The sequence below is a fragment of the Crocuta crocuta genome, unplaced genomic scaffold (genome assembly GCF_008692635.1).
Source record: "Crocuta crocuta isolate KB4526 unplaced genomic scaffold, BGI_CrCroc_1.0 scaffold118, whole genome shotgun sequence".
Lineage (NCBI taxonomy): Eukaryota > Metazoa > Chordata > Mammalia > Carnivora > Hyaenidae > Crocuta > Crocuta crocuta.
The window spans coordinates 11,780,444-12,068,801 of record NW_027551558.1 but is presented as its reverse complement, the minus strand read 5'-3'; the positions used below and the strand labels follow the sequence as shown (position 1 = coordinate 12,068,801).

The 288,358-nt window shown below is 40.1% G+C and overlaps 2 protein-coding genes and 1 long non-coding RNA gene across 5 annotated transcripts in view; 1 reads left to right on the top strand and 2 right to left on the bottom strand.

The window, feature by feature from the left end:
- PRKCE (protein kinase C epsilon) overlaps nt 1-52,372 on the bottom strand; it is a 490,916-nt gene extending 438,544 nt beyond the window's left edge. Inside the window, exons 1-2 of the mRNA XM_077749323.1 lie at nt 52,094-52,372; nt 51,347-51,892 (exon numbers count right to left, since the gene is read on the bottom strand). Of these exons, the coding sequence (XP_077605449.1) occupies nt 51,347-51,694 (348 nt within the window). The 5' untranslated portion in view covers nt 51,695-51,892; nt 52,094-52,372. The remainder of the gene's footprint in view (nt 1-51,346; nt 51,893-52,093) is intronic.
- A 38,255-nt stretch (nt 52,373-90,627) lies between these two features.
- Nucleotides 90,628-282,780, top strand: SRBD1 (S1 RNA binding domain 1). Of its 3 annotated transcripts, none has more exons than XM_077749285.1 (21): nt 90,628-90,679; nt 97,717-97,796; nt 100,242-100,419; nt 107,336-107,722; nt 116,102-116,268; nt 119,444-119,561; nt 121,080-121,218; nt 125,779-125,875; nt 127,072-127,207; nt 135,140-135,243; nt 140,097-140,204; nt 143,695-143,852; nt 146,957-147,047; nt 147,813-147,920; nt 192,644-192,735; nt 200,291-200,373; nt 253,465-253,571; nt 255,111-255,287; nt 259,030-259,209; nt 278,165-278,349; nt 281,891-282,780. In XM_077749285.1, the coding sequence occupies exons 1-21, from the start codon at nt 90,629-90,631 to the stop codon at nt 282,178-282,180; spliced, it is 3,036 nt and encodes a 1,011-aa protein (XP_077605411.1). In that variant the 5' UTR covers nt 90,628; the 3' UTR covers nt 282,181-282,780. The 3 variants fall into 3 exon arrangements, with proteins under 3 accessions (XP_077605411.1, XP_077605410.1, XP_077605412.1); XM_077749284.1 differs by having other exon boundaries at nt 259,027-259,209; XM_077749286.1 differs by lacking the exon at nt 90,628-90,679 and adding an exon at nt 90,702-90,927 and having other exon boundaries at nt 259,027-259,209.
- Nucleotides 164,822-190,424, bottom strand: LOC144219353 (uncharacterized). The gene is made up of 3 exons (XR_013331382.1): nt 190,267-190,424; nt 184,994-185,075; nt 164,822-165,218 (listed from the first exon to the last, which is right to left on the bottom strand). It is a non-coding gene; the product is annotated as an uncharacterized LOC144219353 (long non-coding RNA).
- Nucleotides 282,781-288,358: the final 5,578 nt, after the last annotated feature.

Genomic DNA, 288,358 nt, shown 5'->3' with positions numbered 1-288,358 from the left:
AGGGGATGAGTTAAAGAATCTACAAACCCGAAAACCAATGCCTACCTAGTAAGCCAGTAGTGGCCTTCATATATACTGCACTGACGAGGTACGGATAGGCTTTTTACCCTATATTTAATCCTAAAATCAGTGAAAGAAATTAAATGGAGGTATAATGCTAATCTCAAACACTACACACTGCTCCCTGCCATGACTTTCCTGGCCTTTTTCTCTGCAGGTATGTATCACCCATGGGTCTCGGGGTCTGCACCATGTAAATGCTCAATGAATCGTGGATTGTTGGATGGATGGATGGATGGATGGATGGATGGATGGACACAATAATAATGTTTTCAGTAATAATGCCTCTTAATCTAGATGGAATTCAAATCTGCACTCTTCCAATCATTTGATAATTGGAGATATATTTGCCATTTTAATACTTGCAATATAAAAGAAGCTATTTTAGCTTTATCTTCTGTGAGCATATGTACGAAAGAATATGAATGTTTTGTTGTGAGTGAACAGACTGCATAGATGAAGATAGTTTTCCCAAAAAGTGTGACAGAAGCCCAATTATTGTCTTTTTAAAAAACAAAGCAAAATAAATGTTCTAAGGGAGAATTTTTACAAGAACAAGTGGAGCTTTCGACCTAGAACAATAAAAGAAAATCCAAAGAAGAAACTGTTTGACAAATCGAGGTCCTCTGCCTGTCTTTCTAGGAGAAGGTACTCTGGGGATTCCAAATAAAATGCCTCTTACCCTCCAGGAGCTTCTAATCGAGTTGTGTATTTCTGAGCTAGAGAACAAAACATAGGAGGAAAGGAAATAGTGCCATGGTCTCTAACTCAGATAGGGGGGCATATAACAGTCACTAGGAATGCAAAAATAATGACACAGAAGCTGAGGCCCAAACCATGCCACCTTGACTAAGGGCAGCGAAAATGTTAGATTTATAGTTAAAAATAAGGGCTAATTTCCTTCAAGCAAAAAATAAAACCCCTTTACGTTCCTTCTATGCTCAGAGAAAGGTTTCTGGACCACTCCATTGAGAGTATTATCCAAGGGACGACAAAAGACAGGAAAATGACAGAAGAGGCAGTCCTTGCCTGCCTTCCACAAGAGAAGCTCCTTAGATTTACTTTATGTGCTGGGGTTCCCCTAGAGCTTTATTTAGAAAACGAAAAGGGGAGGGGGATTTCTACCACTAAAAAATATTAATAATTTGGATACCACTGTTGTAGAACATTGGCTAAATCTCATTCACGTCTAGATGCTTTAAATAGTCAAGATACTGAAACCACCCATGTATCTGTCAATGGATATGGATTTTTAAAATGTCCATATAGAGAGAATATTATTCAGAAATAAAACAGAAGGAAATCCCACTATTCATGACAATAAGGGTGAACTAGGAAAAAGTATGCTAAGTGAAATAACGCCAGACAGAGAAGGACAAATACTGCATGATCTCACTCATAGGTGGAATCTAAGAAGTCCAACCCAGGTTGTAGAGAGTAGAGCCATGGCTACCAGAAGCGTGAGGGAAATGGGAATATGCTGGTCAATGTGCACAAACTTGCAGTTACGTGATGAATGAGTTCTGAATCTAATACACTGCACAGTGATGATAGTTAATGCTGTCCCTGATATCCGCCTCAAGAGAGTAGATCTTAAGTGTTCTCAATGCAAAAAAAATAAAAAATAAAATACGTGAAGTGATGTCTATTACCTTGATGGTAGAAATCATTGCATAATTAATTCACCATGATCACAAAGTCTACGATTATTAAATGGTTATATCGCACCCCTTAAAAAAATCACATTGTTCAATTAAATGTACATAATTTTTGTCAACTGTACCTCAAGAGAACAGGGAGAAAATTGTATAGAGGGGGAAAAAAGGACTAGACCCCAGAGATCAGCCTTCAGGAGGCATACATCCTACAGCTCAAGGTAAACATGTCTAACAGCTGACTGGGCAACTTTACAGGTGCTATCCCACGTGATCGCCACTAAAGAATTGCATATAGTGGCAGCGTTCTATCCCATTCTTCCTGATGAGGAAATGGACACTGAGAAAAGGCAAAGAACTTGTCCAACAGCTGGGACTGGAACCCCAAGCCACCTGACACCAAAGTCTCCTCCTCCCAAATAATCTGTGCCAGCCACTAACCCAGGTTGATCCCGGCTTTCACACGTCAGCATGGCACGCCCCATTTCAGGTTTACTCTTCATATTTGCCTCCTGCTTTTGAATCTGCTAGGTGATTCCTAGACTTCAGAAACTAAGAGAGAAAGGAAGGAAATAATCTAGACTCCTCAATGTCTCTAAGAATCCAGATGCGTTCAGGACACTTGGGTGGTTCAGTCGGTTAAGCGTCCGACTTCCGCTCAGGTCATGATCTCACAGTTCACAGGTTTGTGCCCCATGTCGGGCTCTGTGCTGACAGCTAGCTCAGAGCCTGGAGTCTGTCTTTGGATTCTGTGTCTTCCTCTATCTCTGACCCTCCCCTGCTCATGCTGTCTCTCTCTCTCTAAAAAATAAAAAAAAATAAAAAAACATTAAAACAATTAAAAAAAGAATCCAGATGTTTTCTAAAACGCCAATGTAAGTGGCATCTTACATCGCTTCTTAGCCTGAAACCAATAGGAAAATTCTGCCTTCATCTGGGGTCGTACCTAGGTGAACCCACTACCTGGGCAAAACTTGCTTTCTTCCCTGCCTTATCCTTTCTGGAATGCCCATCTCTATACTTCAGACTTTTATTGCCCTTGGAGGCTCTGTGCTCACCCCTCCCTAGATAAAAACTACCCCTAAAAAAAGATCTGGGGGTCAGTCATTTACCTGTCAGTGAATCTGCAGGTCACTGTGACCCACCTCTCTATGCTCCTGCATTTTAAAGCTCTCCACTGATAAAGGACTGGAGGTCTGTCCAATGGAGGCATTTATTTTTAAAATGAGGGCATAAGGGATTCTCTAGAGCGGCTACCAATGTTATATATACATATCAGGCAGCCCAATTTAAACTTTGAATACTTCCAGTTTTTCCAAAAACAAAACCAAACACCACGCACGTGTGCGCACTCACACACACACGCACATACACACACACACAGACACTCCAAAAACCAAAATGAAGTTTGTCCCTGTTTTCCACCCAATAAGATAACAATGGTTACTATTCACGGAGCACCTATTATGTTCCAGGTCCTGTTCTAGGTGTGAATATATTACCCATAATCTTCAACATGACCCTTCATTTCCCTTCTTTCCTCACTGTATTGATTTCCTGGGGCTGTATAACAAACCACCACCAACTGGGGAGGCTTAAAACAACAGAAATGTATTTTCTTGCAGCTCTAGATGCCAGGAGTGTGAAATCAAGGTGTAGGCAGTGCTGGGCTCCCTCCAAAACCTCTAAAAGAGGACCCCTCCTTGCCTCTTCTAGCTTCTGAGAGCCTCAGATATTCCTTGGCTTGCAGCATCATAACTTCAATCCCTGACTCAACCCTCATGTGGCCTTCTTCTCCCTGTGTCTGTCTTTGCGTCCATATTTTCCCTTTTTAAAGGGACATTAATCATACTGTATTAGAACCCACCCCAATGACCTCGGTATAAATCAATGACTTCTGCAAAGAGCCCATTTCCAAATAAGGTCATATTCTGAGATACTGGAAATTAGGGCTTCAACACATCTTTACAGTGCGGGAGGGGGGTACATAGCTCAACTCCTAAAACCTACCTATGAGATGACCTCATGGGCCTCCAAGGTCCCGGTGAAGGCAAAGTTCAGTTTCATTTCCTAGCTTATTCTCTGCCAAGCAGAAGCACAGACTCCAATGTCTTGAAGAAATGTCTCCCATCAAAGTTACCGACGCTATGCTGTTTCTTGCTGCTCCCTCTGCTTCAGGACTCTTCTGTCCCTTCTTTATCCAACTATGCCTTTTCCTTCTTTACATCTTGGCTCACATGTCGCGACCCCCAAGGAGCCTTCCCTGAGCTCCCATTTCAGGATCTCTGCACACCATCTATCTCTCCCTCACTGCCCTCATCAACATTGAAATTTTCCATTTGTTTCAGGATTATTTGACAGACATCTCTCTCCACCAGCAGCCTGAGAGCCCCCAGAGGGCGAGGGCCTCTCTGCTTTGCTCACAGCTGTATCCCCAACTCTTAGCACAGCCCCTGGCTCTCAGGTGGGGCCCAGGGCTTTGTCCTCTGCTCCTCAGAAAGAAAACTCAGGTAACCATTTCAAGCTCAGCCCCAAGCATCCTGGTTAGTTAAGTGCAGTCATTAACCTGGGGACCCACATCTTCCATCTTCAAAGGCCGTGCCCAGCCACTGCCTCCCCTCTGCAGCCTAGTGTGTGGCTGGCCATCTCTGAGAACCAGACAGGCATCCTCCAGAGCTACCCCCTAAGTTCCCCTACTCCCCCCACCCCACATCCAGCCCTCATCAGTGTGAGAAACAGGTGTCTTCCCTCCCACCAGACGCAAGAGGCAACATCCGCCCTAAAGCTTTCCAGGGTCCTAAGAGGTGTGGTACCTTCCTCATCAGCTGGCAGCACCAACATAGCCTTCTAAAAGCCACGATGTTGTTCTGAGGAGTCAATTTCATACTTTGAACACCCTACCAAACCCTGTACACCCCACCTACCCTGCCCCTAAAATCCTCCAGGACCGCAAAAAACAGGGCCAACCTCCCTGGGATCGGCTTTACACAGTAAGTACAGCTAAAGCAGGTGTGGCCTGTGTACAGACAAGGACAGCAGAATTACGTCTACAATGATTGAGCACGGCAACTGGACCCTTACGCCCAACCCGCAGTCCCTCCAATCAAGGGGCTCTGGGTGGCACCACCTAGGAAGGCCATCTGGCTATTCCTTGGCTCCTTGCAACCCATGATAACTCACTCACTCCTTCACTTAGCCAACCTTCGGCGTTCCTCTAGTGCCCATGGGACAACTTAAGACACCGGAGCTGACAGGGTGGGGAACAAAGAGACCCATCCTGCTGCCCCATTCCAGCACCTTAACTCTGGGGGGACACAGACAAGAAGTCAAATGAAAAGGCAGTGGAGCAAATGCCCCAACAGAGGTAAGCACGAACGGGCTGCAGGGGTGGGGGGCGGGGGGTGACATCTCTAGGGAGTGGCTGGAGCCCCTTCTCTGCCCGTGAAGGACAGTAAAAGAGGAGGCTGGGAGGAGGTGGGAGGCACGAGGCAGCTTCCAAGCAGAGAGAAGAAAAAGAGGTTATGGGAACAGCAAACCACACCATTTGCCTGTGGTGTAGGGTGTCCAGTAAAAATAGAAATAGATGAAGCTAAAAAGATAAAACTGGGGGCCAGCTTATTAAGGGTCTTGTAATGAGCTGACAAGGCGTAATTTGCTACCATTCCTTTGGTGGTATGTAAGTCTTGCCCTCATCCTAATGGTGAGTTTTTAAGCTCATGGACGTTAATTCTCTCAAAAGGGGCGTAAGCACGTATGTGTCTATGTAATACCTGCTGTATTCACCTCTGCACGCACAACGGGGCCCTAAGAAACCCAGACCACTCGCTCCCGCATGGCTGCCCTTGGCCATCATCAAGGCTGTCTCAGACTGGCTGTTTTTCCAGATGGATTCCTGGGATACAGGCATTCGCAGCCATGCCCAGATACAAGAGTCTGGGTTTAAAAAGCGAAATCTCCTCCTTGTTTCCTGCTTACATTACTGACCTCCCTCCCCTTCTCTTCCTCTCATCTTCCTTCCTCTCTTCCTTTATGGTATTTTTTTTTTTCTGTGCTCACTGCTCTTTGCAACAGCTGCAGAGCCTCACATATCTGGGAAGTCCATTAACTTGTTGTTTACTGAGCTCCACATCATTAGCAGAGATGCTGAGCAAAATCATGCCTGGCTCCCGGGGAGCCACAGCCCCTGGTGAAACTGGGGACACTCCCTCAAACTGCCCCTTCCTTTCCCTCCCCCCAACCAGAGATTTATGTTTTTGATCAAGCCAGCTTATATTAACTTCACTACAATAAGATGCTAAATACGATGCGGGATGCCGGTAGGAAACGATTCCATCAAACTCACCCACCGGGAATCCGGACAGTTTAATGTAAATCCACACGGCGCATCGGCATCATGCACAAAATCCTATTTTAACCACTTGTCCAGAAGCTTGCCGACAAAGCGAGTGCAGGCGGCCCGATGTGTAGCCAAACATTACGTTTGCATGTGGCAGCCGACAGAGCACGTGTGGGAAATAAAGCCAGCGCAGACTGATGTCCGCTCTGACCGCCACTGCCTGGACATGGAAAATGAGCCTACAGGGAGCTGACACACGCTCGGCAGCGCTTTGGAACCCGGTCTCTCCTCCTTCTGTCAAAAGGCTCCACTCCACTCGCTCTGGCTGAGCAGAAAGGGCTCCAAGAGTTTTAACGTCCTTGACTTCTTTCAATGTAGAAAACAAGCACATACACACTTAAAGAACTCGGGAATAAACCCCACCCACTTGCAGGAACCTCTGGCTGCTGGCTCACCTGAGAAAGCTCACGGGGCATCGTGGTGGTCAGCGGAGCTAGTCTGAGCATTCGGTCTGGGCCGTCGGGGGATGGGGCTCCGAATCAGGAAGCTGCTTCCGGTCGGCAACTGGGAACAGAGGCCACCGAGGGCCTCAGTCCTTCAGGTTGAGGTGTGAGGTGACCAGGTCCAGAGTGAAGAAGACAGTCTGGACATGGTGCCCACAAGTGTGCACCAAGTTAAGGGCGGAAGCCTGTTCTACGCCAGCCCCTCACTTTGCTGTGTTGTGAGGCCCCACTTGCTGTTTCTACTCTGGTCTGGTTTTGTTTTATTTTTGACAGTAGAAGTCCGTATCTGTTCTGGTTAGATGAAGAAGAAAATGGATTCTTTTGGCCAAGACCCATAGAGGATCAGAGCATCGTGAGGGGGCACGAAAGGCAACAATGTGGGCCAGACCAGGTCTCTAGGGCTTCAAAATAAAATTCTTCAGGACCAGAGCCAAGCAGAACGTGGGCAGCTAGGGGGACAGGACACGGCCGGAAGGGGGTACCCCCTCTACCTCCCAGGCCCTCCCAGTCAGAGAACTGGCTTTGAAATGAGAAATCACTTGTCAGGTACATCAGAGCATCTCATTTCATATGGAGGCACCTTCCTGAGTATTAGAGCAAAAATCCATCTTTGATCTCCCATGGGTATGAAAGGAAGAGTGGTCCTAAAAGGGTTTGCCTCCAGTTCTGCACCAAACATAGCCCTTTTCAGCAGGTACAGAAGCCAAGGCAGACAGGAGGTCCGGAGTAAAAAGGAAGTGGAGTTCCGGGCCCAGGAAGAGAAGAAGGGCTCTGTGACCATGGCGGTGTGGTCACATGATCGGTCACGTGGCCAAGCGGTGTCCTGAGCAATCATTTCCTGGTCCTCACCTGCACAGTCAAGGGGACTAGAGCTCTTTCAAGCTCTGTGCTAAGCCCAGAAATCTAACAAAAGTCCCGATGCTGGAACAAAAAGCCACCCGGTGTCCAGATTTCACTGTATGGAACAACCTGTGGTCAGCATTCTCAGCTTCCTGTGAGATTCCAGCCGGGTGGGAAAACGGAGGTCGGGGCTCTCAGATCTCTGCTCACCCCACCATCTTGGCAGCCTCCCCGTCAGGCCTTTTGCTTATCTCTGGAAGGCCTCAATTGTTCAAAGAAAATGAAAAGACGGCGCCAAGCAGCACCTTCGCCTGCCACGTGGCCCTGTGGATTCCCTCCTAAGAGCTGTGACAAGATGGCGCCTGGTGGGAAGGACCACAGCAAACGCAAGACGTGAAGTAGAGAAATCAGAGATGCCAAGAGGACGCACAAAGCATCTCAAGCAAAATTCACCACGCGAGGGCAAGGAGCGAATGGGTGCACTCCGCTGCCTCCTGTCAAAATCCCCACTGGGATCTGGAGAGACAAGGTGTCTCTCTCATGGCCCCAGGAAACCTATTGTGAAGAACGGCAGCTGATATTTAACAGGGACCCAGAAAGCCTTGTTTCCTAATTTAAAAAAAAGTAATTATTTTAACCACTGATGTGTATAATAAACTCCTGTCAGCCTGACATTAAAATCTGTTTCTTTTCTCTGCTCCCCACCCGCTTCCCCACAAGTGTGCCACATGCTCCAAGACTGTTATTTTGGGATTTCTTCAAGGAGCTCGGTGACGGGCAGCTATTTTGTTAAGTGGCGGTGAGTTTATCTAACACACGCACCGTCTCGCTGCAGGAAGGGAGGGAAGGATTGGAATGCGGTCGGTCTGTCAACCTCCAGCTGGGGCTGTGTTCTCTTCAGTGAGTGGTGATGGCTTCAGAAAAACCACTGTGGATACGGGGAAAATCTGAAGAGGAATAGTATCAACGTCCTTAAAGGCCAAGGAGAAGAGACCAATGTGGAGAGAAAAAGAAGAAAATAGCTGAAAACCAGATTTCTCCTCTCAAGATGGACAATAACCCGCATTCTGCACAGTCTGGAGGAATAAACTCGAGCTCCTCGGGAAAGTTTCCTGGCAGAGAGAGGAAAAACAGGAAGGAAGAATGGCCCTCCTCCCTGTCTGTGAGTTCCACAGGGCAGGAAACACGGCCGATGCGTCTTGCGTGAGGCGGTCAGCTCTTCACAGCCAAGCTGAAGTAGAAAGGAGAGGCGACCTCCTTTCTGAAACACTGGCTTCCTCATGTGACTCCTTTTTGGTGATTTCCGGTGGCTCCCAGTCTCTCTCAGAAAAAAGGTCCACACTCTTCAGCCTCATATTCAAAGCCCTCCACAGACCGGATTCATCCTACCTGATCACAGCCCACTCTCAGATACAGGCCCCTCTAGACTGGCCAGTCTTCTCATTGTCTCACGGCCACGCCACATTTGTGCCAACATGGTAGCCATCAACCTGAGCTGCTTCTGTATTTCTTACCTATTTACGTAAACCACTCATCATTCAGAGTCCCTCTCCTATCTTCCATGAAGCTCTTTTCCACCACTCTAGCCAACACTGCCCTTGCCTCGCCTTTCTACACCGCAAAACTAGCACACGTGCGTTGCTCAGGGACTCTCTTCTCCTCCGCTAGTGTGGCACGGGCTCTAAGTCTCACGTAAGTCCCATGAAGGCAGGACACCTGTCCCTCTTGCATCTGTTAGCACTTAGCATGGAGCTGTACTGACTGATCCCTCTGGCACCTGATGAGTATGGCAACGGGCTGTGGTCACACGCTCCAGGCTTCCTGACCGCACCCTCATTCTCCTGCCCCATTCTCTAGATCCAGATCCAGAAATGCAGATCTCAAGAGAGGTAGGAATGAAGGGAAGAAAAGACTTGTTTCTCTGGATGGTGACAGAGGGAAAATAGTTGTGATTTCCAGGTCAGGCTCCTACAGCACTTTTGTTTCTGAGACGAGCCATTTTACTTGGCATTCGTTCTTGGGTCAGAGAAAGCTTATCTGAGAGGCAAGACCTATCTTTTGGTTTTGGAAATAGCCATAAAATGAAAAGGCTGGATAATCAATGGGGAAACCACTGGAGCTGGGGTGTGAGCCTCCTGTCTCCATGACAGTAGGGTATAGCAGAGGTCAATAATGACAAAGTTCTGTCCCCGGGTCAACTAGTTCATTCTCCAGCCTTCAGGGAGGGCTGTGGACCCCACCACATGAGTGATCCTCATGGATTAAAAGTCTCCATAAGACTGGCGCACCTGGGTGGTTCAGTCGGTTAAGTTTAGTCAGTTAAGCATCTTGGTTTCAGCTCAGGTCATGATCTCAGTTTTGTGAGTTCAAGCCCCACATCGGGCTCTTTGCTGGCAGTGCAAAGCCTGGTTGGGATCCTCTGTCTCCCTCCATCTCTCTGCCCCTCGCCTGCTCGTGCTGTCTCTCCCTCTCTCTCTCTCTAAATAAATAAATAAATAAATAAACCTTAAAAAAATTCTTTCAAAAAAAACTCCGTAAGATTCGGATCTCATGCACACCATGACTCACTTCTATTTTTCTCAAAATTCCCTTCAGAGTCTCAGTTACACTCCTTCTCTCCCTGTGATCGACTCTCCATAGCCCGCCACGTATTCTAGAACTTGGTTCATCAAGTAATTATCCTCTTTTCTATCTTCCTGACTACTCCCTCTTTTCACTCTGCTTCCTCCTCTACCCCCACCCGCACCATCTCTCTTCTCCCTGCCAAGCAGTGACAGCCTACCCTTCTCCCCTTTTCAAGAGTGACAGACGACCCTTGACTGCCTTACTTCTACATCTCCCCGCTCGTCTCCTTACCCTCTTACAATTTGGATTCTGCCCCCAGTCGCTTCGCAGAGACGGTTTTCTCGCCATCAGCCTCTCAGACAGAACATCAGCTGTCAGATCTGACAGTCGCCTTATTTTTCATTCTCCTCAGCTAACTCAAGGCAGGACGCGGCCCCCTGGGCGTCGCTTTCCCCCCACCGCCTTTCTGGCCTGCACTGCCTCCTAGCCCTGTGCATCCCCTGGGCTTTGCCCCAGGTGGGAGCCCCACCCTGCTTTCTTTTGGCCTCTGTCCACCCCCACATCCACTTCACCGGCTCCCACAGTTTCAACCGTCACACTGGTATTGCCTCCAACCTGGACCTCTCCTCCAGAGAGCCAGTCTCAGGTTTCTAACTCTGTGCTGAACATCTACACCCGGAGATACAGTGACCTCGAACTCAACACACTGACAAGCAAACGCGTTACTTCCGTCTCAAATGCGTGCTTTCCTCCCGAGATCCCTGCCGCGTCCAAGGGCACCGCCATCCGCCCCAGCCAACCCGGGGCCCCGGAGTCAGCTCTCCTCTGGCCACCTCCCCCTACGCACCCGCTGCAACCTTCCATCAACTCCCCGCCCCTACCCCACTCTTCAGGATCTCTCACCGACTTCCCCTCCAGCTACCATTTCCAAGTTCAGGCCCTCCTGAGCCCCCCGGGCCTCCTGCCAAGTCTCTCAACTGGTCTCCAGCCTCCAGACGGCCAATCCTTCCCTCATATTTCTGCCAGAAGCATCTTTTCTTCCAGGTCTGCCCGAGCGTGCTCACATTCAACTTGAAATGCCCTTCACCGTCCACTTCTTTATAATGAAAACCCGCCTAGCCTTCAAGGCCGCATCAGGGGACTCTCCACAGAACCTTTAAAACTTATCAGCTCTCCGTCATACCATACATGTATGTTTGGTGTTGGCTGGGGTAGATGTATGTATGTGCCTGTGTGCATGTGTGTATGCAGGTGTGTGCACGTGTGTGTGTACCTGTGTGTGTGTATGTATGTGTGTGTGTGTCCTCCCCCGCACTCTTACAGCCCAGCACGGGGGCCTCTGTTAGCACTGATTTCACCATCCTTTTCCATCAGCTTCCCTCACTGAATTGGAAGCTTCCTGAGGTCAGATGGCATTATGAGTTGCTCTGTTGAAAGGTATGTTGAAGTCCTAAATCCCTGTGAACATAGCCCTATTTGGAAATAGGGCCTTTGCGGATATAATCAAGTTAAGATGAGGTCACTGGGTGGGCCCTGGTCCAATGACTAGTTGTCCTTATAAGAGACCAGACAGAATGGGAGGGGAGCCATGTAGAGACAGAGCCAGAGCCTGGAGCTCCGCTGACACAAGCCAAGGAATGCCTGGGGCTACCAGAAGCTGGAAGAGACCAGGAAGGATTCCCCTACAGCTCTCACAGAGGGAGTGTGGCTCTGCCTGACGACAACTTGATCTTGGACTTGTAGCTTCCAGAAGTGTGAGAGGATAACTTTCGGGGTGCTTTGTCACAGCGGCCCTAGGAAACGGAGATGGATGGGAGTGAGGGCTTGATTCCTCTTTGTGGACTCTCAGCATCCACAGTATCCACAGAATTATTTTTAAGTTTGTGTATTTATTTTGAAAAAAAAAGAGAGAGAGTGCGCACAGAGTCAGAGAGAGGCAGAGAGAGAGGGAGAATCCTGAGCAGGCTCCATGCTGTCAGCCCAGGGCCCAACACGGGGCCCCATCTCATGAACTGTGAGATCTTGACCTGAGCCGAAATCAAGGGTCGGACACATAACTGACTGAGCCACCCAGGCGCCCCAGTATCCCCAGAATTCTTAAAACTCATTAACTTCTTCCTGAACTCATGAACAANTTTTAAAAAAAAAAAAAAAAAAGATTTTTTAAAAAAATCTCGGGGCGCCTGGGCAGCTCAGTCAATTAAGCATCTGACTCTTAATCTCAGCTCGGATCATGATCTCACGGTTCTTGAGATCAAGCCCCGCATCGGACTCTGTGCTGACAGCACGGAGCCTGCTTTTGATCCTCTGTCTTCCTCTCTCTCTCTCTCTCTCTCTCTGCCCCCGCCCACCGAGGGTGCTCTCTCCCTTTCTCAAAATAAATTAACCTTAAAAAAATAATAAAATAAATTTTACAAATAAATTTTTTAAAATCTCTTAAACTGAAATGTACACTCATGCTTCAGGATCACGGATTTGTAACCACTAGAACCTCAGATGTGCGTTCTGTGTCCAGAAGGACAAAGACGTGGGCTGAGTTTAAGCTGTGCCCTCGTCACCTGGCCTTCCTGTGCCTCCTGGAAATGCTGGCGAGGCAGCTGGCTGGGACTGCAGGTGTCCTCTACAGGAAAGTGACGCCTTCCTCCGTGCAAAGCTGTGACCCCGTACTCATTAGCACAGGGCCCCTGTTCCACCAAGCTAATGACCTCAAATAGCAGCCAGCAGAAGTTAGATTCGCTAAAAGAGAGTGGGCAGAAGAGGCGATAAAGACGGTATCCCCCTTCACATGCAAGGTGAAGCCGAGCATAAATAGCAGGACGTCAATGCGGATACCGGAATGCTTTCAATTCAACCAAGTGGACACTCAAACCACATGCCTTTTAGGAACTAACGGGGCGGGGAGACGGTGGCCGAATCAGCCCGAGACTGACTTGTGCTCTTTTCTCTTTCTTGAACAAACACTGAAAGCCAACACATTGGGGGCATTCCAGAAAAACCTCTGAATGGAAAGAGGGGAAACACTCCCCAAGCCTGTGTCACTCAGTCTGTCTGTCGCTACCAGCTCGGTGGCCATAAATACTACTCATGAGTCACAGTGAAAAATCCACAGTGTCTCTGGAGACACGGCCAAGCGGCGGCAGGTGTGCCTAGCCCCGTTCCTGTGAGGAAATCAGATCTCGGGGGTGGTAAAAGGACTATCCCCACCACAAAAATGCAAATGGCCCATTCTTCCCTGAGCGGGGTGCAGCCAGACCCCTGCCGGACACGACCCACTGGTTAGAGCCCCCTCCCTCCCCGCTCCACTCTAGCCAGGTTGCTGCCTTTAGATCCTCGGTCCTAAAAACTTGGCGCTATCTGTGTGTGTGATTTCAAATAAAATGAATAGAAGGGCGCCTGGGTGGCTCAGTCGGTTAAGCGTCTGACTTTGGCTGAGGGCATGATCTCGAGGTTCGTGGGTTCGAGCCCCGTGTCGGGCTCTGTGCTGACAGCTAGCTCAGAGCCTGGAGCTTGCTTTGGATTCTGTGTCTCCCTCTCTCTCTGCCCCTCCTCATGCTCTGTCTCTCAAAAATAAGTAAACATTTAAAAAAAATCTGTTTCTTCAAAATGAATACTGAGCCATAAAGGAAGCAAGTCAGATAAAGTTCGTCGCGACTACTTTGAAGCTTTTGAGTAATTAGGAGTCATAAAATTCTCTCCAAAATAAACATGCGGCATCCCTACTTTGCCCGTGCTTCGTCAGCCTCAGGTACTCGAGTGTGGCCCATGCTGCCACTATGTCACTCCTCAGTAGTCTCTGGCTGCCAGTCCTCTGCCCCCACTCCACACCCCTGTAAGCATGTTAGTCTAGTCACTTGATCACTAGACACAGAGGGCAAATCACTCCTGCCCTCTCCCTCTGGGATTATCTGAGCTCTGTTATTTCCAGTTCATATATATGAACCCCTCTGTTTGAGGGGTTCTTTAGCAGCCCTAACATTTTTATAACTTTTTTAAATAAAAAAATCTCTAACATTTATCTATATTTTTTTAACATTTATTTATTTTTGAGAGAAAGAGAGAGAGTGAGCAAGGGAGGGGCACAGAGAGAAGGAGACACAGAATCCGAAGAAGGATCCAGGCTCTGAGCTGTCAGCACAGCCTGACACAGGGCTCGAACCCATAAACCGCAAGATGATGACCTGAGCTGAAGTCAGATGCTTAAGCGACTGAGCCATCCAGGTGCCCACAGCTCTCTCTTTTTTTTTTTTTTCCCTTACTCGGACATTTTTTTAAGTAAGATGTTAAAGTCATAGACACTCAGGGCTGCAGGGAACTGAAGATCTCTGAAATAAACGGACTATTCATCAACAAGACACTAGCTAAACTAATTACCAAGCTGTGGATTACTACACTGTAGGGTCTTCCAGAAGAAGAAGGGAGATCAATAGGAGCCTATCATCACAACTTGCGAAACCGTTGTTTCGAAAGAAAAAAAAAAGCAGGACAACATGTATGCCAGTGATCTCATCCGTTTTCAAAAGATACACAACTAATATGCCTACAGAAGATTTCTGGAAGGATGTAAAGGAACTAGTACAGTAGCTGCCTCTGGAGAGGGAACTGCGGGTCTGGGGTTAGAGGAAAGCTAACTTTTCACCATCTGCCTTTTCACTGTTTGAATTCCTTACAACGTGTATATAATTAAATCGTTTAAAAATATTATAAGTATACAAACACAGAAACACAAAAGCATAGATTACACATTTTCAATTTTTAACAAGGAGAGAGGCCTTGAAACTAACTAACACCCTCATTTTCCCAATGAGGAAACCACGGTCCAAAGAATGGCCTGACAGTGGCTGGAGGCTGAACCTCTGACCTTTCGGTTCTTTCTTTCTGCTTTTCCACCCTGTTTTCTTATTCATGGTCATATTCTGGCTGCCCAAGGTTACCTGAAATTGATCCCCCCAGTTCAATGAAGCATCACTGTTCTTCATTTCATTTATACTACATGCTTAAAACAAGGAATCCGTGATCTAGATTTTTTTAAATCAAATTCTGTTCTCAATTTGCTACAAGAGTTGTGCTTAAATCATTCCATTCATAAAAACCAAAGTGATGCCCCAGCCGATTAGGTATCTTTAACCCTGCTTTTCTTTTATGGGGTTTGCCCTAAACAGAGCACACCTCTGCTCGGTCCTCCCTGAAATATTTATTTTGTCCATTTTCATTGAGTGACTATGTTTGGACCACACCAGCGCTACCTGCTTGAAACATGAGCTCCCCAAAATGTCAGCACTGATTCTCTTATATTGCTGGTATGTGACCTTGGATTATGCCGCGTACAGCCCCTTCAGAAGGCTTCTGATTTGAGCCTCTGCAGCTAATGCACTCGATGCATCCGCTCGAGGTGCAATTTATTAAATTATCCGAACAAATAATCAAAGTATACCTTCCAACCCAGATAAGAAGTTTGATTTGAGATCTTGTTCCCCATGCCTTTTTTCTTGGCTTAACCAATGCAAGCTGAAATGTTACATAAGTCAGGGAGATTCTAAGTGCTCGGGCTCTTTCAAGAAACCCACAAAATCAACACAATCATTTGGTGGTTTAGGCTTTTGCCATTAACAAAGCCCAGACTGATGGTCTCATTTCTTATGCATGATGTATTCATCCAAGTTAAATTCTCTTCATTTTGCTAAATTGTAGCCACTGCTGTTTATAAACTCCCAGAATGGTTATTTTATTAGGCTTTATTTTGGGGTTGAGGGGGAAAAAAAAAGGAAATCTAACATGGTATTTTTTTATAATGATATTTTTAAAAAAACAAGCTTAAAACCAAAGCTTTAACTTCCCACGAATCTCAGCTTACCTTCTTCTATTATATACCCTTTTCTGGACAGATATTAGCTATGACATCTTATTCTAGGGCTTTCCTGGTTTTTTCTTTTAATATTAAAAATTTTTACCCCTCCCCCCCATTAATTACTTGAAAATATTTCCTTCTGGTCTTCAACTGCTCAGGGACCTCCCTTAGCAATTTCCTTACCTATGATTATGCTGATGGGCTGTGTAACAGGCTGTATCATTATCTGAGTTAAATTAAGGTTAGTGTAAATGTAACGTCAAATCTGAGGGCTCCCCGTGTTCTGGGACCCAAGGAGATGACCCCAGGGGACCTTCCTTCTGGAGGCATCCCAGAAGGCCAAGCGGTGAGGGGCACACCATCTCTTGGGGCCCCTTGCCGAAAGGGCCACCAGCCATCCCAAACACATTGCGTCCCAACCATCAGTGTTTCCCTGAGCATTTGATGTCACAGTAGAAAGCAGCAGCCAGAAACCTAGGGCAGCTAAGATGACTTTGCCCTGGCTTTTCAATTACCTAAAGGCAATCACCTTATAATTAGGACTCTTCCTTTTACTGAACCCCCTGAATAATATCCTAAACTGAGAGAATACCTTTCTTCTTTCAGGCAGCCTGGCTGTTTCTGAGATACCCTTATCTACCAGCCATTTCAAGTGTCAGGAAACCAGAATCATTATTTCTGCCTCACAGATGAGCAAAATGAAACCCAGAGGAAGGAGGACCTTGAGAGACTGCTACGAAGATCCTCATACATCTCTTCACACATAAATATTTCTGAAGGATAACATCTCTGGAAGGGAAATTACTGAGTTAATGATACCCATTTTAATAAAGATTATCAAAACACCCACTATGGAAATCATTCCAATTTAAGCTCCCATTATGCATGAATGTCTGCCTCCTTCTACCCGCAGTGATAATTTTTTTTTTTTTAATGTATTTACCATTCTGGTGGTTTAAAAAAAATAGCTTATTATAGGTTGAATATCTTTTTATATTTAAGACTCCTTTTATTTCTTTTGTCTGTCAATAATCTGTTCTTGTCTTTCCTCATTTGTCTACCCTGTTGTTGATCTTTTGTTAACATATTAGAGCTTTTAATCAACTAAGGATATTGTCTTTTGGATTTTATATATGATTCCAAGTTCACTGTTCTTTGACTTTGCTTATGATGGCCCATGAAGCTGTCTGGTTTTGTCCATTTTTTGAAATGTAACATATTAGGAGCGCCTGGGTGGCCCAGTCAGCTTAAGCGTCTGACTTCAGCTCAGGTCATGATTTCACGGGTTCATGAGTTAGATCCCGGAGTCAGGCTCTGTGCTGACACCTCAGAGCCTGAAGCCTACTTTGGATTCTGTGTGTGTGTGTGTCTCTCTTTCTGCCCTTCCCCTGTTCGCGCTCTGTCTCTTTCTCTCTCAAAAATAAATAAACAATAAAAAATTATAAAAGAAAAGAAATGTAACACATCAATCAATGTTTTTATGATTCCCAGGGTTTGTGTCATACCTAGCAAGACCACGCTACCACAAGATTTTTAAAACTTCTCGGGGCGCCTGGGTGGCTTAGTCGGTTAAGCGTCCGACTTTCGCTTGGGTCATGATCTCGCAGTTCGTGGGTTCGAGCCCCGCGTCGGGCTCTGTGCTGACTGCCAGCTCAGAGCCTGGAGCCTGTTTCAGTCTGTGACTCCCTCTCTCTCTGACCCTCCCCTGCTCACGCTGTCTCTCTCTCTCTCCTAGAAAGAAATAAAACATTAAAAAAAAATCTTTAAAAAAAAAAAAGTTTTTTAAAACTTCTCTGTTTTCTTCTACTATTTTTAATATATAAATTTTTAATTCACCTGGCATTCACGTTGGCTTAAGAAGTGAGGTATGGATCCAATTTTTGTTTTCCCAGATGGCAACCGAGTTGCCCCAAACTATGTACTGAATAATTTATCCTTTCTTACTGATACAAAACACTACCTTGATGTGCAGACAAAGAGTCTGTATATATCAGCGTCCGATTCCAGATCCTATTCTGTATGATTGACCTCTCTGTCTATTTAGGTGTCAGTACTAGACTACTGAAATATACACAGTGTTGTTTAAAACACATCATATCCAGCAGAGCTACTTTATCTTAATTATCCTCACCTACTACTATACATAGAGCTTTTGCTTCCATTTTATTTCCCGCCTGATTTTCTCTAAAGCTACTTTCCTTATTAATTTCATGCCAAGCCCCTTTACTATAGTCTCGCGCTGTTTACAATAAATACCATCCCATTTAGCTATCACTGAAGTATATCATAGGCGCAAAATAACTCTTGCTTTCCACATGTGTACTTTCCTTCTCTACTCTCTTGTCCAAGAACATCAGCCAGTACCTACAGAACAGCATTTAATAAACATAGTGGACACCCTTATTCTGACGGCAACATGACCCCTAACAACCCTGCAATCGTGTAATCCTGCTGGCTCTGTGTCCTGCAAACCCTAAGAAGAAAAGAAAAAGGGAGAGAATCACATTGCCGATGTCTACACTGGGATCTGGGTGAAACAGAAGCAGGGAAATTATGAAGAAGGAANGCTAGGACCCCTCCCCTTCCCCTCCGGTTTCTGCTTGCCTTTCTCTCCCCTTTATTGGCCACACTTTAGAGAGCCAGGTGGCTGTTCTGCCGATGACAAATACAAAACGAGGGACAGCAACTGGGAGAACCATTCTAAGAACCTCCGTGAGTGATTCCCTACATTACACCTATGAAATCTCCCATACTTAAAGTTTTAAATAATAATAATAACCAAAACCTATTAAGCTGTAACTTGCGTCGTGGGGCTGCTGGGCAGTCAGGATTCTATGAAGGGACAGGGAGGAGCTAGACTGCCAGAGCAGGACCTTCACAAGTTCTAGTCAAAGTGTATCTGCATCAGAAGTGTCTGGGTTACAGCGTCCAGAGTCTCAGCCAGTCTCATCCAGATACTACACAGTTCGCGAAGCCTGAATCACACCCCACCCCCTTTACAACGCTTTCCTACACCACCTACCTAATACCTGGGGAGAGACTACTAGTTGCCCACCTCACAATCCATCCCCTTCTTCCCTAGTGACAAACCTCATGAGAAGCGCCCAGGGTGGTTCAGTGGGCTAAGCATCCAACTCTTGGTTTTGGCTCAGGTCATGATCCCACGGTTTTGTGGCTTTGAGCCCTGCATCAGGCTCTGTGCTGGCAGCTCGGAGCCTGCCTGAGATTCTCTGTCTCTCCCTCTCTCTCTGCCCCTCCCCGACTCACGCTATCTCTGTCTTTCTCAAAATAAATAAACTTTAAAAAAACACAAGCTCCTGAGTTTTAGCTGTGTATACAACTGCTTCGAAAAAAGGCTGTATTTCCCAACCTTCCTCAAAAGGATGAAAGTATATCCTTCTTTTCTCCTTTCTTCTGGAACGAATATGTGGTGGCTGGGGGGGTCTGGCAGCCATCTTGGACCATGTGAAGGAGGACCACACTCTAATGATGACAAAGCAGAAAGCTGGATGGAGCCAGGGTCCCTGACAGCTTTGTGGAAGACATATCAGCTCTAAGCAAGACTCCTTGTCTGTGACAAAATAAAACCTTGAGTCTTGAAGCCACTATTGATGTAGCTTTCTTGTCACATGCAGACACACTTAACCCTAACTGATACACACTGAGTGGAACCTTTACCAATCACCATTTAAAGGGGTCTCTGGCCGCTTTCTCATGCTTGATTAGGAGTAAGCCTTACCTTCCGCTCACCCCTGCTCCCCGAGGGCCCCTGCCCTTCTCAGTTCTGCTTCAGGTCAGGTGCCTACTCAGTATTGGGGGACACAACAGACATTCAATAAACATCTGCTGAACCATCTCTGAGTGACATGAAAGAAAACGCCAGTTAAGTTGCTCTGCTTTCCATGGTATTATTAAGAACACAAGGGGAAAAGAAAACTTTTTCTTACCCTAGGAAACCTGGCAAATGTTTTATTAAGTTCAATTAATTCTCTGACACTCCCTCTTGGCATGATGGTCATTATTTGAATAACAGCAGTTGAGTCTCTTCTATGGTGAGGAAATTTATGCTCAATGACCAGCTAAAAGTGAAGAAAATTCATAGAATTCAAATGAGGGCATTCATGCAGATGGGCAAATATCTTTCTTTCTTTCTTTTTTTTTTTTTTTAGAGAATTTGTTATCATCCATGGTAACTTTCAGAAGCCGTTTAAACGATGCAGCCTCTGACTCAGTCTCAGGTACAGAGAATGTTTTCAACAAATATTTTTTGCACTTATTATTCCTTCTATTTTTTTCCCTCGGTGCTCTTTCCTAATTTTCCCACACAGACAAAATACTTCAGCTCTTCTCTTCAGACACACCTTGGTTCTGTAAGAGGCAGCGGCCACCGGTTAGATTACCTGGGCTCTTTTGTTCCTTGTCGCAGTCCGGCACCTTCCCAATCTTCTGACCGCAAAAGAGGCCATGAGAAAAAAGCCAGAAACAGATACACGACACCAGCACCAAAGTCATGGCGGCACCCTTTCTCTGGACCCAGCCTCTCCACACCTGTGGCTTTCTCCCTTCTCTTTCTTCCGCACGGTACCTCTTCACAGGACACTGCGGGCCACACAGATCCTATGGGTAAAGTACAAACGGTGCTGGGTGGGGACACACAGGTCCCATGCCTAACCTTGCCTTCGACACATGAGCTATTCTGTGCATGTTATAAAGGGCACCCCCTTCCTCCGGCAGATCCAGCCCGAGTCCGGGTGCCTGCTGGCGAAAGAAATGCGATCTGAGTCCCAGCCCCACTTGCCCCGCACAGGAAACCTAGAACAGCACCTGGGCCTGGCCCTCTAGCTCAACGTGCCGCTTGTGAGTAGTGAAATCAATTTAAGACGTCCAATCAACATCGTTTAAATTAAATAACAGGTTAGTAAAATGGATCGGGTGCCTCGGGCGTAGTAAGTATTATTTCCATTCCACCTCGTGGGCACCCATGCTACAGGCCCAGTATGTTTCCTACTGTGGGGCTGGCTCAGGTGTTGAAAACCCAGCCCGAAGCTGGTCCATGGTGCTCTTTTGAATGCAGTCTGAGAATCGCACCTCTCTATTCTTCATCTCCTCACGAGTCCTTCCCCAGGCCGTTCAGTTCACCAAGGAGACCCAGATTCAAAAGGCAAACTTCCTGCAAAGGGGAACCCCCTAACTTCAGTCGCACTGGGGAATAAATGGCTGACGGCAGATGTTTCTGAGAACAAGTTTCAGTAAGGTGGGGAGAGACCATCACCTTACTGAACAGAGAGGAAGAGAATGAAGACATCTCTACCTAACTTCACGGTTTTGTCCAGCTCTGGCATAACTTCTCTCTCCCTCCCACCCCTCAACCCCCCAACACCAAGCCAGTTGTATCTGAAATCACTTATAGTGTTGGATGGCAGGGACCATGGAAACTTCTGCCTTATAAGGCCGTGGGTGAACGCGTGGATGGAGCTTCCCAAATGATTTCTGTCCCCCCAACACTGCAAATGATTGCGAACTGGCTGCATATTTAGCTGTCTATCAATGGAAAACATATGTCCAGGCAAGGCAGGAAAAAACAGGAGCATCCACTATTGAAGACAGACATTGGATCCCTGCTGAGTGTGGCCAGAGGGGCGGGAACGCTCAAGACTGGGGGCTGTTTGTTTTTTCAGACTTTATTCTTCTGGCATCAGTATACAGTTCCGGCTCTAATGATTTGTTCGAGGTAAGAAGATGCCTTCTGAAACGGCCATAAATACTGCCCTCAAGAACCGTTTCCCCAGCTCCCATGAAATATGAAGGCTTGATTGCATCCCATCCCTCTCTGCACAAACAGGGCTGAAAGTACTTGAGAGCAAAGACTTTGAGCATCTTCTCCCTGCTGTACCAAGCCCACAGCTGGGTTTAGAGTGAATATTTCTGGGCACTTTGTTCCTCGGGTATTTCTTTTCCTATCTCGCTTCCTCCCTATTTCTAAGAAAGGCGGGACTTGCAGAGACTGAGCCTGAAAATAGTTTTGCCTCTTTGATGATGCCAAAGAAAGATGTCTCACCTCTCCTGATGCTACTTGGCTGACTGCTTGGGGGAAAAAAAATTTGTTACAGTCTATAGGGGTGCTAATTAGAATCAGTTAAAATTCAGCTGGCCTACCCTGGCACCGAAATACCTTGTAGGACTTGCTCAGCACTTACAAAAATCAAAGATATATCTGGAGAGAAAGAGATTCTGCAGCAACAGGAATGTCAGCTTACTTTCCTGTCTGAATCTTCCAGCTAAGACTTAGCCAGCCAGCATCCCTTCACTCAGGGAGTAAAATCATTGCTGGCTCTGTTAAGAGGAAAAAATGTCCTAAGTTGCTGAGGGCGTCATAGTTTATAGTAAGGTGATATATCTGTCAATGAATTTAATTGTGGGAATCATTTCAACATATATACATATATCTCTCTCACATCATCATGTTGTACACTTCAAATATATATGTTTTTATTTATCAATTATCCCTCAATAAAGCTGGGAAAAAATACATGGAAAAAAATGATCCTCCATTAAGAAATAAATAAAAGATATAAAATATTTCTTTTTAAAGGGCACACAGATGAAAACTCAAGCGTCACACACACATGACCTTCAGTGACCGGGACAAATCACACGCCTTCAGTACAGCAAGAACATCTCAAGTCCCCATGGCAGGAAACTCCAGCTCCAATTCATCTGGGTGCCAAACTACCCCCAAGTCCCCATGGCAGGAAACTCCAGCTCCAATTCATCTGGGTGCCAAACTACCCCCTCGCCGCCACACAAGTGTCATTTCAAAAGTTTCTCCCTTACACTGCAAGGCAGCTTACATGAAATCAGTGCTTACTGAAAGGCAATTTTTTTAAGTAAGAAATCAGAGGTGCCCGGCGTGGCTCAGCCATTTACATGTCCAACTCTTGATATTGGCTCAGGTCATGATCTCACAGTTTGTGGGATGGATCCCTGAGTCGAGCTCCATGCTGACAGTGAGGAACCTGCTTGGGATTCTCTGTCTCTGTCTCTCTCTCTCTCTCTGCCCCTCCCCCATTCTCTCTCTCTCTCCCACTCTCAAAATAAAGAAATAAACATTAAAGAAAGTAAGAAATCACATCAGCTCCAAATTTATCAAACTGTACACTTTCAATACATGTAGTTTACTGTATGTCAATAATGCCTTTATAAATCTGGTTTTTCCTTTTTTTTAAGCTCTCACTTCATCTTCAGATAAATAACAGTTTTATAGAAGAGTATTCCTTTTCTTACAGTTTTATAGAAGAGTATTCCTTTTATTTTTTATTTTTTTTTTTTACAAATAGTTTATTGTCAAGTTGGTTTCCTTATAACACCCAGTGATCATCCCCACAAGTGCCCTCCTCCATGCCCAAATCTGGTTTTTCAAAAGTAAAATATTAGTCCACTTATAATTGGTTGAATAAACAATACTTATATTTTCATACATCAAGCTCCCCATTTAAACACAAATCAAGTTTGCTCCTATAAAAGCGCTGGTGAAGAATCTGGATGGGAAGGAAACCCTGTGTCCAGACCGTGGGGCAGTCAAGCTGCAGAGGGGAAATTAATGCACGCAAGGTTACTAATAACCCAACACAGGATGCAGTAGGTGCCAAACGAGTGACTCAGACAATACGTGCTGTAGGAGCAGTGACTGTGGCCGTATTCGCTCAGAAGGTCCGAGCCACTCTGCTGTTTCAGAGACAGGCTATGTGTTCCTCTTGCAGTCCCGAGGGCATCACCCATCCGTGTCCACGCGCACGGGCACAGCAGTTGTGGCACCAAGAAATAACCCTAGCAGGGCGCCTGGGTGGCTCAGTCGGTTAAGCATCAGACTCTCGGTTTCAGCTCAGGTCACAGCCTCGAAGTTTGTGAGTTGCAGCTCCACGTGGGGCTCTGTGCTGACAGCATGGAGCCTGCTTGGGATTCTCTGTCTCCCTCTCTCCTGCCTCTCCCCCACTTGCTCTCTGTCTTTCTTTCTCAAAATAAATACATAAACATAAAAAAGAGAGACAGACAGACAGAAAGACAGAAAGGAAGAAAGGACCTTAGCTTCTGATCTCCCTGGCCTCACCCATGGGCCAAGGGAGAGATAAGTGAAAGAACTAGAAACATTCTGGAACGCAGTACCAGATGAAATGGCTCCAGGAGTCCATCGTGGCATTAACCACAGGTATAAACACTAAGGCCGATGCACTAAAACAAAAACCAGACTGGCCTCTGTTTCGATGTATAAAGTCCTACTTGGGCACTCTGAAAACTTTATGACTCGGTTAAACGTAACAGGACCGATTTCCAAATGGCAATTTAAAACCCACCTGGCTAAAGTTAAGGATGACTACATTGCCCCAGATACTCGATCACAACTACTTCTTATGATGAGACACATGAGGAGAAGTGAAAGTAGGGAAAGAAAACACTGTGTCTCTGACACTTACAGGCGGTAACACTGACTGAGTGCTACAATTTGGTGGGTTTTTTAATGTTTTTATTCATTTTTGAGAGAGAGTGCTAGCAGGGGAAGGGCAAAAAGAGAGGGGGACACAGAATCCGAAGCAGGCTCCAGGCCCTGAGCTGTCAGGACAGAGCCCAATGCGGGGCTGGAACCCACAAACCACGAGATCATGACCTGAGCCGAGGTCAGTCATTTAACCGACTAGCCACCCAGGGGCCCCTGAGTGCTACAATTTCGAACCTCTAACACAGTGCCTGGAACCCAGGAGCTAGTCAATAAATGTCTGCTGGATGAGGAACAAACATGTCGTATGAGAACCTGAGAGTGTCTAAGCCAATGCTCTGTTTTACGGGGCTCAGCCTGGCTTCCATTAGAAGCACCTTAAGACAATCAGACCTTCAGGGAGCCTGGGTGGCTTAGTCGGTTAAGCGTCCGACTTTCGCTTAGGTCATGATCTCGCGGTTCGTGGGTTCGAGCCCCGCGTCGGGCTCTGTGCTGACAGCTCAGAGCCTGGAGTCTGTTTCAGATTCTGTGCCTCCATCTCTCTCTGACCCTCCCCTGCTCGCGCTGTCTCTCTCTCTCTCTCTCTCCTAGAAATAAATAAAACATTAAAAAAAATTTTTTTCTTAATGTTTTTTATTTATTAAGAAAAAAATTATTCTTAATTATTCTTAATTATTCATTAAGAAAAAAATTTTTTTTTTAATGTTTTATTTATTTCTAGGAGAGAGAGAGAGAGAGACAGCGCGAGCAGGGGAGGGTCAGAGAGAGATGGAGGCACAGAATCTGAAACAGACTCCAGGCTCTGAGCTGTCAGCACAGAGCCCGACGCGGGGCTCGAACCCACGAACCGCGAGATCATGACCTAAGCGAAAGTCGGACGCTTAACCGACTAAGCCACCCAGGCGCCCCAAGAAAAAAAATTTTTTAAAAGACAACCATATCTTCTGACTTATTTTCACAGGCTGAAATGTAAAAGGTGTTGGAAAGTCTCTTAAAATATGTACATGTGTCAAAAGGCCTTTCTTCTCTCCTGAAAATCCCTCAACAGCAGGATGCCTAGGGTATGCAGGTATGTGTCTATCTCGGACACATACTGACTGACTTACGGTCCAGTGGCCAAAACAGGCTGTGCTTTAGCAGCCTGGCTCGCTCTGTCCTGAGCATGTCAACAGCCCCATTTTAATGTTTAACCCTGGGCACCATAAAACTGTCAAAGAAACAAGTCTGCGCCCAAAGGGCCGGGACACGCCTCCCTACCACATATTAGCACATATTTGGGAGATCACGAGCATCGTCTTCTTCTTCATTCTCCCTTTCAGTGGGGGGTAGGGAGAGGCACACAGAGCCCGTCCCATCAGCCTGGACACACTAGAATCTCCCAACTTGGAAAGAACGAATCATTCTGCCGGCCCTCATAAGATGACCAGCCCTCTCCACTCGCGCTCGACAAAGTCGGCAACCTAGAGAACTGTAAGCCTCCACGCCAAACCAGCCCTTACGATTTGTCTAGTGACCTGTTCTTGTTTCTAAAATAGCCAGCGCTGAGTCTGTCAAAGCTGGCTCCAAACCTGTACCCTCACCCTTCACCCCAACACACTCCTGTTGATCTTTGAATCCATCTCTTTGCCTCTCAGTACCCATTACAACCTCTCTCAAAGTCCTCTGCTACACAAAGAGATGCCAAATCTCTTCCCAGCACTAACAACACGGAATAAAAGCATGGGAAGTAGGCAGAGCCTACATTTGGGAAATAGACATGCCCCGCCCTTCGCTCAAGGAGGACCGCAACTTCGAGCCTGCACAGTCGTCTGGGCAGATCTGGGAGGGCTGAGCCGAGCCAGCCCTCTGTCCTAGCTGGCAGGAACCCAGATGACGCAAGGTCAGAGTCCCCACAGGAGTCAATCGACAAACCCACAGCAGGGCCCCTCATTCACCGGCTCTTGGCCGCGCCGCACATCCCTTCTTCCCATGAGCCCCAACTTCCCCCATCTTTCAGCCCATCCCCCAGGGTCCCCTCTCCCAGCAGGACTTCTCAACTATCACAGCCCACATGCCAGTGAGCTTGACCTTCTGAGATCTGCAGTGCTTCCTGCCTATACCACATACGTGGCAGTTATTACAAACAGACTTAGATTGTAATATATGTGCATTTTATTTTCCCAATTGAATTGCAAACCCTGAGGGCAGGATTTTCCCTAGCAAAACCACTTTTCCCATAGACACACTAAAAAAAATGTGTAACTGATGTGGAATAAAGATGAAGTAGGAGCTTGCGACTCCTCTAGGGTAAGCCTTAGAGGAAAAAGCCTCCATCCCGGCAAAGATACATAATGAGGCTTCCAATGCCGTGTTTTTCTTTTGCACCTAATATGTGGGCCTGTAGTTTAGTGTTTCCAGCAAGGGACTGTCTGTGGAAGTCCATGGGCAGATTCTATTATAGCCACATTGCCATTTGCTGCTTGCATATTTATGAAAAATTATCCTTTCAGGATGAAATTTTCCATGACCGGTTTCTGATCCAAAATAAGGGTGTTTCTCTCTCTCTCTCTCTCTCTCTCTCTCTCTCTCTCTCTCTCTCTCCTTTTTTTTTTCNCCTCCATCCCGGCAAAGATACATAATGAGGCTTCCAATGCCGTGTTTTTCTTTTGCACCTAATATGTGGGCCTGTAGTTTAGTGTTTCCAGCAAGGGACTGTCTGTGGAAGTCCATGGGCAGATTCTATTATAGCCACATTGCCATTTGCTGCTTGCATATTTATGAAAAATTATCCTTTCAGGATGAAATTTTCCATGACCGGTTTCTGATCCAAAATAAGGGTGTGTCTCTCTCTCTCTCTCTCTCTCTCTCTCTCTCTCTCTCTCTCTCTCTCCTTTTTTTTTCCTTTTGGAAAATTTGAACAATATCCAGTCAGCCATGTAGAAGTTGGGCATTAGTGAAAAAACAATGGCACGTTTTGTCTTTCAAAATCAATGTAAGCCTTTCTTTTGCGTGACCAATTAAAAAACAACTACACTTCAAAATGAGAAACTTTCCACTTGCCTAGGCCTCTTCAAGGATGAACCTTGTTGCTAAGGAGATAATGCAATGAGAACAGAACAGAAACGATTGAAGCACGTATCCCTTCATGTTACTTGCATTAAGCTTCACAAATGCCCACAGGTGTAGCCCGCGTCCCAGGACTTCTGAAATTGAAAAATACGCTGTGTTTGTGAACTCTCAGCATCCACTGAGGCTGATCATCAGCTCTGAGACACACGAACAAAGTTTCCAGAAAATCCAGGATAGCTTTCTGGACAGTAAGTGAGTTATCTTGAAAGGAAGAAATCGCTCCAAATATGGGAGAGTTCTCTCCCTTAATACAGATCGGCTTGCCTTCAAACTTCAAAATAAAACTTCCTCACCTAAGACTTTTAACACTCGGATCGACTCAAGTTCACTCTGTGCCCTTAAAATCAGAAAGAAGCTTAGAAATGACCAGTCACCTTAACTAGCACGTGCATTTTTTTATTTGGCAATAGCTTTTGCAAAACATTTGCATTCCACAGAATGTAACAACACTGTAGACATCTTCAAGCCTGATCCCTCACTAACTTGACCAAAATTACACAACACACTATTAACAGCAAAATAAATTTTCTAAAGTCTCGGCTTTAGTTTCTTTTATTTTATTTTATTTTAATTTAAAAGAAAGACATTTCAGGAACATTTTGCATCACAGAATTCAAAAGAACTGTATTGTATATTCTGAACTCATTTGACCACAGATGGGATATTAAAAGCCTTTTTTTTTTTAGGGGCGCCTGAGAGGCTCAGTCGGTTAAGCGTCTGACTTCGGCTCAGGTCGTGATCTCACGGTTTGTGAGTTGGAGCCCCGCATCGGGCTCTTTGCTTAAGGCTCATAGCCTGGAGCCTGCTTCAGATTCTGTGTCTCCCTCTCTGTCTGCCCCTCCCCTGCTCGCACTCTGTCTGTCTGTCTCTCTCTAAAAAATAAATAAACATTAAAAACTGTAAAAAAAATAAAAGTTCTTTTTTTAAATAAGCTCAAATTTCAATATGAAGTATTCACACACACACACACACACACACACACACACACACACACACACACGACCCAAAAAACCAAAAAGAATTGGTGAGGACGGCAGAAAAGCCACGTGGGTAGGAATTCCCTGGATACAACCAAGATACAGAGTTTTCCCCCAGATCAGTGGATGAACCACCAGGTTGGTTGAGTAGGTCCTAAAAGATTTCTCAGACTCATATAAAATAAAGTTGATATTTACACTGCAGAGGAAGAGAAAAGGGCGGGGAAAGCTACTGATATGCTCATCCTGGCTCCCAGTACCTCTTCAGAGTCTTTATCACTGAATTCACCCTTCAGTCCTCTTCATTACACAGTCCTATTTATTCTGAAGCCAAATTCCCCACAGCCAATCTAAAGCACCCGTCAAAGACCCAGCACCCATAAAGACAACTGCTCCTCTGAATTGCCCGCGTCAGTAAATAGCACCTAGAGCCACCCCATTGCTCAAGCCAGAAAACTAGGTCCCCGACCTCGTCACCTCCCCAAGATCAGTCCACAGCCAGCCCTAACTTTCACAATCACTCTCAGCCCTGCCTACTTGTTTCCTACTTGGAGTCACCAGCATCTCTAACTGGCTCGCTAACTACTACACTTCCCTCATTTTTGAACCCCTCTCTGGTCCATTCTTGAGAATGATCAAATTCACATCTGATCAGGTTATGCTGCAGCTTGAAAATCTTTTCACTGGCTCCGCTGTTATCCTCAGACAGAGGCCAAACTTACAAACTGTTGTGCACTTCAAATGGCCTCTCGTGATTCCAGGATTAAACCTTTTTCTTTTTTTTTAATGTTTTATTTTTATTTTGACATTTTTATTTTATTTGTGAGAGACAGAGTGCAACCAGAGGAGAGACAGGGGAAGAGACACACACAGAATCCGAAGCAGGCTCCAGGCTCTGAGCTGTCAGTGGGGCTCAAACCCACGAACCGTGAGGTCATGACCTGAGCCAAAGTTGGATACCTAACCGACTAAGGCACCCAGGCGCCCCTAATGTTTTATTTATTTCTGAGGGAGACAGAGAGAGACAGAGCGTGAGCAGGGGAGGGGCAGAGAGAGAGGGGGACACAGAATCTGAAGCAGGCTCCAGGCTCTGAGCTGTCAGCACAGAGCGTGATGTGGGGCTCGAACCTTCGAATAGTGAGATCATGACCTGAGCTGAAGTCAGACACTTAACTGACTGAGCCACCCAGGCTCCCCTAGGGTTAAATCTTGTTTTTAAGAGTATTATTTATTGCGGGGGAGGGAAGGGGGAGAGCATGCACAAGAGTGAGCAGACCTGAGGGGAGAGAGAGAGAGAGAGAGAGAGAGAGAGAGAATCTTAAGCAGGCTCCACATGCAGGGTTTGATCCCATGACCCTGGGATCATGACCTGAGCTGAAATCAAGGATTGCTCAACTGACTGAGCCACCCAGGCATCCCTCCAGGATTAAATCTTAAGGAAGGGAAAGAAGTGAGAGGGCGAAAGAAGGAGGGAAGGAGTCAGCTGGCAAAACATTTCATTCCCCACCCCCTACGCTTCCAAGTCACCCCCACCCACCACCCTACTTCACGATGCAGCCACCCTAAACTATTTTCAGTTTCCCATTTCAGGTCTCTGCTCAAATGTCCCCTTTTCCCAAAAGCCGCCCCCAGCCCCACACATCTAGTGCAGCTCCCCTTTCACGTGCCCCCATGGGGGACATCCCAGCAAGGCTCATACTCCATAGTAATTGCCTATTTGCTTATCTGCCCCCAACTTGAGGTAAGCCTGCTGAGGTCACGGTCCACATCTATCATCTTCCTAGTTATACCCGCAGAGCCTAGCTTGATGTCTGGTGCACGGCCGGGGCTCCCTAACGACTTGTCGAATGGATGCCTGAATGACCTAGAAAACAGGAAGAAAAGAGGAAAGGATGGCGATGGAGGGTACCTCCCTCCCCAGACAACCACAGGCACTGGCCACAGAAGGATGGGCATGTGCTGCCCTTCCTCACACCTCCTCAGGACCTGAGGTGCGGTTTTCACAACCCCTTCCGCACAACAACCTTCCATCACGGTGGAACAACGTGTGTGTCCAGCCAAGAATGCAAAAGGCCACCCTGCACAGGTGAGCTGAACGTCCGGCAGAGAAGCAGGGGTGGGACGGGCACTCTGAGATTGGGAAAGGACTCGGGGAGTGATCTCCAGTGAAGTCATCCGGGGGCTCCATGTAGTTCCCAAGGCCCCCAAGAGCTCCCCGCTTCAGTAGCAAATAACCTCTCCAAGAACAATAATGTCCACCAACCACCGTGATTGTAGAGCCAAGGCCCCACAGCAGTGTGGACAAGCTGAAGCTTCTCGTGTCAGAGCTTCTCTTGTCCGTGAGGAAGAGAAGCCCAATGCTGAAGTACTTTCGTATCCATGACCAGAATTTGCTCCCTCTCCAGCCGCCCCCCCAACTCCGCCCCATTCCTGCCCACTGGATGGGGCTTCCTGGTGGATGGCGGCCCCCCACTGGGGCCCTCCAGCCACTGAACACCAGCTCCCCGAACATCCCTAGGAATTCTGAGTGGTGTGGGCTAACAAGCAGAGAGGCCTGGCTGCTTCTTGCGTGACCCTCGGCCCAGCCCCTCCCCCTCCACCCCTCCTCCCAACCGAAGATAAAGAGCGATAAGACGCCAAGGAGACCAGCGTGCTCAAAGGAGCCAGAGTGGAGGGAACTAAGGGGTGACCAAACCAGGAAATGCACCACCGCATTTCCCCCAAACCACACGGACCTTAAAAACTCGTCAGACCGGTTTCAAATTAGCCAATACCCAGAAGAATTTATTAAATGCAACTGTTATGATTCATTTAGATTCACTCCAGCTCCAAAATGAGAAGTGACAGTGTAATGACTGGATTTATTTCCCCCAAAGCGGTCAGAGTAAAAGACGGGATAAAAGCATGAAAGCAAAGACTTAAAAACAGCTCCTTGCTGTAGAAAAAGGAGGGCGGAGAAGAGTTGAAAGCCTGGGTTAAGACGATGAGGGGGCGCTCTGGGTCTTCTCCATCTGAGGACACTTTCTGGAAAAGAGACAGCTGTACGTGTCTACAGAGCGCTTTCTCATGCCGGTCCTATTTTGTTTTGCAATATACAACCTTCCAGGCTGTTCCATTTGTTTGGAATGTATGATGAAGTCCAGTCTCCAGAAACTGTCTGCTTTCTCCCTTGGTCGGCTGGCCTCAGAAACTCCCACTTCATCCCTTCTTTTCCCTCTTTAACCAGCATCCAGTTGGAAGGCACATGCCTGGCCGGGGGAATGCTTTGCCTTGTCCGGGGCAGATGTCAATTAAGGTACTGGATCTATAACAGGAATAATCCAAACACCAGAATCTTGCTACCAAAAGTAATCCCGTTTGCCAGCCCAGACCGGCCAACCACCTGCTCAAGTGAAGCCAAGTGAGTCTTCTGGGTCATCATGACGAGGCCCAGAATACTCCTAAGCGTGCCAGGGTACGAGAAGAGGAGTTTCTGTAGACTCAGTGAAGTCTCCCCCCACCTCATCCCCACCCCTTTAGGCAGTGGCTCCCTCTTTTCAGGAAGCAATCTCTCTTTTCCATTCGACTTTCCATAAAGAAGCTGGAGTTTTATTTTTCCTTGGCTTCCAATCTGTGCTTTGGACAGTCCCCCAGAATTCCTTAGTAATTTATGGCCCGTTTTTCCTTTCAAGCGGAAAAGCACTAATCCCTCACAGAAGGGAAAGACAAGTGTTTTGAAGGGGAGCTGTGCTCGAAATATGTCCATTTCGGCACAGGTGAGTTGGGGCCCGACCCACTGTTGAAGGCTTACATGCCGAGCCTGGCCCTTGGCATAGAGCACGGACTCAGTAACAGCCTGGGTGAAAGTGAGAGCTTGGTTTTGAATGATTTCCTCTTGACCAGAAAGTTTATCTTCGCCTGTCACTGCCATCTGAAAATTCCCGAGGTAGAACTGTCACCCAGATGTCATCCTCTAGGGCACTCTTCTCAAACGCCACCCCGTATAACTCATCATTATGTGTCTACACCTCAGTGTAAATGAGTTTATCAGCAAGAGGAATCCAGGAGCACTGACTTTGCCCCGGGCTAAGAGGGGGGCTCAAGGGCATGAAATCCTGAGGTCCTCCTCTTCACCTTATTTGCTGCAAGTCAGCCCCAAAGATCCGATCACACTCAGATCTTTGCAAGTAGCTTTTTGCCATCTTTTCTAGTAAACGCGAGGGAATGGAGTGTTAAAATATGCCCTCGCAATTGAGTTGGCGGGTGGCAGTGGCCAAGTAACAGATGATTTCTGAGGAGAAGGAGCAAGAGTTAACTTGCACTTGGCCTGATCTGAATCAGGAAAGAGGAGGAACCATGGGCTTCTGTCCTCGGCCCATGGAATTCTATATGAACACTCTAAGAAAGCAGAACAGTAACTTTGCTGCTGCTTTATAAATGCCATTGGCTAAGACAGAACAAAAACGACAATGTCATTTGGACAATCTGGCTAATGAGGACCCCATTTGCTCCCCTATTTTCATATAAAAACATTTATCCAACCTCAGCTTTTCTCCCCAAAACGGTGTTGCATGACCAAATGAGCTGAAGAACACTACTCACTCAACTGTTATCCTGGAGATTAATGGAAATTAGCATATTAAAGGCTCTGAGAAGGTCTGCATAAAAAGTTTAGCTTTATTTAATCTATCATGTCACAAATCTACTTGATTATGGCATTTATTGATTTGCTTCTTTTGTTCTGCCGATCACATTTTAGAAAACCCTGCTCCAGCTTAAGAGGAAAGATCTTGCCATTGCAGTAGGCTGAATTACAAAGTAAATGCACCCTAACAATGTAGAGAATTCCGAAAGTGGGAGGAACAAAAAGGAGAATCTTAAAAAAAAAATCACCCTTCATCACAGTTCTTACTATCCTTCTGACAGATAAAGACTAACCTCTAAGAGACAGGCAAAGGGTTATCTCAACCAAGGAGCCAAGCTTGCTCTTTTGTCAGCCCAAAGGGTTGACTGATAAAGTGTTCCAACTTGAGTCAACAGCTGGAGAACAAACTGAAAGCAAAAATACATCCATCAGCCTCCTTATTAAAAGTTCCGGACACAAGGGTATTGACTCTAACTTGTGACCAATAGACTGGATGGGCAGATAGAGGTGGATGAAGGCCGTGTAGCAGGTGGATAATGACTGGGTCCAGTGTGATATAAAGCTAGCCACACAAGCACCTTGCTAGGAATCAGGAAACCTGCTTGCTCCTATCTTCTGTCTCCACTGCATTTTTTATTTTGATCAAATCACTGAAGTTCTGAGCTCTTAACAGTTGTCCCTCTGTAAATGGCGATTTAATGAATATCTGTTACTAGATATCGGTGTTCACATCCTTTCAATCAGAGGCAAAATATTCCATGGACTGCTCTCACCACTTAGGGATGACTTGATGATCCCAAAGAGAAAAAGAGTGAGAAAGTAAAGAAAGGGGAAGGAAAGAGGAAGGTAAGAAGGAATTCTGACTCATCTGAACGTCTTTTGAATAGAGCTTACATGTATAAATACATAAAAGTAGGGGCGCCTAGGTGGCTCAGTGTGGTTGAGTGTCTGACTTCTGATTTCGGCTCAGATCGTGATTCCAGCATCATGGGATCAAGCCCCCAGTCGGGCTCTGTGCTGAGTGTGGAGCCTGCTTAAGGTCCTCTCTCCCTCGGCCCCTCTCCCCCACTCATGCTCTCTCTCTCTCTCTGTAAAAAAATAAAATAAAAATAAAACTATAGGATCCATAATGTTCTTGAATGTATAATGGTATTGATATCAATACTTTCTGGACCATGCCCGGGGCCTCTTGGACCCAGTGTGTTTGGGGAACTATATATCCATGCATGTGGGGTAAATAGCTCTTCCTAAAAACCAAGAAGCCCAAGTGCTCATTCATCGGCCTCCAGCTGTCAAATCCATCATTTAACTTCCCTGGGTCTCGCAGTCCTGAGGTGTCAAATTAAGAGAGAGAACATGTATTTACTACCATACAAGTATGACAGGAGAACTAAGAAAATAAGTATAGATTTTGGAATAAATATATTCATGCGAGGCGTAAATTCAAAACACACTATTTTCCAAAGACCGCACATTCCTGATCAAAAAGTGCAAGACCTCCCTGTGCAGCCGAAGGGTCACCAGTGCAGGAGGGACTCACCGTGCATCGAGGGGCACGAGCTGAGCTCTCCAACCTTGAACTTCACTGGTTCAACCTAAGAACACCCGAGGCGCCACTATGTGATTCTGAATGCCATCTGCAGGGATTTCAGGAGATGGGGGGGGCTCCTGGAGAGCATAAAGTGTTTCAGCAGCAGGTCACTTCTGCATCCTGTGTTGTGACAGACTTGTTCGCGGAGGGGTAGCTGGGCAGGTTTTTCAGTTCCTGTCTAGCCTACCCATGCTTCAAAGCCACCCCCTGCACAAAACCTTTGTGGCGCGTCCCCTGGACGATTGCAACACACCCGCCTTGATGGAATTGTCTGGGTGAGCACACTGGAGGTTTACCGAGGGCAGAGACCCCTGTCTTCTTTGTCTTCCGCATCTTACTAGTACTAGTAAATTTCTGTTAAATGAAAATTGGTGTTCTAGGCCACTATTTCTCAAAAAACTTTTTATTTTTATTTTTTGTAAGTTTATTTATTTATTTTTGAGAGAGAGAGGGAGGCAGACAGAGACGGAGTGCGAGCAGGGGAGGGGCAGAGAGAGAGGGAGACACAGAATCGGATTCAGGCTCCAGGCTCTGAGCTAGCTGTCAGCACAGAGCCCGATGCAGGGCTCGAACTCACGAACCGAGAGATCATGATCTGAGTCGAAGTCAAACGCTTAAGCGAGTGAGCAGGCCAGGCGAACCCTCCCCCAAACTATTTTTATTGGGACCCACAGTAAGTATTAGGATCATATAAATTATACTCATATAAGTAAAACTGAAACACAAGTTTTATAAAGCAACATTTACCCTTACTGTATGCAATGCCTTCCGATAATTTCGATATCGTTCTACACTAACTTCCATAATTAAAATTGCTGTTTGAGACCCACTTCATGGATTTTATGACCTCAAGTATGGGTCCTGACCTACAGTTTGAAAAACTACTCAATATGTGTCCTGATTTCTCTGGTCTCCCCCGCAAGATGAAAAAACGGATCCTCACAAGAAGCAGATGAAAATTCTAAACGTTCTTTACTGATTTAAATTTGGAAAGTGTCAAATGATGCTCATGTGCCTAAAATTCAAATCCCATTAGAGAAGGCACACGGCAGGCAGCCTTGCTGTGCATGGGCGTCACTACAATTCCACCGATAGGTTAGGACCAGACCTACTTTCCTTTCTAAAACTGCTGCGATCAGTCTTTTCAAGCGGGCATTTCACCTTTTTATATTCCTGAGTGTGGGCAGGAGACCTTTTCCCAGAGCCCCTGCTCCTCCGAGCACAGCCTCAGGCGCAGAGCAGGGCTCGAACCTCGAAAACGCGAGAGCGCAAAGCCGCACATCCCTGATGGAAAGAAAGCATCCACACGTGAACCCGGTGAAGGGTGCTCCGTCCGGGCTCTGAATCTTCTCTGAGCCCTGCAAAGGGCTTTCAGACACATGCCTGATGGGCCTCAGTTACTCTCCAGGCACTCGGGAGGCTTTCTCAGTCTACGAAAGTGCCGTGCATCCCACCCACAAAGGGACAGCCACATGACTCCACTTTCCTGCTTGTTTCTGAATCACTGTCTTATCTGTCTTCCTCCCTTTCCCCCTTAAAATAGTTGGCTTCACGGCTGTCTGTGCACAGTCATATGATAAGCCGTGATAAAGAAAAAACTTTTAAAGGGCCAAGAAGGAGTAAGGAAGCAGAGAGAGAGAGACGTGTTCTCTTGCACATGAGGATGGGTTCCTAAGACTCCAGTTTCCTAGAAACAAAGCCCTCAGGTCAATTTTAAATCTTGAGCCCCGACAATGTGACAAGGGCTAGGCACGCTGGCTGAGCAACCCAAACGCAGTTCGGTGTTACCAGGTACTTGGGGAGATCAGATTGGAGCTCTATTCTAGTCCCTCCCAGGAGACACCACCGGCCTCGATTCTCTCCCCGGCCAACTCTGGATGAAAACGCCATCCCCCCTCCCCGAATCTGAAAGCGGTTCATCACTACGACTTACGTGTCTGTCACGTGTTTCATTTTTGCTGTAGGGTATAAAAGGAGTCTCCACCCCAACGAGGCAGGCAGAGCCAATCTGACTAGTCGCATTTTATGGGTGCGGGAACTGAAGTTCAGAGAAGTTAAATTTCTTCCCCGAGGTCACACAGCTCATTCGTGGGGAGCTGAGTTGATAAAGAGTAAACAGGCACACTATGAATGCAGCCCTTTGTGAATGTATACTGACCCACAAATGCTTGAAAGCAGGCAGCAAGTACAAACTTAGCAAACCAGAGGGATTTCCTACGTAACTCATTCTAATTAGAACAATCCTCTCTCCAAGTCATGCCTCTCAGATGGAAAGCAATCTGTAACCCCTAGCGACCCCGCAACACACAGACTCGAACCACGCAGGCTCTCACAACATAAATCCCAGACCATATAATCTACAATTTCTTTTTTACAATATAATAATAATAAAAACAACAACAATAATAATAGGGTGCCTGCGTGGCTTAGTCAATGAGGCATTCACCTTTGATCTTAGCTCAGGTCTTGATCTCAGGGCCATGAGTTCAAGCCTCGCGATGGGCTCCACGCTGAGCATAAGACCTACTTAAATAATAATAACAACAACAACAACAGCTAACATTCTGTGTGTGCTTATCGTGTGATAAGTGCTTTTCTCAGCATTTGCTACACATTATATTGTTTATTCCAAATAACACAATTAGAGAGGTATTCCCGATCTTGTTTTACAGATGCTGAAATGAAGGCACAGAGAGGTTATACAACTTGTCAAAAGGATGCACGGGGGCGCCTGGGTGGTTGTGTTGGTTAAGCAACGGACTCTGACTCAGGTCATGATCTCACAGCTTGTGGGTTCAAGTCCTGCGTCGGGCTGGGCTGACAGCTCAGAGTCTGGAGTCTGCTTCAGATTCTGGGTCTCCCTCTCGCTCTCCCCACCCCACCCCCACCCCGTGCACACTCTGTCTCTCTCAAAATTAAATTAGAAAAAAAAAAAGAGTGCCCAGCTGGTTCGGTGGCACAACCAAGATTGGAACTTGCCCTTCTCATGCAAAGCCTTTGCATTTGGCCATGGTGTCACCTGCTTCAATATGCAGTCACCGTGCTATATCTTCTTCACCTTTCCTTTAAAAGTCATATACATACACATACAGTTGTCCCTTCAAGAACCTGGGTTTGAACTGTGCAGGTCAACTTATAGGCAGATTTTTTTCAATAAATACAGTACACTACTATAAGTGTATTTTCTCTTCCCTATGATTTTCTTAATAACATTTTCTTTTCTCTAGCTTTCTTTGTAAGAATACAATATATCTATATATATAACATACAAAATATGTGTTAATCTATTGTTTATGTTACTGGTAAAGCTTTTGGTCAACAACAGGCTATTAGCAGTTAAGTTTTGGGGGAGTCGAGTTATACTCGGATTTTCAACCGCACAGGGTCACTGCCCCTGACCCTCTCATTGTTCAAGGATCACCTGGGGGAAACTCTGTGTGCCAATGAGGGGGTACAGGAGCAATCTGTACTTTCTGCTCATTTTTTTGTAAACCCAAAACTGCTCTATAAAAGCAAAGTTCAGGGGTACCTGAGTGGCTCAGTTGGTTAAGCACCTGACTTATTTATTAAAATAAATAAATAAACATTTTTAAAAAGCTGGCTTATTGATTTTTTTTAAATAATGTTGAAATGAAGGTAAAAGATAAAAATTCCCCCTATTATGTCAGCACCCTCCCTTGCCTTCTCCTTTTTAAAAATAACATACAGGTGTGTGTGTGTGTGTATGTGTGTAATTTTTAAAAAATTTTTATATTTATTTATTTCTGAGAGAGAGAGAAAGAGACAGAACACAAGTGGGGAAGAGGCAGAGAGAGAGGGAAACACAGAACCCGAAATAAGCCCCCATGTGGGAGGGTTCCCGCATGAAGGATGCGGGATCCACTTAGAAGAAAACGGGGAAGGGGAAGGACACAGCCACACAGGCCCCTGAATGCCTGCTGGAGCTATGGGGAGAGACTGGGAGTGGGGGTGGGGGGGAGAGTTGGTTGTGAGCACCCCGAAAGGGTATTGAGTGCCGCTGCACAACTCTTACGTAAATCCCCTGGATTCCGAAGAACAAGGCTAATAAAGAGGCAAACGAACCCTAAAGCTATCATCATGAATTACTACTCAGGCACCTAAAACTTAAGTGAGCTCTTCTTTTCTAAAATGAAAACAAAAAAAAAAAAAATAGTTTTAAAACAGCAAGGTGGTCATGGCTTGTGACTTGCGCTTTCTGTGAACAGAGCTCTCATACTCAGTATCGGGAAAATGTGAAGCAGTGGGGGCCTGAGGCATGTTAACAGGCCAGCGGTGTGGACTGAACTCCATGCTTTCGGGAAGAAGGCTGCCTCCATGATTCTAGCGGTTCTTGAAAGGGGTCATTCATCAGAAAAACATGTTCCCTACTTCTGGCTAATGCTGGAATTCTTTTAACAAGGGGCTAAGCCTTCCATTTTAAAGTAACTGCAAATTTCCCTCCTCTGCCTTCAGTGGGATGAAGAGATGAAGAGTGTATCCTTCTCCTGGGCATGTTTTGTTACTGGGGTTGGGGGACATGGGTCCATCTTTAGCAAATAAAAAGACAAGATGTCTGGAATTCTGGACACCTGAATTCTGGACAATGGATACCCTGGTAGTGTAAGTATATCCCATGTAAGTATATATATTTAGGATATACTTAGAGCAGAAAAGTATTGGTTGTTTATGTGAAGTTCAAATCGAACTGGGCATCCTGTATCTCACCTCGCAACTCTGGGCTCTGGGCACCCGACAGAAATACAGATAAAGGCGCTTGGGTGCCAAAAACAAACTTTTTACATCAAGTTCAATATAGGAAGATCTACAAAAGCACACCATTCCTCATCGACAGGACTCCGAGTTAATGCTGACAGGCCCAAGAACCATCACCTACCTGTCCCTCATTCAATCCTGCCCGCAGCCCTACAACCCAAGAAAGGTGCCTATTACTAACTCTTTTCATAAACAGGGAAACAAAAGTTTGAGGAGGTCAAGTGAATTTTCACAAAGTCACAAAGCTACGCAACAGAAGACCCAGACCCCCTGCTTCTGGGTGAATTCCAAAGGTTTGTTTGTTTGTTTTAACTTTTTATTGTTTATTTATTGTTGAGAGACAGGGGGTAGGGGAGAGGCAGAGAGAGAGAGAGGGAGACACAGAATCCGAAGCAGGCTCCAGGCTCTGAGCTGTCAGCAGAGCCCGATGTGGGCTTGAATCCATGAACCACAAGATCCTGACCTGAGCCGAAGTCGGACGCTCAACCGACTGAGCCACCCAGGTGCCCCGTAAAGAAGGTTTTAAAGGAAGAAAAGGACTCATGTGGTTGAAGGGGAGACAGAAAGGCAGTTTGCCAGGACTGATCCTTCATGGTCAAATGAGCTCTCTGCTACTTTTAGTCCTGTTACTTCAATGTCAATTACCTAAAATGAAATCGGAGCTTAAAAAACCAGGGGTCCTAACAGAAAATTAACAAAGGAATTTATTATTCCTTACAAGTCTCCCATAATCTTTTCAAAAGGCTGGCTATCCTTCAATTCATGTTTACCTTAGCAATTCCGATGTCGTGGTCAAAAGCAAAGTCCTGCTCTCTCAGGGGAGTACCTCGGTGCACTACTGACATTCAGGCCAGAACACGGCAACGCGCATGCACTCCGTTAGAGGCTGGGCTTACTGAAGAGACACGTGGTAGGAGAATGCAGTCAGGTGGTTTGGCCCAGAGAAATGGGATGTACACCTGGGCCACGGCCAAACAGACTGTGAGAAGTCCTCAAACCCTCAGTCACCCCATTAGGCCCACGAGTTAATGCAGGTGATGTTCAGGGTAAAATGCAACACTGAATCTACTTTTTAAAAATTCCAGGGCTGCCTGGGTGGCTCTGTTGGTTCAGCGTCTGACTTCGGCTCAAGTGTCTAACTTCGGCTCAAGTCGTGATCTCACGGTTCGTGAGTTCAAGCCCGGAGCCTGCTTTGGATTCTGGGTCTCCCTCTCTCTCTGCCCCTCCCCCTAGTGCACCTCACAGTATGTCTCTCTCTCTCTCTCAAAAATAAATACACATTTAAAAAAAATTTTTTTTTTAATTCCAGAGGGAGAGATGCATTAGGTAGGTCCATCGAGACCAAAGCCAGCCCCAGGGCAGGTAATCCATGTTCCCTGAGCCTCTCATCCCAGGAGCTGCCTAAGAAAGGTCAAGTGTGAGTGTCTACTTCTGCACACCTGGAATCCAGCAAACACTGAGTTCTTGTTGCCAGCTCATTTCAGAGAGGGAGGAAAGTAGGAAATGGCACGAAACTCTTCATTTGGTCATTACTGAATGAAACCTTCAGACAAAAGCACAATTTTACCTGTATCGAATATAAAATAGTAAATGCAGACAATTACCAATAATTAATTTCCATGTATTGAGAACTTGCTTGAAGCTGGGCACTTTTTCATGCTTCATCTGTCATTAGAGTAACTCTACAAGGTAGCTACGATTCCCATTTTATTTTCCCTATAATAGGCAGTCATACTGAGAAAACTAGAATTCAGCCCAGGACTAGAACACCAAAGCCTACGCTACTGTTTTAGACCCATGAATTTAGACAAGTCACCACTCAATGCCATGAAGGATGCTCACAAAGCTATTCTTCTCTATCGGGCCCCGTCAGAAATAAACAAAGAAAAGTAGCTGGAAATACAGCATGGGAAATTGGGGTTAATCCTTAGGATAGATTCCCTTGATAATCAATAGTTCAATATATCAACCCAACAATCCTGTCCAACACCTTGTTCTAAGCAAAATTCCTAGAACATAAAAAGTGTTTATTATTTATTTGTTGAATGGCTGGCTGGCTAGCTGGATAGATGAATGCATGAATATCCATTCTATCCACTGTTCCCTTTCTTTCGATAGCTTATTATTTTGTTTTTTTGTGTGTGCTTTGTTAACAAAGCAATTATTTTTGGATTGCATTCCTACTTTAATCTCACTGGTTTCCTGACTGCCTTCATCACCCAAAATGCGAAAAACTGCTTGCCCAACATTTTTTATGCTCTTCTTCCATTTAGAGGGACTCCCTTCCCTATCCAGATTCCATTTTCGACAAGGCCTGGCTCACAATCTTACAAAGAAGCCTTTGCGAAGTAGTAGAACCCACATTCATCTCCCTCTCCTGTGATGTCGCACAGACCTTCAACTTCAGCATTTCATCAAATGGTGTTAATCTCGAACTCCCAAAGGGCCCACTTGAGGAAGGTCCATTCCTTCTTTTATCTAATTATAATGTTTTGCAAAGGATGTCCACAAAACACTAGCTCTATGATGCTAATAATAATAAGAGCATTCCATGATGAGTACGTTTGGGAAACACGTGGCTATACACAGAGAGATACAAGTCCCTCTTCTACAGGCCATCTTGGAGTTTTAAATATACTAACGCGCCTTGGACTCTGCAACATTTCCCAACCTCTTTGATCACAGCAACCTGAAAATATTACAAGGCTCCTACTCTTTGAAAGATACTCCGGCAAACACTAGTCGATCACACATCCCATCCTTGGTTGCTGACTGATGATTCTCTCAGCTGCCGCAAATCGTTTAATCATCCATACGAAAAGTAGGGAGATGGATTCCAAAAATTCTGCTTGCTTGTTTGTTTTTGGAATATCTTTGGAGTGGCTCAGTGATATAGACAGAGGGCTCCAGTTAAAAAATAAATATATTTTTGTGGGCCTTGAACACTACATAAAGAAGCAAGCTATCAAAAATGGCTTTGTGATTTTGATCACAGTAATAAAGATAAGAAGGGAAAAAAAGCAGAAGCTGGCAGTTTTTCAGAGATACAAGACTCAGCTTCGTAGAGAACAATAAAGATAAAACATCATCGAGTGCTAGGCTGAGCAAAGTCAAGGCTCAAAATGCAGACAGCCAAGTCAGGATCATTGTTAACAAAGGCCTTACCTCAGGGCATCTAGATCTCTGCGAATACCTGCCTTCACAGGTGTGGAATCTAAGGTCAAACCCCACTGATAAATAGAAATCACCTGACTCCCTAGTCAATACATTTCCCCGGGAGGCGGGGGAAGTATTAGCGAATCCAACCCTGAGGAAGAGAAGTCTAGGTGTCCCCAGGCTCAGAAAACCCTGTGATGAGCTCTCCTTCTTAATTACGATTTTCTTCACCAGAATACTTATGTTACTCAGAGATTAATATTGTGTCTCCTACCAGACTATAAACTCCTTGAGAATAGCTCCTGGCATGGCACCTGGCATATAAGGTAAATATATAGCAAATATATAAGTAAACATTTGCTAAATGGATGAAAGGATGGCTGGAGCAATGAATGAACATACCACTTTATCCACTGGTTAGAATTTTCTGTGGGCTCCGCCATTTTTCTTTCCAGCACTATACTGGATGGTGACATTCTAAGAAGAGCAGAATCTAAGTTAGTCTGATCAAAGTAGGTTGCCTCTGTGAGCTTCTACAAAGCCAGACCCAAAGGCAGCCTTTTATTCAACCAGCACAGATGAGTGATTGGCCCCATGTACTTCCCGAGTGGCTCATACTCTGCTTGGTGACCAGTGGAAAGAAGATACTTCTGCTCACAAGACGCTTGTAACTGGCTAGGGTAAGACTACTGGCATCAAGAGATACTACAGTCTGGAAAAAAAAATTTCTACTCAAGAAGGACATAAGCAAAATCAAAGTTTATGTTTTCTTCTTTTTTAATTTTTTAAATGTTTTTTTATTTATTTCTGAGAGAGAGACAGCATGAACAGGGAAGGGTCAGAGAGACAGGGAGACACAGAATCTGAAGCATGCTTCAGGCTCTGAGCTGGCTGTCAGCACAGAGCCCGACGCGGGGCTCGAACCCACGAACCGTGAGATCATGACCTGAGCTGAAATGGAACGCTTAACCAACTGAGCCACTGAAAGTCTATGTTTTCCCTCAATAATTAATTACTGATTTGCCCACCATTATTCTCCTAAACCCTTCTTGAACCAGATTATATCTTTAATCTGATCTACCTCTTGGGGTCATTAGCTCAATGAGTTTATGCCTTGCTGGCAAATAAAGGTGACTTGTTCACCAGCTTAAAAAACTACCTCTCTGAGACTTCAAGGTGAAGTAGAGGGGACCGGGAGGGGTGGGGCCGAGGAGGCTCTCACTTCTGCGCCTGGATTTGTTAACAGGTGCTGCTTCTCCCCTTCCTCCCAGGCGTGATATCATGGGGCTCAATCATATTCCCCCCCAGAGTCTCCATTCTGTTTAGTGACCAGTAAGCTGCGGTGACAACAGTACGTTCCTGTCCCCTCTGCAGTCCCAGCACAGTACAGACTTTTGGCCACTTCGCAGGGTTTCTGACAGAAAACTGGCTTTGAAACAGGTGCAGCCCTGCTGATTAGCATTATAATAGATTGTAATTACTTAACCAGCCCATATATACCCGGAGGAACTTGGAGAGAAATATAATGTCTTGCCAAGTGTAGCTTTTATTTATGTAAAATACTGCAGGCCTGCTCTAGAGTTCTTTTAGTCTAAGTGAAACTTCTGGAAGCTTTTTTCTGCATATGCTTCCATGAGCTCCGGCACCGCAGTTCAGGCACTGGACTTTAAAATTGCATTTCTTGTTGTTGCCAGTTACAGAAGGTTTTGTATCAGAGGCCCTTAGGAGAACTTAAACTTGATCTTTAAACGCTGCAAAGGGAGGGCAAGGGGGCCTTTCTCTTCTCCCCTTCCCACAGCACCTTGCACAGGCCCTGGCACCCAGAGTGTTTATAATTCCTACCCTCAAAGGGGCGCCTGGGTGGCTCAGTCGGGTGAGACTCCGACTCTTGATTTTGGCTCAGGCCACGATCTCATGATCGTAGGGTGGAGTCCCGCACCGTGCTCTGCACTGAGCATCCTGCCTGCTTGAGATTCTCTCCCTCCCCCTCCCTGGGCCCCTCCCCTTTCTACTTGTGTGGAAATAATACGGCCTCCGTCCATAAGAACAGCTTCAAGGACCCTGCAGGTTTTTATGAAATATCCTTTTCTTCTGCTTCTCCTCCCTTCTTTCAACTAGACAGAAAGACTGTTTCAGGAATTCCTTCAACCGCTTACCATACTGGTCTTCCCAGCTAGATTTCATACTCCTTGATACCATACACAACTTTTGTCTTACCAAGTCCCCGACTCTACCAAAGGGCTAGACCACAGGAGGTGCTGGGGGAATACACACTTGTTTAATTAAGTTCATTTACTCAATCAACAAGGGACTAGGAACCGTCTGGGATACCAAGAGTACAGCAGTGGACAAACACCAGTGCATTTATAGAACTCTGTTCTGGTGTTAGAGACAAACAATAAAGATAAGTAAGAAAAATACATAAGATAGAGATAAGACCTAAAGAGTAAAAACTAAAGCAAGAAAGGAGTATGTAAAACATCAAGGAGAAGGGTGACACTTTAAACAGGGTTACCAGAAAAGGCCTTACTGAGAATGTAATATTTGATCCATGAGGGTATCTGGGAAAGGAACATTCCGGAAAGATGGAATAGCCAGTGCAAAGACTGGGGTAGGAACATGGTGAATATGTTTAAGGGTGTCGAGTAGGTCGATACGGCCGGGAAAAGAGTGAAGGAAAAAATATAGCAGGCAATATAGGGTCAGAGAGGTTACATCAGGAGCCTGACCATGTTGGCCTTGTAGATTCTAAGGATGTGGGTTTCTACCAAGAGATCTGTGAGCTGAGTGACATGAGCTAATGAAGTTTGGGCAAGAGGAACCAGTTAGGAGGCTGTAGAAATAATCCAGGTACGAGCTGATAAGGTCTAGGGCCAGAGTGATGTCAGCAGAGGTATACAAAGATGCCCAGATTTGGGATCTATTTTGAAGGCACAGACCAGAAACACTGCTGTTCGCTTGGACATGGGGGCATAAGAATGCTAGGCGTCAAGAATGGCTTCTCACAGATTCAGGCTAAATCTAAAAGGATGCAGTTGCCACTTCTTGAGATAGAAGAGCCCGTAAGAGGCTTCGATTGGGAAGAAGGGAATCAGATACACGGTTTTTGACATAATAGATGCCCTTGCACAGTCAAATGACAATGACCAGAAGCCAGTCCCATATATGAGTTCTGAAGCTACAGTTACATGGGCTAGAATTAGGAATTTGGAGTCAACAGCACTGAGAATGTATTTAAATCCATGAAACTAAACGAAATTGATACAGTAAAACCAAAAATCCTTATTTTCAACTGGTCCTATGCTTCAATAAATAATTAACCTTTGACTACAGTGGCCACACAATTCCTAGACTTTTCAAAACAATCTCACTTCAAGTGATTCTAATATTTTCAAAAAGGCGATTGTTAAGTGTAACCAAATTAACTTCATTTTTAGACTGTATGAGACTTTTCATATAAATACATTCACAAATCAAAGAGAGAAATATCACTAAGCCATATGTTCTGATTTAAGATTCTAAAACTCTGAATAAATGCATATAACGCTTTGACTATTAATAAAATTGTTAGAATGTACTGTAGCCTGGCCCTTTGCTAAGAACTTTACATAGATTCTCTTATTTCTCATAAAAAGCCCAAGCGGTTGTCGAACTTTATAAGAATGATTATAGTCCCATTTCACAGATGAAGAAACAGGCATAAAGAGCCTATATCACATGCCTCAAGACTGACAAATGCATCCTGGGGTATCTGGGTGGCTCAGTCGGTTAAGCATCCGACTTCAGCTCAGGTCATGATCTCACGCTTCATGGGCTGGAGCCCACGTCGGGCTCTGTGCTGACAGTTCAGAGCCTGGAGCCTGCTTCGGATTCTATGTCTCCCTCTCTTCCTCTGTCTCTATCTCTGTCTCTCTCTCTCTCTCTCTCTCTCTCTCTCTCTCGGCCCCTCCCCAGCTTGTGCAGGGGCGTGCGCGCAAGTCCGTGCACACACACACACACACACACACACACACTCTCTCTCTCTCTCTCTCTCAAAAATAAATAAATACACATTTTTTAAAAAGACTGGTAGATGAAACCTGTAGATAGAACCCACAGATCCGAGGGAGGGGGCGCACTGAAGAGTTGGGGAACTGAGGGGCTCAAATATTCACTGAATCCGCTGCTGGTCAAAGACAACACAGAGGAGAAACAGGACACACAAAATCTGACTGCCCAGGAGGCCCAAGGCCCTTTAACTGCAGGGCCCCAATGCCAGGTGGCTTTCCATGATAGCACCGGGGCAAGAACTAACCCTTAGGGCAGCTGTTAAATAACCAATCATGTACCACGAGGAGCAATATTTAATGAGACGGTAAGTGTTACAGGAGTCAGTGGGGAGCGGACTACGGAGAGATCCAGGCACCTCAGCTGCTGGTGGACAAATTCAAGGTGCAGGTTTCATGCAAGGGGGCTTTGACCACGCCCAGTCCTTCCACACCCCTTTCTAGGCCCTTCCCACCTCGCTCTATCTAAATGATAATAGCTTTCAAGAATCGTCTAAGATCTCCCTACAAAAATTCTGAAGGTAGATATTCGCCTTCAGGCAAAGTATTATCAAGGGGCTACTCAAGCCACCCTCTGTGTGAGACTGAACAGGGCCTCTCAGCTGCCAAGCCGGTCCTAGGTCCTCGGGCTCTGCTCAGGGCATCCACATCTGAACTAACAAGGGGTTGGCCTTGGCCTCTGCGGTTGTAAGAGTCTCCCCCTGGGATTCTGGGGTCAACACAAGAGTAACAGTTCCTGAGCCTTAGCCCTTCAGGAAGAGTGTGGGCCTATCGCGCAGGGTCAGCAGGGCAGAGTAATTTTGAGAATCCCTGTCAATGGGCTACTTGGGAAATATGGAACCCAATGACTAGCGTCCCGTTTCCTTGCCAACGAGGCTATCCAACTGAAAAGAAACATGTCGGAGATGATGAAAAGCCAGCTTCTTTAGGTCCCGGATAATAATCAACTCTGTAAAGAACCCTCTCTAGGACCAATCCCCTGTTAGGCTTGGGGGGACATAATACTAGCCATAGTCGCCAAACGCTCACTGAGCCCTGGCTGAGGCAGGCACTGGTCTACGCGCTTTCCATGTATTAACTCCTTTCATCCCCTCAACAATCGTACTTTGTTAGAAGTAGATATTTTTACATCATCCGCTTCTTACAGAGGAAGAAACAGGTACACGGGTTAAAAAGCTTACTAAAGATTGCAAAAGCTCTTGGTGGTAGAGGCGGGATTCGAACCCAAGGAGCCTCCCTCCAGAGCTCTGCCCTTAAGCGCAGGGCTGAACCACCTCTCAGAGAGTTTGTCATTATCGCTGCATTAGGAATGCCTCTTCTACACGGAGTGACAGCATCCAAAGATGTCTTCAGAGGTAGGGGTGGTGGAAAAGGGGAGGGCCGAGCTCAGTATACACCCTAAGGGAGGGGACCACAGAGCAATCTCCAGACTGCGAGCAGGAGCAGCCAGCTGTCACGTGGTTTGCTCCATCCACCCTCCCTGCCATCCACCCTCCCTGCCATCCACCATGCTCCCACCACCTGCCCTCAGTGCAAAGCAGCTCCATCCTGCGTTCTCTGGGCCCCTGCTTCTAAGGAATCCCTATACTTCCTGTTTCCACCACTATGCTTAGCAATCTTGCTGGAGGAATCACAAAGGTCTACTATAACATTTGAGGACATTTCTCGGTACAAAGTCTCCATACACGAATTATCTGGAGCCTTCCCTCCCTGGCTCACAATTTCTATTCTCCCCCAGTGTTTCTGAAAGCCTGGTCTGGTCAAATTCTCTTGGACCACTTGTTACCAATGAGGGTTCCCAGCGCCTACCCTAAACTACCGAATGAAAAGCTCTGAAGGGGCGGATATAGGCAGACCTATATTTTTAACACCCTCCCCGAGCGATTCTTACGCACACTCAAGTCAGAGCGGCATCAATATCTCGTTCCTGGAAAACGAGCGACAGCAACAGTGTTTAATGGGATTCTGCTTTCAGTACAAGCAAGATCTTCCCATCTCTCTATAATGAGCTTTCTCTAAAACAAGCCCTTTGTCATCACAACTGATACATCTCTCATTATCTGGAGACTAATTATCTCAGCCTGGCTTTTAAACATTCTAGAATCCACCTGTTTTCTAAACTTTCTCCTACTCCAGTGTACCCAAAGCGTGGCCCCTCGTATAGCTAACGATGTTAAGAGGCACCGACGTGAACTTCCCTCCTTGTTGTCTCAGAAGCCGCGTGTTTATGTTAATGTGGACGAAGAAAAAGTGGAACTCGAATATCCCAACCTGTGATTTCATGAATACTGGGGCTGAAGTGGGAAATGAGGGAACCAATGTTTAAAGGTTTTAAGTAAATAATAGCACAGGTGGTATTGAGATAAAAGTCTTAAGTGGGGGAAATTGTATGCTGCCTGATCCTTGCTGACAGGCACCCTCAGTTTGGGCCATGCCTCCCTGCCCCCCAACCTTGACCACAGGTGTTCTCGGCCTATATTCCAGCAGTGTCTGCGCCCATGGAATGCCATCTCCTATTGTAAATACCTCTTTAAAGGCTACCCACCATCTCATGCCCAATTCATGCCTCCTTCTGGCCTTCTTGTAACTCAAGTTGTAGTGTTTTGTTTTGTTTTTTTGTCCAATACCTGTTGTACCTAATTCTACATTTGTACCATGAAAACATCAGGGACCCAGCGCAAGGATCGGAAGGGAGAATACACTAGAAGAACCGGGGCGTTGGGGGGCCTAAGTTCTCTACCAGGCAAGCCGTGGGCAACAGGAGTCACGGGCCTTACTTCCAATCCCTCCTGTGCTGGTCATGTGACCTTGGGTACCCACCTGGCTTCTCTGAGACTAAACGTCCTTGTCTCTAAAACCTGCTTCTGCACTAGCTGACCTGGTCTAGGGCCAAGTCCAACATGAATTTGAGAGCCTTAGAGAATAATACCCAGGCAAGGCTAGAGGCCGCGGGCTGCTTCACGGCAAATACTCCAACGTGGGGCCGGTGCCTTGATGAAGCCAGGGCTGGGGCGGGCCCCGGGCAAAGCATCACCAGAGGCTCTTGGACATCTCTCCCTCCAACGAAGATGTGTTCCAGAATGACCGGCCCGGCCTCGCTGTTCGTCCCACCTGCTCTCTGCCTCACTCTCCGTCTCCCTCATCTGCACAGACAGCAAAGGCCCCACGGACGGTCTCCCCGCCAAACTCATGTTTTTCCCATCCTCTTCCTGTTCTAAATCGACAACTTCGAAACCACACGTTCTTGGTGTGAAGGTCTGGTCCTGAAATTAGCTATGCCTGCAGCTCGCCCTCAGACATGCACTACTTTTCCTGAGTCAAAGAGCCCACGTGCGGAAAGGAAATGGGGAGCGAGTGGGAAGCCTGGTGGTGGGAGGCAGACAGAAGTAAGGGGCACTGCTGACACGGCCCAGAATGGGGGGGGGCAGTGTGTTCCCTGGGACTCCAGAAAGGTCTGCCTGCCTCCCAAAGTGTAAGCCGCAAGTCTCCCAGGTTGTACTTGGTTTGTTGGAGCTTCCCTGTAAGCCTCGTAACCATGGTTTCGGGCAGCCTACAGCACAGCGAGAGCATAAAGAGAAGAGGCTTTTTTCCTATTTTCCTCTGTAACTCCATCTCCTTTTACAAAATACGGAAGGTGACATGCCAAGGTGGTCCATAGGCGACCTCTGACCCTAGGAAAATCACGAAGTGGCCTGCTTTCAGTAATTAGAAAGGGATTCCTCTTTATTTCTCCACAAGGATCCAGATGTCTCTTTTTGTGTAGATGAAGGAAGCTTAAAAACCTGTGCACCCAGAGCCACACCTGCTCTCAGGGGCAACATGTAGTATCTCGGAAAACACCGAAATCCACTTCCTAATTTAATACCTTCCTTCCAAAAATGGGCGAAAGCAAGGTTTGTTGTCCCTCGTTGGGGGGTGGGGGCGAAAGGTTGAATGCATTTGGCTTATAGTATCTGGACAAGGGAGGCCTACTTCCCAGTCCCTAATATTTTGACAATGTCATCAATCAACTCGATGTCTGACTTACAAACCGTATCCAGCTGCACGGTACCTTGAAAATCAAAACAGGGAACTAATATAACTTTAAGTGGGATTCAAAACGCTGACCTCCAATTTCTCACCAGCAGAATCATTTTTTAAATGCAACGCTCATTCTGGATGAATGGGCGATGCACCGGGCAAAACAAGCCAGACTGGTGCTGCTGGGACCCCGGAGGAGACAGCCTAGAGAACACATTTTTCTCCCTGTATGTCAGAAGATGAGCTAACCACCATGCAACAGAACAGAAACAAGCCGGCTTCCTCCCGGAGGGAAAAATGAAGCAGCTCCTCACTGGGCTACACAGGACAAAGCCAGGACGTGCGAGAAGCCTTCAGTCTAGGGCTCCACGTGCCTCTCCGGGGACCGAGGAACCCACCCACACACAATCACACACAGCCAGCCCACCACCCGCCCGCGGAAGGCGCCGACGTCGCTGCCAACCTTCAGCACCAGCGGCCGGGGGCTCTCCCGGCTTGGGAGCGCCCTGTAGCCCCCGTTGTCTGGAGGGGACAGAGGGCCTGACTCTCTTGCCAAGCCTCCTCTTCCCTGCCCCGGCGCCTACTCCTCCCCGCCTTACGAAATGGAGTGTGCTTCCCCAAGGCAACGGAGACACATGCACACACACCCCAGATGGCAGTGAGTCTCGCTCGGCGCCCCACGACCAACGCCGAGGCCGCGAGTGCTTCCCCGGGACCGCACAGCCGGGCTCCCGGACCCGGAGGCGCCCGACTCACCCAGTCCTCGAAGTGCCGGCTCCCGTTCTGCAGCAGCTCCTCGAACTGGATGGTGCAGTTGGCCACGAAGTCGTCGTAGCCGATGGGGGCATCGTGGAAGACGGCCAGCTCGATCTTGCGCCCGTTGCACACATCGGTGACGAACTCGTCGTGCCAGGCCGGGCTGTTGGTCTTCTGCTTGGTGGCCGTCTGGCCGATGCGCGAGTCGTCCACGTTGAGGGCGATGTAGGGGTCCAGAAGGAAAGTCTGCGGCCGGGGTCCCACCGCATGGCGCAGCGACCAAGCTGTAGGCTTCAAGCTCACGGCCTCGCAGATTTTGATCTTAAGAAGGCCATTGAACACTACCATGGTCGGGGCGGGGAGTGGGGGCCGGGGTCACTCCGTCCGCCCCGAGGGCAGGAATGAAGAACCGACGCCCCGGCGCTCTGAGCCACGGGGACTCCGGGGTCCCCTCGCACCGCACCCCCACACTCTCCCTACACCTTGTAGCGTTGCGCCCTAGCGCGGGCGATTCTCAGCGAGTGCATGTATTTCCTCGCCGGGTTCCTAACGGAAAACAGGGAGGGGGGGAGAGCTGGGGGACGTCGCGTTTGGAGCAAGTCTCTCCCCCCCTACCACCAGCGGCACCCCCAGAAGAGGAGACGAGCTGCCGGCTTTCCTGCAAGGCGCGGGGGCTGTGTCGCCGCCTCGCTGGCTCTCCGGGTCCGGGCTGCGGGGACGCGGGCGCCGCGCCCGGCGCTTACCTACCTTTCCGAAACATAATCCCCGGGAAATTTCGATTCCCGGAGGGAGAGGGGGAGGTGGGACGGGGCGGGGACAAGAACGGGGGGCGCAGATTTCAACCCGGATCCTCTTCGCACACCCAGCGCCTGCCTCTGACCGCGCGGGGCGGGGGATGGATCGAGGGATGTTCAGTCTATCCGGAGGGATGCATGTCGAGAGGAAATGGTCCTCCTCGGAGCCAAATTTTTAAAAATCCACAAGCCGCGCAGCCAGCCTGGCCGCCTCCTCTTGGGCGAAGCCGCGCGGCGCNCTCCCTCCCTCTAATGCAGGAAATGCGCAAAAGACGTCAGTGTGTGTGTGTGTGTGTGTGTGTGTGTGTGTGTGTGTGTGTGCACGCGCGCGCGCGCGCTCCTGTGTTTGGGGAAATAGAAAGTTTTGCCTGTTGGGGGAGCAATACGGGAAAAGTGAGCCGAGGAGAGGACGACGCAGAGAGGGCGAGCCTGCCGGGTCTCGGCGGCGGGCGGGGGAGCCGANCACTCGGGCCGAGGCGGGCGAGAGCAGCCGGCGGAGCATTGGCCCGTCTGTCTGTCATTCTGTCCGGAGACTCTGCTCCAGCGCGGTGGGGGAGGGGAGAAAGGGAGGGGCGTGCAAGGCTCGGTGTGAGCTTTCAAACGTGCCTTCTCTCTCCCCTTGCTTCGGGGGCGTTCTCCCCCTTCAGGATCTGTCCTGGACTTTTCGGACTGCGACGGAAACAGTGGACAACGGAAAGCTCGGCCGAACCCCAGCTCTTTCTGTTTGTTTATGTTTCACAAAGTGACTTCGTATCTACTCTGGACCTTGTCTATGCCCTTTTGGGGAGACATGGCTGTGATCAGCGCGCTGACGGCAGCCGTCGAGCTGCGGGGAAACGGCGCGCGCCCTCCGGGGGGCGAGTGACAGTGTCCGCGCTAATTTCCTCGGTAACCTTTAAACTCTCGCTGGAAGCCGCGGCGGCGGCTGGTCACGTGAGGCGAGCCTCGGGCTGCTCGGGAAGAATTTCCTCCGCGGGGAGCCGGGGACGGGGTAGGCGTCCCGGCGAGGGACGGCCCGGCGCCGGGGGACGCGAACCTGGGAGGGCGGGGCGAGAGTGCGGAGGCCCCGGGCGCGGCCCTGGCAGCCACAGCCCGGGGACTGGGCCGGGAAGAGGTCATCTTCGCAACCTGCGAGCCAGAGGTTGTGCCGACGGAAAACGAGAACCTCGGCGCTCCCCGCTGTGCCCGATCCAAGTCAGGGACCCTGGAGGCATCGCGATACACTGAGTTTTATCTGGAGGGTTAAGTTCGTGTAGACCAAAATTTAAAATCACCTCTCGATTACATTTTCTCAATAGAAAAAGGTTATCATGGCCTGGAGCTTAAAGGCTTAAAAAGGATTAAAGGTGAGGAAGGAGGCAGTCCCCTGAAACAGCTGGATGCCAAGGGCAGCAACCCGGACGCGAAAATGATCAGAAAGCCCCAAGGCGACCTCCTGAGGCCCGAAATCGCGGCTCTCGCTGGTCTCACAATTTCTCCCAGCACGCCCTGTTGAGAGGGGCAGCCAGGTAGAGAGTGCTAAGATGCAGTCTTAGGGACAATTGAGATCGTGCGCTCGTAAAAAGTCAGGATATGAAAGTTATGCCTTACATGGCCACTCCCACCAGCTGGAGGTGTATTTTCAAATCTGGCAGTTGGACAACGGCCGAGTGAGATGTCTCTCGGCTGTTTAACTTTTATATGGCTTTGATCATCAGAACTTTTTCCTCCTTGCTCCTTCCTTCCACCATTTTATACTTATTAAACTTGTTTCCCCCCTCGGGGGCGGGGGGGCATGTGATGGAAGGCAATGGCCAACAGGGCTCCCGTCTTCAGTCAACGCATTTGGGAGACAGACCCAAAACTGGACATGAGATTACTTGACAGGCAAAATTTGAGAGGTACCAGTAATAATAATCGGCCCAGTAGTCAGTAGTCAAGAGGAGTAATATTTTAGTGCATATTCTTACAAACCGAAATTAATGTAAAAATGGATGAGCGTAACATCCAACTTGTAAATAAATTTAATATCGCATTAAAATATCATTTATGTTACTGAGTTTATTGGCACCCTTGAACTTCTGTACCTGAGATGAGTGCTCCATTTGCCTCGCCTTTGCCCCAGCCCTGTTGGGAAGTCTAGAACGGCAAGGATTTCGAAAGTTTAGGGATCCATGAGTGTTTCACACCTTCTCTGTACTTTCTCTGGGTGAGATTACCATGCAAACAGAAAAGTACACAGGATTGAAAAACATTGGCCAAAATACCTCCTTTTCAATGAATTGATTAGGAAATAAGTTTAGAATTAAGGGCATGCTGAACTTGAACTTTTTGCATGATACCATATTCCACCCCTCCCCAGACAAGACCTCCCAAAGACATATAAATAAACAGGGTCTGGTGACATCTCAGTGACTAGGTGTTCTTAAAAACCTATAACCTACAAACTTCCAACACCAATTACTTGTGACCTGGGTACACTTGCAGGATAGCATCTGCCTCTTAGGCTGTTTGCTACACCATGTAAATAATCAGGCTGCAGTTCTCAAATGCGACCAATACCAGTGTGAGCTCACCTTCTTTTTGTGGGTTTTCAGCCTTCATCTAAGTTTTTGTTTAAATTCCAATTAGTTAACATACAGTGTAATATTAGTTTCCGGTGTACAACATACACCATACAACACCCGGTGCTCATCACATCAAGTGCACACCTCTTAATTATAAGTCTGTTTGTCTGGGGGAGGGGGGAGTCACTCAGAGACTTGGCCAAATACACTGCCTGTTTGGTATTCAATGGCTACTTAAATGGAAAGGGAGAATCCCTGTATCCTTTGTGCAAACATTGCTAATTTCCTTCTCTTCTTACATCCTTATTTTTAAATAAATCTCTCACCTTTTTTGTTTTGTTTTGTTTTTTTAATTTTTAACATTTATTTATTTTTTGAGAGATAGAGTATGAGCAGGGGAGGGACAGAGAGAGAGGGAGTCACAGAATTCAAAGCAGACTCCAGGCTCTGAGCTGTCAGCACAGCGCCCAATGCGGGGCTCGAACCCACAAACGGTGAGATCATGACCTGAGCTGAAGTTGGCCGCTTAACTGACTGAGCCACCCACGCACCCCAATAAATCTCTCACCTTTAAAAAAATTTTTTTTAACGTTTATTTATTTTTGGAGAAACGGAGTGAGTGGGAAAGGGGCAGAGAGAGAGGGAGTCACAGAATCCAAACAGCCCCAGGCTCTGAGCTGTCAGCCCAGAGCCCTACACAGGGCCTAAAACTCAGGGACCATGAGATCATGACCTGAGCTGAAGTAGGACACTTAACCAACTGAGCCACCCAGGTGCCCTGAAACCTCTCACCTTCTTAACTCTCCATCCTGGCAGAATAAAAATCCGTATTCTCCAGAATCACCGTGGTGATGCCAGATGTGAAGTTGCTTAGGGAAAACCCTTAAATTTACCTGAAGGGGACTATTGGGGAGGAGGGGTCTAAAGTAACCCTTTACTCCAGATTCACATGAAAAGAAAGACAATTCCTTGCAGGTAGGAAACTTGAGGGGGCGCCTGGGTGGCTTAGTCGCTTAAGCGTCCGACTTTCGCTTAGGTCATGATCTCGCGGTTCGTGGGTTCGAGCCCCGCGTCGGGCTCTGTGCTGACTGCCAGCTCGGAGCCTGGAGCCTGTTTCGGAGTCTGTGTCTCCCTCTCTCTCTGACCCTCCCCTGCTCACGCTGTCTCTCTCTCTCTCTCTCCCCTAGAAATAAGTAAAACATTAAAAAAATGTAAAAAAAAAAAAGGAAAACTCGAGAAGGTAAAATTCCAATCAATAACTAATGCCTACTTTCGCCTTCTCTTGGCCCCTGTGTACAGTCCTAAAAGATAGGACAGAGATGGCACTGGCATTAAGTAAGATGCCCTGTCGATTCCAACTATGGCCTAGTTATTCTGTGATCGTTGGGAGAGGGAAAGGAAGAAAAACAATTTCAGAATTTAACAAAGATGATCAAGACGGTGCCGCCTCCTACAAAAATTAAATTCATGAGGAGAAAGACTGATCGAGCAACAGTCCCCAGGGCCACGTGATAAACGCCGCAATAGATGAAGGGGTGCACCGGCCTCTCTGCGAGCACAAAGGCCGGGTTCACCCCTTGCCTGGGGTTGCCTGGGAAGGCATCACTTATCAGGTCTAGACTCTCCCATAGGCGAAGAGGAGAGGGGAGGGCACTGGAGGCATTGGGAACGAGTGTGCGGAGCAGACGCAGTAAGAGCGTGGCTGTGTGGGATAAGGAGGCAGCCAGGTGGCCCCGGCATGCGGCAGACAGTAAGAGGAGGAAAGGTAGGTTGGTTGGGATAATTAAGAGTCTGTTGGGCCTGTAAACAAGTTTGAAGTTTTTCCCTGAGAGCCACTGATCATTCTAAAGTGGGGAATAGCATAACCAGAGTTAATGCCTTTACGAAAACCATTTTGTAGGGATAGAAGTTTTCCTCTCTTCNAGAAGATCCATATCTGAAGATGGTTCACTCTAATCAAAAAGAAGCAGTCTGTGGCTATTGTTTAGAGTGGCTAAAAGAAGAGGGGGGCGGGCAGAACCTTAGCCTAGCATATCAATATTCATGTCCTTGTGGCTGTGCTAGTTGCCATTTATAGAATGTGAATGGCTTCTGCAAAGGTCTGCCTGGGCAGCGACTGTCACACATTCCACGCATGCTCCGTGGTGCAGAAATCAACCACCTGGGCCCCATGATGGGCTATGTAGTGGCACAATGACACAAGAAGCCTTCCAGAGCCATGTTGGCCGGGCCGGCCCCACCTGAGTTCCAGCCCCGCCTCTAACCCCACCCCTGGCCCTCCTTCTCGTTGCCGCCTTATGCCTGGCCTGCCATGTCTAATTTTGGCCCTATCTCGGCTCTGAACTCTGTTGCAGTGACCCAGAGAGCAAGCTTCACTCACACCTGCAAAGAGATGGAGGGATCAGAGGCAACCCCATCAAGCTTAAAGGACGATACAGTCAGGCTGCCCCTCCTTCCTCAGTTCCTTTGACCCTGAGTCCCACTCTCTCAGGCAGCAGCATACGGAAAGTGACATCACACACCACGTCTTTGGCCATGATACTGGGCTGCCTCTTGGGACTTGTAAGCATATAAATCAGTTCATGGGTCTTGCCACGCACCTGCTATGTTCACAGTCCTGGGGCGGGTGCTCTGGAGAGGACGAATGGATATATGGATAATCCCTCCTCCAGTGTGGGAGATAGGAAGATCAATTTCAGTCAGTCATTTATGCAGTGGTTGGTATTGAGTGCCATGTCGTTTGGAGCATTGGGGAAGCAAAGATGAAGACACACAGTGACCCTTTATCAGTCAGAATGGGCCATGTCACGCTGCTGTAATAAACAGTCCCCAAATCCCAAGGTCTTAAAATAACAGGCGCTCCTCACGCTGCTCTAAGACCACAGTGGATTGACTGGGAGCTCTGCTCTGCCTCGGCTTCATTCTCACCCCTGCATCCAGGCCAACAGAGAAGTCACCATTCTGGAACTTAGCTGGTCGTGGGTGGCAAGCAACTATCCAGGCAACTAAATAGTCCACTGGATGTGCTAAATGTCGTTCCCTCGGCTCACTAGTTATTAGCCAGAACCAGTCAGGTGGCCTCTGTCCCCCAACCTCTAGGGGGCTGAGAAGTTCTCCCACACGCAGGGGTGAGGAGTCTGGACTATTTGGTGAATAACACTGACGATTTACCGTAGGTCCTGTCCTCAAATACCTAGTGCAGAAGGATAACTCCAGGCAGCACACACTAACTGACAGATAAGTGGTACAGTCAGAAAGTGCTGTAGAAATTTAGAGGTGACAAGAATCACAATCATATCCCCCAAGGCCCCGGGCCACTGCATGCAGAAAAGGCTTCAGATGACAAGGAGAATGCAGCCTGTATCAGAACTAGCAGCCACCTAAGCTCCCTTCCCCTTCCCTCAGAATGGCTGGGGGTTTTTTAGACAGTTATTCAAGTGGGGGAGGGGCAGAAAGAGCAGGAGACACAGAATCCAAGGCAGGCTCCAGGCTCTGAGCTGTCAGCACAGTCGCCAACGCGGAGCTCGAACCCACGAACCGTGAGATCATGACCTGAGCCAAAGTCGGACACTTAACCGACGGAGCCACCCAGGCGCCCCATTCCCTCAGTACGTTTAACCTCACAGGACCTGTAAGTCCTTCAAGCGACTTCAGAACTGAGTCAACACAAAGAAGACACCTGGACACGACAGAACGAAGACCTGTTTATGGCATGCTCCAGGATTTGAGAGATCACCCGGCCTATAGTCCTCTTTCTTATTAAATTCCTCTATTAAGTGAGGAAACAGAGACATAGAGAAGTTAACTGACTTGTCACACAAGAGAATTTTTAACAGTAATTTTAAGAAATCACCAATTCAACGTCTAAGACCAACCCTTACACTTCCTAGTTGGAGTTCACTGTTTTTCCTACATTCTCATGCTGGACCCAATACCATGCCATTTAATGATAAGAACCCCAGTTGCCTTTTAATGCCTTGGAAACAAAATGTCTGTAAATGGAATGTCCAGGTTGGTTTTAATTTGTTGATTCCAAACTTAACTGGCCTTAGCACCAAACAATATTATAGATTTGTGGGGCACCTGGGGGGCTCAGCCGGTTAAGCATCTGACTTCAGCACAGGTCATGATCTCGCAGTCCGTGAGTTCGAGACTCACATCAGGCTCTGTGCTGACAGCTCGGAGCCTGGAGCCTGCTTCGGGTTCTGTGTCCCCCTGTCTCTCTGCCCCTCCCCTTCTCATGCTCTGTCTCTCCCACTCTGTCAAAAATAAATAAACATTTAAAAATTTTCTTTAAAAACCAGTATTATAGATTTGTTGTCATAATTCTCTGGGGGGACTTCCTTAGGCTGTTTTGGTGACTTTATTCTTCCTCTACTTCTCTATTTTTGCATCTTCTCTCCCAATACCAATTAGATGTATCTTTGGCGTATGGTTTTATGACACCTGTACTGAGTATAACAGCTGTTTCTGCAGGCTCCTGTGGCGATTTCAACACTTGGCAGAAGGACTAACTGTTCAGATTAGGTTATATGTCCCTAACCCATTCTGGACACTTGGCCAATCCATTTCTACTTCTAATTTACCTTTCAAGATTCAGGAGCTCGGTCTCCAGGGCAGGAAATATTGTCTTTCATCGCTGATAACGATCATTCAGGAACAACAGATGTACAACCAGGGCTAGCTTAACTCATAGGTTCTGTTGCAACCAAGCTGTGATGCCAGTGGCAAATCCTTCCCTCTTTTAGAAGCCAGCCCCTCTCTGTCCCAGTACTTACTCCCTGAGACCTCCCAGCACTTGCCCTCATTTCTCCTCATGGCCCTGACCTCTGCCTGAACTGCAGTTTTTTATTCGGGCACCTGCTTATTTCAGCCACTTCTCCGGGAAGCCTTTAAGTTCGGAGATGCCGTATGACTCATCTCGACACTTACTCTCCAGGATCTTGGACGGAGTAGGTACAACTTTGTGCTCTCTGAATACCTGTCGCAGAGACGACACTTTGAAATAAGAAGGGTGTCACACATCTTGTTAGCCTCTTTCCCGCTTGCACAGAGGAGCGCCTTGGCGAGGGCTGGCTCGCTCCACGCCACTCGTAGCTGGGGATGAAGCGATGAAGTCACAGAGCAAACGGCAAACGGGCAGCTTCCCGTGCCCGCACCTCCAAGCCCAGGGCCCCCGCGCCCAGGNCCCGCCGACGGCGCCCTCTGGCGGACGCCAGCGCGCCCAGCCGGGCTCCAAACACGAAATTCATTACCAAGAGATGGGTCAAGGGACAGACCACGCGGCGGGGGGGCCACTGGCTTTATCCACATGTCCATCATGAGCAGGGGACAAGCACAGTCAGCGAGCACCTGTCTTATGAAAGACTATGCTGAGTCTTTACCAAAAGAAAATTGTTTTTTTCACAAATAAGTTTCTCGAAATGAAGAATTCTGTTCCAATCCAGGCATCGGGACAACAGGCCATGCATTGTCCAGTGAAACCCACGCTGGGTTCAGGAAGAACAAGGAAGGAGAAGCAGTCCGGGTTTTAGAGAAGCTATTAGAGAAGCTAAAACTTGAAAGTAAAGGAATGTTACCTCGGGACAGGCCCCGAACACACCCTGCCTTTTTCCAGATGTCAGACTGCAGGCCAGTTCCTAAAGCTGAGGTGAGGGCTGGGAGAGAGGGCCCAGGAGCCCTGCAGGAGTGGTCACCCCCAGAATGGGGGATACTGGGAGCAGTAAAGAACTGCCCCCCCCCAGACTGCTCCTCTCCTTCCAGCAGATGACTCGGTTTCCTTTTCTGACAACCCCCCCCAAGCCATCAGTGGGGGGCTCACTTGACTTCCTGCCAGCTCACTCCACAAACACTTGGGAAAAAAGAAAGGCTGACTGTCAGGTGTCATGGAAGCAGGTCCCCCCCAGCCCAGTCCCCGCTTGTGTCCTGGACCCATTACCCAGCCCTACTTCTCAGGGACTCTGATGCTGGCTGCCCCCAATCTCTCTCAACCTCCCCCTCTCTGCCCTTCTTCCCCGTCAGTCTCACCCATCCTAACAAACATCTCACACCCCTTCCTCACTTCACACTTCTCTCCAGTTGCCTCTCAACCCTTTCCTCCTCCCTCAACTCCTTAAGAGTTATGTATTCTCATCTGCTCTACTTTCTTACCCTCTGTGCTGTCTAAGCTCAAGCCCGCACACTGGGGCTCACGGAGACACCTCTCACTGGGAGCACCAGTGCTGGGAGAAACTGGTTCCCCTTCCTCCTTGAAATGCTCCCTTCCCTTGGTTTCCACGACATCAGAGCTCTCCGAATTTTCCTTCTCGCCCCCTTGACTTCTCCTTTTCTGTTTCTTTCATTCTCTTTGTCCTTTGCCCACTCTTCGAGGCATCATTATTGTACAGTTACACTGCAGGATGCTAAGACAATAACGTAAACGCTGACTCGGTGAGACTGTGACCCTAGGTGCTATAAACGTTGAAGGGAGGAAAGATCACCGTGGCCTGGAGTGGTGAGGGAAGGCCCCACAAAGGGGGAGAGGTGGAAATTGGAAATAGAATGGCCGTGGAGCATTAGAGGCAGAGAAAAAAGAGGAAGTGTGCTCCTGGGGGAAGGGCTGCCCGCTAAGGGCACAGACATAAGGTGGAATCCAATGACTATCAAGCATCTCTTTGCTAGGCATGCCATAAAATAGAGAAGAAAGACATGAGTCCCTAGTCTAAATTTTAGTTAACAGTCCATTAAATAGCAACATAAGGTCGCATCTGGTAGAGGTGCAGGGGGTGGAAAAAAGGAAGAGACCAGCATGGGCTTCCTGGAGTCGGCAGGACTTATGGGCTCTGTAAGAATTAGGGTAGGCTAACGGCTCACTCCCAGGGTATAAAAGCTCAAACACAATGTTGGTTTATTTTTTCCTCTCGTAACCATATTGGGTGACTGAGGACTTCAAAAGGGTGGCCCTGTCTCTCTAGGTTTCCACAGTCACTCTGGGGCTGAAGCAAATAGAGCCACTCAGAAAGAGAAAAGATCATGGAGGGGCATGGAGCCCGGGAGGGGAGGTTGTTATGATCCAGGTTGCCGACACCCCATTGGCTATGACTTAGTCACATGGCCACACACAACCGCAATGGAGGCTGTAAAACACAGTCAAGTGGAGAGCCAGGAAGGAGAGGGGAGCATGGCTTTTGGGTGAGCAGGCAGCAGCACCTCCCACGTGATCCTTTCCCCCTTTGCTAGAGATTAGGATGACCCATGGGAATGAACCTTCAGTGCAAATTTGATCCCCTCTCCATTTTCCTCATTCTTTCCCCATCTCATGTGTGAAAAAGAGCTACAAGGAGTCTGCAGCTGTGGGCCAAGAAAATGGTGAGGAATCAGGAGGAAGAGCAGTGTGCTAAGCTTCAGCTGTCTGGAGAGGAGACGCACATCCAGTCCCCCACCCCCCAACCAGCTTGCTTTCATCTTTGGTGCAGGTTGGGCCATGACAGGAGACATTGCCTATTGCTTTCTGGGAGAAGGGTCCATTCTCAGCCCACAAGCGAACTTGGTCCACGTTCTCCCTCCAGGTGACCTTGGAGATGTTGCAATGCAGCATGGGGTCAAAGTGTGGGATGGTGAGTGAGCCGCCAGGCAGAGACTTCAAACGTAATAATATTCTGCACTTTGAACTTTTCAGGGAGACGTTATGTCTATCGGTCCTGTATTATTCCCTTCTCAACCACAAATTCAGGGCAAGTATTTTTATTCCCATTTTACAGATGGGGTAACTGAGAGAAAAAAAAAAGGTAACTCAAAGAAGGAGAGGGACTCAAGTGCACATACGAGCAGAGCCCAGAACAGAACCCGGTTCCCTAGAAAGGGTCTTCCTCCAGCGACCAACCTTACCGACCTCACCCACCTTATCTGTGCAGTGGTCAAGGCATAGTGGGTGGCTGTTCTGGAATTTCCTGGAGAAAGTGAACCGCTAAGGAGGCCTTGTTGCCCTCCAGGCCACAGACTGCTGCTCTAGCTGGCGGGCTGCCTGGAGACATGGGCTCCGACACACAAGTCAGTCCATCCGCTCTCTGCCGGAGATTGTGAGGCTTGAAGGAATACTGGTGGGGGTACGTTCGCATTGTGGTGCAATAGACAAGGCACTGGCTGCCTAGAGAGGAAATAAGAGTATTCAGAATACCACCTTTAAAACTTAGAGCCACTTTTTTGGGGGGGCACTAACTTCACGCCCCTGTGGGTTAGGTTAGATGGCCCTCAAGTTCTCATCTCTCTGAAGGATTTTATTTTATTTTATTTTATTTTATTTTATTTTAAAGATTTATTTTTTTAAGTACTCTCTACACTCAACATGAGGCTCAAATTCATGACCCCAAGATCAAGAGTCACATGCTCCACTGTCTGAGCCAGCGAGGTGCCTCAAGAATTTGATTTGATTTGATTTGATTTCATTCGATTTGATTTTTTAAAGTTTACTTATTTATCTTGAAAGAGAGTGCGCATGCACAAATGGGGTGGGGGCAGAGGAAGGAGAGAGAGAGAGAACCCCAAGCAGGGTCCACACTGTCAATGCAGAGCCTGATGCGGGGCTCAAACTCACGAACCGTGAGATCATGACCTGAGCTGAAGTCAGACACTTAACCGACTGAACCACCCCGGTGCCCCAAGGATTCTTTTTAAAAGACAGTCTCTCTCCACTTCTCCTCCCTTTCTTTTCCTATCTTTTCTTTCTTGGAACCTGTTGCACCTGAAGCTAACCTCTGACCATGGAAGCTTTTCTGGGTTGTTTTATTGCTATGAATGCAAACATAAGTTACCCAGGAGAAGCAGGCCAGGCACGGCCAGTGCCAAGCCTGTACTCTCAGAGTGCGGGCACCCAGCCTGGGGGCCCTCTCCCGGGACCTGAGATTTCTCAAGCAGCTTGGAGAAATGGTGTAAGCCCTGCCCGGGGCAGGTGCCGTTAACCTCCAGAATGTAGCAACTCAGGGCCCTGCACCTGGGGAGGGACCCTGGTGCCTCGGGGTCTAGTGAAGGAAGGAGAAGAGGTGCTTTTCTTCTCACTCCCTGTAAACTGTGGCAGCAGCTTTTTCTCGCCCAGATCCTATGCCCCGTTACCCCTTCTGCCAGTCCCATCCTGGGTGGAAGGGGACATAAGCCTAGATGGCATTTCCTCTAAGAGACTCCTCTGCTCCCGCATAAGCCCTGAATACATGTTACCGTCAGTGCAGCTCTGTGAGCTTCCTTCCCTGCAATTCTGCCTTTGGGGGAAAGGTCATTTTTATGGCCTTTTATCCGGGTGGCTCTTGAACAACAAGGTTTGGGTGAAGGGTCCAATGACATGAAGGAACTCCCGCTGGGCCCAGCACCCCAGTGAGAATGGCTTTGAGTCCAGGTCTGGGGTATCCCCCCGTATACTGCTCTTTCCTACAGTAAGCTAGAGGACTGCAGGACAGATTCAGGGAACTTGAATAAAAATACAAATAATAAGAAAAGGCACGTGGCTAACCAGCTTCCCTTTGCAGCCATTGTTGACTTTTTCAGCCATTTAACCCAAGCGGAACCCTAATGTATGGATACCCCTTGGTGGCTGTAAGTAGTAATTACTTCTCTCCATCTCACAGAGAAGCAACTAAGACTGAAGTGGCGTTGAGCCACGTGCCCTGGGTGGCGAGCAGCAGACCCAGGCAGGGAGGCCAGGTCCGTGCTCTTGCCGCTTACACATGGCTTCCCTTCCCCTCCCCTTCTGTGCGGGATTGACACACGCAGGCTCAGTCGGATCCAGCTCCCGCTCTCCCGTCTCGTGGGAACCAGTGTCTGTGCCAGTACCGGAAATGACCTTGCCAACACAACGTGGAGAGTGTCATTGTGGTTTTTCTCTCACAAGAATTGAGAAGTGGTAAATGTTTCTCACGTTGGTTTTTTTTTTCCTAGTGCCGTCCATACATTCTGTGTTTGCACGTACCAAAGCTTGAAAATTCAACAGCAAAGTAGATAGGGCACGCACAAGGCAGGATGAGTGGGAGAGGCATTTTAGAATTGATTCCAATGAAAGTTCAGCTATTCGCTTCTTAAAATAGTAATAGGAGTAGTGGTAATACTAACAACAATGTATAATCATAATAATAGCTAACAACTATTGATTGAGAACTATGGTGCCGGGCATTAACATTTAACAACGTTTTTTCATCACCAAAACAATCCAGTGGAATAAGTATGATCACGTATCTCCAATCGTTAAGACACACTTCTTTTTTTAAATCACATTTTAACACCTTATAATGCAAGTTAAGAAAAGTACTGCGTTATAGCATAATTGCTGGTGAGATTTTTTTCAATTTCTTACTGGTACAACTAGGGTACATTTTACAGATGAAGCAAAGGAGATGGGAAAAAACTAAGCCATGTACCCAGGGTCCCATCGCCAGTAGGTAGCACAGCCTGGATTCAAACACAAGTGGTCTAGATCCAGGGCCCACCCATTTATTAGTTTGTTTTCCAATCCCTGGCATCTTGCACACATCTTGCCTCACAGCCATACATCTGTCCGTCAGGAGCTGGGATCATGCTGACCACACCCTCTATAAAATAGGGTACGTGTGTTTTCCATTCTTACTGATTTTAACTTGCACATGTAACCATGATTCTGCCTCTTACAGAGACCTCTGAATTTAGGAACTGTTGTAAGAAAAACAGGCCAAATTAACCCTGGCTGGGTAGGCTCGGGGTGAAAGAGAGGCAGCAGAGATGGTTCCCAAGAGAAAATAAACTCATATGGTGGCTTCACCCTTTTTTTGGCCTTAAGTTACTTTCACTTTCTGGCCTCAGTTTCCCCAACTGTAAAATGAGGGGCCTGCACCACTTCCCAACTTTTTGATGGCGCGTCCTCTTAACATTTGAAACATTTGAGCATACATCTTCAATATACATATTCTTTTTTATTTCACTTACAAAGTGTAAACTGTACGTGTGTGTACACATCTATGAGTTTTAAAACACCTGTACAGATTTGTACAACCACCACCCGAATCCGAATACAGAATGCTTCCGTTACTGGCTCTGAATTCCCTTACTTTACCGCCAGCAGTGAAATGGGCTCCCATATCTAACCTCTGGCAATGACTGATCAGGTCCTCATCTCCAGAGTGTTGCCTTTTCCACACAACATGTAACCTTCTGAGCCTGGTTGCTTTCTCTTACCAAAATGTCTTTGAGCTTCGTCCACGTTACTGAACGTATCGACAATTTACTACTTTTTATTGTTGAAGAGCCATCCATTGGATAGGTATGTTTTACTTATCTATTCACTCACTGAGAGGCATTTAGGCTATTCCCAGAATTTTGGTGATTATGAATAAAGCTGCCATAACCACTCGTGTATAGGTTTCTCTGTGAGCGTAAGTTTTCAATTCTTGAGAATAAACATTTAGTACTAGGATTCCTGGAGTATATAGTAAATACATATATAACTCTGTAAGAAACTGCCAGAGCTACCACCTGTCACCTACAAAAACAGCAACAACCACAAAAATGTAAAAAAATAAGAAAAAGTTAAAAACAAGAAACTGGTGTCTGGACCATTGTCCGTTCCCACCGCAGTATTTGAGGGCTCTACTTGTTGCACATCCCCGTTAGCATTTTGGCTATTGTTTTACTTTTAATCATTCTAACAGATGTATCCTGGTATTTCATTGTGTTTTTCATGTGCACTTTCATAATGACTAATGATGATGAGCATCTTTTCATGCGCTTATCAGCCATTCCTGTATCTTCTTTGGTGAAGTATTTATTCAGATCTTCTGCCTAGTTTTTAAACTGGGTCATTCTCTTACTGTTGGGTTTTGAAGTGTATTTATGTGTTCTGGATACAAGTCCTTTGTTGGCTATGTGATCGGTTAATATTTGCTCCAAGTTTATAGCTTGTCTTTTAATTCTCTTAACAATGTTTTTATTTGCAGAGAAAAGTCTCAATTTTGATGAAGTCCAGTTTATCGTATTTTTTCTTTTATGGGTCAGTTTTCCAGGTTATTTCTAAGAATTCTTTGCTTAACCCAAGGTCATAATCTTTTGCTCTTATGATTTTTTTAATGTTTAATTTTGAGGAAAGAAAGAGAGAGAGAGAGAGAGAGCACACGAGCAGGGGAGGTGCAGAGAGAGAGGGAGACACAGAATCCGAAGCAGGCTCCAGGCTTGGAGCTGTCAGCACAGAGCCTGATGCAGGGCTAGAACTCATGGACCACAAGATCATGACCTGAGCTCAAATCAGATGCTTAATGGACTGAGCCATCCAGACACCCAGTTCTTATGATTTTCAAATATAATATTTATGCTTTTGGTTTTACACTTAAATCTATGATCCTTTTGAGGTTAATTTTTCTATAAATTATACTGTGACATATAGATTGAAGTTTATTATTTTTTGCATACAGATGTCTAGTTGTTTTATTTGTTGAAAGGACTATCCTTTATTCATTGAATTGTTTTCCTTCCTTTGTTAAAAAATCAATTGATCATGAACTGTATGTACACTTTAAAATGATTAAAACAGGGGCACTTGAGTTGCTCAGTTGGTTAAGCGTCCAGCTTTGGCTCAAGTCATGATCTCATGGCTAGTGGGTTCGAGACCCACCTCAAGCTCTGTGCTGACAGCTCAGAGTCTGGAGCCTGCTTTGGATTCTGTGTCTCCCTCTCTCTCTGCCTCTCCCAAGCTTGCACTTTGTCTCTCTCTCTCTCTCTCTCAAAAAAAAATAAATAAATAAAATAATTAAAACAGTAAATTTTATAGATGTGGATTTTATCTTAATAAAATATCTTTAAAAATCAATTGATCATATTTCTGATGACCTATTTCTGGACTCTCTTATTTTAGTCCATTGATCTATGGGTCTAAACATTCACCAATACCACATTGTCTCTATTACTTAGCTTTAGATTAAAGTTTAAAATTAAATAGTGTGAGTCCGCTAACTCAGTTTTACTTTTCCAAAATTATTTTCATTATTATAGGTCTTTTGCCTTTTCACATATATGTTAGAATCAGCCTCCCTATATCTACCAAAAAAATCTTGCTCGGGTTTTCACTGTTACTGCATTAAATCTCCGAAATCAATTGGACCCTATAGGGTTGCTTGATAATATATAGGACATCCAGTCAACTTTAACTTTAAGATAAAAAACAAATTAATATTTGGCATAATAACATCCCAAATATCATATGGAACATAACTATACTAAAAATTATTCATTGTTTATCTGAAATTCTAACTTAATTTGGCATCCTGAAATGTTTTCTTTTTTCTAAATCTGGCAACTCTTGTTTGGGGAGAATGAACACTTAACTATATGAGTGTTCTGATTTATGAACACAGTATTTCTATTTATATAGGGCTTCTTTGATTTTTTCAGTGTTTTTTAGTTTTTAGCATATGAATCTCACACATGTAGATGTATACCTAAGTATCGCGTTGAAAATTTTTTAATGTTTATTTATTTTTTTGAGAGCGAGATGGAGACAGAGTGTGAGTGGGGGGGAGGCAGAGAGAGAGGGAGATGGAATCCGAAGCAGGGTCCAGGCTCTGAGCTGTCAGCACAGAACCTGAGGCACGGAGCTCAAACCTAACCGTGAGGTCATGACCTGACCTGAAGTCTGAGGCTTAACCGACTGAGCCACCCAGGCACACCGAAGCAATGATTTGTTTTTAAAGATACTAGATGTCTCTACATCTGAGCCTGGGTTTTTTTGTTTTTTTTTTTTTAAAGCATGTCCATCAACGGACGAATGGATCAAGAAGATGTGGTTTATCTATACAATGGAATACTACACGGCAATGAGAAAGAATGAAATCTGGCCATGTGTAGCAACATGGATGGACCTTGAGGGTGTTATGCTGAGCGAAATAAGTCAGGCAGAGAAGGACAGACACCATATGTTTGCACGTATAGGAGGATTAGGAGGAAGTTAACAGAGGACCATGGGGGAGAAGAAGGGGGAAAATAGTGGGGGAGAGAGAGGGAGGCAAACCATGAGAGATTCTTGAATGCTGAGAACAAACTGATTGCTGAGGGGGGTGGGGGAGAGGGGAAGGGAGGTGATGGGCATGGAGGAGGGCACTTGTGGGGATGAGCACTGGGTGTTATATGGAAACCAACTTGACAATAAACTATTAAGAAAAACCAAGAATAACAGCTAAGAGGGAAAAAAAAGATACTAGATGTCAGGCAACAATGAAGAGTGATCCCTTTGAGATGGGAAACAAAGTAAGCCCTATGATTGGCCCAGCTTAATGACTTGAGAGAATTTCCAGGCCATAGTGCCATGAGGGAGAATCCAGATAGAGCTCCATGGACTGCTGAGCTGGGGACGTAGAGCTGACAGTCTGGGAGATCACAGTGGCTAATAAAACTTGTATGACATGGTAGTGGAGAAGTAAGAAGGATACAGAGGGGATAATCTGGATATGTAAAGAGTTTTCATCCATGCACTAGTTTAATATATATATTAAACTACCTGCCTGAGAAAGAACCAGCTGCAAGGATTAGAGGGAATCGTGCTTCAGTGCCAGAAACAGTGCCTCTTCTCATCAGCCGGAATGTGAAACCTCACGACCCACAGGGCATTGAGTAGTTAGATCTTCCCTTACTAGTGGGGGAAATTAGCCCTAGACTGAACACTGCTCTAGCTCTGCCTAATAATTTTAAAAGTATACCCAAAAGGATCAAACTATTTCCAACTAACTTAACTGTGGCCCAGAACAAGGCTTAAGGATATTTAAGGAAAACAAAACTATCCATGGTGCAACAACTTAAAAGTCACAATGCTTAGCATCCAATAAACAAAATTACCAGGTATGTGGGGGACTTGTCTGGCTTAGTCAATAGACCATGTGATTCTCGATCTCAAAGTCATGGGTTCAAGACCCACATTGGGACATGTGGAGCCCACTTAAAAAAAAGTTACCAGGTATGCAAAGAAACAAGAAAACATGTCTCATGATGAGGAGAAAAATAAATTGAAATAATGGAAACTGATGAAGAACTGGCACAGATGTTAGAATTAGCAGGGATATTAAAACAGTTATTATAACTGAATTCCATATGTCCAAAAGGCTAGAGATAGATAATATTAAAAAAGACTTGAACCAAATATCTAGTGATATAAACTATAATACCTGAGAAGAAAAACCACATTGAGATTAATAGCAAATTAGACATCACAGAAGAAAACACTGAGAGAATTTGAAGAATAGCAGTACAAATTATCCAAATGAAACACACAGAGGAAAAAACATTTTTTAATGAAAAGGTCATCATTGAGCTACGGAACAACTTTAAGAAGTCTAATATATATATAATACGTAATTGCAGTCCTTGAAGAGGAAATACTGGGAGAGACAGAATAAATATTTGAATCCAATCCAACTCTATCATTCTCATAATTTTAAGTGTAGGCAATTCATTTAAAAAGTAAAATAATTTTCAGGCCAGACATTTCCAGTAGGCTGCCAGTTTGAGGTCATTGGCATAATGGGGTGAGTAAGGCAAGATACTTCCCATGGCAGTACCATTGCTTAATGAGGCAATAGTTTCTCTCCCAGGGCTCCATTGCCTGAACTTAAACTCTCATCAATGCTTCTCAGTGGGTAAGATGCTCAGAGGATACTTTGTACTTTGATGGAACTTGAGGGAGATTTGAAAGGTAAGACTAATAACAAGACAAGAACAGTCAGAACAGTACCTCACGGGGTGTCACTTATGTATTGTAGCAAAAGCAAATATAAGCTCCATGAGTTTAGAGCTAGTGAAAGGTAGGTTCCTGGAGAATTCAAGAGCAGGGGTTGCTCCACGTTTTGACATTTCCTCTGCAGGGAGAAAGTTTACTCTTTACCTGCAGGTTGCAAGTTCAAAATCAGGCTTTGTAAGATTGCTAATCTCCCTGCAGTCCTAGGCTGATTTAAACGCAGATATCTCTGGTCTTTCTTCCTCTAATGTCTTCCCAACCTGTTTTCAGCCATATCTGCATAGCCAATCATTTTTCCAAGGAGACAGCCCGGGTTCTGAAATTGGTGCTTTCAAACCTCACCAATTTGAAAATGCGAGTGGACATGCTTGGCTATTCGCCTTATGACAAAGTAGCTGTCTTTTGAAAGAATATTTTAAAAAAAGATCCAGTTGATAGTCATTGAAATGCTTTCTCCCATAGCCCCTAGCATTACAGGAGTATCAGGATAGCACAGGCAGAAATGCCAAATGCTTTTCTGCATCTTCCTGCCAGCCAAGTGCCCCCAACTAGGTATGTTCCGTGTGGTGGAGCACTGTGCGTGGTAGGGGTCAGCCCTACAGCTGGTAGGAAAGAGGGTAGCTCATGTGGAGGGAACACACTAGTAGCTGCCTTCCAGCAACCATCCACCCAACCCTACTTCCTTGTTGAGATTGTTTTGTTTTGCTTTTTATGGGAGGTTGTGTTTGTTTCCCAGAGGCTGGATCCTCCCTACTTCCCTAGTCCCAGGAGCGAATGCCTGATCAGTCGAAGGCTGTAAGCCAATCATGGGAAGAACAAAGCATCTCCCTTAACCTGTAATTAGTTTAGGAGTGAGCCCATACAACAAAATTATACAGTGAGAGGTAGAAGTAGAGGAGTCTTTTGGGGGATCTTTTGGGGAAGAAAATGAAGAAAAGAAATAGTTCTTTGGTAGTGCCTGAAATAGTACTATTAAGGATTATTTATCCTTTTAAATTAATCATTGCCCTTTTCTTTAGGTTAATATGTCTTTAATGCAAATACAACTGGAATGAGTAATACCTGAGTTCATGTTATCATGAATCAGTTGGTCAACAATATAAAAAGGATCTGGGTGGTTTAAGGGGGTTTCATGGTAGCCCCCTAAAAGACAGGATTACCTCCTAATTTCTGGAATCTAATCCTTGGAGTTGTGATCCTTACCTTATTTAGAAAAAGGTTCTTTTCAGGTGTAATTAAGTTAAAGATCCTGAGATGAGATCATCCTGAATTATCCAGGTGTGCCCTAAATTCAATGACAAATATCCTTGGAAGAGTAAAGCAGAGGGAGATTGACATAAAGAAGGTGATGTGAAGATAGAGGCAGAGAGTGCAGGGATGGGGCCACAAGCCAAGGAAGCCAAAGGATGATGACTACCCCCCAAAAGCTGGAAGAGGTAAGGAAGGATTTTCCACTAGCACCTCCAGAGGTCGTAAGGCCCTGTTGACACCTTGATTTCAGACTTCTGGCCTCTGGAACTGTGAAAGAATAAAAGTTCTGGTGCTGTAAACCTCCTGATTCATGGTAATTTGTTGCAACAGCCACAAGAAACTAAGACAGGTGACCTGGGCTTCCTGAATGATTAAACGAAATAAAGCCCAAGAAAGGGAAGTCTTCAAGTCATGAAGAAGAGGTCATGGACTCTAAAAGGTCTGCTTTGATCCTAAGTAGGCCAGTTAGCCTGTGCCTTGCTCCATACTCAAAGATACACTCACGACTCCTAATCACACATTTCACCTCAACCCAGGCTGTAGATATTGCTCCTCACCTTGACCATCTGTCTTTCAGATGTATGCCCTTCAACACAGAAAGTCAGATGAAACAGTATGGTAGACTGTTCTATACATGGTGTTCTCATTCCTGGGGATACAGCTCAGAGGGCGTTGTCCCTCCAAAAGCTTTCAAGTTTACATAAGAAGAAGAAGGATAGGGGCACCTGGGTGGCTCAGTCAGTTGAGCGTCTGACTTCAGCTTAGGTTATGATCTCACAGTTTGTGGGTTTGGGCCCCGCGTCAGGCTCCATGCTGACAGCTCGGAGCCTGGAGCCTGCTTCGAATTCTGTGGCTCCCTCTCTCTCTCTGACCCTCCCCGGTTTGTGCCCTGTCTCTCAAAAATGAATAAACATACAAAAATAAAATTAAATTTAAAAAAAGAAGAAGGACATGTTTGGTAGATTCACTCCCCCAGGTGACTCTGACCAGATAATGGACATAACTGAAGACTGACAGAGAGCAAGGAATAAGTTTAGGGAAAAGGAACCAATGTTTGTTGTGCAAGTACTTGTGAACCTGGCACAGGTATTTACATTCACAATCCTATGTCATTCTCACAAAAATTGTATGCGGTATGAGTATTCCTGTTTCATATATGGGGAAACTGAGCCTCAGAGGGGACATAATGTGTCCATGATCACACAGCTTGTAAGTCATAGAAACAAGATTCAATGTGGTCTATTTGACTTCAAAATCTGTGTTTTCTACACTAGACATTGCTGTCTCCCTGTGGAAGTGAGGAAAAGACTCAAGACTGAGAGCAAAAGATGAATGAGGGAAGCATTGGATTCATGCTTTGCTGCCACTTTCTCCACAGGCAGCAGAACATCTTCAGTGTCCCTGGAAAGGGGTAATCAACTTTTTGATAAATGTGTCTAGGCTAATTAAGGAAAACTGCCACGGTGCATACAAAATGACACAGAGCTATCATATGGCTCACTGGAGGCCTGAGCTTCATGGTTACCGTGGAACCATGGATCATTCGGAAATGCAAAGGTAAGAGTAGTTGCCTCCCTCAGGCTTTGGGCACCTTTCCGCCTAGTCTGATGTACTGGCGTGAGCCAAACGTCTATTTGGAAAAGGAGGCAGTGCTGTTGACTTTCCCTATTCTTTTTCTTTTTTTTTAATTTTTAAAAATCTTTATTTATTTTTGAGAGACAGAGTGCGAGTGGGGAAGGAACAGAGGGAGAGGGGGACACAGAATCTAAAGCAGACTCCAGGCTCTGAGCACTCAGCACAGAGCCCGATGCGAGGCTTGAACCCACAGGCCACGAGATCATGACCTGAGCCAAAGTCGGATGCTCAACTGTCTGAGCCACCCAGGTGCCCTGACTTTTACTATTCTATTTCCCCTATGCTCCCAGTCCACCTTCCCTCATTCTGCTGAACGCACTACTCTGGAAGAGGTAAAGTCACTGTGTTTGAACTGGACATTAGCTTTCAGGGTGGTGCAACCCTGTGGCACAACAGAACCAGAGAGGCCCCCTTTCCTCTAATCCTTGTAAGAAATTTCCCAGAGAGCACCAACTAAGCTTTTAAGGGAAAAAGTTTAAGCTTATCCTCGGGATACAAGTTTTTAAACCCGCAACTTACACCCTGGCTATTATCACCGATTTCCTTCTTGCATCCCCTAGTTAGGGAAAATCGTGCTTCCTTCTCACTGCTTCCTATCTTTCTTAGAAGATAATTGTCCTTTTCCAGGTAAGGTAAGGTAAGGTAAGGTAAGGTAAGGTAAGGTAAGGAAAGGAAGGAAAGGAAAGGATATTTGAAACATCCTATTTTCAAATCAAGCAACCACACACTTGTTCCTTCAATTAATAAGTTTAATTCAGAATAAGCAGATGGAAGGCTATCTCTGGAAAACGGTTATGGGTATCTGCATTACGGCTGGTCTTTCTTTCACTGGCTTGTTTGCTTTAATTAGCTTTGATGCTTACCAAAATCTTCTCCGGCCATCATCTAGCAGGATCTATTTACCTGAAGTTCAGCTTTCCTTGTGATATTTCTCTTAAAATATGGACTAGATCCAAGTTCTAATACCCTGCCTGACCAGTTACCAGCTGTGTGATTTGGAGTGAATCACTCAATGGCACTGAACCGCAGTGTCCTCATCCACATAAAAGAGGCGAGTCATGGCTGCCACCTACTCACAGTGTTGATCTCAAACAAGAGAAAGAAGATGTGTGAAAGCACAATGAAAACGCAAGAAGCCAGTAGTGCAGGTGTAAATGATACCATTGTGAAAATCTTTGCCCCATCAGGAGGTTAGCTGTCACCACTGCTTAGCATTCAGCACTGGTCAGAGATCCTGAACTCCAAAAGCTTGTAGTTTGACATATGGAGAGAACAACTCTATATCCATTTACACCAACAGCTCCACTGTGGCCCACTCTAAGTTGCAAGTTGAGTATCCTAAAATAGGTTACTATACCATGGGGGTGGGTGGTGGGAGAGGAATGCCTTTGGATGTCTCTAAGAAGATATCCTCTGTTTCCATGTGGGAACAGACAGATTTCTGACGGTGCTATCAAACCTCAGCTGGGACCCTTCTGGGTAACTTCCTTTAAGAGTCTCCTTCTCGTGTGGGTCAGTTATGACTGTTAGCAAATGCTTCATAAGTGAGAGTCCAAACCTACCTTTACTCTTTTCCTCCTGTGGGAGGGACATAGAGAAGGTCTTCCCACTCCTTCACAGGCCGGAAGACATTTGCTTGCTTTCTATCTTTTTCAGATATCTTGTGGTTAGCAGAAAGAAATGCAACTGATTTCTGTATGTTGGTTTTATATTCTGCCACCTTACCAAATTCATTGATTAGTTCGGATAGTTTTTTGGTAAAATCGTTAGGAGTTACTATATACAAGATCATAATATCTGAATACAGACACCATTTTACTTTTTCCTTCCCAATTTGGATGTCTTTTATTTCTTTTTCTTGCCTAGCTGTTCTGGCTAGACTTTCCAGTAATATACTGAATAGGAGTGGTGAGAGCAAGACAGCCTTGTCTTGTTCCTGACCTTAGAGGAAAAGCTTTCAACCTTCCACCATTGAGTAAAATGTCAGCTGTGGGATTGTTACATATAGCCTTTATTGTATTGGGATACATTCCTTCCATACACAATTTATTGAGAGTTCTATCATAAAGGAGGTTGCATTTTGTCAAATGCTTATTGTGCATCTATTGAGATGGTCATATGATTTTTCTCTTTCTTTCTGTTAATGTGGTGTATCACATGTATTGATTTGCTTAGGTTGAACCATTCTTGTATCCCAGGGATTCACCCCAGGTGATCATGATTTATGATCCTTTTAATGAGCTATTGAATTTGGTTTGCTAATATTTTATTGTGAATTTTTGCATCTATATTAATCAAGGATATTGGCCTGTAGTTTTCTTTTCTTGCAGTGTTCTTAGCTGGCTTTGGTATCAGGGTAATTCTGGCTACGTAAAATGAGTTTGGAAGTGTTCCCTCCTCTTCCATCATTTGGAAGACTTTGTGAAGGATTGGCATTAATTCTTTAAATGTTTGGTAGAATTCATCAGGGGACCCATCTGATCCTGGGCTTTTCTTTGTTGGAAGGTTTTTGATTACTGATTCAGTCTTGTATTCAGGTTGTATGTTCCTATGAATTTATTCTTTTCTTCCAGTTGTCTAATTTATCAGCATATAATTGTTTCTACTAATCTCTTTGATCCTTTTCCTTTTTATTTCTATGGTATCAGTTGTAATCTCTTTTCTTTCATTTCTGATTTTATTTGAATCTTCTTTGTCTTAGTCTAGCTAAAGGTCTGTCAATTTTGTTTATCTTTTCAAAACAACCAGTTCTTAGTTTTGTTGAATTTCATTGAAATAACTATTCAGAATTCCTCATCGGGTAAATTATAGCTCTCCAAGTTGTTGAGGTCAGTTACTAGATTACTGTGACCCTTTGATGGTATCATGTTTCCTTGATTTTTCATGTTTCTTATAGTTTCGCATTGCTGTCTTTGCACTGGAAGTAGCAATCACCTCCTCTAGTCCTTACTCACTTTTCCAATGTATCCAAACTCATATATATATATATATATATGTACACACACACACACAAATACATATACATACGTATTATATATATATATATATATATNAAGGTATGCTGGGATCTCTCTGATGGAAAGCTTAAGCCTTCCACAAAGGCTATCTCATCCATGAGTGATTATCTGAGACAATGTTTTCCAGGGCTCCTAGACCATGGTTAAAAAGGGTTGGAGCTGGTACATAGGTTGCTGTAGAGTCCACAGCTAGGATTGAAGTTTGTATGCCCATTACCTGACACGTATGTGGGTGATAGTCCTCCCACACTCCTTAGCGTGTGGTGTTGGATCCCACAGCTCCCAAAAAGGCACTGTGTCCAAGGATGGATGCCAAATTGTTGTTGTTGAGGGATGGGACACGATGAGGGATGTTTTATTTAGCCCATGATGCTGATGTCACCCAGCTGGAAAACGTTTGCACACAAAAGCAGATCCTCATCAGACTTTTCTCCTTGAGACAAAAACACCTCAAATGCATTCCACACATGACAGGGCTTCACACCCCAGGCCCTCCTGAGTGTCCTTCTTGGGACACACTTGAGTTTGTTAAAGCGTGTGTCTTAGTCACCTATTGCTATGAAGCAAATTACCCTAAAGCTTAGTTGCTTAAAGCTACAAGTGTGTATCATCTTACACCATTTCTAAGTGTGCAATTCAGTGATTTTTTAACATAGTCACAAAGTTGTGCAACCCTCACTACTATCATTACTATGTAATTCCAGAACATTTTCATCACTCCAAAAAGAATGGGACAGAAACCCAGGAATGACTTAGGTGGGTGGTTCTGGCTCTGGTCTTTCATTAAGTCCCAATCACGAATCAGTCATTTGAAGGCTTGACTGGACCAGGAGGATCTGCTCCAAAGAAGGCTATTCATGTACCTGGTAAGTTCTTTCTGGTTTCTAGCAGGAGGCCTCCGTTTTTGAAGGCCCTGGTTCCTCACCATGTGGACCTCTCCATAGGGCCGCTTGAGTGTCACCAAACATGGCAGGCTGCTTCCCTCAGATACAGTGATCCGAGAGAGAGCAAGAGAGAAGCCATAATTTGTTTTATGTCCTAAAATCAGAATGACATACTATTATTATTTCCTCCTTATTCTAAAGAAACTAGTTATTAAGCACAACCTATACTCAAGGAGGGAAATTTAGCTTCACCTTTGAAGGCACCAGCATCAAATAGCTTGTAGACATAATTGAAAACCATCAGTGAGTTTTTCAAAGCTGGTCACGATGGCCATGATGCAGTATAATCTGTGAAGTTTGTTGTCAGGTTATCATATCTCTTGATCTGGACGTCTCATCTTTTTTTTTTTTTTAAGATTTTATTTTTAAGTAATCTCTACACTCAATGTGGGGCTTGAATTTACAGTCCTAAGATCAAGAGTTGCATGCTCCACTAACTGAGCCAGCCAAGTGTCTCTGGACTTTTTATCTTTTCTTAATGCAAGTATGGTTCAGTGGTCAGGTACACAGGCCCTAGAGTCAGATAAACTGGGTTCAAAGCCTGGCTCTCCCTTTCCTAGCGGAGTGCTCTCAGCCAAATAACTTCAGGCTCTTCATTATTAAATTGAAGATAATAGCTCTTAACAAAGTTTTTGTGATGATCCTGGGAATGCTTGACTCAATTTTGAACATCCTCAACAAGTGTCGATGAAACCCAAGATGGCATATTTTCTTAAGTAGCCATTTCATTTCTGTTGTTTTGTTATTAGTTCACAGACAATTCAAAATCTTGGTTTCCAGGGTGCCTGGGTGGCTCAGTGGGTTAAGTGTCTGACTCTTGATCTCAGCTCAGGTCTTGATCTCAGGGTCGTGAATTCAAAACCTGTGTTGGGCTCCACTCTGGGCTTGAAGCCTACTTACAAAAAAAAAAAATCACGGTTTTCTTTTCACTAGTATTAAACTATGAAGTCTGGTCTCTTACACTGAATACCTGTAAATGCCTTTAAAATTAAGTTTTTAGAATAAGATATAATCCACATGCTGTAAAATTCATCATTTTAAGGTGTATAATTCAGTGATATTTAGTTTATTCACATGATTGTATCACTATCACCACTACCTAATTTCAGAACATTTTTATTATTGCCAGAAGAAATCCTATACCCAGTAGCAGTCATTCCCCATCGCCCCCATTCCAATCACCCTGCCAACAAACAACGTATTTTCTGTCTGTATTAATTTGACTATTCTGGACATTTCATATAAGCAGAACCATACAATATGTGGCCTTTTGGATCTCTTCTTTCATATAGGATCATGTTTTAAGGTCCAGACATATTGTAGTATATATCAGTACTTCATTCCTTTTAACAGCTGAATAATATTCTGTTGTATAAATGTGCTACATTTTATTTATCCTTTCATCAACTGGTGGTCAGTTGGGTCATTTCCACGTCCTGGCTGTTACAAATAGTGCTGCTATGAGCATTCATGTGTAAGTTTTTATATGAACACATCTTTCATTTCTCATGGTTATATATGTAGGGTGGAATTGCTAGATCCTATGGTAACTTGATGTGTAGCTTTTTGAGAAACTTCCAAACTGTTAGAGGTAGAGGAGTTCAAGGTAACTTTATTAAATTTCCTTTTTACTAATTTCAGAGATTGTTTTTTCTCCTAGTAGTATGATTTTATTTGATTATCAATGAACGTGTTGTGTAGAATTGCCAGCCTAATTGAAACTCGGTGGAAATCTAATCCACATTTCTTCATCACTTCCACAAAGATTTCATGAAAGGCATTAGACATTTTGCTTACATCACCAAACTCTAGATCTTCCAAATTCTCCAGATTATAGTTTAAAAAATATACAATTATGTATAATACAGTCACAACCAGGTTATAGGTAAACTCTAGCCCACTGGAACAAAGTTAGCAAATAATAAATGTAATCTCTTCATTTTAGAGAAAGAAAAATAAGATGAAGTGGGATGTCCGAGGTCACTAGAGAATGTCAGAGACAGGATTTGAATCCAGTTCCATTTTTCACCCAGTTACGCTTGTTGTTATTTTTTTCTTTTTTGAGAGGGAGAATTTTTTGTTTGAGGGTGGCTGACACACAATGCATGTTTGTTGTTCTTTACAGGTCACTCGGAGCACAGGTGAAGGGAACAGTCTCACTTGACTGTTGACAGGGTATAGCCATTTAGTTTGCTGGCAAAGCAAGCCATCTCTTTAGACGCCTAGATGGCATAAGCTAGGCATCAGATTTCTAGTGAGCCCAGGGGTTGCCTGGGTGGCTCAGTCAGTTAAACATCAGGTTTCAGCTCAGGTCATGGTCTCACAGCTCGTGAGTCCAAGCCCCACATCGGGCTCTATGCTAACAGCTCAGAGCCTAGAGCCTGCTTTGATTCTGTGTCTGCCTCTCCCGTGCTCATGCTGTCTCTCTCTCTCAAAAATAAAGTAAACATTAAACAAACAAACAAAAAGATTTCTAGCGAACCTATTCTGGGGCCTCCTAATTACCTCTTTTTCTTGAAATTAAAAAAAGTATGACATTTTTTACTTGTTAAATGCTGATAATCTATCTTTTTTAATACCTATTTTAAAGGTTTTATGAATGAGAAGCTTTACAAGTCTATAGTTAGCATAATTTACATTTTCCGCTTTTGTAAACACCTTCTATCCCATCTCTAGTCACCTCGTCTTTCCTTTGTATTTCACAGTAATTCCCAAGCATGATTTTGTTACATCTGTGTGTTTGTTTTAGTGTTGTGGTTTGTCTTTGTGCACACTCAGAGACTTTAACTCCTGTAAACGGACCCGATATCATATTAGGACTTTTTTTCTTTTATGGCAAACTTGAGTCTTTCTTCACGATATTTGCTCTACACTTTCCAATTTGAAGATCTTTATTGTTGGAGAAGAAACAAAAAAAGTGTTATTTGGGTTTTTTCCTCCAGTCCTCTGTAGCTTATTCATGATCTTTTCCGAAGAGTGTCCTATTCATTCCCTTTTCACACTCTGACTTAGGACATACTCATTCAAGACCACTTTTCATAGTGTTCCCATATTAAAAAGGAGAACAAAATGCCTTATTGACATGAAATAAGCTCCAGGAAATATTGTTAAGTGAAGCAAGCATGGTACAAATAATAAACGTGGGCTACTATCTGTTGCGTAAAATTAAAAAATATATAGAGAGACCGTATTTCATTGGTCCTAAAATGCACAGGTTTTCACATTTTTGATGTCTTTGATGTCTTTGTGTCTTTGACAGACACATTTTGATGTCTTTTGATTCATTGTACAATTGACACCAAGACATAGTTTAATTGGCAGGACTTAAAAAAATCCTTTGTATAATATACTATATTTATAGTATATATAATAAATAGCATATGAAGTATATATAAACATAATAATTGCAACTTATATGCAATTAATGGCATCTTAGATTTGATAAAATGGCATCTCAGGTTTTATTTCATTTGATTGCATATGGAAAAAATTTTCCCTTGGAGGATTTGCAAGAAATCCACAACAGGTTGCTCATAGGGATGGGTACGAAGTGGCTGGGGAACAGAGATGACAATTTCTATTACATTCCTTTTTGTATGCTTTGCATTTTGAATCGCATAACTATGTTAACAAATAAAATGTTTGAATCATTAAATTCAAATTTAAAAAATGCAACTGGTGGGGCACCTGGATGGCTGTCAGCTGAGCATCTGACTCTTAATTTATGCTCGGGTCATGATCCCAGGGTCATGGGACTCCGCATTGGGCACTGTACTGAGCGTGCAGCCCGCTTGAGATTCTCCCTCTCTCTCCCTCCTCCTCTCTCTCCTGCTCACATGCTCTCTCTTCCTTTCTAAAATAAAAAATTTAGAAAATAAAAATGGCAACTGGACATGAGTCCACACCACTGCTTTGTTCACATTTGTACCCAGTTTTGTGTTTGTTCCTAGTAATGACCGATGAGCACTGTGAAGGAAGGGCTGTGCCCACGTGAATCACTCTTCATCCAGAGTCCAGCACTGTGCCTGGCCAGCCACTAACTCCGGCAGACGTCATCCACAAAAAAGTGATTTTTGTCACTTGTAAATCATCAACCCGATATTTGCTGGCTAAAATTAAGTTCAATATAGCTGTTTGCCTCATTGCTTCCCTGATAGGTCTACTGATGAATCTGTTCCATAAGGCATCTGATGTAAATACATCAGATGTTCTGTTTTTCTTTGACTTTGCCTTCCAGAAGAACCATCTAGCAGCATCTACATGAGGGGGGAGAGAAACATCTTGAAAAGAAAAGGAAAACAGTCTAATTGGCACCAGTGCACTTGGCAACGGTGGGGTTACCATGAGAGCTCATACATGGTGTTTGCTAAATAAACCAGGAAGCCACTGCGATGAATGACTCTAAGATGTTGGTGGTTATGCATGGCATTAAAACAGCACTGCTGACTCATTCCTTTGGATGATGATATTTAGAAATGCAACGATCCACTTCCTGGACCACTCTGAATGTTTCATACACACAAAACATCGTACTAAATCTCATGTAGGCAAAATCAATCCTAGCAATCCTGAGTAGCAAAGAATAACTGATAACTGGTGCAGAGATGAGATACCAGGACTATTGCGAAAGTAAGTCAAAAAAGTTTAACGTAAAAGTAAATTTTTTAGGGTCGGAGCTTTTGAGCTTGACAGAGATGGGAGCTCGTTGGGTGAGGATGAGAGCAGGAGCCAGGTGATTGCCATCACTTACTGTTGGCATTTGTGTTCCTTGTTGTAGGCAGGCTGGTGTGGAGTGAAGCAAGCTTAAAGTCCCAGCAGTGAAATGAACAATTTTCAGTAGTTTCTGTCTTAGGTTACAGATACACCACTTCCTAGAATTAGGTCAGACCTAATTTGATACAAATTTACTTTTTAATAAGATGGATTATTTAATGTACAACTAACATAAAACATTTCTGTGTGATGAAAACATTTCAGATCTTACTCTCTTAGTAACTTTGAAATATACAATACAATATTATTAAGTACAGTCATTATGGTGTACATTACATCCCTAGAACTTATTTATCATGTAACTGGAAGTTTTTCCTATTTTATGAACTAGTCTGCAGTTTTTTTAAGACATTATCTTCAATATATTTTCAAATATGTACTCTTATCCAGACTCTGTCTCTCTGGACTCCAGTTCATCTAGTTTATTGACCAGGAGATTATTTAAAATATTAACAACACTAAAAACATATTTTGGGGTAATTTGTTATGTGATAGAAAACTAATACATAAAGGTCTAGTTGAAGTAGGCATGCAATTGTTTTGCATAGAACTATGTATTTTTTTTAGTTCTTGAGGTCTGTGGTACATACATTTAATTGGGTTCTGCAATTTGGCGTGAATTAAACTTTCTAAGCTTCAGTTTCATCCTCTTAAAATAGGGATAAATATATCACCTATTTGCTTCAAACAGTTACTTTTAAAACAAACAAAGTATATACTTAGCAGAGTATCTTACAAANCCTCTTAAAATAGGGATAAATATATCACCTATTTGCTTCAAACAGTTACTTTTAAAACAAAGTATATACTTAGCAGAGTATCTTACAACTATCAAGCAATCTGCAAGCTAAGCTATTTTCAATTAATTAACTACACCATAGTAATCAGTGTGGCTGGTAGGAAGTATGAATATCTGGTCTTCCTTTTGGAAGGGTATGCTTAAGGTTAAGCATCATAAAACACTATATGTAGAAACCATACTGCCACAGCTTACTTACTGCCTTACTTACAGTCCTCTAACTTCATTTTTTAAAAATTTATTCATTTATTTATTTAGAGAGCATGTGTGGGGTGAGGGGATAGAGAGAGAGAGACAGAGAGACAGAGAGCGAGAAAGAGAATCCCAAGCAGGCTCTGTGCAGTCAGCATGGAGCCTGACTTAGGGCTCGGTCCCATGAACTGTGAGCTCATGACCTGAGCCAGAATCAAGAACCAGATGCTCAACTGACTGAACCAATCAGGCGCCTCCTCCAACTTTCTTAAAGCAAGTGCCCAGTAAGAATTTGGCCAGTCTTTCTGTAATGCATAGAATACCCCGTCAGAATCACCTGGTGTTTTCATGCACATGCAGACATGCAGACACCACCTTAAACTCATTAAATTGGGATCTTGGGAGCTAGGGGGTGGAAATCAGTATTTAAAAGGACCTCTGCTGGTGATTCTTATGTGCATTAAAATTTGGGAAACACTAGTTAAATTATAGAAACAGGCCTGAGAGTTTTGGTAATTATAGACCCGGCACTCTTAACTGACAAAAGTTGGTGGCAGAAAGCTATAGAAGGTCCTATATATGCAATACCAACTTCTCTCTTTTTTTTCTTAAGTTTTTATTTTTAAGTAATCTCTACACCCATCGTGGGACTTGAACTCACAACCCGAGATCAAGACTCTTGTGTTCCACTGGCTGAGCCAGCCATGCGCCCCTGTGGTACCTACTTTTGCTAAACTCTCTAAGTTGCAGGATCCCACAGGAGTTTCTTGGTAAACTATTTGGATTTTCTTATATTCAGATCATGGTCCAGTCTAACCAAAATATCCAGTTATGCTGTATGAACATTTTGGTTTAGCTAACTTTCCACATTATTTGCTAAAGCTTGTGGGTACCACCTTCTCAATTTTAAAGTATTCTTTTAGGGTGATCATCTTTCACTGTGAAATTAGGTCATTTTTTTTTTCTACAAAGAATGTTTTCTGTATGTGGTAATGTTGGTTTCAGGAAAATTCATGTATGTAAAAATGTTGGTGGTTTTGATACCATCTATTAGCTAGCCTCTTGAAGAACACTTGGCTGTGGCAGCCTCTTGAAGAAAACTTGGCTGTGTTTTCTTTGTGGTTAGAGAAGAAATCATTTTTCTGTGTGCTATTATGCTGGCAACTGCCTGTGGTAACTTATGACTCTTAAACCCAAGTGTCATATTTGATAAAGGACTAGTATGCACAACATATAAAGAACTCTCATGATACACATTTCAAAAAATCCAATGAAAAACTGTCAAAATATTTTAACAGACACTTCACCAAAGAAGATATATGGGTGGCAAGTAAACACATTACTAATAAGCACCATTAGTCCTTAAGAAAATGCAAATTAAAACTCTAATGAGTTTGATTGTGGTGGTGGTTACTCCTACACACCTATTAAAGGGGAGAAAAAAGAAAGAAAAAAACAAACAAACTAACTATATAATATCAAGTCCTGGCAAGGGTGTGGAGATCTCGTGCATTGCTCGTGGGAATGCAAAATGGTACAGCCGCTTTAGAAAACAACTTAGTAGTCTCATAAAACTTCATACTTACCATATGGCCCAACAATCCTGTTCCTAGGTTATTTATCTACCCAAGAAAAATGAAAATATATGTTCACACAAAACACTTGTATATGAATGTTCATAGCAGCATTATTAATAATAGCCTAAAAGTGGAAAAAACTAAATGTTCATCAACCATTGAATGGATAAACATTCCATTCAATTGAATGGTACATTCATAATGGACTGCTAACTGGCAATAAAAAGGAAAGAAAACCTAGTGATATATGCAACAACATGGATTAATTTCAAAAGCAGTATCCTAAGTGAAAGAAACCAGACTCAAATGGCTACTTACTGCATGATTCCATTTAAATGACAATCTGGACATGGCAGAATTATTGAGCTAGAAAACAGATGAATGGTTTCAGGAGCTGGGCTTTGGGGCTCCAAAGGAACATTTTTTTTAGGTCATGGAAATGTCTTATATCTTGATTGTGGTGGTGGTTACATGACTGTACGTGTGTGTCAGGATAATATCGTTGTGTTTTATTCTACGTAAATTATACTAAAAAACACGACTTAAAGAAAAAAGGTAGGCACACAAACGTGGACACAGACTGATCTGACACACAATACTTGTTTGAATTTGAATTCCAGTTAGTGTGTGAGTCATCCAGGATTAAAACTCTGACTACAGGCATCCTGAATAAATATTTCTAGCAAGCACTTTGCAGGACAGTTCCAGCTTCTTAAGCTGTAAGATGGACCAAAGGTGTGATGTAGAGTCCCCAGACATGGCCCCCTCTGGTGAGGAACAAAATGGATCTGGCCCCACTCTGCTGCCTTTCATCCCTCCCCTGCAACCCAACCAGCCATCCCATCATCAGGATCCTAATGAGTACTGTGGGGTTTCTATGCTTACATCTCAGGTTGTTTAATGGATATTTTAGGCCTTTGAGGGGGTCCCTGGATGCTACTTGAGGATGAGAAGCTCATCAGGAGAAGATTGTACAATAAGTTTACTCATGAATGCAACTCAGTGAGCCTTTTAGCCAGTGAATTTGCCAGGCAGGTGATGAGCAGAACAGTGGACCTTGCAATAGATACAATATTTCATCTATTATTCAGGGTTTTTTTTTTTTGGTCTTAATTTTGCTTTTAATTACATTCATTACAAGCTACCTTGAGGGTTTGTAAGAAAAAAAAGTAAGTGGGACAAAACACTGGAAATTTCAGTTTTCAGCTAAAATAGAAATTATATTCTAGTTCAATGGTAGGTCCCATGATTTTACTTCATGTAAGATAAATGTATCTAATCCCTTTGAATGATGCCTGAATATCCATTTCTTAGAAAAATCTACAATTAATTTTCTCAGGCTTAACTGATGGCTCCTCAAGATCTTTTTAATATTTTATCAAAACTCGGGATTTTAATCCCTTGAATCTTTTTTCTTTTACACAAAAAATTGACATACTTATCTGCACTAGAGCGATGTCCTCAGACTAGAATAGCACTTTGGAATTATGCGGCTGTTCCCAGACTGAAAAAGGAACAGGAAAGGCCAAGTTTGGGAACCCAATTTCCAGCCTTGTCTAACTCTCTTAACAAAGAAAACTCTTTCTTATTTGGAAAACACAGGCCATCTCCCCTCTGCTTAATAATCTCTTATATTTTGCAGGAAATACCTACGTTCCCAGCTGAATTATTGAGAGAGGCTCATTGAAGCCAATGAGTTTCAGTGTTAGGAATGAGAGCTTCTAGGAGTGGGGAAGTGGATGGGCAAGGTTTATATGCAAATTAATGAAATAGGGCTTAGTTTCAGTTTGTGCATTCTCTAATCTGAAATACACTCGTCTACCTTTGCCAGGTGATTGACTCTAAGGCATAAAAAGTTTGAACTTCCAAACTTTTATTTTTATTATTTTATTTTAACATTTATTTATTTTTGAGAGACAGAGCATAAGCAGGGGAGGGCGAGAAAGATAGGGAGATACAGAATCAGAAGCAGGCTCCAGGCTCTGAGCGGCCAGCACAAAGCCCGACACAGAGCTTGACCTGAGCCCAAGTGGGACACTTAACCAACTGAGTCACCTATGTGTGTCAACTATGTGTCCTTACAGTTGAGTTTTTAAATGGTAACTCACCGGTGGCAGGAGCTTTAGATTACTTTCATAGTGTGAGGAAGGATATTTTTTTTACACCAGGCACATTCTTCGGGCCACGCATTAGTCCACTATTTTATTAAGTACTTATTATTTGTCAAGCATTATTGGGCACTACGTGGGTGGAGGGAGAATTTAGAGAAGGGGAGACCAAAATGACTAAGACTTAGTTCCGTGTACCTTACAATTTAGTGGCTGCAAAATATAGTGCATCTATATTAAGAAGTTTTGTTCCCATGGAATTTTGATTAGTTTGAAGTCAAGGGAGAGAAGGGCCTGGTCATACGCCAGGTGGGCAGATAGTACTTTATTTAGTGTATTTAGAGATTCAACAGTTCCTGAGCATCTCAAAGATTCAGTCTTGCACTGGCTCATGTAGCAGACAAGGAAAGATCTCTGCTTTGAGTGGTGACACATGGATGTCTTTCAGTACTAGGTTTAAATCCAGATCTGCAGTTTAATAGCTGATGTGACTTTGGATGAGTTACTTAACTTCTCTGTACCTTGGTCTGCTCATTTATAAAAAGAGGATAATAGCAATATCTCACTGAGCTGATATGGGAGTTAAGTACACACATACATGAAAAAGCATTACTTTAGTGCTTGGCACAGCATAGATGATCAATGAATACAAGTCATTACTATTATCACAGTCTCCCTGGGGAGACAGAACCCATAGGGAAAGGACTTGAAAACACAGATAATAACATAGAAGTGATAACATACCAAGAAATATCATATGCATAGCTATATGTTTTGCAGAAATAAAAAGAAATAGCCTCCAAAACATGTTTCATGACTCCCAAATTCTATTGCATAAGTCTCAGGTGAGTGCCTAGATTATTCCAGGCTAAAGTCATGAATTTTTTGAAATTCAGCACTTAAGATCCAAAAGTAAACAATAGATTGGGCAAGAACCTGGAGAGAAAAGGCAGTCTTTGTGGTGGGGCCTGGTTTACATACTCAGTGATTATAAATTTCCCTTGACAGCTTTCAGTGGGAATGGCTATCTTGCAAAATTCCAAGAAAAATGCTTTCTGGACAGTTCTACTTGCCTTTGGAGCAGGGTTGCCACCTGCATTGCTTTTGGAGGACCCCACCCCAGCTTTTATTTTTTCCCAGATGTCTGGTGTCTAAAACCTTATAGGTTATTTACTTTCACTTAGGAATCATTTTCCTTCCCCGGCTGAAAGGCAAACATCTCTGATGGAAGAGTCAAGATCCAGCACTACACTGGCCAATCCCTACACTCATTCTCACTTTATCCCTGGGACTATTTAATATACAACCTAACCCTTGAATCCAGACTGTCTTGTATGGCTCTGTCTCTTATGACTGTATATCGTCTCCAGTCTTATTTGCAAATTCCTCCAGGGAAGAAATTATGGCAAAAGATTTTGCAAAATGTTGGTTTTTCTTGACCCTTTTTAGTTCCTACCTGTATAGCACAATTCAACATCAGAAATAGGTGAATAGTAAATACTAAATTATTATTGATTATTATGACCTGGTTTCCCTTCCCATAATTCTGGACTGTAATGTGTTCTCTAGTATTTCAGAACTTGAAATTATGGAGCAGACTGTGGTTGTAGCAGACAGTTCCAAAGCTTCTGGAATCGCTGTGAGAGACAACATAAGACTACAAATTAAGGAGGAGGAAAAAAAGCCAACTCTGAACAATCTCAGAAACCGATCCTTACTGACCAAGAATCTTAAGATACAGATGAACAGAACTACTAAACTGAAAAAGAGTCCTGTTTTCTTCCCATAGCAAACATTATCTAGTAAAATGTATGTTTACTTTGGGTGAATCTGTAGGTAGCAAGGCCCCCTCATAAGGTATTTCAATAACTTGCTTGGCCTTTCAGTACTCAAAACACATGGAAATGAGTCATTCGTATGGAAAGCTGCCCTATGGGGCACCTGGATGGCTCAGTAAGTTAAGCGGTTAAGCGTCAGACTTCGGCTCAGGCCGTGATCTCACGGTTCGTGGGTTCGAGCCCCGCATCAGGCTCTGTTCTGACAGCTAGCTCAGAGCCTGGAGCCTGTTTCAGATTCTGTATCTCCCTCTCTCTGTGATCCCCTCCCCTGCTCATGCTGTCTTTCTCTCTCTGTCTCTCAGAAATTAGTAAAACATTAAAAAAAAAAAAAAGGAAAACTGCCCTATAAAATCTTCTAAAACAAATCCTTGTTTGATTTTTCTTTAGAGATTTAAAAAAATTTTTGTTTTCAAATAAACTCTACACCAAACATGGGGGGCTCAAACTTAGGACCCGGAGACCAAGAGTCACATGCTCTACTGGCTGAGGTAGCCAGGCACCGCAAATCCAGGGGTTTGATCTAACAACAGACTTTATTCCCTAATTTTACGTCTAATTTTTATCTGTTTTTGTGAAGAGAGTTTAGTGTGTTTGGCAAAAAACACATCACCAAGAAACAATTTTTCTTTTTACTGAATACCGATTTTGAGAAAATATATTCAAGGGAAAGGGAAAGAATTGGTGGGGAGGCCTTTACAGCTTTTCATTTGGGTTAGTAGAAAAAATAAATAAATAAGTGGAGCTTAGGGAATGGCAGTAGGATTAAAGCTTCTGACTTTGGTTCAGGTCATGATCTCATGGTTACTTGAGCCCCGCATTGGCTCACTGCGGTCAGCGCAGGGCCTGCTTTGCATCCTCTGTCTCCCTCTCTCTCAAAATATAAACATCTGAGGCACCTGGGTGGCTCAGTTGGTTAAGCATCCAGCTCTTGGTTTCCGCCCAGGTTTCAGTCACAAGGTTCGTCGGTTTGAGCCCTGCAACAGCACAGAGCCTGTTTGGGATTCTGTCTCCTCTTTCTGCCCCTCCCCTGCTCATTCTCTTTCTCAAAAACAAATAAACATATATATATTATATAGTCATACATATATATAAACACTTAAAAAAGAAGATACCTTGGAGTCATCAAAATAAAATGCAGGAGCTACTTCTGTGTTTTGTGGAAAGGGAAACGGAACTTCCAGAGTAAGAGGAAGACTCGCCTAGGGCACTATGTTATGAGGACTTAGAAGTCACAACACTTTCCAAGAATCTGAAAATGAAATGGGGTTGGGTTTTCCCATTTTTGCCCAAGGTGAGGTATTTGGGACCTGCATTTACCTCGAGCAAAAGAATTCTGAGTTTTTACCTCTAATATGGAACGGGTACCTTACCAGGTATGGGGTAGGATGGAAGGGAAGCAGTGAAAACAAGTTCCAAGACATAAAGGGATTGGCCCAAGTGTACGAGCAAGTTTCTAAGAGAAACCAGGTTTCCAGATCGGTTTACCTGGCGGTATAAGCTGCCTGAGAGACTGAAAACAAGTGACTCCAGGGGTAAACTCCCCCATTAAGGTAGCGTGCACCTCAAAGACAGTGTGACGGCTTCTCAGAAGAGGCAAGATTTGTTTATTTGCGTAAGACTAGAGCAAAACCCTTATCTCGGGGCCTAGGAAATAATGAAACATGCTAAAAATAGGCTTAAAACGCTCTGAGGGAAGTTCATCAACAACAATTAAAACTGACTTTAGAAAGAATAAAACTTGACTGTCCCGCATTTTTTCTACTAGTAAAAATAATGTAATGAAAAGAAACATTCTTGACAATTTCAAAGAGCTGGATGCAAAGGCCAAGGCGGGTGAGGAGAAAGGGAAAGAAGGAGGTGGGTCCGCGTTGACAGCACTTCTGGCTCCACCTCCACCAGGATCCGGTGAGGGAGAGCTCGTCCTTACCCGCCCCTACCCGGGTAGGGCCGAGTCTCAGCGCTCCCACGGGAACCTAGTTCTAGCCCCGCCTCCGTCTGGCTCGGCTACATCCGGCTCCCGCAGTCAGCGCTTCTGTGGCGAGTCGGGGGAGGAGGGAGGCGGGACTTCCGGTGTTTGAAAAACTTCCGGCGGGAACCGGAAGATGCGGTCATACACACAGAATCCCGGGCCTTCCGACTCGCCGGGCGGGAAGGTGAGCTGAGTGTCCGCCTTGGCGGTGTTCCTGCGGGCTCGCGTGAGCCCGGCGCCTGGGCTCCGGTAGTCCTGGGGCCATTTAAAAACTTCTGAGCGCTCATTTGGGAAATAACATCCCTTTTTAAAGTGAGAAGTGTCATTACATTTTACGGTTTGCGGTATCTTCCAACCTACACCCGGAAAGCCCCTCCTAGCTGCCGCGTGTCACCTGGCGCGTCTTCCCAGTCACATCGCAGCTCTTAGCACGTAAGGGCAGACATGGGAAAACCCAGGCAAACCTAGCTTGTTTCCACACCTCAAGTTATCGGAGATGGGGGAGGAAGCACCCTTTTCACTCTCAGATCATGGCCTTGTCTGCATCATCCGCATCCTAGGCAGCGTGTCTGGCATTTGGAGGCGCTGAATAACTGTTGAGGAAAGGAGTGAATGGGAACTCTCTAGGCAACTTTATTCAAACCTCCCCCGCGCCAGCATGTTATAATACAATGTTTGTGGCATGGGAAACAGGGCTGGTCTTGCTGTTTGCGGCTTTGGGTTCTAGCTACCTAACTGGCACATAGGTTTTCCCTTTGAGTAAACCATCTCTACTGGATCTCAGGCTTCTTATTCATAAGGGGGGGTAAAAAGGGACTCTCTGGTTTCTTAGGATCTTTCCAGGTCTATTTGTTTATATTATGTAGGGATCTTTGTTGACATTCCAAGCAATTCTTTTTGTACCCTCGGGGAAACACCTTTAGCTGCCTCTTAAAAAGTTGTTCCCCGCCGCTCTTAAAGTTTCTAATTGTGGTTTTCCCAATTTTAATGTAGTATTTATGTGTGCGCAGGTTTCTTCAACTCCCCATTCCCTGATTTTCACTCACCCTAATTTAGTGCCTCCTCCCTTAAGACCATCCCAGCAACTGATTTTGAATATGCTCATGTGTCCGCAGAGATAAGACAGCTTTGAAAAAGGAAATTTCTTAGGCCACTAAGAATAAGAATGTTCTTCTGTATCATCACTTTTTCAGAGAAAACAATGAGTGCCATGTGTGATATTGCCCAATAGTGTTGGGGAAAATGTATATTTCTCTAGAGACCATTTTGTATATATTCTTTTGTTCATTTAATACATAGATATTGAGTAGCTATTAAATGCTAAGTTCTGTGTTCTGCAGAATAAGGCAAATGTGGTTTTTAACTTAATGGTGTTTACTGTCATGAAGTAAACATGGAGGATGCAGACAAGAAACAGGTATTATTCTAGATTGTGTTGTATTGTGTATAAAGGAAGTAAATAGGGTCTATGATAATATCATATCTGAGAAACTCATTTTAGGCCTAATATGCTGAGCTGTAAGAAATGAGAAGGAGCTAGTCTATTGATGAGCAGCGGGAATAGTGTTCCAGGCAGAGTGAACTTGAGATGTAAAAGATCATGATTCATACAGGGACGGAAAGAATGTTGTAACTGGCTGAAGAGCTGCAGCAAATGGTCACTGTGGTTAGAAAGACAGGCAGGGGTCAGTCCTGCCTGAGTAGGGCATTTTAGAAGGTCATGGTACAAAATATGATTTGATTCTAAGAGGATGGAGTGGGAAGTAGGAATGGTTTTTAAGCATTTTCTAAATGATCTTTTGGGTTCATGTGTGGAGAATGGGTAGTAGAGGCAAGAGTGGAAGCAGGGAAGTCAGGTAAGAGGCTATTACAGTAGTGTGTTGGGGACTAAAGAGATCATAGGAATTTAAGCTGTAATTTGGAGTAAGAATTTATGTTATTTATTAGTAGACTGGTTGTGAGAGATGACAGAAAAAAAGATTTGGAAGACTTTGGCTTAGCAAATGGAACTTTGGAGGATGATAGATGTATTCAGTACTTTGGTTGTGGAGATGTGTAAACATATTCCAAAACTTGCCACATTTGTGTACTTTAAACGTGTACAATGTATTGTATGTCAGTTACAGCTCAGTGAAGCTGTTAAAATGTTTCCAACGTTCTGGTTTAGCCATCTATTTAGATGGATGATGTTGCCATTAACTGAGATGGGAAAGACTGGAGTAGGAATAGGTTTTAAGATCAGAAATGGTTATCAAGATTTCATTGTGGGTATGTTAAATTTTAGGTAAGTTTGAGGCATCTAAATAGTTTCTTAGGCAGTATGAATAATTTATTATGTAAATCTGAATCTTAGGCAAGATTTGGGTTGGAGGTATTAGGATTGTTAATATGATATTGTTGACATAGATATTTAAAAGCATGGAAATGGATGGAATTTTGGTTAGTTTCTGATGAACCCTATGATATGAAGAAAGGGAACATGAGAAGAGTGTAGAAGGAGAAACAGCTCCCAGAAACCTCAGTCTTTGAACTGGAATATGTATATCATTGGGAGTATACCTGGCATAGGCAGTTTCAAAGAAATAGCTTCTAGGTCCTTAACTTCTATATATACTCTTCCTAAAACCGGTCTGTCTGAAATTGGCCTATGTGCTCAAACATATTCTCCTTTCCCACCTCCTTTTTCAAATTCATATTTTTCTACTTGTCAGAGGCTAAGTTTACATCTTACTCATCATTCAACGGCAACATGGCTTCCAGGTGCCTAATAAAGGGGAATTTGGAAACACTTGTTTCAGGAAAGAAAAAATATTTGTTTCTTTAATGGTTAATCAGAATTTTATGAGATTGCCATGGGTTGTTTCCCCTTATTTTAAACACATTTCTATTAAGGATGAAGTGTGGAGTGAGAACTGGTGCATGGTAGTCTGTATGGCAATGTTCTGAATTCTGGTATATTGTAGAATGGAGAGGTGGGAGTAGATGATCTGGTTGGGTTGTTTGTTGGGGAATTTAGTATCTTCAGGTTTTTATTTTGGGGCTGGTCAGTTTCTCCAGAGAAGAGCCTTTCCATTTCCCTCTCTGGAGACAAAGGGTCTGACTAGGACCTTAGTGGGAGAAGAAGACTGTGGGGATGGGTCCTCCTCTTCTACTATTCGGTCTGTATGGTTCCCATACTCACAACTATATTTGGTGTCCTGTAGTCTAAAGATGATTTTATCCTTTCCAGAGAATCCTCTCCAGACTTTTCCCCGGGGCAGTTGCTTAATAGCATGAAGTGGAGTAGGACTTCTAGAGATTCTTTGCCTTAGACAACTGACACCAGCCCTTAGTCCCTTCATTCTCAGTTCCAAGGTATCAGGTACTGCTTCTTGTGATGTTTTAATGATAGTGCAGAATAAATTGGTTTGATTCTGAAGTGCTCCCATTGCTGACTTGGAATTTTAGTTTTTATGTAGTGAAATCTGTTTGTCTTTTGGCTTTTGGAATTTTGAGTTATGCCTAGGAAAACTTTTCTTCCCCTGCCTCCACTCCAAATAATGAAGATGGTCATCTTTATTTTCTGTAGTACTTTTGTAGTTTTATTTTTTTAATTAAATGTTTGGTTTGTTTGTTTTTTTTTAATTTTTTTTTTTTTAATGTTTTATTTATTTCTAGGAGAGAGAGAGAGAGAGACAGCGTGAGCAGGGAGGGTCAGAGAGAGAGGGAGTCACAGACTGAAACAGGCTCCAGGCTCTGAGCTGGCAGTCAGCATCAGAGCCCGACGCGGGGCTCGAACCCACGAACCGCGAGATCATGACCTAAGCGAAAGTCGGACGCTTAACCGACTAAGCCACCCAGGCGCCCCGGTTTGTTTTTTTTTTTTAATTTTGGAGAGAGAGAGAGAGAGAGTGCATGAGTGGGAAAGAGAGAGAGATTGAGAGAGAGAGAGAATATCTTAAGTAGTCTCTATGCTTAGCACAGAGCCTGACTTGGCGCTCAATCCCATGACCCTGGGATCATGACCTGAGCTGAAATTAAGAGTTGGACACTCAGCTGACTGAGCCACTCATGTGCCCCTTGTAGTTTTATTTTATACATTTTATTATTTACTTATTTATTTATTTTGAATGTCTCTTTTACATATATTTTTATGTTATTTTTTTCCCTTAACTTAAAATTTGGGTAACATACAGTACAATATTGGTATCAGGAGTAGAATTCAGAGATTCATTATTTATATACAACATCCAGTGCTTATCACAGGTTCCCTCCTTAGTACCCATCACTCATCTAGACCATCTCCCACCCACCTCCCTCCATCAACCTATAGTTCTCTATTATTAAGAGTCACTTGTGGTTTGTTTCCCTCTCTTCTTCCCCCTTCCCGTATGTTCATCTGTTTTGTTTCTTAAATTCCACATATGAGTGAAATTGTATGGTATTTGTCTTTCTCTGATAGACTTATTTTGCTTAGCATAATACATTCTAGCTTCATGTTGTTGCAAATGGCAAGATTTCGTTCTTTTTGATGTCTGAGTAATATTCCATTGTGCATCTATACCACATCTTCTTTATCCACTCATTAGTTAGTAACATTTGGTCTCTCCTTAGTTTGGCTATTGTTGATATGCTCCTGTAAACATTCGGGAGCATGTACCCCTTTGAATCTGTACTTTTTTACCCTATAGGTAAACACCTAATAGTGCAATTGCTGGATCATAGGGTAGTTCTATTTTTAGTTTTTTGAGGAACCTCCATTCTGTTCTCCAAACTCTTGCACTAGTTTGCATTCCCAGCAACAGTGCAAGAGGATTCCCCTTTCTCTGCATCCTTGCCAACACCTATTGTTTTTTGTGTTGTTAATTTTAGCTATTCTGCAGGTGTAAGGTGATATTTCATTGTTGTTTTGATTTGTATTCCCCTGATGATTAGTGATATTGAACATCTTTTCATGTGTTTGTTAGCCCTCTGGATGTCTTCTTTGGAAAAGTGTCTGTTCATGTCTTCTGCCCATTTCTTAACTTGTTTTTTGGATGTTGAATTTGATACGTTCTTTATAGATTTTTAGATACTAACCCTATACCAGATACGCTTTTTGCAAATACCTTCTCCCATTGTGTCGGCTGCCTTTAGTTTTGTTGATTGTTTTCTTCACTGTGCAGACTTTTTTCTTTACGAAGTCCCAGTAGTTCATGTATACTTTGTTTCCCTTGCCTTCAGCGACATGTCTAGTAAGACGTTGCCGTGGCAGAGGTTCAAGAGGTTGCTGCCTGTGTTCTCCCCTAGGATTTCGATGGTTTCCTATCTCACATTTAGGTCTTTTTCCATTTTGAATTTACTTTTGTGTATGGTGTAAGAAAGTGCTCCAGTTGCATTCTTCTGCATGTCGCTGTCCAGTTTTCTCAACACCATTTGTTGGAAAGACTGTCGTTTTTCCATTGGATATTCTTTTCCTGCTTTGTTGAAGATTAGTTGACCAGATAATTGTGGGTCCATTTCTGGATTTTCTATTCTGTTCCATTGATCTACGTGTCAGTTTTTTGTGCCAGTACCATATTGTCTTGATGACTACGGCTTTGTAATGTTGCATGAAATCCAGAATTGTGATGCCTCCAGTTTTGCCCTTCTTTTCAGGATTGCTTTGGCTATTTGGGATCTTTTGTGGTTCCATACTTATTTTAGGATTGTTTGTTTGTTTTAGCTGTGAGAAATATTTTGTGCATTTTTGTTCAGGCTATGGCGGTAGGACTTAAATATTTGTTTTCCACCAGAAGGATAGCTTGTTGTCTTAATACAACTTATTGAAAAGTTCATTTCTGTCCTGATTTGAAATGACACCCCATGATACACTAATTTTTTCTGTTTGTGTTTTTGTTTAATTATAGTAAAGTTCATATAACGCAGAAATCAAAACTTACCCATTCCTTGATGATCAGTATCTAGAAGCACTTATTTGAAGAAGGATGACCTGCATAAGCATACAGTGCCACAAAGGGAGGTGAAGGAAAAGATGGAAGATTATCCTGTCTACTTCCTAGAGACTTTTTTCTTTTGTTCTTGTGATTTACTCTGGGTGCCCTCTTGGCTAATAGCTCTGCAATTACTGGACTGAATTGAGCTAAAGAGCCGAGGGCACATGTAACCTTTTGTAACAACCCCTTTGTATTTCTGTGAGGCATCCCTTCTTCTAAGTGGAAGTTAGAACTGGAGGCATTGTAACATATGACTGGTTAAAGGGTTCCAAGCATGTCAGAGTCTAATGTAGATTTTAGAGTTTGACATACATTCTTTAGGTAATAAAATTTATTAGCTAAAGTAAATTTGCTTACTTCCTGTATTATAGGATGTCTCTGGTTATTTGTCTCCATGTTTTAATTTAAAGAGCTGGGCCTTTGAATTTGGTAAATATTTTCTAGTGACATTAGTGATTGTTTTTAATTTTCAAATAAGTGTTTTATTTAAATACCATAAGCTAAGGGAATGGATGTTCTTATTTTTTAATTAAAAAAAATTTTTTAATGTTTATTTCTTTTTGAGAGAGACTGAGTATGAGTGGGGGAGGAGCAGAGAGAGAAAGGGAGACGTAGAAACCGAAGCAGGCTCCAGGCTCCGAGCTGTCAGCACAGAACCTGATGCAGGGCATAAACTCACGAAGCATGAGACTGTGACCTGAGCTGAAGTCGGACGCTTAACCAACTGAGCCACTCAGGCGCCCCGGGAATGCATGCTCTTGTTTTAGGTATAACATGGCTGCTTATTCAGTCCATCAGCATTTATTTGACTGTCAACTTTATAGATAGGCCTTTTTTTTATGTTGTAAGAAGATATAAAAGTGGGAAAATACTTCTTATCTTTGAGATAATAGTTTAATAAAGGACTTTATAATTTGCTGTCTGATAAAACACCTCATAGTGCTTGTGGTATACTCAAGCATGTAACTCTAAAAAAACCTAAAAATTGTCACCCTGTTGGAGCTAACATTTTTCCAAAGATGGCCCACACTCCTCAGGCTTTGAAACCATTGGAAGACTGTTAGCTGCACTTATAGTTGGCAGCCATGTAGGAGGGGAAGCCAGTGTTCGGGTTTTTGAATACTTCTCATTTTTTTCTCTATAGCATTTTTTAACAGCAGAGCTATTGGAGTGTTGGTTTTGAGTGGCACATCATTTTGTAGACAACACAAGTGATAATTATTCAAGTGATTCACATCATGCTGATTTTATCTTCTGTTTCTTCCAGATGTCATCATTGCCAAGAAGAGCAAAAGTAAAGGTCCAGACTGTGGTACCCAAAGATGAATTCTCTTCCTTCTCAGAGTTGTAAGCATATTGGTTTCATATGGGGTTAGGAGAATGATGTATAAGGAGGAATGCATTCTGTCACTTACTAATGGAAGTCATTTGGGTTGAGGAAGGCTGTGTCTTTTTCATTCATTCATGGGACAGATATTTATTGAACTCATGCTTTGTCCCAGGCTCTGTTTCGGTGTTGATTTTCAACTATTGAACAAGGAGAGAGAAAGTAACCAACTAACATGATGTAACATGATATTTACACTAGAGTGTAAGCTCCATGAGAGCAGGGAGTTTTTTATATCACTTCAGACCAGAGTTTCTCAAACTCAGCACTATCGACCAGACAATTCTTTGCTGTGGAGACTGTCTTTTAGGATGTAATCATTGTAGGATGAATAGCAGCATCCCTGGTCTCTAACTAGACTAACTAGTGCCAATCGGATCCCCCCAGTTGTGATAATTAAAAACGTCTCCAGACATTCCCAGGTATTCCCTGTGGGGATAAAATTGTCCCCAGTTGAGAGCCTCTGCTTTAGAGCACTGTACTGTGTGTGCCCTGAAGTTATTTGTTAAATAAGTGACTGATAAGTGTTAGACAGTAATAAGTACTCTACAGGAACATTAAACAGGGCAAAGGATTGCATGGTGAGTGGTTCTGGGCAGGGACCATCTTGGATGCAATATTCAGGAAAGTTCTCTTTGAGATGTGACGAGATCTGAATGAGATTTGGAAGTACAACTTGCAAGGATACGTGGATGTGTGTTCCAAGTAGAGGGAGCAGCAAGTGCAGACTCTGAGGCAGGATGAGTTGGCTGTGTTCAGGCAATAGCAAGACCAGTGTGGCCAGACAAGAAGTCACCAAGTCTGAGAGCGACTGGAATTGCGATTGGAATGGATAGGACCTGAAAGGCCTTGACAAGGTGTCAGAGTCTTACTTTGAAGTGGTGTAACTGGACCAATGTGAGTTTGCTCCTTGGTGAGTCACAGGTACACCAGGGGGAGTTGTCACACAAAGTCAACATTATTCAAAACAAATAAGGAGATCACTGGGATTATCTTGCAAAGCTGTGACTCCCCAAAAGAGGGTGAATAGGTACCCTTTGTTTTGGATTAGGATGACAAAGAAGCCATGTCATCGTAGAGGTGGGCCAAAGGTCACGCATGCACTTAAGGAAACATACCCATACATACATTGTATGTTATGTAAATGAGGCTTGTGCCCCTCCTTGGGTGGAGATTTTAGTATTATAATGAGGTAAAGGTAATTGCTGGACATTTCAGGGGTCACTCTAAGGTCTGTCTGTGCAGGTGCAAGTCAGGGGTTTAGCTCAAAGGGACTGGGTGGTCTGGACCTGCAAGACGTCTTGTCAGGGCATTCCCATTATGTGAAGGGTGGTTTTGGGCTTCATTTGCCTGATTTAAGGGATAAGTCACCAGAGAGAAGAGCTTAAGGAAAAATATGAGACTGGAAAAATGTTAATACAAGCAAGTGGGCAGTAAAGGTCAGGTCATGGGGTCTAGCTAGTGACAGTGGGTTGGGAAGCCATTGGAAGGTTTGGGACAGGGATGTGACATGATCTGGTTTACATCTGGTTTACAAGATCATTCTGGTGTCTTGGTGGAGAGCAGATTGTAGGGGAACAAGAATGGAAGCAGGGGATCAGTTAAGGAGATTATTGTAGAAGTCTAGGGTCCTGGAAGTGAAAGTGGTGAGAAGTGGTCTCTTTTGGGATACACACACACACACACACACACACACACACACACGTATATACACACACTTTTTTTTTTTAAGTTTATTTACTTATTTAGAGAGAGAGAGTGAGCTGGGGAGGTCAGAGAGGGAGAGAGAGAATCCCAAGCAGGCTCTACGAGGTCAGTGCATGGAGCCCAATATGGGGCTTGAACTCACTAACTATGAGATCATGAGCAGAGAGGAGTCGGATGCTTAACCAATTGAGCCACCCAGGTGCCCCACTGTTGGCTTTTTATGTAATTTAGGATGTTTCCTACAGCCATTTCCTACTCTTTACATTGGTTTGAATAACTTTATTTAAATTAATTTGATTACCACTTAGGAAACTGTTAAAGTGCTTTTCACTGGTATAATGGCAAAGCTCACAGTGACTGTGGTGTGACACCACCCAATAAATTGCTTAAGGTAATGAATGATTTCCTCTGTTGTGTGTGTGTGTGTGTGTGTACGTACGTGCGCGCACGCGCATGTGCTGTAGGGGTGAGAGGGGAATGGAGACACCTGTGATTCATCGCGTATCTGGGCTATTTTTACACTGGCCCTTGATCACCTCTTGTTTCAGGACTTAGCAATATGTACACATAGCCTGTGCTCACATCACTCCATTTTATATTAAACACCTCCTACCTTATTCTTTTATCAAGAAGCATGCCTTTTTTGCCTTTAACATTTGGCTTCATTTTTCATTCATTTTCTATGAATTTGCTCCTAGATCATCTGCCTCTGAAGATGACAAGGAAGATAGTGCTTGGGAGCCCCAAAAGAAAGTACCCAGAAGTCGTAAGCAGCCTGTTCTCAAGGAATCCAAACCAAAGAGGGTGCGGCGGGTAAAGAAGACTTCCCTACAGATCAGTGATGGCTCTGAAGGCGTGGCTGTTAAGGAGGAGCTGGTAGGTGCTTCAGTTGAATGGAGAGAACACTGTAGTGCTTCCCTAATTGGCGGTGCTACTTTCTCCTAGCAGAAGGACGAAGCAGGTAGATGACAAAAATTACAGAGCAGTGGCATTCTCTGATGTGGGCCTTAATAGTATTTACCATCAAATCCACTATGTTGGGAGGGAAAGGGTATTTATCAAGTGACATATTTTTTGCTATAAGCAAACTCTATATCTATACCGATCTTGATTTTTAAAAAAGCACCAAACAATAAATTATAGGCTTTGTTGCATTACAAAAAGAGTTATACATTTCCAAAATCATTCCCTGTGATATTCCTTTAAATAATTGCTTCCATAGTACATTTGAAAGAATACTCTTTTAATGTGTAGTAGAAGCCTGACTCTCCAGGGACACATTTATTGTGTATTGTTGGGGACATTACATTATACTTTCCTGTGCCCTTGGATAGGGCTTTCATTTAAATCAGTCTTTTCTCCTGTTATCCTCTGTTTCTTCATCTTTGCATACAAGCTTTTCACTGAACACACTTTTAATAGTCAAATGGGCGTTACCTATGGTTGAAAAAGTATTGACTTATATTGACTTATTGACTTATGTCATCTTGTTGGCAGAATTTGGAGGTTTTTCAATAAGCATGGCATGGTTTCACTTAAAAACAGCTTGATTGCCTTACCTATGAAATATCTCTTAGTTCAGTGGTTCTTGGTATTAGAGTCATAAACCCTTTGAGAATCCAATAAAAGTTATGAACCCTCTCTTCCCATGCCTAGCTTCTAGTTCAAGAAGTTACAGCTTAAGAACCCTTGTCATGGTGATTTCTTGGTCCTTCCAGTGATGCTCAGTTATATGTGTATACAGGGAAAAGAAAATTCAAATAGAAAGTCTCTTAACACTTAAACATACTGCGGGTCGCCTGGCTTAGTCAGTTAACTGCCCAACTTCGGCTCAGGTCATGATCTTGCGGTCTGTGAGTCTGAGCCCCGCGTTGGGCTCAGTGCTGATACCTTGGAGCCTGGAGTCTGCTTTGGATTCTGTGTCTCCTCTGTTCCTCCCCCGCTCACACTCTGTCTGTCTCTCTCTCTCAAAAATAAATATTTAAAAAAGGAAACATTCTGGGAAGTTTTTAGAATTTCTTTCAGAATTGTCAAAATTCACAATGTTTTATACCTCAGTGAAAGTACTTTCAGCACATTAGAATTTTTCATTTCATTAGGTTTAACATTTTCTCTTTTGTAGCCACCACTGCACAAAATAATTGAAAACACTATTTTGGGTTGAGCTAGAATTGGTAACCTCCTAATAACTTTGTTTTTAGTAAACATCATAGACAAAATTAATCATTATTGTGTCTTCCTCTCTGTGTTGCTGGCATTTACCAACCCATTGGCTGCTCCTCTTTGTTTTTGAAGACTTTAGCTCTGCTCCTACTTCACGTCTCCTCTCTGCCATCTTCTGCCATTGTTTGTAGTGATTTCCCCTCCACACTGGGATGAGCTCCTTAATGCCCTGTGTTCCTGGTTCTTCAACCTCCTCATCTCCAGGAACTGTTTCTTCTTCTCTGCCTTTATCACCCCTCTCATGAACTCAACCTGAATCCTATCATCATTAGAAACTGTTACCACTGACATTCCCATTCAGCCATCCCACTTTTGGGGCCCCATCTCACCATTTCCTATTCTCCCAGCTCACCGTTTAGGTACTATCACTGCCACAGTTTTACAGCCTTGACACAACTTCTCATTGGTAGCTCTCAACCTGGGGAACTCGAAAAAATGTCAGTGCAAAGGCCCCTGTTCTAGACCGGTTAAGCCTGGAAGGAATTGTGGGCGTGGGCCTGAACATCTGTGTTACTACATTCTTAAAGCTCCGCAGGTGACTTCTGTGGACAGCCAGGGCTGAGAGCCACGACCCAGACCCGCCTCACAGATCACTGTCAGTCAGCCCTTTTCCTGCCTTACCGGGTCTGAACTATATAATGTGTCATTTAAATCACCTTCTATTAGCTACACCAGTTTTGCCTTTCTTTCCTTCAATTACACGTTGCTGATCAAACCCAACACTGGGTGAACCATCATCTCTCCTCTGCCATCACTGAACTGCTGACTGTTGCTGAAAGTGGCCTTGACCTAATGTTTTTCATTAGATTCATAATCTCAGACATCAAAATGACACTAAAAATACCTGGCAGACTCATTCTTTCTCTGGCAGATTTGTTTTTCCTAAATATCTTCCTCTTCTTTCCCTCTCAGCTGATGACATTGCCTTTTACATATTTGAGAATATATGAAGCTTCTTGTTATCTCACAACCAGGTTAGCCATATTTGTGTTCATGGTCTGTCCTGTTAAGGTGGAGGAGATGGCATCCCTCCTATCCAGAGTTAGTCTCACCTGCCATCCCCTCTTACTCAAGCCTGTGTCACTAGGCATTCCCTTTCTTTTCTCTTGTCAGCTTTTCTTCCAGTGGCTCAGTTGCTACAGAGTATAAAAATGCTCTTTTAAATCTGATTTTTAAGAAGCGTCCCCTTGACTCTTTATCCCTTGCCAGTTCTCTGTCAAGCTCACACAGTACAACACAAGGCAATGCCAAGGCCTGCTGACTGATTTGACTGTAAAAAACACAATGAGCCACTTTTTTGCCTTAGTTTACTACTTTGAGAGACAGCAAAAAGAAGAATGATCAATTTTTCTTGGAGTCTTGGGTTTAGCCATAGGCTACATAATAACCATTTGGGAGTGTTAAAGCTGATTAAGAAAACACTGAAGGCAGAAGAAAATGAACTTTGATTATTCAGTCTGCCAAAGATTCAGGTTGAATATAAGGAGGGAAATGTTCTGATGGAGGCGTATTAGACTTGAGTATGTCACTGAGACAGACTATAGGATCTTACAAAATGAGGAGAGATTTCCCTATGTTTTTGATAGTTTAGATCTACATTTCTCAAAATTATTGGTCTTTGAACCCCTTTACACTCTTAAAACTTACTGAGGACCACAAGGAACTTTTGGTTATGTGGGTTCTTGATACTGATATTTAACATATGAGAAATTAAAAATGAGAAATTAAACTATTGATCAATTTTAAAATAATAGACCTATCACATGATTATGCAGCTAACACTAATGAAAAATAAGAATGTATTTTCCTAACCATCAGCAAAAAATTAGTGAGAAGAGTGACACTGTTTTACATTTTTGCAGTTGTCTTTAATGTCTGACTTAAATGTATAAAGAACATTAACTGTATGACTGAAATGTATAAAGAACATCTGCCTCCACCCATATACGTATTTGGAAAAGGGAGAGGTGTTTGAAAAGCTTTTCAGATAAATGTGGATATTCTTATATGATGCAGTACCAAACCTCAGTAAGTGGTAGTTTCTTAAAAGTTTGTTTCATTGTGGAATCTGAAACCATGTTAATGAACTTCTTTATCACATTAAAATCCATTTGTCTGTGTTATTTGGATGGGTCTTTCACCAGTGCATGAATTTGTGACATACGGTATATCGGTCTTTTGGGCAATAGCAGTTCACTGATTTATATAGATCTTCTGGATGTTACTATCTTTCATTATCTGATGACAAGAAGTCACATTTGTTAATATAACCACTAGTCTCATTGCAGTGTTGGGAAGCTGTCAAGTTCACAGTATATACAACTTTTTCACAATTCTAATTTTCACTTTTAAATCCTGAATTTTACTGTTGGTTGCAAACGTCAAGTGTGTCCTTAAAATGACAGTCTCGGTTCATTTATGAGAAAATGTCCGCCAGATCCCAGGTCTGAAAAACCATGACTTGTGAGTCGTTATTTCAAGTAAAAATGGTGATTTACGGAATAAGACTCCGGTTGCGCTCACAGCTGCAACAGGTGCAGGAGAGCTTTGCTCGAGACAGCTGGTGTACATCTGGACGCACCCGCACGCAGCACAAGTCTTTATGTGGACTGACCATTTCAGCGTAGAGGACTAAAGAGGTGTGCTTCCAAGGAATGAAACTTTACAGCTTGGTAATTTTTAACTGCGTTGTGAAACTCACCTTGTTTTATTGTAAGTGTGTGGCAGGGAAGGGAGCAGTGATGGTCAGTGCTGCTTTGTGTCATTGCCTTGGGTTTTGCTACCATTGCTCTTGTCAACAAAATGTCAACAAATGTCAACAAAAAAAGGCAAATAATGTCTTAGCATGATTTCGAATGGCGTTTGATCTCACAGACCCCCTGAAAGGGCATTGGGGCCCCCCAGGGCTCTATGGACAACACTGAGAAACTCTAGGTAAATCTTGTCCAAAGACTCCAGAGAGGATACCCTTACAGGTCTTTATGACTGTTGACTTTTTTTTTCCTTAGTCATTTTTCTTTTTCTTTTTTTTTTCTTTCTTTTTTTTTTTTTTTTTTGTCTACTTCCTTTGCCCTCTCCTAGGAGGTGGTCTAGGTGTGGTAATGGTGGTATTCACAAATATTTTAATGCTTACCATTAGCGAGGTAACATGATCAGCACTTCAATTGTATGAGCTTACTTCATCCTCACAACAACCCATTGAGGCAGATGCTGTTATTAGCCTGACTTTATAGAAGAGAAAGCCAAGGTGAGAAATACTAAGTGACTTGCTCATAGATAACATATAAGTGCTGGAACTGAGTTTCTTTCTTTCTTTTTTTTTTTAATGTTTGATTTATCTTAGAGAGAGAGAGAGAAAGAGAGACAGTATGAGTGGGAGAGTGGCAGAGAGACTTGGAGACACAGAATTGGAAGCAGGTTCCAGGCTCGGTGCTGTCCACACAGAGCCTAACGCAGGGCTCAAACTCATGAACTCGGAGATCATGACCTGAGCAGAAGTCGGACGCTTAACTGACTGAGCCACCCAGGTGCCCTGGAACTGGGTTTCTAAGATAACAACATGATTTTGTCAGCATTTCAGGAAACAATATTATCTCTCATGAGTGGTTTTACATCAGCCGTGCTCATAAGAGTGGTTTAATAATTAATGACATTTTCCTAACTGGTATCCTTTCTCCTCAGAGGTTGAAGTAAGTAGGCACTTAAATGAGAATCAGAAATTTACTTGATGAGCATAGATTCAGATTGGGAGAATTAGATAAATCCATTCTTTTGGGTTTATTGAATGCCTGCTCTGGTCTAGGTATTCTGTTTGTCACAGTGACATCAAATGGTGTTTTTTTTTTAATTTTTATGTTGTTTTTCTATTTATTTTTGAGAGAGAGAGAGTGAGCACGCAAGCGGGGGAGGGTCAGAGAGCGAGGGAGACACAGAATCTGAAGAGAGGCTCCAGGCTCCTGAATTAGCTGTCAGCACAGAGCCCGATGTGAGGCTTGAACCCACAAACTGTGAGATCGTGACCTGAGCCAAAGTCAAATGCTTAACCGACTGAGCCACCCAGGTGCCCCAAATGTTTTAAATGCACGAATCTAAGATAGTCTGGTGTATCCGTCTCACAGGAGGGCTGTCTTACCATTGGAACCAAATAACTCAGAATCTTCCGTTTGCTAGGCTTTCCTCTTCCTTGTACATTGCTTAGAAGAATGCTGATCATATTTGCTTTTTACAGTTCCCCTTTTTCTGTTCTATGGCTGACAGCCCTCTGTATGATTGACACCTTCTTTCTGTTGCTAAGTCATTTGATCAGGTTATTATCTACTCTTAATGGACCTAGGACTTGTTCTATTTTTATATCCCTGTTCTTATCCATTTTGTTGCAGCTAAAAATGTAGTAACCAGAGGGCTATTTAATGTACCTCATTTCCAGGTTTGGTACTGGTAGGTGGGTATTAGGTTGGGGGGGGGTGCAGTGCTCTTTATTGTAGTTTCCGGTATTTTCAGTAGTCAGTAACTCTGGAAGAATACTTGATAAAGAAGAGAAAAATGGATTTTGACTGAAAAATAGTTTGGGAATTCTTTTGGTCGAGTTTGTGCCAGCTGCATCACTTAGGTAACCCCAAAAAGGGTGGCTTGTGAAGTTGTAAACTCCATACAGGTGGGATCTCGATGTTATTTACCACTCCACTGCCAAAATGAATGCCAGGTTTCATTGCTTCACACCTGAGCTGTCATGAGGGCTGGAGTGGTTGACAGAGTAGCCCCTGGACATTGGTGTGGACTGCTACTCAGACTCCTAAAGAGAAACGCCTGGCACTACTCCGCTCTCATGCTATGTTTTCTGTTCCCTTGCCTTCTACATAAATTGGTGGCAGGTATAGCCTGTTGAGTTTTATGAGTGTGTGAGTGTTACTTTTTTTTTTTTACCCCCAAAGGGTTAACTTTTGATTGCAGGTTTTAAATCTTGGTTTTTCCAGCACGTGTAGACGTATCCTTTACTCATTTTTAGAAGTTAAACTTTTTATTTCTAGATAGTTATAGATTCACATGCAGTTGTAAAAAAAAAAAAAAAAAAAACCAAAACAGTACAGAGCATGTGTTCCCTTTAATTTCTTCCAGTGATAACATTTTGCAAAACGATAGTAAAATATCACAACCAGGATATTTATATTGATAAAATCCAGGGATCTTATGAGATTTCTCCAGTTTTATTTGTGTCTTTATGTATAGTTCTGTGCAGTTTTATCACACGTATGCATATGTTAATCCACCACCCAGAACAGTTCCATCACCACAAGGATCCCTAGATTGCCTTATATTTGCCTTATACCTGCCTCCTGACCCTTACCCCAGTCTCTGACACCCAGTAACCACTGATTTTGGAGGGAATGTTACATAACTCATAAATCGTTAGTATTATGTAAAATTATAAAGTATGTAACTTTTTGTAGTTGCCTTGAGATTCTTCTAAGTTATTGTATCAGTAATTTGTTCCTTTTTATTACTACATAATATTCTAGAGCATTCGGTTTTTCTCTTTTACTTCTCATGTGTTCTATTTACTGTTTGATAGAATAACTCTGTGGCTGTTGCTAAAGTTGATTTGGAAGACAGAAAAATTAAATTGGATACTGTGCAGACTCTGAAAACAGCAAAAACAAAACGGAAAAATTCAGCTCAGTCACCTTCAGGTCAAAGGACCAAAAAGCTGAAAGTTGATGAAGAAACCAACAGGGCCAGCACCATGGAGAGTGGGCACGAGTCTGCCGAGACGCCGTCCACAAGCGCCACGTGGGAAGGTGCGTGCAAGAAGGAAGAGAACGGAGATGACTTTACATTTGGTCAGTCTCCTTTAAAGAAAATGAAGACGGAAACATGTCCCCAAGGGCAGCCCGTGAGGCTTCCAGCAAATGCCACCAATATTAAGGAGGAGGTGGAAATGAACTGGGATATAGTACAGGTATGTGCAGTTGCTTTCTGGTGTTTTAGTTCGTTTGATTCCTTTCTGTTGCAATGACTAAGGAAAGGGTTGGGAGTTTTCAGTTCTCTTGTCAGTGTTGCCAGTGATGTCTGGAGGCTTCAGACACTGGTTCCTGTCCCAGGTACGCTGTTGTATATTACAGCACTCATTGTAACATCGTCACCAACTCTTGATCTACGAGCTGTGACCTCAGGCGAGGTCGGCCTTTGCCATGGTGTTGGAGTGAACATGCAGTATGTAGAGAGATTGCACCAACAGACTGGGCCTTCAGAAGTTCATTGTTAAGTTTTTGTTTTGAACTTGGGCTGTGTTTCCCTGTAAAAGTAGGTGAGTGATTAAGTCGTTGGCCATTAGTACATCTCTAACTCTTAAATTTTTTTTTTAATGTTTTATTTATTTCTGAGAGAGAGAGAGACAGTGTGAACAGGGGAGGGTCAGAGAGAGAGGGAGACACAGAATCTGAAACAGGCTCCAGGCTCTGAGCTGGATGTCCGCATAGAGCCCGATGCGGGGCTCGAACCCACAAACAGTGAGATCATGACCTAAGTCAAAATCGGACGCTTAACCGACTGAACCACCAAAGTGCCCTGGAAGTGATTTTTGACAGCTCAAACAACCATGTCTTTTGAATCTGGTACTCCTTGCTTGTGAGTTAGGAGAAGTGGCTGCTACAGTGGCCACCTTCCCTGAGCACCCTGACAGTGAGTAAGCTCAGCATTTTCTAGATGGGTTTAGGGGTTGCCTGGGGAACTTAAGGTGTGATTTGCATTTGGGTTTTTTGTTTAATCAGATGCAGTCATCCTTGTCCAACCTTGAGTTACTTTTTCAGACAATTCTTGTGATATATGTGGATTTCTTTTTCATTCCTTTCTTATTCCACCATAAACAGCAGAGAATAATTTTATCTTGGCACTGCATTCCTGCTTCCAAATGTGGTTGACGACAGTGGCAGGTGTTAGGGGAGAGGGGATTGAGAAGAGTGAGAGTCACTCGTGCTGAGACTGATGATCAGGAAGGCCTGGAATCTTTGGGTGAGGACCAGACTCATTGAAATGGATGTGATAAGCATATGATCTGCCACAGATCACAATATATAGCCAAATCATTGGGGAAATCCTGTAAAATACTTGGTAAGGAATGGCTGATAGAAATTAATTATATAGATATTATTAATCATTACTAGTTGAACCTGTGGGAAATGTGTTTTATTTCCTTCATTTGGAGTGCTGTTCCCCATGGCCCCTGCCCACCATGACACCATGCCTTTTTTTTTTTTTTTTCCTTCATGGTATGTTTCTCAACTCTGAAAAGTCCACTGATTTTTCAGGAACATCACCATCTTGTTTGGGGAGGGAAAACTGCATTGCCATTACTTAAGTACTTAACTTATTTATAGACTTCATTAGAAACATACTTTGTGTCCATTTCTTAATCAGGCTTTGGGGATCTCTGGATCCCTTGAACAGAAGCAATCTATTCTTCTGCCCTTTCCCCCAAACTGTAAATGTATAGTCACTATCAGAAACTGGTTTTTGTTAAAGAACATTGTATCATTGTGTAAATATAATATAAATACCATGACCTTTATAAGGGTTTGAAGAGTTGATTAGCTACAACCAATTTTTGAGAAAAATTAAATGCTTGAAAGTGGTGATTAGTGTTACATAGTCTCTTGATTTGAGGGGGCTGGGAGTAAGGGAATGGAACAGCCACATATGTTAGTAAAGTTTGCTATATTAGGGAGGAATAGCAAGCCAAACCCTCTTTAGTAGCCATTTTTCTTGAAGGGAATGATCAGGATGATGGGATGACAAAATTGGGGAAAGAAGTGGGATAAGAATGAGGTGGGTGTCTCAGAATTGGCTTTCTCCCTGTAGTTTGGCACATAAGCACACACTGCCCATTAGGTTACTTATTTGTTCCAGGAGAGATTAAGTACAACTGGATTACCCCTTTTTGTTTCTGTAATTTAACTGGTTTTTGTGATGGGCTAAAACAAACAAACAAACAAACAAACAACCCAGCTGAGTGGTACCTGGGTGGCTTAGTCGGTTGAGCATCCCACTTCGGCTCAGGTCATGATTGTGCTCCTTGTGGGTTCGAGCCCCATGTTGGGCTCTGTGCCGACAGCTCAGAGCCTGGAGCCTGCTTCAGATTCTGTGTCTCCCTCTCTCTCTCTGCCCTTCCCCTGCTCATATTCTCTTTCTCTGTCTCTCAAAAATAAACATTAGAAAAAATTTTTATAAACCTGTTTTTTGAAGTATGTATACAGAAAATTGTACTTAAGTGTATAGCTCATGAATATTTGAAAGTATGACCATGTAACAAGCTTCCAGATCAAGAAACAGAACCTTACCAGCACCCTACCATCCTTTATATGGTTTTCTAGTCTCCTGTCCTCTTTCCTTTATAACCACTAGTGGTTATCACAGCATAGTTTTTCCTTTTGCAGTCTTTAAGGAACCTTCTCTGTGTGATAAAATAAGTGATATAATAAAAATAAAGAAGCAAGGGTAAAGAGAAGAGCAGGAATAAAAAGCTTTTCAAAACGGAGGTGTCCAACTGCTGATTTGGGAATGATTTTGAGTAGAAAATTCTCCCTCTCAATACTCCTCATTAGGGTTGAATTTAATTTAGATACTCTTTTAAAATTTAGTTGCTGCCCAGGTGATTAAAGCTATAGTTTGTTGATACCCAGCTGTTTTCTTTTTTAACTGAGGGAATGGAAATATAGATTTGGAGGAGTAAATCTCAGGATGCTCTGGGAGAAGGCCATTTTGTTGGAAGTTTTAGACACCTGAGGGCAGTAAGAAGGCACCGCGTTTCATCTCTAGTGGGATTCAGGAAGACAAGTGAGGATGTTTGATTAATTTATATTTTTGCCTGAAAAAATCATCTTGCCTTGCACACATCAAATTCTTGAAAAGGTAATATAGCTTGTGGAACTTTAGGCAATTTAACTTTTTTGGGGCCCAGTTTTTCTGTCTCTAAAATGGGAGCACTAATACCTATCTCATATAATTTGAGTTAATGCTGAATAAGTGAAAGTGTTTAGAACGTAATAAGCCCTATACAAGTGTTAGCTTCAAATGACAGTCAACAAAAGGTGCTTCTCTGATTTAAGTGTTAGGGTTGAAAAAAAATCTCGAGACTGCCTTCCTTTTTACTTTTCTCTCATTCCTATCCACCAGTTAATTACAAATATTATTAAATATTAATAAATGTGAATAGTTTAAAAGTAAAAACTATAGTAGTTCTCTGCCTTACCCCTACCCATCCCTAAAGTTTGAGTTCTGCTTTTAACTCTTTTAGTTATGTCTTTGTTGTTTGCCTCGTTCTTCTAAAACACAGGTTTCTGGGCCCCCTTCTAGAGTTTCTAGTTCAGTGGATCTGGGTGGGGTTCAAGAATTTGCATTTCTGACAAGTCCCCAGCTGATGCTTATGGTACTGGTTTGGGGATCACACACCTTGAGCCACTTGGTCTAGTCCACAGATCTTATTGACACGTAAAATGTCACAGGAGTTTTCATGGGGGTTGACTCAACAATGAAATCAAGTAATGGAGCAGATCATCATTGAGTGGGTTACTACTGAGTATAGAATAATGTTCAAACTCTATATGAAATTCATCCTCTAGCTCCATGCACCTTTTCATTTCTCTCCTCATCTCAATACCCCTGGTACATTTTAGCATTGCTGCACTTACAGCAATCAAAAACAAATTTTTTTTTAATGTTTACATTTTAGAGAGACAGAGCATGAGCAGGGGAGAGGCAGATAGAAACAGAGATACAGAATCCGAAGCAGGTTCCAGGCTCTGAGGTGTCAACACAGAGCCTAACGTGGGGCTCGAACTCACGAACCAAGAGATCATGATCGGAGCTGCAGTCAGATGTTCACCTAACTGAGCCACCCAAGCGCTCCTGAACTTATAGCAATTTTAAAATGTTCAGAGGTTTCTCATCAGTGGCTTTTGATTTGATGTTCTCTCTTCCTGGAATTCCTGCCCCTATTGGCTGCCTGGAGATACTTTCATTCTCTTTGGTGCTTTTCCATTGCTCTAGAGTTAGATGTTTTTTCCTTTCATTTGCTCTTAAAACAATCTATATGTGCTTCTGTCAGAGTACAGATCACACTGTGTTTTAACTACTTGTCTGTCTGCTTTCTAGCTTGTAAGCTCCTTGGGAAGAGGAACTTGGTGTTTTACATTTGATTTTCACTGGCTTGGTATGGTTATTGGCATGTAACGTGAGCTAAAATAAACATTTGACTAAGTTAAAATGGAAGAAATCGGATGATTTGGAGGCCCAAGAGTGGTGACTGCTTATGGAGGGAGTTCTGTTGTCTTAAATTTCAAGGAGCAAATCTATACAAGCAGCAGCATACCCTCCCTTAACACATGTGATGCTTCTGGATTTGTTAGGACCTAGCAAGACCCAGATGTGGAACATGGGCTGAGTTGGATCCCCTTTCAGTTAACAGTAGCTGAGGTACTGTAGGGTAGTGGGAACCCATGAGTTGCTCTAAAAATCACATGGTTCTGATGAACATTTTGGTCATTCTCATTTCTCAGATCTATCTTTTAGAACCTGGCGTATCTTTCAAGAAAGGGCCAGCTGAAATACTACCCCTGTAGGAAGCCTTTCCTGATTACCCCAGGGAGATCTTTTCTTCTCTCAAAACATTATATCACTGGCACATCCTGTTTTATTTGTACTTAATTGCATTAGCATTTGCTTTCCTTTCTAGATTGTTTACTCCTTCACAACAGTGATATTTGGAACCACACTTGAGAAGGGATTTTAGACCTCTGCCATGGTGGTTGGACATTTACCAGTAGGCAGATAAGAATCATTGGAGCTTCTGCTCAGAAGAAAACAGAGAAAAAATACAGAATTTATTATACCTGTGTTTTAGGAATATAATCAGGGCTCTTGGGTGGCTCAGTTGATTAAGTGTCCTACTCTTTTTTTTCTTTTAATTTTTTTAATGTTTTTGTTTTTGAAAGAGATAGAGTGTGAGTAGGGGAGGGGCATAGAGAGATGGAGACACAGACTCCGAAGCAGGCTTCAGGTTCTGAGCTGTCAGCACAGAGCCTGATGTGGGGCTCGAACTCCTAGACTGTGAGATCATCACCTGAGCCGAAGCCAGACGCTCAACCGACTGAGCCACCCAGGCACTCCATTAAGCATCCCACTCTTGATTTAAGCTCAGGTCACGATCTCCTAATTTGTGGGGGCAGAGCTCCACCTTGGGCTCCGTGCTGTTAGCACAGAGGATACTCCCGGTATCTCCTGGGATACTCCCAGTCTCTCTCTGCCCCTGCCCTGTGTGTGTGTGCTCCTGCATGCTCGCTCGCTCGCTCTCTCTCTCAAAATGAATAAGTATTTAAAAATGCGTAGAAATATAATCAGCAGTAATGCAGAGAGGCTGGGTGGAAGGCATAGAAAACAAAACTGTTCTGTGGTTCAGATAAAGGATAATATTAGCAGAAAGGGAACTCAAGGAGCGAGAACAGACATTTTAGAAGTTCAGTTTGCTTCCTTGGTGACAGATGAGATGGTCATGATAGAGAACACACAGCAATACTGACGACAGTGATTAGAATGCTTTTGGTTGCAATAAGAAAAAACCCATCTCAAACTAGCTTAAGCAATAAAGGAGATATATTAACCTGTATCATAGGAAAGTGTGGTCATTGCGCTAAAACAGTCTTTCCACGATTCTCTTAGCACTGCCATCCTCCACTTCAGAAGTCTAACATGTATAAACTGTGTTTCTCCAGAAGAAATTATACCTGGGTCCAGAGTTGAACCCAGATCTTGAGCTTCATGCTGACTGGACTAATCTTTCTGGCCGCACTCTGGCTGTCAATTAACAACTGGATACTGAACAAATGCAGTGGAAGTGGAGTTGAGGTCAAGTGCTTTCAAGTCGCGTAGCTGCTGCATAAGAAGAAGGTGCTGTTGGAGGAGATAGCCCTAATATCCCCGAGGCTTTTTGTGGTAGAGGATGATGTTGGCTGGAATAAGAAATAGGAAGGGGTACAGGTTTGAGAAAGTACTGATGAGTGATTTGGGAGGGGTCCGGGAAGATATCAAGCAAGAAGAGCATTTCTGAATGAGGGAGCAACCTTAGGAAAGCCTCTAAGGAGGCAAGCAGCTGGGCTTGTTATAGAACTGAGAGGAAGCCTTTGGGGCTGGCTTCTAATAAGATGAAGATTGGATAAGAAGAGGTTGGGGGCGGGGAGCTGATGTTTTTTTGGGTCATGTTAAGGAGTTTGGATTCTAAATGCAATAGGAAATCTTTGAAAGGTTTTGACCAGTCAAGTGACAAGATCCAATATACATTTTAAAAAGATAATCCTTGCTGGTTCATGGATACTAGACTAGGTGGGATTGGAGTGGATGCAAGAAGGATAGTTAAAGGCTATTGAGTAATCTTAGCTTGAACTAGATGGGTATGAGGAAGAAGGAATGAAGTGGAGTAATGAACTAAAGAAATACTTTGCAATGAGAATCAATTCTTGTGATAGAGTACATTTAAGAGTTAAAGTAGACAGAAGGCTTAGACTCTTAGTTTTCTGACTTGAACTGCTATTTGGATGTAGTAAGAGGAAAACTGGAGGAGGAAGAAGTTTGAGAGGAAGATCACTTTGTAAATGCAAAGTGTGAGATACCCATTATGGTTTCAAGAGAGTGTGTCAGGTAGTTGGCTAAATTAATCGAGCTTATCAGCAAGAGAGCCAAGGCTGGAGATGTGATGTTGGGGTTCTTACTCACCAGACAGCTGGTATTAATACATTCAAGTGTTGGTAAGATGTAGGCCTCAAGGGGCACCTGGGTAGCTCAGTCAATTAAGCGTCTGACTTCAGCTCAAGTCATAATCTCGTGGTTGATGAGTTCAAGCCCTGCATCAGGCTCTGTGCTGACATTTCAGAGCCTGGAACCTGCTTCGGATTCTGTGTCTCCCTCTCTCTCTGCCCCTCCCCCACTCACGCTCTGTCTGTCTCTCTCCAAAATAAAAAAACATTAAAAAAACAAAAGATGTAGAGATGCCCAGTAGAGTGAGAGTGTCCTGCATAGTCTCTGGACTTTGGCCTTTTATCTCATCTGTAGTTTTGAAATTCATTCTATTTTGTATATTAATTTGATTTGTTAATGAGTTGATTATGGTAATTCTTTAATATTTTTAGGGGTTTTTTTTCCTTCCATTTTTGGCTGATCTTGGGCATCAAAATTGAAAAAATAATAAAACTTGCCTTTTGTGTTATACTTTGAAAAATCTGCTTCAGTTTTGAGAACAGTTACCGAAATTTGCATTTCCCTCTTTCTCTTTTTCAAACTGACTTTTCTAAACGTATCTGCTTCTATGAACATTCTGCTGAAACTTATAGGTTTTTTTTAAAAATTGTTTTGCATATGTAGTGTGTGTGCATGATACAAAAGATACAAAAGAGTATTCCTACCTCAGTCAGCCAATTACCTTTTCTGAAAGTAAGCCATGTTCCTGGGTCTTGTGAGTCATTCGTTATCAGTTCCCGGAAGATTAGCTGCATGGTATTCTGTTCTATCATGTCATGAGTTAGTTTTCAGTTCCCCATTGTAGATTTAGGTTTTTGCTGACTTTTACTATACTGGGAATAGTTGTTCAAAAATATCATTATATTATTATTATATTTTTAATGTTTGTTTATTCTTGAGAGAGAGAGAGAGTGAGGGGGAGGGATGGAGAAAGAGGGAGACACAATCTGAAGCAGGCTCCAGGCTCTGAGCTGTCAACACAGAGCCCGACATGGGGCTTGAACTCACAGACTGCAAGATCTTGACCTGAGTTGAAGTCTGATGCTTACCTGACTGAACCATCCAGGCATCCCCCAAAATACCATTATAAATAATATAATTTTCCATGGGTATGGCTCTATCAGGATAAATTTCCAGGAGTGGAAATGCTGGGTCAAAGAGTTTATGCATTATAAATTTTGATAGATACTGCCAAATTGTTCTTCCTCTAGAGGTTATATCATTGTACTTTCTCACTAGCAGTGATTAAAAGTGCCTTTTACTGTCACTCATGCCAACACAGTGAGTTACCCACTCCTTGATCTTCACTGCTAATCTGAGAGGTGAAAAATGTGTCTTATTGAGCTCTTTAGAACTTGAATGTTTACAGAGTGGTTTTTTATTGAATTAGTAAAATGACTATGATTGTCAGTACATATGTGTATTTTTTTTTAAGCCACAGCAAGTAGTTTCTCAGTGACCGGAGAATGTTATTTCATGCTATATTTAAATCATACATTACAATATAGATGTTTAATTTCAGAATTTTAAATCACTAAGTATCCTTAATTTTCAGGTTTTATCTGAGAGAACTAATATTGAACTTTGGGTTTGTGCCAACATTATTCGTCTCTTTAACGATGATAACACAATTCCCTTCATTATACGGTATCGAAAAGAGCTCATTAATAACCTTGATGCTGATTCCTTGAGAGAAGTTCGACAAACCCTAGAGGAGCTCCGGTAAGAAACCTGGGAGGGAGGAATGTACTGTGAGTAGGAAGAGGGCACAGAGCCAGTGAGGAGAAACAGTGCGGCAGTGCAGCACATCTCAACAGTTCTACTGTTTCATTTTGAGTAATTGTAGTCTGAATGTGGTCGCCTTCTGACAGTCAGCTCCGTTTTCCTTGTTTAGGTATGTGCTCCCTCTGCTGGAGCGTCTGTGCATAGCTTGAGTGCTCATGGGCGGAAAGGAGCTTTGCAAAGTGAGCACCTGACGGTTCGACCTCATATTCTCTCAGAAATGATTGTGCATAATGGCAAAGGAAGGAAGCTTAGAAAAATACATTTTAGTCTGAATCATCAACAGCTTATGTAAAACTACCCTCTTAATACTATATAGTATTTTTAGTAGAGTTTTTAGTAGAATTTATTAAAGCACTCTTCACCACTTCTGCATGTCTCTATGCATGTCTCTATTGCATGTCTCTATGTGTGTTCTTCCACTTTATGGCGAGGATTTGATTAAAATTGGATATAAGCTTACTATCAAGCCATTCTAAAAGTGCTAAAGGTTATTTTTACAACAAGCTTAATAACCTTCCTGTGATTTCGGGGGAACTTGCAACTCCTTTTGTTGAAGTTCTTTTAGTGCCAGGAGGATTAAAATGCTAATAGATGGAGAGTTAAATTTCATTGAGAGGCAAACCAGTTAGCCAACCCAGAGGTATAAATGACTAGTTCATCAGGTGATCTCAGATTCAAGTCCTCAGGACCAGGCTAGTATAATCAGGCATCATGGGATACAGATTGGAGATCCTAACTTCTAAGAGGACATCCTCTACTCCCGCATATGACATGCAGGCTTGTCTACCAGTTTGGCAGCTTGCCCTATTTTCTAAAAGAACCCTTAATCTGAGTTTTTATGTAAAAAATTTCCAGGCCAAGCAAAACCATCTACAGGCCACGTGTAGAAGGCCAGTATTTTACAGATTCTGAAGTCAGCTTTCTATTTAGTTGAAGGCAAGTAATGAGGAAAATCTGAGGATTTGGGGATCTGAAGTTGGTGAAAGTGTCACAAACAAGCAGAATAGTTGACTTAAAAAAGTAAAGGTATTATAATAATATTTGGTTGGATGGGGGACAAATGGAAACTTTATGTCAAAATTATTATTATTTTTTCTTTCATATAAAATAACTTCTGCAAAAGAGATTCTCCGAGTGTCTGTTAATAGTGAAATACATTGAATATTAGTAGAGGAATAGTTCTCTGAGTAAGTGGGAGCATTGACTGGGGCTTGGGAGATCTTTTATATTACATAGAGATTTGGTAATGAGTTATGGTCTTTATTTTTTCTTAAGCTTGACATTTTCTATAACTAGAGCATTGATTTTTCCCGCCTGTTAATTGCTACCTGTAAAGGAGTCGTGAAACTAATTTCGTAGGTCATTACCACTTTAACAAAAATGAAATAGAGAATAGAAGATCTAAGACAGCAGTTTATGTGGTAAAGGTAAATAGTGTTTGATTAAACCGTTTATTGTGTGTTCGTATAAGTATTATATATATTTGTAGTATGTTTATGTAATTTTATATATGAAATTGTCTATGTGTATATAATGTATATACTAGCTTGCAAAGTAAAAAATAACTTTTATTGATGGTCTCTGTTAAAAATGTGAATGAAAGAGATTGATTAGGGATAGTAAGAAAAACTTCCTGAATTTTCTCTAAAGATGCCTTCCTTCCTCTTTATATGCAGATCAGTAGTTCATTGGCCTTTTGTCAAAATGACCCTGGTGGGCTTCAGCCCCTAAAAACAGTCTTGGGCTACCAGGAATGTAAAAGATACAGATTGTAACCCAAGAACTGCATGTGCTTCTTCTTTAATTTACATTCTTCTCTCTTTGTTTTATTTTCTTTTTTCATAAGTAGATTTAAATTTTTTCCATCAGTCATTTCTAAGGATTTGTATTATCATCTAACTTTTTTCTGTTATTTTAGCAGTTTCAATTAGGCAGATGCTGTAAGTAGTAACAGGTAACAAAATAGGATGAGAGGCATTGAATAGAATGATAAGCTTGTAGATTCACAGTACAAAGTCATCATAAAGTGTTGGAACAACTGTGGTTTTGCTCCTTCCTGTGCTTAGATCCCTGGAATCAGCTTTTCTCAGTGGAATCCTGGCTCTCTCCACTGGAGAACGGTATTTAGAAATCAGTTATGGATGGGTAGCAGTGAGCACATCCATCACCCATAACTTGGTTTCTATATACTATTTATTTGATTCCAGGGCTGGGGCAGGGAAAGCGAAAGCCTGGATGGAATAAGGAAGGGCTCAAAGAATGATGGAAACATGTCAAAAGAACACAGAAACTAGCTTGAAGGGGTTACTCCTGGTCAAATTTAGAACAATTTGAGCATCAAAATAAGTGTTAGTAATGGACTGTAAAAAAAGCATGAGTTCATGATGATATTAATCAGTTAGTGAATGAATGGAAAGTTAATAAGCAATCGGATAATTAAATAGTTTCAGAGCACTTCTCCACAAAATACTTAATTACAAAGAAATAGAGTGCCTGCATCGTGGAGAAACCCACAGACACTATCAGATGATCTAAAGTGATTAATAATAGTATAAGTGAACATTATTTGCTACCTAATGGGATGCAGTGATAAGAACATGGCATTACTTCTATAATATTCCTGGCCAGAGATATACCATCTGAATCAAATTGTGAAGAAACATCAGAGAAACTCAACCTGCAGGACATTCTACAAAATAACTGGCCTGTAACATTCTAAAGTTTCAAGGCTTTAAAAATCAAGGGGAGACTGAAATACTGTTTCTGCTTGCAGGAGACCGTAGACACGTGGCAGTTACATACAACCCACTCTTAACTGAATTAGCTACCAAAGAAATTATGGAAATAATTGGTGATACTTACATGAGGTCTGAGGATTAGAATATCGTCATATATCAATACCCATTACCTGATTTTGATGGCTATATTGTTACATAGGAGGCGATTCTTGTTTATAGAAAACATACACTAAAGTATTTGGGTGAAGGTAACTTATTCTCAAAGGGGGAAAATGTTTTTATCTCCTCTATAACTTTTCTCTCAGTTTGAGATAGCTTCACAAAGGAAGTTTTGACATATAAGTCTTATATATAATGAAAGTTTTTCTTTTCAGGGCTGTTGCAAAGAAGGTTCATAGTACAATCCAAAAAATTAAGAAGGAGGGGAAGATGTCTGAGTGCTTGCTAAAAACCTTGCTGAACTGTAAAACTTTTGAAGAACTTGAACATGTGGTAAGAAACTCTTTTAATCTTTTAATATAATACCTACCTAAGTATATAATTATATAGATCTTTTTATACTTATAATAGATCTGGAAATAAAAAGCTAAAATCCTCAGCCACCATTATTTAATTCAACAAAGTGTTTATTCTTTATTCAATGAGTATCAGATGCTTTTTTGTGTGTTTGCTAAGATAGGTAATACATAGTCCTTGTATTCCCTAAGGCATTCCCAGTTGAGTGGAGTGCACAGGAAAGTAGGTTATGGAACTGGGAAGCTTAAGGGAGGGTGCTGAGCTATAGACGTAGCTGTGAGTGTCTTCAGCATGTGGTTGGTATTTACAACCATGAGAATGGAAGATTTCACTCAGGGAGGGTTTGTGAGTCAGCAGGTCAGGATAGCCCATTGAGGAACACTAACTTTTGAAGCACGTGTGGAGGAAGGGTGAGGCAAAGAAGGAGACATAGAAAGAATGATCAGAGAAGTAAGAGGAGAATCAGGAGATGATGGCACCTTGGAAGACTAGGAAAAAGACTCTTAGAAGGAGGTAATGATCAACAGTTAAGTAAGTAAATGTAACAGTGAGGTTTGGCAAGACAAGGACTGAAAGATGTATATTTGGTAATCAGGGGATCACTGTGGCTCATTGGGTTACCACTTTCAGCAAGGTGTGTGGGCAGAGAAGCCTGATGGCTCAAGTTGAGGAGTGAATGTGCTGTAGGCAGGGGAAGAAGAATTGTGTGTTGGCAGCTTTTGGAGGAGCTTGCTTGGGTTGAGGAGAGGAGATACACACACACACACACACACACACACACGTGTATGTATATATATGTATATGTATATATGTATGTATAATTTATTTTTTAAGAAAACTAAAAATGTTTTTAAATGTTAATTTATTTTTGAGAGAGAATGAGAGACAGCACAAGCAGGGAAGGGGCAGAGGTGGGGGGACACAGAATCAGAGCTGACTCTAGACTCTGAGCTGTCAGCATAGAACCCAACATGGGGCTCAAACTCATGAACCATGAGATCATGACCTGAGCCAAAGTCAGACATGTAACCAACTGAGCCACCCAGACGCCCCATAAAATTTATTTATTTTTGAGAGAGAAAGAGACAGAGTGCAAGCGGGGTAAGGGCAGAGAGAGAGGGAGACACAGAATCCGAAGCAGGCTCCAGGCTCTGAGCTGTCAGCATGGAGCCTGACGTGGGACTTGAACTCATGGACCTCAAGATCATGATCTGAGCTGAAGTCAGATGCTTAACCGATTGAGCCAACCAGGCGCCCCTGGCACTGTTTTTAAGATGAGTGAATCCAAATAAATGACCAATGTGAATGTGTAGAAAAGTATAAAGAATCAGATAAGGAACAACCGTCTTAATGGTTAGTATTAATTTGTCTCTGAAGGGTTGAGAAAAGGATCTTTTTAGCATTCCCATCATGTCTTCTAATTTTGTGTTTTAATTTTGCTTTTTAAAATGGAATGATGTGGTATATTTTTCTTTTTCTATTTTTTCCCCCCAGTCAGCTCCATATAAAACTGGGAGCAAAGGCACTAAAGCCCAGAGAGCAAAGCAGTTGGGATTAGAAGGAGCAGCCAGGACACTGCTTGAGAATCCAGGGCAGCTCAATCTGCTATCTTATATCAAACCCGATGTAAAAGGTAACAGCTTTACTTCAAGAGATCATCCCTGTTTCTTTCTCTTTTTCTTTTCTTTTTTTGTTTTGTTTTAAATTTGAAAACTATGTTAAAAATTTGTTTAAGTAATGACTATACAAAATATATTATAGCATATAAAGAGTAAATAATTCCAATAAAACAAATCCCCATATACCTCCTGCTTAGCCACCCAGCTTCCTCTTTTGATGAAGTGCCTGTTCTAGTCTTTTGTCCATTTTTATTTTGTGTTGTTTCTCTTTTTCTTAATAATTTATAAGTACTTTTTAAGATCTTCTCTCTGTTTTCTGTATTATAAATCCTTCCTCCCAGTTTGTAACTTCCCCTTTCACTTTCTTTATGCTATCTATTAAAAAGAAAGAAAATAGTAGGTCTTAATTTTACTGTAGTTGATTTATTAATCTTTTCAATTTTACTAACCTTTTCTTCTAAGATAATTGCTTTCTTTTCCTTTTTAAATAATTTTTTCACATCCTAATGTTATAAAGAATGCCTTATATTATTTTTTAAAATATTCTATTTCTAAAAAAAGTAATTACAAAAGTTATATGCACTCTTTAAAAAGAATTTCAGCCATTCTGACATATATGAGTTATAAAGTGAAGGCCTACTTCCATACTCTTACTCTCCAGGTGTAAAGTGTCTTTTCCTGAAATGTATCTTCCTCTCCTTTTGTGTGTGTGTGTTTATGCACAATAAAGAATGAGATGGGAAGAGGAGAAGAAGAAATTTCTAAAAAAAACCCCAAGGAAAGTGACAACGGACACATGTCAGGATACATTGGTTTTATTGATGAAATAAACCCTAGAGTGAGAGCTCTGCATCAGAGTGGCTGCTTTCAGGAGTGCTCTCGCAGGATGGGATGGGTAGATTGGTGCTCTTCTAATTCCTGCACTCATTCTAGTTTCTTTGGCCTTCTGTTGATTCTTTAGGCTGGGAGGCATACGTGTCTGTAGGGGGCAGTCTCTGACAGGAAAATCCACAGTGTGTACTATGCTGTCTCTACAGTAGAGTATACATACATATAGCTGTATGTATCCTAGCATACACTGTAACCTGCATTCCTTTTAAACAATTCAGCAGTGTGAGTTTGTGATTAAAGAGTTAAGGATGCGTGTCTGTGAAACTACGTATGTCTGTTCACATACAAATACACGTATCCTCATACCTGTTTTGGAAAAGGCAATAATTAAAAGAAAAAGCAAATTACTGTTATTTGCATTTAGAAGTGGATTGAAATGAGTAAAACTCAAGTTTGTTTAATTTTTTAATGTGTGTTTTTAGTTTGCTTTTCAAATGATTGCAAATTTAACGTTTTAATAGTAGCTGAGACTATAGACAAGCATGAAGGTCAGCCACAGTGGGAACTTTCTTGCCCAGTAATAGAAGGTTTTCTTAGAATCAAATGTTGGAGTTTTCAGAATATCAGATGCATAAAGTTTTGTTGTCTGTTCTTATTTTTCTCTTATGGTCGATTTCCTTTTCTTTCACCTCCTTTGGTACAAAGTTTTGCTTAGTTCACACACACTGAGTTCCTACTGGGTAGGTTTGATAACTGTATCTCTTTGCATGGCCTTGTATAGTGATGCTCATGGACTACATGCTGATGGACACTTGGTGATACTTTTGATAATGCGGATGGGTCAGGGCTCAGTGCAGTTATGGTACTATTAGCACATGTATTGGACCTTCTGTTTGCTTTATTCCCTTTTTCTTTCACTCTTATCATAAATGTCAAAGAATTACAATTAATACCAAACAGTCTAGATGCTGGTTTTTAAAGTTTGCTTGGAGTGTTTTTTTCTTTGCTCTTTCCCCTCACTTTTTTGGCTATCATGATCACCCTCAATTCTCTTATTGTTTCTCTAAACAAGTATTTTCTTCATTCCCATCACTTCTCAAAGAAATGTCTAAGAGACCAGATATTTCAGGGTGAAGTAGAAGACACTTCTTGCCACAGACCAACAAGAATTTGGTTTGAATCGAAAACATACAGACGGAGTACATCCTAGAATTTCCAGAATATCCCTGTATTGTTTGTTTTAAATGTTTTTAAATGTTTATTTTTGAGAGAGAGAGAGAGAGACAGCACGCAAGCAAGGGAGGGGCAGAGAGGGGGAGACATAGACTCGGAAGCAGGCTCCAGGCTCTGAGCTGTCAGCATAGAGCCTGACGTGGGGCTTGAACCCATGAACCATGAGATCATGACCTGTGCTGAAGTTAGACGCTTAACCGACTGAACCACCCAGGCGCCCTCCTGTATTGTTTACAAGGAGGAGTAGCTGATTGCTCTGTTGTACAGATGAAGAGGTAGCCTGAGTAGATAAAGTGGAAAGAAGAGTTGGTCCTTCTGTTTTTGTTACATTTGTGGAGCTTTGAAGAATCTGTGGCTGGAAAGCTTTCACTACAAGAAAGGAAATGTGATTTTCGGCTTGTGTGGTCCTTATTTTCTCCTGATTTCATTGAGGTGCTAAACTTTTTGAACTTATGTTATTCTTGACTGTATTAATCCCCAGTGATCAATTCTTTTTGATGGAAGAAGGTGCTTTTTCAAACACACAAGACTCTGTTCCAGTCTTTTCTCTTAGTTGGACTGAGAGGGGGTATGTAATTTGGATGAGCCCAGTGACTGATAATTTCTACCTCCCATTAAGAACCGCTGCTCTAGTAGTTCAGGGTACCTCCTCTCCCCCCAGCAGTGCTGGGTTTTGTTTCTTTTTTAACTTTAATGAGTATCAGAATTAGCTGGGATGCTCTGTAAAACAAAAGTCCCGAAGTCTAGGAATCTGTATTTGTAATAAGTATCTAGTGTGATTTTATTTTTGCGTCCTTAGATCATACAAAACATTGCTCTAGAGCTTTAGCATAATTTTAATTATGTAAGGTTTATTAATTGTAAAAAGTTTACAAATTGTATTCACCCAAAATGATGGGGGCTTTTTAAAGGTCTTTTGTTATAATAGCAAAATCTATAACTTCCTCTTTCCTTTCTCTCTCATTGATGATTCTCATTGGAGATGGGTTCCATCCTTTTGACTTATCACCCTGGTGTACTTATTAAACTTTGTGTCATAATGCTGTGAGGTGCTTTGGGACTCCAGGAATTAGTACACAGTGACTGGTTTTCTAAGATGAAGACTGATCTAGGGAGATAGCTCACCAAGAACAGACATTTATTGACTGCTTACTATATGCCACAGCTGTTCTAGGTCCTTTATATATACAACCTTACACCTCAAAGGTAATTTGCTCCTGAAAATTCCCTCATAGGGAAATTCTCTTAAAATGTAAACAGAATTTGTATTAATTTTAATGGTTAAGTTTCTTTAAAATAAATGTAGTTACTATAAAATTAGTTATAATAAAACCCAACAATGCATTTCTCTTTATTAATCACTTCATAAGTCTGTCCTGTTCTCTTTGTCTTTTATACCTATTACTCATTAAAGTCATGATCTCAGAAAAACATAATTCTTTTTTTTTTTTTATATATTTTTTTTTTTTTTCTAGCAAAGAGAGAGAGAGAGAGAGAGACAGCGTGAGCAGGGGAGGGTCAGAGATAGAGGGAGTCACAGACTGAAACAGGCTCCAGGCTCCGAGCTGGCAGTCAGCACAGAGCCCGACGCGGGGCCCGAACCCACGAACCGCGAGATCATGACCTAAGCGAAAGTCGGACGCTTAACCGACTAAGCCACCCAGGCGCCCCTAATTCTGACACTTATTGCTATGTAATTCAAGCTTTAATGAAAGAAAAAAAAAGAAGCTTTAATGGAGATAGAACAATTAAGACAGAGGAAACAGAAGAAGGCAATGCAGATGATCTCTCTCAATGTATATAGAAGTTGATATCACAGGGGCCATGATGTTCAAGAGTCAATGCTGTAAGTTAGCAAACCAGAAGCACTTGGAGAGAACATAACACACCAATGGTAGACGATTCAACTATGAAATAGATGAACGATCACAAATAGCTCTTGTTTTGTGCTCCTGAGATTTGAGAAATTCATGTGGGTCATTATAGATATGAATAAATGCCTCAGAAGTCAAAATAGGAATATTAATAAAATTACTATTTGAAAAAGATAAAATTTGTAACTGGTATGAAATGGTATACCTTGGGTTATGACTCTTTTATTACCTATCTCCCAGAATACATTTAACCTCTGTAAATACTTCACGAAGTAGGTACTATTATTTTTCCATTTTTATAGGAAACTGAGGCACAGAGAGGTCATGTAGCTTACCCAAAGTCAGACATTTGGCAAGTGGTGAACTAGGATTAGACCAGGCAGATGGTTCTAGAGCTGTATTTTTCACCACTAGGTTATATGGTATGTAAAAGTCCTGTATTATTGCTTTGGACACTTGTCATTTTTTTTTGCAGAGGTAAACAAGTCATTGCCATGATACTTTTCTGTCTTAAGCTTTTCAGCTGAAGGGTTCATTTTGACTGGAATAAATTTATTGTGATTTAATTATAGATTTTAAAAGACCAATCTGTAGTTCTTGTTTTTGTTTTCCCTCTTTCTTACCCATTTCTTAAAGGACTTTCAGCACTCCAGGATATTGAAACAGGAGTGCAGCATATTTTAGCAGACATGATTGCTAAAGACAAAGACACGCTTGACTTCATTCGGAAATTGTGAGTAACTCTTTTATAGAGTTCTCTGCTCTGTGGACTCATATTGTTAAGGGTCATATGGTTAGTGCTAACACCAGGGTTCGTTAAAAACTTTATTTGGGGACTGTTTTTTGGTAGCAGAACTCTTTGTTCAAGCAGCAGAGCCCTAGTACATAAAACAGATAAAAATAAGGTTGCTTTAATTGAATTCTAGGCAGGGAGCCTGGAACTCTGTCTGCTCATCCTCCTTCCACTGAAACCCCTCAATGGAGGGTTGTGAGGAGCAGTTTAAAAACCACCACGTGGTTACACAATGTGTGCCGGAGAGATTCGTATTCATTTAGAGTAGGTGGCATGCTCTTTAAACATAACATGATGTGTGTACTATACGTGTATTGTATGATATCATTTAATTTTAATGTCAGGTATAGATAAAAGTGCTGACCTCAAAGTGGATTTCAGCTCATCTATGGTATCACAGTCCCAATTTGTAAGAGATTAAAACCTTGTGACCTAGGCCATTGGATTTTATGCCTCATTAAAAAAAGATATCTCAGAGTTCTATTTTAATCTGTTTTCGGCTCTGTATCAGCAGAGAAGACAGGGTTTTGCCGGCAGTCTGCTCTTACTCTTTCTCCACATCGTGGCCGAGGAGATGTGCAGAGGAAAGGAAAGGTGGAGATGAACTGTTGACTGCCATTGCTTGTCAGGGTTTTTGTTGATCCTTGGGAGAGAACTTTCCTGTTTCCTCACTGGCCTTAGTAGGAACGAGTGGAAGTAGCATTGCCCGGATTTTAATTGTTTTTGGAAGTAACTATACTGCTGAATTTGGCCTATCAGTGGAAGCTGTCCCACCGCATCCCCTTGCTTCCCTTCTTTTTGGCTTTTACTTGGCTCTGACTGCCTAACTCAGTGGATAGAAAAGATACCTAGACTAGAAGTATTGATCTGGTATCTGCAGATACCAAGCAGTATCTGAACTGATGAAGGCATTTTATAGGAGAGTTGATACAGACATAGACCTGGAGGTCCTGTGCTAGTGTGAATGGGCAGAGTCCTCCTTTGATGGGTCAAGAACATTTTATATCTGGGCCTCATTTAAAACATTTTCATTTGGTAGTGGCTTAAGTTTGTTGCTAACGTTATTTCCAACTAAGGTGTTTCTTTACTAAGGGACATATTAACAACTACCTGTTTTTTGAATTTTATCTGAACAGGTGCCAAAATAGGTATATTTGTATCCAGTCATCGCTGGCAAAGGTGTCCTCAAAAAAAGTAAATGAGAAAGACGTCAATAAGTTTCTGCTCTACCAGAACTTTTCATGCAACATAAGAAACATCCAACATCATCAGGTAAATAAGGAAACTGCTCATCCATGCTGGTAGTAATAATAATGATGGTACTTTGAATTTGCCTACTGCTTTGGTTATTAAGGAAGTAAAGTTTTTAAGGCAACCGTTTTCTTTTTTTTTTCATATACGTTCTTATAATATTGTCATATCCTTCCCATTTCAAAATGGGGGAACTCAAGACCCAGAAAAGTTAATAACACTGAGAATTATTAGCAGAGCTGACAATAACTACTTCAGCTATCTTGACTTTCTGGCTGGTAATCTTTTGTATTAGACCTTGCTTCTCAGTGTGCTTGGATTTGAACTCAATTCTGGATCTTTTCCATGTGACATACAAATTAGAGGTGATCTGATTTAGAATAAAGTGTGAGAGATCTCACTTAGTTGTATACGTCATAGTTTTTTAAAACCTCAGTGTTTTAATTTCATTTTTCAGTTTACTATTTTTTTTTCCTAATTGGAGTCATAGGTTGTCTCTACAGTGTGTAAGTGGCTTTTATGTCACATAGGGGAAGAAAAGATGATTTACAAACTGAAAATATAATTACTGTCTTTTACCTATGTAGGTCCTTTTACCAGTGTTCTTTATTTCTTTGTATGCTTTTGAGTTATTGTCCAATGCCTCTTCATTTCTGCCTAAACTAATTCCTATAACATTTCACGTAGGGCTGATCTATTAGTGACAGATTCCCTCAGGATTTGTTTATCTGTAAGGTCTTAATTTCTCCTTCTTTTTTAAAATTTATTTTTAATTGTGATAAAATGCATGTAACATGTGTTTAACTTCTAATTTTACCATCCTGTTTTTAAATGTACAGTTCAGTAATGTTAAGTATATTCACATTGTTGTGCAACCATCTCCAGAACTTTTTCTGGGTATAGAATTCTTGGTTGACATTTTTTTCCCCAGCACTTTCTTTTTAATGGTTATTTTTTGAGAGATATGGTGTGAGTGGAGAAAGGGCAGAGAGGGAGAGGGGGAGACACAGAATCAGAAGCAGGCTCCAAGCTCCTAGCTGTCAGCACAGAGCCCGATGCTGGGCTCGAACCCATGAACTGCGAGATCGTAACCTGAGCCGAAGTCGGATACTTAACTGACTGAGCCACCCAGGCGCCGCCCCTTCAGCACTTTGAATTTATCATCCCACTGTCTTCTGGCTTCCATGGTTTTGATGAAGAATCAGCTGTTAGTCTTACTGAATCCCTAACACATGATGAATTGCTTCTCTTCTTTCAGGATTCTCTGGCTTTAGGTTTGGACCCTTTGATTATAATGTGTCTCACTGTGGACCTCTTTCAGTTTTTCCTTCTTGGGATTTATTATGATTCTTGGATGTGTTGATGAATGCTTTTTATCAAAACTGGGAAAATTGGGGCCATTATTTCTTAAAATATTCCTTCTGCCTCTCTCCTGGGTCTCCTGTTATATGTATGTGGGTATATACTTGATAATGTCCGACAGGTCTCTTAGACCTTTTTTTTTTTTTTTTGAGACCTTTCCTTTTTTTTTTGTCTTTTCAGACTCTAAATCTCAATTGACCTATCTTCAAGTTGGCTGATGAAATTCTGCTTCTGCTTGCTCAAATTAACTATTGAATCCTTTGAGTAAATTTTTCCTTTCAGTCATTGTAGTTCTCAGCTCAGAATTTCTATTTGGTTTCTTTTTATAATTCTCAACTCTATTGATATTCTGTTTTTGCTGAGACTGCATTCTCTTGATTCCCTTTAGGTCTCTGTTCATGTTCCTTTAACTCGGAGCATATTTAAAACAGTGGTCTAGTAAGACCAATGTCTGATCTTCTTAAGGGATAGTTTCTGTCAGTTTCTCCCCCCTGCCCCCCATAGATGGGTCATACTTTCCTGTTTCTTTGCATGCCTTGTGGTTTTATCTTAAAAACTTGACATTTTGAGTGTTGTAAACTGGCAACCCTGAAATCAGATCTCCCCTCACCCTCACCCCTAGCATATGTTGTTACTGCTGTTGGGGGGTTTTGTTGTTTTTTATTTGTTTGTTTTTTGTTTAGTGCCTTCTACGTTATTTTTGAAACATCTGAATTCTTTGTCATTTGTGACCACTGAAATCTCTTCCGCTAGCTTCGTGGACAGCTGGTTATTTGAGAGATTTTCTTAATGCCTTTAATGCCTGAAGCCAAAACACAAAACAAACTCTCCCATTCTTGCAGATTGACTGTGTGTGGGTACTCCTTCAACTTTGGCGTAGCGAGGGTGTGTACACCTCTGCGTTAGCTTTTACTTCCCGTTTGCATGGAGCCCAAAGGTCCATCAAAGGTGAAAGCTCAAGGTCTTTCCAGAGTATGTGTCTAGTCCCAAGCATGCACGCAGACTCCTGGATTCTCTAATCTGTGCAGGAACTTTAAAAACTCCTTTTCCCCTCTAGTGTCTAATTTTCAAGCCTCTTTTCGTCAAGGTGTTGTTGATGTTTGTTGGTTGCCTTCACTGTAATCTCTATCACTCTGCTCTTATCCCTTACCCCTCAACAGTGCGACAAATTCACTTGCCTTTAAATACTTTTAACAAATGCCACCCAGGAAATGACTTCTGTCCTGGGGAAGTTCTGAGGCAAAACAAAGGCAAGGCCTTGAGTCTATCTTTCAGAGAGCCATCAAACAGATCAAAACAGGATCACAAATGTTTGAGGATATGGTCCATGTTGCTCCCTCTGGCACTAGCAACCTGCATTAGGAATGGAGGCTGTTATCTTCATGGCCACTGCTCATCTGCAGAGTGGAGTAGCAAACGGGGCAGTTCAGAGTGTTGTTTTACCAAGATTCTGTGGCTTCTTTTTTCCTTAAGTGTTCCTCTCGTTGTTGTACGCTTTTTACTAGGGTCCAGAGTTCTGAAAGAGTTGATTCTGACTGTTATTGCCAGTTTGTTACTGTTGTGGTAGATTGGACTTTTGGAGTTCCCTACTATACCGTGTTAGTGATGTCTTACCCAACGGCGTCTGTAAAGTGTGGTATGTAGTCCCCTTGCCCTATTCCAAAACCAGAATGTGGCTTAACATTATAAACTTTCCTGCTTTATCTCACTTAATGGTTTTTAGCTTAAAGTCTACATGGTATCAGGATTGCGACCTGTATTTTCTTTCTTTTTTTTATTCAATTTTTTTATGTTTATTTATTTTTGAGAAAGAGAGAGAAAAGGAGGGACAGAGAGAGAGGGAGACAGAGGGTCAGAGACAGGCTCTGCACTGACAGCAGAGAACCCGATGTCGGACTCCAGATAATAAACTGCGAGATCATGACCTTAGCTGAAGCCAGACACTCAACCGACTGAGCCACCCAGGTACCCCGCAACCTGTATTTTCTTAATGGAAATTGGTTCCAAGCTTGTTTTAATTTTAGCCCTACAATCACATGAAACCCCTGTCCTTAGTCCTTTTGCCAAAACTTTCTAGTCTTCTTTTGGGTAAATGAAGCTTATTCTCCAATCTAATAGGGAGTTGGCAACGTTTTTCTGTAGAAGACCAGAGAATAAATGTTTTAGGTTTTCTGAGCCAGGTAGCTTTTCCTGCAATTACACAGCTGCCATTGCAGCATGAAAGCAGTCATAGATAATACACAAACAAGTGAGCATGGTAGTGTTTTTTTTAATAAAATTCTATTTATGAAAACAGAGGTTCAACTGGATTCGCCCGTGGGCCATAGTTTACTGACCCCTGGTTTTCTGTATTTTTCAAGGAGGGTATATATAAACAGTAGTTTCTTTGTCTTTTTTTTTTAATATTTTTTATTTATTTCTGAGAGAGAGAGAGACAGCGTGAGCAGGGGAGGGTCAGAGAGAGAGGGAGACACAGAATCAGAAGCAAGCTCCAGGCTCTGAGCTGGCTGTGAGCACAGAGCCTGACGTGGGGCTCGAACCCAGGAACCATGAGATCATGACCTGAGCCAAAGTCAGACACTTAACTGACTGAGCCACCCAGGTGCCCCTATAAACAGTATTTTCTGAGTTCTAACACTTTCACAGTCATTTCCTATGGTCTTGATACATGGACAGCTTGGATCAGTATATTTTTTGGTTTTTACTTTATTTCCTTAACTTTCTTAAATATGTTGCTCTGCTGTTGCATTGTACGTTGTTTTAGAGGAATCAGATGGCAGTCTAGTTCTGGTTCCTAGAAATGCCAAAGATGTAGGTCCTATGTTATTTTCTTTATTAGGGTTTTATTTTATTTTGTTTTTTAATGTTTATTTATCTTAGCGAGAGAGAGGAGAGTGAGAGTGACAGAGGATGAGTAGGGGAGGGACAGAAAGAGGGAGACACAGAATCTGAAGCAGGTTCCAGGCTTAAGCTGTCAGCACAGAGCCTGATATGGGAATCAAACTCATGAGCTACAAAATCATGACTTGAGTGAACTTAGACGTTTAACTGACTGAGCCACCCAGGCGCCCCTGATTTTATTTTTAAATGGTTATGTATTTATTTTGAGAGAGAGTGAGTGCATGGGAGTGGGGGAGGGGCCGGGAGAGAGGGAGAGAGAGAGAGAATTTCAAGCAGAACCAGATGCAGGGCATTATCTCACCACTGAGAGAAATCACTGAGCTGAAATCAAGAGTTGGATGCTTAACTGACTGAGCCACCCAGGTGTCCCTCTTTATTAAGGTTTTATAGGAAAATGAGGGGGAGATGTGGAATCAAGAGATTGCCAGTATTCTCCAAACTTGGAAGTGCTCACTATAACATTTTTAAAATTAATTTTTTTCTTCCATCTGCATTTTACTGTTGAAAGAGAGGATAATGAAAATATTAGAGTATATTACTTTCCATGGGATATTTTTCATCATTATAACTTAATTTTTGTAACTTATGATGATAGAGATGTGAAAAGGTGTTGTTTTTGGTATAAGGTAACATGAAGAGTTGTCAATTATCCCACAGGTTTTTCTTGAACACTTATTTTATATTGTTTCCTACTTGGGGTGTAGAGGTGACGTGGTCTTTGCTCTTGTTAGTTGTAAGTATTATTTATATGTTCTAGATCTAACTCCTTTATGTGATAACTGATTTGCAAAACTTTTCTCCCATGCTGTGTGTTTTCTTTTCACTTTCTTAATTGTATCCTTTGAGGTATAATGTTATTGAAGTCCAGTCTATTTTTTTCTTTTAGTGATTGTGCATGTAGTATTATATCTAAAGCTTTGCCTAACTCATGGTCACAAAGATTTTTCTCTTATATTTTCTTCTAAGAGTACTATAGCTTTAGTTCTTATGTTAAGGTCTGTGATCAGTTTTGAACAATTTTTGTGTAGGATATGAAAAAGGAGACTAGCTTCATTCTTTTGAACATAGCTGTCCAGTTGTCTGGACATCAGTTGTTGAAAAGACTGTAGTTTCCCCAATGTACTGTCTTGGCATCCTTGTTGAAAATCAATTAATTGTAGGGATATGGATTTATTTCTGAACTCTTAATTTTATTTCACTGAGCTATGTAACTATCCTTATGCCAATACCACACAGTTGTGGTTACAGTTAGCTTTGTAATAAGTTTTGAAATCAGAAGGTGGGAGTCCTCCAACTTTCTTCTTCTTTTTCAAGATTGATGCAGGGTTGCTTGAATTTCTATATGAATTGTAGAATTGGTTTGTCAGTTTCTGCAGAGAAGCTAGCTGGGATTTGATAGGTGTGGATTGAATCTGTGAATCGCTTTGGGGAGTATTGCCATTTTCCCAGTATTAAGCCCCTGGTTCATGAACATGAATTGTGTTTCCATGTCTTCAGTTTCTTTTAACCATGTTTTGTAGTTCCCTGAGTATGTGTTTTGCACGTCCTTTGTTAAATTTATTCCTAAGTATTTTATTCCTTTTGTTGCTGTGGTAAATGGAATTTTTAAAAAAATATTTTCAGAATGCTTATTGGGGCCGGTGTCTAGAAAGTGATTATCCTGAAATCCTGCTGATCTCTTTTTTAGCTCTGATAGCTTTATGGTGAATCCCTTAGGGTTCTCCATATACAAGATCATATTATCTGCAAATAGATATATTTCTTTCTTTTCAATTTAGGTGTCTTCTATTTCTTTTTCTTATCTAATTACTCTGGCTAGAACCTCCAGTACAATGTTGAATATAGAAGTGGCAAGAGAAGACCCTTTTAATCTTAGAGGGAAAGCATCCAGTCCTTCACCATTAAATATGATGTTATCTGTGGAGTTTCTGTATGTGATTTTTATAACATTGAAGAAGTTGCCTTCTATTTCTAGTTTTTAGAGTGTTTTTATCATTTAAAAAGCTGGAATTTTGTCAGATATCCTTTCTGCATTTATTATTAAAGAAGATGATCGTGTAATTTTTGTTTTTTATTTTATGGATATCATGTATTATGCTCGTTGATTTTTGGATATTAAAGCAACTTTGCACTTCTGGAATAAATCCCTTTGACCTTGATGTGTAATCCTTTTTATGTATTTATGGATTTGGTTTACTATTTTTTAATTGAGCATTTTTATATCTATATTCATAAGAGATAATGGTCTTTTTTTTTTTTCTTGTGGTGTTCTTCTCTGGTTTGGGTATCAGGGTAAATAGAGTAGGGAAGTTTTCTCTTCTATCATATATTTTAGAAGAGTTTGTGAAGAATTGGTATTCTTTAAATGTTTGGTAGAATTCTCTGGTGAAGCAATCTGGGCCTGGACATTTTCTTGTGGGAAAATTTTAAATTACTAATTTAGTCTTTATTTTAGATCTTTTTTGGATTTTCTTTTTTTTTTAATTTACTATTTGACAGTCTGTCTTTTTAAGAATTTTTCCATTTTGTTTATGTGATGTAATTTGATGTGCAGTTGTTCACAGTACTCTCATGATCCTTTTTATTTTTCTAATTTTGAGAGTAATGGCCCCTCTTATTTTTGATTTTGGTAATTGGAATGCTTCCTTCTTTTTTTCTTGGCCTAGTAAAAGGTTTGCTAATTTTGTGACATTTTCAGAGAACCAACTTTTGGTTGTGCTAGCATTATTTTCGGTTATTTTTCTGTTCTCTTTTTTATTTTCCCTCTATATTATTTCCTTTCTTCTACTTGCTTTAGGTTTGTTTGCTCTTCTTTATTTTTTAAAAAAAATGTTTAATGTTTGTTTTTGAGAGAGAGAGAGAGAGAGAGAGACAAAGTGTGAACAGGGGAGGGGCAGAGAGAGAGGGAGACACAGAATCTGAAACAGGCTCTAGGCTCTGAGCTGTCAGCACAGAGCCTGACGTGGGGCTCAAACTTACGAACTATGAGATCATGACCTGAAGCAGAAGTTGGATGCTCAACCAACTGAGCCATCCAGGCGTCCCATTTGCTCTTCTTTAAAGGAGTGTTTCTAATATATTTTAATACCGTTGCTCTTTTAATATATTAAGAGATAGACAGCTTGATCTGAATTTAAATTTTTCTTTCACTTGTAATCTTTGTTATTTGGGACAAAGTAGTCTTAGAAAAATTATTATGTAAAATGAAGATAATACATACCTCACTGGTGGCTTTGAAAATTAGATAAGTGTTTTAAAGTGCTTAGATGGACTTGACAGTTAGTAAATGCTCAATAAATGGTAACAGTCAGTAGTTATTATCCCACTTGAGAATTTGCATGTTTGTATATCTTAATAATATATTTTCACAAATGTGAAACATACATTTTTTAACTCCAGATGATCAAAAATTTTTAATTAATCAAATCTGAAATGAGATTTTTAGATCACCAAAGTCTCTTTCTGTGAATGTCATAGGCTTTATACCTATATTTTATTTAGAAACATTTTTTAAAAAAAATATAAAGAGGTGATTATTTTAAAAATCATTTTGGTAAATAAATGAATAAATAATTTGAATAGCTGTAGACTGGATAACTACTCTACTTATTTCACAAATGTTGACTGGTTAAATTGACCAATTATATATTTTGTGGATCATCAGTCTTTGCCACATATGTTTGCATTCAGATCCTGGCAATTAACCGTGGGGAAAATTTGAAGATACTGACCGTAAAGGTCAACATTTCTGATGGAGTGAAGAATGAATTCTGTAGGTGGTGCATTCAAAACAGGTCTGTTTATGGATTTTTACATAATTTCTTAATTTTATTTCTAAAATAAATATAAATGCTGTGTATGTTTATATAGGAAACAGGATATGTTAAGTATTTAAATAAATTATTCATAATACTTATCTCTAGGGAGAGGGATTTTTACTTTAACATGTTTTTGTACTGTTGGAATCTTATAGTATTTTATGAAAAAGTAAATTAACAAAAACATGCTGTATATGACAGATTTGAAATGTTTTAATCATTAAGGATAATTGAAGCAAAAATATAATTTGTCAGATATTATCATATAAATCTCTAAACATATATGTAGTTTACCTAAAATATTTTGCACATTAAAGATGAGTGCAGTGGATTAAATTTATTGGATATTTCAGAGAAAGGTCTAAGCTTATGTAACTTCTTACTATCTTTTTTCATTTGTTAACGGAACCTTTTAAAATAGCACCATATGTTTGTATAGAACTTCTAACTTTTAGTTTTAACTTTTCAGACTGTATTTGATCCCTATAACAATCTGGTTCGTTGGCAGAGCAGATTTGTAGCTGCCATTTTGCCAGTGAGAAAACTGATGCAAAGGTCAAGAAGCTTGCCTAACAGTTAAGATATGTAGTTCTGTGTAACCTTAAGTTGGGGAGATTGCTGGGAAGTTATCTGAAGAGTTGGATGGATTTTTCTTTGAGAGGAATAAGTGCTGTGTACTTTAGAAATTAGCTCTCTCATCCAACATAGTACTTTCATCAATTCACTGGAAGCCAGTTTGCCAAAAACCAGTTCCATGAAGGATTAACTAGCTTAATGACCAAATAATGCTAGCCAAGGACCCATCAAGTGAAACGTCTATCTCAATGTTAATTAGTCGGTAAATTTTGTAAGCTAATTATGTTATAGCCATACCTGGAATTCTGTGCAGCCGTCTTGAAAAAGTTGAGATAGAGCTAAACTTGAGATATAAACATGCCTTACTGGGTTAAAAAGGCAGCTTATAATTAGTATTTATACTATAGTCTCATTAATGGCAAAAAATAGGTCTGCGTATGAGAACATTTTTAAAAAAATACAAATGATCTATTCCGTAGTTCTAGTGTGAGATTTTAATTTTCTGTTGTATACTCTCCTGTGGATTTTGGTTTTATTTATTTATTTATTTATTTTGCTGAATGTTTATTTCCTTGTAAACAAATAAATATCATTAAAAATAAAAAGGAAATAAATACCTAAAAGAAATCATAGATTTAAACAATAGTGTGAAGAAATTAGATAATTTAATTTAAAATATGATGAAACTCTGGGATAGTTGCATAGAAAGAACATAATCCTAGGGCACCTGGGTGACTCAGTTGGTTAAGTGTCTGGCTCCTGACTTTGGCTCAGGTCATGATCTCATGGTTCATGGGATCGGGCCCCGTATAAGGCTTTGCACTGATGGTGTGGAGCCTGCTTGGGATTCGCTCTATCCCTCTATCCCTCTTTCTCTGCCCCTCTCCCACTTGCACTGCCTCTCTCTCTCTCTCTCTCTCTCAGATATAAATAAGTAAACATTAGGAAAAAAAAAGAACAAAATCCTANCTCTCTCTCTCTCTCTCTCTCTCTCTCTCTCTCTCTCTCTCTCTCAAATATAAATAAGTAAACATTAGGGAAAAAAAAGAACAAAATCCTAAGAAGCAGATATATCTGAGTTTGAATTCTAGTTATATTACTTCTTACTCTTGTCACTATGAGCGTGTTATTTAATTTCTTTGAGTTTCATTATTGTCAAAATGGTAAGTAATACCTTTTTCACAGATTTGAGAGAAGTAGTTGATACTACATGTAATTGTGTAGCCTTCAGTGGTATCAGTTATTACAAAGTAGTGGGATTATTGTACACATTTCCTTTTTAGAAATATCTTTTATAAATAGATCATGTAAATTGGGGACAACACCTATCTTATTTTTCTATGAATGTTCATAATACTCAGAGTGTCCTCAATAGTTAAGGAAGTATTTGTTATGCTTTTAACCTATTATCTTCATACTAAGTAAATGTTAAGGAGTGGTTTCCTTACAGTGATTTAAGTGGTTTTTCTGGACTCATCTATATTTTATTCAATTCTTTTTCAATTGAATAACTGGTAATATTATTTAACCTATTCTGTAGTACTTTACTGTGGTATAGTGATATGCTTTAGTTACATTCTAGAAGTTTCTCTATTTAGATAATTGCAGAAACACTTCTATGGAAATTAAAGACCTGAAACAAGAGCCAGCTAGAATACGTCTGTAGGAACTAAAGAAACATTCTCTGGGAATTGTTATCCTTTCTTTTCTTTTTTTATTTTTAAACATGTTTGAATGACTGCGGATGCTTACTCAAATCTTTTCTTCTTCATCCTCTCTTTTGTTTAACTCTCTTTGTCCCTGTGTCTTTCGCCTTCCACCTTTCTCATGTATTCATCCATTCAGGTTATATGCTAGATCCACCTGTAGCCGTATGCTGCAGATAAATATGCTCTTTGTCCATAGTGACAGGGTAGTTTAATGGAGAGGACCCTGACAAACAGTTAAGAGTATGGTGAGGTTATAAAAGAGAACTGCAGTGTTTCCTAAGAGTCTGTAACAGGAAACCCTAATGGAGTCTGGGTTGCGTGCATCCGTAGGTCAGAGACAGAATGAGAGGAAGAGGAAGCAACAAGAAGTGAGGATTGACTTGCAGGCCTGGGCCAGATCATACTTCACTTTCTAGACAGGGATGGATTTTGTTCTTTATCTTAAGGGTAATTGGAAAGCAGTAAAGGATTTAAACATAGGATTATCATAATGATCAGTTTGCATTTTAAGATCACTCTGGTTACAATATAGTCAATTATTTGGAAGGAAACCAGAGTAGATGTGGGAGCAAGAGATAAAGTTTAAGGAAGACTGTTGAGGCTTCCAGAAGGGTCGAGCAGGCAGTGTTAAAGATTTTTGGTTTTTTCCTACTACCAATGGGGCTACGTTGGTTTGGCCTTAAAAGGAATGACCCCCAGCAGATGTCAGGTACATTACATGTACAAAACTCTCCTTTAGGGCCTTCGTGCCTCTAAGGACTGTCTTCCTATCATACTGTCTCATGACCTAGGACTGTGTTCTCTCCTAACTTGCCAAGCTCCATAGCATGATGTGTAAGACCCTTAGTGACCTGGGCTCTGCCGTATTTTCTAGCTCCTTCTCCCCCCACCTCATCCTACCAGTTATGCTCTAGCAGCACTAATCTACTTGTAGCTACTTAGACTCATCATGTTCTCTCATGCCTCTGTGCTTTTACATATACTATGGCTTCTTACCAGTATGCTTTTATTTCTGGGTCTTGTTTGAGAAAGCATAATAAGTCTTTAAAACCCATTTCAGATGCTTCTTTTGGGACGTCTTTCTTGACATTGGACTCTCCAAATTGATAATAACAGTAATAACAATAATATTATTTTTAATAGTAATAATGTGTGTCCAATTCATATCCTACTCCTCTCTATCCCTTCGTGCCCTCAGATAAAGGTAACAGTAGGGAGTAACAGGGATTTGTGTGGAAAGATGTACGTCCTAAAAGCATTTTCATTTGAAATGTTTTTTAAAAAACAAGCAAAACTATATGCTACTCAGAAAATAACCTTCTATGGAAGGGATTCAGTTAGTTATTATGAAACCTTTGGTATACTCTGTAATTGATGCTTAAATGTTTATTCACTGAAATTTAGTTAATTTTCTACCTGAGATAATTAAGGCCGATGACAGTGTCCCTGGGGTATATTAATGGTTCATTTTATTATTATTTATAAAGTAAATATTTTATTAGTGGTTTCTATTTAAGAGTCCTTGAAGGGCAAAGGCAGAGATGCTATAGATGGATGAAAACACGGAAGGGGTTGGGATGAATTTGTCCTTAGCTTCGTTTTTTTCTTACTGTTCTTTATCCAGTGTCCATTAACATTCGATTCTCCGACATTTATGTCCGTCAGCATGTGTGCAGATACACTGCACAGTAGATCACTACAGCCTGAGGAGTAGAGTGAGATCTACCCAGGAATGGCAAGAGGCAAGGGCTAAGACAGAGTTTGTCCTTTGCTCAATCTACTGTAACTCTCAGGAAGAGATAAGGAAACGGGCAAAGAAGGATACATGTTTGTCTTAGCTTCGCTACCATAACAAAATACCATAGACTGGGTGGCTCAAACAACAGAAGTTTATTTTCTCCCAGATCTGGACACTGTACAGTCCAGCATCAAGGGGCAGGCTGATTTGGTTCCTGGTGAGAACCCTCTTCTTGGCTGGCAGACTGCTGCCTTCTCACTTGTATCCTCACCTGGCTGGGAGAGAGAGGGATAGAGACAGGGCAGGCTCTCTAATATCTTTTCTTTTAAGGCACTGATGCCATCATGAGGACCCTTACCCTCATGACCATATTTAAACCTAATTATCTCCCAAAGGCCCCATCTCCAGATAACATCTCATTGGCGGTTAGGGCTTCAGTATATTAATTTTAGGGGACATAATTCAGTTCACAGCAGTGCATTAGTCATTTTCTAGTGACTTTCTTATATCTTAAGATTTTCACCATTATTAATAATGCTTTGGTAGACTCTTCCCAGAATAAGAAAGTTTTTTCCTCCATTAAGTTTTACGTATGGTCATGGTTACCAGGTTTTTAAAAATAAGAACTCCAGATGTCATAGTAATAATTTCCAGACGTCACAGTCTTTCCTCACAGATTATGTTACCTTGACTTCAATAAAGTTTTTCCCCCTTTTCTGTTCCACTTCTTCTCCCCTCTTCCAGGAGCCTTTTCATGGTCTTGTTATTTGTACATCAGTTTTAGCGTAGGCTTTTCTTTTTTGCAGGTGGAGACCACGTGGCTTTGCAAGGCCGGAGTTAATGAAGATCTTACACAATTCACTGGATGATTCTTTTAAACGACTTATTTATCCTCTCCTCTGTAGAGAGTTCAGGTATGCATCTTACCTTGTTTAATTTTATATACCATGTATTATTTTGTATGGTAATAGACCCATTAAAGCATGAAGTACATATTTGTTGATCCACTAACCAACACAAATAACTGAGTCAGAATCACAAAGTAATTATAGTTAAGTCTCGATTTCAATCTGTAGAGGCAGTCACATGCATAGATCATGAAACGTAATGCTTAATTACAACATACTTTTCAAATCTTGACCACTTAACGTGTACCTCTTCCAGTCTTACCATACCAGTTTTGCACTTCGACAGCCAAGACAAGCAAATAGTTGTATTGATGAGGGGTTTGACTTGGGAATAATAAACTAAGAAGTTAATGGAGAATTTAGTTGGAAGCAGGTTTTGGAGGTAAGAGAACCAAAAACAGCATAAGGAAATCCATGGAGCACATGATGAATTAAAATTCTTACTATGAAGAGAGAAGGCTAATATATATGTTTTTAACTCCAAATGGGAGTTATTTGGGTGAATAATTATTGGCAGTGATGAGTGAATATTAGCGATGATGAAAGTGACCATCTAAGTGGACTAGCAGAAGGACTAAGAATTACACAGAACTGTGGGACAGCCGAGGTGCTGATTGTGAGTTTTTGTCGGGGAGGAGATGGAAGGAAGTTGTGGGAGTCAGAGCCCTCTTTCCTACTTCTCTCTTGCCTTTGTCTTTGTAGGCAGTCTTCAAACCAACCATTCCCTCAGGTATTAGCCTTTCTTCATTCTCATTTATGGGTTTCAGCAAGGATTACTTGAGAGTAGATTTCTAGCCATCTCTTCAAGCTCTCTAGAATTGATAGCCTTTATAATGTTTGTCTGCTTTCCTTTGACTGGACTTGGCCATTGACTTTGGAGGTGTTAAGAGCAGAGATTTAGGAGTGTGAAAATGACACACAGTTTTTTTGACCACCTTTTTTTTTTTATCAAAGTCATTCATTTTCTTGATTCATCCTTCATAGCTCAGTTGTCCTTAACAATATTGTTTCTGTTCAAATCTTCTTTAATTTCAAGTCCGTGTGAGGGAACATCACTTGCTTTTGAATGCTGGGGCATAAAATTTTTTAAAAAATAAGGGGTTTTGTTTATAAGGAAGAAAAAAGAGAAAATTGCCTTATTCAAAATTTTATTTCCTTTTATGTATTTATCTTGTTTTTTCATGTTGCATGAAATGACCAGTAGTGCTTTTGACATTTTTGCGGACATTTGATTTGAGTAGCTTCACTGCCTATGGAATGATTTCACTGAGACCTAATGTAAGCAGTTTGGCTGTGGGATTGTTTAATGTATCCTCTTTTCTGACTTCCATTAGCAGTGGGCAAGCAAGACTACTTTTCTTCTCTTTTTCTAAAATGGCTATGGTTAAAAAAAATATTTTAGTCTCTAAATTGGTTTGCAGACGTTGTCTGCAGATGTGTCTCTTGATAAAAATACTTGTAATTACCAGAACAGCAGTTGAGGGAGAAAACTCCCAATTGATTTTTCTTTAAAGAAATTAATTTAATTCTCTAATTAAAAAGAAATTTGTCTTAATGTAGAAAAATTGAAAGAATTCGTAAAACACAAAGGAAAAAGTCCATGAAATTGCACTACCAAGAGATCATCATGAACATATATATTCAGTTGACTATATATATATTTATAATGCAGTCTACTTTGGATTTCTTATTTCTGCAGCCATCAAGATGATTCATCCATGGGTCGTTTTTCACACCCGCCTCTTTCATCAATCCTGCATTGTCAGTTACCAAGTGCTGTCTGTTCTCCCATCCTTTATCATACCTTGAATTTCGCCTCCTCTTATTCTCTGTGGTTATGATTTTAGTTCAGGATATCATAATTTGTTGTCTGGATTACTATTCCAGAGTCATAGATGATCTCTGTCTTTGTTTTGCAGTAACACGTTTCACATTTCCATCCTAAAACTCCCATCTACACGTTTCACATTTCCATCCTAAAACTCCTATCTGATTATTTCATGCTCTTCTATTTAAAATTCTTTGGTGGTGGCTCTTCTTTGTCTCTAGGATTAAATCCAAGCTCTTTAGAAGAACATGCATAACCCTTTGTGATCTGATTTCGTTTCTACTTATATCTTGGTATTTCTTTTTACCTTAGCAGTATGAAATTACTTGGTTTTCCATTGCCTGGAACGTTTTCTCAATGTCTTCCATCCACTCTCCCTACCTTTGTTTGCTTATTACTCTCTTATTCTTCTTAATTCACCTGAGAAAATTTAGGGGCACCTGGGTGGCTTAGTTGGTTCAGCGTCTGATTCTTTTTTTTTTTTTTTAATGTTTTATTTATTTCTAGGAGAGAGAGAGACAGCGCGAGCAGGGGAGGGTCAGAGAGAGAGGGAGACGCAGAATCTGAGCTGGCAGTCAGCACAGAGCCCGACGTGGGGCCCGAACCCATGAACCGCGAGATCATGACCTAAGCGAAAGTCTGACGCTTAACCGACTAAGCCACCCAGGCGCCCCGGTTCAGCGTTTGATTCTTGATTTTGGCTCAGGTCCTGATCTCACAGTGGAGAGATTGAGCCCCATGTTGGGCTCCTTGCTGGATCTGGAGCCTGCTTAAGATTCTCTCTCTCGCAAGGGGTGCCTGGGTAGCTCAGTTGGTTAAGTGTCTGACTTTGGCTCAGATCATGATCTCACCGTTTGTGAGTTTGAGCCCCACGTTGGGCTCTGTGCTGACAGTGCAGAGTCTGGAGCTTGTTTTGGATTCTGTGTCTCCCTCTTTCTCTGCCCCTCCCCTGCTCATGCTCTGTCTCTCCCTCCTTCAAAAGTGAATAAACATTAAAAAAAAATTTTTTTTAAAGATTTTCTCTCTCCCCCTGCCCCTCCTCCACTCACATGCACACATGTGCATGTGCTCTCTCTAAAAAAAAAAAAAAGAAAAAAAAAAGACTCAAGACAGAAAAGCAGACATTAGTTAGCTGTGTGTATCTTCAAAAAAATTTTTTAATTTTTTAATGTTTATTCATTTTTGAGAGAGAAAGAAGAGACAGACACAGCACCCGAGAGGGGAGGGGCGGAGAAAGAGGGAGACAGAATTCAGAGCGGGCTTCAGGCTCTGAGCCTGACCCGTTTAACTAATTCTTATTAAAAGAAAATAAAGGAAAGGTGCCTGGGTAGCTCAGTCAGTTAAGTGACAGACTCTTGATGTAGGCTAAGGTCATGATGTCAGGAACATGGGATCAAGCCCCATGTCAGGCTCTGAGATGAGCATGGAGCCTGCTTAAGATTCTCTCTCTCCTCCCTCTGCCCCTCCTGATATCATGACCTGAGCCTACATTAAGAGTCTGTCACTTACCTGACTGAGCTACCCATGTGCCCCTCCTTTATTTTGTTATAATAAGTATTCCTGTGATGAATAAGTGTTTGGAGTGAATTCTGTGCTTTTTTAGGAAGAGACTTCAGTGAATAAAAAACTAAATCCTTTCTTTTTCCTTTTATTTTTTTGTTTCTAAAGGGCCAAACTAACATCAGATGCAGAGAAGGAATCAGTAATGATGTTTGGGCGGAACCTTCGTCAGCTCCTTTTAACAAGTCCTGTTCCAGGGCGCACCCTGATGGGAGTGGATCCTGGTTACAAACATGGTTGCAAATTGGCTATAATTTCTCCTACCAGTAAGCACATCTTTCAGCTTTTCAAATAAAAGTTGGTTGGTTGGTCATAAGTTTTACATCATATATGTTTGTGAGGATTTGGAAATAATGTTAATTTTTGAGGCTAGGAAATGGTTTTCTCACATATGTGGAAATTAGAAACTTTGTCTTCTTTGGTGATCAAAAGTCTCAACATAATACTATCATTTATGCCCTTTCCTATGTTCCAGTGGAGAAATTGAGGATTAACTGGGCTCAGGCTTTAGTTACTATCCCCCAACAACTTGAATTGCATTTATATATGATACATTTTTAACTCTGTATATATTTTAATACCAGATATTTTTATTAGTTTGCCTAGGATTTTTTTTGTTACTCTTTTTCTATTGCTCTTCATTTCTTGCTGCATTTCTGTGTTTCCATTCAAGAATATTTTCTTTCTGTCTGACACTCTAGCTTGTTAAATTTAGTGTGAGGTCATCTGGTGAGCAATCGGTGTCAGTTTTTGTCTAAAATATTTCTGATTTGCCCTTATTTTTGAAAGATATTTTTGCTGGGTATAGAAATTGGGATTGGTGTTATTTTTCAGTACTTTAAAGGCATCATTTCATTCTTTTCGGTTAGTGTTTTCCGTCCCTCTGGCTGCTATACGTTTTGTTGAGAATGAAAAATCAACCAAAAATCTTATTATTGTTTCTTTGAAGGTAATGATGTCTTTTTTCCTCTGCTGCTAAGATTTTCTTTGTGGTTTTCAGAGATTTTCTTATGATGTGCTTAGCTCTGAGTGTGGGGGTATGTGGGAGGGGTGTTGTTTTTGGTTTTGGGGGAGGTTTTTTTTGCATGAATTCTCCTTGGGGTTTGTAGAGCTTCTTCATTTCTTTCTGGGATTCCAATTACTGCAGATTAGATCTTTCAACTTCCTCTTCTGCTTTTCATTCTTTTGTTTTATTTTCTGTTGTTTGTCTTTATGTTAATTAAGCCTCTATTCTGCTATGTCTGATCTGCAATTAGAACTATCCATTGAGTTCTTTATTTAAATTTTTATGTTTTTAAGTTTAGAAATTTCTATTTTATANTCTGTAGTTTACTTCTTCACTTAATTTTTTTTTATCTTTTATATATTCCTTATTTATACCTTGTGGTTCTCTTATTTATATGTATTATTATATATTATATGCTATTCTATATTACATGTAACATATAAAAAAGGATATTATTATATCCTGTTATGTTTATTTGTTCTTGTGTTTCTTTTGGTTTTGTCTTTTCTTTCTGAAATAACTTTTTCTTTTATGCTACTTCATTTTTGAGTTCTCATTTTATTTCTGGGGTTTTCCAATTCTGATTTATGGTTTTCTCATTTTTATGATTTTTTTGTGGGTTATTCTTATATTTTAGGTTACCATTTTTCTGTTTTGTGGACACATCTTTCTGTGTCCTTTTTTAATTTCCTGTTTTTAAAAAATAACCGTTCTATATGGCATTTGATTGTGATCCTTTTCTGTTGCTTAGTTTTATAAAATTCACTTTCTCCAACTTTTAGGATAGATCAGGAAAGGTTTTCTAGCAGTATATCTTTAGAACTATTACTTATTTTTTCCAAAATTATTGTGTGGGAAAAGCTCCTCTGTATCCATGTGAATAAAAAGATGGTCTTCTGCTTTCTAGAGTCTTTATTTTCCCAGTGCTTTCCTCCCTTTCCTTGGGACTTTCACTCCCTTTCCCTTTGCCCATTTTATCCTTATCTTGCTCAGTGTGGATATGATTCTCCACAGTTTCTCCTCAGTTGGGGTTTTTTGTCTTGAAAAGGATATTCTGCTTGTTCGTTTCAAGATCTCATAGAGAGCAGGGTTTTCCAATCCTTCCTGAACTAGTGGGCAACCTTGATACTGAAATATAAATTACAGTATGCAAAGGTCTTTCCCAGGGAAGTGCTTTTTCTATACCTTTGGTCCTTGAGATACTTCATTGCTTCTCTCTTCTTGCTTCCACAGAAATGCCTGTACATGTTGGCCTTGATAGTTATGTTATTCCCAACTGATCATCTTTTTTTTGGAGATGCTCTGTTATAGATACAGTCGTGGATTTTTGATTTTGCATCAGTGTTTTTTCCTGCACCTGTTGAGATATCATATGTATTTGTATTTGGATATGATATTGTTTGCATTGCTTGTAAGATGACTTTTTAAAAATATTGTAGACACTCCCACATATATATGTATGTATATATATCTTCAGTCTGTTTTGGCAAGACATTTCCAAGAATTTATCCATTTTGTCATTTAATCTGAATTAACATGGAGTTGATTGTCACAGTCTCTATATCTTTTTAATGTGTGCTGAAGCTCTAGTAATATCCTCTTCTCATTTCTAATATGATTTATTTGTATCTTCTTTTTTTAAAAAATTTATTTGTAACTTCTATCTTTTCTTTCTCTTGATTGGTATTGCTAAAAGTATGTGTTTTTCTTAAGTGATTTTTAACTTTAAACTTCGATCCCCTCTATTATATATGTATTTTTCTATTTCATTAATTTCTGCTTTTAACTTTATCATTTGCTTCTGGTTTCTTTGAGATTATTTTGGTTTTTTCATACCATCCTAAAATGGTCACTTAGTTCATTATTTCTGTTCTTGAGGTTGTTACCGTCAAATTTTTGAATATGGTTTTCACTGAAATATAATATAGAGAAGCACACAAGTCATAAATATGCTGCTGAAAGAATTATACAAGGTAAAGAGATTCCTATATTTGCAACCCAGAAGAAGAAATAGCATAGTATCACAGCATTGTCTGGCACGTAGTAAATATTCAGTAAATGTTAGCTTGATATTAGGTGTTATTAAAAACCATTTCTTTTTTAGGTATCATGGCATTTAATCTAGTTAGTAATGATTTTTATAATAATAATAATAATAAATAGCTAAGTAGTGTCCTTGTAACTTTGGAAGTAAGAAAACTTTAGAGTGCTTAGAGAGAATTCAGTTTAGTGAATATGAATGATTCATGCTGCATTTGAAAAGACAAAGCAGTTCCCTTTTCTGGTTCAGATTGCTTAATCAGATCATCTGTGTGTTATCTTTTGTAATTTCTCACAAACTGGCTTATTTTCATTTTCTCTAAGGTCAGATACTTCATACTGATGTGGTTTACTTGCATTGTGGACAAGGCTTCCGAGAGGCAGAGAAAATAAAGAGGCTTTTGCTGAATTTCAAGTATGGAAATAAGTAACCTTTTGAGTACTTCACTGGCTCAGCCAATGAGAGATACCTTTGAAGCTCCTAATTTGGAGGGAGGGATTAAGGGAAGTGCCTTGGTGAGAGAGAAGGAACCATGTAAAACAATGCTGGGGCAAATTGCTGGAGAACTCTACATTTGGAGACTCCTGAGGGACGCTGCTCCCTTCCTCTGACACCTTCACTAAACAAAGGTGTTAATATGAGCAAAAGTGAGCATTGACTTCTCTTATTTGGGCTTTCTCTTTCTCTCTCTGCCCCCTTCGTGTCCTTCCTCCCTCCTTCCCACCTCTCCTTACCCTCCCTTCCTTCCTCCTTTCCTTCTTTCCTTCCTTCCTTCCTTTTTCTTCCATTCCTTTTCATGGACTTGAAGAATGGATATGATAGTAGTTTGAAGCTTCAGAGATTATTTGACAGTATATCACATAGTTCGGGCCTGACGTCTTTATTATGGCCTAGAATGCTCCAGAGTTTCTTATCCATGTCTAAATTTGGTTCCTCCTAGTTGGGAAGAAACCTGACTGTTCTTAACTGTGTGACAGTGAAATACTTGTCCAGTGCCTCCCATACCAAATGCGGTGGCATTGTCCTTTATTCTACATAAGCCTGTGCCTCCCTTGTGATACAGTGGAGAGAATAAGATCATCGTATGATAGTATTTGTGCATTCTGTACGTTTTCTCCTGATTGATTTAGAAGCATGCCTTGAGCTCATTCCATTTCTCATCTTCTTTATCCCTTGAAGCTGCAGCACGGTGGTGATTGGAAATGGAACTGCCTGCCGGGAAACAGAAGCTTACTTTGCTGACCTGATAATGAAAAATTACTTTGCACCACTGGATGTTGTTTACTGGTAAGGATGTTAGGAATGTTTGTTTTCTGAGGGACAAGGGGACTTCTGGGGTTCCTTCTGTGATGAATTCTCTTTTCTCTTTTTATCACATGCATCTTTTTTTTTTTTTGCCTGTAGACCTCCTCTTGCTGTTCACAAGAGCTTTGCAGGACAATGTAAAGTGTCTCTCTCTCTCAGAGAAATTTAAGTTTCAATATCCTGAAAACTCCCACAGGAACAGCAAGATAGGACTTACCTGGTTTCATGGGTTTTCCAAGCTGTACCTTGTATGAGGGCTCTAGTTAACTACTAACTAGTACATAAGACTGTGGATAACTTAGCTTTTTTCTCGCTAAGTTCTGATGCCTGTAAATTGGTGGTTTTCAGAACTGAGAGCCAAGGCAAGTATTACAACTTCAAAGCACTTCTGATAATTCTTTTCTTGTGTGTTCGTCGCAGGCTTTCATATTATATAGGCACCTAGTTAACTTCTGAATAGCTTTGGATTCGCCTCACCCATTTCCTCAGTAGTTGTGCTTTCCTTACTTTCCCTTTGTACCTCAGGTAGCCATGCTTACCTTTTCCAAACTATAGTAGAATATTATTCTTAAGAGTTTAATTCTACAGGAGAAGAGAATTACAGTACCTGATATCTAGGGAAGAGTGCACGAGTACCATTTTCCACTGCTGTTTGAGGAATCTTATAAGTAAGTATAAGATAAGTCACAACTGATGAGTATGTGACTGACAGTACCAACAAACAAAACCTAACAGGAGAAAAAGAATTCTAGAAGCCACGGAGATAGGCCAAAGGGTAGGGGGGAGGGGCACTTGTATTTAGTGTAGCGTTCCATGTGCCAAGAGTATAATCAACATGTCAGGAAAACAAATGCAGAGTAACCCAAGAGGATTAGGAAGTCAGGGACAAACTATGGGTGCCACAGGGCCACGGTTCAGGAGAGGGACAGATTGACATGTCTTCCTCAGCTTTCTCCCTCTCCTGCTTCCTGTTCAGGGTAGTGTGGATAGTACTGGGGATCTTCCCCAGCCTGGGAAGTGTGCACGTACATCTCGTCCTCTGGAGAACCTAATACAAGGACCTGATAGAGCTGATTCACTTTATTTCAGCAAATAAACTTTCAGTTTATTTCAGCAAGTTTTCTGATTTTTTTTAACTTGTTCATGTAAATTTAATAAAAATATCTTGGGTACATTTTTAGTGCTTATAAACAGAACTTTCAAATCATTAAAAATATTAAAATAGTGAAGGCCTCTCATATTTTTCTGGTTTGGCTTATGGAGTATCCATTGACTAAACTTTCAGCAGTATCTTGCAGTGGAAAAGATGAGCTTTGGAGTGCGACAAATCTAGGTCCATCTTTTGTCGTCACCATTTGCTGGTCAGGCAAGTTAGGAAGAGTTCCTCTGCCTCTCTGAGCTTCCCTTTACTTCAGCTTTAAAATGGGGAATGCTTTTGCTTTCAGTAACACTGTGAACTTTTCTTCATAATTATCTTTTACATTAAATATTAAAACTTTGTATTTATCTCCTTTTGTGTATATTTTAAGATTTAGTTTACTGCATTACTTTATCTCTGTTGAAGGAATACTGTTTTTATGTTAATTTTGTCCCTAGCCGTATAAACAATGAATTCTTTCATTGTTTATAATTAGTTTTTCAGTTGATTCTCTTGGGTTTCTAGGTAAGTGGTCATATCATCTGCAAAAGATGATGAATTCCTTTTCAAGTTTTGTACCTTTTGATTTTCTGCTCTTGTTTAATGGTACTGTGCGGTATCTTTGAAAAGCTATTTAATAATAGTAATGATATTAGACCCTTTTTTTCTTTCCTTTACTTTTATGAGAATGCTTCTAGTGCCTCCCTCAAGTCTAATACTGCCTTTTGTATATTTCTAAAACATCATTTAGAGGAAATCTTTTTTTATTTATGAATGTTTAAAAATATGGATTCCTATTGTTTTAACAATCAAGAAAGAGAACGTTTATGCTTCTTTAGAATTCTGCTGTAATTGTTTGTGTTTTTTCCTCTTTTGGTCTATTATTATGCTGAATTATAGTAGGTTTCTTACACTTGCACCATCTTTGCAGTTCTGATTTGAACCCCACTAAATCATGGTGGGTGTTTTTTGTTTTTTTTTATGTACCATGAACTTTCTTTGCTAATATTTTAGTGTTTGGTTTTGAAGTCCTTAAATAATGCAAATACCCTATCAGAATTTATAGTGAGTGCTTCGGAAAATCAGCTGTATGATTCCATTCTTTTGTCAGTTCACCTTGCCTTTATGAGAAAACACTATTTTCTCATCTAACACTTTGAAGTTACATTGCAGACTACATGTAAGTTGAAATTTCCATGCTTTTTGGCAGTCATTTTTACTACCTCCTAAACACATAATCTGATACGCATTCCTATAATCCTGTCAGTTATTCATTCGGAAACATCTTTTCCTAACATATCCACCAGCACGTTTTCTCTTATCCGTTCCTTCCAACACTTTTTCCTTGGCATATCTGCCATAGGTTAACATACTCTTTGACTTATGTCCTGACTCATAAACCCCCATGTACCTTGACCCATCCATCCAACTTCCCTCCCATTTCTCTCCCTACCCTTAAAATACCTTGCAGACTCTACTGTTTATACATCCTATGGGGAACGTCTGTGAAAGCTTCAAATCCCAGTTACTAAAGGAGGGAGAAAAAAAACTGGAATCAAGTTGAAGAACTTAATTAGAACTATTCTAAGGCTTAGTTACTCATACATGTTTAAAGTTGCAAGTATATGGTAAAGGACACATTGGACTTCTTTTTTCTTTCATTCCAGTAGTGTACCAGCCATGTCATTGAAAAGAAATATAATTTAGGGAATCATAATTTTGTTGCTTGAGATAAGTTGTGTCTTCCAGAGTCTAACTGAAATGCAGAGAAAAGCTTGAGCCTCAAAGGGTTAAACTCATTTGTTAAAAACGCCTAAGAGTGAAGGTAATAAAAATCTTTGGCCTTAAAATTAGAAAACAAACATTATTTCTTTAAAGATTTTAATATTTATTATTGCACTTTGGGAAACACAGATAAGTGATCAGTTTTTCTGTTAGCTCAATTGTTATTTATAATTTAAATCATATTTCTAGATTGTGTGTGTGTTATAAAAAGGAACGCACACTGTACATATTTTACATTTCTCCTACTTAATATATTCACATGCCAATAAATGGACTTTACAGAATCACTTAAGATTATTGCAGACAAACTCTTACATAATCTTATATTTTAGAGATTCCTCATTGTGTGACAGCTGGCTTTTTCTAATCATCACCATTATCAACAAAGCTATAATAAATGTTTTTGTGCTTGGATCTCTGTACATACCTATATTTCTTTACCATATATTCCAAGAAGTGAAGTACAGGTGTAAAGGGGTACCTGACCACTGCTCCTAAACTGAAAAATGCTTAATTACCAAACTCATCTATTACTGAGATTATTTCCCTGCTGTTTCTCCTTCTTCTCAGTATATTGGTTAATTTGGGATGCCATTACTTAAAAACATTTATATCACAAGTCCATATAGAAGTCCACCTAAAACGGTAAGAAAATAAAGCATTTCTTATTGTGAAATATATCCAAAGAGTATAGAGCCTCTGCTCCCAGCTTTTAGGCTCCTTATGTGTTTTTCCTTAGAGTGCCTCCACCCCATGTAATTGCTGCTTTGGGTGGATTGAATTATTGCTTGTTTGAGAAAATTAATTTTCAAACTGCATATTTGTAGGACTTTTGAAATACATTACCATGCTGTCTTTTAGAGTGACTATGCCATTTAAAACTCTTACCTAGAGTGTCTCTGCTCCCATTTCCCTGGATGTTGGGTATTAGTACGGTACACGCTTGCTCAGTCATTTTTGTTTTAATTACATAGTTGAAATCCCAGCATCACTGCTTATTCAGTACTTGTGTGAGCTTGGACAAATTACTTAACCTCTCTGTATTTCAGTTTCATCATCCATACAAGGAAATGATAATAATACCCATTTTACAGAATTATCATGATGGTTAGTGATAATAAATATAAATATATTAAAAAATATATAAATTGCTTAGAACAGCATTTAGCATATACTTGTATTATTCATGAAGTCAAATATATTTTTGTATGTTCATTGACCACTTCTGATTCTTTTGTGTATGTGTGGATGGCATGTGTCCTTTGTTCATTTTTGTTTCTTTTGGAGGTTTTCATCTTGTTCATAATGTTTTGTAAATGTTTTTATATATTAATTATCGATTGATTTGTCCTAATTTTTGCAATTTATACAAGTACTTTTCTCCATTTTGTGTTTAAGAATTTAAGCCTATTTCATATAGAATTCTAAATTTTATTTTTTAAAGATGTATCTGTCTTTTTTCTTTATGACTTTTGAGTTTATTATTCTTGCATCTAGAATATTAAAAAAAAGTTAGTTTTTGTAGAAAATCTGAACCTGTCCTGTGTCCAAGAATATCAAGGTTTTTGCTTTTTTGTTTTTCTAATGCAAGTGTCCCTCAAGTTTTTATTTCCCTAACTTTTATTTAAGCCTTTTGACTTTTCTTTGTGAAGACATAAAACATCATAATCTTCTTAGTTACTTATATGGTTGCTTTGAAGCTTTATTCTTTAAAAAAGAAACTAAAAATTAACCAGAGAACCTTAATCAGCTTAGGTGACAGAAACAAAGAGTTGGAGGCTATAAATTTGCCTGAGAGCAGTTTTGAAAAAAGAATGGATACTGATTTTTCCCTTTCTTAAGACCTTTATGACCAGCTGTAGTATTTTGTAAACAGCAGAGCCATCCAATTTCTTTCTTTTCCTTCTGTCTTCTCCCTCCTATTCTCTTTCTCCTTCCTCATTTTCCTCCTCCTTCCCTTCCTCTTTTTTCTTCTTTAATTCTCTTGTTTGGTTTTACCTTATTTTAGTCATTTCCTATTGTTTGACAACTGGTTATTTTTGATCTTTGATGTATCTTTGGTTTTCAACCTATTAGTACAAACTAATCAGCCATAATTTCAGTATTTATTTGCAGGCATGTGGAGTATGGGATTTGTCCATAACCCATTTAAAGTTCATTTTGATACATGGTATGAAGTTCTTTTTCTTGCCTATGACTATGAATTATTCCAGTACCATTTGTGAAAGATTTTCCTTTCCCAGTTGAACCACTTTGGCCTTCTTCTTGAAAAGCTACTGACCATACAGAGGTGAATCTATTTCTAGAGTCTATTCTGTTTATTTGATCTATATATCGTAATACTAAACATGAAATTAGATAGTGTAAGTCCTTCAATTTCGTTCTTCTTTTTTAAAATTGTTTGGCCTATTGTAGGGCCTTTGTTCTTCTACATAAACTGTAGAATTAGCTTTCCAGTTTCTACAAATGGTCTTGCTGGGATTTTGATTGTGATTAAGGTGGCTCCACAGTTTAATTTGTAGAGAATTGACATCCATTCGTTTAATTTTTAAAAATTATTTTAGTGTAGTTTACACAAGATGTTACCTTAGTTGCAGGTGTACAACGCAGGTGTACAACGTAGTGACTCAACAACTGTGCACATTATGCTGTGCTCACCGCAGTTGTAGCTGGCATCTGTGTTAACTTTTAATTTCAGTTCTATTTTTCATTTCTAGAAGCTCAGTATTTTTTCAGACCTGCTTGATCATTCTTATAGTCTTTTGTTGTTCCTGAATATATATTCAAATCTGTCTTTTTTCTTAATCATACTAACCATTGTGATTTTATAGTCTATGATAATTCTAGTAACGAAAATCCTTGGAAGTCTATTTCTGCTATCTGTTTTTACTTCTGGTTCTGCTGTTTTCTTTCCTTTTCTGTTCAGTTAATTTATATTGAAAAGTCCTTATTTTCATGGAACTTTTATTGGTGAGAATTCATCAAGGCCTGCATCGACGGGGAGACACTTCAATAAGGATTTGCGTTTGTTTCTGTCAGTCTCTTGTAGACACTACTGGTTTGGAATCACTTAAATTCTCAGCTTGAAATTTTTTCTGGCCACCTAGGTAGTGTGAATTTAGGCTGTGCACTAGAGAGATGGCTAATGGCTCCATGTTCTCCTCAGAGATTCCCCCTGTGACAAGGGTTGAGATAGTCCATTTTTTAGCACAATATCCTTGGGGTAGGGTGTAGTGAGCTTATTTCTCTTTGACCCTTATACTGGGGGTTAACCCCCTATCTTCCAGTCCTGGGTTTTAGGCAAACTGCTCTTGTCTGAATCCCTTTGCTACTTAGTCCTCTTGGACGGAATCTCTTTAGAGACACCCCCGCTCTCCCCCAGCACTTCCTCCTGCAGGGCCGTTTGGTTCATACATCCTTGTCTCTTCCCAAGGGGGTATTAGCAACTTATTCCTGGTATAGCTCTCTGCCTTTGTTATTCTCTCTCTCTCTCTCTCTCTCTTTCCCTGCCCCGGTCTACCCCTGTACTTGTGTTTGCATCTGTTCCCTTTCTAATGTCACACTCACATATTTGTTCCAGGGAGGCCCCTCTCACCTGGCACAGGGTGAGTGGGACATTCTTCTCCATGAGATTTTCAGATTTTTAGGCAGCATGAGAAAAGCCACAGCATTCCAACAGTCTTCTTCAAGAAATGTTCTCTTGCAGTGGGTGCCTGGGTGGCTCATTTGGTTAAGTGGCCAACTTTGGCTCAGATCATGATCTCATGGTTCATGAGTTCAAGGGCCACATCAAACTCTGTGCTGACAGCTCGGAGCCTCGTGCCTGCTTTGGATTCTGTGTCTCCCTCTCTCTCTGCCCCTCCCCTACTCTCTCTCTCTCTCTCTCTCTCAAAAATAAGTAAACATTTAAAAAAATGCAAAGAGATAAGATTGTAGGAGTCTCTAATGAGAAGTTGGGAAACTCTTAGATGTATAATTCAGATTATTCTATAATAATGTAAAAGATCCTCTTAAGGAAAGAAAATAGGGTCAGTCCTCAGCACACTGGGAAATGTAAGCTGGACTAATGTGCTTTACCCTAAAATTATGAACTATGATCCTTTCCAAGTCCTCTGGAAAAATTTAAATTAATGGATAGAATCTCCTCAATTAAACTTCCTCATAAAAAGAAAACTTCCCAAACACTACATTTGCCTACATCAATTTTTTGGTAATCTTCTTGCAAAGGGAAAAGCTTCTAGTAGATCAATTCAGAGATTCACTCTTGGTAACAAAATTCTATAGATTAAGAGAATGTAGGATTAATTACAGTAGAAAACAAATAGTTTGGATGACTGGTTTGCTAAGTCTCATACCTATAAAAATATAGCAGAACATTACTGAGGTATTCTATGAAGAATGCTTTTTTTTTTTTTTTTTTTTCTAGATGGCTGTAAATTACATTACACAGGAATGGTTCTTTGCCAAAGCAGGTTTGGATAATTTTTTGATACCTGCCAGTATCTAGTATTTGATTTACCCTGTATATTTACTCATGTGGTTTACCATTCATGTATTCCACCATGTTCCGAATAGTGCATTCTGACTTCCAGGGCTTTACCACCAGTAAAAGGTTGGGAACTAAATCAGTTTGTGTGTGTTGGCTGCAGACTTTCAGTCCATTGCATATTTCACAAGGACAAATACAAAGCTGAAAAAAAGTGTAAGTAACCAAGAGTGTGTAACAGAAGAGTCACCGATCTGCCAAAAACAGTACAGGAAGACTAAAGCTTCAGGCCTGAATCCCTCTGTTTACTGCCTCCCCACAAGAGTGAAATGTATCATAAAAGATTTATTAATGATTATCTTAGGAAAAAGAGAGTGAGACCAGAGATCCCACCGCTTGTAGATTATGTCACGTCCTCATCAGGGACTATGAGAAAGAGTTCATCACTTCCTCTTTGATTGGCGGGTTAGAATGATTTGCACCTCAGAAGATAGAATAAGGATCACCAACGAATACCAGAATGTATCTAAAATAGAGCATTAGTAAGTGAGTTTACATTTCTCATTTCATCTTCTGGCTCAGATGAAATATTTCCTGGAGCTCTGGGTGGACTTGGGAATAAAATTTTGGTGCCACTATTGATTAATTCTCAAGAAACTGTGGAAGCTTAGAGAGAGGCAGATGGTACCTTAATGTGTCCCAAAGGGAATTCAGATAAGTAATGCAAATGACTGTTGAGTGTGATCTTGGTCAGGCGAGGCTATTATGAAATCAGAAAACGATGATTTATGTGCACTTAGAAGGGGACAATAGAAGATATGCACTGGAAATCAGTGTGGGTTGCTTATAAGTAAGATATTTTGGCATTATCCCATTTAATTTTCTGTGTGGAAGACTAGAACTTGTAGACAGAGCTAGATCTCAGCACAGCTTTGAATAGTCTCTTGATACTTTTACAGAGGAACTAGAGAAATAGAGACTTGGTAACATGGCTCCCAAAAGGATCTGTTTAGCTACTGAATTGATGTCTGGTGTGAGGCCTCTAAGCGGCTTGCCACAGACATTGTATTAGTTAACGTTCTGCTCACTGGTTTAGTCAAGGTTTTCAAGTTTGTGGATATTGAGGTATATTAGAATCAGGATCAGAAAATTTTCTGAAACACCTGAGTTGTTGAACCTAATCTAACAAGATGAACTGGAACAGGGATAAATGACTTATGTGACGCTTGAAGGAATTTTCAGTAGAGATTTCAATGGGATGATTTTAAGGTTTTCAATTCTGACCATTGAGGATTCTGTGAGAATAATGTGTAGCAGATAACCCAAACCATCTGGACCTATTTGTTTTGTTTCGCTTTAAGGAAATTTGCTTTCCATCAAATTAGTAAGCTTAGCTATGTGACTTAAGATTATCTGGCTACATAAAGCTCATTATGTTGTGAAGTTGAAATTATTTTACATGGGGAGAAGTTACTATGGTTGCTGTTATTTACTTATTTTTAAAAATATTTATTTAGGGGCACCTGGGTGGCTTAGTTGGTTAAGCGTCCGACTTCGGCTCAGGTCATGATCTCACAGTTCGTGGATTCTAGCCTCGCATCGGGCTCTATGCTGACAGCTCAGAGCCTGGAGCCTGTTTCAGATTCTGTGTCTACCTCTCTCTCTGACCCTCCCCTGCTCACGCTGTCTCTCTCTCTCTCAGAAATAAATAAAACATTTAAAAAATGAAAAAAAAATAAAATGTTTATTTATTTTTGAGAGAGAGAGAGAGAAACAGAGCAGTGTAGGGGCACAGAGAGAGACGGAGACAGAATCTGAAGCAGGCTCCAGGCTCCGAGCTGTCAGCCCAGAGCCCGATGTAGGACTCAAACCGTGAGATCAGGACCTGAGCTGAACTCAAGGCTCAATCTACTGAGCCCCCTGGGCGCTCCAGCTGCTATTGTTTACTTTTGATTAGTCCGATAATTTCTGCTTTTCCTGTGGAATGTAAAATCAGTTTCTTTGTATTTAAAAATACAGTCTTCATCTTCAGTTTATAGCAGTGATAAAGGCCATGACTTAGTCTTGAAACTTAGGATAGCCTAAAAGTGTTTTTGGATATTAGTTTGCTTGTTATGTTTAATGACAAGTTAGGGTGATAGAATATTTGTCTCACTTCTCTCTACACTGATGACTTGAGAAAATGTACCGTGATAGTCTCAGATTTTTGTTGCCCTTCACCTATTTCTTTTATATATATATTTTTTTATTCTTTAGNTCTGAAGTTTGCCAGAGTGACAGAGGGAGGGAGGGGGAGGGAGGAAGGGAGAGAGGGAGGGAGAATCTTAAGCAGGCTCCACACTCAGCATGGAGCCTTGATGCAGGGCTCTATTCCACCACCCTGGAATCATGACCTCAGCCAAAATCAAGAGTTGGACACTTAACTGAGCCACCCAGGCACCCTGCCCTTCACCTGTTGGTTGATACTCCTCTCTCCCTTTCTGTGACTGTTATAAAAACTAGACTCTTATTTATAAGGCTTTCTTTCTGGGATGCTTGTGACAGTAAATACATTTTAAAGTAAAATTAGTTTACGACTCATATAAAGTATTTTCATTTTGTTGAAATGGCCAGACTACTTTAAAAAATATATATATTTAAATAACCATTTCAGTAAGCTATGTTGGGGAAGAGGCATAAGGAATGAGCAATTATGGGTGGATGTGTGTGTGTGTGTGTGTGTGTGTGTGTGTGGTTTTAAAATACTATTTGGATTCAGATTCAGTTTGACAGTTTTTGATCAAAATAAAATATTTTTTACCAGCTTTGTAAACCCATGTGTTTCTGTATCCCTAAGTCCAATCTAAGTATCTGCAGGAGTTACTCCAGCCCCCCTTAACTGTAGCCCGTCTTGCAGATCTTTGTTTATTGACTTAGATTAGAACTGGCTGAGAGCCCAGTGATGGTCATTTCTTCTTTTAAGGTTTTTGGTTACAAATCTGCTTTTGTTGCCAGATCCAATAAAGATTTTTGATTGTTTTTGTTAGTTTTATTATAAGTTCTTGCCAAAGATACAATGTATTATAACCAAAACAGATGTTCTGTTTAGACCAGTGTATTTGCTATAACAGAACCTAAAATGTAAATTAAAAGAATATTATGTTCAGCATTAAGGTAATAAGTGATGAACTGTGGGACTCTGCGAGTATTTTTGATAACCTTTAGAAGTAGGAACAACACCTTATTTTAAGCAATTGTTTTATATTTTTTCTCTGTCTCATTTTGTGCATGTACAGTCTTACACTCCTAGATTCTCTTCCAAACTGACATTTTACTGTGATCTTAAAAGTGGAGTCGGTTTCACCATTTTCATATGTATATAGTTCTATTATTAAAGTATATACATCAGATAAATAGTGTTTTCTGTCATAAAGACATCAGTTGCAGAGAAGGGTTTTTAAGATTCTAATGTTTATAAATGTAAATGAAATAATTATTCACAGACCTTTCCATAAATGGTGTACTTGGGAACAATAGGAACCATATTATAGGGTTGTAGTATAGATCTCTTGGGATGCTAACTGTCTCTGTGATTAGGGCCCAGAGCTGTCTCGATTTACTCTCAATTCTGTGTGGTAGTGAACACAGCTATGTAGTAAATATAAAGTCAATGTATTTCTGTTCTGTAATTTTAAATCTTTTTTTTTTCTTATCAAAGTCCCTCAATAAATTAGATGTGTAAGGAATAAGACCATATTATCAACAAATTACTAATAGTATGAGTTTTACCTTGAGATTTCTAACTCCTTGGTCCATTCTGATTCATGTTTTCCCCTTTTCTTTGGCCTTACCAAGCTTACTATTTTCTCTCACTTTTGACCAACATTAAAAAAAAAAAAACAAAAAAACCCCAAAACATATTCAGTTGATATTTGGGAACATTTGTTTTTGTTTTTTTTTTTAATTGGGAATGTTTAGGTTGTACAGAACCAGTATGATTCTGTCTCACTTCAGTTGCATTAGGAGAATGCAAGATTGCTAGAATTCTTTGTTGTTGAGATCCTTTTCATTTGATTATGTAGGACTTAAAGATTCTGGGACCAGAATCTGGTACTTGCAGATAGTTTTTGGATCCCTCTTTATATGTTTTATATGACTTTGTGTTTTGTTTTGTTTTGTTTTTTGAGGGAGGAACCTTTTGAGTCTAATGTACTTTATGTGGCTAACTCTTTGTATTTTGCTCTTCTAACTTATTGAAATACCACTTTCAAGTTCCCCCACATCCATACATTTCTAAGGTTACACCCAGCTTAATTCCCATTACTTTTCTGCTTCACGGCACTTGCATTTTGAAGGGACCCTAACATTTGGGTTCACATTATGATAATTAGGTTTCAGGGGCATGGGGGATTAAAGATGTCTCAGGTCTAGTTGCAGAATAAAGTTCAGAAGCACTTGTAAAACTTGCCTGATTGGTGGTAGAGGTGCTTTTATTTATTCACTACTCATGCAGCATTAATCCGTATTTCATCAGGTACCTACAGTGCTGTAATTCTAGATGTGACCTTGGGACTTGATTTACTTCAGCTCCGTTTTCTTTATTAATGTGCCATGAAAGAGGTACATGAAAGATAGCCAACATCAAAGTACCTTTTAAAGTAAAATGGTTGATAGGAATTCCCGGGTATTTAACACTGTCTGTCAAATGTTTCAGCTGGTTTGCATCCTTTTACAAGCTATTGCTTGCTGCACTAAAAGAAATTTAAAGGAGTTGTTTCAAGTCTTTTGTGTGTTGGGGGAGGGGTGCTGATCACGTGGTGGTGACTGGGGTGGTGGTGGTTGGGTGGCAGTACTTAGCCAGAGAAGGGAGTAAACTGGGAGTTACACACTCATTTTCAACTATGCCCCTCCCAGAATGGTTTGTTTTGGTGTTTTTCTTTGGAATGGGGAGTCTTTAGTCCAAAGTGGCGCTTATAATTTGAGTTGAAGAGGCACTCACCTTGGATGTAAGGAGATTGAAGAGGGTGGCCAGAGAAAATTCATCAAACCTCAGTGAAAGAAAGAATAAAAGGCAGTATCTTATCCAGAGACAATTTAACCAGTTTATAACTTTACACCCTGTTTATTCTTTACTGAGCCATCTGAGAAAAAGCTTTTAAACACAATAATGCAGGAAACTGAGTCGGAAGAAAAACAAAGGAAACAGGACTCAGACAAGGTCTACCATATGTATTGTGGAATATTTATTTTCCTGTAAATGCTATTGTCTCTGTTTTAGGCTAAGTATATGGGGGTAGAACTTCTCGTAGCTCATTCTTGAAACTCTGATTCCTTCTTTGTTTCAAACATTTGTTGGATGTTTCTCTCTACTTGAGAAAAAAAATGTATAAAAGCATTTTGCTTTTTAGATGTAATCACAAGGATTATCTGTGGATCTCTTCCTATCATCTTTCTTATAGAACTATCTTAATCTAAACAATGAAAAATAGAAATCACAGATGTTTTAGAAAATGAAATTTACTTTAAAATTTATGCTTTGTTTTCAAATTACTTGATCTTAACTTGCAGAAGTCTTTTAAAATCATTGGAATAAAACACTTTATAATTAGTATTTGTGAAAATGTATTTGTATAGTATTAAAAAGCTTTAAAATAGCATATACTCTTGATATTCTGTAATTTTTTTGTTGGCCCTTAACCTGCTTAACTTTTTATTCCTCCTATATGGGAGGAAAATAAATTTCAGCCCACACCTGGTCTTGGGTAATCTATTGAACCTAAAGTCTTTTGCCTGTCAAGTGTAAGAAACCACCAGTATAACTGACACGGAGGAGTTTGGTAATGGCCTTTCTCACTGTCAACATAGTGTACAGGGCTGCAGAGGTCTCCTGAAGACAGATAGCTTAGTTTATGTGGGGAATGAGCAGTGTATGCAGCTTATTTGGCATTTGAGTCTATGATTAAGGAAGTGGGTGGAAGAGGTACAACTTGGCCCTTTAGCTGACATGGGAAATGCAGAACTTCTTGCTGCCCTTGTCTGCATCCTATATGGCTCAGCCCTGGCAGTAGGAAGAGTGACCTTGGGTTGAGACAGGAGGATATATATTAGGAAATCGGTAGTAGAATGAAAGGCTGGAAGATGTTTACCTTTCCATTCATGCCACATTTTCTTCTGCCCCCGTCATAGTTCACAGCATCTTTTTTTGCATAGAAGATACGTACCTTTAAGAATTTGCTATGCCTCATCACAGTCCGAGGGAATTGGGAGACAGAGAAGCATGGTACTGCCTAAAAAGTCATCAGGGTCTTATTTCACAAGCATTTAGCTTTCGTGAGACAGAGTATTATCTTGTTCTTTGGTTGGCATACTGACGCATGCCTTTTTTTTTTTTTTTTTTTTTTTTTTTAGATTCTGGAGTTTAGTGTATCCTATCTAATTTAGGACCAGCGTAGTTAAAGCATCTGAAATAGCCCAAATGTTGTATAATTAATCATTAACAAACATATTAAATGTTAGTCTAAAGCTTGATTGAAAGGATCAACAGAGTCAAGGATCATAAGTATTTTTATCAGTTACTTAGTGACAAGCAATTTGTGAGCTTGTGAATCAGTCACCAGCTTACATTTGATAGATGTTTTCACCTGATTTTTATGTTTTCTTAGTTACCCCATTTACCTAAAATTCTCTTATTCTTCAAAGCATTTTATTTTTCCTCAAGAATGATTTTCATGAATCTAGGAATATAAGTGACGTGTGATAGACTACCCTCCCAGCTCCTAGCAGGTTTGAATTCAAATAGTTCCATAGTTTAAATCATGACACCGTCATCATTTCCATTGTCATGTTCCACTTGTTATTTTAAGTTACACTCAGTAATATATTGGGGATGTCTCTGGCTCCAAATTCAGATGTTGGCATGGCCAAAATGCTAAAACTCTGAGGAGAGATATAGATGTGAAGAAGCTTCTGTAGTGTCTTCAGCCTATAAGAAATATTTTGAAGATGTACATTTCTATTCAGATCATATGCTCTGATTTGTAGGAGTCAGCGATTTCCTTCTCTTCCGGGTCCTAGGTTTATTTTGAATTAAAATTCACTGGTTATATAAGAGGAGCCCAAATACCTATTTTCTTTCTAATCTGAACTTCCTTATTGGAGGGCCTTTACCAAGTGTCAAGTTCTTTAGGAAATTCTCTATCTTGTTCTAAACATGAAATGCTACTTTTAGGTTTTGACTTTGGTTGGAAAAGTAACAAGTAAAATTTCTACCAAGAAACTGGTCTTTTTTCTGTTTCAGCAAATTTTTGTTAGCTGTATAAAGATGGGAAGGATGTTAAAGACCCGTGCTTAAATTTTCAGGTTTGAGACTTGATGTTTTCCTGACTCATGGTTTTGGCAGGGGAGTATGAAAAGTGGATAAAGGAAGCTGACCAGAGAATTTCCCAGTAACGAGCCTTTGAAGCATCTTAGATCTTTCAGGTTTGGTTTGCTTCTACTCTTCTTCATTTTCTTCCTGGCGTTTTGTTTTTTTCTCCTTCTGGCTACCTTTTCTTAGTGAGAAGTGACAAGTCTGTGTTAAGTGGGAAAATTTTAAATATACTCATCTTGTTGAATTTAATAACTGAGAGGAAAGTTTGACTCCAAAATTCAGTGCAAGCATATCATCCTTTACTTGTTTTTATGTAGAAGCAATATTTTTCAGTTAATGTTTGGTCCAGCTTCTCTGGACCCCTTTTCAGTTTATATTCTCATGTTCCTCCCACTTCTTTTAAATACTCTAACTTCTATTTCTGATCAGTCTTTTTTTCTGTGCATCCTTGCACCTCTTCTTTGCTCTTTGACTTAGTGCTCCAGTTATTTTCTTCATTCCCTTTTTCTTCTCTATAAATCCTCCTTTCCTTGATCATTTCTCCAGCCACTTCTGGGGCTTCATCTTTTCATCGGTGGTTTCTAAATGTAAGTCCTTAGTTTAAAAGTCTCTCCAGAGATTTGGACTCAAATTTCAGTGGCTAGCGGCCAGTCATTTGAGTATTGCTCTGGTGCCTCAGATTCAGCCTCATGCTTTGGCTCCCAAAACTATTTTTCTTTGTGTGTTTCTATTCTTTTTATAAGCCCCTACTTTGCTAGTGATTACCTTGGGCACAAAATTGACAAATTCAGCTGTATACTCCATTCAAACTACTTTCAAATCCTGTGGATTCTCCCTCAGGATTGGTCTTACTATTTCTTTCTTTCAGTGCCTCCTATTGCTATTCTTCTTCCTTTGAGAGTTTGGTTGTTTCATTAGCTACCCTCAAGCTACATTTCTAAGACAGTCTCCTGATATTCCCTTCTCAACCCAAGGCATGGTTTCATCATTCAAGCACTTGTCATCTGAGTCTGCATAGTTCTTTATGTTATGACTGGCTGATACCAGTCATTAAGGAATTATATGTTCACCTTGGAGTTACAATTTATAAACCTGTATTTCATTTAATAAAAGCTAAAATAAATCCATTTTCAGTATTTTATTTTTCAAAGTATTTCATTTAAATCTTCCCCTGATCTGTTTCTATTATTTATAGTGAAATTGTGGTTCCTGTTTTCACTGGATTCCACTTAAATGCCTTTTCTAATAATGGGTATGCTCTGATATCAGAAATTCTTATATGCCAGGTAAATTGCAATATTTGTTCTTTGAATATGAGTGGGTTTCTTTTTCTACTTTTGCAGTTAAGAAAACAGTCTGTGGAGCCAGGTAGAAATGATAGCTTCCTCCCTTACTGCCACAGAGACTGTAGTTAAGTCACTGAATCTTTTGGTCTTTTTGTCTCTTAAGCAGGAATGGTAATATTATCTAACACAGGATTTGGTGAGGGTGAAACGAGGTGATACACCACAAAATACTTAGGATGGTGCTTGGCACATAATTTGGAATCAATAAATGTTGGTCTAAGGGTCCTTGGCTGTACAGTATGGCTACCCCTTTGGTCATACTACCATCTTACCTCACACCCCGCCCCTTTCAAACTAAACTTTGGCCTCTGTTAGCTCAGGGAAGAGAAGGACTTTAACACAGCAAAATAGGGACAAAAAGTTCATTTGGCCAGTTGTGTGGCCATTTAAGTTTACAAGGTTCTCTGCGAGTAAGCACAGTTTCGCTGTGCTCCATCCCCCACATCGTACATGGTTTTATTTCTTCAAATACAGTCAGCATACATCCACTATATTCTGCATGTGGTAACTCCACAACTGTGTGTATTTGCTGGTCGAGAAGCAGATTTTGTTACTTCTGCTCACTTAGACATTATGTGATTTTTTTTTTAAATTATGTGTCCATTTTCCCTGGAATCTTAACTCTAGAAAATCTCGATGCCTGGATTTAAGGTGTTTTTCTTTCAGAGAGGATGGAATTTGCCTGTTAGAGCAGTGGCACAGTCTTTTAAATGCTTTCATACATTAACTCATTTCATCCTTACAACAACCTTATAAGGTTGCTCTTTGTGTTTAAAAATATATATTAAAATGTGAGACACAGAAATGACAAAAGTAAAGAATGGAAATTTATATCCCAGGCAATTCCTAGTCAAAAGAAAGCATTTCCAGATGTCAAAGAAGGCCCGTCGAGCAGTGAGCAGTGCAGAGGTGCTGGCAGAGGCTCTGTGGCCCCGTTGGTACTTGTGTGCTGTTGCCGGTTCGAGTTAGGTCCATGCCTGCAGTAGTGTATCTGCTCAAGCTCTGAATCTGGTTTCACTGAAGTACATCTGGAAGAGATACCCCTCTAGCCCAGGATGCCCTGTGAGAAAGTGGGTTCACACCTCTTCACACAAACTGCCAAAGAGCAGTTTGCGTTTGGCATCTCTGATGACAGCCAGAAGATCTCCACATTTACCACCGGGACACAGCCAAACACCTACAGAGAAATAGAGAAGCAGTGAAGAAAGGGCTGGTTCCAGAAGTATACATAAAATTCTACCAGAAAGACACACAACCCAGTTCAAAAATTAGTAAAGGACTTGGATAGACGTTTCTCCAAAGAAGAGATACAAATAGCCAATAAGCACATGAAAGGAAGCTAGACACAGGATAAATAAATATTGCATGATTCCACTTATATGAGGTATTTAGAAGAGGCATTCTTCAAGACAAAAGGGGAATAAAGGGTAACAGGAGGAGGGGTGGGAGGAAAGGTGGTAGGGCAAATTACTGTCATTTAACGGCTGTAAAGTTTGGGTTGGATATGATGAAGTTCTGAATTTAGACACTAGTTTGTTTAACAACCTTGTGAATGTATTTAATGACACTGAGTTGTACACATATGAATCGTTAAATGATAAATAATATGTTGTTAATATGTTACCACAATAAAAGCAAAATTTAAAGCAGTGACAGTGATAAACAAATAAATAAAATGTAAGAGGGTAGAAACACTATAAAGCATGTCCCATAAGCACAATGGAATGAGATTAGAAATTAGAAAGAAAATTGGGAGATTCACAAATACGTGGAAATTGAATATTAAATAATTAACCCATAAATAATTAATCAAACAGGAAATCAAAAAGGAAGTGAGAAAATACATTGAATGGAAGTAAAGACAAAATACACCAATACAGCTATTGGATACAACTAAAGGAGTGCTAGGAGGAAAACTTATAACCGTAAATGCCTGTATTCAAAAAAGAAGTCTCAAAGCAAAAACTTAGCCTTCCACATATGACAATAAAGAAGAGCACACTAAACTTCAAACAGGCAGAAGAAAGGAAATCATAAAGAACAGAACATAAATGGATGGAATAGAGAAGAGAAAAACAGAGGAGAAATTTAATGAAATCAAAAGTTGTTTCTTAGAAAGTATCAACAACATGGACAAGTTGTTAACGAAACCCACCAAGAGACAAAGAGAAGGCTAAAATCATTAAAATCAGAAATGGAAAGAGGGTATCACTACTGATTTTACAAAAATAAAAATTATTATAAAGGAATAATGATATATAAAAAGATATAACAAATATATGAACCTATAAAAATTATATACCAATAAATTAGATAACTTAGATGAAATGGGCAAGTTCCTGAAAAGACACAAACTACTAAACATGATTCAAGAAGAGATAGATTCTCTGAATAGGCCTATAACATACAAACACAGGGAGTCAGTAAGAAAAAAAAACTAACCACAAAGAAAAACCAGATCCAATTGGCTTTACCATTGAATTCTACCACACATTAAAACTAATTCCTCACTCTTCCAGAATACAGAAGGAGGAACACTTCTGAACTTCTTCTATGAGGCCAGTATTACCCTGATACCAAAACCAGACCAAGAAAACTATAGACCAGTATCAATTATGGATATAAATGTAAAAATTCTCAACAAAATACTAGCAAACCAAATCTAGCAACCTATAAAACAAGTAACACTTGATGACCAAATGAGACTTATCCCAAGGATGTAAGGTTAGTTCCCAATCTAAAAATCTGAGAATGTAATAGATCATATCAAAGAATAAAAAACAAAATTCATATGATTACTTTAGTAGACACAGAAAAAGCATTTGACAGAATCCAGCATTTTTTCATTATAATAACACCAAGAAAACACATGAAGAGAACTTCCTCAACCAGGTAGGTAGAGGTGAAGAAACTCATAGCTAACATCACAGTTAACGGTGAAAGACTGGATACTTTTCCCTAAGATCAGTAACAAGGAATCTATTCTGGCCACTTCCATTCAACATTTATTGGAGGTTCCAGCCAGGGCAGTTAGGCAAAAAATAAAATAAAAAGCATCCAGATGGGAAAAGAAGAAAGCTCTCTCTGTTCACAGAGGATATGATCTTATTTGTAAAAAATACTAAAATATATACCTAAAAAAACCTTGTTCAGCTAATTAAAATGTTCAGCAAGTTTGCAAGATTCAAGACCAATTACAACAATTCTATTTGTATACACTTGAAAAATCCAAAAATGAAGTAAGGAAATTCCATTTATAATAACATCCCTAAGAATAAAATACCTAGCAATAAGTTTAACAAAAGAAATATAAAACCTACTCTTAAAACTATAAAACACTGTTGAAAGAAATTTCAGATCTAAATTAATGGAAAGACATCACAAGTTCAAGGGTTAGAAGATGTTATTAAAATGGCAATAATCCCCAAACTGATATTCAGTGTGATCCCTGTCAGAGTCTCAGCTGACTTCTTTGTAGAAGTTGACAAACAATTCTAAAATTCATATGGAATTGCAAGGGATCCTGAATAGCCAAAACAACTTTGAAAAAGGACAGAGTGGAAGGCTCACATTTTCTGATTTCAAAACTTCAACCAATTGTGGTATGTGACACAAAGATAGACATATAAATCAATGGAATAGAGCTGAGAGTTCACAGATGAACCTTCACTTCTTTGATCAACTGATTTCACCAAGTGTGCCAAGATCATTCAATGAGGAAAGAATAGTCTTCAACAAATATTGGTGGCACAACTGGAAAGCCACATGCAAAAGAATGAAATTTGACTCTTAACAGCATATACCAAAATTAACTTAAAATGGATCAAAGACCTGAATGTAAAAGCTTAAAACTATAAAACTCTTAGGAGAAAGCATAGCAGTAAAGCTTCATGACCTTGAATTTGGCAAAGGATTCCTACCTATAACCCCAAAAGCATGAGCAACAAAATAAAAACTAGGCAAATTGGATTTCATCAAAATAATCTCCTAGCGTACTCAAGGAAGTTGGGAAGTATTGTGGATAATTACTTAAATATTCAGTAGATTCCTTGAAGAGTCTGTATTGCGTGGAAGAACCAGAAGAGGAGTTATAAGCGTCACAATGACTGTTGAGGGATTGTGCGGAGGTAGAGGAGTCACTGCTCTTTAGTAGATGAGATGTCTAGTGCTAAGTCCTAGGAGCATAGACTTCAGTCCTACAGTCTCGAGTTTGAACTTCATCTCTACTTCTTATTAGCTGCCTGGCTTTGGGCAAGTTTCTTCATCTCTCTGAGCTTCCGTTTTCTAATCAGCAAAATTAGAATAATCATACCTGCCTCTCAGGAATATGAAAACTAATGAGATGTCGGCATTGTGCTGAATATAGTACGTAGCTCAAAATAGTGGTTACGAATTTGTGCTCTTAGGTCAGATCGTGTGTTGCTGTTGTATCTCTGCCACTTCTAGTTGTATAAATATAAACTTTAGCAAATTACCTAACTTCTTTGTGCCTCAGTTGCCTCAGCTGATGAATGGGAAATAGCAGGGTTATCGTGACAATTAGAGAAAACTAACACATATTGGAGAACAACAGTGCCAGACCCTGTAAATGCTACCACTCAGTAGCTAATCATAAGTCCCGTTTCATTTGGACTTCATGTCTGATAGGATATCTTCTCATCTGCTCTTATTCCCAGATTCTCACTGACTGTGCTATTCTGGAGCTTAAAGTACTATTAGTTTCCAAATGTCTTAGTCATATTGCTCAGCGGTATGTTTTCTCATAAGGTACAGAAATTCCTTTGAAAATGAAGGAGTGACATCCAGTGATAAAAGGACTGAATAAGGATATTTGGTAAAGAACATGGTCTGTCATAGCTGTTCATAATCTAAGACAGACTTGGAGTTTTGGGTTGAAAATGCTTTGAAAATTGTTAGTGCTGTAAAATTTGAAGGTATAAGGAAGTTGTTAATAATTTTAAAAGTGGTTTAAATGAGAATTGGAACACTTTGAAAAGCATTTCTTCCAGAGACACTGTGATGAAAATAGATATTTCCTCTGGAAACCCTGACTCAGACTGTTCATCGATTTCCATAATGATGGAGCCAGAAGGTTTCGGACAGTTCCAGCAACCCCCATTCCATTTTATTCTCTGAGAGGGGTCCAGAAGTGTGACATGCATTTGTTTTCATTTCAGTCACAGATTAGGTAAGCATGTAAGAAACTTGTTTTGCTGCCTAATTTGAGCTTGAAAACTAGCTAAACTAAGTCGCAGTCAAATTATTTGTGTTGGGATGCATTTCTGAATGGTGTTTTTGCATTTTAGGGAATAAAGGATGGCAATAAAATAATCTTTTTTCCCTTTTCTTTCATAGGTGAACTGCCACATAAATTTGATTTCTCACATTTGCTTTTTGTTGAGATTCATATCTGTTTACTGGTGGAGTTATACTTCTATCATTTAGTGCTCCTGATTACCCAGCACACTACCTCACCACTACTACTACTTCGTGCTGATCCACTGTGGCAGTACATCACTGCTTTGTAGAATGTGATTTCATAACCTGGGAAGTACTCTCAGTAAGAATTTCACATGGTTTGTTTGCAAAAAGGTTACTTCAGTCAAAAAGCAGGAACCTTGCTTTCGAATGTTGACTTGAGGAGTCTTACCTAGAAAATATCTTTATAGTAAATCATTTTGTGTTCTGATAGGTATTTCTAACTTAAATCATGGTATCCTTCTCTTAGAGGTGAAAAAAAGTAGATTTTAGTAAGTTCTTTGCTTCAGACTTCTTTGTAATACTATCCCATGGGCTTCCTACTGCCTTCAAGCACCTTTGCACCGATCCAGTCCATATTTATTTCTCACGGTAAACCCCTGGTTGTTAAGTATTCTTTGCATTTTACAGGTGAGGAAGCTGGACTGCAGGCTAATAGGGATTAAAGACTTAGTGGAATGGGGACTTAGGTCAGGCTATCTGATCTTCAATCTCATGCTATTTCCACACACATGCTTTTTCACCTCTCTATCGTTTAAATATGGTAGGCGTTTCTGGAAAGTTTGACTTAAGGGAGTAAACTTGCCTATTTTCAACTTAATTTACTCTTTTATCTTTGTTCATTTGGAGAAGTTGGAGACAATAGCAAAAACCTTCTGAACAAGAATGAGTTTATATTCAGATTAATCCATTTTCATCTGTTTTTAGCATTAAAGAATTTCCCCAAGTCATGCATAATACAGTAGTAGGGTCAGAAAACCCTCAAAGACCTCATCCAAGTCCTCATGTTCCAGAAGGGGCATGAGGGTCAGTGATCAGTCTAGCCAGATTTTGTCCTTTGTGGGTCCTCAAACTCTTTTAAATGGTTTGTTATTAAGGTCATGGAATACAGCACTTTGAGTTTCCCATCCTCTTCCACTTTTAAATGTTGTAGAATGCACCATGAACTAAGCTGGTCTCAATGCTATGTTGAAACCATTTCATCAACTGGTCATTTTTTTAAGGAAGCATTCTGGAGGAGTGGCCTTTCAAGGGGTAAACTAGCTCTTGTTATATAACTAGGCAGTTTTTGAGCTAGAAATCTTAGCAAATGATAGGAGATAGCCATCGAGGGATTACCTCTGGCCTCACATAGTTTTATATGGTGAAGAATGTGGAGGAGGAAAGAGAAGATCTCTCTACCACATCTGGTGTGCTGTCCTGTAGATATGACCTCGCTGGAGCGTTGGGTTAAGTGTCCTAGAAGAAGAGTGACATGACCAGGACGGAAAGTATTTGAAGATAGAGCTTGATTTCTTGGTTTTATAGAGGAGGGAAAACTTTTCCTTGACTAAAGTCCCTGACTGGGTCTGAAAATTAAACTGACAAAGACGGATTAACAGAGAAAAGCATGCACAATTATTTCAGTTAAGTTTTATGTGCCACATGAGCCTTCAAAAGGGAATGAAGACCCAAAGAAATGGTTAAGCCTGAGTGTTTTGATACTAGGTTTGATGAAGAGTGGAAAGTTGTGGAAAAACATGATAGGATGAAAAGAGTAGGTAGTAAATTGGTAGTAAATTGGTGGAAACTTGGCAAAGTTCGTGTTTAGAGTTTCTTGGCATCCCTTCATCTTCAGAGGTAAGGATGCTCCTTTATAAGGAAGATAGCTCTGATAGGAGAGTCTAATGACCTGCTTCAAGGGGGAAAGGGGTCAGAGAATCCTTCTTGTACCTGCTGTTTTTCAGATTCCTTCAGCTTAAAATAATTATTTTGTCAAAGTGGCAAATTTGGAGGTGACATATCCTGAAATCCTTCACTTTCAGATTTAACTTACTGTTAGCTGAGGGGTGTGTCCCAAGGATAATTTGTGTGATTATTGTATTCTTGCTTGGTCCTTCTCAGCAGGAAGTTTTTACCTCTTCCCATTTCCCTTGGGAACATAAACTAGCTTTAGGTGAAGGAGGACAGACGTTTCTTCTAACAGGAAAACATTTCCATGGTTCATGTAAGTATGGCACAGGCAGAAAGAAAAGTGTAATTCAATAATTCAAATTCTAAACACAAAATCACAAGTTAAAAAGTTCATAATGGAAGGGATGATCAATTGCTATATCAATTAATTCTTTGCACTATTAAAATTTCATTTTATAGTTCCTTTAGCTGGGGAGCTGTCTGATTGCATTGAAAATGAACTGAAAATGGACTTTGACTTGTGAGAATTCAGGTTAAGAGCAGACTTTCATGAATCCACCTACAGCTAATGCAAAATCACCCTCTTTTTGCTCAAAGCCCAGGTTGATTGTCACTTGGAAATAGTAAAGACTTCAATGTATGTTCTTGGCATAAATGCCTTAATTTGATGTACCAGAAAATTGTGTTATTCTTTGAAATTTAAAAAATTTCTTCAGGAGATACGTATAATTTAGTATGTTGATACGATTCGTTTTTATAGATTCAGGTTTTCTTTCCATTTGGATTAAGTGATGGGTATTCTCCTTGAATATTCAGACCAGACTAAAAGTTTCTGTGTCTGGAATTGTGGTTAGCAGTAGGGCTCCGGAAATGAAGTATACTCAGATCATGCAAATCTGTGAAAACTAAGGAAGGATAGTCCATAGGTGGAAAACTTGGGGAAATGAGAGTCAATTACGTGAAGATTTGCTTTTCCTTTCTTAGAAAAAATGTCTTAACCTGTCTTAACCAAGACTTATGTCTTGACAAAGGCATGTGGGTCTGCATGCTACTTTGCATAAAGGATGGATGGTAGTAACGGGGGTGGAGAGAAAGGATTCAAGTGTATTTCAGCTGCCTTGCAGGATAAGGCAAAGCAAAGAAAATAGCCATGCTGCGTGTCTCAAAGGGCCCTTGTGTGGGTATTTCAACTTGAAAGGGGATTAGCACTGAAAGTCTGTGATCATGTCAAACATTTGTAATTGAAGGTGGCTGTTGAAAATAATTCTTAACATAACTGGATTCTAGCAGTCTTGTTGATCATGAGGTAAGTGGAGTGAATAGGAAATGATCTGTTTGTCATCGCTTGAGCCACAAAGCCAAGAAACTTAGTCTCTGGGAATGAGAACTTTAAAAAACAACAATACTGGGAAGTGTTTGATATTTCAAATCAAAGAGGCTTTTCATGAAAAGTACAGAAGGAATATATAGATGGGAATATATACCGTTGAATTTTTGCTTTTAATGTCTCTTGACACAGCTAAAATAGACCTTTTGATTGCTTTAGAAGCCACAGGTCCTACAGTGCTTTTTGCCAAAGTGTAAGACTAGATAATTTACGTGCATGTCTCATGTAAACAGTTCTATTCTGTGAGCTTGTTTGTATTTGAAATCAGGTTTTAGAACTTTTAGGGGGAAGTTCATGGACAATCAGTAGCTCTTTCTAGTAGGTGAACATGACTTCTACAAATGACAAGTATTATATAAATTCATCTGGACTTTCAGGTGAAAAAGATACAGTATGATTGGCTGCCAAAGAACATCTCTTACGTCAACACACTTAATGCTGCTAGTGAATGAACACTTCGACAAGGCAGCCTGAGCAATATGCAGCTTTTGGGAAATAACAGAGTGAACCGGGAATGTTTTTCTTAGAGGGTTTTATTTGTTCATCCAAGGCAATAGAGAAACATTAAATGATTTGTGGTGGATTTTATTTTCCTGAAGCGCCTTCTGTAACTTGAAATTCAATCAGTTATTGTGCTAAGGGATGGGTGCACTGACCTTGTCAAAAGAGTGAGCAAGGATTTCATTTGACTTTGGTTTGTTAGTTCACAATACTCATGTATATCTGGGTCTCTAACCTTGGCTTTTTATAACTCAGTAATCCTAGGCAGTCATTCACTATGAAAACACTTGTGTTTCTCTTTTTTCTTTGTATTTGTTCATTTGAAAAGCCTTTCAAAAGGAATTGCAGCCTGCATGTGATTATAGCTATCAGTAGCACTTAAACTAACTGCTGAGATGAAACTTTTCTTTCTGGACCCTGCTAATTTCAGTTATCAATAGAAAAAGAAATTTTTTCCCCATTAAAAGGCCTGACTTTACTAATTAGTAGCTGCTCTTCGGGTTGAGCCAGCATTCCTTAGGGACAGCATTTGATAGCATAATTTTTGACATTTTAATTTGAGAAGAAACAATTCAGAGAAATGACCTAGACGTGTGCCTGAAGTGTAGTCTTCTCGCTGCGATTATGATACTCAGTGCCAGGAATGCCTTTGAACGTCTGCAGCACTTTGTAAACCCTGTGATCCATTTAATATGATAGTTCAAGCTTCTTGGCAGGTGTTTTCATAGGAGCTTCACCTAAATGATTCTTACACAGTTGAAAGACTTTTTTTCCCTACAGATATTAAGATGTGGAGGCTGATGCCATATATTCTTACCCTTTGTGACGAAAACACAACTTTCCAGAAGAATAATAAATTTAGGTGTAAGTTGTGTACACTTTATGCCTCTTTGTTCTTTGATTATAGTGTAGTCTACATCTTTCTGGCTCAGAAGTATTACTTGCTTTAAAATCTTGCTCCTCGTATTTGAAAATGGTGGAAAAGGCTAATTTCAGATATGAGTGATCTGTTGTGTGTTTATTTAATGGAGAATTTACATTTTTAAATGGCGAAGTGAAAGCCTGAAGCAAATATAGAGTGTACACGCACACATCAGCATGCATGCTCATTTATTTCCTAAAATTTATCTTAGAATCCTGCATTATTCCAAGTGTATTGGGGAATATTTAAAGGGCCAAGTTGGAACCAAAATGGATGTTTGAAAAATGTCTGCTGACAGAAGCTTGGTTTCTAAGCCTGGGAAATAGGCTGAAAGAAAAGGAAAAAGTGATTTTTAGTTTCTTCTTTGTATGTGCGTGTGTTTCTAATATGTGAGGTTTTGTTTTTTAACCACCAGATAAGGTTAGAAATGGATACTCTCAAACTTGCTCATGATGATAGTGATTTATTCCAGGTGAGGAAAATGCATTCATTTTACTACCAGTATATCCCCCTGAGAGTGGGGTGGGTAGATAGTTTGGCAAAGAAGGCTGCTTCGGGTCGACTGGTTACATTCTGTTACTTCTTTATAAGCCGTTATTAGTTTGTATCCTACATATTTTAGTGAAAAAAAATATTTTAATGGATTTGCCAGTCATGTATGCGTTATGTGTGTGCTCGCTTGCTCTCTTGCTCTCTTTCTCTCCTGAAAACACTTATCTGTCTGCTTCCTGTGTCTCTCCCTCTCCTTTTTCTCTCTTCTTCCTTTCTTTTTCTTTTCCCTCCCATTTAAATATGAAGAAAAGGTTAACATCATCCATCTCACGGTGTAAGAATGCCTCAGTCTACAAATAATTTGTTTTGTTTTATAAAGATTTATTATTTAAATCATTTTTATATCTGTTTTTAGTAAAATCATTTACTACATTTAGCAATCCATTCTTTATAATTGCACATAAAGAAGAAACACCACTATTCAGTTTTCCTCTAAGAATCAAAAAAGTCATTATTACATTAATATACATACACTTGGGCTTGTGTTTTAACACTTTTGTTTTTGTTTTTGTAACTTTCAAATGAAAATGACGTTGTAATACGACTCCAAGTATGTGATGTGCTACATTAACATTACTTTAAAGATTGTAGTTTTACTTATAATAGTCCTAAATTTGAGTTAGAAAACTTGAAATTAACAGGAAAAATTCATTGGAGCCCTTTGATATAAAATATATTTTTAGAACAACATTAACTCATTTAAAATTTACTTTGGAATAGAGACTTCATACTTAAACAAGCTTAAGGGAAATACAGTAATTTTAAAAGCTTTTTCAGCCATTGTGCCCAGTTACTGTGGGAGGTGATTGCCAGCACTGGAGAATCAGGAAGTCTGTAGTTTAAATTCTTCAGGATCAGATTATATCACAGATTTTCCTTACACATGGTGTTAAGTAGATTTAAGTGACGGCATAACTTTCTTTTCCTTTCTTACGTTTGGGAGTCTCAAGAACACAGCTTTAGCTTTCTTGTAATTTGTGTCATTTTTAGATTTGTTTTCAATTTTAAAGTCTAGATACCTTTACATTGTGACTAAATTCCTGAACAACTTTATTTAGTATGTTGTGCTTTTAAAATTATGTAACTATCTAGTGTCCAGGTTTTAAAATTTGGGGGCAGGAAACTTTATGAAGGAATAGAGGAAATTAGACCAGGAGCTTATGTTTATTCATTTGTTAGTTTTAGGGTCCTTTTCTTGCTATTTATGATTTTCTTAACATTGAAGATTGTTGAGATAAATGTTTGCCGAAAATAAGGCCCAGTAATTAACATTTAAAATGGCCAGGGAGACTATACGAGGTATTATAAGATTTTAGAGATCTGAAGGGAGAATTGACTTCATATGGACTTATGTTTAAGTTTTAGAGAACATTCAGTGATTTTCATAAGCCTTTTCTTTTCTTCAGCTTAATTGAAGAGATGGTGTCATTAGACAGCTAACATTTAAGTGTCCAAGTTTATGCTCTGCCTTTTTTTGTAGTGTGAAACTGATGACTATTTTCATGACATTGAAAATTACAAGATACTTGTATATGGCTTGTCCTAGTTCTGCTTGTATTTCAGTTGAGATATGTACCAATTCTGATTCTAATGCAAAGCTTATCTATCTCATGTGTCTATTTTTCATTTGCATGGTTTTGAGCAAGAAACATTTCTTGACAACAGCACCACACTTTGTTTTTACCAACTTTCGTCTTTGCTGTGTCCCAAACGTGAACACAAATTGGTTTTTCTCCATGTAAATGAAAAAAAAAATGCCTCTGTTTCACTGGGTAAAGCAGAAAAACATGAGATGCTGAAAAGTCTGGAATCAATTAAGTTAGCAAAGTATATAGGAAAAAAGACAGCAGACATGGAAAATAATCGTATCAAAATACCTTGTTTTACAGAAGTGAAATTCTTCTGAGTAAATGGTGAGCAAAAAGTTAATTTAGAAAAATTTTAACATTTATTTCATTTTTAAATTGTATTTAATACATTTGATTTCTTTTTATTGTTATTATTATTATCATTCTCAAGTTGGTTAACATACAGTGTAGTCTTGGCTTCAGGAGTAGAAACCAGTGATTCATCACTTACATACAACATCCAGTCCTCATCCCAACAAGTTCCTTCCTTAATGCCCATCACCTGTTTAACTCACCCCCATCAATCCTCAGTTTGTCCTCTGTATTTGAGTCTCTTATGGTTTGCCTCCCTCTCTTTTATCTTATTTTTCCTTCCCTTTCCCTGTGTTCATCTGTTAAATTTCTCAATTTCCACATATTAGTGAAATCATATTTCTTTCTCTGACTGACTTATTTTGCTTAAAATAATACTCTCCAGTTCCATCCACATTGTTGCAAATGGCAAGATTTCATTCCTTTTCATCTCTGAGTAGTATTCCATTGTATAAATATACCCCATCTTCTTAATCCATTGATCAGTTGATGGACATTTGGGTTCTTTCCATAATTTGGCTACTGCTGATAGTGCTGCTATAAACATTGGAGTAGAATGTATATGTGAGAGTACTCTCAATCCTTATGGAATGTAGGTCTGTGTTAATCGATATTTACTTTAATCCTTCCCAAAAGAATAAGATCTAAAAGTACAAAGATGAGAAATTATGTGAGCAACTGCACACAGCTGAAGAATAGTACTTGCTGGTTGCTTAGAAGGCAAGACAAGACAATGTGGATTCCAGTGAATTGTTTTAGTGTGGAAACAGGCACAAGTATATGGCAAATAAATAAATTTCAGTGGTGTAGCCATAGTAAGTAAAAATGTAGGAAAGAAACTAGTTTCTAACTTGAATCCAAGTGAGGTCCTGGTTCATGTTTATGCTTTGTCTTTTCAAGTATGGGAGGAAGTTAGGGATTTTGATGTATAAATCTTTGGTGCAGTCATCCCTTTTATATATTTGAATAGAGCAAAAGCCCTAATGATAATGGATTTTCTTTTCCATGGATGGATTTTTTCATTATATTTTGTATTCCCCATCTTAGTGAATCCTAGTTTATTTAGTTTCAGATGTATCTGACCAAATGACCTGACAGTGAATGCTCCTCCCTAAACAGATAACTTATTTTATGCTTCTCCAGCATCTCCTGCTTTGAATATTCCTCAGAAATCATTATTCTGTCTTTTTTAAAGAACTGTTTTCAAAGACTTGATTTTTTTTTAACATTTTATTTATTTTTGAGAGACAGAGCACAAATGGGGGGAGGGGCAGAGAGAGAGAGGGAGACACAGAATCTGAAGCAGGCTCCAGGCTCTGAGCCATCAGCACAGAGCCCGATGCAGGGCTTGAACTCAAGAACCGTGAGATCATGACCTGAGCCAAAGTCGTACGCTTAATCGACTGAGCCATCCAGGTGCCCCTAAAGACTTTATTTTTCAGTAATCTCTACACCCAACATGGGGCTCAGACTCCGAGATCAAGGGTTGCCTATTCCACCAACTAAGCTTACCAGGTGCCCCTTCACTACTACTGTTTGTTAAGAATCAGATCTGAGGGGCACCTGGGTGGCTCAGTCAGTTAAGTGTCCAACTTTGGCTCAGGTCATGAACTCATGGTTCGTGTGTTCGAGCCCCGCATCGGGCTCTGTGCTGACAGCTAGCAAAGAGCCTGGAGCCTGCTTCAGATTCTGTATCTCCCTGTCTCTCTGACCCTCCTCTGATCACGCTGTCTCTCTCTCTCTCTCTCAGAAATAAATAAAACATTAAAAATTAAAAGAGTCCGATCTGAGTAGAAACAGAGACCATCGTGCCAATTATATTAACCTCTGGGAACAAAATGCTTATTGATGGATCTTTCCAAACAACTTTCAAAAGGCTTCAAAGCTTTATTATTGGGAAAAGATGATTGGGAGGCAAGGAACAGACAAGAGTAGCCATCTAAACAGAAAGAAGTCTGGCCAGATAGTTCACAGATCACTTTTTTTCTTTTTAAGTCTTGGTTTCAGATGATCTTGGCCTAACTTGAGCTCTTTGGTTCTCTTTTACTCAATAGGTAAAATGAAGAGGAATTTGTGATCCTGACTTCCTTATAGGAAGTTAGAGTTAGTAGATCTTAAAACACTTTAAAAAGGTAAAAGTACTATGCAAATGTAGTAGATCTGCATTATTACTTCTTTTTTTTTTTAAATTTTTAAAATGATTTTATTTATTTCTGAGAGAGAGAGAGACAGCGTGAGCAGGGGAGGGTCAGAGAGAGAGAGGGACATACAGAATCTGAAACAGGCTCCAGGCTCTGAGCTGACTGTCAGCACAGAGCCCGACGCAGGGCTTGACCCACGAACCATGAGATCATGACCTGAGCTGAAGTCTGGTGCTTAACGGACTGAGCCACCCAGGCGCCCCTGCATTATTACTTTAGAATAACTGAATGGGCCCTAGTGAAAATAATACCCATGTTTAGACGAAGCAGAGCATACTATGGCCATTTTCTTCTCTGCATGGAAGGGGCTAGTTTGACCACATTATTAGACAGACAGAATATGGACAGGTGCCATTGCACTCAGCCATTTTCCCTTTCGTGAGAGTGTTGAGTTGAATGTTTCTCTGGGCAGCTAATCTTTGGCAGCGAGGCTTTGTTCCGATAGTGGCATCTGGCACCAGATTGATTTAACCATGTCTGAGGTTTGCTCTTTTCAGAATGTGCTCTCTAGGCAGCTTCTGTGTAGCTGTGACATGACCGCATGCTGTTGCTGCTTTTCTTGCCTTCCAGCACCACATGTGAGGCTAAGGCCTTCTGACACCTGCCATTTGGAACTTTTACTTGCTGGAAAATGTCAAGATTTTCAGACAAGATGAAGACAGATATAACTGATCGTTCTTTCCTTTCAAAGGAATCGACTGAGGGCATTTGTTCAGACGTGGATGAATTGCTGAAGTGTGCAGCTCTGTTAGCTTTGGAAAGCCCATGGGGTTTGTGTAGATTTGTGTGTGCTTGTTTCTATCCTTTTATTCTCCTTTATACCTGTTGGGTATGATACTAATTTGCTATTTGTATAAGCGAAGGTTTTAGTGTTTATTTTATGGATTTCACTGGATAAATGGTGAGGGTTAGGGGAGAGTACTCCTCCGTATTCCTCATTTTTATTAAGAACTTCACTAAGAAATTGCATATTTTCAAGGACGAGCTTCATTTATGACTATATTGCCATACACGTGCACACACTAATGACTGTCAAATCTTAAATGGCCAGGAGTAAGACATCCTGTTTGAGGTCCTTGCTGTTTCTGGTTTGTTCCGCCTTGAGCCATCCAGAGGGAGGCTGGTGAATAAAAGAGAGAAGTGCTGACCTGTTGAGTTTGTTCCTGGTAGTAACTGGTATCTAAATGATTGAGGAAAGGAGTTGAACTCTGGTATAAAATGAAAGCTTAAAATGCTATTATGTTTTGCTTATGCTTACCTTTCAGTTTTATGGATAAATCATAATTGCTGTGTGCTATTGCATAAACTCTTCTATTTCTCGTATCTTGATATTTATGTTGGATCTCAAGTCTAGTAACATCACAGAGATGGTGATACCCTAACTTGGTATAATTTAGGAGAGAAGTTCCACTGACTCCAGTTATTTAATTGCAAACTTAAAAAAACAACAACAACAACAAAAACCCAAAACCAAAAAAAAAAAAGAAAAGGGTTGGATGAGAAGATGCCTAAAAGTGAAGTTATTGGGAGCCAGACCATGTTGAGAAGCTGTGGGTCACATGGGAAACTACATCTTCTGGCATCTCTTCAGACAACTTCTATTTAAGTGGCTTTAAGTGGCTCCGTGGAAAAGGGAAAATGAATATTGACCAATAGGCTTGTTCCTTGTAGTGTAATATATGGAAATCAGTAGAAATCTAAAATCCATCTCCAGCAATTGGAAGGCAGTGAGGATGGATGGCTTTTATGTTATCAATAGTATCCATGCATCGAAACATAAATATTTGAAATCATTTTAGTGGAAGCCTGGTAGTTCTATAGTAATCAAAGCTTCTTGTTTTACATTCTAGGTTAACTTGAATTATATACAGGACTTGTGTTGCAAATGGATTGTCTTTTAATTGGATCCTTCCTATTTTTAGGGTTTTTCCATAAAGTCACAGAATCTGTATCTCGGGTCATGGTTATAGAAACAATGTTCCTATAAACTTCTTAGTCTTATGATTTTGCTTTTTGGGTAATCATCAAGGGATAAACATGTAGTATTTTGGTTTCACCTTAGCAACTACTAGTCTTACTATTCTTCTACCTGAATTAAACCTACCCTATATATTCTTGAAATATGTTTCATACATTTGCAAGTTATGGTTCTAGACAAGATTAGAACTTTGGTTGCCATCTTTAGCCCCTCTTGATTTAAAGTTCAATAGCTTTTCAAGAAAGAAAGAGCTGTAATGATATATGAATGATCTTAAAAGGCCCTTAAGTGAAGAAGGCTAATAAAATCAGACAAAAATATAAAGATAAATGAAACTTTCAGGGAATGCTCTTTTCTTGACAATCTCTACTGTGGTGCACCATTTGTCTTTGTTCCCATTAATTTGTAGAGTGGACATATTTCTTACATCTTTAAGCACGGTGTTAAAAGCCATAGGACTGATCAGTGACTCTGAAAACACTGGCTCAGAAGTTCATATTCTTCAGTGGTGACATTCCTTCCAGTGTTCCCAGTTGATAGCTCAGGCCCATTTGCAGCTGAATTTATTCACTCCATAATATGTTAAAGCCAGTTAGTTGCAAATTCTCTTTTCCTAAAAATGGTAAATCTATTTAGGATGATAGTTGTGAGAGGCTTTGCTAAAACCAAACACCACGGAAAAGCGGATGTGAGTGACAGTTACGCATTTGCTTATGCAGATGGGAAACCACTACGCTTTCACATTTTTCAAGGGTTTGTTATTTCTTTTGAATTTTTGAGGCTTTAGAACAGTGGTTCTCAAAGTATAGTCCTAGACTTCATGAAAATTAAAAACTGTTGTGTTTCAAAAGACCATTAAGAAAATGACAGGAGAAGCCAAAATTTGGAAGAAAATGTATGCCAGTCACGTGTCTTATAAAGGACTTGTATTTATAATGCATAAAGAACACTTATGATTCGGTAACAAGGAGACAAGCCAATTAAAAATAGGCAACAGATTTGAATAGGTATTTCACTAAAGAAGATTAGGAAAGGCCAACAAATACGTTGAATAAATGCACAGCATCATTATTAATTAAAGATATGTAGATTAAACTACAAGTAAAAAGATACCACATGATAACTACTAGAATAGCTTTAGTAGAAAAGACAGACAATAACAAGTATCAAGGAAATGAATAAACTGGAGCCGTCATTAATTGCACCTAGGCAGTTTCTTTTAAAATTAGGCATAAATCTGTACTTCAGCATTTCCACTCCTGGGAATCTGTCCAAATGAAACGTATGTCTGACATAAAGACGAATTCTTTTTTTGTTGTTGTTTTGTTTTTCTGAGAGAGAGAGAAAACCCAAGCAGGCTCTGTGCTTGCAGCACAACAGGGGGGCTTAATCTCAAAAACAGCGAGATCATGACCTGAGCGGAAATCAAGAGCCTGAGCCACCCAAGCTCCCTGTAGCATTATTCTTAATACCAGAAAATTGGAACCCACCCCAAAGTCCATCAACTGGTGAATAGATAAATACAATGTGGTATATCTAGAACAGTGGAATACTGTTCAGCAATAAAAAGGAAACACTGATGCTACAACATGGAAGAAGGTCAAAAGCATCATAAGTGAAGAAGCCAGACTCAGAAGACCGTATATTTTATGATAACGTTTATGACAAATGTCCCGATGAAGTGAATCTATAGAGACAGAAAATAGAAAGTGGATGCCTGGGGCTGGCGGTGGGAATGAAAACTGTAAATGGGCACACACTATCTTTGGGGGATGAAAGTGTTCTGAAATTGGATTGTGATGATGCTTGTATAACATTTACTGAAAGTCGTTGAATTATACTCTTTAAGATGGGTGAATTTTATGGACTGTAAATCATACCACAGTAAAACCATAAACCAAAAAGTATGGTCCCAGGACTAGCAGTGCCAGCACCACTGGATAATTTCTTAGTAATGCAAATTCTTGGCCCCAGTGGAGCAGAAACTCAGGGGAGGGGCCCAGCCAGCTAAGGTTTAAAATAGCCTGCAGTACATTCTGATGCAGGATCAAGTTTGAGGACCATTGTTCTGGAATCAAGGAAGGTCAGATGAGATGAGGATAGTTTTGAGTATGGTTTGTGTACATTCAGCCTACCCTGTTCCTGTAACTGCAGGGAAGGCTTGAATTAAGGACTGTTGTAGTAGAGCTAAAGAAAATTACAGGGCAGTGGGAATAAAAATAAACTGGCCTTTCATGTTCTTGCTATGTCCCCATGAGAAGCTTTATGATTGTGATGTTTGTATACCACATATGTTAGTAAATTCCTGTGTTCTTCTAGGCTTGCTGTTACTTAACAAACATAGCATAAACAGGTTCATTTGCCATAACGACAGTGGAAATTTAGATCCTTGAAAGGAATTATTTCTCCTAAATATTTACACAGTATAATGTAGCAGAGCCAGAAATGTGCAGTGATCCCAAAAAAGTAAAGATCTGACTATAGATAAAGAAGTAAATGGAGCAGTGAGCCGAACTGAAATTCATGCTCTCTCTCCATCTGTTCAGTGTATCTTTAAAAACCATGATTAGAAAATTGGTTGATCTAGAGTAGTGGTCTCATTTATGCATGACATGTGTGTTCAGGTTTGATTTTTCTTTTCTATTCTTTCTTTCTTTTTTTTTCCTCCCCAGCATTATCTGGGTGGCCAAAAAAAGTTGAGGCTGTTCCAGAATAGGGCTTGGCAATCCAAACTGCAGGCTGCTAGCTGGTGAATGTATAAAATGAAGTTCATAGTTAGGGTCTCCCGTAATGGGGGTGGGGGTGGGGGTAATGACTTCTGCCAAGGTATAAATTCACTTCAGGGGAAAGTAGGGGTTTGGAGGGTTAGGAATAAAACAAGTATGAGAAGGGAGCAAAGGAAGAATGGGTAACAGTGTATGAAAATCAATGTGTGTCATTAATGAAATTCACTGAGATTGTCAGTGGTAATATTTAGAAGAGTATTAGGGAATGTAACACAAACCATTGCTGTTTCCAAAACTTTATTCTGTGGGTAGAAAGAATTGGGCTACTACCTGCTGGCAAAGTAGGTCTCAGACTGTCTCCTTTTAATTATTGTTATTATTTTACTTTTCATTGTCTCATTTCCTTTGCTTCTCTCCTTTTTTGTTATTGTTCTTCCTTAAAACTTTTAATAATTATTATAGCATTACTGAACACTTACTATTATTATTAGTAATAATATTAGAATTATATTACAATTCTATATTTCTATAGAATTCTATATTTGTAAATATTACAAATATTAGAATATTCTCTAAATTGGTAATTTCCATTCTGAGTTCTTTGGGGTTTTGTTTTCTATGTGTTTCTTTAGAGAGAGAGAAACGGGGAGGGGCAGAGGGAAAAGGAGACAGAGAATCTTAAGCATGTTCTTGCCCAGCATGGAGCCTAACATGGGGCTCGATGTCACAACCTTGAGATCATGACCTGAGTCTAAATCAAGAGTCAGACACTTAACTCACTGAGCCACCCAGCTCAGTCAGAAGCCTCTGACTTCTGTTATTGGATAGATAAATAAAGGAATAAAATATTTTATAGTAAGTTTCATTCTAAACAGTCTATGCTTTAGCAATCTGGACTCCTCATATTTACTAGTGGATAAACTCCCATAGATGTATATAAAGTAGAAAAGGTAAAAGGATGAGTTAGTGGAGCAGACTTCCCTTTTTAAGAAAATTCTACACAGTTCTCTGTGCAGCTCTCAAATTTAATCTGAATAGACTTGTGTTTGAAAAAGAATGAACAAATACAAATTGAGTCAATGAACGATTTTGGAGTTAAATATAAGAATCAGGAGAAGCATACTTTTTGGTGTATAGGGCAGGGGGAACTTGGCAGGTAGGTTGACGTCATGTTCTTTAAATCTATACATTTCAAAATGTTGACCAAAGGATGTTTTCACTATAAAATCAGGTCATTATTCCCTGCTTTTGTAGTTTTTGTGTCTCATCAGTAGTGAGCATGGAATGTTTCCAGTACTGCTGCAGAAAACAGTTTCTTCCGCAGTTATTGCTCCTGTCTTTGGGCCCGATTTTCTTCTCTTGGAGTCTGGGGACCCTGCCCTTTTGTTTAGTCTGACATGATGTAGGCTCCAGGCCTTGTGGTTGCTCCCGTGGAAACTTTTTCTTGAGCTCCCATTGTGGGATCATGCTGTACTCGTAACAACTTCATGTTGGTCTCAAACATAGATGGGGGAAAAGAAATAAAGGAGGGATTTTTAAAAGAGAAAGCAGATGGTGAAGGGAAGGAAGAGAGAGAATGAACGGGATGCTTACTGTGGAGAGTAGTGGAGATGATAATTTCTGCGGGTGCCATTCTTGGTCAGAAGTAGCTTCTACCTCTGTTGAGGGATCCAGCCTACAAATGGGAGACAAGGGGCGCCTGGGTGGGTCAGTCGGTTAAGCATCTGACTTTGGCTCAGGTAATGATCTCACGGTTCGTGAGTTTGAGCCCTGCGTCGGGCTCCATGCTGACAGCTCAGCCTGGAGCCTGCTTTGGATTCTGTCTCTCTCTCTCTCTGCCCCTCCCCTGCTCATTTGTTCTCTCTCTCTCAAAAAATAAACATTAAAAAAAAAAAAAGGGAGACAAGCTTTCCATCTTCTTTGTCTTTCACTTGGCTGATTTGCTTTCCCCTACAATAGCATTTGAAGACACCAGTGATTTTTGCCATCTCCGTCATTGACTGTCCCACTGCCAGCAGTACCAGGGATTTCAGTGTAATATTTTGACACGCTGGTCCACTGTAGAGACTGAGCATCCTTGTGAACATAAACCTCTGATGCTAAATAGCCTCAAAACAATGTTGGTTTGTTTATAGCGTGGAAGGCTAGGTCACTGGTGCCCTGAGGAACCTCAGACTCAAGTTCTGTTCCATAGTTGCTAACTTCGGTCTTCCTTTTTGGGGTTTCTTTTGTGGCTGGAAAGTGTTCTTTTCATCTGATGTGGCATGGGGCACTTCAGGAAAGGTAGCCGAGGGAACTCTGTACTGTTGAAACCTTGCTGTGTGGCTGAGATATGATAGGATGTCCACCTGGGAATACCTAGATCTTTGGTAGACATTTTAAGTGCCCCGGGGCTTCTGATGGGTCCTCTGTGTGATTACTGTACCCTTCCTAGGCTGATTGGCTTTGGAAAATGCTCAGATTTTGAAAGAAGGCTTAGAATTATTTTTTCTAATCAATAAAGGGTTTTTTTTCTTTTTTTTTTTTTTTAAACTGGCAATTGAATTGTTTCTAATGGATCATCCACCAGATGGTGCTAGTGTTACATATCTAAAGGTACACTTGTTTGGTGTTTTTGAAATCTTGAGCTTATGTGATTTCTCTTTTCCTCTTTCACCATATTTTGTTTTTAGTGGGTTTTTTTTCCACGCACCCAACTTTCCTGGCGCACTACTGTGTCACCTGGCATCTGGTACGCTGTGGGTAGTGAACTGATTGTGCCTTGGTGATTGTGAAGGATAACTTGGGAAGTGGATTCAGAGGCCAAGGACTGAGTATAACTTAAGGATATATACAATATGTAATTTCTTGGAAAATTTTTCATCCTACATTTGTTTCTTATCTAGCCTATGTGTATAAATTGAGAACTTGTTCTTTTCTGCTCCAGCTTTCTTTTATGTTACAGCAATATCATAAAACTTATTGTTTGAGATCTTCTAGAAGCCTTGTGTGGAAGTTATTCCTAACAAATGATATCTTTACCCATATTAAATTCAAAATAACTTTAATAACTGCACAGGAGAGTTTGGTAGGATAAAAGAAAATGTTGGGCATCATGTGATATCATCTTTCTTGGTCAATTAACAATTGTTATTTTAAACATAAATTTTAAACTTTTTCTGTTTACAAATCTCATATGGCTATTGATGAAAAATTAAAAAACCAAGAATGCAATTAAAGGAATAACTCACTTAAGCACTATTAACACATTATTTAAATCTTCTTGTTTTCTTTTTATATATACCTATATTTTAAAATATTGGTCTCGTCATAGCCTTTTTTTTTTTTTAATGTTCATGTATTTATTTTGAGAGAGAGAGTGCACGAGCTGGGGAGGGGCAAAGAGAGAGGTAGAGAGAATCCCATGCAGGCTCCGTGCTGCCAGCTCAGAGCCTGTCATGGGGTCTCAGTCTCACAAATTGCGAGATCGTGACCTGAGCCAAAATCGAGTTGGAAGCTCAACCAACTGAGCCATCCAAACGCCCTTCACATCCTTAGTCTTATAACCAGTTTTTTTCACTTAATGTTTTGCAACTAATTTTTAGTGACAGTATAAGTTTTCATTTAATGAACTCTCTAATGATACATGTTTTGGTTTTCAGTTTCTTTCCATTAAAGCTGGGCTCTGGTACATAGCACCCATTCATTTTTTGTGTATCTTTAAATCTTTTGCATAATTTCTTAAAAATATAATAGCTGGTTCAGAAAGAGTGCATAGTTTTTTAACTTTTGATATATGTTTTCAGTATACCATCCACAAGAGTCCTACGGCTTAAACGTCATTAACAGTTTATGATTTTGCTTGTTTCCTTGCTTCCTTATCATCACCAGGTTACCCTAGTTTTTAAAGTGACTAGACATTGCTCATTTGGAACTCCCTGAAATGGCAGTTCATCACTAAATACAGGAACTTAAAATTGCTTTGATATTTTCTTAGAAATAAGCTTTGTACTGTAACCATTAAATCCTAGAGCCCCCTGTGTTCACGGGCTTTGGTGTGGGCCTTGTCTCTTATCCCTACAGCACAACAGCCATCCTTTCATACTTTGGAACAGGTTATTTTGTGTGCAGAGCACAGAATCCAGGTCTGTGTTGCCTCACTTTTTTAGTACTCTGTATTTCTTGTTGGGGAACGTAGCTCAGGCCATTTACTCTCTCTCCATATGAATGTTCCTCAGTCTGAAAATGTGGAAGAACCATTTTTAGATCAATTATTTTTAAAAACTGTAGCGAAATAAGCTATGCATTTAATGTAGTAGTTATTTAGTGCGTGTGTATGTGTGTGTGTGTGTGTGTGTGTGTATGTGTTTTCTCCTTTTTTGGTGGGCAGAAGGAAGAAATGAAAGCTGTTAGCTCACAGTAAGGTTTGAGGAATTCTAATGTATTTTGAAAAGAATTAGAAACACATCAGTTTTTATTAATTTAAGCATTATATCCTGGCTGATTTTGATATCTTCCTGAATAACTGCATTTTCATTTAAGTAGATTACTTTTGAATTAAATTCTCATGTTAACATAAGGAAGCATGTGATTTAAAATAAGAAAACAAAGCTATTTTCGAATTTGGGAAATGGGGAGAAGAGAGGAGATGTCATGTAACCTTGTAAATGAATGTGAAAACTATTAGCCTAATAACTTAAAAAAAACAAATGGCTAGTTCTCCTGTCTCATGAAAGGAGTCCCCATCCCCATCTCAATTTCGTAGAAGAAATTGCCATTTTCTTATTGTCAGAATAAATAGTCAGTATAAGAAAACTACTTGCAAACTGGGTCTTAAAAGATTCATCAACATACAATCTCTTTTGGCAGAATGTACTTATAAATTCTGTAGTTTAAACCTAGTTTTTAAAAACAAAAACAAATTACATTGATAAACGGTCAGCTTTATGTAATTTCATTGAATTTTACTTGAGATAAGAAAATTGAGCATATTTAACTTAAAGAGTTTTTATTTAAAAAAATGAATTTAAGAGTAAATGCATCTATATTGTGGGCATTTCACATTTTAGTTTTGAGTGTATGGTTTGTATATTTTTAAATAAAAGATACCCTAAAATGATGCTGAATTTGATTGTTTTTAAAAATACCTATTTAATTACACAGCATTAGCACATTAACATATATATCTGGTAAAATTTAAGTCCAGTGTGGTAGCTTCTGAAATGTACTTTCATATTTTTAACACTTGAGATACCTGCCATATATATATATATATATATGTATGTATGTTTAGGTATTTATATGTGCTAGCAATTTGAAGGAGCTTCAGAGTACTGTAATAATATTGAACCCTTAGTTCATTTACAATTCTGTCAGTTAAATTCCCCCCAAATAATAAATTCTGCTCAGAGTCTTGTCTGCTTTATGGCAAAATAAATAAAGTAATCAAATTGCTAAGATTATGAGCCCAGTTTCTTTACACCTGAGAGAAATTTGGTTTATGGAATATAATATTTATTAAATCATGAGCTGTCTGAATTTTATGTAAAGTTCCTTTTTGCTTTTCTCAAAATATATTAGAGATAATTGGAATACTTTTCCAGTAGTTTATTGGGAAACTTGCAATAAACAGAAAGTGGCTTATAAAATCTAGCATGCCCTCTGAATGTCTATCCTTGAAATCCAAATAGGACTGAACAGAATGGGGGTGGGGTCGTTATAACTTTTGTTCTTCTCAGCTTCTCCTGGAAAAAATCATCACCACTCCCAGCTTGATTTGTTTCATTTAATCCTTGCTACATACACTTCTTAGGTCCTCCTGTGTTTTATATTGAAGAAATCAGTGTTGAGGTTTTTCTGTTCATTTAGATTATTGGAGCATTCTGATCTGTGCTTAGTCCTGAACTGTTTATTGGACTCATTCTATCTAATAACTAAAGCATATGAAACTTACTACATTTTGTATTGATTTAATATTAATGTTAATCTAAAATCTTTCGGCGCAGAGTGTCACATCTGTTTCGTATTCCTCTGTTTAAAAGAAGTGGCAGTGTGGTATTTGGAGGAATATTTATTATCTGAGTGTTTTTCTTCGCAACAGTTTCCCTCAGTCTACTGAGAATTATACCTTCCAAGAGACAGTGAATCACCCAGCAAATTCTCAGGTACCGACTGCTAAAGGCCACAGTTAATTGGAGTTTTTATTTACCACTTCAGTCCCCTTTACTTAATAGTGGTAATTGTGGAGCCTTCTTTAAATGATAGAAAATAAATTTGTGGTGAAATTTCAGAAAATATCCTTTTCCCTTAATAATAGGTCCAGCCTGCACTTCACGGATGCTCTAGATTTATTTTAGAAAAAAAAGAAAAAAAAAAAACTTTGTTAGACTGAGTGTTGATTTGTGTTTGAAACCAAATTTTCCATGACTGGTGACTAGATCTTCTTATACTGTGATGATGCTTCCTAACCTCTTTTGGAGTTTTCTAGAAATCTAGAAAACTGTAATCCCTTTTCCTAGGAAAAAAGTGCATTAGCACAAATATTTTGTATACAGTTTTTATTAATCCTGTTTCTCCCTGCCTAGCAGACCAAGGGCCCCCAGTTAGGAAGTACCACTATAATGGAGCTGAAAAGTCCCTTCTAGTTTGTTACTTCTAACATCCTAGTATGCCACACTAAGAGTTTTGTTCACTTCAAGCTTTGTTTGACCTCGCATTTTCTCCTTGATCATTACATAGTAGAAGATAAGCAGAATCTAATGCTTATTTTGGAGAAAAAGCATAATTGCCTTTTAATTTTAAAGTCCATCTCTGATATCATAGAACATATTTGACCTTCTCCATGCTTTAGGTTCTACCTTAGACACATAAAAGAAAACCCATCTTACCTTTTGATCAAAAGCGAAGGCATTGAAAGAGAGAAATGTGCTCCTATGGATCTGTTATTTAAGAAAATGGTTCTTCTTGGGGTGCCTGGGTGCCTTAGTCGGGCTCGGGTCATGATCGCATGGTTGGTGGGTTCGAGCTCCGCATCGGGCTCTGTGCTGACAGCTCAGAGCTTGGATCCTGCTTTGGATTCTGTGTCCCTCTCTCGCTCTGCCCCTCCCCCACTCGTGCTTACGTGTGTGTGTGTGTGTGTGTGTGTGTGTGTGTATGTGTACATGTGCGCGCTCCCATGCAGTCTCTTAAGAATAAATAAACATTAAAAAAATGTTAACAAAAAGAAAATAGTTCTTCCTTAAAAAGATATTATTACATGTATTGTTTAGCACAAAAATAGGGGTTTTCATTTTAATAAGGGGTTGTAAAGCTATTCAGAAGTTACTTGTGTTTCTGCTGGTTAAGAGCTCAGTCTTGGGTTTCAAGCAGATTAGGGTTCAAATCCAGCTCAGTAGTTTACCAGCCACATGACCTTGGGCATATTACTTACCTGTTAAAGAACATCACCATAAAAGCATTAAGTGAGATAATGTCTCTGCAGTGGTTGGTTTTGTAGTTTGTCATATGCACTCAGTTATCTCCTTTTGTATCCTGATGGTAGTATTGATGAGAAACAGGATAAACAGCCTTTCTTTTCAATCCCGGAATGTTCGTTTTTTCCTATTATGAAATTTAGGACAATAGACTTGGTTGCCAAAAAAATATGATTCTTCATATTTCCCAAAGTAATCCTCTCAAGTCTTGGTGGCTTATAATTGTTGTCAAAGTTCAGTCAAGAGTTTTTTCAAAGACAGGGGTAGCAAACTAACTTTTTTACACTTTATTAGTGTTCAGCTCTCACAGTGGGGCAATATGCTAAAAGTTATCCACTAACCTTGTCTCAGAATTGAAATAAATATTGAGGAGCAGAGAAAGGAAGAAGTTTCTAAGAGTAGATTAAAAATTAAGGGCTAACATGTTTCTAGTTTTGAGTCTTGATACCTTGATGATATGGCAGAGAGGTACAGGTCTCGTAAATTCTAAGGGTAGATGATGTTTCTTTGCATGTTTTGTCATAAAAAATACCTCTGATTTTAACATGTTGAGGGGCGTGTGGGTGGCTCAGTCAGTTAAGCGTTCAACTTCGGTTCAGGTCATGAACTCACAGTTCATGGGTTTGAGCCCCACGTCGAGCTCTGTGCTGACGGCCAACTCAGAGCCTGGAGCCTGTTTCAGATTCTGCATCTCCCTCTCTCTCTGACCCTCCCCTGCTCATGCTGCATCCCTCTCTCTCTGTCTTTCCCTCTCTCTCCCTCTCTTTCTCTCTCTCTCAGAAATAAATAAAACATTAAAAAAATAAAAAACAATAAAATGTTGAATGAGCTGTAGTGATGTCAACCACCATAAACAGGTCAGCTGTAAAAGAGTGGTTTGTATTTGGAGGCAAAGAAGAAAGGAAGAGGATGATGTGTGTGATGCTTTGATTAAATGCTGAAAGGAAATGATTTAGCCACCTGCATGAAGTCAGAGGCTTCAAGTTTACTAAAAGGATGATTTTAGATTCTCCTGACAAGAAGTGGGATCATATCCCATCTGATCCCTTTCCTGTTCACATTGTGGTTATTCATTATAATTGAGTAGTAATGATGACAGTGTTTATGGCAGTGGTTTTTACATATATCCACATGTGCACATATCCACACACATGTGTATGTGCTTTCCATGATGGTTTAGAGTGGTTAACTCAGTTGGAAGCCATTAAGTGTCAGTCAACAACGGATTTTAAAGAAAATCTCCATTTATTCTGGAAATTCAAAGTTGGCATCAGGGGAGAGCATCCATTGTATTGATCTATAATCTATTTGATTACCACAGACAGAAAACAACCGAATTCATGCATTATGGATTTAAACCTGTATATTTCTGGGGCACCTGGGTGACTCAGTCACTTAAGCATCTGACTCTCGGTTTCGACTCAGGTCATGATCTCATGGTTTGCAGGTTCGAGCCCCACAGTGGTCTCTGCGCTGACACCTTGGAGCCTGCTTGGGATTCTCTCTTTCCCCTTCTCTCTGCCTCTCCCCTGCTCGCTGTCTCTTTCTCTCTCTCTCCCCCCACAAAAAGTAAATAAATCTAAAAAAAAAAAAAAGAAACTTGTATTTACTCCATACAGAACACAAACATTACTTGATCACTTTATGTTTATCAAAGATTAAATGCTGTAGGTACCACTGAAATATAAAGAGAGCAGCTTTTTTTCTTGTAATGCCCCCGTCTTACTCATTTATTCTCATTGACCAGGCAGAAAGTTTGGAAAATTATATTCCCCCTTTTCTGTCTTCTCAGTATCGTCAGTGAAGCAGGGGCATCGATCTACAGTGTCAGCCCTGAAGCTAACAAAGAGATGCCAGGGCTGGACCCGAACTTGAGAAGTGCAGGTAAGAGACTATGAGCCATCCCAGAAGTATGTGATTGATTGTCATAGTTTGAACTTACATTTTCAGCCAGCAAAATATTTAGCAGCTATATCTGTAAGAATCGGCATGCTAGGAAGAAAGTGGTTGATTAGGATAATAATTAGAATTATGGAACAGCAGAGGAAGAATACAAAAAATCAGCCCCAAATGTCTTTAGTAAAAATTAAATGCTTGAGAGTTAATAGTAAAATTAATAAGACACTTGAAGGTCTCTTATTATTACTATAAAATATTATTTTTATAGCTTTTTATTGGCAAAAAGTAATATACTAACCTAAATATATTTACACTGCAAATTAAACATGCACAGTTTATTACTAAATATTTGTCAGATAACCAGTTTCTCCTGTCTTACTACTAGGGGTTGTCATTTAATGTTTAAAACCTCCTGCTTTGATTTTAGTTGCATTAAGTTGCTTTGTGGAATAGTTAAAATCTTGTGGGTGAAGAAATTAAGATAGTTCGATGTGTCTTGTGAAGGTAATTTGTATTATAAGCAAAATATTAAATCTGGTCGGAACGTTTTTCTCTGTAATACGTGCATACTTAGACTACTTTGTTAGAAAGGGACTTTAAAAAAATTTGTAACTTCAAATTCCCTGGGTATTCTTCAAGTTTCACTGGCTTTTCTTGAAATTTGTACTTAGAGATATATATTTGAAAATTGTCGCATTAATCTGAGGCTAAAAACCTATTTCTTACATCCAAAAGAGCTTGTAGTTTCCCTTTCATTGTTTGCTCCATGATACAGCCCCCTGCCTAACACAGTCATCTTCTCAAACTCACATCCCAGCTCAAAATTTTGCTCTTTCTGTGCAACTTTTCCCTGTCGCAGCAGTTCATTGCGGGCTTTACCTCCTTGCCAGGCGCCTGTTTGGTACTTACTTTGTAAGAACAACAGCATCAGTAATAGGAGGAGGAGGGGATACAGTGATCCTGTTGGGAGCTGCTAACACTCATCTTTTTTAAGCAGTAAATAATATGTGAAACATTGTGGTAAATGCATTACCAGGATTATTTGGTTTTATTCTCATCACTGCCTTTTGAGACATTGATTATTCTCACTTTACAGATGAGGAAACCAAGGCCATATAACCAATAAGTGTATATATATATGTACTTCTGTAATAAAAGAATACTTTTCTTCCTTAAAAACTAAACTTCAAAACCTTCCAAGTTGGTGGCACTGAAAGATCATCTTCCAACAGAACATTTGAAAGACGTACCGTCTAGGGGGTGGCAGTCTCTCCCACCTCCCACTGCTGTGGCAGCTGCCATTTCCTCTTCACCACTGCCCTGCATGGGTATGTCATTGTTGTGGGTGACACAGGATTACAACATCCTGACAGGACTCTCTGAAATTAGGAGATAATAAAAAAGGAACCATTACATGTCCTAGTTACTCAGATTCCCAAAGCTGGCTGTATCTTCAGCATGTGATTCACTGCAGCTATGCCTTCCTTCTGTGCATCAGCTTGCTTTCATATGGAAGTGACTGTGTTTGATCCATGTCAACTCGAAAAATCCACCTACACATTTTGAGTCTTCCAGAGTTGTCCTGAAGGCGAAGGCTTTGCAAGAAGCTCAGAGTCTCCATTGTTGGTTTTCTAGGGCCCTTCCTTTTCAATTCCTGATTTTTACTGGAGGTCCTTCTCTTTCCTAGTGATCGAAGCCAGGGATGACTTTATACTTCATTTGAGATCTGTGTTACCTATGAGTGTGGGTTTTACTTTTCAATCCACCGTAAGTGTACTCTGTCTGAATGTAACAGAAACTTAACATGCATATGTAAGATGACCTTCAAATTACTACACCTTCTGACCAGTTTGTCAGCTTATTGAAGGCAGAGGTTACCCTTATATATGCTTATAGTCCCCCATAATCAGTTCATCATACACAAGAGGCATTTAAGTCGGATAGATAGAATAGTGGGTAAGTGATATTAAAACGTTTATTATAGACTTCTGACTTAAAATAGAAGATTGAGTACACCTGTTACTCCTTTACTCCTTTCTGAACTCCCACCAAAGTGACAGTAACGTGACAGAAAGAAGGCATAAACTCAGGACAGGGAGGAGGGGAGAGGAAAGAACAGCAACAGTCATTTTGAAGCTAGAAAGCAGATGGTGGAATAAAAAGTAGTGTAGCCAACCTGAGAGGGTCGAATACTAAGAGAACAAACATGCAGAATACTAACCTGAAATGATCATGGAACCTTTATAGGCTCAGGAAATGCACCGAGGTTACCTTTAGAAGTATCTTGGGAGGGCTGTGGGTGGGTCTAAAGTAAGAGGATTGATTGAAAGTTCTGTTTAAAGGGCAAGCATCATTTATGAATTTTGAAAAGCTTTAACTAGTCAGGTAACCACAACCACTAACACCACAATCAAGGTAAAGAGTATTTTTATTAGGTCAACAGATTTGTCAGCTTCTTGTTAAGAAATGTAATTACTAATTAGGGGCTCAAGATCATTTCTTAAAAGTACATGTTAATAAGCTTCGTAATGAAAAAAATTCTTATTTGGAGTTGTTGAATGAAAAAAGACCACACTGGGAAACTTCATTTACTTTCCTCTGTTTCTGCCTAATGGCAAGAGGAAGGATAAAATGAGGTGAGTATTGGACTTTAGAAACAAAAATTTCCACTTTGGGGTGCCTGGGTGACTCAGTCATTTGAGCATCTGACTCTTGATTTTAGCGTGGGTCATGATCTTGTGGTTCATGATATCAAGTCCTGCATCAGGCTCTGCGCTCACAGCCAAGAGGAGCCTGCTTGGGATTCTCTCTCTGCCCCTCCCCCCACCTTCTCTCTCTCTCTCTCTCTCTCTCTCTCTCTCTCTCTCTCTCTCTCTCAAAATGAATAATCATTAAAAAACAAATAAAAATTTCCACTTTGATATTCTTAGATAACAGACTAAAGCAAATTTTTAAACAACAGAATAAGACAAATTTTTTTAAATTTCGTGAACCTTGAGATCATGACCTGAGCCAGAATTAAGAATTGGCTTAGCCGCCCAGGTGCCCGCAGAATAAGGCAAACTTTTAGGAGAACACAGTTTAGTATAGTCTTTTAAGCAGTAAGTTTATTTGCTTTAAGAGCTTTAAGATTCTAGATATTTCATAAAACTGAAGACCAAAACCCATAGAACCCTTTTTATCCTTCAGATAGAAGGTACATTATGGAGAGGGAAACGGTGCTTTCAAGAGTGCCACGTGTGGTGGGACAGGTTGTGCACTGTACATCCCACCTAACCGCATGCCGTAGCTCTGGTTGCTAACCTTTTAGCACTCAGTCTGTGCCCCCCTCCCCTCCTTTTGGTGTAGCTAACAGAATTTTTCCCTTTGTCTCAATAGCAGTTTAGTTGTCTCTTTTTACATCGAGTTACCTTACTACCATTTAACAAGTTACCGTATTTTAAAGACTAAATTCCTATGTATCCTTTTTGTCCTCTTTTCATTGGTCTATCTAATGTGCCACAATGCAAGACGCTTTCAGTTAATAATGTGATTTGCTTTAATCTTCTTTTAACGGCACTTTTCTTTTTTTGTTTTTTATTTATTTTTTAATTTGTTTTTGAGAGAGAGACAGACAGAGTGTGAGCAAGGGAGTGGCAGAGAGAGAGGGAGACACAGAATCTGAACCCAGCTCCGGGCTCTGAGCTGTCAGCACAGTCTGATGTGGGGCTCGAACTCAGAACCACGAGATCATGACCTGAACCGAAGTTGGATGCTTAACCAGCTGAGCCACCCAGGTGCCCCTTAATGGTGTTTTACTTAGGCATTTCTTTTTTTTTCATATAAATTTTAAAGCCATTTAATTAATATTTTTAAAACTCTAGGATATAAAGTGAACTTCTATTAAATTGGCACTTTCATCTAAGTTCTATACACTATTTTTATTACTCGCAAGCAACATAGAGTAAATGAATTGTCCTCAATGGTACTTTCTTATTGGTTGTTGATGGCATATGGTACTGCTTAGTCATTACCTGGGTGTCTTTTAAAACCAGCCAATTGAAGTCTTATTAGTTTTGATATTTTTTCAGTTGACTTGTTTTGGTTTTCTAGGTAGTCAGTCATCATCTGCAAATCATCCATCATCATCATCATCATCTCGTTTCTATCTTTTTGGTAATTGTACCTTCTTTTTTTTCTTGTCCAGTTGCGTTGACTAGAATTTCCTGAACAGTGGTGAATAGTAACAATGATACAGAGATATACAGATATGTAGGCAAAATAGTAGTTGGCATACTTTTGGATATACCACATTTTAAAAATACAGGGGTGCCTGGATGACTCAGTCGGTTAAGTGTCCGACCCTTGATTTCAGCTCAGGTCATGATCTCACAATTCAGGAGTTCATGCCCCACATCGGGCTCTACACTGACAGTGCAAAGTCTGCTTAGGATTCCCTGTCTCTCTCTGTCTCTCTCTCTCTCTCTCTCTGTCTCTCTCTCAAAATAAATAAACTTAAAAAAATAAAAATACATAACCACTTCATTGAGATGTAACTTACACAGCCCTTTTAAAGTGGGTAAGTTGGTATGTTTTAATGCAGTCAGAATTGTGCAGCCATCACCTCTATCTAACTGTGGAACATTTTCATCATTCCAGATAGAAACCCAGCACCCATTAGCAACAGTCTCCCTTGCCCTCTTTCCCTCACCCTTTGATAAATACTAATCTACTTTCTGTCTGTATGGATTGGCCTATTGCAGTCATTTAATATGAATGGAATCATTACAACATGTGGTCTTTCGTACCTGGCTTCTTCCACTTAGCATAATGTTTTCAAGGTTCATTCACTCTGTAGCATGTATCAGCACTTCATTCCTTCCCATTCCCAAATAACTTTCCATTGTATGGGTATACCACATTTTGTTCATCTGTTGATAGATATTTGGGTTGCTTTCACTTTTTTGGCTGTTATAAAGCTGCTATGAACATTCATGAACAACATTTTATGTAGACATATGTTTTCATTTTTCTTGAGTGTATACCACCTAGAAGTAAAAATTGGGGGACATACGGTAATTCTATGTTAAACATTTTCTAGAATTTTTTTTTCTATCTAGTGCTATACTTTCCTCCCTGTTTATTCTGTCTCTTTCCCTGGGTCAACATTTTCTTCTCTATCTCACAATGTGAATATGCCCCCAAGTTTTGGGCCACGACTCTTCCTTTCTCTTCATTCTCTTTATCAGCATTCCATACAATTTCCTTTACCTGAGCTACCTATCTGTCTCTTACCTTCAGGAGTATGTTGTTAACCTGATCATTCTCAACCCATAGGTAGGCATTACTTCTTTTAATTAAATAACTCCTTTCATGTGTACTCTGACAATACCATCTTCTCTTGAAAGCCCAGACATAGAACTTTCTAATGCTATGTTAAACAGTGTTTAAATTATCTCCTTCAGGAACAGTGAACATCCTTCAAATGAACAACGGGCATTTTCCTCCTTCCTCCTGCCTCCAATTTCATCTTTGCTTGTGTTTTTTTGCTTTATAGAGTGAGTAGCATCTGAAAGCAAAATACCAGTTCTGGAAGTATTAGGATCTGTGTAACGGTTGTTTATTGAGGACACTGTAATTCCAGAGGCTCTTAGGACTTACTGGAGAACTGTCATTTCCAGTTTATTGTTGCTGCATTTAGCAATATCAGGATGAAAAAAGGAGATGCTAGCAGTTGACCAGTTAGGAGGGAACCAGGTAGAAAATAAGCTAAAATCCTTTTGTGTATTTATAAACTTTTAAAAATATGGAATCTGCTCACACTTAACAGCTTAATACAACTGCTCTAATCAGTTTCTAAGTATAGATTTTCATAATGTGCCTTTTCCTGAAGGGGTAGATTTGAGAGATTTACCTATTAATAGCTTTTATTTCTTTTTTCTTTTTTTCTTTTTTTAAAATTTCTAATATTGCCTTACTGCAATGAATGTTCTGATGCCTGTATCTTTCACTTGGTTTACTGTTTTGGGTTATTGTCTTATTTCTTCTTCTTATTTTTTTTTAATCTGAAAGTATTTTGACAAGGTATGTATGTGTTTGAAAATCAGTCTTATTGGATTATATGTTTAAAGGCTAGAATAAAGGAATGCTATTTGCTTTCAGAGACTCTGAGATGTTTCCCTGGTGGCACCTGTTCTTACTGTGTAATTATACGTGTGATTCCTGGGGGGAGGCATTTCCCCTGTAACCTGCAGTGCTTGCGCTCTTTAACCTTTGTGAGGTTTGATAAGAAAATGTATGTGAAGGCCTTGGCGTCCCCATCTCTCCAGTGGAAATAGGCAGATTGTATGACACCAGCTTATCACTCTCTAAGCTGGCTCTGTAAGCTGCCGTTGTCACTGTATGTTAGAAGTAGTAATACAGAAAAAAAAAGAAAAAGAAGTAATAATACAGATATGAAAAAGACTTGACTGACCATGCCGACAGCTTGATGCTCAGAGTTGGTCTTATCTCTGATGAAGAGGTGGTACAAATCAGTGACAAGAGAACTTGATAGTCCCTTGCATGAGGTGGCTTCTGTTGCCAGACCTTGAACACTTTCACGTAAGAACAGGCATGGGATCTCCTTTGATGACCTTCATGTTTTCACTCAGTGGGTTAATATTTCATCCAGCCTTGTATGTAAGTAGATGACACCCACTAGCTTTCTTGAATTTAGAAAAAAGCTGTTTGTATGTAAGGACCCAGTGTAACTATACTACTTGGGAAAAAGAAAAAAAAAATGCTGTCTTTGGAAGCATTCTTAATATTCATATGGAATTTCTTCTCTCCAGCTTAATCTATCTTTTAATCTAAATTAGATATGAAAGTTTGTTAACATTTTGTAAAAAAAGATGACAATAAATGATGACCAACTAAAACCATGACAACAGATAAGAGCATGTTTGAAGCTAACTCAAATCTCTTGAACATGGATTGTGATGTTCAAGAAAGGGTTGTGATTTAGAACTGAGTGGGTTGAGAGGCAAGCATTTAAGACTCAGATCACAATCTTGCGGTCATAGTTAAGGCAATGCATCTGTGTTCAACAGGCAACTGACTTGGTCTCTGGTTGCAGTAAGATATGATTCCATCAGTTACTCATCATGATTAGGATCTTGTCCTAATAACATTTGATATGCAAATGTATGTCATAATGAGGATTATTTAAAAGTAAAACAAATATCTACTTGTTTGTTAAAGCGTGAGGTGCCCTACTATGCTGTGTTTAAAGAATGAGCAGATAACTGCGTAAGTATAGCATCTGTTTTCTCTGTGTTCCCAAATGTATAACCTTTCACCCTGTTTGTGCTCAGGAATGCCTAGGAATCTTGGTAACAAAATTAATCCTGAAATTTTGCATTTGCTTTTTTGTGTGGGAAAAAAAGAAACTTTGAAACTGAGTTAAATTGCTGGTCTCCCCATGTGGGGAAAGAGGGAAGAAATTAAGAGGACGTAACATAAGTAATTGTCTGGATACTGCTTTTCGCATTAAGCCATACTTATTTTCTGTTTTTTTCAGTTTCCATAGCAAGGCGTGTACAAGACCCATTAGCTGAGCTGGTGAAAATTGAGCCGAAGCACATTGGAGTTGGAATGTACCAGGTAAAGTAGCGTGGGTCGTTTACTTTATGAAATTCGTCAAGAGTATGCAAGCCTGGCATCGTAATTAGGTGTCAGTGGGAACAGATTCCCACTTTCAAAGGTTTTACAGTTTATGGGAAGGTAGTTGGGAGTTATGTTATTAGAGAACGAGGGAATTTTTTTTTCGGGTGTTTATGGTTTGGATCAAGATTCAGAATTGACTGTAGTCTGATTTGAAGACTATTAAACCATTAGATCCAACTAGTAGCTTAATCCAGAGAGCCTCTCCTTTTACCATTATTATAAAAAAAGGAGAGGCTATGAAGCAAGGTGGGTATGTTGGCTCTTTGTGTAAACCAGTATGAAATATTGATCTTTATTGATCTTTGAGGAAGAAGCCTTTGGTACCTACTGTGCCTTATTTCTATTTTCTGTTCCTACTTGATTATTATAATTAATTTTTGGTCATTACCCAGTATGAGCTAAAGCTTTTCCGTTGTTACCGTGTAGCAACAATAGTAGTGTGGCTTCTTGTTATTACTGTATTTTCAGTTCTTGAGGTTGTTTGTGTTCGTTGGGCAATCAACGACAAAACTCACTCTTTGCAAAGCAAATCCATGTTAGTGTGTCTTTACAAACCTTGAGTTGAATTAGTTTTCTCTTCAGTGAAAGTCTTTTTTAAACCTGAAATGAATATTACCTTCTGTGTAATTTTCATGGGATTTGAGTGCTAGGTACTATACTTTTGTCTAAGGAAATGTATTAGGGCATGGAATCTGTGACCACTAGAAATGGAAGAGATGTTAGAAATCACTTGACAGAGAAGGAAGCTATGCCCTATAGTAGTTAGGATTTTTACTCAGAATCACACATTGGCAAAGCCTGAACTGACCTGTCATATACTAGACTTAACTGGGAGTTTTCCCATTTTATTGACTGAGCCAGCCAAGGTGTTCTTTTCTTTTCTTTTCTTTTTTAATTTTTTAAGTTTATTTATTTATTTTGAGAGAGGCAGAGAGAGTACAAGTGGGGGAGGGGCAGAGAGAGAGAGAGAGGGAGACAGAGACTCCATTAATAACTAAATGAAAACATGGAATGTTTAATCCCAAGCAGGCACTGCACTGTCAGCTTGGAGCCCGATGTGGGGCTTGACCTCCCAAAACTGTGAGATCATGACCTGAACTGAAACCAAGAGTCAGACACTTAACCGACTGAGCCACCCAGGTGCCCCCCATTTTTCTTAATGTTTGTTTATTTTGAGAGAGAGAGAGAGCAGAAGCAAGCAGGGGAGGGGTAGAGAAAGGGGGGGAAGAGAGAATCCCAAACAGGCTCTCCGCTGACAGCAGGACCTACGAACCATGAGATTATGACCTGAGTCGAAGTCAAGAGTTTGAGACTTAACTGACTGAGCCACCCAGGTGCCGCAGAATATTCCCATTTTATAGCAAAGTAGACTAAGAGGCATCTAGACCTTTGAATTGACTTGTTCATTTGGGACATTTGGATTTTTGCTGAAGGGACAGACTTAGCTTTAGATAGATAGAAATGCCTCGTATCTAAGGAGTACAACTATAGCAATTTTATTATATATGTGTTGTAGCTAAGAGGAATTGTAACTATATTAATTCAAGATGAAGTTATGGAATGCCTCAGCAAGGTAGTAGAACAAAGAGAAGTCAAGCTCATAGAACCCAGGCAAGCTAATAAGCCATTGGCATCAAAGAAGTCTTTAATAAATAGCAGAGACCTAAGCTCCAGATTCTTCAGATATATAGGATTTAACATGAAAGAGTTTGGAATTCATTCCAGTAGCAGTGAGAAGTAATGGTAGCGCTTTATGCAAGGGAATGGTATGATCCTATTTGTGTTTTTAACATTGGCTCTGGCTCCTTTGGGGAGAATGACTTAGAAAGGCAGAGGAGAAGCAGTAAGACCAATTCAGAGACTGTTTCACTAGCTCAGGTGAGAGATGATGGTGGCTTAGACAAAGTTAATAGCAGGAGAAATGGAGAGAAGTTAAGTCTATTTTGTAGGGACTACTTGGTAGTAAGTGGAAGAAAGGAAACTGTCCGCAGTTTGCTCCAAGGGTCCTAGTATGTGGATGATGCCTGACTAGAACAGATTTGGTAGGGCTACGATCAGTAATTCAGTTGTGGATGCATTAAGTTTGAGATGCCTGTAAGAAATCCATTAGATGGCAAATAGAAGTTGTATATACAAGTCTGAGATTTAGAGGAATGGCTATATTAACATTGGAGTACGCACTTTTCAGCAAATAATGACACTGAGAAAGTGATCAAGATGGTAAACTGAGCTTATGATATCCTTTAACTATGCTACCACTACTACTGGCATATCTACAACTTGACCTTCCATGAGATGACAGAGAAACACGTACTTACATGAGTAAATTGATAACATGGGAAAAGAAGAAAGGGTTGGTGGATGGAAACTTCAGGAATTCCTGAAAGCTATTAAGCATGAGGGAGCAAAGCCATGGAAAAATAAAACCTGGTGGAGCCATAGCTCAAAATATACAGATCAATAGTGTTCTCAAACCAGAGTCATGGTCAAGAAGTGGGGGAGAGACCTGTAGTATTAGATAAGGAGATGCATATAGAGGCACTAGTCCCATAGGTACTGAGGTAAAGAAACAGTGGAGAGCTTCACAGTACACACATGTGCAGTAAAATGTCTACTTGAGCCTCATAGTTTTTGATCTATGATGTCCATCTTTAAATATATCATCTTAAAATGGGAGGCAGAAGAAAAAGAAGTGAAGTATTAGGATTGTTTTTCAGGAAAATGAGTAAGATACAGCTTAGCTCTACACTTAGAAGAGCATAATCTGAAATATATGAAGAATAACAACAAATAGGACATTTAATATAAATCATGCAACTAAAAAATTAAAAGTTTATCATTTTCAACCAAAGGCAGAGAAAACAAGGAAGTATAGCAAATAAATAAAATATATGATGACAGGAATAAGTATAGGTAATAGGTAAAGGTGAATGGGTTAAATTCCCCTTTTAGTAGAATCTCAGATTTTTAAAAATAAAACACAAGTCTAAGCTGTATGTCTGTGTGAGAGAGTTCTAAAGAAAAAGGCAACCTTGAAGTTAGAAATTTGGAGAAAAATATTCCACACAACTGAAAAAGCAAGTCATAGTATTGCTAATATCAGATGAAATAGAATTTAAGGGAAAATGCATTAACCAGGCCAAAAAGGGATATTTCATATTAATAATAGATATACAGTTTCCCAAGAAGATGTAATTGCCCTGAACATTCTATGTTATCCAACAACATAGCTTTAAAACATATGCAGTATTAAAAACTTCTAAAATTAGAGTAAGAGACAAATATATGTTTTTGGTAAGTCTTAATAGACTATAGTATATTAACACATAAAATTTTAAAAACAACTTTATTGATATATAATCACATACCATATGTACATAAATTCACCTATTTCAAATGTACAAGTCAGTGAATTTTTATATAATCAATGGGTTATAAAGCTATTATTGCTATCTAATTTTTGAACATTTTCATCACCCTAAAAGGAAGCCTTAACATCCATTAGCAATTACTCTCCACTGCCCTCCCCTGCCCCAGGCAGTTACTAATCTATTTGTTTTTATAGATATGTCTGTTCTGGGTATTTCATATAACAAGAATCATACAATATGTGGCTTTTTGTGACTGCCTTCTTTCACTTAGTACAATATTTTCAAGGTTTATCCCCGCTGTAACACAAATCATTACTTCATTCTTTTCTTTTTTTTTTAAGCTTATTTCTTTATTTTTGAAAGAGAGAGAGAGAGCAAGCATAAGCATGGGAGAGGCAGAGAGAGAAGGGGAGAGAAAGAGAATCTCAAGCAGGCCTTGCACTGTCAGTGCAGAGCCAGATACAGGGCTCGAACTACTAAACTGTAAGATCATGATCTGAGCCGAAACCCAGAGTTGGTCGTTTAACTGACTGAGCCACCCAGGTGCCCCACTTCATTCTTTTTTATGGGCAAATAGTATTCCATTGTATGTGTATAGTACCACATTGTGTCTATTAATTTATCATGTGATAGAAATTTGGGATGTTTCCATTTTTTGGCTATTATGAGTAATGCTGCTATGAACATTCTGTCCAAATTTTTATGATGTGTGTTTTCATTTCTCTTGGATATATACCTAAGAGTGTGTTTGCTAGGTCATTTAACACATAAATTTAAAGCTAGATAATGAACTAGGGAAATAATTTGCCACAAACATATATATACATATGATAACTATTTTATTACTAAGGTTTTGTTCTTGTTGATTTGCATACAGTTGTATGTTGTTTTACATAAAACATTTACATAAAACATATAAAGAGCATCTAGACACCATTTATCATAGATGAAATAAAAATTTCTCTTTAACAGGGCGCCTGGGTGGCTCAGTCGGTTTAGCAACCAACTCTTGGTTTCAGCTCAGGTCATGATCTCACGGTCATGGGATCGAGCCTTGCATTAGGCTCTGTCTGTGCTGATACTGTGGAGTCTGCCTGTGATTCTCTCTCTCCCTCTCTTTGTGCCCTTCCCTTGCTCTCACTCACTTTCTCAAATATCAAAATAAATAAGTAAACTTAAAAAATGTTTCTCTTTATCAAAGAAACCCAAAATAAACAAGGGGATGATATTTCAATCTAACAATTGAGTAAAGTTGTAATAAAATGGTAAACTGGGCAAGTGAGAATGCTACAGTGACATGATCATTCACATAACACTGCTGGTGGGAGTATCAACTGTTATTTCTAGCAAGTAATACCTATCAAGACACACTTTCAAAGAGTGCACCCCATTGACCTGGTAGTTCCCCTTTTAGGGATCTCTCCTAAGTCCATGTTAAGAACTGCTGATAAGGGTGCCGGGGTGGCTCAGTGGGTTCCAGCTCTTGATTTCAGCTCAGGTCAAGATTTTATGGTTCCTGATACTGAGCCCCGTGTCAGGCTCTGCACAGGCAGTATGGAGCCTGCTTGGGATTCTCTCGCTCCCTCTCTCTGCTCCTCCCCTGCTAGTTAGCATGTGCATGCACACTCTCTCTCAAAAATAAATAAACATTAGGGGCGCCTGGGTGGCTCAGTCAGTTAAGCATCTGACCGGCTCAGGTCATGATCTTGCAGTTTGTGAGTTCAAGCCCCTCATCGGGCTTTGTGCTGACAACTCAGAGCCTGGAGCCTGCTTCAGATTTGGTGTCTCCTTCTCTCTCTGCCCCTCCCCTGTTCATGCTCTGTCTCTCTCTGTCTCTCAAAAATAAATAAATGTTAAAAGAATTTTTAAAAATAAATAGATAGACAGACAGACAGACATTAAAAAAAAAAAGTAGAAAAAAAGAAATGTGGCGCTCCTGGGTGGCTCAGTCAGTTAAGCATTCAACTCTTGACTTCAGGCCAGGTCATGATCTCACAGTTTGTGAGTTTGAGCCCCACATTGGGGCTCTGTGCTGGCATCATAGAGCCTGCTTGGGATTCTCTCCCTCTTTTTCTGCCCCTCCCCTGCTTGTGCACACTCTCTCTCTCAAAATAAATGAATAAACATAAAAAAAAAAAACACTGCTGGTAAGATTTATATACAAGTTTGCTATTATAGCAAAATTATTGGAAGCAACTATAATAGAATAATATATCCATCAATTGAAATATTGTACAACCATTAATACAGGCTTTCAAGAAGGATTTAATGACATGAGAAATTACTCTTGACATAAGATTTTTAAATGCAATAAATTGATACAGAATAAAGCCAATTTCTGTTTGAAATACATAGATACGCATTTACACTGAAGAAAAAACCTGGTTGATAACTGATACTTATATTTTTGTTGGTGTGATTAGGAGGTTTTATTTTCTTTTTCACTTTTATTCAAACTTTCTGTAGTGAATATGTATTAGAAATTGTTGTAAAGTATATATCCATGTCCATATTCCAACCAATGGGCTGTTTAATTTTTAAACCTTGACACGATAGACTTCCAATATAACCAGAGTGGGACTGAATTTCTTTTCATTTGGGACCTCTAAATGCTTTTAGTATAAATTTAATACTTAAATTTATTCTGATTTAAAATATAAGTAGCTACATGAACATTGGTGATTTTAAAAACGAAAGCTATCCAAAGAAAGAATGTTAAATACTTAGATGAAATAATGGACTCTGTATTATTATTTCAATAGAAACTAAAACGCTTTGGGTTTAATAACAGCTAAAATGTTAAAGGCAGCATTCCAATCCTTGTCTTAGAAAATAGAGAGACCTGATTTTAAAAACACATGCCTGTCATAATTTCTGGAGAGAGAGGCAGCCAGTGTGGTCGAATGACAGCATATCCCTAACTGACCCCTAAAGACTTTGCTGGAAAGTGGCTTGGTGTTACTCCCAAGAAAACACTCCAGGGTGAGAGCAGGATGATGCAGGGTTGGCTCTGTCAAGATCTGTGGGACATGGGGAGTGTGGTTTAGCTTGGCCTTGTCATATCCTGAGAGCACTACTTAAGTAAGTTGGATTCCCTTGTTATTTATTTCTTCTTTGGACCGTGTTTTAGATACTTTTGTGCTCATTAACACCTCCATTTGTTAATGAGCATGCACAGTGAAGTAGGAAAGACAAAACAGCCCTCTTCCTCCTTTCATGCCCCTCTGTTAGATCCTTACATGATGTTTGAGAATGAAGTGATGTTCCAAAATGAGTTTTTAGAACCCCTAGTGGATTTTGTGTATCCAGGCCATCTTAATTCCTTATTGTCATGGATAATGGAGAAGTCACTGTAAAAGGAAAATCATCTTCCCAGCTGAGATTTTTCATGGTAGAACTTCAAAGGTGGGAATTTGTATTTTATTTCCCTTCTCTCCCACTGTGGGATCAGTTCTAGGTAAAAACAAAAAAAAAACAAAAGCAACTCTTCAGTAGTGATGTTACCCTGTTAAAACTACTTTATAGGTAACATAGAGGGATTAAGAAATGTAGTTTTAGTTTAGATCTGTAAAAAAAAGTAATAAGAATTCTGTTTTATATTGTTTGCCCAAATCCTTTTAAACATATTAATCCCTTAATTTTTTGTTATTGTAGATTGGGATATAGGAAAGAGTAGAGTGGACATTCACTTAGATGACTTTTACCTGGATTTTTGCTCCCTACACTAAAGCAATATTTTGAAGTAGATAAAGCACAGAAGTAAAACATAGAGGAAATTTGTTCTAAAAATCCAGCATCATTTATGTAGATGAGTTCCTTTGCCACAATGTTTTTACAATTTTGTCCCTTAACTGTAAGCCCCAGCTTATGGCCTGTTGTCTAAATCTGGTATTGTAAACGAAAATCAAACTTAGCCTTGCGGCTTCAGATATTTCATTCATTTGTGACCATAACTGAACTATTTCGGTAACTGAACAAAAATAAGTAATTGACTTTGGGAGCATGAATAAACTCATGTGTTAGAATTTGGTAATTATTCTTTAAACTTAGTATTAAAATGTCTATTCTAGGTATTTTTTTTTTCATTTCAGGGTGAATTATCCATCTTTCATTGAAGTATTAGCTTCAGTTTTCTCAGATTCTTAGAAATCCCCAACAATGTAATAAGTCATGTATATATACATACACCCTAGTATAACACCATACTTATCTTTAAAAGAAAAGTGAAATGTTAGTATGATTTGAAGAAACTGTTTTCAATAATGCCTTAAATTATTAACAATGAAATATCTAATTTTCTTTATCTTTTGTTTGCTTACTCTTTGTATGTCATTGACCTTGGACAATGAAACTAGATCAATTTCAGTTTCTACTCAAGTTCACCTTTTAGTTTTCATACATCAGCACAAAGTGGTAGGATCTCTAAAACATTAAGCTATTTACACAGTGTTTAAAATTAGTAATTGCTTAGGATGATTGAAAAAAAATTACAGAGGACATTAAAAGTACTACAGTAAAGGAAAAGATTGATACATTTTACTACATTAGAGTCTAAAACATCTCTGGATCATAAAACAATATGTAGAAAATCCACAGCAGAGAGAAGGTACTTGCAACACATATAATCTGTAAAGGACCCAGAATATATAAAGATCTACAAATCAAGAGGAAAAAAGACAACAGTTCATCAGAAAAATAGGCAAGGCATATGAACAGACAATTGACAAAAGCAGAAGGACACGCACAAAAAAACCCCAAAATATTTTTTAAATGATCACTTTCACTAGTGATTGGGGAAAAGCAAACTAAAGCCACCATAGCAAACCTTTCAGGTTGTCAAAACTTAGTCTGACAGTTTGAATATTAGCAACCATGTGGAGTATTGGGAATCTTGTATATAACTTGAAGGAGTATAAATTGGTACAACCTCTTTGGAGAGCAATTAGGTATTAATAAAGCTAGTGATGGGGATTCTTTTCAGATCAACAGTTCTGTTGCTTGATATACATAGCCTTGAGAATTTTCTGAAATGTGCACAGGAAGACATGTATAAGAAATTTATTGAGGTACTATTTATAGCAGTGAAAATTTGGAAACAGTATATCCAACAACTGGAAAACAGAAAAATAAACTAGGGTATACTGAGACAGTGGAATATTATATAGGAGTGAAGATTACCCAGTTAGAGCTATGGTAGTAATATGGATATACTTCATAAGTATGTACAGTATTATATGACTGGTATAAAATTTTAAAATATGAAAAATAATACTGCATACTCTCTGTGAATACCAGCATCTATAGTAAGAATGTAGAAATGAGCACTGGAATTTACGATTGTGGTTACCTTGGGTGGGGCATGGAATGGGAGTTGGAGTTGGTTCCGGTTGGTTTTATTTTCTTGCGTGCACGCGCGTGTGTGTGTGTGTGTGACTGTGACAGTAAAGATTTAAAGAGTAAAAAAAAAACAGCTATTTTCAAATTTCAGTGAAAATGAAAACACATCTGATATTAAATTCCATTTCTCTTCATAATCTTCCTTGAAATTTTCATTTTTAAGACCCTAATTTTGCACCAAATCAAATACCCTTTAATGCAGAGTGCTAACACTATCTTTAAATTTTTTCTCGTTTCACAAATTTGAATTTTCTTTCTGTACATTTAAAAAATTAAATACTGTTTGTTGGTCCCACTATTTGAAATGCTCATTTCAGAGATATGGCTTAGGACAAAACTGTGGGTGTTTATCTTTCTAGTGCATATTTACAGGGCAGAGTTAGGTAGACCGAGGTTTAAGGAATCATTAGCATGTTATTCTGGTGCCATAATGTGGCTGGCATTCATCTGTACCAGTTTCTTTTAGCTGCTAACTATCCCCCTAACACTCCTAAACTATCCAAATTAGGAACTTAAGATCAAGCAGGGGAGCTTTTATTTTTATTTTAATGTTTATTAATGAGAGAGAGAGAGAGAGAGAGAGAGAGAGAGAGAGAATTTGAAGCAGGCTCCAGGCTGTCAGCACAGAGCCTGATGTGCGGCTCAAACTTGTGAACTGTGAGATCATGACCTGAGGCGAAGGCAAACCCTTAACCGACTAAGCCACCCTGGTGCGCCAAGCAGGGGAGCTTTTAAAAATAACTATCCTAGGCCACATGCTCAGAGATTTTTGTTTAATTGGTCTGGGGGTTGGGCCCAGTCATTAACAAACATGTTAAAATTCTGCAGGTGATTCTAATATGGAGGCCAAGTTGAGAACCATTGTTCTTAAAGTATGGTTCCTGGACCAGCAGCATCAGTATCGCCTGAGAACTTGTTAGAAGTGCGTCTTCTTACACCCACTTCCCAGATTTATAGAATTACAAATCCTGGTGGTGGGGCGCTGTCAAGTGTGAAAGACATTAAAAACCTTTCAGAGTCTTGTTAAAATGCAGATTCTGTTTTGGCTGGTCTACGGTGGGATATAAGATTCTGTGTTTCCAGTAAATTCCCAGGTGTTACCAATGCTGTTGGTCTGAGGATTACATCTTGAATAGCAAGAGACTCTCCTGAAAGCTTCTTGGGCCCCAGCCCAGGCCTGTTGAGTCAGAATCGGATTTTAACAGGATTTCCAGGAATGCACATTACAGTGTATGTAATAGAAGAGGAAAATCAGGACATGCCAACATCTAAGGCATATGAGAATTTGAAGAAGCAAAAATCAACATTGTAAAACGCTGCAAAGATAAAGATAGGATAAAACTGAAAATGTGTCTTCCACAGTTCATTTTTAAAAATGGTGGTGGCCAATCATTTCATTGGAGTAGTAGGAGCAGAAGTCAGATAAAAGCATATTGAAGGCTGAATGGAAGAAGAGCACTTGGAGACATGTATATACAAATCCCTAAAGAAGAGAGGTTTTTAAGGAGGTCACGATTTGAATGCACTTATCTGTTGATAGGAAGGAGGGAGAAGTGAGGGAGAAGTTGAAGATGCTGGAGAGGCAGAAGCTGGAGGCCTGAGGAGATGACACCTATAACTTCCCTAAGGGAAGGGAATGGACAGGAGTTCAGAAGAGAGAAGCCCCCAGGGGAGCAGGTGGCTGGGAGGTGGGGAAGGGGTGGAAGAGAGCAGGACTGGGAGGGGTTGCTCCCCTACCTGGATAGTTTTATTCTTCTGTGAAGTAGGAGCCTACTGTTCAATACCCCTTCTTCCGGGGGGGGAGAAAAACCAAACAACTAATTCTTAAATTTTTGATATCACTGTATTATTTTCTTTACTGTCTGTCTCTTTCTAATGCAGTGCAAACTTTTATGAGGACAGGGTATTTCCACTGTTAAATCCACAGCTCCCAGGGCCTGGCACACATTAGATACGCAGTAAGCACTTGCTGAGTGAATGAATGGTAGAGTACCAGTATAGTTGCTCTTTTATTGTATTTTTCAACTCTGTTGTGAACACACCATAAAATTTTGTAGCCTCTCACCTAAAATTTTTTGCTGGGTAAAGCTGAAATGTGAGTTACTAGTATTTTTTGGTAATGAATCTCTTTTCAGGCAGAGTAAGAATTTCAGAGAAGAGAGCATTAGCATAGCCAAGCGGTTGCAGTGAGAATGACCAGAGAGGGAAGGGCTACTATGCCTGGAAGAATGGGAGTTCTCCAGTTTAACACCTGTTGCTTCGTTCCGTTCTCACTCCACCATGCGTGATGTTCTGTTCTCTGTGGAGATAATTCTCACAGAGACCAGGCAGAGCACTCACAGAGGAGTGCTCTTTGTGACAAAATCCGTCAGCTAGTCTATACCTTTATCAAAGAAAAAGCTTTGTTGTAGTGGGATTCATTGAAATAGAATCTTTAAAGTGAAATGTTCTCCTAAAATGTGAGTTTATGAAAGTTCTTAACAATTTTGTCTGTGTTGCCACAGAGCCCTAGGAAAGTTTTTGGTATACTGGTTGGGTCTGTTATTGACTGTTTGCAGATGCATAGTCTACAGACTAAAAAGAGTGAAATCAGATTATTCCAAAAATGTTTGATTCTGACATTCAAATAGATAATGTCAGAAAATGTTTTGGGGAATACATCATTATGTGTGGATAATTGGCATACTGAAAGAGACCCTTGGATAGAATTCTTAGTGTAGAAAACTGTTTATATAATACAATAATGTTCCTATTAGAAAGGATTCTTGAAAATCCAAATATAAGATTGTACTAGACAATTATAGCAATCAGGAAGAGAAATAAAATGTGTAAATGTTGGGGGAAGCATTTCTGAGAATTTATAAACAGTATTCTGAGTATCAGATATCTAATATTTTTAAGGAATATAAATGAACTCATTGTATATGTATATGTATCTTGGGGTAGGTGTTGATCATGGTCTTTAAGGATATCACAGGTTGGGGCGCCTGGGTGGCTCAATCAGTTAAGCGTCCAACTTGGGCTCAGGTCATGATCTCACGGTTCGTGGGTTTGAGCCCCGCGTTGGGCTCTGTGCTGACAGCTCAGAGTCTGGAGCCTGCTTTAGATTCTGTATCTCCCTCTCTCTCTGACCCTCCCCTGCTCATGCTGTCTCTCTCTCTCTCTCAGAAATAAATAAAAACATTTAAAAAAATATATCACAGGTTAAAAAAAGAATTTCACAGATGTAAATTTAATTACTTGTAAGAATATATTATATTTTAAATTCAAAGAGAAGGCTTTGTGACAGGACGCCTTAAAGGCATAGTCCTGTAGAAAGGACTGTGAGGTTTATAGAAATTTGGTAAGAAGTGGATCCTGCCTGCACAGTGATGATAGTGTGACGCAGCAACAGGAAAGATGGCCTCACTGAATAATGGCATGGGTTCACTCACGGCACATGTCTCCCCGAGATCTCTCTTACATTGTGGCTGGTTGTATAACAGTGTCTGTCTTTCTGGTGATCATAGAAAGGAATTCTAAGGGGAAAAGTCTGGATTGAGGGAAAATTATACTCATGAGAGGTTTTTTGAGGGGAAGAGGCTACTCTCAAGAACTTTAAATATCATTACAGGTAAGGAAAGTTAATTTGCCTGCACTTGTATAGAACGAAGATTGTTTTCTTCGTTCCACAGGAAGAAATGCATGTGTCATTTAGTGTTGAACAGCTGACTTTAGAAGGGATCTTTGGTTTTGGGTCAGACAGTAGGCTAGTTGGCTGCTTTCTCTCTGCTCTGCTAACTCTGGTGATGTATTTTCTTTAATAATCCACATCAGGCTCTAGAGCTGTTTATTGTATAGTATTATTAAAAAGATGTATTTGCCTTTCAAATGTATAATTGAAAGGGAGACTTTTTTCTGGACGTATACAAGGCTTTTGTTTCATTATTTATTTGGAACAAACGGGGCCAGACGGTCTGAGTGCCGTTAGGGTTTGTTGGAGGGGGGCTTGCAAAGACTTTTTGAGGCATGATGTGCAAGTGAGTGTTTTCAAATCTCAGAGGTGTGATTATGTCATAACAGCCATAACCTCTGGACTTGCTTTATTACGTTTATTAAAACAAATCTGTATGGGGGTGCGATGTATATTTTGGTGATGAAGGAAATGAGGTGGTTAATTTATTACGTGAACAGCACTTTCAGCTAACCACAGCATGATTCACTGAGAGAACGGTGGAAAAGCCTCACTCTGTAGGAATGACTGCTTTTTGATTTGTGGACCATAACTTTCAACGCCAGAGCGTGAAGTTTATCTACAAAATGGTTCTCTCTCTCTCTCTTTCTCTCTCTCTCTCTCTCCCCCCCGTAGTGTTTCTGTTTAATTTTAAATTTGAATTTTTTTCCCTTCATTTTATTTTGGGCATTTGCTGAACATGAATGATCTAAATAGTCCTTGCCAGCAAGTTAAGGGGAAAAAAAAAAAAGAAGGGATCCATGTGTTGGAGCATTAGGGAAGTTGGTAACATCTTTATGGTTTTTAAGCAGCCCATATATACATCCTAGGAGGACTTCTTAAAGTAAATCAATATTACAAACCTGCAGCCAATGAGGATAACTACCTAGTATCAGAAGGAGTTAAGGAAAAGTGAGGAACCTATTGTTCTTCGCTTTTGTAGGATGTGTTTATAAACGTACTACTTTGGAGTACTATTGTAGAAAAGGAAATCATTCTCGTGCAGAGTAGTCTCTGACAAATGTCTCTTCAGAAATGGGGCTTGGCTGTGAGAAGAGATGAGGATGTAATGCCACATAGAAGCACACACAATATAGAATGGAATCAAGGGGTGCCTGGGTGGCCCAGTTGGTTTAGCATCCGACTCAGTTTCATCTCAAGTCATGATCTCATGGTTTGTGAGTTTGAGTCCTACTTCAGGTTGTGCACTCACAGTGTGGAGCCTACTTGGGATTCTCTCTCTCTCTCTCTCTCTCTCTCTCTCTCTCTGCCCCTTTCTTGTTTGCACTCTGTCTCAGAATAAATAAATAAACTTAAAAAAAAAAGTGGAATCAAAGGAAGACCTGTCCATCTAACGAGTACACAAGGTATAAAGCACTTGTTGTGTATTCATAAACAGCCATTGCAAGATCAAGAGAAGTTTGTTTTCTCTGGAGTTACGCCATAGCCAGCATGTGATGATGTGAACCTGCTTAGAGAGAGAGTGGAAAATAGGTGATCTTCCTGGCAGTATTTTTGAAAGACCCCCTTCATTTTCCAGATGTGCCACGTACCAACCATTCACAAACAGAAAGTCTTGGAAATCAGTAAGGCATTTAATTGATAAGAACTCATTAAAGCCTTTTATATTTGGGATATGACAAGGTTCCATGAAAGCAAGGATGATCCTCAGTTTTCTGTTTTGTTTCTGCTCCTTCGGAATGGCACACCACATTTTTTCAGAGTCCTCGGTTTGCTCTAAAAATTATGTCATTCCCTTGTAGCACTTCCCCGGATAGTTGGTAAAGACCGGGAGAAACATTATTTGTGTAGTTTCAAGGCAGAGTGTAGAGGAGGGAGGTCCAGGCCTGTGGTTTATGTCAACAGGGTAGGCTGGGAGGGGGCACTGGCACCCCTGGTTAGGCTATTACTCAGTCATCCTGAGCGGTCAGTCCTGGTGAGAATGTGTCCACGCTGTGCCTGCTCCAGCCCCTGTGATTAGTAATGATCATCCACGGCCCCAGACTGGGATAGACATTTAATTGTAAACGGAATTGGGTTATAGGTAAGATTTCGTTTTAGTTACGTTGGTTGGGGCTTGAGACTTCCTCACGAGGAGAATGAAACTATGTTTTGGACATTCCAAGAGACGTTATGTTTGATACCATGTCAGCTAGCATTTACTTGGCTCAAAGTGGATTTATCCTCATAACAGTTTGGTTACTTTTTAAAAGATTGAAATTTTAAAATTATTCTTGGGAATTGGCTTTACAAAGCCTGTTACCCTGCCTTCCCCTCCTAAATGCCCGTCACAAACACACGCGGAGCACAGAGGTTATTTTAAAAGCATGGATAATGGAGAAACCTTAATTCCAAGCGTGCCCTCCATTTTTCTCTGCCTTCCTCAGCATTTTCTCCTGCTGAGTCCTTTTGCTTATGTGCCTCTTCCCTCATCTCCCTTCCAACCTCCTGCGAGCTGCCTTTTGAAGAGGTAGTTTGTTCCTACTCCCTTACTCGGGGCCCCTCCCTTCATATGGTGTGAAATACAACCAGGCTTTTAAAAAAGTGATTCTACCCTCGTTTACGATTTGAAACCTACTCAGATATGTGTTGACAAATTTAAGCAACTTCGAGTTTTTCAAAATAGAAATTTATGGGCATGTTCCCAGAGTAGCATTAACCGAACACAGACCCACTGATGGCAGCAGAATATAGAAGGTATCCAGCCCAATCTGTTAGACGGTAAGAGCATGATTTTAAATAAAATGGAATGGAACACTGTGGTCATGAGAGAGATAGGAGCTATCTTCTTGTGGAGAAATCCTCTGTTTATCATTAAGTTTGCAAAGGAAAGTTGGATTCTAGATTAAAATACTTGGTTTGTCATACCTGGGATGCATTAACTCTGCCCATTGAGATATACTCCTCCTTGTATTTGGGTAGTTATAATTCAGGGTGTGTTTAATAAAAACTTCCCTGAGAGGTAAAGCTTCTATATGGATAGGGAACCTGCCTACCACTGAAGTTGCATGAGCATTTTCACTGGCCTCCCTTCTCATTTCAGTGTGGTTCAGTGGAAAGAACACAGGGGCCCAGCAAAGGGAGCTGTGATCTTACCTTGGTTTAGCTACGTTCGCTGTGTGACTTTGGGAAACTAACTCTACTTCTTCATGGCTTGTTGGAAAATAAAATAAGGTTATCTATATGCTTTCTGAAAGGTGTTAAAAGGAAATAATATATATGTATTAAAACACACACACACACACACACACACACACACGACATGAAAGTGCCTGAAGGTGTAAATGTGAAAGTGATTTTGTTTCATATGATGAGGCCATCAAATAAATAGATTCCATTTATGTTTGTGGGTTTTTCTTTTTAACCTGTGATGTTAAGGTTCTTCTTCTTCCTATTATTGATTCATATGCTAAGCTTATCAAGCATTCCTAGAATCATTTAATTTCAAGTTACAAGGGACCTTAGAGGCCACACTGGCAGATCTCAGCATGTTTGTTCCCTTCTGCTAAAAGGGAAGATAGAAGAAGCTACGGGGAAAGCTTCCAGAACAAAGGATCAGAGTGGCAGCATTGCTGTGGTCATAATCCTGGAATGAGGAAACAGGCCCCTTGCCCGAGCTGCCTCTTATAACTAGTAACGACAGGACGTGCTGCACAGAGAAAGATAGCCATTTGAAGTTGAATTGGAAAGTACACTTTAAACTTCTGTTAGTTATTACCTACAGAATTTTTTTGTAAGTCTGTAGTGCTTTACTTGTGATCCTTGTGTATCCGATTCTTCTGTTGTGGCTTGAATCTAATGTTTAAATCGGCTCAGTGTTTTGGAGGTGGGAGGGCAAGGGGATGGAATCGTTAAAAACAAACACAACAGCAACAACAGAAACAAACCCCTTGGTTTGTTGGGATGCACGATCTAGTTATGGGTTGTCAATAAGAAACAGCTGTTTGTTTGCTGACAGCCCGCCTCGCCTCTCCCATAATCAAGCTGTTTCTCATCATATAATTACCAGCTCTTTAGTATTTGAGGCTTGTTGTGGATTTATAGTTGGTTATAAAACGTTTGCCAAAACGTCATAGTTTAGATAAAAAATTAGTGACTCCCTTGTAGTCGTTCTACTGAAATATGAATGTGGGCTGTAATAAAAGAAAGATGCCTGAAGAGACTTCTGAAATTCATTTCAAACTCAAGGGAATGTTGAGGGTGTGTGTGTGTGTGTGTGTGTGTGTGTGTGTGTGTGTGTGTGTTTTCTAAGGAGGGACTATCACTGCAACTCTCATCCGACTGTCTCCCGTCTCCTAGACTCTGTCTCCAATCGGAAAAGAGTTTAGTGTTCTCTTCACGAGTGTAGTTAGGCAGCACAGATGTGGGTGGCAGGATTGATTTCATTCTGATCCAGAAGGACATAGTTTCGTTCTCCCATTCGTTTGTTTTTTTTTTTTCTGTCTTCTCAAAATCCTATCTGATGTTGAAGCCAGGAATGAAAGGAAATAAAGTCAAGTTTCAGTTCTCCAAGAGTCCAAGGTGGTGTTTCAGCCTCCTGGGTAGCTTTACTAGTTGAATCAAAGCTGCATGTGTCTCCTACCCTAAAGAGAACCGACCTAGGACATTTTTATAAACAGACCCTTTTCCAGTCTGGGTTCTGCTGAGTGAGGTCCTTTTTGAAATAAGGGTAACCTGTGTTTTAGGAAAAGAAGCCAGAAAGGTGAAGTTTCCATTGCGCCATTTAGTTTTACTCTTCAAAATAGAGCAAAGGCATTTCCTAATCATGCTTAAGTCACAGCTCCTCTTGGAATGAAAGGTCCTGTCCTTAGTCTTCTCATAGTGCAGTTACTTAAAAAAAAAAAAAAAACTCCCTTTTGAGGACTACAGTTCCATGAATTTTAATTTTCATAGACTCCAAAGTAATGTTACAACATCTCCTTCCTTTAATAGGTCTAAAATTATAATGGGATTTAGAATATTTTTAGTAATTTTCTCTCTTTGAGCTCAAAGGCATTAATAAATTAGTAATTTTCCTCTATATAAATATTTATCTTGAACAATAAAATAATATGGGGATACTAAGTGCTCTTCTTGATAGAAAGTGTGACCAGGAAAAAAGAATACTTCAAAATTTGTAAAAAGTAAAATTTTGAGGGGGGAAAAGTGTATTTTGTAGGGGTATAGTTTTTATTTCTATTTCTTAGGGGTTCATACTGTATCTTTCATCAGAAGCCCACACCTATTCTTTTCTAAGAGCAAAAGTCAGAGAAATATTTTACTTTACTTTAAAAGAGTATGTCAAAATGCTTGTTCTCTCATAGTCAGTGATTCCAAATGTCAGTGGGAATTTGACTGACAGTGATTTCGCCAGGTGGCCAGTGACAGTCAGTACTTAGGATTATTGCCAGAAGGTGAAATGGTCCCATTTTTGTGTGTTTTTAATACATCATGAGAATGAGATTTCATAAAGCTACTTAAAACTAATTACAATTACTATCAGGGCAAGATTTAATTCTTGATTTTAACACATGGGCTGTGCCATGAAGTTGGAATCCAAAATTAAAAGATTATGTCTAGCTGAATCGGGACAGGTAGGAAATGATGGAGTAAAGAAATGAGTTACTTTCCTTTGTGCAGCTGTGCATATATTCTTAGGGCTCCATTAGCCAAATCTGTTGTCTTAGTAGTACTCAGGTGCATAATTCAGTCAAATGAATCACAGATGACCCATTTTAGAAGCCCTTTAATATTTGGGTGTTAGGAAGATAATTTAGTTGTAATTTTAAGAAAATCACTTAATGGCATATTGAATTTTAGCTCCCTCAAATCTATGTAGACAAAAATTATTGTTATAAATAAAAGATGTGCCGATCCTTTATTCCAACTACCTGTTTCAGGGGATGAGGAAGGAGATTTAGAGATGTTGTAGGATGTAATTACAGTTTTCTATTTTGTTTCCCTTTACACCTTTCTATTTGGAGAAGCTTTCTTAAAAACTATGTTAAAAATCCATTGTTACAGAGCCATTAAAAATACTGTTTTATTATCCAGTGATTAATATCCATGACCTTTATTTTTGGATCAGGTTCATAAATATATACATTTTTCTATGTCAGTCATTGTCTAGAATTTCATTTTTGTTCTGCTTTCCATTACATACCATGAATTATATGAAATTAATTTAATCGCTCCTACAAACAGAAATTAAATGTGCCCTAATCCAGAGTTACGTTGTTTGCTTTTACAACTGTAAGTCATAAGTAATTAATTTTCCTTGGAAAATTAATTCACTTACCATTCCCAGTAGCATCATATGTTGACACAGGGTTATACATAGTTTAATATTTTTCTTCAGCATGCTGGCCTCAACTTTAGAAGACCTTAAATGAAAACAAATTAAAATTGACTCAACTGTATATAATTTGGAGTTATTTAAAATAAGTGTTGTTGTGATTGCTATCATCCAGGTGATGACTCGAGAATTACATTCAAACTTTCCAAAACCTCCATTAGTATATTAACAAGTCTGAAACAATAGTAGCCATTAATATTTTGTGTTCCTCAGTTCTGAATAAAACAGTATATACGACAGCCATCGGGCAGGAGTAGCATGGTGTTTTGCCGTCACTTAATGGCTAGGAAAGCGAAGCAGGTAACTTACTTGCTGGACATTTTACCACCGAGACTATCATCCATCATATCTGATTCTTACAGAGCTTATTTTCAGTATCCGACATCCGTCAGGAGACCGGTGGCCATCAAGGTCATCTTAAAACATCGACTATGAAAGATATCTTGTTTTAAACCCCTAAATATTTTTTATTTTAATGACTGCCTTTCTCTGACGCTTTCCTGTTTAATACCTTTTCCCCTTTGCTTTCCATAAAGGCTAATGTGGAAAATGAAATAAGCAAAAGTCTTTCAGTTAAATAAGTTAGGTTTCCCCTAGCTGCTTCTTATATTCTGGGAACTCAGAAAATATGAGCAAACCAAATTTAGCTTTTCTTTTGCATTTGCCAAGAGGTTATTTTGTAAGGGGTGATTTTTTTTTTTTCTGGTTCATAGAACTCTATAAAACATATAGTGTTTATTACTTTATTTATATTTATTTAAGTCACTAAGGTGAAACTCTAGTGATGGTGGCAATGTTACAGTTTTAACAAGTGGGGGCTTATTTTATAAAGGTGCCTTTGTGGCCACAGCTTTCAAAAATGCAGGGGGTTAGCAGTGAAATGCTCTTTATGCCTTTTGGAAAGAAAATCTGCTGTTTAATTCCAGTGTAAAAGTAGTACTATAATACAAAATCACCACCGTTATTTTTTTATTATTTTATTCATTGTTATAGTCATTTTTTTTGATCTGTACTCACAGGAGTGAGCTATATACATTCCAAAGCTGCAGGAGGAAAATAGTGTTTGACTTGCTACTTCTTTCATAAGGAGGATGACAGAGGAGTCCCCTTTCCCTGTGCTTCAAAGGGTTTCTCTGAGTGGCCTTCAGAGTTATGATAATGACTTTCTTTTTTATCATCAGACAAAATGAAACAGTCGCATGTGTCAAGTCCTGTACATTTATGCTCATGCTCTGACTCAAATACAGAGTGGTAGGTCGTCAGGTTTAAGGGAAAGCAGTCTTTCAAAAATAATTTATGTAGGCGTTTTAGGAAATCATTATTCCAAAAACTTTATCTCTGAGTCTCTCTCATCATATACTCACAGTATGATTACCTATAAATATGTATGATAATTCTGAGTGCATTCTCACACAGTTGCAAAAAAAACAATGCCTTTGCCTTCTTTCAGAAGTGAATACAACAGGATTAGTTTATCCTTGTTTGGGGATGAAAAAGTAAACGTGTGCCAGTAGATATTTACTGGTATAAATCTGCATTGTATTTCATACTATACTCTCTCAAAATATTACATTTAAACAGGAAGAATTTGTCATGTCCTTTATGGACTTTCATTTTGTATCAAAATGAATACCTTTTAGAGAAACATTTATTTTTATATTGAGCTAAAAAGTGTAGAGGGTCGTATGTGATGTGCATACACCAAAAGGTCGCAAGCACGTGGAGAAAAGAAGTGCTGAGTTGCAGCTACATGGTATTTTACCCAGAACTCGCAAATGCACATATTATGTTAAAATGCGTAAGAATTATGGATTCAAGAAACCATGTTAGGAGAAGCAGAATCTTTGACTTTCCGTGATTATTTTGTTGATTCAATTAGAATAGAACTTACAAGACTTGGTGGTAGAAATAGGAGTGTTCTTTTTAAAAAGTGTATAATGTGGAGGTAGTACAAAGCTTATAATTTGCTGAATAATAGTTGTGACAGATGTTGAAAACTATTTGTGACAAGTCGACAAACAAAGTGTGTGTGTATGTCAGGAGGATTCTGAGGAACTTGAAGCACATGTTGGCTTGGGTTTGGTCAATAAGATTTTATTTTTAATATGTAAGCAGAGGATGAATAATAGCTCCCTAAAGTATGGTGAACGTATCGCAGATTGCTGACACCTGTCGGAGAATGACATTTGTGTCTTCTAACATGTTACTATTCAATAGAGTCCTTAGCAGTGCCTCTAGTAGAAACGCAAACTTGTACTTAACGAGATGTACAGCTGTTACGTTCTATTCCACACTGCTCTTTCAGAGAACTGAACTTAAATGAGTTTGTACTTCTATTCTCAAAAGTAATACTTAAATTAAAGGGGTGTATAGAAAGGTAAAATGGCAATTTACCACCACCTGAGGTTTACGAAACTTCTCCAGGTCCTTCAGACTGAGACATGCTCCCAATCACATCCCATTCAACCTTAATCTTCCACATCAACGTGGGATAGGTTGGATTACATTTTTGCTTTTACTAGAAACCCAGATAAAATGGTAGTCAAGATAGAGAATACTCCATGGGAATATCCTGTTTTTATGCTGCTTTTATTTTATATACGATATTATATCACGTTCTTTTGGCTATAGTAAACAGCTTACCTAGATATTGCCCTTTGCTTTTGCAAGCACCTTTCATCGTTTTGGATTGTCTTCAGTCTGATATATAAGAACCCTGCTTCAAAAGACTCTGTGTATATATAAGAGTGGGGAATAATTTAATGGTCCCCTTTTGATGGGTTTAAATAACCTAGAGACTTATGTTAATTGCAGTAGTTGGATTTCCTCATTTGTCCTACTAAACCTGCTAATCAGAAGATGAAAGTGGCAGGAGAACCTTTATGTAATGTCCTGTCTCCAAATTGTTGTGTTTGCATGTTAACCAGAACATTTTTTTCTGTAGTATGAGATATGTATATTATAATATATATATAATATGTCATTAGAGGAGTCATCTTTGGATTCTGACTTTTATTAAATTTGCAAAAACTGCAAGAACCTCTTACCAATAAACATTGCTACTGCGTTTATCATTTTTAGAAAGAACACTAGTTAGAAGCTGTTTAATTTTTTTTAGTTTTAATATTTACCAAATTTATAGGAATCCTCACGGTGTTGTTTTATTTTTTCCCCTCCATATATGTAAACAGAATGAAGTTAAAAATAACTGGTGATACCCCCCTGGCGTGATTAAAAGAAAAGTAATGTACTGTGTTTGCTAATAGCAGACCTGGAGTTACTTGGAAGTTATCTTGAAGTTATTATACACTCTATGTGATATAATGTGGAAATAAGGAAGGAAGATAGAAAGACAGACTCTTAGCTAATAAGAGAGTTTCATTCTAGAGGGGCCACCAAAGAGTCTGTCATGATTGACAAGTATTCTAGTGGAGTCTTTCTTCTCTTTCTCTCTCTCTCTCTCTTTTTTTTTTCCTATAGCAGTGTTGAAGTCAGTCAAAGTATATATATACAAAGCTGAGTGAATACCAGTTTCCCCAGTACAGGGGCTATTTTTTCAGGAAGTCTAACTCAAACCAGATGTTTTGCCTAGACCCAGAGTTTGTCGCTGCCAAGCATCTCATCAGAGGTCAGAGTTCTGGGCTTCGGGCCCTGCTAGAATTCTTTCACAAATTGCTATTCGGTGAGGTTTTAATCCTAATGGAAAGAATAATGTGCTTGTAAAATCTACAGTTATTACAAACACAGTATACATATTGTGGACTTCAAATGACTACATATTTCATTCCCATAAACAGGGAACACAGATGAATGCCTTGTGTGATAGCTTTAGACATTCTAACTAAAATCTAGTATACAATTTATACCGCATTAACCATTTGCATTTGTAATACCCCCATAAAAGTAACTGTTATCTTTGGGTGACAACTGGTAACCAACTCGTGCCCCCCTCTCCCACCAGTTTTCTTAAGAAGCTCTCCAACTTCATACAGCTGTTCAAATGCAAGAATTAGAAGCATTTGGAACTAAATATTGGATATTCTCGTAGGAACATCTATGAGGGCTATAGCACTAAGTGAAAAGTTCTTAAAGTAGAGCAAAGGATGCCATTGCGCCAAGGCTTAACTGTCCTAAATTTAGAAACACATATATTAAAACTGAATTCATTTACTCATATTAGAATGAAGAGTATTTCTTTGTGATGGAGAATGTGATTGGTGTGTAGAGAGAGCCAACCTTGAATTGCAGCTCTTTTGAAAAGATTGAGGGAGGTTAGTGAGATTTATTGTATCTGTGCTTACTTAATTTTATATACAGATAGTATTAGGTGCTTGTTTTGAGTCTTTGCTATTGCTGACTATAAGCCCAAGAGAAATTTCCAGGTAGATAAAGAAAGGTGTGTGAAACCAGGGCTAGAGTAAGTATGTTAATTAGACTATACCTACTAAAATAAAATCTGCATTTGGGATAGATGTGTGTGAATTTTTGCATCAACAAAACAGAGAGAGACTACATTTCTGAAAATGAGGAAATTGAACTTTAAAAAATACAAGACAGCAGATTCGAGTGTCCCTGCATTATCTTATACCAATAATGAAAACACATTTTGGTTTAAATAGTTTGTAGCATTTATTTGGGAGTTGAAATCTAGTTTCTAAATAACACCTGTTTTTTTTTCATAGTTAAGTGTCAAAATGGGGATAATAAATATATAAGCAAGGCTCCAACAGGTTCTCCAAATCTTCCAAATGCATAAAATTTGCTTAACCTTGGGAACCCAGAAAATTCTGATACAACCTTATGTTATGGTATAGGTAGTTCCTTTGAAACTATAGTTTTGAGTGTACCTTTCATTTCCACAAAAGAAAACCAACGTTAATATCCTCTCTCCCGCACAGACAGACAACTGCACTGGTGTTGAGAGAAGTCATCATTTCTATGAACTTTAAATTCTCCTCTTAGCTGCCAACGCGTGGNACAATGGGGGTAAAAAAAAAAAAAAAAAAAAAAATAACAGATTTGTGGAAGCGTGCGATGTAAAAAGAAAATGTTTGCAGGGCACTTATGTTGCCTAACTCTCTTCACATTGTGCAACCGTTTTTAAAAGCTATTTTCTGACTAATCTGTAGACTGCTTTATGCCTCTGAAGGTCTAGCGTGCTGCTGGCAGGTCTTCTCCAGAGTCTTACTTTCCAATGTGCGTCTCCCTAAGTCCTAGCTCCTTCCACATAAACTCCACATGTAGTCTGTCATATTTACTACTCTGTTACGTAGTTTCACCTAGCATTGCTTAGAAGGGATTTTTTTTTTCTTGGAAGAAAGGTGCAATATCGCATGCTTATTATCTTTGACATTCTGATCAGTGAAATAATGTTTTTTTTTAATTTGATTATGAACTATAATTGGTGGCCTCCCCTGCACTCATAAAGACAGCTGATACCATCATCAGTTTCCGTTAAGAGGTTGAAAGTAAATGTCAAAACTTAAGGCTACATTTCATTCTGTACTGTATAATCATTCAAGTGCAATTAAAAGAATAGTCTTGAGACTGTGATCAGTTAATGAGAAACAAACAATTTCATATTAATGAGTTCCCATTTGCCAATAATTCTGTCATTTGTAACTTGAATCAGTCATCACCCCTGCAAATAGCCCTTTCAAGACATTATTTGCAATTTTGCCCTCTGTTTTCTGTCCTTGATGTTGTGAAAATGGCCGTCTACTGTTACAGGAATGAAAAGAGATCCCGTTCAAACATCTTTTGTGTTTCCACTTTCAGTGAAAAATGTTTTTCAAACCTGCAGCTGGTTATTTCTGCAGGAGTTCCCACTTATGCTCAGATTTGATTGACATTTTGAAATGGCAGCTTTTCATGAAAAGCTGTTAACTTGTAGAATTCAGTTATGGTACTAAGACAGACTGACTTTGTTCTGTGGCTGGGACCTGTCCAAACTAAATAGAACCCTGCATCTGAATTTAATAGTGCTACTCAGCCAAGATAGGGCAGTTGTGCCTTTTTTTTTCCCCTCCAAAACTCTGATGCTTCTTATGTGCTCTAAAACTAACTTGATGGATATTCATCCCAACATCTTTCTGTTCTATAATTGCTTTAATTGACATATATAGTCATTCTCTTACTTCCCCCCTTGAACATCCAATGAACTAGGACAGTGCTTTATTTTAAGACACGATGCCGAGAAGAACTTATTTCACAGTTGATGTTAGAAGGCAAAAAAAATTTAGGAATACTGTAATTGTTTTCTTCCAGTGTAGAGGATCTAAAATGTTTGGAAACATGTTCCTACCAGGACTTACAGATACATTCGTTCTGTGAAAATATTTTTAAAACCATTTTGCTTATGATACTGTACAAATATAGTTTGTTAATACTATTTATTCATTTACTCAGCACATGATTATACCTTCAATTTCAAGGCAAATGTGCTATAAACCATGGGAATCATAATGAACGTGATCCCTACCCTTAAGGAACTTTGAATTCAGTATCTTCTTAACTGATAATTAGCGCTTCCAGGTGCACCAATTTATAACATCTAGTGATCATGATGTTTAATTTTTCAAATGCCTCTCTGTTCTTTTACTTGATTTCCATATAATAGTCTCACGAGACGAGTAAGGAAATTTAATATCCTAGTCGTTTGTGGTTTTTTTGTTTTGTTGTTGTTGTTTAGGTGTGTGTGTGTGTTGTCCCATGCTATCCTGTTAGGAAATGTAAAACTCTGGTTTCAGGTCCAGATTTGGGGCACTATCTGTTGTGTTATGTGGGCTTTAAACCGGAGCATGACACCTGGTTTCACCTGCCTTAAGACAGAGACCTGTTAATTACTAAAGACCCTGATCACATTTCAGAAGTGATCAGCTTTACCCCTCCGAGTTTAGCTGAAATAGGTGACTCAGGTGTGATTATACAGTTTGTATTAACTGTAGCTGGTGAATTGCTACTGCTTTACTCTTATGTAGATAGACTTCACATTCCACAGCACATCCCTCCGTGAGCTAGAGCTCTACAGTAGGGCCTCTGAGAATGTTGATGTAAGTAAAATACAGTGTTTTAATTTTTATTCCTGTACTTCTGAAGCAGAAAGAAATTCACGGTTGATGTTGGTTGAAAACATTGCTAGGATGATAATTTTAATAGTTCCCTGCATTTTAATTTCTTTTGATGATGTGTAAGGAGTAGTTTTGGAATCTTAATTTAACATATGTGTTAGACATATCCATAGATTCATAGTTGGCAAACAGATAGCCAAAAGGCATTCCTGAATCTTTCTGTGGGATTAGTTACTGATGTAACTATTTCAGTGTTCAGATTGCCAATATCTATCAAGGGACTTTAGAATGTCCTTTTTCATTTTGACCAGTTCTTAAGAGGGGGACAATTAGGTACTAAGGAAGCAAGTTAATTTTTAAATTTTATGCATAAACATATTCTTATAGTGTTACCTGTAATTAAATACTGAGAAAGCAAAAGAAAATGTTTGATTTTTAAAAGGACTATGGACTACTAAAGTGTGACCATATAACTGAATAAGCTACAATTATTTAATGTTAAGTTTCTAAAGAATCTTAAATCAAATGTCCAAATATTCAGTCAAAAATTTGGGTTTATATTTGTATTACAAGAAGAAAAATATGCCTAGGAAAAGTTGAAGGAAAAAGAAAAATCTCTAAACATTAAGATCAGTTGCTCCTCAGTGATAAGATTGTATATGTTATTTTCTTCTCCTTTGTACACCTGCGTAGTTTCCTAATTTGCTATAATTAAAACATGTAACTCTTATTCTGTGGGAAAAAATTTATTAAAATGAGAAACCTAGAAAAACTCATAGTGACACATTGGAATCTTAGAATCCTGTTTTCTGATTTCTTTCTAAGGGGCAGCTTGAGAGCTTGAATAATGGTCTTAGTTCAGGAGGTGAAAACCAGTTACCTACAGGCCATATTTCACCAGCAGAGGATTTCAGTGGGCTAGCACTGGAATTTTAAAATAATTTTTAAGTTTGATTGCCCTTCAGAAAGGGCCCACCAGCAGTGTGCCACCAGCTGCTGCCCATCTCCGTCATATTCCTGGCCTGAGACATGTAACCTCCCAGGCCTCTGAGATGCAAATACCGTATTTGTAAAGGTTCTGTGCCTAATGCTGAATACCTCTCTGAATAGTAGAATGATCCATTCCAGTTTTGGGTTTTGTTTTGCTTGCCTAACAAATGAGAATGGTGGTGGTGGTGATGTTGATCATAGCAATTAGCATTTGTTGAGCCCTTATTCTGTGCCAGGCTTATAGTAAAACTTAGATTAACCATGTAATCTAATTTTCACCATACTATAAGGCCAGGTGCTATCTTTTCCTCCATTTTATGGAGGAAACAACTAAAGCTCACACGGTTAAAAATCTATTAATAGTAGAGCCAAGATTTGAAGCTAAGACTACTTTGATTCAAAGTCTGTGCTCTTAATAGTCAAGCTGTATGCATAATTAATATAACTGAGCATCACTGGGCATCTTTAACCATGCTGCTTATGTTATTGAAGTGAGGACTTGGTTACAATTGCCATTCTGTTTATGCATGTCACAAATAAAAGGAGAAAAGGGTTTTGGTAGTATTCTTTATACTTTTGTTAAATAATAAACTATGTTACTTCATTTTTTAGTTTGTAATTGTACACTGTATGTTAAGATAGAGGAAATATTGCCGTTTACAATGAAAACTTGATATACATGCTATTCTCTGTACTAAAAAACAGTATACCTGTTTTTAAATATAAAAATATGTTCATTTCAAACATATAATTTTTATATGTTCGGTCCCTGCTAACAGAACATATTCCGGAACATTACATAACCCCATCGTAACTATCTAACTAAAAACAATGCTCTCAAATACTTTGGTACATAGCTTTCATACTTCTATATGCCTAATGTCTATTATCTCAAGTATATGCTTTGTTTTACCTTTTGGTTTTCTTTTGGCAAAAGAAACCAATTTGGGGATTCTGTGGAGAGGGAGAAAATTGGTTTACACAGAACAAAAGAATCCTTTCCAAAGTGTTTAATAATCTCATGAGGGTTAAGTCACGTAACACTGATCTCTGAATCCCATTTAGGAACTGTGACATACCATTTTGAAATTATTTACAAGCGATGGGAAAAGGAAAAAAAAAAAAATAGAAGTGATCTCTGCTCCAAACTCTTCAGGAAAAGGGTGTTCATTCAGCAAACACAAAGCATTTATTACACTAGTAGTACATGGAACATTGGAAATGAGGAAAAAGCAGTATATAAAACCCTCCCACTGATAGATAACTGTTTGGAGGTGTATAAGAGGTAAATGCTTTGACTTTGTGCATGTCAAAAAGGTATTTGACTCTCACACTTGAATAATAGTTCACCTGGGTGTAGAATTTGGGGTTGAAAATAATTCTTCCTCCGAGATTTTGTTGCTTCCATTCTGTTGCTTTCTATCATGTAGTGGTATTGGTGGTGATCTGATTTTCATTCCTTTGAGGGTGACCTGTTTTTCACATGTGTGGAAGTCTTTTCTTCATTTTCCTTTATATGCCTAGGTGCTTGTCTCTTTTCATTCATTGGGCTGGACACTTGTATCTTTTATAATCTGAAGATGTCATTTGGCTCTGGTAAAATACCTTGTGCTGTGCATTTGATGTATTGTCCTGTGTTTTCTCTAACTTTGCTAAGAGTGATAAGGGGCATCTTCAGTGGAATCCGTCTCTCTTTTCTGAAATTTTCAGCTTTTGATTTTTGTCATTGTTGTCCTGGTGGAGCCCTCAACTCTATCTTCTTATCATTTTATTTTGAATATATCATTCTGGTAATTTTATTTTTAACGTCTAAAAAATAATCTCTTGATCTGTACTTCCTTTCTTATAGTTTTATTTCTTGTTTCTTTGTTTTTATTTTTAGCTACAACATTTTCTTTTATTTTCCTAAGAATGCAAACCAGAAGGATTTCCCTCTATCTCTGTTTCTCCTGACTTTCTTTTTTTTTTTTTTACTTGTTTGTTTTGTTTTGTTTTGTTGGTTGGTTATCTTGGTATTTCTTGGAACGGAGACTTTTTCAGTTTCTAAGAGAGCCTTGGTGATCTCTTCCTATTTAAGAATATGGCCGTATGAGGCCAGATGGGACTTTGCTGTATGCAAGTAGAGTTTGCTTTATTGTGCTCTCTTGAGGAGAGGTGTCTGTTCTTAAACTGGGGACTGTCTACATGTCCCTTCTCAGAAGACTTTTTCCCTGGGGCCTTTTTAGTTTTCTTAGTGAAGAATCCTACTTTTTTTCTCTCTCTCTTTGGTGAGGGAAGGTAGAATAAATATTTGGCTGTATAGGTGGAATAAATACTGTGGATGCTGCTTGGGTGAGTTTGGAGGTATACTAGGTTGACTGATATGCCCCCCAAATTCATAGCTACCCAAATCCTCAGGACATGATCTAACATGGAAATAAGGTCTTTGTAGATATAATTCAAATGAAGCCATACTGGTTTAGGGCTCACCCTAATCCAAAGACTGGTGTCTGTTTGAGAAAACACATACACAGAGAAAAAGGAATGCTGTGAGAAGATGAGACAGGGATTGGAGTGACTATAACTGGAAGCCAAGGCACACAAAGTCCCCACAGCAGTACCAGAAGCTACGACAGTGCAGGGAGCAGCTTCTTGCTCAGAGATGCTGGATTTCTAGGCTCCACAACTGTGACGGAATGCATTTCTGTTGTTTTAAGCTATCCCGTTTATGGTCATTGGTCACAACAGCCCTAGAAACTGCAGCAAACAATCTTAATGATCTGACCGGCTCACTCACCAGGCCTTTTGAACAGCATCTATTGCCTCCCAGCATTTTACATCTGGGCAAATTCAAGAATTTCAAAGAGCCAGATCTCAGACTTGAGAACTCAGGCAAGAGTAAAGGATTTCCAATCCTTAGCCAGTGAGATTTTAGCTTTAAAGCTGAGGGAAGGATTAGCCTCTCCGTTGGTGTAAAGTAAGGGCTAGAAAGATTCAGTCGTGGCAGGGTGTGGCAGAGTTTTTTGTCTTCACTCCCGTTCTTCTCCCTCCGCCTATGTGGTTGGGAGACCACCAGCCCATCCCTGGCAGGGTAGAAAAGACTGTGGTCTCGGCACTTGACGTTCCAAAATTAGGGGCATTATGAAGTGGTGACCTGATTCCCCACCTCAGATTTCTATGGGGATTCATTGTCTTAAGCACCGGCCTACTTTTTCCGTGGCATGTTATACTGAAGACCGAGGGCTCCTTTTTGTGTGAAATCAGCCTGCCGAGAGGCTCAGCACGTTAATTGTTACCTCTCACAGAAGGCAACTATTTTATAGCCTGACTCAGAATTAATGTCCCAGGTCTTATTCCAGTATGGTCTCTGGCATACCCCAGGCCAGAGCCTCTCTATAGGGCCTGCCTGATTCATGAGCTCCTTCCTCATCTGTTTCCTCTGCGTGAACGTACCAGCCTCCAGCTTCTTCCTTCTGACTTTCCTTCCTCTAGACACCTACGACTAAGGCCTTGAGGAAAACCTGTTCCTGGCCATTGAACTTCCTCTAGCAGTAGGTACATCATAGAGGTTTAGGCAAGGGGGAGAGTCCAGGCCTTTTTTTCTTTTTAAATTATCTTTCTATTTTTGTTATACTTTCTAGGGAAAGTTGTAGAACTCAAGCCTTTAAATTCAATCCCTGTTAAGATGGATAGTTTCCCAGGTGAGTTATCAATAGTTGAAAAGTATATCTGATTTTTAGGACTAGCCATTATTAAAACTGGTACGGCATGGAGTCAAGTCACTGACAACGTGTGGTTTTCTATGCTGTCTATGCACTGCTTTCTGTAATGAGTTTCTCACTTTGTTCCATGCCTTGACTAGCAGTACTTCCTTTTCTACCACTTCTTTATTTCTGGAAAGGTATTGCTTCTGTAGATTTCACATTGTAGAGTGAAATTCACCTCGTTGTGACCCCTAACCTATGTAGTAAATCCTCTGAAATTAATTTTGGTTCTTTCTGATCTGTGCCCCCATATGGCTCCCCCCAAGGTTTCATTATTAGATTTTGACAGCCTTTTAAATTTGTAAGTGCCACAAATTTGTCAGTAGAGATGAATGGGTAAAAAGAAAATTCCTTGCAGTAGAGGATATGGGTAAAATATTTCAAGCGACAGATCGGCATCAATAATGTTAATGTTTATAGGGTGATGAAAACCATATAAGTCTTAAGCCAGAATCTTGTTTTAGCTGAGTCCCAGAAATTTTGACCACAGAAGCCAAGGCACATTCCATTTATTCCAACAAATGTTTTTTTTCCAAGTCCTTTCCAACTGTCTAAAAGACAATTGTCACTCTCGAATGCCTGAAACGCTAATTTTTTTCTGCCGTGTTAGTGAAAAGCAGTGGAAACCTTGTCTACTATTCCCAAGGTGACTTTGTCTTCCCTTGAGTTCTAAAATGGACAGCAAATTTGACAATGCTATTTTGCCCTCTATTTTTCATGTTCATTCTCTGGCGAGTTTTTAAAGAAATTTTGCATCATTCTTTTTAACTGACTTCTGACCTTGTTTCATGCCAGAAGATTGCCTTTACTGAGCACTGAGAGCAGTCACAGGGTCATAGATTGTCCTTGTTAATTGATACAGTGGAGTTCCCCCAGTGGCTTCTAATTCTGGTTAAAAAAAAAAGTATTACTATTTGGGGGACGAAGTAGTACATTTGGAAGACATCTAGAAAAAACATAATTGAAATGATCATGAATATGATGCCAGTGAGCATATATGTGTATGTATATCTATTTTTTTTTTTAACTAAAAGAGAAGGATAAAAGACATTAAACCTTTATAGTATGGTCTTTTGTTTGCATAGTGATTGTTATATTTTCTAGAAAAACATTAACAAAAAATGATTTATTAAAAAGGAAGCTATTATAAAGTTTCCAAGGGAAATTAAAAGTAGTTCTTAGGAAAAAGAAGAAAGAAAAATAAAGGAGAGAAAAATACCAGGATTAAAACTTAACCCTCCCCCTCCCCCCCACTTCTAAGCCTGCATGGAAGGTTTCCCTGAATATAGATTTTTTTTTTTTTACCAAAGTCATCTGGAGGTGATACCCTAACAATATAGCAAGCATGATGATTTTATGATGGAAATTTCATATTACAGAAAGCATTATTATATTACCAGTTGTTACGAAGATAGGTTTTCTTGAAGTGGGCCATTATATTATATTGTCCTAAGTCAGTTATAACAAAATAGCTAATTAGTATTTATGAGGTACTTAGTCGGGATGGAATGAGATTGTTCTCTGCCTTTTGCAGTGAATGAGAGAGTAAGGCAGCAAGATGTTATTTAACTTTCTTAGTCTTTTTCACTATCTTTCATTTTCATTTATTTCCAAAGGTTAAGATACATAACACAGGCCGTACAGTCGAGTTGCCTGAGTTCAAATTTTGGCTTCACCATTTGTTAGCCTAGTGAACCTGGGCAAGTTATCAGATTTGTCTTCATTGTCATCTTCATCATCATCATCACCATCACCATCCTCATCATCCCTAGTAGAATTATAGTGTGTTAGCACTGAAAGGTATTTAAGAAACTGTCAAATCCAACCCCTTTATTTTCTAAAGAAACTGAGGCAAGACAATTAAGTGACTTAGCTACCACTAACTAGAAGAGTAGTCTGTTACCTTTAATGTCCTTTCTACTACAACAGTTTTCAGATTTGATTTTGTGGACTAGTAAAATAACTTTAAAAAAAAAGTGTGGTCCTGATAGCTAGTCTCCAAGATGGTCCAAAGTAATCCCTGCCTTGTGGTTTTAACACTCTGATATAGTCCTTCCCACATTGTACTGGCCTTTGTGACCAGTAGAATATGGCAGAAGTAATGACATGTCCCTTCTGAGATTAAGTTGCAGAAGTCATTGTGATGCTGTCTTGGATGCTTTTATTCTCTTGGATCACTCACTGAGAGGGAAGCCAACTTCAGTGTCGTGAGCAGCCCTAGGAGAGACCCTATGGAGAGGAGCTGAGGCCTGTGGCCAACAGTGTTTGAGGAGCTCAGGCCATCAGCCAACAGTGATGTGAGTGAGCCATCTTGGAAAAAGATCTTTCAACCCACTCAGGTCTTCAGAGGATATCAGCCGCAGCTGACAATTTGACTGCAGCCTCATGAGAGCTAGAACCATCCAGCTAACCTGCTCCTGGATTCCTGACCCTTAGATACTCTATGAGATAATAAATGTTTGTTGTTTTAAGCTGCTAGATTTTGGGGTAATTTGTTACACAGCAGTAGATAACTAAAATAGTGGGGTTAGGGAGACTGATTATATTTCTGGGATTTTTTTTTTTTTTTTTTTTGGTCACAGGGAAAAATAAAAGGACTATTTTAGTACCAAACCAGCAGGACTGTCATAATTATATAGTAAAAGACAGTTCTTTAAATTGAATACATTTATCTTGTTGAAAAACTTTGACATTGTTCTTTTCCTCATTTTGCAACTGACCACTAACAAATTTGGAACTTGGGAACCATTGTACTTTATCGTACTGTATTGCAGTTAGTAATTTTTTTTTTTTAATGTGTATTCATTTTTGAGAGAGAACACAAGCAGAGGAGGGGCAGAGAGAGAGGGGGGCAGAGGATCCAAAGCAGGCTCTGCACTGACAGCAGTGAGGCCCGATGCAGGGCTCAGGACCCGGGAGATCATGACCTGTGCTGAAGTCGGACGCTCAACTGATGAGCCACCGAGGCTCCCCACAGTTAGTAATTTTTAACTTTGCCTTCTTTTATGTCCTCAGATGCTTGCTGAATAAAGGAACGTTTGTTGTCTTTGAAATGTGGCTATAGAAAAACCAAACTGAGGAATCTCAGATTGTATTCCTTGTTCATGGTAGAAGGTACACTAGCACATGAAGGCAGTTCTAACTTTAATCACTGTAGCCAGTTTCTCTGTGTACAGATGTTCTCATCTGTGAATTGAAAGGTTATACTGTACGACCTCCTGTGAGCCTTTCCAGTCCTAAAAGCTTGGGAAGTTATTGTAATAGAAGGCCTTCTATTGGAATATAGTCCAATATGGGAATTTACTTAGGAGAAACGGGAGGACGTAGGTCCTGAAGACCTTTAGACCTCATTCTTTTCTCCTGTACCGTTTGCTAAAAAAAAAGTGTGGGGGGGAGGTAGCCATGAAATACTTGCTTTTTACATTTAAAACATGTGCTTAACAGGACTAATAGTTATCCAAAAGGAGAAGGAAGGAAAACCAGTAGAAGGGACATAACTCACTCCTTTTCTTCTGACTCTGACATGAGCATACTTATGTTCTAACGTCCATACACTGTGAAGGAACCAGCCAGAAATAGAAATGTTCTGGGGCGCCTGGGTGGTTCAGTTGGCTAAGTGTCTGAATTTGACTTAGGCCATGATCTCATGGTTCCTGAGTTCGAACCCTGTGTTGGGCTCTCTGCTGTCAGTACAGAGCCCACTTTAGATCCTCTGTCCCCATCTCTCTCTCTCTCTCTCTCTCTCTCTCTCTCTACCCCTCCCCCACTGGTTCTCACTAGCTCTCTCTCAATAAGTAAAAGCAAACAAACAAACAAAAAACCAGAAATGGAAATGTCCCAAAGCAGTCAAGTTTTCTTTGAGAAAAAGAAAAAGTATCTGTCATTCCATAGCTGAGCTGGTTAGGTGGCAAGTCATAATTATTTTCAGTATGTCAAATGAAATGCTGTAATTGATTTTTCTTGTTAACAGAAGGATAGAAAAATTAGAGGGAAAAGGAGCAGGAGAAAGTAAATTATAGTTTTATAAGAGAAAAGACTAGAGCTCTGTCAAAGCAAGACTGTACTTCACAAATCTCTCTCTCTCTTTTTTTTTTGGTCATTGCATAGACACTGCCACCATTTACATAAGATTTGTAATATATTGAACAATGTAATATAGAATTCTAAAAGTGTACCTATTTTGGCAGAATATTTTTAGTCACGGTAAGCCTTATGAATGAATAGAAAATACTACCTTACAAACAAAAAATGTGTTCCTGGTTGTTACAAAACTTCCCATAAAAAATGAAATAGGTACAGTCAATGGGTATTCTTTGCAACCCAAGCAAGAGAGGTGGAATTAGCATCACTAGATCAAGTGATACCACTTGACTTCTGAGAATCAGAGGGGCATTGTGTTCAAAAGCTTGGGCTCCAGCGATAGACCCATTGCATTCAGCTACACCCTGGCAGTGTGACCTTGGGCAACTTACTTAACCACCCTCTGCCTCTTTACTCTTACACAAAACGGAGATAGTAATATAACAATAATACCACCACAGGGCTGTGAAAATGAATCAGGTTAGCATCATAAAATTCCAAGCACTTATGAGCATCCAGTATAAATGTGTTCTGGTGTTATTACTAAAAAATGGATTTTCTTGTACAGGGCTCTTGAAAAACTTTGATAGCTTATTATATAGCTTGTCTGCAACCGTTTTTATTTTGCCTCTTCATGGTGATAACAACTGAACCAAATTGTGAATTCTCACTTGACAGTTCAGCCCTGTCATGATGGTTTACTTATGGAATTTCTATCATTAAAGGTTAAACATCTCATCCACTGAAAATTACGAGGTGTTCATAAAAAGGATTCTGGAGGGAACACTCAGTATAAACCAAGTAGTAGTTGTTATCCAATGAAAATTACTAGGTGTTCATAAAAAGGATTCTAGAGGGAACACTCAGTATAAACCAAGTCGAAGTTTTTAGATGAATTTCAGAATTATTTGCAAATAGCAACTGCAAAGGAATTGTATTCAGTTTTGCATTTATGTAGCTGCTTATAATATGCACACTTCCACTTCTGTCCCTTGTGGCTGCTCGACCTTTCCCTATACTCTGCGTCCCTCCCCAGGTTCTCTATGTTTATTATGTTCATACCTAGAATGCTTCCCCCCACATCTCTCCCCTGAGCTCCAGATCCCATATATTTAGCTGCCAGCCTGACTTTTCAGTTTGGAAGTCTAATAAACAGACTTGTCTAGAAAAGAACTCTTGACCTCTGTCTGCTAACTCTCCCTGCCTCCCCCAAGTTTAAAATGAAAACCAATAAATGATTCTCTCCCATCTTTATTTCTTGTAATGGCATCACCATCCACCCAGTTATTAGAACACAAACCTATCCTCTTTAAAAACCTATTTTTATTAAAATCCTTGATCCTTTCTTTTGCTTCATCGTCTCCCAAAATTGACTGCTTCTCCTTTTTTCCACTCCAACCTCCTGACTCTAGACAACAGTCTAGGTATACTGAAAAAGTCACTTACCAGGACTCCCTGTTTCCATTTCTGTTTTCGGTCCATGTTAGATCCTGTCTCTGTCCCCACTGTAGTAAGAATAAATTTAGACTCCTTGCCATGGGACCTGTCAGACGCTTGTCTGCCTCTTCTCTGACCACTTTTTCTTTTGCCCATTACTTCCTGGCCATACTGCCTCCTTTCAGTTTTGGGAACATTGTAGCACATTCCCCTCTTAGGGTTTTTGCATTTGTTTTTTCAGCCTAGAATGTTCTTTCTCTGGCTCTTTGCATGGCTGGCTCCTTCTCATTCTTAAAGTGTCTGTTTTACTGTATTTTTTCAAAGGGTCAATTCCCAATCACTCACGTAGCCACCTCCATTCCCTGTGACTATCATGTTACTCTGTTTCCCTTAAAACATTTATCACATTATCATTATAATTTTTATTTGTTTATTCAAGTATGCATCCTGTCCGTTTGCTGCTCTAGTCTTATTAATTAGAACAAGGCCAGATACAAAGGAGACACTCAATAAAGAATTTATAACACTCATTGAATGAATAAATGGATAGGTTTTTATAAGCATTAGTAAGTTTATTTTTTATTTGCTTGCTTTTGAGTCTGTTCAGGGCACTTCTAAGCTTCACTTTCAAGCTCCTTCAGGTTGTTGGCAGAATTCATTTCCTGGCTGTATGACTGAGGGCTTCAGCTTTCTTGCTGGCTGCTGGCTAGAGACCACTTTCGGGTTCTAGAGGCCACCCACAGTTCCTTGCCGCATTGGCTTCTTCAGCATGACTGCTTGCTTCATCAAGAAATTAGCAGAATCACCTTTCCCCTCTTATGTAACCTGATCACAAGAGTGACATCCTGTCATGACACTCTGTCATATTCCACTACTTGGAAGCTCACTTTCAACGTGAGGAGATTATATAAGGAGTGAACACCAGAAAGTGAATCTCCCTGGGGGGGTCTCCTTGGGGTCTGTCTTCCACAGTAATTAATGATAAAGTGTCAGCTTCGCTAAGGGTGACCTGAATCAGTGTGACTTTTAAAAAGAGTGAAACTGCTTCTTCCATTTGAAATGAGGGAATTTGGTTGCCTCTTGAAATTTTCTGTTCAAAATAGTAGGTGTTAATTAGAAACCATCTCTTATGAACCAAGACACACTCCTGCCTAAAAGAGAAGGAAAGAAGTTTTGTTAGAATATTATAAAAGTGGAGGGACTTAAAGAAGAAAAACTTTCATGTAGAATGGAAGTAAATTACTAATTCATTTTATATTATTTTGTATTTTTAAATGTTTGTTTATTTTTGAGAGAGAGAGACAGAGTGTGAGTGGGGAGGGGCAGAGAGAGAGGGAGACACAGAATCAGAAGCAGGCTCCAGGCTCTGAGCTGTCAGCACAGAACCCAGTGCAGGGCTTGAACTCATGAACCATGAGATCATGACCTAAAGCAAAGTCAGATATTATAACCAACTGAGCCACCCAGGCACCCAGCTTCTTCATTTTAAAACTCAAATTTTTAAAAAATAAACTGTCAGTTCTAAACTGAGATGTACTCTATCAGAGTATTCCCTTCAATGGTTTGAAAAATGAATACCATGCATTATTGTGCTCTTACCTGCTGTGTAGCTGATCCTAAAAGGACCAGCGTTAAGTTCTTATGTCCTAGAATTCTTTCCTTAGTAACATCTGTATCCCTCTTCTAAATTCTAGAATTCTCCAGTTTGCATTTTCTTTAACTCTATGATCTAACCCTTGTGCATGGCCCAATTACTCTATGGATCAAATGGGTTTGATTTTGGCCAGTTCTGCAATGACCCACAGAGAGATCTTGCGAATATGAGTCATTATACTACCTTGAACCTTAAAGAAAAGATTGTGTGTAAATGTAACATGTCTTCATATCAAAAGTATTTTGTCCCCGGGGCACCTGAGTGGCCCAGTCAGTTAAGCGTCCGACTCCGGCTCAGGTCATGATATCATAGTTTGTGAGTTTTTAATCCCTGCATCAGGCCCTGTGCTGACAGCTCGGAACCTGGAACCTGCTTTGAATTCTGTGTCTCCCTGTCTCTCTGCTCCTCCCTTGCTCATACTCTGTCCTCCCGCCCCCCCAAAATAAATAAACATTAAAAAAATTATTTTGTCCCCAAACCTATTAGCTATATTAAGGTATGTAGCTGTATCAAAGTAGGCTCTTTGACCTTTCTTCCTGGTAAAGGTGCCTAAATCCATTTTTATTCATGCTGGTGATGAGATTGCCCATGGCAAATGGAGTTCTATGAATGAGTCTCAGAAATCTGGACCTGGGAGCTTACACATCAGGACTTTCTAAAGATTTCATTACATTCTAGGTCAAATCTCTCGGCTTCTTTGGTCTTCTTTCATTGTGTGACAGGATGCTGTACTTTAGCTTATGTTCAAAATGGCAGAAGTTTAAGTTTAATTCAGTTCCCAAGAGAAGACAGACTTAAGCTTTTCTAATTAATAGCCTCGGAGATTAGTCTGTGAGTTAACAAGAACTGTTTTTGACCTAGAAACCTACCAGACACTGTTGGCCAGAGGATTTGGTGGCTTGGAATGAGAGACCCTGTGACCATGGTCAGTCCTAATATTGCCATGTTAGGGCATCTCAGATTACATTTTCAGATTTCACCTGAGCATGCTGTTGAATGGTGCTTGCTAGAACAGTTCTCCGATAATATGAATGTGGATCATACTACTGTCATGCCCTTACTCAGTCTCTCATCCCTGGTATCTCCTTTTATTTTAACGCAACTCTTTTTCCTAAACCAAATTCCCAGCTTCCTCAAGAAGAATCCAAAAGCAAAACTGCCAGAAATTGGCTCTTGATTGTTCCTTCCTTTATGCAATGAAGTTGTAATTTATTGAGTCTCCACCATGTACTAAGTAAGGAGCATAGGGTTAGGAAGTGGGAATACAGAGAAAAGTCTAACTGGCTAGCAGACACACAAAGAGATTCTCAACTAAACCAGTGCTCAAGGAAAGGCAAACTAAAACAGTAGTAGGATTGAGCACCTATTGTGTGCCAGGATATAGACATGAATGAAATATATATGTATATATTTATAAATTCTCTATTTTATACACACACACACACACACACACACACCAAACCCATGTGTAGTGGATGATAAGTACTTTAAATAAAAATAAAAAAGGACCTGGGGATAAAAGTGGTGTAGAGGATGGAGTCTGGGAACCCTGTCTTCACTTCCACTGCAGAAGGCTGGGTGCAGAGTAATTGTTTCAGATTCTGTGGAGCTCCTGGGCTCTTAGCCATAGTAGTACAGAGGCAGGGGACATGCAAACCAAAGGGAACCTTGCCTTACCATATTAATGCTTCACCCCTGTGGAAATACATGAGCGTAGATCCTGTGATGGTGGTGTCAGCCTCAGGTGTAATTAAGAGGAATGTCCTGCCCATAGTGTTAATGTATCAGTATTAAGTGTATTAAATATTAAGTGCAATGTATAGTATTAAGCCAACTCATAGTATGCGTGGCCACATATGAGTATATGTATGTGAGTTTGAGAAGACCTGTATCTTTAGAGTTTATTACTGGAAACACAGGGAACCTAGCTTCCAAAATTTGGGGAGGAAGAAACATTTTTTATTACTTTACATTATATCCCTCTTTTATCCCTACCCCCTGTCCCCACCTAACAGTTTAAATAGTAGGCTGTCAAAGTTTCTGTGCACAAGGATCTCTCTCTCTTTGTCTCTGTCTCTGTCTCTCTCTCTCTCTCACACACACACACAAGTTTCATATCAGATTTTCTACACACTGTTTTAGTTTTAATTTATTAAAAAGGAAATTTCTCTCTTGTGGCTAAATGTTTGCACCCTAAATTTTTCTAAAGTCTGCTTTTATGACTAAGCTATAAATCTTTAAAAATAGAGATTTACGGTGGAAATGCCGACTTCTTTGTATTATGTCAAGTCAAAATGTCTAGCTAATTGGTATGCATTTGTTCATGCGTATGTCATGAACCAGGATTATGTTTTAGCCCAGGTCCTGTATGTGACCACACATGGGGCAGGTAGGTGTGGTCCAGTTCAGATGTGTTAATGTTTTTCTTTTTTTATGGTAAATTAGGCGGTATGAGGCCTTGGTTTGCAAAAGCATGTGAGCAAGGCAGGCCTTCAGGATTTATGGACCTTTACTTAGCCAGTACTGCCCTTATCTTTCCTCTACCATATCGACCTGTATCCACTAGGGGACATAAGAGCACCTGCCAGAAGACAAAATGAAAGCCAAACCAGATTAAAAATTTAACACTGAACTAGCATGATAGCAAAGACTCATTTTTTAGCTTCATGATTTGTAAAGAAGTTACATATTCTATTCAGATATTAATCATTATGATAACTTTTGGGGGCAGGATCAGTATTTTGTGTTAATGATTATGGAATGAGAACTAACAGGCAGCTAATTAGCAAGTCTGTGCCATCTAACTGCATGCATTTGTCACTAACTTCCTATGTGGCCTACTAAAGCTATGCTGAGGATGATTCTGGATTTGCAAATTTCTTTATGCAAAAAAGAATTACCTTTTAGGTTCAAGAGGCGAGATATCTAGGAAGAACATCTACCATCAGATTCCGAAGAACAAAAACCAGAAGTGGTCTATATTTTGTATCCCAGCCACCTGTTCCAGAGATATGAATCCTGAGACCAATCCGTAGTTAAGAGCATCACTGTTCCCAGCTTAATGATTCAGAAACTTAGCTTGTATTTTTATTTGTTTACCATTCTTTTTTCTTTTCTTGTAAGATATAATCTACATACAAAAAAGGGCAACGTTATACAATGCAATAACTTTCGACAAATGTGTAACCCATGTAGATCAAGATGTAGAACTTTACTCTCATCCAAGAAAATTTACTCCTGTCCCTTCTCACACACAGAGCACAAATGTTTTCACCACACATTAGTTTTGTCTGTTCTAGAATTTTACATAAATGGAATCATATAATGTGTAGTCCAGTGCACCCAAGTTCTTCCAATCAGCCTGTGTGTGAGATTCATCCATGGTTTTGGATGTATCAGTAGTTTGTTCTTCTAATTGCAGAATAGTATTCCATAATATGAAAATAACTACATTTTGAATCCATTCTCTTATTAATGGACACCTGGGCTATTCCTAGTTTTGGGGTTTTCTGTTTGTTTGTTTTATTATTATTAATCAACAAAATTGCCATAAACATTTTGTACAAGGTTTGGAAGAGCATATTTAAAATTTTCCCTTAGGTGAAAAAAAAAATTTTCCCCTTAGGTAAACACTTAGCAGTGGAATTGCTGCAAGTATTTTGAAGCTCTGTAATTAGGTAGTAAGCATTTGTGTTGAAGTCTTTCTTGTCTAATATTAATATTAATATTGTCTAATATTAATATTAATATTGTCTAATATTAATATTAATATATCCATTCTAGTCGTTGTAGTCTTAATATTTGCATAGTATATTTCTTTCTATCCTTTTACTTCCAACCTATTTGTTTCTTTATATTTACTGGGTGTCTCTTGTGGACAACATGAAATGTATCTTGATTGACAATCTTTAGCCTTTTAATAGAAGCATTTACTTCATTAACATTTAGTGTACTATTATGGTTGAATTAAAGTTTACAATTTTGCTGTTTGTTTTCTATATATCCCATCTGTTTTCTAGCCTCTCTTCCTTCTCTGCCTTATTTTACCAGAAAATGAAATAATTTTTAGTTTTCTACTTTAATGCTTTTACTAAATTTTCACCTCTACTTTTTATTTTTTGGTGGTTAGTGATTATAATTTATATTCTTTTCATAGTCTACTTAGAGTTTAATATTATACCACCTCACTACCCTTCATTCTTTGTGTAATTGTTTTCATATATATATCCCAAAATATTCTATAATTTTTGCTTTGAATGGTCATATGTCTCTTAAATAAAATTAGAACCTACTCAATTATATAGTTATCATATTTACCATCTGGTATCAGTTTTCCTTACTCTGAGGAATTCCCTTTAACATTTTTTGTAGTACAAGTCTGCTGGCAGTGAGTTCTCATCTACCTTAAAATACCTTTATTTTTCCTTCTTGAAAGATACAGAATTTGGTGTTTTTAATTTTGAGTCTTGTTTTTTAATGCAGCACTTTAAAGATGTCCTTTCTTCATCTCTGGCCTCTGTTGTTTCTGATAAGTTAGCCGTTTCTCCTGTGATTGTCCCTTATATGTAATGTGTCCTTCCTTTCTGCCTGCCTTTACAGTTTTCTCTTTATCTTTATTTTCCAGTAGTTTGACTATAATATCCATAGATGTGGCTTTCTTAATATGTACCCTTCTTGAGATTCTTCAGGAGCTTCTTTGATCTATACATTACATTTTTCCAAGTATTTTGGGAATTTTGGTCATGACTTTTTCCAAATATTTACATAACCTATTCTCTCTTCTTTTCAATTATACGTATTTAAATGTTTTGATGTTGTCACTGAGGCTATGAAGGTTCTGCTTCCTCCCATCTCTACTTTATCTCTGTCCTTCAGATAGGATGATTTCTGTTATCTCTCTTCACGTTCAGGGACCCTTTTTCTGCTTATCTCCAGTCTGCTGTTAAACCTGTCCAGTAATTTTTTTCATTTCAGAGACTATGTTCTCAGGTCTAGAATTTCCATTTTGTTATTTATTTTAGTTTCCATTTATCTTCTGCTATTTTGTATCTATTCATTTATGACCATATTTCCTGTACATCTTGGAGCTGCATGAGTTTGAAGAACATGAAAGTTCTTGTCTACTATTTTCAATATCTGGGTTTATCCTAGGGTGGTTTCTATTTATTAATGGTTCTCCACTCCCATTCTGTTATGGGACATATTTGCCTGCTTCTTTGTCTAGTTATTTTTTTACTGTATGGTGGACATTGTGATGATGTTGAGATTACAAATTTTGTTGTCTTCTTTTAAATAGTATTGAATTTTATTCCAGTAATCGGCTAATTTTCTGTCACATCAGATTGAATCTTATAAGGAATGTTGTGGGGGGTTTTGTTTGTTTGTTGGTTGGTAATAAACTTTAAACTTTAAAAACTTGATTTCTAAAACAATTTTTAGGTTTGTAATAAAATTGAATGGAAAGACAGAGTTTTCATAACTTGTCTCCTCATATGCACTATCTTCCTCGCTATCAACTTCTTGTACCAGATTAGTCCATTTGTTACAATTGACACATTAATATCACCCAAAGTCTACAATTTATATGAAGATTCTCTTTTAGTATTATATATTCTATGGGTCTTGACATCTGTATAATGACATGTATCCACCATTATAGTGTACAAAGCAGTTTTACTGCCCTAAAAATCCTCTGTCCTGTGCCGATTCCTCCCTCTTCCCCTCATAGGCACTCATCTCTATATTATCTGCATAGTTTTTCCTCTTCCATAATTCAGTAGAGGTAGAACCATATGATGTGTAGCCTTTTTAGATTGGCTTCTTTCATGTAGTAATACGTATTTAAGGTTCCTCCGTATCTTATCATGGCTTGATGGCACATCTCTCTTTAGCACTGATTAATATTGCATTGGCTGGATGTGCCACAGTTTATCCATTCACCTCCTGAAGAACATCTTGGTTGTTTTCAAGTCTTGACAGAGAGTACCCTATTGACAGTGGTTTGACTTAGGGTCTTTCAACTTTAAGGTGGTGTGAAAGCAGTACAGTTGCAGTAGAAACCATACTTGGAATTTTGAGTAGTCATCTTTTCCTGAGCTGGCATCATGGGGTATGATGCTCTTGTGATACCGGGCAGCTGCAGAAAGCACAGCTCCCAATTAGCCATGTGAGCCTGCGGGTAAGCAACGGATGTTTCCCACCATTCTGTACCTGTACGGACATTCTGTTTTTCACCTTCAGGACAGTATACAATGAATTACAGGAGATATTTAACACTTTATTAAAAATAGTCTTTGCGTTAGAGGATTTTGCCCAGCTGTAGGCTAATGTAAGTGTTCTGAGCATGTGTAAAATAGGTTAGGCTAAGCTATCATGTTAGTAGGTTAGGTGTATTAAATGCACTTTTGACTTACTGATATTTTCAACTTCTGATGGGCTTATAGGGATGTAACCCCATTATAATTCAAGTAAGATCTGTATGAATAAATCTGCTGTTTTCTCGAGGAAATTGTAGAGAATTGGTATAGTTACTCCCTTACATGTTTGGTAGAATACACCAGTGAACCTATCTGGACAAGGATTGTTTCCTAAAGTTTGTTAGGATGGGTGTAGAATCACCCCTACTCTAGGACTAGAATAGCCCCACTTCTAAGGCCTGTTCTTTCTAGAGTGTCAGTGGAATATCTGGGTGTTCATTGAGGTTCCCCACGGTGGCTGATAGGGACATTCTGTGTCTCCAGTTCTGTGGATTTCCAGGACTGTGTGCATAGCCCAGACCCCCAGGCAGCTGTGTTCCACCTCGTCTTGTAGAGTCTTGTCCTGGTGCGCTGGGTGTATGCTGCTTAGCCTTTACGTAAATCCTTTTAGAGCATCATACAGATTTCTGGAGTTCTGCTCTTCAAAGCTCCAAGCTCCATTCTCTCTGGTATCCCCCTCTTAAAAGTCCAGTAACTTCAGCTGGCCCCAATTCTAATCTTTGCTTCCCCAGCTCAGTGAGATGGCTGTGCTCTGCTAGCCACCTCCCCGTGCCACCGTCTACAAAGGCAGACAGATCGTGGGCAACTGTGGGACTCCACTCGTGTGGCTCCCCTCTCTCTAGAATCATAGGGCTGCACTGCCTATTGTCTGACATCTAAAATTAGATCTATTATGGCCAGCTTTCTAGTTGTTTATGACTGGAAAAATACTCTGGTACGAATTACTCAATTATAAATAAAGTAGAAGCCTTGCTTTGGTTTTCAGAATGTCTTTGACCAGATAGTAAGGTGCACACATGGAGACGGAGGCTCCCTAGGCCTAGCACAGAAAAGCTGCTGGGGCTTTGTGAGCTGAGTGGAGATTGCAGAGGGTATACAGTGCCCTGGAAGCTCAGGAGCTCTGGCCATCCAGAGTGGGAAGACACTGCCACTGGGAGAACTGTAGGCACTCCTTTGAGACCCCCAGAAGACCCCTGCCTTAAGAGCGGGGCTCCTCTAGCCCTAGAGTCAGGGTAGAAGGTTGGGTTCTAAAAATTAGTTTCCATTTGTCTTGTGCAGAACAAAGAAGACAGTCATCCCAGGGATCTTTCTGTCAGGTTGGCTTGAATAAATTGGTTTACGTTAAATACTGTAAGTTAATGCAAACGGGATGCCTAAATACTGAGTTAGCAATAAAGGAGTGTTCAGCTTACCTTCCATGTGATTTATTAAGGGAGGAGGATTTACAAAGAGAATCTCTTCCTCTGTTGTTTTTTCCCTCTCTCATGACCACTGGCCATACTTCATATTTCCAGGTCTGGAAAAAAATCCCTCCCGTGCCGAAAGACTAATGAATGCCCTTTGCCATCTTAATTCCCAGAGCCCCATGAGCACAGTGAATTGTTCACTGTATAGTTTATTCATTTAAAAATAAAAATATTCTGTTAGCGTTCAAACTGTTTTGAAAAGAATGCGTTTATGAAGAAATACTTTAATGCCTTATATCTAGAGTATTTGTCTCATTACATGTAAATATCTCTGATCCAGTAGATCTAGAACAGATAGGTTTTTAGAAAGTTAAATACAGTATTTCTATGGTGCTGAACATTGTCTTAGTCTTTAAAGGGAGTATATTGTGTACTGGCTTTGAAGAAGTAGGAGAAGCAGCTACTCTTAAGCACGTACTCTGTTTTCTAAAATGTTTCCATTCTTCTGTCAGTTCTGCCTTTCATGGATCATCCACATGCACTCCCCTAGATGACTTTTTTAAACTGTCAAATGTCAAAGAAAAGTAGATGCAAGACGAAGAAGTCAACTTTCTTTATGCTAGTGGCTAGACTTTCCTTGTAAAGTGTATTTGCATCTTTCATTTCTCACTGCATTTTGTATTATGATAAGAGTAATAGGCAGGAACAGCCATGAGTGAGTGATAATTTCTAAAGAAAATACCTAGGATATTATAGGGAAAACAACTTGGGAATAAATTTAAAGTTTAATATGGAATATGCAAAGTGCAGTTTCACTGCTATAGAAGTTATAGTCCACAAAGTTTCATCTGGAAGGACTTTTTAAAAATAGTTGTGAGATCATTTTAGTGTTTCAGGACAGAAAAAAAAAAGAGAGAGAGCAGTTTAGATCAGCAATTCTTCAGAAGTTTGTGGTAGAGTAATAATAAAAGTGTGGATTCTGACCTCAAAAAAGCTGACTGGCATGAATGAGTGCTTATATTCCTAAAATCTCATAAATTTTAGGTAAAAATGGCCCAAACAATATTTCCTAGAATTTGAAACAGACTGTTTATACAACTCAAATAACTTATCCAAACATTTCAGTTAGATAACTTTTTTTTTAAAAATGGAGCAATTCATTTTTCTGGCATCCGGTCCTTGACCATTAGCACGGTCAGCCCAGGGGTCCTCTTGCTTTTCTACTCACGCCCGTCCGTAGGGAGGTCCGCCTCATCTCCGCTCTCAGCAGCTGCCCGCTGGGCTTCGTAGAGCTGTGCACTTCATATGCTTTTTCCGGCACTCACAACACCCAGCGCAGCCAGCACAGTGCCTGATACATAATAGTTGCTCAGAAAATGTTTCTAGAATGACAAAATCAATGCCTCGGCCTTACTGCCAAACAGATCCTGTTGTGGAGACAATATGGAACTTTGTTCATTATTTCCTCCCCTAAGGGTAGCTGATTTGTACTTTTAGCAAATAGTGTTAAATCTTTAGAACTTTTCCTAAGCAAAAAGTGGGGGAAGAATGTAGGCAAAATCCAGCATTAGAAATCACAGCGATTCTTGCAGAAATTTTTCTTAACATAAGTCTCCCCGCTAGAGGAAGTAAAACATATCTGAACTGCACAGGTTACCTTACAGGGTGTTTTGGCAAAATAGTTTCTCTAACTTACATGTTTTAATGACTTTATAATAGTTCACAGTGGTGACTCTTTCCTAATGTATTTGTATCAGTCCCATCTGGGTAGATTTTTAGATTGCGTGTACGCACACACACACATCCTATCTTTGGACATATCTATTTCCTTAGAATAACATATGAAGATGCTACATTATAGTACATGCACATTTTGTACAGTTGTTGTAAGGATTAAATTAAATAATATTATAAAGCCTTATAACAGTGCCTGACAGTATAATCTCAAGGGTTTTTGGTAGTAAGGTTATTGGTTGCTGTTTTTATTGTCTCACACCTTCCCACTAGACCTTGAGCCCCTGGATAAAATAACTGCTGCAGTTAGAAAAACATCAGAGATCCCAACTCCACATGGCTTGAACAATAAGTAAATTTATTATTCTTTATTAAATAGTAAGGAAATTTCATTACAAGAAGGTCAGAGGAGGGGTGAGTTCGGAACTGGTTAATATAAAATCTCAAGAGTATCATGAAGAACTAAATTCCGGCCGTGTGTGCCACCTGCCATCCTCACTGAGTCAGCTCTGTCCTAAAACTAGTCCCAATCACATGATACAGTGCTTACCCTGGCTCTAGTAGTCATACTTGAATGAAAAGAAGAAAAGATCCAGCTCTTCATAAGGCTCTCTATACAAGGGTCTTTAAGTTATTCTTTAACCTTTCAGTAAAGAAGGTTTCTTCTGAAGCCCTCAGCTGATTTACCATCGTATTTCATTTTCCGTCATTGAATAAATGGAATGGGACCACTATGACTGGCTTAGACCATTATTTCTCATACCTTCTGATCATGATACATAGTAGGAAATACATTTTATACAATAGCTGAGATACCCATCACACATGTATTTGTGTATATGTGTATGTCTTTCATAATTAAACATAATTCAAAATAAAAGCTTCTCAAAATAATACCCTTATACCTATGGTAAAGTTAAATACCATTTTCTTTTAATTAAATATAAGGTTTTAACTCTCAAATACAAAAAATTGGGAAGATTTCATTCAGTGGATAGGTATCAGGTTCATGAATTTGTTCCAGTCTAGAATACATGAGGACAATGAGCATATATGGTACACTATTGAGCCTACTCTTTTAAGTTTTGATTTAATCAAAATTGAAAATATGGAGCATCTGGATGGCTCAGGTAGTTGAGCATCTTACTCTTGATTTCTGGTCAGGTCTTGATCTCACAGTTTGTGGGATTGAGCCCCGCATCGGGCTCTATGCTGTGGGATTCTCTTCCTCCCCTCTCTCTCTGTCCCTCCCCCACTCACACTCTCTGTCTCTCAAAATAAATAAACAAACATTTTAAAAAGACATAATTTGGGGCACCTGGGTGGCTCAGTTGGTTGGGCATCTGACTTCTGCTCAGGTCATGATCTTCTCACAGTTTGTGGGTTCAAGCACCATGCCGGGATCTGTGCTGACAGCTCAGAGCCTGCAGCCTGCTTTGGCTTCTGTGTCTCCCTCTGTCTCTCCCTCCTCTGCTCATGCTCTGTCACTCTCTCAAAAATAAGTAAACATTAAAGTTTTTTGAAAAAAATACATAATTTTAAAAAATTGAAAATGCTTTTCACATAAATAGGTCACACAGTGATAATTCATGCAGATAAGACACCTGAGTGAATTCTCCACAACTAAATGTAGTGTATGATGCTGGATTGGATTCTGGATGGGGAGGAAAAATACTGTAAAGTACAATTGGGACAATTGATGAAATTTGAGTATGGGCTCTACATTAGATAATACGTTGACGGTAACTTTTCTGATTTTGATTATTCTACAGTGGCATGAAAGACGATGTCTTTGTTGTTTGCCAATATGCTTACTTGAGGGAAAGCTAAGGAAATTCCTTGCAAGTTTTTCTCTGACTTTGAGATTACTTCAAAATTTTTAAAGTCCAAAAATGCCAAGAGAAAGTGTTTTTCACCTGAAAAAAAAAAAAATACGTGTGTGGGTCTTGAGTTTACATATACTGAATGCATCATATGTATATCATGGTGTTTAATCCTTCTAATATACAGTAGGATTTTGTTTGCTAGTATTTTGTTGAAGATGTTCGCACCGGTCTTCACAAGGAATATGGGTCTATAGTTTTCTTTACTGATGTTATCTTTGGCTTTGACTTCAGAGTAATGGTGGCCTCATAGAATGAGTTAGAAAGGGATCCCCTCTCTTCTATTTTCAAAAAGAGTTTGAAAAGGATTAGTGTTATTTCTTTTTAAATGTTTGGTAGAATTCATCAAGCTCTCTGGTCCTAGGCTTTTCTTTTTTGGGAGACTTTTGATTACTGATCGAATCTCTTGTTTTAAGTCTCTTCAGATTTTATTACTTCTCCTTGAGCCCATTTTTGCCAATTTCTGTGTTTCTGGGAACTTGTCTGTTTTTTATTCCTTTGCAGTTTATTTGACTTAATTTATATTGAACAAGAATGTATTTTTATATTCTGTAAATATATGTGATTCAGTTTTATGTGAATTTGTACTTAAACCATAAAATATAAATCTCCCATAAAACTGCCTTCCCTTGCCTTCCATAACCAACCTAAAACGTGCTGATGGTTTGAGCATTCCAGTTACTTCACATCCTTACCAATACTTGGTATATTCCATCATTTGCGTTTTAGCCATTTTGGTGGGGATGTTCCCAGTGTTTTTGTTTGGTTTTTAATTTTGCAGGTTTTATACTGTCATCTACAAGAACGTTATTATCAACAATGCCATCTAGGGTCGATCATTTTTATCATTTTGCATGTTTGTAAAATCACTTTTAAGTTTAAAATCTTAGTTATTTTTTTTCTATTTTTTTTATTTTTTTTAATGTTTTATTTATTTCTAGGAGAGAGAGAGACAGCGTGAGCAGGGGAGGGTCAGAGAGAGAGGGAGTGACAGACTGAAACAGGCTCCAGGCTCTGAGCTCTGAGCTGGCAGTCAGCACAGAGCCCGACATGGGGCTCGAACCCACGAACCGCAAGATCATGACCTAAGCGAAAGTCGGTCGCTTAACCGACTAAGCCACCCAGGCACCCCCCTTTTTTTTTTCTATTTAAAATGTGCCTCCAGTTGAATGGAATCGGCATTTTCTCTCATTTTTGTCACTCTTAACACTTCCAAATCTGGTAGTTGAGCTTACTTCATTGTTCTTTCTCTTTCTTCAGGGTTTATGCGTTCTTATGGCCAACTTGTGCTAACTTAGTTAAAATATTACAATTGCTGATAATTAGAAAAATGTTATACTCAGTAACATCCTTTCTGAAAAATGCACTGACATTTGGTGACTAAACTTGGTTGAAAGAATCAGAACTTTGCCAACAGATGATAAACTTCTCATAATTTCTTTGATACTTTGCTTCATAAATCTGTAAAGTTACTCTTTAATCTTTCCATCAATCTGTGACAGTCCTGTGTTAAAAGATCCAATGAGATAACCATGAACAAACATATGTTCCTAGACAATTTATGTATCCCTCTTACATGATACCCTCACCTGGCTGCATTATGATTGATAACTGTTTATTCCATGTTGAATATGTGCAACATGCTCTATGTGGGTTATTTCTGTCTTGACTTTTCTATGCTGCTGGCCAGCCACCAAATTAACTTTGGGACCCTCTAATTGATCAAAACTCCCAGTTTGAAAACCATTGATTTTACTGTTGTTATCATCTGCTGGAGTGGAGCCAGTCCCCCCAAATCATATGGCCTTCCAGAGAAGGGGCGGATGCATGGAACATGGTCAGACTTCTGTTTGTAAAGAGGAAGAGAAGGTTGGAGACTAGAGGTAGGATAGGCAACCAAGACTGGCCAGCTACAGGGACTGCTTACCGAGCACCTGGTGTGGTGTGACACATGTGGGGTGGTTTGCCTTTATTCTAACGGCTCCCAACTATTACTTTTAGTTTTTCCTATTTGTTTATAGTCTTGTCTCTTTCCTCAGATGTTTTCTTGTCCGTGTCATTGTGCCTGCCACCATACGGTCTGCCATCTCCTACCCTCTCATTTTTAAAGGCCTTCTTTTCCTTTTGCTGTTTCTCATCTACTGAGGCCGAGAAGACTCTCCAGCTTCTTAAAAGTTGTGGCTCAGAATTAATCAGGTTCCCAGCAAGGTCTTAGGTTTTTCTTTATGATCCTTTTCTTAATTATGTTTACTTATTGGGATTTTTTAAATGATGTCTGTAATTTTTAGCTATGACCTAGATAACTAGGTTATCTCTGAAATAGGAAGGTACTCCTGCACCCTTCAGTCTTCGAGAACAAAAACTTCTATTATTAAAAGGTAATAGTATAATTATAATACCTAGGAATTCTGTTTACTCTGTGGTCCTTTTAAGAGTTTAAGGTTATCAAACTTAACCTTGTTTCCTTGAGACAAATGGAGAAGATGCTGACCCACAGTTTCACATCTGGGAACAACAACTGGAGGATCTTTAAGTTTAGAATTATTAATAACATCAAGTGTATTATGAGGTACTCAGTTGTGGTGATCTGGCTTCAGTTAGCCCTCGAATATTTACCTTCAAATACTGTGTTTCATAAATACTAAGATGCACATTGTCTTACATTTTAACATCTCTGAAATTAGGATGCTTAACAATTAATGGTGTCCAAAAAAAAAAAAAAACCCAAACAAATTTAATGGTGTCTTACAGTTGCTTTTGGCCCCGGGGCACATCATGGTATAGTTTCTGTGTGAACTTGATTGTTAATCCTGGAGTCATAACAGACCTGCAGACCCTTCACTCTTTTAGTCAACAAACTATTGAACAGTAAAACATTTAAGGACCTTTAAAGAAAGAACAGGAGTTTTGTTGCAGTCCAAAATCCCTTCTGTTGATACCTTCTGTTCGGATTAAGGTGGAACTACTACCACAGCTTACAGAATGAGCATCAGAAGCTTTCAAGAAACTCTGAGACTGGAGTATAACTGTTTCAGGAAATGCTGCATCACCCAGGATCTTAAGTGTTAAATGACAATACTGACAGGAAAAACTTGGACATCTACGACTCAGAGTAAAAAAGTGGTTCAGAAGAGTCGAATGCAGAATGTGAAGAAATTTTAGAAATACCTTTACCAGTTTAGATTGCTTATATTTTCCTTTTTATCTATGTATAATAGATCATTGGAGAACTTTGTAAATTAAGTCTAAAAGAATTCTTTCAGTATTTAAAAGTAAAAATTTCACAGAATAAGAAAACACTGTGTCATGATTTAATAGGCAGTGTAGTTTCTTTCCTAGTGGCACATAAAATAACAATGCCTTTTATAAGTAGTCATATCTTCAGTGTGATGAAACAGAGTTTGATTTATTGTCAGACTACTTGTGCATTAGTGTACTGCTTCCTACCGTACTTTACACTGTCATCTCCTAAGAGGAGCTAAGGAAACAGCACACAGGTGAGTAAAGGTAACACCACCAGGCAGCGTGTGAATGATGGAGACCAGTAGGTCTCAAAGTGTGCTCCTGAAAGCAGCAGCGACAGCACCACCTGGGAGCTTCTTAATGCGAAGTGTCAGACCCCGCCCCAGACCCACCGCATCAGCCTGTGTTTCAACAAGTCCTAAAGGTGATTGTGATACCAAGCTAAAGTTTGAGAACCACTGTTCTGGCAGAATTCTGGGGAAGGGGAAATTATTGGTGCTGTTACACTGAGGTGAGGTGGATGAGTGATTTAGAGAGTACAAAAACATAGATTCCTTAAGCTCAGCTCAATTACATGCTAACAGTGTGTAAGAAAAGTGAAAAAATATACTGTGTTGTATCTCAGCCTGCTACCAGTGATAAAGGTATATAATGGAACAGTCCAAAACCTGCGTGTCTTTCACTTTTGGTTAACCTTTTGATCTTTTGTCTTTTTAGCATGATGTATCTCAGACTTTACTCAAGGCAACACTGGACAGTGTTGTAGAAGAATGTGTCAGCTTTGTGGGAGTGGATATTAACATCTGTTCTGAAGTTTTGTTGAGGTGAGACAAGAGGTCCGTGGCTAAAGATCACAGAATCCTCAGTTTAACCGGCTGTTCAGTTCAAACTTAGCTCAAATAAGGGGACACATGTATATTTTATTTATTTTTTTAATGTTTTTTTAATTTATTTCTGAGAAAGAGATAGAGACAGTGTGAGCAGGGGAGGGTCAGAGAGAGAGGGAGACACAGAATCCAGAGACAGGCTCCAGGCTCTGAGCTAGCTGTCAGCACAGAGCCCGACAGAGGGCTCGAGCCCACGAACCGTGAAATCATGACCTGAGCCAAAGTCGGACGCTTAACTGACTGAGCCACCCAGGCGCCCTAAGGGGACACATGTATAAAGTTGTCAAGTATAGAAAACCTATGAGTTCCAACATTGCTTTAGGTAATCAGTTTAAGGGGAAGACATCATTTGAAAAAAGAATTATAACAATTCACATTATCATTTTTAATACCGCAAATCTAAAATGAAGAGCATATGGTAACCATTGAGTGCATTAGTGTTGCTAATAGAATTTAAATAAGGTTAACATGGAAAAGAGCTGTTGCCCACCACATGAGAGTAGATATTTTTCACTAGTTCAGTCTCTTGCATACATCTGTCAAAGCTGGCAGTAACCAGAAGATAAATTCTGAGAGTTCAAGGTATGGTTACCATATTTTTACCTTGAAAATCTGTAAGTCACATATCAAAATCTTTATCATACTGTAATCACGTCTTATGTAGTCTGTCCTTTTTTAGTGTGCTTATAGAAGAGCTGCTTTTTTTCATTTATAGTTTTGCATTTATTACTCAAGTCTGCTGATGCAGCAAGAAATTCCAGACCTCTGTAAAAGACCTAGACTTCTTTACTTTGAGATTAGTATAGCAGAAAATACCCCTTACATTTTAAGGTGTTGATTTTCTACCACAGCTAGAAACATTCCATAATTTCATGTATAAAGTTCAATAATAGAATTAAGAATCTCTTAAATAATAATTTTTTAAAGTTAACACCAAGCAAACTGCCTAATAATGATAGAGTTTTTATATTTTTAAACCAACCAGGACAGTCATGACTTTCTATAGTTCCAAGTCTTTGTGTTAATGAGAATAGTCTGATTAAAAAAAAAAAAAAGAGGGTAGTACAACACAACTGAAGCTATTGTAACTTTTGTTGCTAACTCACTTTGTAACCTGAACTGGAATAGGCAGAATTATTACTTGATTCAGAAATACAGAGAACGTGAATAGCATAGAGTTACAATTCTTTTCTTACACCAGTGCTAACCAGTTTACCAGCCTCTTTATGACAGCTACTGGTTTTGTCATTATTTTGAATTCTTTTCTCCTTGCCTCCTCTTGGACAACTCTTTCCCCTTTGTCTTTTTTATTTAACTCCCTTTTGGGTTACCTTAACTTAGAGCCACATGACAGTATGTAAGTGCAGTTGTTTTTATGATGCCTATCATTGACTTTTCAGATGAGATCTTTTCTTTGAATATGCTTAGAACTATTACATCTACCATATTATTCATTTTGTTTATTTTTTTTTTTAGGCATATTGCAGGACTCAATGCCAACCGAGCCAAAAACATTATTGAATGGCGAGAGAAAAACGGGCCCTTTGTCAACCGAGAACAGCTGAAAAAAGTGAAAGGGCTGGGTCCAAAATCTTTCCAACAGTGTGCTGGCTTCATCAGAGTCAACCAGGATTATATTAGGACATTTTGCAGGTGATTATGAAAGTATTTGTTTTGGGTTCTGTTACCAGCCTTCCCTGTTACTGTTGCCCATCCTGCTGACTGACCTAAATCCTCGGTGTCCGTTTGTTCAGTCCTTCAGGATGTGTTGACTCTGATCTTTGCTAGGCACTGGGAATCCAACAGTGGACAAATCGTCAAATTCCCTGTTCTTGTGAAGTTAAATTTTAATACATGAGACAAACAAAAAATAAACTAGTAAAATAAATAGTTTCAGAGGTAGTAAATATTATATAAGTTAAAACAGCAGAGAGATATGACACTGTCCTGGGGAGCTGCACAACTGCTTTATGTGAGTTATTCATTGAAAAGTTATTTGAGCTGAATTTTGAATGAAGTGAAGAGCTAACCACACAGGGATTAGAAGGAAAGCATTGGCAGAGCGTGCAGTATGTGTGCAAGGTCCTAAGGCACCACCAAATTTGGTGTATTCAGGAAATGAAACTAAGGCCAGTGTGATTGGAGCATCACAAGTGGGAAGGACTGGTACAAGAAGAGGTGACAAAGAAGACGTCACAACAACAACTTCATACTGACAACTGTTTTCCTAAGTCGAGTTGGACCTCCCCGCTCCCTCCTCCTTGAAAACATGACTGAAGCATAATTGTCAGTTGTGTGTAGATTAAGCGCTAAATTCTTGCTCTTAATTTCTAATCCCGATAGCACAAAAGCAAAGAATTTGGCTAAACTTCTTAGCATTTTGTAATCACGAAAGAATAGTTTTTATGTACTTGCTACTTTGGGACTACTTGTTTCATTTGTTTTTTTTTTTTTCTTTTGACAAAATTATAATAAGGGGCTCCTGGTGGCTCAGTGCGTTAAGCGGCCCACTTCAGCTCAGGTCGTATCTTGTGGTTTGTGAGTTCAAGCCCACGTCGGGCTCTGTGCCGACAGCTCAGAGCCTGGAGCCTGCTTTGGATTCTGTGTCTTCCTCTCTCTCTGCACCGTCCCTGCTTGTGCTCTCTCTCTCTCTCAAAAATAAATAAACATTAAAAAAAATTTTAATAAAAATAAAAAATAATAAAAAGACAAAAGTAATATGGAAAAATAATCTTTGTTTTGGCAAAGACTAATAGTGGAAAACCAGCCCCACTAATAATAACAGTAATATTAGTAATATAAAATTATAGTTACATAACTGTTTGGTGTTGATGTAGAAATAGAACAGAATAAAGTCTGAAACTCACCAAAATAGAGACAGAATTTAGTATACGATAAAGGTAAAGCTTCAAACACTGGTTTTAGGACAGCTGGCAGGAATCGGATACGTGTAGGGGAAGCGGTAGTTCCGCCTCATACGGTGCGCCCAGATGAGTCCCAGATGCATCACAGACTTAAAAAGAAGTGAAACGGTAAAAGTGCCAGAAGATAACATGGGTAAATTTTGCAGAGGATTGCAGTGGGAGAAGGCCTTTTCTAACTAAGCAAACCACAAAACCCAGAAGCCAGAAATGAAGAACAATTGAGGATAAAATAATCCCATGCTTTCTTAGTTTATGTGTTTTTTTTGAACCCTTGGTTAGAACTATATAAAAAAAAAACAAATGAGAAGGAAAGGGCACCTCAGCTTCTCACTTCAAATAGTTTCTTATATATTACTTCCTGAAAGTAAATTTATACTTGTATCAACTTGTGTGTTTATTATTTAAAAATTCAGGGGGTCTGGGTGGCTCTCAGCTCAGGTCATGATCCCAGGGTTATGGGTGCTGCTCTGAGCGTGGAGCCTACTTAAGATTCTCTCTCCCTCTCTCCCTCTCTCTTCCCCCTTCCCTCCCTCCCTTCCTCTCCCTCTCTCTCCCTGTCCCTCCCTGTCCCTCCCTCTCCCTCCTNCTCTTCCTCCCTCTCTCTCTCTCTCCCTCCCTCCCCTTCCCCTGCCCCTCTCCTCTGTTCCAATGCTCTTAAAAAAAAATGGATACAGAAAGGATTGTGTTATAGAACTATTTGAAACTTGGTTTGTTCGTTTCAATAATATATCTTGGTTTTCTTTCCACATATTACATATAGATGTAGATCATTATTTATGATGTCTGCATAGTATTTAGTTTATGGATCAACCATAGCTTAATTTAATCAGTGCCCTATTGATGAACATTTGAGTTGCTTTTAAAGCCTTATATTTTTTCAAGTGATAATGAAGTACTTGAAGATTCACGACTATTACATCTTCTTGATAAATCATACCTTTATTCAGAATGGACTGTTGCTATCTTATTAGGTGTTTTTTGCCTTGAAATCTCTTGTTTGCTATTTGTGTTGCTACATTTGCCTTTCAATATGCTTGGTGTTTTTTTATTTTCAAACTTTCTGTTACATTTAATTTTTGATACGACTCTGTAGACCAGTAAATTTCATGGTTTTATTCAATTTTATATTAATATACTCACATTTATTACATTTATCGATACATTTGGACTTAATCTCCTATCAGATATTTTCTCTTCATTATGCTTTCTGATTTCCTTTCATGCTGCTGGATTTCTCAGCTAACAAGTATTCCTTATTTTCCTACCTCATTTTTATCTCCTCTTAGTGATTTCAAGTTGTATGTCTTCTTCTGATGATTATTTTTAAGTGTGATTTGTACTGGCCTCTGCAGTTAATAGGTGTCTCTGTCCTCCTCTTGGAAAAGACTAGAACCTTAGGACTCTTCCCAGCCTTCCCTTCAACTATATGTCCCATGGTGAGATGACCTGGGATTTTGGTTTCAGACTGTCCTATATATATTTTTTAAATATTTATTTATTTTGAGGGTGGAGGGATGGGCAGTAAGAGAGGGAGACAGAGAATCCCAAGTAGGCTCCATGCTGCCAGTGCAGAGCCCAACCTGGGGCTCAAACTCACAAACCATGACCTAAGCCAAAACCAAGAATTGGAGGCTTAACTTACTAAGCCACCCAGTGCCCCTATATATATTTTTTTTTTTTTTACATTATTCATGAGCAGTTATTTAATGTAGCAAGTTTTTATAGTTTCTGTGCTCATCATTGTTTCTTGTAGCCCACATTATCACTCTTCTTAAATTTGTTGTTTTTGCTGGAGTATATCCTTAAATTCTTTTCAGAGAGAGTATATTATATCTGTTCTGCTTTAGTCCTTACATGTCTGAAAATGATTGTAATTTGCCCTCCTATTTGAATGCTAGTTTGGCGAGATATATGATTCTCAATTCAAAATCATTTTGTCCCAGAACTTTTAAGATACCAGTTCACTGTATTCTAGCATCTGCTGTTTATCAGTGAGAAGTCTGATGCCAGTCTGATTCTAGTTCCTTGGGAAGTATTCTATTTTATTTTTCTCTCTTCTGCTTCTTAAATTGTATTCTAAAGTTGCCCCACAATATGTCAGATCTGAGTCTTTTTCCATTCATCCTATTTCGTACTCAGTAGGTTCTTTTAATTTGAAAACTTGTATTTTTCTTCAGTTCTGGAAAATTGTTTTCTCTTTTCCTTCTCCCTTCTCTTTTTATTTATTTCTCTGTGTTTTTCCTCTATTCTCTCCTAGAATGCCACTTATACAGGCTAAATCAGTAAAGAATGTTTTTGGCTCTAAGTAACAGGAAACTCTGTTAACAGTGTTTCAGCAAACACATGATAATTTCTACAGAATGTATGTGCTGTTTGTGTGTATTTGTACAGCAGAAAAATGAGCACACGTTAAAGACTTTTCTTTTCTTCCCTTCCCTCCCACTCTTTGCCTCTTTAAATGGTGGTAGTAGTCAGCAAACTGAATCTTCTGGTCAAATTCAAGGAGTTGCTGGGACATCTTCAGCAGGTGTTGAAATCACAAACGAGAAGCAGGGCAAGAAGAAGAACAAAACTGCAGGAAATGTTACACTGAAGCCAGATCCTCTGGACCAAACTTGTATTCACCCGGAATCGTATGACATAGCGATGAGGTAAGTCTGAGGCCCATGTGAAAATTCTCCATGCCCAGAGTGAGTTCACTACCGCAGACAGCCTTTGTTTGGCATAATGGAGACTTAAAAAATATGACCGTATTTAACATGACAACATTTTTCAGAAGTTCCGCATTGCTGAGTTATGTGACACATTATTTTATTTCAGTGAGGAATGAAACCATTATTCCTGGAGCAGTGTCAAGCTAATAAACCCTGGTACTAATGGTGAAGTGTGTGTAATGGAAATTGCATGGCACTCTCCTCTGTTTGTTTTGGAAATTAACAAGACACAAATGACCAGCACCTGGCTTAAAGCTTGTGCTTATCTAAAGATAAAGCCCTTCTGGAAGTAAACACCCAACTCTCAGGTTTCTAAGAAGTGTTGCCTGGCTAGGTTATTACAAAGTCTAAGAAATGATGTACTTTTAATGAGCACACGTTACACAGTACGATATGGCGGAGGTTTTTGAGTACAAGGAAAAATTTAAGGCATTAAAAGAAAAAAAAATACACACCACATTGAATTAGTTTAAAACATTTTCATTCGTTCAGAAATTGTCTTGCTACATCAGTAAATATTGTAAGGCTTTTCGTGAGTTAAATAACAGTAGGTTTTAAGATGGTGAATTTTTTTTCTTAATTTTTTTTTAATGTTTATTTGTTTTGAGAGAGAGAGAGACAGAGTGTGAACAGGGGAGAGGCAGAAAGAGGGAGACACAGAATCCAAGGCAGGCTCCAGACTCTGAGCTGTCAGCACAGAGCCCGATGTCGGGCTTGAACTCACAAACCATGAGATCATGACCTGAGCCGAAGTCGGATGCTTAACTGACTGAGCCACCCAGGTGCCCCAAGATAGTGAATATTTTAACATTCATTGAATCTAAGGTGAGATTTTTAACTTGTTTTGAAAACATTTATTTTTGATTATTTTAATAAATGGAAATTGTTTCCTCTCTTTTAAAGATGTTTGAAATTATAGATTATAGCACATGATAGAGAACTTAGAAAATGGGGGAAAAAAATAAAAAATAATATTCTGTCAACGTCAAAACACGGGTACCTGTTTTTCCCTCAGCATTTTGTTATGGAAAAATTTAAACATAAAAATTGAAAAAATAAAACTTACAGGGAATTCTTATATATCCATACCTAGATTTTATTAGTAACATTTTATTATGCCTGTTTTTCCACTTATCTATCCATCTATTTGTTCATCAGCCCATCTTATTTTATGGATTTCAAAAACAATTGCAGACATCAGTACATTTTCAACTAATACTTCAGTATGCATATCATTAACCAGAATTCTATGATTCCTAACAGTATTTTTTCCTTTGAGGTAAAATTCACATATAATTAAATTTTAAGTGTATATTAGCTGAGTTTTGGCAAATACCTACATCTGTATAACCCAAACCCAAACCCCTCTTGAGATTAAACAAACAAACAAAAAACCTTGCCATCATCCTAAAACCTTCCCCCATCCTGGACAATCCCTGTCCCAGCCTCCTGGAGCTAACTGCATGTTCTAATTTTTTTTGCCAAAGATTACTCTGCCTCTTCTAAAACTTCTTATAAATGATGCCATACAGTTGTACTCTTGTGTAAGCCTTCTTTCTGCGTAAAGTTTAGGGATTTTTTTCTATTCATGTTGTAACAAGTATAAGTAGCTTGTTTCTTTTTATTGCTAATACTTCATTGTATGAATATACCATGGTTTATTCTCCTTATTGAAGGAAAATAGCCTATTTTTGGCCCTTAAGAGTAAAGCTGCTATGATCATTCTTATACAGTTTTTGTTGTTGACATTTGCTTCCACTTTTCTTGGAAAAATACTTAGGAGAGGATTTACTGGGTCATAAAGTAGGTGAATGTTTTAGTTTTCTTAGAAACTCGTAGCCCTNATGAGCACTGGGTGTTATATGGAAACCAATTTGACAATAAACTATTTGTAAAAAAAAAAAAAAAAAACTCGTAGCCCTAACTGCAGTACCATTTTACTCTTCTGTTAACATAAGAGTTCCGGTTACTGTACACAACTAATTGAGTTGTTTACCTTTTTATTATTGGATTGTGGGAATTTGTAAAGTGGATTCTGGGCATTGGTCCTTTGTGAATATATATTTCATAAATATTTTGCCCTGGATTGTAGTTTACGTCTTTATTTTCTTAGTGGTGTCTTTTGATGAGCAGGCATCTTAAATTTTGATGATGTCTAATGTATTGATATTTTCCTTTTATAGTTATTGCTCTCTGGGTCCTGTCTAAGAAACTTTTGCCTACCTCAAAACATTTTTGAGTGTTTTCTTCCAAAAGCTGTTAGATCTGTGATAAATTTGAAATTACAATTCATGGGACGCCTGGGCGACTCAGTTGGTAAAGCGTCCGACTTCGGCTCAGGTCATGATCTCACGGTTCACGGGTTCGAGCTCCGTGTCGGGCTCTGTGCTGACAGCTCAAAGCCTGGAGCCTGCTTCAGATTCTGTGTCTCCCTCTATCTGACCCTTCCCTGCTCACGCTGTCTCTCTGTCTCTCTCAAAAGTAAATAAAAAAAAAAAACATTAAAAATTTTTTTAAAAAGAAAAGAAATTACAATTCATATATGATTTGAAGTAAGGGTCAAGGTTCATTTTCTTCTTTCCATTGTGAACATATAGTTATTCTGGCACCATGATTGAAAAACAAGAACAGCAACACAACTTTTTTTTTTTACCCGTTGCTTTGGTGGCTTTGTTGAAGACCAAGCGACAGTATAAGTGTGGGTCTCTTTCTGGCAATCCTCTTGTTTCATGGATCTGTTTGTCAGTGCCATACTCTCTTAATCACTAGCTGGATGCTAAGTTTTGAAGTCAGACAGTGTTAGCCCTCCATCCAGTTTTTTGTAACTATTACTCTGAATATTGTAGATGATTGGTGTTTTCCTATACATTTTACAGTGGGCTTATCAATTTTCATTAAAAAATGATTGGGTTATTGGGATTACATGCAGTCTATAGGTGAATTTAGGAATAGTTTATGTCTTCATAAAACTGAGTCTTTTCACCATGAATTTATCATATTTTTCACTTATTTCAGTCTTTCATTTCTTTCAGCAGCATTTTAAAATTTCCACTGCACAGGTCTTGCATGTATTTTATGCTTTCCAGAAGTTACAAATGGAAGTTTTTTAATTTGTTGCTACTTACTGCTAATATGTAAAAATACAATTGATTTTTGCACAGTGACTGTGGATCCTGCAGCCTTGCTAATAAGTTCACATACTAGTTCTGGTAGGTGTCTATAGATTCTTTAAGTTTTCCTACAGAAACAATCACGTAACTAGCAAATAGATGAAAACTTTACTTCCTCTTCTTTAATCTTAATGCTTTTTCTTTTTCTTGCCCATTGTAATGGTTGAGACCTTTAGTACCATATTGAGTAGGAGTGGTGAGAGTGGACTTCCTTGCCCTGTTCCCAGTCTTAGAACATGGTTCTCATTTTTTTAATATAAAAAATAATTGCAGTCTCATATTACAGTAATTGTGTTTTTAGTGTGTTGTTATAAAGATGCACGTGTACTACTACACATGGATTTTATACAGCTGACATCTCCATGGGCACTAAGTCAGCATTTTATTATATACAGATCAGTGTCTTTTTAATGTACATGTTTATTCATTTTCCTAACATAGTTCTAATAGAGTTTATAAAATTTTCAACTTGCCTTATACGCACAATTTTTTTTAATTTCTGTCTTTCTATCTTTTTAAAAAGCTGGGTAATATTCCATCACATGATTGAACTATAATTGAATAATTGCAGTGGTTCCTTATGATGGATGGATTCCCTCTGCCAAAGGCTTTGAGAGTTTAGGTGGCTCTTGATAATACATTGCCAAGTAACATACCGATTTGCAATGCTGCCAGCAGTGTTGAGGCTGGAGAAATCTTGAATTTCTCCTGTTAAGTAGGACTTTTCTGCCAGTTTTCACATGGGCCACTGTCTGCATGTGGAGCATAAAAGCCCTACCAGTAACGTCACCCCTCTCTGTGCTTCCTTTGGGAGTAGCCTTGTCTCTCAGGAGGAGGATGCTTATGGACTATTTCATGGGGAGTTGTTTTCTACATGAAGTTCAACTTCGGACCTTTAAAATCTAGCAACAGAACAGCTTATCCAATTAAGCTTACCATCCGCATTATCCACCTTGGAGCTATGATAGTCATTTCTGGCTTTCAAGCATCCTTAGTACAGATGTCACTCAACATAGGTAGCTCATACTTTCATATAGTGTTACAGAAGCATCTTCCCAGGGAAGAAAAGCTCATAAAGGTTATGGTTAGGTCATCACTGGTTTGACATCAGTTCTGTAAAAGTAAGTTCTATGGCAGTCAAGTTCATTTTTAGTTACATCAGAAAACCAGTAGGAATGTAAGAATTGACTTTCATGCTCCCCTACCATAATGTCACTCCCCGAAATACACCAAGATGTATTAAGTCTTTTTACTTCTGTATTCATGATATTCTCTCTCACATAATATTTTAGAATCATGATACTTTTTAATCAAACTTAGTCATTTAGTGGTTCTTTAAAAAGTCTACTTTTTAAACTATTTTAATTATTTATATTTCTTTTTCAAAGTTTTATTTTATCAGTTTTATTTACATGTAGGGATTCTCTGTCAAATATTAAAGTGATGTGTTGTGTGAGCTGAAACTTTTCCTAGTTTGTTTACCTTTTTTATCTTCTTATGGTGCTATTTTGTTTTTGAAATATGAATGTTTAGATTTTTTTTGCTTTTATGCAAATTGGTATTCCCTTCAGATAACTAATCTCTAAGATTGATACAATATTTCCTATACTTTTTTCATATTCTTTTTGGTTTTGGTTTTTATTCTGAATTGTATTGTTGATGATTTTATTTATTATTTGGAATGTACAGAGCACTTGTGGTGGGGCCTGAAGAATATAAAAATGAAAAGAAGCGCTTCATACTCTCAAGGAACCTACCAAAGTAGAATAAGACTTCTCACAAATAACCATAATAGAGGTCAATAGTCAGTGCCCTTTGTGAAACACAAAGCTCATGGGACAGAGAGGTCATTTCCCAATGGGATTGTCTTGTAAGGGCAAGGGTGACTTGAGGCCCTTCGGTTTGAGAAACTGAAAGGATGAACCACCATCACTTGAGATGAGGAAGACCGTGGTTGGAGCAAGGTTTGGGAAAAGACTTGGAGTTGGGTTTCCGGCACGTCAGGTTTGAGGCATCAAGTAGGTAGTTGGATGCATGAATCTAGAGCGTGGAAGAGCAGACTGGGCTGAGGATACAAATTTAAGACTCCTGTGTTTATACAGGTCCTTAAAGCCCTGAGAAAAGAAGAAACTACCACAGGGTGACCGAAGTTTAGTTCTTTGGCTTCTCTTTTCCCCATTCCCTCCATTAACAGTTTCTACTTTATCCTCCTGTGTCTGTGGTGTTCATGTTATTTTTGCCATTCATACCCAGTTACTGTCTTTTACACCCTTCATTCAGGATGTCACACAACTGTATTGGCTTGTCCTTTTATTATTTTTTTTAATTATTTATTTTTTTAAGCAGATACCACACCCAGTGGAGCCCCAAGCGGGGCTTAAAGTCATGACTCTGAGTTCATGACCTGAGCTGAGACTAAGACTTGGATGCTTAACCAACTGAGCCATCTGGGCACCCCATTGGTTCTCCTTTTAAAATATACCCCAGGTCTGACCACTTCTCACCAGTTCTCGTGCTGTCATCTTTGTCTCAGTCACCTTCATCTCCAGCTGGCTTACTGCAGTGAGTCTAACTGGCCTCCCTGCTTCTACCACTGTGCATCTGGATAGTCTAAGCACAACAGACAACTGGATCCTTTTAACATGTGGATCAGAGTGTGTCACTCTTCGGCATAAAACCCTGCCCTCGCTTCCGGTTTCACTCAGAATTCAGGCCAAGTCCCTATAGTAGCCTTCCAATGCCTTTGTGACCCAGGCTCCTATTTTTCCCTCCCTTGCTCATTCTGCTCTAGCCATGCTGGCCTCCTTGCTCTCCCTTGAACATGCTAAGCCTGCTCCCACATTAGGACCTTCACACTGTCTGGTCAACCCTCTTCCTGGAACACTTTCCCTCCAGATATCTGCACAGCTAACTACTTTACCTCCTTTACCTCACCAAGACTTTGCTCACATGCCACCTTGTCAACAAGGCCTACCCTGACTACCCTACTTAAATCTGGAAGCCCTTACCCATAGCCTGGTAATTCTGAAAGCCCTTACCCATAAGCCTGGTAATTCTGAGCCCCATGACTCTATACTTTCTCTTTTTCCCCACAGCACTTATCACCTTTGTCGTACCTTATAACTTATGTATTATACTGGTTGTGTATGGTCCATCTCCCTGAGAGCGGGGATCTTTGAATATATTCCAAGATTGCTGAACAGTACCGGGAATACAGCAGGCACTCAGAAGGTATATGTTTAATGAGTGAATAATGCCTCAGTACTAGTCTCGTCTCGAGTAGGAAAAAGATAATAGTGCCATTAGCCATTCATTATGCGACAAGAGAGGAGGACCAAGCCCTTTTGTTTATTTGTTGTTTGTGTGCAGGGCTGGTGAGGATGGATGGGAAGTAAGAGATATAAAGGGAGGGAAAAAGAGGATACAAGTTTCAGTTTTAGATAATGTTGAGTTTGAGTTGCTAAAATATTCATAAGAACCTCTTTTGCAAGCAAATGGAAAGGTAGAGCTAGAGTTTAGGAGAAGGGCCTGGACTAGACATGTTGACTCAGGATTGAAATTATCAGTGGAGAGGCAAGAGATAAGGAGTCATGTGAGTGGAGGCACTCATCCAAGGAAGCATGTAGAGCCAAAGGAGGAGGTGGCTAAGGTCAAAAACTTGAAGAATAGCTACATTTAGAGGGCCAGAGGAAGAAGAGAAGTCAGAGAAGATAGAATATAAAAACAAAAGTCATGAAAGGTCAGCAAGTTGATGGTGTCACATATGGCAGAATGGGTAAGTGCTTTAAGAATGTGACAATCAGGGAGTCATTAGATGGGATATTAACTTCAGAAGAGTGGCAGGGAAAGAAGCCAATGTGTAAGAGACTGGGGAAAAGCAAGCAGTGAGGATTAGAGGCAGATAATTCTTCTGAGAAGTTTGGCAGTGAAAAGAAGGAGCCATGTAATGGAAGTCCGGGAAGAGGAAAGATAAAAGGTGGTTGCTGCTTATAGCTTTTAGGGAACATAGAATGAGGAAACCACAGCTATAATACATCTGTGGCCAAAACGAGAGGATTAAGTAGTAGAGACATGAAAGATACCAGAGTCCGTCATAAAATTTTATAAAGCTAAAATACCTTGTTCATTTAGCTGTCACTCCCCACTCACCATCCCTACCTTTAGAGGTGAGACAACTACAATGCAGAGAGGTCAAGAGTCCTTAATAGCAGCCTGTGAGGAGTAAGAGTGGGGAGAGAAACAGAATCACGAGATGGAGGGGTAGTTTAGGGAAGTATGGATTAGGATGAGTAAAGATATGGAGACATCTAAGGAAGGGGATTTGAAGATAGCTTTGAATCTTTCAGTGAAGTAGGAAGTAATGGAGTAAATGTGAGAAGAACCTGAAACAAGTAAAAGAGATTTAGAACAGAATGGCTTCAAAGGATAACCAAAGGAAGATCTATCTGTAGTAATAGTAGGTTTCTTAATCCCCTGTTCCACTTAAATCTTCTGTAATAGGGATACTGTATGGTTTTGTTTTCCCATTGGCATTTCCGAAAAACCTGGCATTATTCCTTACCCTCTCTCTGTTACTTAAAAGTATCTTCTAGCAGAGGTGGGTACATCTCTAGGATGAATATGCTATTCCTGCTCTACACCCCATTCCTCCCCTAAAATGAGAAGGTACCAAATGTGGTCACTATCAAGTTGCTTCTTTTGAAATGCCCTCCTTCTAAAAGACATAACGGAAGGGAATTCTTTTAATGCAGCATTCAGGAAACATATCTGCAGCAGAACAGCATAAAATTCTACAGACTCTATGTGAAGAATTCATTTCCTACAGATCCCTTAATAAAATAAATAGGCAAAGTTTCCTTTAATGGAGGAGGTAATGTTTTCTCCAGAGGAAAGGCAGAGTCTAATTTCAGCTATGTGATGATAGAGAATAACAGTCAAATCCAGCATATTCCAGATACTCATTTCTTTTTCTTTTCCTTAGGAAGCACGTATACCATGTCTTGTTACTTTTCTGTGCTAAACGTATATCATCTTTAAGGATATGATATCCCTAATCTGAATGATCATTATGGATGTGTGTATGATTATATTTACATGTATGGTTACATTTAAATTAGGATCTAAACTAGCTTTTTAATTGTGACCTAGTTAAGAGATCAGGCTTTGGAGCTAGTTAAAAGCTTAGGATTTGAAGTGTCATAGATCTGGCTCACATCTTGGTTCTATAAGCTGAGTTGTTAGTTTAGGCAGATTACTTCACCCATCTGAGATTCTGTATACCTTAAAAAGTGGGAATAATAATACACCAACCTCATAAGATTGCTGTGAGGTCAACAAGATAGTATTTCTAAAGTGCCTGATAATGAGGGAAATACTCAGTGAATGTTTATTATTTTTATTGGACTATTAACTATTCCCCAAACCTGACCTGAGCTATATTTCCCTGTCTCCAACACTTTAAACCTCTCTTTTCGTCATTCTACTGATTGAAATCCTTAAAGACCTAGCCCAGATGTCACCTCCTGTATGAAATCCTACCAAGATACCCTTCTCTGGAAATGAGCTCTTTCTCCTGTATACAGCTTCTGTGCTTCACAAAGTCTGCTTACTAATTATTGCCCTGTGTTACAGCTGTTTGTAAGTTTTATCCTACCTTGGCTAAAAATGAAACAAATGAAATGTCTAGCTTTACTTCAACCCATATATTTTTTCTCTAGGCTAAAGTGGCTGAGGTTAATGCAGTTGCATAAGCAAAATTGTTGATAGAACATCTAGAGCATCCTTTCTGCAAGTGCCTATCCCACAGGTTGAGTAACATTTCAGAGTCCCCTATGGATTGAAGGCATTTGCAGACCTCCACAAATTGAAACCCATGCCTTCACAGAGCGGTGTGTCCAGCGCCTTCCTAGATTTTACAGACTAGAAGACAGAGACAGACCTTGACAGAAGATGACTTACCATTTTCTGTGATCATCCAGAAATTGTCACGCTGTCCTCATGTGTGAGTGATTTAATTGTGTTGGTGACATGGGCCACAAGGAAAATTGCTGCTATATTATGAGGAGAATAAAGTCTAGAAACACCCTTTTTAGGGGTTGTCACTACCCCCATGCCTCTTCTTTTTGGCCTTAACATTTGGGTTGGTCAAGAGAGCCAAAGACAACTATCTGATTTCTCCTTTTTCGTAATAGGGTACTAGAAGGTAGAGCTCTGTGCTGCAGATGATGCTGATTTGTTTGTGTTGCAGGGAGACCTGGCACTGTCCCAAAGAATGTCCTGCATTGAGAATTTGATTCACTTCAGATAGTTAACCTTGAAAGTTGTGATGTTCTTGACTTAACTGGAAAAAATTCAGAAAATTAATGTCAAGACTGTCACTTGGCACTCATTTTGATAAAGTATTAGCTAGTATTTAATTGTTATTTCCATTTGGGCCATTAGGGAGACATTGCAAAAGAGTAGTTTCGGAAGTGGGTAGTAGTCTGCATAGCAGGAATGTGACATGCAGCGCCATTCTGATGGACTGGGCAGATATGTATCAGGGAATGATTTGTGTCAGTAGCTGTACCGTGCCGTATTAGCACTGTCATTTCCTTGATTACTACCAAAGCACCTATTTCTGACACTTACAATCAGTGCTGCAAAGTACGTTTTCAGAGGGTAGACAACTGTCAATTTAAAATCCAGGCCTGGGATAGGAGTAATCATGTAACTTGACACAATATTTACTTGGGGATGGCGGGGGTATCTTCTATACAAAAACCCAGTAATGTTTATTCTTAATTTACTAAAAACTTGCATCAGGTTTTTAAGACCAGAAGTTGGTTAAAGGGTATAAACTTTCGGATATGAATAAGTCCTGGAGATCTAGTATATAGCATGGTGATTATACCTAACAATATTGTATTATGTACTTGAAAGTTGGTAAGTGAATAGATCTCAAATGTTCTTACACCAAAAAGAAATGGTAAAGGGCTCCTGGGTGGCTCAGTCTGTTGAGTATCTAACTCTTGATTTTGGCTCAGGTCATGATCCCAGGGTTGTGGAATCGAGCCCTACCTTGGGGTCCATGTTAGTCGTGGAGTCTGCTTAAGATTCTGTCTCTCTCTACCTCTGCCCTTCCCCTGCTCTCACACTCTCTCTCTAAAAAATAAGTAAATACATAAATAAGAGGGAAAAAAAGAAATGGTAATTGTGTGACCTGATGGAGTTGCCATGGTGGTAATCATTTTACAGTTATATAAGTATCAGGTCAACTGGTTGTATCCCTTAAACTTACACGGTGTTGGATGTCACTTATGTCTTAATAAAGCTATGGGGGGAAGAGTAGAATTCAGCCAACAGATACACAGGAATCTGTGATGAGATGAATGGATAAAGGATCCCAGTGAGTGCTCCTGGCCCAAAAGCAGTTGGGGACGAGGGTTTGGGGAGGCCTTGTAGAGGCCCTGCCTTGCTCCCTGCCATGGAGCTACAGTAAGTCAAGCCAGACAGTGACAAGAGGCCCAGACTGAAGACCTTTAACGAGCGAGCACGTCTTAGTCTCTGTTTCTTTCCCATTCCCATTCCCATTCAAGGATTTAGCATCCAGAACTGCTCTTTTAGAATTCTTTTCAGAGGCCTCATCACATTCTTCCCAAACTTAGCTCCCTGCCCAGCAAGGAAAGACATCTTTTGGCTAACAAGCAGCTGTAATGCAGGGAGTTTAGCTTATTATTTTAAAACAAAACAAGAAACAGCAGCATTAGAGCAGTGACATTCACAGATGTGATGTACTTGGTTTTGACTGTGAGCAGCCCAGAAGGCACAGGGCTTGAGGTGATTTGTAACTTCTCTGAGCGGTATGTCACTCAGCCGGTGCATCCTCCACCTTCACCAAGGCCTTCCTCTGTGCTCGCGTGCCAGGGAACTTCTGCAATGATGAAAACACGTTTCTGTGTGGGAAACCTGCCTGAAAAGAAACCCAGCGACAAATAAATGCAGTAAAATAAGTGTAGATTAGGTAAACAGATGTAAGAACTTATTTGCAAATTTGAAAGGTCTTACATTTTTCTGGACTTGCCTCACAAGAGTTGGCAGTATCGGGACATGAAAATTAAGACAGAGTCATTGCTGACTTCTGACAAGTGATCCCTTAGCGTGTGTGTCAGCGGTTACCCCGCATGAGTTCGTGGGGACCTGTGGGACACAGCGGAAGTCGGCCTCTTCGGAGGGACATGCAGCATCGTAAGAGGGTGGCCAAACCCAGACTATAAAGACAATAAGTGGACGGGTTGTAAAAGTGGCTTTAGGTTTTCTTTTTTCTTTTTTCTTTCTTTTTCTTTTTTCTTCTTGTTAATAGTTTAAACCCCAAAACATCAGATGTAATTCCCAGGAAGTAACATTTATCACATTTTTGAAAGGGCCTTCACAAAAGAGCCGGTAAAATAGAACCTACCCATTTGACAACCAGATGACCAGGCTGTGGGCTCTGAGGAATGGACCGTCATGTCTCCTGCCCTACTTTCTGTCCCAGTGCACACCGCCTCGAAGTTTCAGGCGCGGCTGGTAGAGGGGACCAGGAAGTTGAAGAGTCTGAGACAGTACCCAACTTTCCCCTGGCTCTGCCTGGAAGTAGTACAGTACCAGACTGCCTGGGTTCACATCATGCCTGTTTGCTCTGATTTAGTCTCCCTTTCCTCGGTTTTCTTGTCTGTTCAATGAGGAAAAGCACAGTACCTGTCTCATGGGATTACATGAGTTAATATATCTAGAATTCTTAGCACCTGGAGCAGAGTAAGCTATTGTTGTTGCTGTTTTCTTTACATTTATTTATTTATTTACTTATTTATTTAGGTAATCCCTACAACCCAATGTGAGGCTCGAACCCTTGACCCCAAGATCAAGAGTCCCATGCTCTTCCGACTGAGCCAGCCAGTTGCCCCTTATTGCTGTTATTTTTGTTGGGATTGAGGCGGGGCTGTCAAGCTGAGCCAGAAAAGAAAAGGAGGGATGTGGCTTACAATCATTGGTCTCCCAGGAAGAAATTGTTCTACCATGTGATCTGGCGATAATTTGGGTCATTAAACATCGTTAATTAACGTGAACACTGGGTCTTGGCACTAAAGAAAACACTGTGGTTTCTCTGCTGCGATTTTGGAGCAGCCTGTTAGCACCTAGTGGAGGAGGAGTGGCAGGGACTTGCCAGCCAGCCACAACATCGTGCTTGCTTCACACTCTGTCATCTCCAAAGTATTGGCCCTCTCCTTCTCTCCTCTTCAGGCTTAGATCACTCAGTCTGGAGCCTGAAACTCAGTAGGGTATTGATCTAGTCTCCCATTATCTCCCTCCTCCCTTTCCTGTCCCCAGTCTCGCTATGGATTTTAACTTTAGCCAGCCTTCTAACTCTCTGTGGGACCAAAAGCAAATTACTTTGACCTCAATTGCACACTCTTTAAATGGAATAAAAATGGCTCTACCCAGTCAGAGGACAACTAGGGGTTTTATGGAAATGACAGATGTTTAGCATTTTCAAGTTCCTTGAAAGGAGGATTCTTTGACAGTACCAAATTCATAGGGAAAAGGCTGCTTTCTCAAGGAGGAAAGGCCTTACCCTAATACCTGAGCTTTATCCCCTAGTAGTGCCGGAGCTATTTAATTTCAGTCCTTCCATCACTAGCCTGTATGGTTTTGAGTACTACTTTTTTTATTTGCTCTCTTCTTTCAAATATTCACAGGCTGTAATCCACATTATGGCTTTACAGCCAGTAAATTAAATTATATGAATTCTAAACACAGTGTTTTTGAGCTGTAGAGAGTCTACAGCCTTTGAAACCACTAACTTAATTTTGTTCAACTCTTACTGAGTAACTTAAAAAGAGCCAAACTTTTTCCTTTTGAATTTGGTTTGAAAGAAAATAATAAATTGTTCCCAGGCACTGGTCCTGGGTGCCAAAGTTTACCAGCGATCTAAATCTTCTGTCTGCATTGAATATTCCCCAAAGTAAAGGGTTAAGGAGTGTTAATGAAGAGGTGATATATGACAGTGTTTACCTTACCTACATCCTTGTGGTCTCAGATGTGTGACTTCGGGCAGATCACTTAATCTCTCAGAGTCTTGATTCCCTTATCTGCAACTCTATATCCACAATAAATGTTTGAGAGAATTAAATGAAATCATCTTTATTGAGCACTTTCAAAAGTGTGTTTATCTGCAAGTAAAATCATACTTCTTGAAGAGCAGATTAAGTGGAAGATTATTTATTCTGACGTACCGTCACTGCTTAAAATTAGACTTCATAAGCTCCTTCCAGGCAGTCTCTGTTATCGTCTTTCATAGTCTTCTTCCACAGTAAATAAATACTTAATGAAGAAAGCTGAATATGCTTTTCTAACTTACTTTTCAGATGCTTCAAAATGCTTCAGCATTTTGTCACATTCCTTTGAAGAGCTGTGTGTGTGTGTGTGTGTGTGTGTGTTTGTGTTTAAAACAACCAGACTCAATGGAAAGAGGATGATTAAGCTGAGTAATATAGGATTATTGGGTTTTCTCTGGTTCATTTTATTGGAGAGGAGATGCTGTTGTTTTAAAAAATGTAAGAAAATTTTCCTTTGTCACTTGTAAGTTTATATCTAAGGCAATTCCTATAACAGATTCTAGAGCTCCTTAGAGCAATAATCACATCACTTCAGTGCATGATGCCTTCCTGTTTTTATATACTCCTACCCGTTTGGAAATTAGATAGATAGATAGATAGATAGATAGATAGATAGATAGATAGATAGATAGATAGATATAAAATTATAGTTTTAATTATATTATCATCTCACAGTATACCATAACCTAACAGGTGGTTGCGAAATAGGAAGAGCCACATAAAAGTCAATACTGCTTATTCTTTGTGACATTGGTTATTATTTCACCGATCTTAGATGTTTTGTTTGATGCAACTGTGTAAGCACCTGGGCATTTTTTTAATAAAGCTATACTAAATTGCTAAAATAAAATAAAACAGCTTTCTAAGGATCTGTTGTCTACATACAATCAGTGCAGCATGTATGCCGTATCCAGTTTCTGTGCACGTAGACCAGATCTTTGAAAAAGAAGGAAACATTTGAAGTTCTTCAGGATTTAGAAGCAGGTAATAGTCAGATGCTTATAAACCATGTCTTTTGGAAGACAAACTGCTTCTTAATCTGCGACAGCTCCTTTTCAATTCCTCTTGTTTTGGTTTTAGTTCTGCTCTTCATAGATGCAGCGGTGCGATTAGATGCTCGCGTGCATTTAGATGATGGGGTGCATTTACATGCAAGAGGTGCTCCAAAGAGGCTCCAGCTGGTGCTGAGCCAGCGCCACTGAAGACATCCTGGCTGGCGCCTGGATAGCCCCACACCACCTAGAACTCTGCTCTTAGAGAAAGTCTGTAAGGGCTTTCAGAACAACTCCGTGATCGTTTCTTGAAAGGGTTACATCTTAAAAGTTGATCTGCAGGCTTCAAAAGCCAGTTAGCCGTAAGCTCTAGTGAAAAAGGGCTTGCTGTAAGCTTCTGTGGTTGATGCCATGCTAAGAAAAGCCACTGAAACATTGTCTTCACTTACCTACCAGCTTCTGTGGTACAGGGGGTTGTTCTGTGGGCCTCTCTCTAAATGCACGCTACTTGAATTTACCGTCACTTGTGCATTTTGCACCAGCATGCAGATGCGGCTCCCCATAGGTGGTGTGACAGGAGTGACCAGCCTTTCTGTTTGGCCACAATGGAATTTATAGCTAGTCTTTAATATTAAGAGTGGTAGATTTGAAAAAATACGTATCGAACCTGTGGTTTTGGGCATAACAAATTATTTCTGAACTTTCCTTTGTGTCCCACCACTTACTCTACAGTCATAGTTAAGAAGGCCGGGTTTTCTCGTAGTGTACAAGCTCTTTTGAGATCACTGAACGTCTCCCTGAATTACAGATTACGACCTGCTCTGTCTGTACCCACTCACTGACAAAATGACCGTGCTCTTGCATTTAATGTTTTGTTTGCCGATATAATTGCGACTGAGTAAAATGAGTGGATCAAAACAAACCAGTACCAAAGTCTCTTGGAAGTGTTGAGAGTGGACAGACAACGTCAGGCCCTCAGCCCTTGCAGCCCGGCTCTTTGAGGAATTGTGAATCCTGTGTGTTGGGCCCGCACAGCACATGCCAAGATCAGGTTGGTTTTAAAGTGACGGGCTTGCGTCACCACGGTTCTCCTGTGCTCTATGGAGTGCTGCCGTCCTTTAATGTCATGACGTCAGTTCCGGGCTCCTAACCTGAATGGATATATCTGAAGTCTTATGAATCTCGAGAATTTCTTATTCTTTGGGGAAAATCTTACGAAGATTAACTCTGTGAGACGAAAACCCTTGAGTTTGTAACAAGTTTCTGTTGAAAATATCAGGGACATTAGGTTATATAAGCATTCTGCTTGAAAAACAAGCATCATCTCTGCTGCAAGGTCTGCATTTTAACTTTGTGCAGATGTGCGCTAAAAGAACATGATGTGCTTATTTGTTGCATTTATGCTACTTTCTTACTTAAAGTAAGATGGATGAAATTACATATTAAATAAAAACAGCAGCTCCGACTGCAGTCCTTAGTAAACTAAAAAAGCCTTCCAGAGCCAGGGGAGAAAATGACACTATGACTTTTAATAACTCGTTGACTTCTGAGGGAATTGTCTACATAAATGGATGTATGTAATAATTTCTGTGTGGGATTTATCAGCATTAGCTGTCTCATGTGTAAAACTAATCTGCCATTAAATCATGTTGGTGAAATGTTACCAGAAGTATTATGTTTAAATCTTAACCAAACATATCCCTTATTTTGATATGACTGCAGTTATAAACAGACACGTGCTGATATGTATGGCATGAAACTCCAGTGAGTTTGGCTGTGTGGCCTTGGGCAAATCATTTAACGTCCCTGAACCTTAGTTTTTCTTTTCTGGCTGATAAGACACCTAACTTCTAGGATTATTGTCAAGATTAAATGAACACATCTATCGAGCACTAGCGTAATTCCCAGCACTTACTTAGTACATGTTTATCTTCATTCTGCGTTCCAGGTGTGACAAAGTGCAGTATATTTTTATGTGGTATTTTTGAGGCAGAAAGTGCTGGGTATTGAGCATTACATTCTACCCCATTGTAAAATGAAATTTTGTATTACATGTTACTTACCGCACTCAACTCCAGGGTGAAAATTCAGAATGTGTAGAATGAATTTTTCTTAGGCTATTTAAAGAACACATGTTTATTGAATGATTACCAAGTGTAAAGCATCGTTTCCTACCATTTACAGTCGAATGTATTTGAAATCCAGGAAGGGAGCGGTCAATCTGAATGCTATAGTCCCAGTTCATTTTATAGTCTCTCCGAGCCCTTTGTTTGTCATTTTCCTCCTCCCCCACCCCCCAAACCTGTTGTAACTTTAAGAAAGTTTTCAAAATAAAGTAGCATTTGACTTTGTTCCATAGTCATTTAAAAATAGGATTGATCGATGTGAAGCCTTAGCCAGGAGCACCATTTGGTACTTTTTTATTGATTTCAGTTACCAGTGCCCTCAGGCTTCTGGTGTGAGAATGAAAATGATATATGAAATATGCACCCAGGTTAAACAGACCAATTTTCTTCTTACATCTGCAACCACTATAAAGAGAATTCTTTATATTATGGAAGTGGCTTTGGAAGCAGTTTAGCCTCACGTGCACGCGTGCACACACACAACACACACACAACCTTAAGACTCCAAGCAGCCTCCTAAGCCAGTGTTTTGGTTATTGAGGCCATGACTTGTACAGTGCTTTGGAAATTTTCTGCCATCTAGTTACTTTTATTAATTATAAAATGCCACTCAAAGTTATAGATTTATAGCCCATGAATATGCTTTGGCATTTTAATGGTTGATTATAAGTCAGAATCTTGAGGATTTGAAAGACGTTCTCCTAAGTAGCTAGTTGCAGGCCAGTCAAGCCAAGAGGATAAATACCGGGGAAGCCTGCTCAGCAGGGCAGGCATCATTTAGAAAGTTGTGCAGAAAAGCTGGCCGTGGGCAGAAGTTGCCATGTGTCATCTGTCCCGTCAGTCAGCTTCAGCAGCTGTTCCCTGTCCCCAGGGCCCTGATGTGCTACCGCCTATCCAACAGCACTAACAGATACTGGCTGCCTCTCTGGTGGGCTGGAGAAGCCATGCACGCACACATACAGTGTATGTCTCACTGGCCACAAGTTTGGACAGAAGCTCATTTCTGAAAAGAGAGACCAAGCACCAATTCCTTAGTCTTTCACTAGACCACTAACCAAGATATATCCTCAAGAGAGGTAGTTGGATTTTGAAGAATCTCTCTGTATTTCAACAAAAATATAGCATATAGCTATGGAAGTATAGGAAGATTGCACATTTGACCCCAAAGAGATGCCCTCAGTGAGAGATGAGAGAGCTTTCTCCACCAGATGCCAGATGATGAGTATTGCATGATCACTGACGAGGCTTTTCTGGTTGAACACAACAATGCAAAAGACTAGAAATGACAGGCATTCCTTTTGTGATAATGCAGCACCCAGCCAAATGGGATACATCCCAAGTCTGATTATAGACAAGCCTCCAACCGTTTTCTTTTTCCCTCCCTGTGTTCCAGAGACATCCTTAGAGGAAAGGATTTGAGGGCATTAGTATCACTATCTGTCTGATTACTGTGTTGACATTTTTAAAGTGCCATTAATCATAGGAAATGGAACTTAATGATGTCGAAAAATACCCAGCCAAGAACTGTCAAGAAAGTAAGCTACAGCCCAGTATTTGGATGAAACTGAAGGGGGTAATTCCTTAACCCTTTGTTTTTTTCTTAAGTATTACTGAGCTCGGAAGCTAAGTAATTAAGAGGCCACAAGCAAGGGAATGGTAAACATAGCAAAGGGAAATTGAGAAAGGCAGATATTTTTATTTTGTAAATACTGCAACTATAATTTATACAGTATATGAAGATAATATTCATCTTAGGATTATGTAATTGAGGTCTTACTTGCTTCTACCCCTTCCATTTTGTGAGAAAGTTACTTTTTCTTTTTGATATCCTCTCCCATATTTTTTTCTGTGGACTCTGAATATTTAATATACTTGATATAACCTATTCCATGGGAAGTTTTACTGGCAATGAGATTTGAGAATTAGGAGGCTGACCATATACCTGCACAGGAGACACTGCCCTCCGGGAGCCCCAAAAGTACAAAGTCATGACATGGCACATGAAAAAATAATTCATTTGTCAAAAGCTGGCAGTGCTTACTGGATATTTTGCTGGATTTTTATATCATCAGTTCATTGTTTGCCTATTAGCTAATTTAAATTCATGTAAGGGTTCCTAACTCAACTTCAGGAAACATGAGGTAAACAGAGGTATCTTTACTTAGAAAATCTGTATGATACTGAACTCCAATAAATGTTACACTGTAAAGTGTTTCTGGTCCTGATTTTGAGCAGGTGCTTCATTGGGAAACAGCACAAGAACCTAAATCTGTTGCCTCCTTTTTTTTTTCCAAGATAAATCATTCATCATAGCATGGGAGATGTTCAGACAAGACCGATTGATTGGTTGATTAATGGTGCATGGATCTGAGATGAATGAATTTTAGGGTGACCTGTTTGAAAACTAAGTACTATTTGGAAAATAAGTCCTGTTATTAATAAGCGTTGGGCCTTTTTTGTCCCTGCAGGTTTTTGTCCTTCATCAGAGGGACACTGTGTGAGATTGGAAAGCCTGAAATGGAGCAAAAAATAAATGCATTCCTTGAAAAGGAGGGCATAGAGAAAATTGCAGAAAGTTTGCAAACAACGGTTCACACCTTACAGGTCATCATAGATGGTCTCAGCCAACCCGAGAGCTTTGACTTTCGAACAGGTAAATAACTAAACTTAAATAACAGCACCTTTCATTTGTGTAGCTCATATGATCTCCCATGGCCCTCACAACAGACCTCCTGCCATGGGAAAAAACGGATCTTATTCTCCATTCTGTGCGTGTGAGAACTAAAGCATAGTGACCTTTCTTCAAAGTCACTATGTTAGTTTCCAGAGCCAAAGCTAGAAGCCCGGTGTCCTGACTCCTTATCCCATGCTGATTTTCCATCAAGCTAGACTTAAATGCATCATACACACTGGCTGCTCTGTGCATGGAGGCACACAGTTTTCATAATCCATTTGTAAACTGTTATCTTGTAGGAGCCAGAAGTCCAAGGTAAGGCATTCAGTTTATAAACTAAAAAGTGAATCTTCTTCCTAAATTAGAGCCTTCCAAGTTCCTGAATTCTGTGTCAGCAAACACGTTGGACAAATAAGATACTATCTCTCTGTTGATTTCCCTTCTAATTAAAAGTGCTCTTAGCTTTCAGCATAGGTAGATGGTGAGGGAAGTATAGCAGCCATAGTTGTTGAGAGCAATGACCCGATGAAAACGAATTAAGGTATCAAGTGACCTACTTCCTAAGGAAATTTGAAGAGGAAGCACTGAGATTTAAATGAATCTGTACTCGTCTCATAACCAGTTTTAGAACACCATGTTTAGGGCTTCACTCTTTTCAGTGAGTTAGGCTCTGTTGAGGGTGTTAGACATGCTTCTTTGAAAAGGTTTAAAGGAGTTTAAAAACACACCCAATGAGGGGTGCCTGGCTGGCTCAGTCGGAAAAGCATGTGATTCTTATCTCAGGGTTGTGAGTTCGAGCCCCATGTTGAGTGTAGAGATTACTAAAACATAAATAAACTTAAAAAAAAAAAAAAAGAAAACCCGCCCAGTAAGTTATACTATTCCCTCAACTTTTCTGTAAGTCAGAAATTACCTTTTTTTTTTTTTTTTTTAAGGAGAAAAAGTGCACGGTAAGATCTATGACGAAAATGTAGGAGTAGGAGCCCCTAGGTAGGCCATCCAAAGTGGATGTTTCAGTAGACAGATCCATCTTCATTTGGAGGCCTGATATCCTTGTATGTGAATTCCCTGGGTGGTGTTTAGCAGGAGACCAGGGGGAGCAGCGGTTCTCAAACCCAGTGGCATACAAGGGTGGTATGCCTAGGACCACCATGCTAGAAGACTGGGAAATATGCTGTCTTTAGCTGCAGACCTCCTGCACGGGGCTTTCTTGTCCATCTTCATTTTTCTGCCTTGGTGTTGATTGCTCCATTATCCCAGTTACACTGTAGACTCAGAGCAAAGATCAACATTCATTTTTTATATGGTTTAATTAAACAACTGACTGCTAAGTAGAGGTCCTCACCTTGGCGTGCCCTTAGTGCGCAGAAACACAGATGCACCTGGGCTCCGGACCGAGCCTACCAGTTACTGCAGTGTTTTATCACTGTGACAAGTGAAATTTCAAATAAGTCTCTTTTAAAAAACTTACTTTGGAATTGACCTTCGCCCTAGTGTAAGTCACAATTTTCAAAATGTCTGAAAGCTTTTATTTTAATACTAAAAGTATCCCCAAGGGGGAAGGCAAACAGTCATACTTGTGAAGGGGCAAATAGTATTTTAGATATTTCCTCATTACGGTATTTTTAAATGGTACATCTTTTCTTTTCTCCATTTTCTCCTTCCTTCCTTGATGCCGCATTCTTTCCCTGCACTCATCCTGTCTTCTGTTCTCTCAGTGGCATGATCAGTTCTATTTTTATTAACACTCTGGTCCCTAGTTAGTTCCCATAATAGGGTTTGTCAGAAGCAGCCCAGTGACAGCAGACTAGATATGTCGCCTTGGCAGTCAAAGTGTTAACGTTTGCCTGGTATATGGAGGATTTTCTGTTTCTCAGTGGCCCGGGCTGTCTTCAGGACCATGTTCAGTTGTTCCTGACTCTGATTTTCCATGCAAAATTAAACTAAGCAGCTGATCAGGAACCCTTGGGGAATCTGTAGCAGCTGGGCCTCTGTAAGAATAAAGCATTTCCAAGCACAAAAACAATGCCAAGAGACCTCAAGACCATCCTACCTCTGCCCCTGATCAGTGACTCAGTTTCATTTTGCTTTGACACTGCCTCTGCCCCGTGTGATATTACATTACAACAGGTTTCTTGCTTCTGGAATCTGCTACTTCGGTGGCAGGGAAAATTCTAAAGAATCAATTTGTTTTTGCATATTCCTTTTTTATGAGGAAAATGAGATTTGAGTTTAAAGAGGGCTTTTGTCTTTTACAGGAAAAAGGTGAATTAAAAAAGACAAACTTGATTTCAGGATGGTTGGACTGGGGGAGGGGAACCAAGAGGTGGCCAGTTGTTAGTACAACTGTAAAGGATAGCTTTAACAAGTAATCAGGATCAAGCCAACAGCTGTGGAGGAAAAGGAAGTGGGACGGGTGGAGGGAAAATGAGGCCTTGGTAAAAGGAGATCCAAGCATAGAATGTTCTTTGTTATTAGAATCAACATTCAGTAATCCTAGGAAAGGGGGCCAAGAAGAGCATGGGAAAATGGAATCCACAGATAACCCAAAAGCCCCATTTAGACTTTTAGTTCTACCCTTCTCCCTCCTAAAACCTCTGTTGTTTTTGTTTTGTTTTTACTAGAGCCATGATTCCTTGGCATGCTTAATACCCACTTTTGGGGAAGATGGTGTTAACAAACAGAGAAGTGTACCCTGGGGCGAACAAAAAAAGAGGGCTGTCAGGAACTTGAGAGCAGAGACCTGTGTGTCTTCATCTTTGTAGCTCTAGCACCCAGCAGAGTGCGTGGATAGGAGACCATACTAGTTGCTGATAAATGTTTGATGAAATGAATTGAATTGAAGGAGGAGAAAGAAGATTAGGTACTGCCTGATCTGGGTTTCTGAGCCACAGATAATCAAGAATCTATTAAGTTTTGATTGGGTAAATATATTCAAAATGGATGGAAATTGATTCCTGAATTCCAAGTTCATGGAGGGAAATGTGAGAAGAAAGCATTTTAACTTCATCCACATTTGAGCAAAAGTGGATGTACTTTCTACCACCTGTAAACAGCTTGAGAATTCAGGAACTCGGGGAGAGACTCCCCATCTTCTGTCTGGGAAGATCTTGCTTTTCTCAGTGTGTGTGGTTTGGCCTTGTGTATTCATTGAGCAAAGATATTTTCTCATCACTTCCTCATAAAAAGGAACACAAGACCCTCTACTCTTCTCAGTCCTTGTGTGCACTGCTAATGTTTGCATGTCAGCAAGATAGAGTTTGAAGAGAAGAAAGTGTTCAGGTGAGTGCTCCTGACTGTTCCCACTATGTGAATGCTGCTTCTCCAGTTGAGATAGAGATACATCTTCCCTGAAGTTCGGCCTGGGTTTCGGCTCCTTTTGTGGCCCCTCTCAGTGCTTAGTACCGGTCCAGCATATAACTGATACGTGGTAAATTCTTACTTACTAATGCATAATTATGTCTAGGAAGTACAATGCTTACTATTTACACTGTCTTTTTTTCCTCCCCTTTCCTTGTAGATTTTGATAAACCTGATTTCAAGAGAAGCATAGTCTGCTTGGAAGACTTGCAGGTTGGGACAGTTCTTACAGGCAAAGTCGAGAATGCCACTCTGTTCGGAATTTTTGTAGATATAGGAGTGGGGAGATCAGGGCTGATTCCCATACGAAATGTAACAGAAGCAAAACTGTCTAAGACAAAGAAGAGAAGGAGTCTTGGACTGGGCCCTGGAGAAAGAGTGGAAGTCCAAGTACTCAACATTGATATCCCCCGATCTAGGATTACTCTGGACCTCATTCGGGTGTTGTGAGTGTCTCACTAAAATTCAAATACTGATTTTATTTCCTCGTTTCTACAGATGGGCAAGAATAAGTCAGATGTCTGTGAATTCTAGGTAGTAAATGAGAAGGAATTCAGTCAATATCAGAAGTATTTTTCAAACACTTTCCTTATTTTTCCTTCTGAATAAATAGAAAACTAATAGCTCAATTTCTTTTCCCCGTAAAGAAAACAACTAATAGACATCCTTATGTGTCTTTACTTAGTAATGGTTTTCTGACCCAAATTTTATTTTTTGTACTTCTTCTTTGACTTCTTTTACATTTTGTATCACAGATCATTTCATTTCTACTTGCCAGCTTGCCTTGCTGGACTTGTATGGAATTACTTTCTTCATCTGAACTGTACCATGTTTCTTGACGCAGTAGGACGGGCAGTGTTTAGCCCTCCCTTTTTACAGATTTTTAAAAATCAGGACTTTTGGACTTCATTCATGATTTTCTCTTGCCAAGCAAATAAAAAATAGGCCAACTGGATCCTGATGTGTTCGTAACCATCAAGTGAATGACTCAGAACATTTCTGAGAAGGATATATGTATTGATCCCTCCAATAAAGTTCTGTGGCTAGTGACCTTGTTTTTTGTTATATTAATTCAGTGAATGACCTAGGAGTCCATCTTGATGAAAGATATGGCACATATGGGAAGCCTCTGGAAATTGGAAGAATGGCATTCAGTTTGACTTTGCTTAGCACGGAAGAGTATATATTCTTTCTTAAGCATTCAGATGAAACTTCTAAGGGGGAAAGAAACGGCCTTCCTAAAGATGGACTATAGATCAGGTGTGAAGGGGCAAGAAAAACAAATAAATAAAGCAAGTGACTCTTAATTCCATTTTTGTTTAGTGGAGATGGTAAGTAGTAGCATGACTGTTCAGGGTCAAAATTATTTAAATAGAGCCCACACTGGACTCGTGTTTTGTCCATTCAGGCTGTGCTGACTGAATTGCTTAATGGAGTCATTTGCATGACTGAACGAATACCTGGTTTTCTCCACATGTTGTGAGTGGAAGATGGTTACTGAAGAGGATGACCAGTCCTGCTTTATTGCCTGGGAAAGTCCTAGTAAACACTCATTTGTCCTGGTATAGTTGTGAATAGTGCTTCTTTCTATTCCCAAACTGTCCCATTGTTCATAAGAAGTCATATGATCACCTTAGTAATATAGTCCCTTACAAAGCAGTGAATTGGACTGTATTCACTGATAGTTCTGCCTGGTAGTTAGCCAGTCTCAAAATATGCAGTCTTCCAACTGTTGTACATAGATCTTCTTAATGCAGTGGGTCCCTTTAAAGTTGTATGACTCAGGGCCTGTTTTCCCGACAATTTCATTTCTGAAATGCTTTTCTCTCTTTGTTACTGGTCTTCAAGAGACAGTGGGTCTTATGTTGTAATTTTAAGTTGACCTTCCTCCTCCTTCCAGTATTCTTCCTGGTTCATAATTTGTAGATCAATGATGAGTGATATGCACCCAAAAAGCCTTATTCTGAAGCCTGCACTATAATTTTTTTTAAATGCTTTATTTTTAAATTGAGGCATAACTGGCATGTAATAGACATCTTTATGTGTCTTTACTTAGGTTCAGGTGTACATGATTTGATACTTGCATATATTTCAAAATGATTACCACAATGAATCCAGTTAACATCCATGACCATATATAGTCAAACAAATGCTGTTGGGGAAGAGGTCTTCTCCTTGGCCACTTTGAATACAGGAACCAGAGCAGTTGAAGCAGCTCTGTTGACCTGGTAGCTAAGCCTTTGTATGCACAAGTAGAGCTTGATGTTGAACTAGGTTGCATGGTTTGTCCTGTCCAGCCCAAACATGGTGGAAGGTCTGTAAGACCTAAGCTGGGAAAAGTGGGCCATGTCTCATTCATCATGCACCCCTAGAAAGTAGCATGGCACTTGGTGGTCAGTATCTTCGACTAACCCTAGTCCCTATTCTACTGGTAATCCACACTGTGACTTTGAGCTGGTGTCTTTACTTCTCTGGGCCTCCTTTTCCCAACTTTAAAATGGGTGTGATTGTAATAAAGCACTAATTCTTTCAAAATTTATTGGTGGCCTCCTGACACTGACCATACAATTATGATGGGAAAGTAGACATTATCCCTACCCTTATGGAACTTAGAATCTGCTGAGGAAAAAAGAATCACTAATTGAGAAATCACATACAAATATAAAATTACAACAAGGCTAAACACTATAATGGTGATAGCATGTAATAGAGAGGTTTGCCTAGTCAGAAATGTCAGAAAATGTTTCGGTGGGGTGTCACTGTAATGTGAAAGATGACAGAAGCTAACTGGGATAGGTATTTTGCTGACCTTAACAAGTGTTGTTTCTGATAAATGATAGGGGTGAGAGCCCACTTGGATTGGTAAAGAGTGGGAGGAGTTAGATTGGGGATTTTGAATATAGACAATTTGTTCAGGAGGCTTGGCTGTCAAGCAAGAAGAGAAATAGGACAGTGGTTGGCAGGGGAAAATGGAGTCCAGTTTTCGTATTTTCTTAAGAAGAAATAATAATACATACAAGTGAACATGAGCTAGTAAAACAGGAAATTTTGAGATGGGAGACAGAGGAGAATCACTGGAATGATATCCGTGAGTAGATGAGACTGAGTGGGATCTAGTACACAGTGACTGGTCTGAGATACAAACAGTTTACATATTAACAAGAGAGAAGATTGCATGGGCCCAGACAGAAGGAGGAGGACGTGGTGATGGGAGAGCTCATGGAAGGTCTCCTTGGGGCACTTCTATTTCTCTCATTGAAATAAAAAGGAAGGTCATCATAGGAGCCTGAAGATCAAGGGTAAAGAGAGTTGGAGGTGTGAGAAGAAAGGAAAAGGGAAAAAAAGGATGAAAGAGTGAAAAGCCTAGGGAAATAGAGTGTGACCTCCAGGCCATGTTAAATGTTCCACTGCAGGTTATGGATCAGGCAAATGGAAGATCAGTCCACTTGCTTATATAATTTTCTTCCATCACATCAGCTGGGTGGACACAGGTGGCAAAGTGTATCAAATAAGGTTTGGGAGTTTGCCAAGTGAGAAAATAGAAGAGCAAGGAAGTTGAAGGATATGGACAAAGAAATTGTTGACCATGGAATTTAAACTCCTTAAGAAAAAAGAGTGTAATGGGAAAATGAGAGGCAGTGAAAAAGCACAGGATTAATGATTGTGGGTCCTGATGGAGTTGGAGGAATGTCAGAGTGGGGATAACAGAAGACATAATGGGTGAAAGAGTGGCCATCAACAATGGGAGGCTTAACTTTGAAGTTACAGCTTTCAGGGTTGCAGTGCTTGGTAATTATAAAAAGGGGAGGGAATGATCATGGGAATAAGTAGCAGAGGTAGAAGACCAAGGATAAGATCATTTGAAAAGAGGGTGCCTAGGTGGCTAGTGAGTTAAATGACCAACTCTTGATTTCAGCCCAGGTCATGGTTTGTGAGTTCAAGCCCCACATTGGGCTCTGTCTGACGGGATGGAGCCTGCTTGGGACTCGTTCTTCCTCTCTCTTTCCCTATGCCCTTCCCCTACCCCTACCCCCCCCCCTCAAAGATGAATACTAAAAAGAGGAAGTCAGAGAACTGAACTTTTAGGAGGCTGTCATAGTAATGCAGGCATAAAATAATTTGACTTGGACGAGAATGTTAGTGGTAGAAATGGCAAGAAGTAGTGGGATGCTGGATATGTTTGGAAGATGAGCTCAGAGCCAAACAGGATTTCCTGGTGTATTGGATATAAGATATAAGACAGATAGGAGTCTAAGATTGTTTTTGGACTAAGCAACCAGAAGGATGAAATTGTTATCTGCTGATGTAGAAAAGACTGTGTTGGACAGTTTTGGTGAAGGACTTTATTTTGGACTAGTTGAATTTGAGATCCTTATTAGACATCTAAGTAAAGATGCCAAATAAACAGTTGGCTCTTTCAGTCTGAAGTTCAGGGAAGAGATTTGGGCTGGAAACATCAGCTGGTAATCAGCAGCATAAAACTGTACCTACAGCCACAAGACTGAATAAGATCACCAATGGGTATAAATTCTTTGAACATCTCCCTAAGGGCAGGATTTGTCTTGTCATGGCAGGGCCTGCCTAAATGCCTATTCAGAAATCTCCCCCTCTTCCTTACTAAAAGAATTCTGATTTGAGGGGAACAATAATGTGACTAATGGACATGGATGTGGCCATGTGGTGTAGTTCTGGCCAGTGAGTATAGGCAAAAGTCATGGGATGGGATTCTAGAAAGGCTAGAAACAGTGGAGATGTCAGCCCAGCTATCATACTTTTCTTATGCAGTACCCTTGCCCTCCTTCCTGCTTGGAGTGCAGACAGAATGCCGGAAGTGCCGGAGGTCAGACAGTGACAAACACTCCATAGCGACTGCTGTACAGAAAGATAGAAAGTTCCTAAACCCATCTTGGCATTATAGAGTCATACAACAACCCTGAACTGCCTGCTCTGGACTTCACATTAGGTGAGAAAAATAAAAGCTTTATTAATTTAAGCTATTGAGGGGGCAGGGGAAAGTTTAGAGCAAAGTATATTCCAAATGTACAACTGTGTTGTTGCCATACTTAAATACCCTGTACATAGAAAAATACCTAGCATGCGACAGGTACTCAATACACGTTGATTGGAAGAACAAATATCTAATAAAAGAGTTTAATAAAAATAGTTGAATATAAAATGTTCCCCCAAATCCAGTTTTCCTTACTCATGTTAGTATGATGGAATAAACAGTTCATGTTTATTACAACAACACACTGTAAAATATCTAGAAACAATCATACTAACAGTGTACAAGATCAGTATGAAGAAATGTGTAAAGCTTTAATAATGGATATAAAATTAAAGCAGAAAGGAAGGCATACCATGTTCCTGGATTGGAAGACGTGCTATTGTAGAAAGATCAGTCTTCCAAAAATCATTATATATGTCTACTTTTGGCAGAAATCTAATTGTCCACTCAGCTTTGCTTTTGTTTGTGTATTTAAAAATAAGTTGAAAATTCAACTTATTTCAGGGCGCCTGGGTGGCTCAGTCAGTTGAGCATCCGACTCTTGATTTCAGCTCAGTTCATGATCTCACAGTTTGTGAGTTTGAGCCCTGCATTGGGCTCTGAGCTGATGGCATGGAGCCTGCCTAGGATTCTCTTTTTCCCCCTCTCTCTCTGCCACTCTCTCTGTCTTAAAAATAAACATTAAAAACATTAAACTTTTTTGGAAGAATATATTAAAAAAAACTCAAAACAATACCTTAAAAGGATAATATGAGGGAATAACATGAGGGAATCTGTCCTTCCAGATTTAAAAGTATAGTCAAGAGCTGTCATAATTTAAACAGTATGCTTATAGCACAGGAAGAGACAAGCAAAAAGGTGGAATAAACAGAATTCAAAATCAGTGGGGGGATTTGGGCTGCCTAGATGGGTCAATCCCTTAGGCGTCTAGCTCTTGATCTCAGCTTAGGTCTTGATCTCAGGGTCATAAGTTCAAGCTTCACGTTGGGCTCCTCACTGGGCGTAAAGCCTACTTTAAAAAAAAATCATTGGGGATTTAGTGTCTGTTAAAAGTGGCATTTCATATTGAGGCAAAATCATATTGACATGCTGTACACAAAAATAAATTCCACATGGGTTAAACACATAAAATTGTAAAAGAACTATAAGCAGACATAAAAGAGCTTTAAGAAGTGATTGAACCGCCATGGTAGTAGAATGCAAGAAAAAAATAGAACATGGGCCTGTAGACCTAAAAGTTCCATTCAGAAGACATTTATTGGATATCTACCATGAGATCCTGTGCCAGGAGACACAGACACTTTTGGAGACAAAAGATGAATATGATATCTTTTGAGGATGTCTGCAGCCATAGGGAGTTGGAATTTAAGCGGCAGCACAGAATATTTTAAGTCAAACATCATGGGCATTTTGGAGTTAAAACTGGCTGCTATCTACTTCAGAACATGGTGTCATCTCCTCTCATTTGCAGCCAAAAGACCCTTTGGAATAGTTGGTTTTGTGTTAATGGAGCACTCATGTTGAGGTGTCTATACATCTAATCCTAACCTCAGAGTTCGCACTTGGGTTAAAATTGGAGATGGAAAGAACGGGACAGAATGGAAAAAACAAAAATACGTA

What these genes read in the sequence shown, in the direction of transcription:
- SRBD1 (XM_077749284.1), top strand. Translation starts at nt 90,629, where the DNA reads ATGCGGTCATACACACAGAATCCCGGGCCTTCCGACTCGCCGGGCGGG. An exon ending in CAAACCCTAGAGGAGCTCCG is followed by an intron (nt 116,269 to 119,443) that starts GTAAGAAACCTG and finishes TTTTCTTTTCAG; the next exon opens with GGCTGTTGCAAAGAAGGTTC. An exon ending in TATCAAACCCGATGTAAAAG is followed by an intron (nt 121,219 to 125,778) that starts GTAACAGCTTTA and finishes CATTTCTTAAAG; the next exon opens with GACTTTCAGCACTCCAGGAT.